The sequence below is a fragment of the Trachinotus anak genome, unplaced genomic scaffold (genome assembly GCF_046630095.1).
Source record: "Trachinotus anak isolate AG129_WGS33_773 ecotype Australia unplaced genomic scaffold, CSIRO_AGI_Tana_v1 ptg000016l, whole genome shotgun sequence".
Classification (NCBI taxonomy): Eukaryota; Metazoa; Chordata; class Actinopteri; order Carangiformes; family Carangidae; genus Trachinotus; species Trachinotus anak.
The window spans coordinates 6,055,544-6,282,102 of record NW_027273867.1 but is presented as its reverse complement, the minus strand read 5'-3'; the positions used below and the strand labels follow the sequence as shown (position 1 = coordinate 6,282,102).

General features: G+C 40.1%; 5 protein-coding genes across 11 annotated transcripts; 1 reads left to right on the top strand and 4 right to left on the bottom strand.

The window, feature by feature from the left end:
• Positions 1–19,250: 19,250 nt before the first annotated feature.
• Positions 19,251–95,788, bottom strand: ctdp1 (CTD (carboxy-terminal domain, RNA polymerase II, polypeptide A) phosphatase, subunit 1). Of its 2 annotated transcripts, none has more exons than XM_071499766.1 (13): positions 95,274–95,788; positions 93,494–93,577; positions 92,459–92,552; positions 91,583–91,711; positions 90,771–90,921; positions 89,693–89,783; positions 89,033–89,199; positions 83,740–84,774; positions 79,205–79,346; positions 78,872–79,102; positions 76,782–76,935; positions 57,624–57,895; positions 19,251–21,313 (listed from the first exon to the last, which is right to left on the bottom strand). In XM_071499766.1, the coding sequence occupies exons 1-13, from the start codon at positions 95,567–95,569 to the stop codon at positions 21,139–21,141; spliced, it is 3,021 nt and encodes a 1,006-aa protein (XP_071355867.1). In that variant the 5' UTR covers positions 95,570–95,788; the 3' UTR covers positions 19,251–21,138. The 2 variants fall into 2 exon arrangements, with proteins under 2 accessions (XP_071355867.1, XP_071355866.1); XM_071499765.1 differs by having other exon boundaries at positions 20,993–21,313; positions 83,740–84,777; positions 95,274–95,710.
• Positions 95,789–97,746: 1,958 nt separating this feature from the next.
• adck5 (aarF domain containing kinase 5) lies at positions 97,747–107,292 on the top strand. 4 transcript variants are annotated; one of them, XM_071499769.1, is made up of 15 exons: positions 97,747–97,892; positions 99,768–99,859; positions 99,953–100,102; positions 100,968–101,043; positions 102,087–102,287; positions 102,376–102,516; positions 102,613–102,726; positions 102,819–102,950; positions 103,041–103,124; positions 103,222–103,303; positions 104,590–104,668; positions 104,751–104,842; positions 105,042–105,294; positions 106,247–106,363; positions 106,471–107,292. In XM_071499769.1, the coding sequence occupies exons 1-15, from the start codon at positions 97,869–97,871 to the stop codon at positions 106,571–106,573; spliced, it is 1,740 nt and encodes a 579-aa protein (XP_071355870.1). In that variant the 5' UTR covers positions 97,747–97,868; the 3' UTR covers positions 106,574–107,292. The 4 variants fall into 4 exon arrangements, with proteins under 4 accessions (XP_071355870.1, XP_071355868.1, XP_071355871.1 ...); XM_071499767.1 differs by having other exon boundaries at positions 104,548–104,668; positions 106,471–106,714; XM_071499770.1 differs by lacking the exon at positions 97,747–97,892 and adding an exon at positions 98,934–99,049 and having other exon boundaries at positions 104,548–104,668; positions 106,471–106,714.
• cpsf1 (cleavage and polyadenylation specific factor 1) lies at positions 106,521–124,050 on the bottom strand. 3 transcript variants are annotated; one of them, XM_071499763.1, is made up of 39 exons: positions 123,896–124,037; positions 122,955–123,120; positions 122,824–122,851; positions 122,582–122,715; positions 122,404–122,484; positions 122,128–122,279; positions 121,802–121,948; positions 121,544–121,683; positions 121,175–121,285; positions 120,978–121,071; positions 120,802–120,889; positions 120,322–120,477; positions 120,020–120,071; positions 119,867–119,940; positions 119,697–119,771; positions 119,511–119,591; positions 119,115–119,210; positions 118,351–118,536; positions 118,029–118,170; positions 117,655–117,833; positions 117,356–117,495; positions 117,081–117,261; positions 116,402–116,608; positions 116,181–116,270; positions 115,948–116,094; positions 115,683–115,835; positions 113,857–113,973; positions 113,481–113,571; positions 112,086–112,170; positions 110,343–110,484; positions 110,056–110,208; positions 109,694–109,870; positions 109,258–109,324; positions 109,104–109,151; positions 108,855–109,010; positions 107,971–108,100; positions 107,649–107,787; positions 107,471–107,562; positions 106,521–106,564 (listed from the first exon to the last, which is right to left on the bottom strand). In XM_071499763.1, exons 2-38 carry the CDS (start codon positions 123,096–123,098, stop codon positions 107,515–107,517), a joined length of 4,431 nt encoding a protein of 1,476 aa, XP_071355864.1. In that variant the 5' UTR covers positions 123,099–123,120; positions 123,896–124,037; the 3' UTR covers positions 106,521–106,564; positions 107,471–107,514. The 3 variants fall into 3 exon arrangements, with proteins under 3 accessions (XP_071355864.1, XP_071355862.1, XP_071355863.1); XM_071499761.1 differs by lacking the exon at positions 106,521–106,564 and having other exon boundaries at positions 107,330–107,562; positions 123,896–124,050; XM_071499762.1 differs by lacking the exons at positions 106,521–106,564; positions 123,896–124,037 and adding an exon at positions 123,663–123,681 and having other exon boundaries at positions 107,330–107,562.
• Positions 124,051–125,659: 1,609 nt separating this feature from the next.
• Positions 125,660–134,580, bottom strand: parp10 (poly(ADP-ribose) polymerase family member 10). Its single transcript, XM_071499764.1, has 11 exons — positions 134,447–134,580; positions 133,196–133,371; positions 132,798–133,040; positions 132,461–132,691; positions 131,354–132,381; positions 131,039–131,251; positions 129,130–129,253; positions 128,063–129,058; positions 126,820–126,953; positions 126,572–126,746; positions 125,660–126,476 (listed from the first exon to the last, which is right to left on the bottom strand). The coding sequence occupies exons 2-11, from the start codon at positions 133,368–133,370 to the stop codon at positions 126,178–126,180; spliced, it is 3,618 nt and encodes a 1,205-aa protein (XP_071355865.1). The 5' UTR covers position 133,371; positions 134,447–134,580; the 3' UTR covers positions 125,660–126,177.
• Positions 134,581–141,916: 7,336 nt separating this feature from the next.
• Positions 141,917–167,860, bottom strand: LOC139633814 (CMP-N-acetylneuraminate-beta-galactosamide-alpha-2,3-sialyltransferase 1-like). Its single transcript, XM_071499772.1, has 6 exons — positions 167,311–167,860; positions 164,477–164,670; positions 150,885–151,064; positions 148,289–148,334; positions 145,768–145,887; positions 141,917–145,471 (listed from the first exon to the last, which is right to left on the bottom strand). Exons 1-6 carry the CDS (start codon positions 167,599–167,601, stop codon positions 145,298–145,300), a joined length of 1,005 nt encoding a protein of 334 aa, XP_071355873.1. The 5' UTR covers positions 167,602–167,860; the 3' UTR covers positions 141,917–145,297.
• Between the last annotated feature and the right edge of the window lie 58,699 nt (positions 167,861–226,559).

Here is a 226,559-nt window from a genome sequence, read left to right as displayed (position 1 = left end):
AGAAAACACAAGACCTTGTTTGCTCCAAACAAAGCAGGACTAAGAAGTGTTTGCAGTCAGTTAATGATGCTCGTTCCTGCTAATGTGCACAAAAACTGTTTTTCCTTGCTCTTTAAGGATCTTTAGCCATGTTTTTATTTCAGGGCCATAGAGGGTTTGTCAGGTTGTGTTCTTTAAATGGCCTAATAGACTCAACCAACAGCCCTGTCAGATGAGCTCCACACCACCTGATGTGTTCTAGATGTGAACTTCAACTTCATATTGTTACAATATTGTAACAATACAACTGAGTTGTCATGTTTAGGTTGGTTTTGTCTTTCTTGTTCATTTGTAGCACTACTGTCCCACTTAAATTGGCGGGGTGTTTCATTAATTTAGCCTTTAAGCTAACTACACCGATCAGCCATAACACTATGAACACTGACAGGTGAAGTGAATATATTTATTAAAAATGGGCAAGCGTAAGAATTTGAGTGACTTTGACAAGAGCCGACTTGTGATGGCTAGATGACTGGGTCAGAGCTTCTCCAAAACTGCAGCTCTTGTGGGATGTTCCTGGTCTGCAGTGGTCAGTACCTAACAAAAGTGGTCCAAGGAAGGAAAACCGGGGAACCGGCAACAGGGTCATGTGCGGCCAAGGCGTGAGGAGCAAAGGCCGGCCCGTGTTGTCCGATCCAATAGAAGAGCTACTGTAACTCAAATTGCTGAAAAAGTTAATGCTGGTTCCAATAGACAGGTGTCAGAACACACAGTGCGTCACAGTTTGTTGCGTATGGGGCTGCGTAGCCACAGACAGGTCAGGGTGCCCACGTGTCCACCACCAAAAGCGTCTACACTGGGCACGTGAGCATCAGAACCGCACCACGGAGCAATGGAAGAAGGTGGCCCGGTCTGATGAATCACGCTGTCTTTACATCATGTTGATGGCCGGGTGCATGTGCATCGCTCACCTGGGGAAGTCATGGCACCAGGATGCAGCTGGGGGAGGTGATGCTTTGGGCAATGTTCTGCTGGGAAACCCTGGATCCTGCCATTCATGTGGATGTTACTTTGACACGTACCACCTCCCTAAACCTTGTTGCTGACCAAGTACACCCCTTCACTGACGGCAGTGGCCTCTTTCAGCAGGATAATGCCCCTGCCACACTGCAAAAATGGTTCAAGAATGGTTTGAGGAACACAACAATGAGTTGGAGGTGTTTACTTGGCCTCCAAATTCTCCAGATCTCAATCCAATTGAGCATCTGTGGGATGTGCTGGAAAAACAAGTTTGATCCATGGAGGCTCCTCCTCACAACTTAGAGGACTTAAAGGATCTGCTACTGACGTTTGGTGCCAGATACAACAGCAGACCTTCAGTGGTCTAGTGGAGTCCATGCCTCAATGGGTCAGGGCTGTTTTGGCAGCAAAAAGAGGACCTATTCAACATTAGGTGGGGGGGTGATAATGTTATGGCTGGTTGGTGTATTTCAAGTGTTTATCCATCAAGTTCAGCCTTTTGTCCATTACTTTTAGCTAACTTTTTCAATTTATCCATTACTTTATCCAACTATTTATCCTTTACTTTTACTTTTATTCAAATGTATCTATTACTTTAGGCTAACTATTTCAATATTTCAATTATTTAAACTTTACTTCCAGATAACTATTTCAACCCAATTTAGTAATTAGTTTTAGTCCATTACAGCATTCATCCATTATCTATTTCAATCATTTATCTATTAACCATTCATTCATTTTTTTATTTTAGCTTTAGCGCAGCTTTTTTGCTTGTTAACTAGTTTCTTCGGACCCAGTAGCTATGTTTCTAATTAAAACCCATGAAGTTTGTGGTTTGTTGTTTTTCCAAAGTAGATACTTTTTATTTTTTTGATGCTGTCCTTGTGGGATATATGCCTTTGCTTGAAAAGGTCTTGATTTGGATCTGCAGAGGATATTGATCCCTTTCCTCTACACAGCTTCTCTCTCAAGGACACAGCAGCTCTACCTGAGTGAACACGTGCAGCGTCTTTGCACATGTAAATTATGAATCAGCTAATACCAGGTTTTGCCTTATGATTATGACCTGCAGTCGTAATGAGATGCTCACCTTGTGCATGGTCCTGCCATGATTCGAGGTCGGCTGTGAGGGCTTTCAATATTAATGGCACAAGCTGTTGATGTGTATCTACCCATCAGTCTCCTGGGGCTCAGCTCACAGCTTGAAGATACAGGGTGAGCAGAGGCCTGCTGGTGAAAAGAAGAATGAGTGTTAACAAGGACGAGTCCTCATACATTATGAGTCATCCAAGTTTAGACAAAGTGGATCTGGTCCCATCAGGCAAGTTTGGTTTTCTCAAACTGGGTCATCTCTAGTGTGTTTGTGTTAAATTAACTCAACTGAATTTGAACTGATGCAAAAAAAAAAAGTTCAGAGCCAGATGGTTGAAAACTTCACTACTCCTCTAGAAGAACTGTAGTACTATTTGCAGAGATTGAGACTGTAATTTAACCATAAACCAACAGAAGTGACCCAAACAAAAAAGGATTTATGAGTATAAATATATGTGTTTGTGCTCTGAGCAGAGAGTAGATGAATTCAAGAATGATGCTAACACTGAGCTGTTTCCCAGTATCTCTCTCACAAAAAACCAGAGTTCAAGGATTACAACAAAGAGGACCATTTAGTCTGATTTCTTTCACCTCTTTCCATCTTGGTTCACCTAAAATCTGCCCAGTAATTGTTAATGCATCTAATTTTTGCTTACAATAATACTGTCATACCCAGATTTTTATGAATTACTTGGACCTTCATAGACACATATTTCATGCTACAACCTACAGGGCATAAAATATAAATGACCTGTAATTGTTGTGTAGTCTGGGTAAATAGTACTAATTACAGAATGTAATGTAAAATGTGGATTTACTTCAAAATTTACTTTTACTTTTTTTTTAACTTTCAACATTTTTAGATTAGTTTTCTCTAACCATACGGAATATTGACCAATTACTAGAGACTTTTATAATGTTTATTTAATATTTTTACATTTAACTTGAATAAAAGTCAAATGAATTCCACGCTTGAGTTGTAAGAGCATCTTAATAGCATCTGAAAAGTTTGTTCTCTTTAGAGATGCTGGTAGGCAGATTTCATAATCGTTGACAGGAGCCAGGCTAGCTGTTTCCCCCTGCTTAGCACGAAGACCTCCCAGACTTTGTGCTAAGCTAAGCTAACTGGCTGGTGGCAGTAGCTTCTAGACAGATGTAAGAGTTGTGTCTCATTAGCTCTCAGCAGAAGATCAAATAAGTGTGTTTTTGAAAATATCAAACTATTGCTTTAATCTAAACTACAGTTTAACCGCTAGTCTAATGCAGCACAGGTAATCAATAAAGTGGTTTACATTGTTCATGTTGGTGCACTTATGCATGTTTAAGTACAATGTTGCCACAAGTGGGAAGAAGCATAATTATTTATTATTTTCACTGGCCCACCCAACAATGGATAGATGATACAATGCAGCACAGCAAGAGACACAGGGATCTAAACACAAATAGACATGCAGATGTAATTTGTCGGACATAATGTAATAGAGCTGTTTCATTACTTTTTCATTCTGAAGTCTATGGGGAGACAAGTTGTCACTGGTGCAACAGATAATGAGGTTCTGAGCAGAAATAAAGCTGTAAAATAAATGCTTATACAGAGTGGGGGAAAAAAAGCCAAATGTCATGTCTGGATAGTATTTATTCCCATGTCAGCCTTACAGCCATTTACCTTTCTCACTGCCTTTTCCTTAAAGTGAAGAGATTGCATAGGTTTGAAAGGTCTAGGTCCCCAGTATCCTGTAATCATTATGAGATAATGAACCATAATGGTCAAATCAATTGAGAAAAAAGGCACTTTAGAGTTGAATAAATTACATTAATGCATTCCAATGTGAGCACTTTTTCTCTTTTATAGATTTTTTCATAAATGTCATTCGACTTCGAACAGCCGGTGGGTTGAGGACGTGTCAGTCAAGGTGAGTCCATGGCACTATAAGAGAGCAAAGAGAGAGACGCATGAGTCCTGCTCTGTAGCCAAGATTGTGTGTGGTGATTAAATGTTTTTGTTCATCCATATGCAACATTGAAAGCTGCAGTAATCAATATTCTCATGGTAATAATGGCTGTAATGTGTAATGTGATAGGGATTGCTCAACCCATGTCGTTTGTAATGACGAATCAACAAAGAATTATCACACAACACTGCAGCACCTCTCAGCTGTACAGTACATTTTAGCATCTTATCAACAGATACTTTGCTCAGGATTTGGTGAAGAGTAAAATTGAGCTAAAATTGTTGTAAGTAACAAATCTGATCAAATTAAAGGTGACTTCACATCAGTAAAGGTTTTTACAACTTTTTTTTTTTTTTTTTTTAGCTAGCTTCAATGTAGCCAAAAATAATCGCTTACTGCAGGTTTAAAGCTGCACCAATCAGTATTTTTATAGTAATAATGGATTACATGACAATGTGTAATGTGAAAGAGGTGGATTGTTTTTTTGTGTCTTTTTGCTCATTGTTTTGATTTTAGAGCACCTAACTACTCATTTCCCAACCCAGTCTCATGAAAATTCGAAAACAAAAGTCATGAAGTGTACACAAATTTCCCTTTTTAGTGACAATCAGCAGAAATTTCAAACTCACATATTTCAATTGGAAACTTATTTTTTTGAATGAAATGCTATATGCATTACTGGAAGTGGAGCTGCAAGGAGGCAAAGTGCACAACCATCACACGAGAGATCAGGGTTCACATCCAGAGTCCCACCTGTGATTAGGTTTAGGCAAAAAAAGCCCTTTGGTTAAGGTTAGTAAAAGATCCTGGTTTTGTTTATATTTAGATATAAACAAACATACAGTTGTCTGAAGTAACTGTGGGATCTTAAACCAGGCAGACCATGATCTTTCACTAACCTTAACCCAAACAGAACCATAAATAAGTGTAATATTGCTGTAGTTATTATAGGCTGATATTTCACAAAAAAGGGGAAATTCCTGTCCATGTAGGCTGATAATAAATAAATAAATTAAATTTCATGACTGTTTGACAAACTGCAAGTCGTGCTGGCTGTTATGGAAAAAAATGGTAAATTTGTGTCCATGAACACGAGATCAAAAAATTACATTTCATGACTCTTGAATAAACTACTGTGAGAGTTGGTTCCCAGACAGAAAAATGAAACTTCTGGCCCAACATATACCTCGGTCCCCGGCCCATGTCTGGCCCATATACTTCCACATCTCAGCAGATTCTGGCTGTGATCCTCCAGTATTGACTGACGGCAGAAGATTTTCTGTGTGCCTGCCGGAATAGGTCCAGATTTGGAAGTAGGATCTGACAGTAATGTTACATATGGGCCAGATTCGGGCCGTGGAACCAGACTGGTCTAGAATAGCACATTTATTTAACATTTCCAGGCAGCTGTTATCAGAAAAAATGCCAAAACCTGCTGTATGCTACAAGCACAGCACTGATCCGGAGACAGAGATTAGCTGCTGAACTTCAAGTTAAACAGCCTAGATATTTCCCTCATGGTGGTGAAGACAAAAAAGGGTGAACACATCATAACTGTATATTTGTTCCTTGTTATTTCTTGTTGTTGTTAGTATGGTCATTGTGTTTCTGTATACAGTATATTTAGCATGCTTTCCTTATGTTTTTACTTATTTTATACATTTGTTTTACTTACTTTTATTTATTTCATTTATTAATTATGATTTATTTATGTCCTTTGCACTTCAGTCAGCTCAAGCTTTGCTGAGTTGAGTTGATTAACAGACACACAACTCTAGATGTACTCATGTTGTTCTGTATCTGCTGGAGTATAAATAGGCAACTGCACCTAACAGCAGGCAGACAAAGTAGCCAACTAGCTGGTGAATAAAGTGGAGCATTTAGCAGCTGAACAGCCAGGATACATCCCTCAAGACCAAACAGAGGCAGAAGGAGAGTGAACTGGACCTGCATTCATCAGGCGGCTAGAAACACTTCTCCATATATATGTTGCTTGTGTCATCAACTTTGGAAGTTAATACAATGCATTAACTCTGTTGTGTTTACATGCAGTCCCTAAGTGGCCAAAAAATACATTAATGCTGGTTTAATCCCCTGACTCAATGAAAAGATTAAAGTATTACCTTACTTTCAAGGTGATGAAAAGCTTTTGGGAAGAAGTTTTCATTGTCAGAGCTGTTATACAACCAAAATGTCTGTTTGTTAAGAATGGCTCTCACTTTAAATTTCATGACTGTTTGCCAAAAGAAATTCCTTCAAGCTGTGGGATGAAAAAAGTCAATATTTTAGGTGCCTGGCAAAATGCCTTTATCCTGAAAGACTGTGCAAACAGCAGCTACATGAATTAGACCACCACTGGTAGCTTTCCATTGTCTCAATTTTTTTTATATAATGAAGTCCTATTATTCAGGATGAGCACACATGCTGAAAAGAAAACGATATGCAAAGTGACAAAGATGTGGATTTCTCAGTAGCTGTTTCTAGGTTTGTTTGACAACAGACGCATGGATGTGAGGGGGGTAGAAGTGTAGTCTAGTTTGCAGTAATGTCAGCGAGGCAGATAGCTGTGTCGCAGAGATCAGTGTGTTGGAGAAGGTAAATAATGTAGAGTCTCTCGGTGAGCTTTCTTCATGGTATCACATCCCATCAGAGGACAGGTCTTTCTCCCTCTTTATTGGCCCCATCAGTCTGACAAGTGCTCTGCTGATGTTGTGCAATATTCAAGACAGGGGAGGGGAACAGAGGGAAGAAATTCCCATTCCAACTAACATACAGGGACATTTTTTCTTTTATGTCACTATCACGCCTTCCTCAGATGGAAAAATCACATCTTTGCAAAGCCTTAAGTGACAGGGGATGAAACAATTCCTCCGTTCACCACAGACAGAGCTGCAGCAGCCGAACTTGTCAAGGCCTTCCTAATGATGCTTGTATGTGCATGATGTGTATGGTGCATCCTGCACACACACGTGTATTAACATGCACATGATTTCATTTGCAGAGAAGAGGACAGATTTGAGGATGTTTTGATTTGATTTGGAGAGAAACAGGCATGATGGGAAAATGTCTCCAGCATCTAAAGAACAGGGAAACACATCACTTACTGCAGTTTACATCAGCTTTTCGTACCAGCACGACATCCACTTGCAACAGCCCCACAAATCAGAGATGAAAAAGGAAGTGTGTGCAGAATCCGACTTCCTCTGTCAGGCATAGAGCAGCCCTGCCGGCATCAGAGAGCAGCCTCAGCAGCAGCTGGATCTCTGGATGAACCTCTGACCGCTGACAACCTGCGCTGCTTCGCTTTACACACCCTGGCACGCTTGCTTGACAGCAAAAGAAGTCTAATGAGAAAAAGAAAATCTATACACTGCCAAAACATCTGTCTTAACAAGTCCCATACTGAGCTTTGACAACTCATCTGTCTCAAAAAACAAATGTGTTGCCAGTGTCATAATCCCACTTGTTGCCAATGCAGTTTGCAACAAGAAAATGGCTTAAATTTACTGATTTGATTTTAATTGTATTATTCACCACTGTGGCTTAATGGGGCTTTTGCATTAATTAAGGCAGAGCACTTAAGTCTTGCTTGGATGAGCTAACTGGCATCAGCTGCTTCATTCATGTTTCACCATCAGCTGTTTGGCTACTGGCCAACTTGTAACTTCCAGTCACATTCACATCACTTTACATGGCAACCTTTATACTGTAACCTGACACTCCTCATTCACTGATACCTCCAGCACTGTTTGCTGCCAAAGCTTCGTCTACCACTTCACTTCTACCTCCATCTCATATGCTGAGTTTTTGGTGCTGTTGATTTAACAAACATTTAATGTTCATGTCTGTGTTTATAGAGGTCTTGGCTTGTATTCTCTGAGAAACATTTTCACATAAGAGTTTAATATTACTTGTCTCCAGTTCCTCCTGTGATACAGAAAAGTGAAGCACATAAACTCTAAGAAAAGAAGTGTCTCAAAAAATCTGATACTGCTATTGGTTGACATTTACACCTGCTGTTATATAACACAGTAACCACCAAGTATATTCTGTTTACAGGGAAGTAAAGGTAATTGGATTTGATGCAATCACAGAGCAAACTGAGAAACAGTTTTCTGTAAAAAAAAAAACCAAAAAACAAAATCTAGCCTTTAGGTCATCTGTGCGAGCAGCTCATACATTTTATTGTTAGATGACCTTTAGCAGCCATAATAACTATGACAAGAGCAAAGCAGGAAGTTGGGTGACATAGAATATAGACCAACAGGAGACAGCTGTTCATTTCCACTGTTCAGCCGATTGTTAATGTTGTTTTCTTCCACATGTTTATTTTTGTAAAAAAACATGATATTTTTAGAAAGTAACCAAGGAGTTTTGTGCCTTAATCTAATCAAACCATGTCCACAGCCTTAACCCTTTTTTATTGTTACCATAGTCCCCGGACTGTGCTCTTATGCATGGTGTCAGAGGACAGGGAAAAATGACCTCAACCAGTCCTCCAACCTGAACAACCACACAGGTCTTTTTTTCAACCCTCTGATATGACCCATAGCAGTGTCTCCTGTAATAGCGTCCCCACAGTGGCAGGTGTACCGGACCTTGGTTGTCATGGTTACAAAAATAAACAGGCAGACTGTACCGACAGTGGCATACCTACCTTCATCGCCATGGTTACTATAACAACAGTCATGGCTTGGTTAGGTTTAGGCACAAAAACTACTTGGTTAGGTTTAGAAAAAGAACGTGATAAGTACTTCCTCATCATTGTCTTTGTTGTCATGGTTACAATGATAACAACATAGTTACATTTTTGACGTGGTCATGGTTAGTAGAAACAACATAAACTGCTACTTTCACATGGGAATTGAACACCACTCTCCTGGGTCATATTCCTGTGTTGCCTTGCCTTGTGTTTTTTAGAGCACACTGATCACGTGTCTTTAGTGAGGGCATTAATGCTTGGGACTGAAATATCTCAACAAAGATAAACTTCATGATCACCAGAGGATGAATCCCTCTTAATTTTTGTCTTGCACAACCAGGCGGTTCACACATTGTGGTTATGAGTGACATGTCTTGTCAACTGTATGGATTACCATGAAATCTGCTACAGATATTCATGTAACTAGTGTCTTTTTAATCTGGCACCATCATTAGGTCAAATTTTGTTCAGTACTTTGTTTTATGAGCAAATACCTGCAAATCTAATGACATTCCCATCATGCTTAGCTGTACTTTGTGTTTGGTGCCAATCATCAAATGTTAGCATGCTAACATGCTAAAATGATATCAGTGCCATTGTGAACATGTTAGCATGTAGACATTAGCATTTGGCTCAAAGTACTGTTGTTTCTAAGTACTGTCTCACTGAGCTGCTAACGTTGCAGTAGACTCAAGTAGAGTCTTGTTTGGCATCTATTCATGAAAAACTGTGTACTGAAAAAGTTGCTCTTTTCACTGTGACTGAGTGCAGAGGAGCCAACAATCTACCAGGTACAGAGGAATGATTTTTGTGTCTACACATTCTCTGTGTACTTTGTGTGTTATTTCAGAATCTAATGTGATCTGAAGATCAAAGCTGACAAGCCTGAGCAATTGATTTACTGATTTAAAGTCTTAGATTCTTCAAAGTCATACTGCCAGTCGACTTTTTTTTTCCACCCAGGCTGTCAGAGCAAGTGCGCGCAATGTGCCTCATCGTCAGCACCCATCCACAGAGAAGTGTGTGGGGCGGATTCATGGGGTGGCACTGTCTGCCACATTTGTTACTCCTGTCACCAGCTGCAGGAGACATCTCATAAATGGAGTGGGCTGTGGGTGTCTGAAGACGTCCATCTTGTCACAGAGCGATATCCAGCTTTGCCTTCGCGTACTCCCACCTCCAGTCTCCATCCATCTCCACACTGTCTCCTTTCCTGCTCATTGGTACTGTATGACATTGAAAGAGGGTCAGACATGCAGAGAATACAGTGCAGTGATTTGCAAACTCTGATAAGCAGCAAACCAATTCAACTTTTCTCCACTTAAAGAATCATGTTGACTTATTTACTGGGGAGAGCATATCTGCAGAGGATAACCCCTTCTACCTTTGGTTGATATTTTTGGTTTCTAGTGAAATGTCCCAACAAATGTTGGATGGCTACCAGAGGATGAATATGACTGGATAAATATTGACTATCCAGTTATTCATGCCAGAATCTACACAATAGATTGCCACCATTTCTTTAACAGACATTCATGGTTCCCAGATGATGAAACTTACTGACTCTTTTTGTTGACTCACTTTTCCTTGTGGTTTTAAGTGAAATATCACCATAAATAATGGATGGGTTGTCACAAAGTCATTCATATTCTCCTCAGGATGAACTGTAATCATTTCTTATAGGGACATTTTGTGGACATTTGTGCCTTTATTTGAGAGGACAGTAGAGAGTGACAGGAAAGGGGCAGAGAGAGGGAATGACATGCAGGAAAGAGTTGGACCAGCAATTTGCCTGCTAAGAGCATTCGCACTCATGCAGTACGCGCCCTAACCCCTGGCTATCAGGTCGCCCAAATTGTAATAATATTGATGAGCTCTTCACTTTTAATCTGGTGCCATCATCAAGTCTAAATATTCAACATCAAATATCTACGCAAACTGCAAAAATAATGACATTCCCATCAGCCTTATCTTCACTTTTGGCTCATTTGCAAAAGTCAGCATGCTAAAATGCTAAACTAAGAGTGCGAACATAGTAAACATTATACCAGTTAAACATCAGCAACTTGGCATTGTCACTGAGAGCGTGTTGACATGCTGATGTTAGGATCTAGCTGTAGGCTGTAGACTCTTAGTCCTGCTGTGTAACAGCTTCCTCAGAATTGATGCCTTGTAGAGTAAATATCCTTGAGGCTCTGAGCAATAACTGAAACTGAAAATATGAAGTTATTCTTGTTTGCATAAAACAGTAGAAATTATATATGCCCTCTTTATTCCTAATTTTCATCAGGGTAATTGATAGAAAACTATGTAATGAAGCCGTAGCTAACCAGACAGTTTGCTGCTGTTACATTTAAGAGTCATAAAGTGCTGTTTACAGAAAACCAATAACCCCCATAAACATTAAAGAGCTGAGCAGAGAGCATGACTTAAATTGCTGGAGTAATAACCTGGTAAAACTGCTTCCTGATTAATTAACCCTGGCCCACACGCTTTCCTCTCCACAGCTGAGACATGAGAGGGCTCACCATGGCTTTCACCGAAGCCTGGGGCCACTGGTTTTTATGAGGACTGTAAATCAAAGTGGCACATATATGTAATTTTTTACTCCGTCAGAAAGTTTTGTTTTATATCAGAGAATTGTGAGGATGGATTGTTCTGGGGGTGCACCTACAATGAATGAAATATAAGCTACTCTTTCTCTCATCAATGGTGCGGATGATATAATTCCCCTTGTTATCGAGGCTGGCAGCCAGCTGCTGTGAGAAATCGTAATTAGCAACATATATTACCACTAATATGATTATCTCATTAAATATCAGCCATCTAATCAAATCATAATGATGTTTATATCATTGAGGGGAGTGTGGTTAAGTCATGAACTGTTAAAATGAACACCCTGATACAAGAGGTGTGTAGAAACACAGATCTAATGAAATCAATATTAAAACACAGTCCTTTTCTACTCCTTTAATGTCAAACTGATTGTTAGCAGGATCATAAACTGTGTCTTTTTGACACTGAGGGAGGGGAATAGAAGATTAAAATGATATCATGGGTGTGGAGATGATTGGAATATGTATGACCCATGACATTGCTGATGTCCCTGATGCAGATCCTGGATCTAAAGGTCATCTGGAAGTGACTTGTAAAAGCCAGTGAGGAAGCCATGAGTCAGTTCTCCCAGGCTGAGCCTCGTATCCCACAGACAGAGAGGGACAGAAGACGCAACTGGCTCATCATAAAGCTGTCAAGCGAACCACCCATCCACATCGGTGAACAGTTACATATCACTGCCACAAATAACACACTCGCCATTAACAAATCCATTGGGCTCGGGAGGAAATACACTAACTGGAGACCAGCTTTTCTTTTTGCCTTGAGATGGTGGCAAGAATGATTTCTCTGGAAACAAATATGATGGTGTTTTTCAACAGAAGGCTTTCTTTGAGTGGCTCATGTACTATCTGTTGGCATTGTTTCTTGTCTTCCCTCCTACATCCCGCTCCTTCAAATCTGTTTATTTGGTTATTAAACACCATGTTCAGCTCCATCTGCTGCATAAAATGTCATCTTTTTTGACGCAGAAATCACTCAGTGTATGCAGTGACATTGTCTTCAGCTGCATGGAGGTTAGGAAAGAAAATCCTTTGGAAAAAAAAGAAAGTTTATTTGAATTATAAACAGCTGAAGCAAACCATCCACTTACCTTACTTACCTTTGACATGCTTTAAGAAAAAACAGTTTTAAGACTCGTTACTGGAAAAATAGACATGGCAAGATGAATATTTTTGCCCCTTAAGAAGCTCAGTTGAGCTTTGTTTCCTTCCAAAGCTCTGGAGGTGCTTTGAAAATCCCTCTTACATAAACAGTGCATAATAGCACACAGAGCCGTAAAGAATCTGCCAGTACAATACATAATCTAGAGAAGCCTCTGATGTTTTCAAAAGAAGAAGCTGGAGAAATCAACTGCAGTACATGGCAATGGACAAAAATACCCTGGGTGTTAGTGAGTGCTGTATTTCTGGAGGAACGGAAATTAGCTGAGGTGTGGGATTTTGATTAATATTCTCAGTCACTAATGACTCAGGAGCAGAGAGCTATTGGCTGATGAAAACAAGATAAGCCTGTGAGAGGAATATGATCTGGACATATGAAGAAATGTTCAGTCATTATGATTTGTTTCAGTATATCCTTTTCATGATACTAATGTGTCTGAGCTGTGAAAGCTTGGAAGGGATAGTTTGACATTTAGAAAAATATGTTTATTCAGTGTCTGTTCATTAAATCTAAAGCTAGAGCTGGCAGTTAATTATCTTAGCTTAGCATAAAGACTGGAAACAGTCTAGCTTTCTCCAAAATTTAAGGATATGCCCACCAGCACCTCCAAAGCTCACTAATTAAAGGAGCTATTTGTAAGTTTTTCTATTACTGCATAGCTAGTATTAGCATTAATAGAAGTTTACCTACCAATCTGGAAGAAACACTGTAAGATCATACTTCATCTTTTTAATTCACCAGGAGCTGCCTCCAGCAGTGGAAAGCAACACCAAGGGTAACTCTTGTCTCTATCACATCAATTCCTCTGCAGAAGTTAGCACACTAACCATCTAGTTAGCCTGTCTCGTGACTTTCCAATAGCGACTCACTGTAACCTCCTATCTGCCCTGAAGAAATGCTGCTCAGAGGACGCATTATAACCTCTTGTAAACGCAATGACAGCCAAAGCCCTTGTCAAGTGACAATCACCACAACCCACCAACCCACTCCCTGCAAGAAATCATGTTCAGCAGCAGAGAAAAGTTACAAACAGCCCCTTTAACTGGTCTATCACATTTGTTTATGTTTGATATTTTGGGAAATTGATTTGTGTTAAAGTGTCAAGGTGTGGTTTTATGGGAGGTTACGTGGCTACATAGATTAATAAAAAAGATATTATGTGTTAATTAGTAAGCTTGGGCAGATTCTGTCACTGTACCGCAGAGCCAGGATTCCACATCTCCAGTCTTTATGGTAAGCAAAGCTAATCATGGCCTCTGTCTTGCTTCATATTTAGCATAAATGTAACATGATAAAAAATAAAGCTTAATTTAAGATCACCATTAAAAGAGAACAACAGGATGGTGTTTCCAGTAGGATGTGATTAGCATTGTAATTGAAGTTTGCACATAATGATGACCTGGCCCAGATATCAGCTCTACATTTGTTAGATTTACAGTTCTTATTAAAATAATGTCCCTCATTTATTTCTGGAAACTATTAAAAACTAACTTTCTTGGTAACTTTACTGACCTGTTTTAAAAGTGGGCTTCAGTCTGTCAGCCTGTCTCTGTCCTGACTCAGAGTTACTTTGAAAAGGAACATATCACTTATTCTGAACATGCCCTCCAGCGATCAAACCCCACGTTTGACTTGATTTATCATGTTTCATTATGCAGCTTTGAGCTCGTGCTGTTATCTATCTCGCTAACTTACCTTGGGGATGATTGATTTTCATGCTGGTGGACCCTGTGTGAGGACTTTACAGTAAAACTATTTCATTGCAGTTTTGAAGGATTACATGGCTCCGAACAACAATGATAACAACAATGATGGAGCAATGTAGTCAACTTGCCAATGCTCAGTTAATGCTGCTGTTAAAGCTCACAGTTTCCTACAACCAGCAATAACCTAAGATTAGCTTTAGAGTAGTGCTGGTAATTTAAAATAAGATGAACAATGCTGTAATTACAAGTTTCTGACAAAGTTTACCTCATTTATTTTCATGATGTGCTGCGTTTATTTAACAGATTGAAGCAATAACTGTGGATGCCGGCGCCTGTAATGGCTCGCTATAAGCAGAGTAATCAGTCCTTTTCATTCACTTGTTAATGGAGGCTCTCACCAATTTACAGCCACTTCCACCTCCCTCTGCTGCCCTACATACTGTACTCTAACAGATGCCTCGTGTCTGCTCTCTGCCAATCAAAGGTGTGAAAGGTTCAGAGAACCTTTGATCTGAGCCCAATTATTAGTCTTCACCTTGTTTCACCTTTGGAAACGCACACACACGAGTGAAGATGTGGAAATACAATATAAAACACATGAATGTTCCTGAGTCTGATAACAGATAAATCACCTTTTAAAGATGGAAAAATAAACTGCCTTAATATATAAGGCATAGTTGAACTACAGTATATCTGTCGTTATACAGTAAATAAAGTGAACCGTTGTTTCCCATCTATTCTGGGGAGGGGTTATTGTCTGTCATCTCTCCATGAAACATGACTAAAGACATTTCTTCATGTCCAGAATGAACAGGAGAAATATGTATGTACATACATTTCATTCATTTCAATATTTGTACATATATTACATTTGCATATCTACATTTTATTTTTCAGAATGGGTCAAACTCTAATATTTATTATGATCAGCGCAAACTGAGGATAGAGAAAGATGGGCTACTGATATTTGCCACAAACTAAATTACACACTGTATTTACAAATAAATAAATGCATATTGTCTTCTGAAAAACAATATGGTACAGTAACATTTACCATTAACTACAGAAACAGACTGGTTTCATCTTCTCCCAGAAGAGAAAAGACTTTGGATGTTATGTGATCTAAATAAGATTGGAGATCATTTCCTGTTTCATTGCTCATTATATGGTGATTTAAGGGCTATACTCGGGAGGATCATATAAAACTTGAGTTGTATTTTAGAAAAGGGAGCCTTTTTCTGGCAGCTTTTATTTGTCAAGATTACAAAATTGCTTTATTTAAGAAGTTAAATTATTTTCTGACAAATGTTTCTCCACTGCAACAGTATTTTGGCGACTTATAAATCTGTGTGAATTGAGTGCTTGCATGTTAACCAACTATCATTATACTACACAGACTCACAAAAATAGATTATTAGAGTAACTACACACATTTGTCCACCATAACTGAAAAATATATGTATTCTGTTAATATCTTATTCTATTTTTATAACCACTTGTAAGCTTTGTCTGACCTTTCTGCTTTTTGTTTTGTTTGGTCCTGTGTCTTCATGTGTGCCCTCACAACAGAACATGCAGAGCAATGCTGCGGTACATTTAGCACATTGCTGACACCTCTGTTAAGGTGGGATCCAGCAGAAGGTCAGGTAAATGGCCGAAAGACCCTGAGGCTTCCTTTCTCTTTCTTGTGTCAAAGAAAGGTAACATTCATCAACAGTGGTGCTCTTCTTCCAGCTCCTCTCTACAGACTCAGTCTCTGAAGCCATCAGCCCTGAGCACAAGTACAGAGACTATACAGGTGGAACAGAGATCTGACCTCAAGTGCCAATCAGAACAAAGCTTCTCATTGGCTTTTTATGGCTCATCAATCACATCCAAGACATAATACCTTCGGGACGAAGACAAAAGAAGAAAATCGGGCTCAGCAGAAGTAAGATCTGAGATATGAGGGTGTATCCTTGAGCAGGGGCCGATGGGAGCAGCTGTCACTCACCAGAGAAGAAAGTATTTTTCATGTTGTTGAACCTTGAGGATATGATGTCAGGAGAAAACAGTGATGAAACAGGACACGATCTGCAGCTCCATCTGCACTTCCGATCTTGTGGTGTGTGGGTTCATCCAAAATAAAGCAAGTCTGACAAATTCAAGTTGACTCAAATGTCCACTTTCTATAGCCTTCCCAGAACAATATCACACTTCTCATCCTTGAAGACTTGTCAGAGCAGGGTTTAAAATAGTGAAATTCTGCAACAATCAGCATATTTCAATTGAATTGCTGTGATCAGCAAATTTGCTCATGGAGGAGAAGCCAACCCAAGACAGATAAAGCTATAATACTTTATTAACTGTGTTGGACCCCCCCAAATTAAGACTTGGATCTACTCAAAAGAGGTATAAACAACAGTTCTGTGGAGTTAAAACATTTATATATCCTTTTTACCTGTAACTGTAAATATTTCAGTATATTTCCCATTTCATGCCTGGAAGAATCTTCTTATTCGACTTCGGACACCCCTAAAGTGGATCGTACCATTTCTTAACCTAGTTGAATGTCACATCAGATTTAGCTAACTAATGTCAGCTAGCTCTAACTTTAGCCTTAAGTTACAGTTTGGCTAACCAATGTTAGCTAGCTGATAGCACACCCTTTCACTTAAAGTGTTGGCTTTGCATTTCATTATAAATATAAAATGTCATATATTATCTAATTTTCATATCTATTTCCAAGGTCAAGAACGAATGAACACACTTGAACTTTAAATCCCTTAAGGGCACAGTGACACAGCATTAGCAAATGAGTGTCTTCAGCTTCCATAATGTAATTCTGATTTAAGTAGAATAACGAGGGATTTAAACCTTATCAGATTTGTTTGGCCACGGTTGCCACGGGTAGGCAAATATGACGAGGTACCTGGAGTTGTTAAATCACAAGGACAATGAAAAAAAAATGAACAATTTAAAACTCCACTACACTGTGAAAATATGACATTTTTGCCCACTGAGATCGAAACACCTTTGATCAATGATATTGCTCTGCTACATACTACAACCCTTGAGCTGATGTGTTATTTGACAGGATATTAAGCATATGTACAGCGGCCCTGAGAGCTCAACGCACTGCACCTCAAGAAAACACAGGCAAATAGACAAAACGCAAGCAAATTCAGAAGACGTCTTCATTAATTTGACCACACATGTGCGTCAAATACTCACAACACAAGCAATTACAGAGATGAGCTGCAAACACAACACAACCAAAGTGTTTACAGAGTGATGAACCTGGCTGGGGTGCACTTGCATGGACGTACTCTAATACATCTTGGCACTTATTGTTCAATGCTTTTCTCTTCAACAAGGGCATCCCAGCCAGGTTAATCACTTTTTAGTGTCCCTTGGAAACACTTCTGTCGTCATCTGTGCTATTTGTAGCATATTTGTGTATTAAATTGTACTGTGATTATTTGCAGTGCATGTGTTGTCAACTTGATGTTTTCTCAATTTGCTTGTGTTTTGCTTGTGTTATGCTTGTGTCCTCTTAAATTGCAGTGTGTTGAGCTCTCAGGACCACCATACTACATGTGACAAGAAATAAGTTAATAATTAACACTAGGACAATGGAGTAGAAAGTGGAAATTAGCACAAATCATCGCAGTCAAACAGGTATCATATCCAGTTTGGTTAAAGATGGAGCCACGACACTGGATTTTAATGCATCTTTTGGTTTTTTTTTTGCAAACATCATATTTTCTTTTCTTGTGTTCAGTACTCAAGATAATCTACTGAAGTTTCTGCAGGTGGTGCTTCTGTTTTTTCACATTCAGCCACAGAGTTGTCATCACTGCTCATGACAACTACCCTGATGTCATAGTATTTATTCTCAGCTCACTGCAGTTGCTGCCTCCAATGACGCCCATAAAAATGTTTGTTTGGCCATAAACGTGTTCATCTGGCTTCACACCAGCCAGGAAAACACCATCATTTTTGCAGTTTGTGGGTTGTTAACTTTGTTTATAGAACAAAGGTCACAGTTGTTTCAGATCATTTCTTAAACCATAAGCTTCTTTGTTTCTGCAAAATGTTATAAATCAATTATAAATGACCGTCTGGTCTACATTGAAGTCATTGCTGTGGATCATCAATCACCAAGCTACAAAACAGACATTTATTGACATTCAAATGTGGAGTCACACCACCATTGACCATGATTGTCCTCTGAATGTGAGAAAAAAAAGGAAGATGTATGCCTTTGTCACAGGATAAACAGCTCTCCATTTATTGCTGTTTGCTTTGGCTTTTAAGGTGGCGGATCATCAGCCGTTGCGGGAAAGAAGCTGCCAGAGTCACGCTTTTAATAGACTTTATGACTGTGATTTATCCCGCTGTTTCCACTTCTCCTGAATGACAAGATGACACTGTCAGATCACAGATGTCTTCCTGTTCCAGGCCAGACCCCCCCAGGCATTGCAATGCCCCCAAAAATTTACACCAATCAAATGATTATACTTGGTCTAGGTTATGTCTTGATTTTAAATAAAGAATCTCATTGTGTTTATTTCTGATGAAAAGATGGGTTGAGAAGAAAATGCCCTTGTTTTACCCTGCACAGATTATTCTTTTGGCCTTCTTTCTTTTCCCTCTTGCATCTGAAATTGCAAATTGATGAGTCGTGCTGTCTCCTGTAATGAGGCTGCTTGTCTCAGTGTAATAACAAGGAAAAACAGCTTTTTTTTTTTCTTTTTGCACAATGCAACACATTTTCTACACATGTATCAACCCAAGCAGCAAGATGGAACCAGGCCTAATGGTTCTTGTATGGTCTTCATGACACAGAATCCATTAACTGAGCAGCACATCGTGGTGCGAATCTCATAGTGCCATACACATTATGACTTTAATGTTTAAAATCCAGCAAAGAACAGGCAGCAAAAGGAATAATGGACATTTGTCTGGAGTATGATGTAGTGATTATGTTCGTGCGCTACATCTTCTTTAGGATACAAAAAAAAAAGAAGGCTGTTGTGTTACTTAGAAACATCTTTATTCAATGAAAAGTATTTTTTCTCTCGGGGTCAAGTACGAAATTTACAAATACGTTACACTCCAGTTGCTTTGATTGACACACAACAAAATAGGATGATCACTGTCACGGTAGAAAGAAGTCTGTTGGGTGTGAAGTGAAAAGAAGTGGAGGGTAAAACATTTACTGGAGAGATCCAAACACACACCTGACCTCCTGCCTCGGGACAGTAATTACAATTATTCATTTCTATAGTCTAAAGATGTTTCGCTGAATGAGACACAAACAGACTCAGTGCTATGGGTTTGACTCAGTGAAAGTGAGCAACCTTGTACAACATACGTTATAGTGTACGCTCCATTAGAGTGTACAGGCAACAGTGCATGATGTTTTTTTTCTAAATGACTAAAAGAGATGGAAGCTATTGGTCTTCAACGCCCAGAAATCCTGTGAAGTGTGATGTTAGTAGTGCAGTCACACTGTATTGGCTGGTATGTGGTAGGACACCAAGGGGGATGATATGCTGGTGACTCTTGCTTTCTTTTTATCACTTTCTGAGGTAAACAAGTTCAAAAATGTCATATAGGAGAAAAAATTATAATTTGACTAAATTTTAGACATTTTTATACTTGATGCTCATCTTGACGTGTACAGATTTAAGAGTATGTTCACCCAAATTACCAAAAACATATTTTCTCACTTACATCTAGCGCTATCTAGCCGTTCAGAGAGTTTGGGTTTTAGGATATTTGAGATTTCTGCTTCCTCCTAAATACAGTGAATCTGACTGGAATAACATCTCTCCAGAATCCCTCTCTGCTGATTAACTGGTTTATATAAAAACAACTAATAGCATTTATTGTCAATTAGCAAGATCAACAGGTAAAGTCACTTCGGAGAAAGCTGTTACTCTTGTTTTTAATGCTGTGAGCACCAAAAGGAATAAAGGAAAAAGCCTTTACTGGCCAGGAAATCACTGTGAATGAATCACAAGTCATAAACAGTGAGTATGAACTTATAAACCAAATGCAAAGATTTATAGAAAACATAAAATATCTATATATCAAAAACCTTAGTGAGAAAATATGATTTCTTTTGGGTTTTTTTTTTTGTTTTTGGATGAACTTACCCTTAAAAAGTCTTCACGATAATCAGAGGCCTGATGGGAGTTTTTAACCTTCAGAACTGTACATATTGTACAATGAATGAAAATGAAAATACACTAGATGGATTCAGTTTACAGTGACAACGCACCAAGGGTGTGGTTATCACAAAGAGATAGTTACCTTACCATTATGTCAGCAATGTACACTGAGGAGGAAGGAACAACTCGAGGGAACACATTCAAACGTCTGGATCCGCTGGTTGCATTTATGACCCTAAAAAACTGTCGAGGAGGCCAAAAGAAAAATAAAACTGGAAGTCAAGAGTAAAACATTTAGCTGCACGCCTTGGCAAACCTATTCCGAACTCTTTGGCATGTACGACCAGCAAAATTTACGCTTTATAATTTCATTTCTCTTTTTTCTCATGAATATAAAAATTGAAATAGAAAACAGTAAAACAAAACAAAAAAAAAAGTATCAAATTTCATGTCTCCTACCGTTTGTTATCTTACAATAAAATGTTAACATCAAAGTGTTTTATGCCAAAAAGGCTATATATCAATCCTACAAAAAAATCTAAGCCTTTATTTACACAGCAACATGTAATTTCTGTACAGGACATTCATTTTTATTACAGCACACATTCATGGCTCATACATCCTAAGTACACACTGATTCCAAAGCAGAAAAATAGTTTTTTTTTAGGTACCACTCGTGGGGATGACTGGAGTTGGATTTTTTTTTGTTGTCCTTCACCTGTGACTGAGTCTCTTCAGGTTCCGCGTCACATAAAGTCATTGAGCTCTGCCTCTAAGGCAGCGGCCATCTCGTCTGCCTCGGAGCTGCTGCCTTCCTCTTCCTCGTTGGAGTCTTTGGAGGACTCGTCAGCAGACTGTTTATTCTCCACCTCGTCGTCGTCCTCCTCCTCCTTGGCTTCTTCATGCTTACGTTTATGGCCCCTAGAGAAAGAACAGAGGGTGATTTAGACAGGAAACTGTAAACCTTTAATCTGTGGGACTCCTCTGCTCTACTGCTGCCTAAAACAGGATTTACATCATAAACACTGATGTCCCATTTAAAACTGATGCCAATTTAATTTAATTTGCTTTTATTTGTTGCTTTGTTTCAACATGGAATAAACAAGGAAAGAAAGGTGAAAGTTATATTTGATAATATAAGAAAATCCCAGACTATACTCCTTTATGGGTTCTGTTACTTAAAGGAATAATTCAACATTTAGGGACATTTGCAAACAGACCAGTGCAATCCACCTACCTGTTAAAAAATTAATGTTACATCTTGTTTGTTTAATATGTACAAAAAACCAGGTGTTACAGTTTTATGGGGGGTTATGTTCCAGATTTAGTGAGCTTAAGAGGTACTAGTACGTGGTTTTTGTTGCCTTTGGACAGGCTAGTGGTTTCCCTGTTTCCAGTTTTTGCTAACCTAAGCTAAGTGGTTGTTAGCTGTAGCTTCATAATTTGCATAAAGACATGACAGCGGTCTCAATCTTCTCAGCTGACTCTTGGCACAAAGTAAATAAATATTTCCTAAAATGTCAAACTATTTCCAATTTCCAATACATGTGGCTTGACGATCCTGAGACACTCATTCCACAATTTTTTGATTTGCTCATTGTGATTTGGAAATGTCTTGGATACATAAATCGGAAGGGCACCTAACAGCTAGCATGGTTAGCTAACAAACTGGCCTGGAAGTAGATCGAGCTGTAGCTGGCTGCTGCTAATCCAATCGCCTGCTTTCTGTTTACTTTTGCTTGGATTCAGGAAAAAGCGTGAAATTCTTTTAGTAAAATTTAAATTTTCTTGGAACAGTTTAGGACGCTTGTAATGCTTGCCATAATATGTTGTTTTTACCAACTGTATTTCCTGAGTATCAAAAATGGAGGTGGTAACTACAAAGGTAGTAGAGTATAAACCATTAGTCACTAAAAAGACATGTTGGCTGTTGTGGTAATCAGTGTTTTTCTACACAGCCTAGTTTTAATAGTTATCGAGAAATTTGAAGAAATGCCATCATCAACATTGCTGATTGGTCTTGTACATGAATTCTCAAGAGGCTGTTTTCTAGTTGGAAAAACTGAGTTCTTGAGATGTAGTCAACAAATTAGAGTCTAATAAATAATAAGTGAAAGCGGTGAATAAAAAGACAAGTTGTTTCACTGGAATGTGAAAAGAAATACAGTGTACTCCCCCCAAAAAAGAAAACAGATAAAAAGTACTGCATGTTCAGCACAGTATTCCCCCCTGAGAATCTGCAATTAACAAGGGCTTGTCCTCCATACACACTGTATCCACAAGCTATAAAGGCCCTTCACTGCTCAAGAACAAAAACAGTTCTGTTGTGATGAGGGATCCAGAACTGTTGGGAAACCTGGGATACAGAGATGGAGAAGACTATTATGAATAGACACAGATGGAGGAGAGGGGTAAAGATGGTTATGAAGAGCAAAGACAGAAGGATAAGACGGTGACGCCTTTAAGAAATGGAGGAGTTAAAAGGTTTGAGTGTAAATAAGCCCAAGATGCACTGAAGAATCAAACCAGTATAGTGATGAAAATGCAGATCAATCTGGTTACAGGCAGCTTGGATGTTAAAATGTGCAACCAATACCCACCATGTAGGACTAGGTGTAAGGCTACATTGAGAAATATGAAGATGTTTTCCTACAAAACCCTTTTATTCGACTAAAAAGATGCCAAAAGTTCTCAAAAATTGAAGGAATGGTTCATCACGTGGAGAAATATGCAGATTTGCTTCTTTCTGAGACGTGAGAAGATTGACAACAGTTTCATGTCTGTGCATTAAGTACAGAGCATAGTTAGCAAAGATTACCATAATGACTAGAAGCAGGGGGGAAACAGGTAGCCTCACTCTGGCCAAAGGGGAAAAAAATGGGCCGACCATCACTTATAAAGCCGATATACGGTAACTTTTTTTTGGGCTAACAACAACTGAGCACAGTTTGACAAACTTCAACACAAGAGTGGCATCAGTCTTCTCATCTCACTCTCGAAATAACACAACCACGCATACGAACACTTTTCCTAAAGAAAACACAGTCTGAAATTAGAAAAATTATTAATCAAAGCACAAACTGACTGATCAAAGAATAAGCTTTCATCTTTTAATACTTGTCATTTTTCAATAATGACCAAAATGTGTAGCTCAGAAAAAAGTGTATATGTACCGTAGACATTGCTAACGAAACCATAAATTCATTTTAAACTAAAATCCTGGAGAGACATTTTAAAACACAGCAAGAATGAAATGATTTGTGCCTGTTGCTGCAAACAAGACACTCAAGTTGATTCATGATGAAACCAAAATAGACAAGGGGGAAAAAATGAAGCACACATTCCTAAGTGGCTGAAAAATTATTTGATATGATTGTAAACATGCCATCCCTCTTTCCACTCCCACTCCTCCATGATTTCCTCTGCAGAGTGGCTTATTAGCATGATGCTAATGAGGTGTGTAGGGGTTTTGTATGGTTATTGTGGTCTGACACTGGCTCTGCTGAGAGCGTCTCTCTCATTAGACCACACCGCTGTCAGACAGCCTCGCTAACCTCCCGCAACAGCGAGTGTGTGTTCATTAAAGGTCAGATGTCGGCTAATATCAGTGGAAAGGTTTGGTGACATGACAGCTACAGTGGAACCCTGCTGACTCTGTGGTGCGTTGTAGTGGTGTGCGTGTGGGAGGGAAACGGTTGTGTTTGTGCTACAACAGCACAGCTCTGGTCCTCCAAACTCACAGGAAGTTTAATTTTTAGAGCTGGAAGATCGAAGTTCAATGGTGAGCAGATAGTCTGAGGCTGGGCTATGATGGCAGGAGATGATATGAATGGTGAGAAAAACCACCGTCAGTGACACTGTTCTGGCTACCTGGGCTGGTTGCTGACATTGAGACACTGTGTGTGTTTGTTTTGTCCTTTTCTTTTACATCCATTCCCTGCCATCCCTAATCCATCCCATTTCCAAATTTTAACAGTTGAGACAGCAGAGGAGTGGGGGGTGGGTAGGTGGGTTTGAGGTCCTCCATTGCTTTCTGCTTCGCATCATTACATCCAATCTAAATCCTTGTCTATTAATCCAACCACACACAGAAACACACACCCCACACACTCCCAGCACGCTCACTCATGTCAGCTCCAAAAGGGGCTTCAGATGTAATCCATTTTTATTACATTTTTGCTGGTTTCACATGTTGTTAAACTTCACTGCTTCAAAGGGAGCTTCCTGCAGTTCACAGTATTATTTATATTGTGTCTTGTGTCTATCTTAACTACCACAAAACAGGTTCAACTTCATTTGATAAGTTGATAAATTAATTTTTTGTTTAGAGTTTACATGATCATAGTTAAGGCTTTATGGTTTTAAAATTGAACCTTTAAGTTCTCATTTTAAGTAAAAGCAGAAATGCATTGCTCTCTGTCAGAGTTTGGACAAATACTTATTTAATACTCTTATTTTACATTTACATCATTTTAAGCGGCCAGATGTTGCTGACCCATATTAAATACAGCTTCTTTGTCAATGCCATTATAAAGTTCAGCGAGTTCAGTGCAGGGTAAATGTAGTTAACATTTGGGAATTACCTTGTGGTTGTATGCCTCCAACCAAGTTACAGGAAATATGGTCACAATCTCAATTTTCTGAGTCAAAGTGTTAAATAATGGCCAGAAGTGTTTTTGCAGAGAATAATGATGTCAGAGTGAAGCTGACCTTCGATAATTTGGATATGAAATTTCATGATTTTACCCTATTAGACATTTGTGTTAAATTCTGTTCTCACTAGCATGTGAAGTTTTGACTTACGACCAAAAGTATGTTGAGGTCACAGTGACCTTTGACGACCAAATTTTTATCACTTTATCCCTGAGTCCAAGTGAATGTTTGTGCCAGATGTAATGAATTCCCTCTGGGCATTTAAAAACTCCTTTCACTGTTTTTGTTTTCTGTCTTCTTGTGTTAAGACCTATCACCGTGATAAGCCAGTGAAATTAACTTTTATGTTTTTATTGAAGGACCATATTGTATACTTGTTTGCTATCTCAGTCTAATTGGGCACTAAAAGATTACATCCATGGCAATAACTGGAGTATCAAAATGGATAGCTGGAGCAGAGAGTCAAGAGACCTATGGTGAATTGACAAGTGACCCCATCCCGTCAAACATAAAAGAAAAAGTGAGCTTCCTACATGTTTCACCTGCTTTCAGTTCAGTCATCAATGTTCCATCATTATCATTAGAATAAAATGTCCTCTGAGAACACATTATTTAGCCTCTGTATTCTTACGGGGTCTCATGTGGGCCGCCAACTTTTCTGAGATTTTTAAGTGGGCCATCAGTAGGAAAAAGTTGGGAACCACTGATCCAAGCGAAGTTTAAATATCCTTCTTTAAACAAGGCAAAGAGAAACAAAAGACCTTCCAATCCTTCCAACAGATGTCAAGACGTTTCACTAAAAACAACAAATGTCAACTGACAAAAATCCAATTTGAACCAAATAGAAACTGTATGCATGTACCTCTGAGTATGCAGGTACCATTTGTTATTACCAAATACATTATCACTATGGCTGCATCAGAACTCTACAGTAATCACTACCATCTCACCTTTCCATTGGCCTGAGGGTTTGTGGCTTTGGCAAATTTTCCCTTCAGAGCTCTCAGTGAAGTCCAATACTTCACTCCCTCTTGCAGTCCTATTGTTTAAAGTGGTTACCCTGGAAAAGTTGAGACCTGAGCCTAGTATAAAAGGAGGTCACAAACCATTTGGGGAGAGAGAAAAGTAAAAGGGTTCTTGAGCTTGAGAGACAAAATAAGTGAAACAGCAAAACTTCCAGAAGCAGGTTTGCATGGTAATTGAAAGTGTCCCCATTATTTTCTTTCATACATTTGACACAGTGCAAGTACTGAGATAATAGGATCTTATGAGACACCTCATTTAAATGTGCTCATTACTGGATCTCTTATTGGCCGGTAGAGTTGAAAATGTAACTGTGAAGGATAATGTGCCATCACAACTTAAAAAGAAAGTTGCTACCAATGTATTTGTAAGTGTTCAGGAGGAACTTTTGGCTGTATTTCTCGGTGACAGCGGTCATACATCGAGAAATGTTGGCTTGTCCAGTAGTTGTGAAATGTTGACAGATGAATGAACTGACCCAAGAGCAAGGCTTGCTCTCAGCCCTGAGAGAGCACCTTAAATCAAGCTGGTGTCCATGATGCAAGAGGCAAGGTGAGCCTCACCAGTAAGGTACTAATCTTTATCAGTATCTGCTGGAGTTCCAACTACTAGGAACTTGACATGGGTGAAAGTTGAGATCGATTCATTTGTCAAATTCACATTTTTTTGCTCTCTCCAGATATTTTGGGAAATCACACTAAACTCTGTTCCTCTAAAATGCCAGAAATGTCAGCTATCAGGGTGCAAAAGTTAAGAATGAGTCATTACAAACACAGACGTTGAGATCATTACTTTGAGATCTTATTATCTCTATGTCCTATGAGAATATGATTGCATTAAGGGTGTCAAGAGGACATACTACAGAGTGCTTGCTGGTGAGCAAACAGCCTGCAGTTACCCTGCTGCAACATATCAGAGACACATAAGTGATATAAAACAACCTCTAAAATGAATATAAGTTTGCAAAACTGCATCTGCGCTAAGTCAAGATGCATTTCTATGAAATTCTGTGTTTAAGTCCAAACAGTCGTAATGCCACCCAAGGGAGCATTCACAGAGGCCAAGCTGGGTAAAGAGTTTACAGAGATGGCTAGGCTACAGTTTAATCTTGTGATGCAGCGTAACTATCCCTGCTGATAAAGAAGCAATAGTGAGGACTGTACCCAAGGCACCCCAATCTGGAACTCGGGAGGAGGGAGGCAGAGAGAAATGAAAAGAGGAGAAAGCTCTGTAAAAAAAAAAAAAAAAGCAGAGACTTCAAATACTCCTGACAGCCATGCTTACACCAAGGAGGAAAGAGGGGCAGAGGGAGATAGGGAGTAGAAAGGCAAATGGAGCAAATAAAGTGTGAAAGAGGAGGAAACAGAGCAAAGAAGACAGAAGAGGGAGGTAATGAACTAAATAATGAACTACACTTCTAGAACTCCCGGTTTCCTGTGAAATTTATACCAATGTTAGGTTGAAATCCAAAGGTCTCAACCCAACAGAACTTCCACAAACAAAGACCTGAATAACTGACCAGGACTAAGATCAATGCAGCCTTACACACGCCTCAATCATCTTCCATCCATACAGGTCAGTTAGTTACAACAGCAGCTACTGTCTCTGTATCACCCAGCTACAATTTAGTCTGCAAAATGGACTGTTAGCAAATCAGTAGACCTAAAAGGGCAGAAGAGATACTACTCAGCAATGCTGGTCACCTCTGTCCTGTTGCTCCATTTCCCCCATAATCTCATATCATCACAGCAGATGTGTCAAATGCAGATGCCTAGATATGCACACTCTGATCCCTAGTGGATTCAACAGCCCCATATGCAGCGAGCTGATAAGCAGTGCAGTTAAATGGTTGTTTTTATACAGACATTATTTTCCCCTGCCCCTCATTATATTAGCTTAGTATTAAAATTGATGCACTGAGGAGGATAAAAGGACAAGGCATTGATGTGGGGATGTGTCGGTTTTGCTTAGCTGTGCTTCAGAAACATCTGACTTTCAACAGTGTTGCAAGAGAACAAGAAACACAGAGATGCATGACAGTGCAACAACAGGCACTCACACAATGACTAAGTCGTTTTTTTAATGCTGTGTGCTTTTAAGTCTCTCTCGTGAAAAATACATGTTGACAATGATTTGAGGCGGGATGCACACGTAGTGGAGGTGGTCTGTGTTGTGAAGTATTACCTGACAAATCAGAGGTTAGTTTTCTCTACACTTCTAGTGCTAGAAAAGCCAAAACAAAGTGATGACAGATTTATCTGAGAATGTTCAGTACATCTAGTTAATGTTTTTTTTAGCAGCTCTGGCTGCCTGTTTGGACAGGCTGGTGAATTTATTGCTTTGTCTAAACTAGAGCCACTATTGGCTCTCATTGGAGAGATATACAGTTAGCTCAGCTACCTGATACTAACCAATGTTAATATTGAAAGGAAAACTCAGCTGAATGATACAGATTTAAACTAAGTGCAGGTGCTGGGGATGACCAATGAAGAAGATAAATTTACATTACATTTACTTATTTGGCAGATGCTTTTATCCAAACTGACTTACCAGTGAGGGGCATCACTAAAGCTTCAGTGCAGTTGGAGACCTTGGTGTAAGTACTAAGTACAACACCTATTTAGTAAGTGCAATGAGATCATGTAAAGAAGTGCACAGAGTGTATTAAGTGCTAGTTAGACAGTTTAGGGTGTTAGAGGAGAAGCTGCTTTTGGAAGAATGAGTCTTCAAGAGATTCTTGAGGATAGAGAGAGACACCCGACCTCTGATAGCATTCAGGCTGTAAACACAACATTAACATATGATCATATGATTATATCATGAAGTTATTCTAATAATGTATGTTTTGCAAACAATCGCTTATTACACGTCCAGCAGGTACAGAACATTAGTCTTCATTTAAAATCTGCTACTCAACAAATATAAGTCCAGTCTTCCCTCTCCTTTTAGCTCTGTTTTTGGTCTCCACCAACATCTGAGGGAAATATCTCTTTAGCTGCTAATGTTCATCACCTAGTCACTAACTTTTTTTTTCTTCCTGTCATTTGGCAGTAGACAGGTAGCACTTATCTAAGCTTCTCTTCTTTTGGAAACAGCTGGGAGTGAGATTGAATCAAAACAGTAATTACAAAAACAAACCAAAACAATGAGCTGAAAAAAGCCAAAATGCATTAAAGCTGAGGGAGTCCAGTGACAGAACCCTGTGGGTTTGTGCAGCTTTAAAATGTTCTAGATGTGTTACTGGTTTCGGGGAAAACATACAAATACTGAATAATTTTTTTTTTTTGATTGATGTTGGCTGCAAAATGTGGCTCATAAAGGAATAATAGGAGAGTCTGTCCCATGCAACTTTAATGGTCATAGCTATTTTTCACATGTGAGGGTTCAACTCTCGAGTCTCGTATTGAATCTAATGGCTGGAACTTTATTGACTACAAATGGTTTTCTGTTTTTTAGCACGTCGCGTGTGTTACAATGATTTGTAACATGGATGTCATGCACTTCAGATACACTGTCCCCTAGACATTGTGTGTAGGTTGCCTGGAGTAACAGTTTCAATATTAATACTAACTTTTCACATAACATAATGGTGAATCTTCACAAAGTTTAACTATACTACAGATACATAGAGATGAAAAAAAAACCTTGCTGACTGTGTTGTCCCAGAGCAACAAGTGTGACAAAGGTGTGATGCAGCGTGTCATCTGTGTGATTCACTGTCAGTGTCATTTATATCCCCCCAGTCACCCATGCCTGCATCAAACCACCCCCATCTCTGGCTCAGCCACAGGCAGTAAAATCAGATTATAAAGCCCCCAGGCATCCTTTCACATAACTAACGTCCTTTCTCTGTCTGCTTACTATCAGCACAAGCTTTGACAAGGCTGTCGCGATCTTTTCACGGAAGCTCTGGACAACTGCACTTGGTTCACGTAGTATCTGTCTCCTTACTTTTTACTGTTTGGCAAGGAGGGAAATTAGTTGAAAACATCCAGGCTGTAACAAAGGCTCATAACAGTCAGGTTGCCAGTAAACAACCATAAAATGTCCAACTGTCCTTGAGAAAGGACAGAAAACTCTTAAAAGATGAACTCACTGGACTGGGATGGTTGGGACCTTTTTTAAAGGAGCTTCTGTTTGGACCAGCTCCAAAGCTACTTAATTCATTTATAAGCTCAGTGTGTCCCTGCTCATAAAATATTTGAGTTTTTGCTTTGTGGGTTTCCGTCTCTACACTTTACCAGAGCTATGCACACACCCGTTTTGCCCCTGCTGTCTACTTTATCTCTCACATCTCCCAAATATTAAAGCCTACTCAAGCGAGCTGAATATGACAAGTGACACATGTGAGCTAGGGTGAGGAATGACATTCAAAACAGTAAAAAGTAAAATTAAGCGCCTCTATCTGAAGTTCAGGCGGCTCTGGCAAATTTTTTGCATGAGCACCCTCAGTGGCGGTGGAACCTCTAACCCTGGCAGTGTGAATGTCACAGTGGATAATCAATGCATATAAACAAAAACAGCATGCTTCACTTGATTTATACGTTTGTTCTTTCATTGGGGAGAGAATCAGTTTTCATATGTCCAGTCAGGTGACCTGGAAAAGTGCAAAGTTAATCTTTAATTTATATACATAGGAAGAGTGAAAAGATCAGTTGCCAAAACTATGGAAATTGTGGAAAATCTGGTAGAAGAAAGGCATGTTGGAAGGACTCTGTCAATATATTGTGTTACTGCAGTGTTACAAAATGCGGCCCAGTGATTTACTACCGCTCTTTAAAAAGCTGTAAGACTTATAAACAACACATTTAAAAAACAATTGTCAAAATTGAAGCAGAAGAACATGAGTTATCCTGACTTTAAAACCCCCAACTCCACAACTGGGTGCATTGATTGAGAACCCAATCAACTCCCTACAGAAACCTATATTATGGTAGTGTGACACATGGAAAGAGAAAAAAAATATTTACTCTCTCTTTGATGTTTTCACCAAATTCAAACAGTGGGTATGAGATAATCTAGATGTTGATTTACAGCTTTAATACCAACATCTGCTCCACTGATTCCTGTCTGAAGCGGGTTACCTGCTGAGGCATAAATCTCTGACGGATGTCGTTTGATTGGACATGAAACAGAATTTTAAACCTCTCATCTTTCAAGAGTTGAAATAAGAAATGCAGTGGTATACAGATACTTAAAGCACGGATCCTGCCTAAGCTTTACGTTACCAAGGCCTAACGACAGAGGGATATATACTGGGAGCAAGCAACAAAAATATTAGTGTTCATGAGGAAATTATGGTTGGAGTGAAAATGTTGTTGAATTTTAAAATAAAGCTGCACTACATCTCTAAAACCATGAGTACTTTTATACTCCCACCTTCGCGCTCTCCATGTTCTCCTCATCAGTCCGTGGCAGTGGGTGGAGAGCACTGAGCAGTGTCTGCGCTTAAAGCATTTCCTCCCAAGCGGACTAATTGCTCCGGTGTGACGAGGTGGTTCCTAATGAGCCACTGCTCTCTTCAAGCCTCCATTGTTGGCAGCTGTCTAATGACAAAGGCAGTAGTAGTCTGTTTCTCAAAATTTAGCCCTACACAGAAACTAGACTGGGTCTGATCAGTAGTGGTAAAAGCATGAAAGCATATTATATTCTGGTTAAATTAGATTATTTTAGCTTCACTTCACTGATAACTTACTTGAATTTTGATGTTTGACGGCTTCATTTTCTTTTACCTTTCGGACAACTGAAAAAATGTACTCAATGTGAGGTCATGTTGACAATTCATCAAGTGGCAACGCAGTGCTACATCATCTGGCAGCTCAATGTGTTGGCCAATCAAATGTGGACAGCTCGGTCACCAATGAGCAAATTTACTCAAGAGATTTATTCATACCAACGATTCCTGTCTCATAATGGTGTCCAAACCATTCCTCTTTTGTGGAGTGGTTAATACGCCAAGGTTAAATAAAAGTGTATGGTGCAACAGAGCTACTAAAGCTATGACAGCATCCTCCCATGAAAGGTCAGCACAGCTTGCTACTGGTAAACAATGCACACTCTCGGGTCAAAGCTCACCACAGTTGAACTTGCAGATTTCATATTCTTTTTGGTACCTGAAACAACAGGCCCACACCAAAGCAGCTTCCATGTGCTGTTCTAACACAATGCTATTTTCAGCCCCTTTTCTTTGTGGACTCGCTCTCGCTGGTGCACAGAGGAACACTGCTAAGAATTTGTGGTATGTCTGTGAAGATTCTCAATCATCCAAGTCATGGTATATCTAGGCCAGAGAATCCTCACCAGTCAAGAAGCCCTTTGAATGAGAGATAAAACATCTTCAAGAATCTAAAACAAGTTGCCTTTGACATGCATGTTCTGCTTATGCATCTTTGAGCTCTTGCACAGTTACTGTCACTATTGCTCTTTCCACGTACCTATTAAATGAACACCTGAAAGTAACAGGTTCTCTGGGGATGCGGATTCATATTCTAGGTGAAGTGTCAATCATATTCTTAAGTAAAAGTATGTGAGGCAGGTCGAAGGAAAGCACAGACGACCAAAAAATAACATTTTACCTCAAAACTGGTCCTATCCAGTGTAGATCATAACCTGGTACAATCTAATAGTCAGTGAAGATTTAAAATCAATGAACAGTCCTCACAAGCATTGCAAAAGCTATTTCATCTCATGCAGAAAAAGCGTAGCGTATACAATTTTCTGTGTCAGGAAAAATAGCTTATGCATGTGTGTATGGGTGGTGATGAACAATGGCTATGAACAGGCCAGCATTCCCCTGAGATGCATCTCTGTGCTTCGTAGTGAGATCAATCCGAACCAAGAGCAGAAATAGAAAAACTGCCTGCATCACCAGCTCAGAGCCACGAGCCATGAGAAAAAAAAAACTGGGTCAGATTACTTGCAGTTTTAGTTTTTCCTACTTATGCATTCCTCTTTTCGTATATGTGAAAAGCCTGACTAAGCATTCCTGTTCCTCACAGCCGGATGCCTCTCTTGCACTCTTGAGCTGCGGTTATCAGGGACAAGGAGCACGGGGATCACCAAGCTGTTATACCCTACTGCTCCGCTGAGAAACACATACTGTTGGGTTCAGTTTGCTCACAAGAGGCAACTGAGCAAGGTGGACTGCTGTCAGTGTGCCTTTTAAATCTGTGTTACATTCATAATCCTTCTTTCTCGCACGTGGCGTCTTTTAAAGCACCTTTGGGATCCAGGTGTCAGGCCTCATTGTCAGGCTAACAGGACAGTTGTGTGGCACTTGACAAAATGTCCCACGGGCTAGAAGGATGGACTGATCGACTCCATGAGGCGAGACGAGGCTTCAGCGTTGTCCCTCAAAACACGTGTGCACAATTGTTTACTTTGATAGCTGATATTTTCCAGCGAGTCAAGATGACAACCGCTATCAAACAATATGTCAGGAGTGTAACTGCTGCAGGACATGTTGAACTGGATCAGAGAAATGCACTGACGGAGCGACAGGCGGCTTGAGAGCTAATATTAGAAGCAGAAAGCCAAATAGCCCCCTGACTTGTGGTCAGACTGTGCAAGGGAGTGCTAATATGGTCAGCTATGTTAATGGACTGTTGCTCATTGTTGTGTTTCATCTGATTAATGTCTATGGTAATTGTCGATGCAGCTGAAAAAGTGATGGAGGAGTGGGAAGCAACGACTGAGGAGGGGAAAGAACAGTGTCACATGCAAAAATGATGAAGGCTGAACCAATATATTTGTTCTGAGGCCAACAATGAACTCCATTTAAAATAATACTGAACTAATTTAACAGGAACAGGGCTGTGCTTTAAGGATTTCTTCTGTACAGTGTTTTCTAATTTCATTTTGTGAATTAATAAAAAGAAATTTCCTCATTGATATGATCAGGATAGGATGAGCCATTATTAAGCTCAACATGCATTTCACCATTTTCAATAACTGACTCATCTGTTGAGGAACTCAGGCTTGTACTACGGTAGGAAATTTGTCAAATTCATGCTCATAGAGTACAGAGCATGTCAGATCCCACAAAAAACCAAGATGGCAACGTCCAAATCGCAAAGTTGAGGCTTCAACATGGCAGTTCACAAAAAAATGGGTGACGTCACGGTGGGTTGCAACTTCTGTCACCCACAGGTTTCTGAACAGTTTTGAAGCTCAGAGTGGGCTGCTCCGTTGCCGCCATCTTGGCAGTGCATGACTCCGTCTAACTCCTGGATAAATGGCCAAAGAGGTGGAGCGTGTGTGGAGCCGAGACTTCGGAGAATGCTGGTTTGTGGCAAGTATACACTCACCCACCTGTCACTCTAGGCGGCCATATCCTAAAATTATGAATGACTTTAAGCTTAATAAAATTCAAATGGGTGTGTTATATAAAAATTCACCCCCATACAGTTGTCGTGAAGGTTACAGCTTGGTAATATTGCTATGATATCAAGAATTTTTTGGAAGACCTCTGTTGAAACACATTTTCTTCTCCTTCTTCTCCCCCCAGTGTTTCTATGTAATCCTGTGGAGGAGGAAAACTGTGCACAGTCACAAACCTTACCTCCTCAACCTTCTGTGACAGCTGATCTTAAAACACCAAACTCTAGCTCACCTTTCCAGCAGCAGTTTGTCTGAATACAGACTGTGGACAGCATGACAGAGAGAAGCAGGTTTTGTTCACTGACACAACTCTGCTGGCTACAGCTGCCGAAGAGCGTTTGTACCTGACAAATCACATAATCATGAGGTGCAGTCGAACAGAAGCAGCTCTGACTACATGTCACAAAAAAAAAAAAAGGAGAAGAGTCACTGCAGCCAGATGTTTTGGTATGAATCAGGTGCTGAAGCAGAACAGGTTTAAGTGACAAGCTACATTAAATTATGCTGTTTGTTTCACTCTCAGACCCCGGCATAAATTCCAGACATTTAATTAATCTGCAGCAAGCATCATAATGCCCTGCAGCAGAGCACGAATATGAAAGCTTTGCCTTCACAGAGAGAGAGAGAAAAAAACAAAAAACAAAACTGTTTTGCAAGCTGTGATGCAATAACAAAGCTGAATCTATCTGTGAGTTGAAGACAGCAGCTTTCATACATGCAAATAGAATAATTTGAGCACATTCTGCAGAGATACGGTGCCATTACAGCAGTCATCAAAGTTTCAGTCAATCCTTAAAAACAATTATCTACAACAGGGCCCTTGGGTGCTGAAGTTCTAAGTGAAAAGCTCATGGAACCTTATTTTCCCCTTCACACCCCCTTCATATTCTCCATTAGACAATGAGAGCAAACTGTTCCTAACAACAGCAACTTCAATTTAATGAACATCACAATGAACCTCTCATCCTAACAGTATTTAAAAGCAATTTTGTTACATTTAAACCTGTTGATGAGAAGTGTTGCGCACCTAAACAGGAGCAAGAACTGACGGTGTTCAATCGTACAATTAAATCCTGTAAAATTCACGGAAGAAAATTTGATGCCACAGCAAAAAACAGACAAACAAGCTAAAAAAAAAATACTTGATTGATGCTTTTGGAAAACCTCAATTCTGCCCCGATACATGCAGAACTGCTATGGGTTTCAATAAACTTTATCCCTTCTATCATTATTTAAAGGAGCTATTTTCAAGTTTTCTCTGCTGCTGAACGTGGTTTCTTTCTGGGAGCAGGAGGTGGTGATTGTTGCTCGACAAAAGCTTCGGCCACCATTGTTTCATAATAAAAGAGTTATAACCAGTGGTTAGATCGGGATCTGTGAGGAGGGGGAGCCCTTTTTCACGCTTCAATTTCTAACTGTATTTTTGTATCTCTAATTGAAATGAGTAGATCCCATGAGTGAGGGGAGAGAACACGTTTAGCAGTCCAAGGAAATGCAGCTAAGTAAATACACATAAAATGTTAGCTAACTCAGAACTCATCAAGACCCATATGTCATTAGATTTACTGGGAGATTTAAAATATATCAGTGTGATGTGATGATATGGTTTTGAAGGAGGGCTGGCTCAATGTAACACCTGGTTATGACACACTCTCTGAGCAGCACAGTGTCTTCAGGGCAAATTGGAGGCTACAGTGAGTCAGTATCAAAAAATGACAAGACTGGCAGGGGCTAGCTGGTTAGCATGCTAACTTTAGTGGAAGAAAAGACACGATGGAGACGAGAGTTAACATTGGCGTTGCTTTCCACCGTTGGACGAATTTGATGAAGTTTGACGCTTAACTCGTAACATTTCTTCTAGGCTGGTAAGTAAACAGCTGTTAATGCTAATGTTAGCTATGTAGCAATAGCAAAACTTACAAATAGCTCCTTTAACTTTGCTTGTTTGCAAGAAAACTGGACACGTTACTTGTCCTTTATATCTGTTTTCTATTGATTCTAGCATCTTTTTAGGGGAATATTAATTGTAAATAAAAATAGGGAGTATTATTATTATTTCTTTTACTTAAAAATATGCAAAGGACTGAGTAGTGGCTGCATGCGTCAGGCTGCGTGCTGTCACAACAACCTCCACCAAGAAGACAGTTCAGCCCTGTTTTAACCCCCCACCCCCCAAAAAAAAACCAAACAAGAAAACTACATGTGACAGAAAATTGTTAATTATTGTTAATTCTGATGATGTCTTTGGGCTGACTCATTCACTAATGATTAGTGATGTTTTGCAGCCAAAACAGATTCAGGCACAGAAGGCCTGTCTGTGAATGACGCATATCAGCTGTATTGCTCAGCCAATGTGCTTTTAGCTGCCATGTGAACTGGCAGAAGATTTCACTGTTTATCTGCATGTACCGACAATTTACATAGAGCTGTGAATGCTGGAGGAAGGTTTCACTGGCCTTTTGAAACTGGATCTTTAGCTCATTTGTCACAAAACACAAAGGACCAGATGTATAGACTGTTGCATATTATATCCAGTTTTTTTTTTTTTTTTTAATTATTAGTTTTTCTGGCTTTTTATGCCTTTATTTATAGGTACAGTGAGAGAGACAGTAAAGTTGGGGAGAGAGATAACATGCATAACCCCGGGTCACTGTAGTTAGGACTAAGCCTTAATGGTACGTGCCCCTCCAGGTGAGCCACCGAGGTGCCCCCAACATATTATGTGCAGTTGTTTTGAAAAACATAACACCTTGCACAAAAGGCTAATAATAAAAAATAATTAGTAAATATAAGATATTAAAGTTCTTTTAAGCCATTATATTGTAGGAAGATAACTGTTGTTACCCTTCTTAAAGCAAAATACCCACAAATAACCAGTGTAAGACAGGAATAATTAAGATAAGCAATAATTATATAACGGATTCTGTGAAGGAATTGAGATTTCACACTGAATGATTAAAAGCAGTGGGACATGTAGTCCATACACATGGGTTTCTGTTAATCCCCAGAATGAGGGGAGCGTGCCAGACTAGACAGCCAGCTCCACACAGAACTACAGCCTGGAGAAGAAGAATAAAAAGGTACCGGGTAGGGAGAGAAGAGCGAGGCAAGGCAGAAAGTGACAGGAAGAAAGTGAGAGAGTCTAATTCACAGCACACCAAGATGAACTATAATTTTTTCCCCCCCTTTCATCTCGGTCAAAGCACACGCTGAACAAAAGGCAGCAAATGCTGATGAGACCGACCAGCTCGACCGTGTTCTGTCAGTGCTCGGAGAGGAGGAAGATGAGCAGTGGGATTTAAATAATCAGGTTTTCCTGTGGCTCTGCAGTTCTTCATCCTAACACAGCAGCAGGAGGTTGTGACATCACGATGAAGCTTAATTTCCCGTTAATCAATATGATTCGATTACATTATCAGAAATATGCTCTCTGCCACACGTGCAATCATGAACGTGTGCTTACAGATGCAGGGTGAAAAATCTAAATACTGAACATGATGTTATGTAACTGTGCCATTACTAAGCAAGGCCTAGGAGTTTTCACAAGGCAGAGCAGCTGTAAACACCATGAATGTATTACCAGCAATGACAGTGTGTGTGTGTGTATGTGTGTGTGAATGTGAGTGTGAGTGTGTGTGTGTGTGTGTGTGTGTGTCTTGCAAACAGCCCTTTTCCAAATAGATTCTCAAACAATAAATCTTACACAGAATGTAGTAAGCTCATTTAATCTTATTTTTCTAAGTACCACTTATGTACAGGCCACAACGAAATCAACTGCAGTCACACTGGCAAAGCTGTGAGGGGGCAGTTGCATTGCAATTTGATGAGGTGATGAATGTCAAGTATGGTAATGCACTGTGGCTGCACAATCTGTTTATTGAGAAAAGCCACTGGAGAACTTCTATGATGTGAGAGCGTCCATTATTTAATTATGGAAATTAGAGTTCTGGTGGGTGGTTTGGGTGCACTGCAAACAAACAAGCCGTCACTGACAGACGGTTTACAGTCAGGGAGATTTAGGAACCCAGTAAAGATGGCACTGAGATACTGGCTGGGTATCAAGCAGTGGTACCGATTTCCTTTGTGTACTGATTTTTAGTTTTGGGCTTCGAAGCAGCATTAAGACATGTTAAAGTTATACTGCATAACTTTTAATCATGGTAACGGACTGTTTGATTTGGCAGCCTGTCAATGAGGTTGTGTCATATCCTATGCGCATGCATCTGTGTTGTTGTTGTCTGCCCTTTTATCCAGTTTCTACGATACACTCCTTGGTTGTTTTCAACCATGCATTGTAACCGTGTGAAAGTTTTCAGTCATTGGACGTCTGGATCTGAAGTTATCACAGAAAAAGCCAGACAAATGTTAGACAGCTCAGCTCCTAGCTGCTCCTAGACATCCTGTGTCTGCTAAACTATGTCGGTGAAACACTGACTTTTAATGTGAAACTGCTTTATTCAGTGTTTTTACTGGTCATAATCCCAGGGTCTGTTTGTTTTGGAGAGAAGAAGATCTCTGAGGATAATTCGGCTTCAGGTAAAAACCTCCTGAATGACTGACACTGAAGGAATCCAAACTGGGACAAGTTGATGGCAATGGTCGTGAGGACAACAATGTATTTGATCCCATGTTACTTAAGTGTAGCTCTGCTAAGTGTTATATAATTTTAAAATACCACTTCCCTCAGTGCAGTTCAATCAGCTGCAGAGAAACATCTACTAATTTTACCGTCTTTAGCAAAGTTTCATTTCTGAATTGTCCTGAATTGACTTCTGATTCACGGAAATGCAATTAAAGAGCTGAAGACAAAACTGCCCTGTAGGAGTGATGGCCCTGCAGGTCTGTGTCATTATCAGTCTGAAAAGGCTTTGAAGTGGCTATTTGAATGCAGTCCATTACACCACTGATCATATGTTCATGATTATATATCGGCTTGAATGACAGGAAGTGAGAAAGAATCAACCACCTTTGAAACACTGCAATGTGTTGGTGATGTACGATTTTATCCATTATATGGTATTTATAAGTGAAATTTGGGAGCAGTTACTGTAGTTTTGGTGTCTCACAACAGTGAACGCTCCCTCAGCGTGAGCATCAGGAGTCTACACATGGGGTGGCCTGACAGCCAAATGGTTAGGGCGCATATGCTCTGAGCAGGCGAGTCCCTGGTTTGACTCCTGGTCGGCTGAAGTCTTTCCTCTCTCTGTCCCCTTATTTCCTGTCTCTCTACACTGTCCTGTCTCAAGGTGTACAATAACCAAAAATAACTATAACTTAAAAAAAAAAAGTCTATACATCAGTGGTTCCTACATTTTTGAAACCACAGCACCCCCTTCATAGGAACTTTTCTGTCAAGGCATCGCCCCACCATCCCTAACACCTCCTTTTCCCATGAATCTGTCTCACAGCCAAAACCTCCAGTCTGTAAGTTAAGAAGCTTTAAGTCTGATTTCAGTTCTTCTGTCCTGTAGATTTTGTTGTCACTGACAGATCAGAGAACTGGAGTTATAGGAAAGGTTTCCTCAAGTTTTGTGGAGAGCAGCTGGTGAAGGAGACAGAGAAGCAAAGATTTTGATGAAACTGCATAAAGCAAGACTTTGATGTAAGAATAGTTACTTATTGGCTAGAATTACACTTTTCATTACTGTAGATCCTGTAAATTTGCCTCATTTGTCCAGGATCCCTGTGCATCACAGGAAGAGTGAAATACAAACTGTCTCCCAAACAGACCACATGAAGGAGCTCTGTCCAGCCAGACTGTTAGATCTCTTTCCCCTCGTCTCCCTGTGGTTCTTTTGCATAAAGCATCACAGACCGGCTGGGTTGGCAGACACCGGCATGCTGTGTCCAGCTTACTGACGTCACTTCGGACTTCATTTTGGAAATAAAGTTGAAACTTTTTCAAAGGGTTCCTGGAGCCGCCCGGTTAAAACTCTGCAAATCGATTCTGTGCTGAAATGACCAGACGGGACAATGGTGCAATCAGCCAGAGTAGTTACATCAGCCCAGGTCTAAAGGCTCACCAGGTTGGAGGTGTGTAGTCTGAATATCCTGAGCTGGCGGAGAATATAGAAGTGAAACATTTTCTCCTGCAAGAAAATCAGCACTTTAGAAGAGAACCAGAAAGTGGTGCTGAGTGTTGTGAGCAGAATGAGTCAGCTTTCTTTGGAACATGGGACATGTGAGTGGCTGAAATGGGAGGGTGGATTTCTAAATGGGCTTGTCAAAGTGTGACTGAAGAACCATGAAGAAAGGTTTAGTATTTGGCTCCTTGTTTGTCGCTCATGTCTGGGGATGGATACTGAAACCTGGTATTGAACAGGCCCTGGGGTAAGATATTTAAAGACCGTGGTATTGATAACCTCAGTCGTTATCGGTTCTGCTCTCTGTACTTAAGAGACACACACAAACACAGACACCCAGTTCTGAGTGACAAAGGAGAGAACTAAACGATCAAAAGCGTGGTGACGTCGTAACATGAGCGATCTCTCCAAACATCTAGCCAAAGTCCATCACATACAGTTTTTGTGATCTGGAGACCACTGGTAAACTACTGCACAGTGAAAATACCGTCAAGGTAAAAGTCCCGTATTAAATCAATGTGTGTATTTGTTTTACACACATTGTTTTGTTTTACACATGTGTGTATTTGTTTTACATTTCCACTGACAAAAATCAGTCTTAAATAGAGATTTTTTTCAAAAACAATGCAGTTAAAATGTGTTCCTCAAGAATGTTAATTGAGTACATGTGAGGAAATAAATCAGTGTTAATTCTGTTCTTAATTTGTTTTTTTCCCCTCTTACAAAATCGATAGCCAGGACTGTTAAAATCTTAATGACACCCACCTCTACTCCTGCCCATAAGACAGAGACAGAAACTCAGGTCTGATCCTACAGAGAAACAAGCAACAGAGTCAACCACCAGCCGCTGCCTCTTCTTTTAATGAGGAACAGTAGCTCCCATGTAATACAAAGGGAAGAAATTAGTTCTGCAGTGATCAGTGTGATTTTCTTCATCCTCCTGACAAACTGCCCAATGTTACAAGCAATTTTACTCTAATGAATCTCAGCTGCCAAGAACAACAGGCTGCTCTTGCTGCAGGAAATACACCCTTCCCAACAAATGTAGTCATGATGCCAGCATGAGATAGATGACAAATGAATCCTGGGAGGCAGAGCTGGTGGGAGAAAGTGGTTGTTCCTGTTTATAGACACAGAGCAGAAAAATTGCTTTCACACCATGGGCCTCATTCATCAGGGTGTGCTGCTTTACACATATTGTAATATAAACTCCACAGTGGACCAGCTACAAAGAGATCAACTCTTCTTGTACAACTTAGAGAGCTATGAGAGCATTAAGTCTGACCACCAAGACGTTTAAGAGACTACCAGGAGTAATACTACACCAGTCCTCTCCAGGGTTTCTGCAGTGTTCTCCAAATTGAATTCAAGACTTTTAAAGAACTTTTTAATCGCACACTGAATGCAATTTAATGATGGGAAGCCAGCAGGGACAAGACGGCCTCGTATCACTTGTAAAGTACATGAATTTATTAACATTGATGTCACATATTTGTCAGTACTTATCTGCTTTTGTCTAGTAATAAAAAATAATCAATTAATGTGACCTGGACCCAAATAAATGGCAGGAATTGTTGGATTGATCAATTAAAAATTAATTAATTTAAGTTAATTTTATGAGTGTGCAGAATCCAGTTTCACTTGTAGTTTCTAGATGAATACGGCAGTGTCCTACATTTCCCACCTTCAAGACACATCTCAAACATTGGCTTAAATCAAACCAGATCTGTGATCCCCTGTAACTCAGTATGCTACAAAATGTATTTGTATGTATTTGTATTGCGTATTGTTACTTGTTAATGTTATAATGTAGGGTGAGCATTTCTGTTACAATCTGGCATTTTTACAATGTGTATATTATACTGATGTTCATTAACATGCATTGTTACTATCAAATAAAACAAAATTCAAAAATATTACTTTTTAATTCAAGATTTTTTATATTAATACCGGTTTAAGGCCCCTTTTTAAAAAAAAAAAAATCAAAACAAACAAAAAAAAACAACACATGCACAGTTGTTTTTGCAGAAATGTTGAACCTCACTAATTACAAAGAATAGTTTGTAATGAGAACTTGGTCAATCTAATGTTGTTACCATTGAGATGAGGGTTAAAATGTCATAACTTTCCAGAACTGTAAAATTCTGTTTAGTGGTATTAGAAAATGCTGCATGGTGTTTTGGTGTCTGATAAACCTTTAATCTGATGGATGTTGTTATTCAAAATGTCTTGAATCCTCATCTTTTCACCAGTGACTGTAGGAACACAGAGTATTCTTTCCCCCTGCTCAGAGCTAAAATGATTGCTGTTGTGATTTTAATGGCAGAAATCTTTTCTTTTGTTCTGGAATCCAAAGCTCAACCACGTTGAAAAAGCAGACCTAAGCTTCACCCAAGAGGTCTAGACAGAATATTTATTTTAGACAGACACATTCATTCTATACACCAGCTCAGGGTGACATCTGACGACACTTAAATCTAATCTTTGAACAATGACGGAGGAGAAGAAAATCGCTCATATTTGCAAGTAGGTTCGTGTGACTGCTGTGGGTTTTTGAATTAAAAAATAGCACAGTGTCCTGGAGAGTGTGACAGGCTATAAGAAATCTCATGACTACTTATGAATACATAAGGTAACCCCATATGTGCAAAAAGCTTTGATAATTCAACCAAACCTACTGTAGAAACAAATACTGCTAAATCAGCGCAAACAGTGCAAACAGCATCACCACTCAAAATTTGTTAAGGTGCCCGAGGCAGAACTCATTCATACTGTGCCGTGTTCCCTCCAGTTTAGCAAACATGGCCCATTTGGTTGAACCTATTTCTAAAATGTGCCTGAGGTTATTGCTGGGCCACTAGGAACATCCACTGAGAGAAAGTGGACATGCACCATTATGTGTTACATTTCCCAGGGCGCCTGTTACTCGTAACAGCATGTTACTTTAACACCAGCCTCCATGACTGGAACAAGCTGATGAAGCACCAAAAGGAGTGGCTGGTACAGAGTGTAAGGTCCCTCAGAACTGTGGTGTCTGCAGAAAAACTTTCCCTTTCTTAGCTTTGCTATTTGACAAAGCATAAAATTTACTCTAAGCAAAAGTCATAAGAATTAAAACAAACAATAACCATTCAATTACAACCCACCAAAGGGAGACGGAAGGTAGTTAAATAATATACAAGCAGGACAGTTGTCGGCTATGTCAAATTTAAGGATGAGAATCGAGAACTAGATCCAGCTGCGAACCGGTTCCACATTCCCATCCATCAGAATTGTAGGCCCCCGAGCTTACCAATTCCTTTTATTGACGATGGGTTCCGCAAATTACGCAAGGTCCCTGAATCCTGCTCGTGTCAAACTTTACAACTTTGATGAGAGGATGAAGTGACACCATCATTCTGGTTGCGAAAGGGAAAAAAAAACAAAAACAAAAAACAAACAAACAAACGAAAAAACCTACATGAGAGTGAATTGCAGGAACAGCTGTCTGGTACACTTGTTCTCTCTCCTCCAAGTTTGAAGTCAGCATATAACAGGTAATCACATAAGAATTTTCTGATAGTTAGCAGATAGCTTGGTACTAACTGAATGCAACTCAACAGCAACTGGCGGGCATTGGATTGTCGATGGAATTTTACATTTAAACTTTTAGCTGGGAAAAAATTATAAAATTTTTTAATGCTCATCACCATAACCTCCGGTCAGGATTGACAAGCTCTGTGAAGCTAACATTATCTCAACTACATGACTGAGCCATCAACAGTAGTAACAGGAGCTGTCAGACAAAGATCAAAACATTGTCAGACGTGACTTACTGGCAGCTTTTCATTAAGTGCTGTAAGTGTAGCTGTTGTCAGCCTTTGAACATCATGATTCTTTTTTAAGTCTAGGTGTAAACCTTGCATCTGGCTGGACCGTGTATGAATGTGAACCATGTACTTGGGGGTTTGCGTCCCGTAATAGGCAGTCAAACAGCCACCCTGGCATCCTGGCTGCTCACTAGCCGCTATGAAGCTGAGTCGAGCTTCCAGTTAACTAAGCTTTGCCTCAATTATGGTAAATAAACTACATTTATTATTTTATCGCTAAAGGAGGCAGAGGAATAATTAAACACAGGAAAGAAAAGAGAGCAGGAGAGTGGGAGGGAGAAAGAGAAGCCATCACTAAGTGCTAAGCTCAAGCAACTAGCAGATTTGAATAGCACGTAAACAACAGAATCACCAGCAACTGGAAATGAGACAATATGCTTACTGCAGCACGTCAGCACAAAAGTAAAAGCTGTGTTAAGAAACAAAGAGCTTCTGTCCACTGAAACACTAGAGGGCTTTAAGTTTGATACAATTACAGGAAGTGTTGAGTTTGAATTCATGTGTAAAGCAGTAACTTTAACACAGCAAGGAGGAGGGAATGAAAACGAGGCTTTGTACTAACAGAGGGAGTTAGAAATAAAGTCCTGCCTCTAATATAAACCAGTGTCATATAAAGGCCTGTTACCTTCTGCAGTTGAAGTTAATAAAGGCCCTGGTCGCTATCTGAGGAAATAAAGTGGCTGAAAACTGTTGTGGATCTACTGTAAACATCTCCTGATGACATAATAGAAACTGTTGATGCAAAATCATTTTAAAAGAGCAATGGACATTTGGAAAAGTCCAACACTTGACTGACCAATGGTGTAACTTGGTCATGCCCCAACCCCAACACTCACTCAGTCAGTGATGGATGTTTGCGTTTATAGGGCTGGCCCCACTGTTGTGGTCCAGCCAAAAATTTAAGCTATGTAAAGCACAACATTGGCGTAAAATCTTAATAAATGGGAGGTAAACAGTTTTTTTTTCTATAGACAGCTACCAAAACAAACTTTTAGACTTCTTGACCTGACTGGTTGAAAAGCAGTGACCTTAACTGCAAGTCACAGCAAGCAACTGCGTCGTTTAATGTGATTATTTTTTATGTAGAAACAAAACACAGTTGTACTTAGATCTGTGGTGAAAAGCAGAAGAAAAGCTTGAGAATATTTCCTCATCACATTCCCTGGCTCTTTTCATAAGCACAGCTTACAAACTGAACCAAACCTGGTGATTTCTGTGTTCAGCACAAACAAAAACTTTATTCATGATTGGGCCTTTTCAGTCTAGTAGAATTCGGGGGAATATTTATGGACCAGAGGAACTTTATTAATCCCTAAAGGGACTCTGGGTTATTGCAGCAGCAAAAGATAAAGAACACGAACGACACTGCAATAGGCAGCAAATTGCATGGTATAATTTTGGGTGTAATAGGAAGGAGGAGGCTTGCTTCATTAAGAGTAGCTTTCAAAAGATCATACAACAGCCTTCAGGTCTGTGACTATGCTGTTAATAATCTGAGGATAAAATAATCCACAATAACTCTTCTCAGCATCTGGCTATCTCAAGAGAATAACTGGCACAGAGCCCTTCTAGCCCTGATTACCCCAAAAACATAAAACTTTACCTGAGGAGAATGATAAAAAAACAAGGGGATCTCAAGTGGCATTTAGTACCATTAATCTTTAAAATGTATGAAAAGTAGAGCATTGTCAGCTTTAACTATTCACATCAGTTCAAAAGGTTTATATGAGTCCAGCTTGCAACAAGAAAAACGGACAATGAGTGACTAACAGTGAGAGGACATGGAGGCGTGGAAGTAACAGTGTGAGAAAAAATGAGCCTGAGTGTCTTGGTAGGTCTGGGGCGTTTTGCCGCTCTGTTCATTCACATTTAATCGGCTCTCAGACTGTAGCACTTCTTTGATATCACACAGCGGGAGCAGTCAAAAAAAAAAACAGAAGACATGACTTGATGCTCTGCTGCCTCGATGCACATCCAGCCTTTGATTAATGAGGGGGCACAGTGTAATCACTGGCCTCTCTTCAGGAATCTTTGAAAGGCCAGAGCTCAGACTTCGCCGAGGGACTTCTGCCTGTACAGGAGCGCTGCCCGTTCTTCATGTGTAGTTTCAAATGTTTTTCACCAGAGTAGAAGTTTCAACAACCTTTGCAAAGTACAGTGTACTGGTATCTTTTTCATGTCTGATTTTATGAATTAGTGCTGTCATTTTTTACGAGATTTGAAACAAGGTTGAATGTAGAAGGGAAATTAACATTCAAACTATAATGATCTGTTATAATTAAAAATGTACAGTGTATAATTGCCCCATGTTATTGTTGTTGTCTTTGCTAATGCAATGATTGAGAAAAGTACAAAGCCACGCTGAGCAGAATCACAACACTAAACCATTCGAGACGGAATGAATGCAAGCACTTTGAATTCAACACTGCAGATAGAAAAATCGTAGATGAGGCTGTTTTCTGACTTTGAAAAATACAACATTAGCTTTTCACTCAAGTGAGGCAGCGAAGGCACTGCTAATGACTGGAACATCAGTGTAGTTCAGGATTAGTTTGAATTAATGTGAAATGGATTTTTCCGAAGTAACACGTTATTCAGTTTGACAAACTGAAACACAAGCCATTAAGTGTATTGCCTCATCCCTACATCATCAGTCTTGTGTTATACCAGGGGCCTAGAACTTTTTTTCTAAATACCTGATTAAAAGGTGTCTCTGATAAGAACATGTACTCGTGTAAATATACACATGGCAAGGCTGCGATGTAAACTCATTTGTCACTCTCCCAAGATAAGACACTTGCAACATAGCTTCATCTATCCACACATACGTTGTCCTTTGATCAAGTACACAAAACACTTTCATTTTCCACGTTGTACAAACAGTTTCATGCATAAGGAACATATGCTTGACTGTGTGTGAAGTGCAGAAAATATGGGAAATACTAAACTAAAAGCACTTAAAATGAAAGGCTACTTCATTCAAAGATTTCACCCACTGAAAATGTTTAAAATACCTTATTTATGAACCTGTCTATATAAATCTTGTGGGTGCCTCAAGTACCATCAAGTTCAGTAACTGATGGCCTTCAAATTTATAAAGGACGGAAGGGCCAATAGAGTAACTGGGAGAGCGTGGAAAAGAGGAAACTCAGCTGGTGTGACATTTGGAAAATGGAGGGATCTCGGCTAAGCTGTTTATGACCTCCTACCAACACCTGAGAACCTGGAGCAGTGGTGGGGGGGGGGGCGTTTCCTCCCTCTATCAAGCACCTACCTCACTAAAGCAGTTTAACAGGATGTACTTATGAGCTTCATCCAAGGGCATTACACTTGGCAGAATAACCAAGCTCTCAGACAGCTGGCATCAAACTTCAAACACTGTCAGGAAATGTCCACATCACACTTTTTGTATCAGCAGGCCAACCTCCAGAGCATCATATAACATCAACGAATGCAAGAACTCTGCAGGTTTCAAGGGATTGGAAAATGAATGTAGCATGTGGTACAACACTCATGCCAGACATCATGTGGTCCACAACAGCAAAACTGGCATACTTTGTGGAACCGGTAGTACTGTGGGAGGACAGCATTGAAAAGGCTGTTGAGAGGAAAAAGACAAAGTACTCTGAACTGGCATCAGTTGCCAGCTGCCCAGCTGGAACAGCTGTAAGATTTTCCCTGTAGAGGTGGGATACAGGGGATTCGTTGCTACATCTAATCTATTGAAGAAGATGGAGGTGAGGGGTCATTCCCTCCAACAAGCAATCAAGAAAAAAGCTGCAATTGGCTCTGGATCAAAAGGGCTGGGCTGAAGGATGAAGACAGGAGGGTATCGAACTGAGGGGGGGGTGAACCTGGCATGCCAGCTATCACCGTTGGAGTCCTCTGAAGCTGCCATAGGCTTATCAACGTAATGTCAGAGAAGGAGGGTGCTCACCTGATGACCCAGATGACGTACCTACCCTCCCTTTCACCACTCCAATCCCAGTGCCAACATCAAGAGTGCCAGTTTACCACAGGGACTGAAACATCAAGTCCTACTAGCTTCTCTGTCTGTTCTATATAGAAGCTACAGTAAAACCACATTCATCCATGGGTACACTGCAGTCTGACATTCACAGTAAAGCATACTTCAGAAGGTTTCTATGCTATTGTTGGTGCATCTTATATGTGGGCTGGATTATTCCTTTGTTTCCCATCATTTTTCCAAGGCTCGGTGCTTTATCACAGTGATGGTAAACATAACACAGAGATGCTTGAATGCACTTTCAGAGTCATTTACACACACATTTACGACAAAGACACCAGTCAAACCACCCCAGCAACCTCGGGTTCAACAGACGTCTAGCAAAACAGGTCAGGGAAGATGAAACACATTTTGAATTTCACACTTTGCTGTCTGACATCCAGAATGAAAAACTTTACAAACCATTTACCTTCTCCATCACCTCTGTTTTGGCAATGTTATAATAACATGCTCACTCAAGCTGACAGGTTTCACACTTTCATTTTCACTCTGAAATAAATACACTCCAGAAATACACAGTGCAGAAAAAAGGAGTGAGGGAGCATCTGAATGGCTGCGTAATACTTAGAGAGACAGGAAATTAAAACAGAGGAGAACTGATAACATGTGTTTGAGGGGTAAATGGGTCTAATTGCTGTAAAAGTCAAAACATGTCTGATGTAATATATTCATCAATCAAAAGAGAATGTAATGTAATGGTGAGAGATGAAAAACAGTAATTAATGAAGGCTTTACAAACTTGCGAAGTGACTTCCCAGATATGTCATAGTATAGTTAACACCAAAGCATCTGTCAGCCAACACAAACCTGACAGTAGACTCCCAAAGAAAGGCAAACTTAATTGGCTCTTAAAGTGGATGTCACTTGGACTCTCTGGCTAACTAGTTAATCAGATAATTTAATTTATCACTTGAAACTTTATCAATGAAAAAAAACAAAAAAGGGAAACATACTCACACAACACACTGTAAGTGAGCATCTGCAGACGCATGCAGTTGTGGTGATCTTGGTCGTAAAAGTGCAGCAGTGATTTAAGTAAATCCATGAGCCCTGCATCACTTGGCACGAAAGATCCACTCACTAATCCTCGACTGGAAGCCTGTGTCTGTTGTTTGGCCGCAGCTCCGTAATCAGTCCGCAGTACACAGTCTCATAACTTCTTCATTATAGACTCGGTGTTGTGCCATTCAATCCCTCATGAACTACTTTTACCCAAAGACACATGGGAGCAACTGGAGCCAAAGCAATTGAGATAAATACATAACAGTGTTATCACAGAACTTGAGAAATCACGTTTATCTTGAAAACTAGATCCATTTATTGTGGCCCACATTTTGAGATAAGACCTACACCTGGACTTTTAATTATTGTAAAAGTCACACTGAAATATTGAATTCTGTTTAGAAGTGACTGCTATGTGGTGTTATGGTAGTACTTAAGATACACTTGATAATTAAGGTTTTAGGGCTTAAGGCTAATTTATCTTGTTGGTAGCTCTCTGTCTCTTTTTTTGGCTGCTGAGCTAACATTAGCCAATGCTAGTTTCGTAGACTGACAGGACAAGCTGATACAGATGTGATGTGTGCTCAAAAGTGTAACTGAGAAAAATATTATTTGATATCCGCCAATGTTAGCTGTTGGTCAATACTTTACTGGTATCTAGCCACAATGGACAGAGCTTGAAAAGGAAGTGTACAATATGCTAAATCATGTATTAGCTGACAGACTCATCCGCCTGTTGGCCTTTCTGAATGACAAAAAAAAAAACATATTTGGCTGAATGGTACATGGTTACAGCCAAATGTTGCTAGGTTACAGCTACCATGTTTATTTTCTACTTTTGCAAACTCACAAAAGTAAATATTCATACAGATTAGAAAATATGAAAATAAAAAGCCTGCTAACAGAATTGATGCCGGCCTTGGTTTTATGGGGAACAACTGGAAACAGAGAGGTTGTAGCGATGGGACATTTTATATTTTAAGGGTGTCGTTGCAGTGGCAGTGGCTTGCTCTGGCTCAAATACATGATTTATGAATGATGACTTCAAAGTTGTGAAATTAAAAGTAGCAACACAATTTTGTGTCAGTGTGTATCAGGTGTGTTTGTCTCTTTGCCCATCGTGCTGCTTCTTGGTACAAATCATTTCATTTTTCCAGATGAATGGTCTGTTGGTCGCCATAACCAAGTGTAAATAATATGAAAATGATTTCGGTTTGTGATAAAATGATAATAATGGAATCTGAGCACAATGAACCAGTGAAGTGTTATCCATTACAAACATTTGGGTACAATTAAAACTAGAATCTGGTCTTTCTTCCTGTCTACCTTAGCAGGACACTGATCCCTGAACTGCAGCCAATGCATGTTATGAACCCCCCCCCCCCCCCCCCCAAAAAAAACAAAAAAAACAAAAAAAAGTCTGAATGTGTCTGAGGGAAAAAAATCCCAATTGAGGGGCACCAATTTGATCTAGTATTCATTAAAAGCCCTACATGCAGTATGTATGGTATGTTATGTTAGTATGTTAAGACATATCAGGGTTGCAGTTTCTACCCTGGAGGAATATTAATTATACATTATGTTCATGTTACTTTAAAAACAATTTAATTGAAGATTATATGTGAAGGCTGAAATCTTTCAGACTTTCACTTACTGATTTCTGATGCATAAATATGCAAACTCAGTAATGTGAATACTTAACTATGGCACTTAGTTGCACAGAGAAATCAAACAACTTCAGCCTGACAAGTGCACTACAGCAGTGGCCTGGAAACGTGACTGCACTGCCTCGAGTTTCTATCAGCTGGAGGGAGATGAAAGTTCATCCACCTTTTATATCCACCCTGCAACCTTTTTGTTAAATCTTAAATCTGTTGGAGTTCCACTGCTCATCATGAATCTTTCACCACCAACGCATCCACGAGTGGTTAGAAATACCAGCTTACTGGAGTTTTTTTTCTTTTTGAGTCTTTAAGACGTGTTAAATCAATTCACTATCGAGATGCAGAGATAGGTAGCAAGTTAAGATGGTCAGGGTTAAGCCAGTTCAAGGCTGATTTTGATTGAACAAGGTCAGTAAACTCATCCTTTTGCTCTGCAGTGAATTAGAGGAGACAGCAATGGATGGGCTTATACTGGAAACACTTAGGCCATGACTCTGCCCTGCATCATACTAATTCCCACACGCACTTATTGTTTTTATTTGCAAGTCATGCAAGGGGAGCTTTGTGGAGTACAACACTGCGTCTCCATGTACCTACTCGAAAGGCATCCAATACTGACCCTAAAACGATAAGAAACGGTTTCAACAGAGTCAGAAAGACATAAAAAGTGATAATTAAATGATTACAAAGAGTACAAATATTTAAGAAACCTCAAATTCCCATAATTTAACATAAATAAATGCAGAGCAGAAGATGGAGATCTTCTATTGTGGCTCTTACTAGACAAGGAGATTGGTAGTCGTGTAAATTCTATGGCTGTTGTTACTGAAACTGTCCACATCCTGCAGAATTGGTCATCAACCATTTAACAGCTTAACCCATGTGTCTCTTCACAACATTTATCCATCGAAAAATTTAGTTTGTGTTCCAGTCAGAAAATTGAAGCTAGTTGGCCTAGCTTGCTAAAGTTAGCACTGATTCCCACTAGACGTTCTTTTCGTTCATGTAATTTCCACAGCTGCTGAGTCATTGGCAGCTCCCACAGACCCTGTGCTGTCTTCATATTGCAACATACAGGAGGAGGGCGGTCTAACTAGCATTTTATCTCTTCACCTTAGCCCAGCTCTGAAACTTTGCACTTTGCGCCACATTCATGCACTGCTCAGCACTTTTTTTAAATTGTGCTATAAGTATTGAATCAGATTTTATGCATTCCATGTATTCAAGTTTTAACTTATTTTAATCATTCATTTACTTTCATTTTTTCTTCTTTTATTTCCCTCTCATTTTATATTGTTAACATGATTTTATGTTAATTTTGTCTTTTCATGTGATGCACTTGGTGCATGTAATTTCTGTCTTGTAAAGAACTTTGTGCTGCATTTCTTGTATGAACGGTGCTATACAATTGAAGTTTATTATTATTATTATTGTCATGAAAGTAAATGACTAGACTGTTAAAACCTACAGTGACTGGTAGTCCTGTATCATCAGCACCTTGTACGTTACTCCTGCGAATCAAATGACAACAGGGAGTAACCTACACTCACACAGTAAAGAGCGCTCAGATCACAGCTGGAACTGATGACAGAAACAATTGTTTATGCACAGATATTGCACAAATCAAATTACAGTATCAACTCCTGGAAAATTGAATTCTAATATCAATTTGACTTCAAAAGAATGAAGGAATTCTTCTGAAACTGCACATGTAACTGAAATTAAAACAGTAAATGTTAATTTAATGTGACGGGAAACCTATTGTGCCTCTGGAGGTTGATTACTACATGTGCCAAATGCTTGAGGCAGAAACTGAATCACCAAAATAAAGTGCTTTAAATTGGCAAACAAAAAAAAAAAGTGCTTATGAAGTAGAATCAGTCCAGTGCAGATTCTTGCAAGCCCATCATGCATTATTGGATTTTAAGAATGTAATTATCCAAGTGAAAAGGTTTGTGCGACTTACACAGCACCGTGCACTGATGATAAAGGAGCTAAGAACTGCCTGTGATTATGACTTATCCTTTTCACATTGTGAAGGACAATAAATCACATTTGACTGACATTTGCTAATTATTTTGATTTGCAAACAGTGGCTACATTGGTCTTTGGGACACACAGCTCTGCTTCATTTCTTCATAAACCATTGTTACTTGCTTCAACCTGACACTGTGGGTGTAAACTCTTAGTCATAAGGATCTCAGCTGGGAAAAAATGATATAACAAAAAAATAAGCAAGACATTATTAGCCTGTAGTTAGCTGCCTACATTTATCCTAAACTTAAACATGATAACCAGTAAATCATGTGAGTGTGGATGTGGTTGCATTGAAAGAACCAGCTTTAGTGTTTGTTGAAAGGATTTCAGTAGAATGGGGAGACAAAACTGAAATAAGAGCAACGTTGTTTTTACTTTAGACAGAAACAAGAAAGAAAAGCCGGAGCAGATACTGAATGATGGTGAGAGCAAAACACACATTCACATCACTACGGTATCTTAGCAACAGATGTATGTCTATTTTGTGCCAAATACAAGGAAGGGCTGAAGCCAGGGATGGAGTCTAACAGAATGGCACCTATCATGCCAGCTCCTGAAGGAGTGGAGGTCCCACAGAGTCACATCTAAATCTAGAGGCAGCTACATGACTTCTTCTCTAAATCTTAAATTGTCTCTAACAGCCCACTGGGCAACAATAAAGTCAAATTATTTTCTCTGTCAGACAGGAGAATTACATTAGTGCAGTCTGGCAGACAGTTAGAGGTGGTTGTCAAACAGGGCTTATAACCTTTGCTGAGCCTTACAGTGTATACAGTATATTGTAATTCCCACTGTGGGAAAACTCAAGACAGGCTCTCACTCAGGTTAGGTACACAGTATTAAGCTTCTTGTGTTTGACATTCGAGGTGTGTTTTGCCCTGACAGTATTTTATGAGAAAATGTTGTAGTGATGATAAATGTGTTTGGAAATCTCCTGAACATGCAAATGTATATCTGCAACTTTGGACTATGCTGCTGTGTTTGACATGAAGTGGTTTTAGTACCAGTGTTTGCTTAATATCAGCATCATGACGACTGTCATAATTACATCATTATTAGATAAAGAAATAATTAAAAACCTAGTGTACTTTTTGTATTGAGATAAATAAATAAAAAAAATCAGATTATTGAGGAAGAACATATTTTTTCATTGGACCCCTTAAATTCTTCAACCCAGGAACACAACTGCTCCTTGTGGGACAAAGTGAGCGTAGAAGCCCTGACTTAGCAACCTCACTGTGACGAACGTTACCTGAATTATGTCCCATGTCCTGTTTTACTAAAGATAAGAACATGGTTTAAATAGGAGTGGGAGTGCAAAGTGATAAGTAGGAGTGCAGGGAAATCTGCAGGGCACCTTCTGAATGACTGGTATTTGGTGGAGTTGGGCCCACGACACTGAGAAGGCTCAACCGTGTTCCAGTGCACCTCTTTAACTGCACCCACACACAGTAAAAAAAAAACCCTAGTTAAATTCACTTGTGTGTATAACATCACTAGCTACCAGAAGCTAACAGCATTCTAGTTAAAACAACAGGCCAACAATATATCAAACTAACTAGCCTGTTAGCTATCACCAGCAACGTGCTGCTCAACATAGCCACTGTGATTTGCACATTCTCTACAACCAGAACAAGTTGTCAGGGAAACACAGTGATTAAAAAAATATAGACCTGAGAGGGCGACGGAGGTAGAAGGACAGCGGTCACAGACTGTGTGACCAGAATCTTTCTATAGAAGGATCTCAAGACTCATCTGGCAGCACACCAGAGATGACACAGTTACTGGTTTCACGCTAAATCATGGTAGAAATACCAGCTGGTTAGTATTATGGTTTAAATTTTAAACGATCACTATAACTGGAGTTGATTACTGTGGTTAATTTGACTCACATTTAGGTAATGTACAGCATCAACCAGCAATAGCCTCCCAGATGTATGCACTGCAGTCAACACGGGTTTGTCTTGTGTCAGTCAAAACATGGCGGAGAGCAGTGACAGCTCTCCTGTGGAGATTTTTCAGCCTTCTAACACCCTTTTAGACCAAAGTTAGTGGGTATAAGCCAGTTTTTTTAAATGCGAGTAAACCCGATAAAGAAAGGAATTGGGTCCGTTGACACTGCCGTGTGAAATGCTTCGGTCGGTGATCGCGTGTTCTTGAAACTTATTTTGGGGCTGCAGCTCACTCTTCCATCACTGACCAGCAGAGCGGTGGTGTTTCCAGTTTAGCAGCACCGTGCTGGACAGGTGACAGGTGTGTCTACAGTGTCTATGCTCTAAAGGACGTTACAGCTCAGAAAATAATAACAACAATAACACATGTTTACAGAGCGGCCATGCAGCAGGTAAACCCAGTACTGCTACTAGTTACACAGATGTGTTGGAAATGTTATTATTTAATGTTTAAATGCAAACGTTCACTTGGTGAAATGATTTCAGGTTGTGTGTTATTACTTTCTGAACATTTTGAGCACATTATAACAATACTGTGATAATACTGGTAACTATGATAATTTTGGTCACTATAATCACGATATTGAATTTTTAATACTACTTCATCTCTAGCCCACGCTGCTCTCAGATTGAACTTACTCTTGTCTACTTATGTGTCAAGCTGTCCGATCGTGTGCCGCCTCCCTGCACCGCTGAACAGACCGGAGTCTTACATCCACAGGTTTTCAGCAGCAAGTAAACAATGCAGTAGATGGTGTATTTCAGGCTTGACTCATTAGCAGCAACCAAAGGTGTCAGACCAGGTGACAGATGGACTGACATGTCCAAAAGAGGAGAGGGACGACAAACTCATCACGCCTCTGCCTGCCCAGGCGTGGGCAGCCATGGATACTGAGCCACAGCCAAAAGAAAGGTGTTTGAGAGTAAATGCAGGTGTAGAAAAAAAACACCCAAAACAGGGTATCACTTTTTTTAAAACTCAGAGGAGCAGAGCAGTAAGGCTGAACAGACAGCAAACCCAAGTCTGGAAAAAGAGGTGCAGTGGTCTAACATGAGGGTTTGACCACTACACTGAGAGGGGGTTGGAAAGTGGTTGAAGGTTGAATAGATCTATTTCACAGCATTTTCACTAATTAAACACAAGTCGGGAGCAACTAATAATATTAGCATTGCGTTGTAATGCAAGCTGGAAAGGAGCAATCACTAGTGTTACTATTTTCATCTGTGCTTTTCCTGCTACGACACAAAATTTACTGCTCACTGAATAATGAGTGTCTTAAATGAGGTAAAGTAAATGAGGAAATGATTTTGAACAGAGCTTCAGAGTATTGTGATGTTGGCAAGGCTACTAATATTCAGGTTAACAAGACTTATTCAGAAAGTGAACTGGCATGCTGAGTAAAAGGTGGACAGAGAGTTGACAGGGCAGAAAAGAACATGTGATGCTCGACATGCAGCATGTCAATCAAAGTCAAAGTGTGACGAAGGTTAAATTGCTTTTGAGGTATTTCCAGACTAATGAGGGAGACTTGTGTCATTTGTGTGTGAGATTTTTGGCAGTTTGGGCAAAGTTTGACTTTGTGCAGACCAGAAACCATCCGGAAATACACAAAAAGGTGTTCTTATGATGTTATTTCAATAGGATTCAAATTTTAATCAATTAAATTGGGAGGTTTTGTTTTAGATGTTAGAATGATGCCAGGAAAAGATTGCTGCAGCCACTACCATTATACCAATCAATAACCAATCAAACTTCATTGGTGCACCCAAGTAGTAACTTACACATGTGAGAGGATTGTCGGACGTCTGTTCTCTGCATTTGACAGTAACGTACATGTAGCTAGAGGCAGCTGTAATGTCATTTATTATCACGTTTTTTGAATTCTGGATGTTCTGGGGTCTATTTCAGTGGGGTTTTTTAGACATTGATATATTTTTTCATAAATTCTGGTGTTTATGGTAAATTTGTTATTTCAGGTAATAAATGTTTTCAATGCTTAACAATGATAACAAAATAATCTGTCTGAATCCTGGCAGTCTAACAGGTCGACTCAAGAGACTCATATGTTCAGAACTCTTTGACTGCCTGCTGTCTGTTTGGAATTTGTCTCCATGGCAACGGACCAGACCGTCTGGCTTCAGCCACAGCCCCGCTGATGAAGTGGCATGTTATGATAGTACTCATTGGAGAATAAAGACCTGGAAATATACGGTACATTTGCAAAGACTCTCAATGGATTTCAATCCCCGCTCGCTGTGATTTCACTGAAACATCCTTCTCCCCCTGGAGGTGTTTATGCAAGAAGCAGAGGATCAGCAGTGACAGAGGAGAGTGCCAACACTGATGACACTGAGAAACTGATGAAGGAAACATGTCATAGGAAGTTATATGGTATCCATGGACCACATTTTACTCAAGAGGGGCACATGAAGCAATAGCAGTCAAGATTAGTGAGGGCAGTAAAGTGGTAACACAAAAAAGAAAAGGGAATGAATACTCTGGGTAAAATGGTGGATTTTCTCATGAAGTTCTGTGTCTCACCTTGGCACACCACTTGGCAGACTGGCCTCACTGGATGGTGTGTGAAGCCTCTCTTCCACGCTCAGTGCCTGAGGACCGAGTCCTCCTCCCGCTCTCTGTCCAGCTCCTGGCTGCTGCTGCTGCTGCTGCTGCTGCTGCGGTGGCGGCGGCTGCTGCTGCTGTGGCTGCTGCGCCTGCTGCTCCTCCTCATCCTCCACTTCCTCGTTGCCTGGTTTCTCCTTCCCTCGCCCTTCACTCTCATTGTCGCTCTCTTCGCCTAAGATGTCGTCCACCTGTTTTTTTGTTTTTTAAAAAGAGCATGGTTGTGGTTTTTTGTCGAGATCAGATCACAGGACTTGTGTATCTTTCAAAGCTTATTACATAAGTAAAAATTCATCCCTTCCTCTTTCTACTTTCAGATTTGTTTTCGGTTTACATATTAACATTTTGCAACATGCACACATAGTCAGTCACTGACAAAAATATCCTCGTATTTTGCATATGGACCACGCTCAAGTGCTGATGACTAATTAGTTTCCCTGCTTCCACTGTATACCAATTATTATTTCATTATTTTGTATAAACCAAACCAGCACCAAAATATACTCAACTTAACTTGAATATTTTGTGACAAAACTTTTATTTGTACGTAATCACTAAATGAAAATAATCAAATGTTTTATTAACGTAATAACTCCTGCTCAAAGTATCATCAAGAGGAACTACATGCATTAGCCAGTTGCCTTGATGCACAACCAATTCCAATTATGCATCTAATTATAACAAGAAAGTGGTTTTCCTTCTATAAATAATTAGGTTATAGACTGTACTGTCAGCTGGGGCCAACAGTTAGTATGTCAAGCAACAAGAGCCTGACTGATACAAGGTTGTTGAAGGGTGATAAGGTTGCATGATGTAAAGAGGTCTGGGAAAACATAAAATAAAAATCAACAAATCATATATGATATATAAGCCAACATTCTTTTTTACATAAACACACAACATAAATATGTTTGATAAAGAACCCTTAAAGGAACAGTTAAACATCATGGGAAATCTGCTTATTTGAGTTCAAAGAGAAGACTGATACCACTTTCATAACTAAATATGAAGCAACAGCCAGCAGACACATGAGCTAAGCTGGAAGGACTGGAAAGAGGGGGAAACAGCTAGCTAGCTAGCAAAATCCACCCGCCACATAACCCCGTGAATAATGCATTAACAAGTGAGCTTTAGAGGAGCTCGTTGTAAGATTCTGTCACCTTTGGACAAAGCTAAGCTAGCTGTTTCTGTTTCCAGTATTTATGCTAAGCTAAGCTACATGGCCACTGGTGGTAGAACTCAGAGAGATAACCTTCTCACCCAGCTCTCAGCAAGAAAGCAAATAAGTGTATTGAACAAAATGTCTGTTCCTTTAAATTTGGTGATTAAAGATTTGTGCTGACCCAGAGATATCTCTGATAAGCTATTACCAGCCAGAATGATTTATCAGACCAGCTCTGAAAGTAACTTATTAAATGATCAAACGCAATGATTCACCTGTGCATGATAACACTGTCCAGTACAGGAAGACTGCAATTTACAGGCTGAGAAAAGAAATCAACAAATATCTGGTTCTTGTCAGGAGTAACAAAGGCTGTATTTATTGGCGGGCTACTGTATTGGTTAAGCACAATGATCAGGGGTTAATTTGTTTTGTCCACCCACAACAGATGGAATAATATTTGACGCAGGGTAATAAACTCATCAAATCAGATATCTGCCATGAGGCGATCCAAAACAACAAGAGTAAATCTGTGCAGTGGGACATCCTGCCAGCTTTATACTGCCCCAAGGTTATGGACCATTTAGAACAGGTTAGCCAACTGACAACCATGAGAGATGAATACTGCCACAGCAAATATGTTGCCTCTTGCTTATTGACTCATTAGTAGCATGTAGCTGGGGGAAAAATGGGATAAATGCAGAGGGACATTCTCTTGGGGCTAGAGCCAGGATCATTATTGGCATCAGGCCAGGCTCATTAAAGCCTAGTTGTTGGTTATCTGGACAGCCACACAGGGCTTTGGTAAAGGTATAAGGTAAGAGTGCCTGAGGCAAGGCTGATCTGTAGTAGAAGAAAAAAAAACACAACAGGAAAAACTCTAAACATGTTAGGTCAATGTTGGTCGCCCTCCATTTCCATTTGCTGAATCAATTTTGAATGAGAATGGCCCTGTGGGGCACCGACAAATTACAGTGCGAGATACAAATAAGACAGTAAATAGGGTTTTGTTTGTTCTCTTATCTGTCAGCTACACATAATTTGACAGTTCATCTCAACACAAATTATTTTTTTCCGCTAAAATGTTCCTCCTATCACTGCATTTTCCCATGAGCACTAACAGTAACAATTTACTGGGCCTTGTCTTGTTGTGGCAGCTGCTAAGGATTTAAGAGGACCTCTATTTGTGTGTCAGTAAAGTGAAGCAATAAAGAGAACTGGACATAGACAAAGAGCAGAGGGGTGTAGGTATATACACTGAAAGCCCATATAACCACACTCAACAGATATCCTAACGGAATCCATGTACTTTAATCTTAAACCTATTACGCTCATTTCCAGCTCTACATTTTTCTTCTGGGGCTCAACTACAGTAGCTTTGCATGATTCACAGTTAAAAAAAAAAAAACCTTATTTATCTCATCCTGCCTGTTATGCAACCCCTCAGTTGAGTCTCTGACTGAAACAGGCAATATTTGCTCCAGGCTCTTTAAGACCCCCCTCCATAAAAGCCCACTTTGTTCTGATTGGCTGGATCTCCAGAGGCCTGCAGCACACCGAATACTTTTTGAGCATTTTTGACACTGTAGCATTATACATGACAGAAAATACTGAAAATTGTATTTTGTATCAGTTTGTTATTCTATTATGTATTAAGTTATGATTACCTATTGTTATTTTATTCTATTATTGCGACACGACCAAACACAACTGAAAAGCATAGGTCCCCTTTAAAGGTGCTATTTGTACGTTTTTGAGTTATTTGTAAGATGTGGTTTCTTGCACGTAGCAGGTGGTAACTGCTACTTGATAAACGTTTCAGTCGTCATTGTCTTTATAATACAAATGGTTATAATACTCCCTCTGAGCAGCGCTACGTCTTCAGGGCAGATTGGAGGCTACACTGAGTCGCCATCATAAAGTGACAAGATAGGCCATGGCTAGCTGGTTAGCATGCTAACCTTGGTAGAAGAAAAGATGTGATAGAGATAAGAGTTAACATTAGTGTTGTTCTCCACCTCTGGAGACGGCTCTTGGTGAGTAAAGGACTGAGGTTTGATGCTGAACTCACAGTGTTTCTCCAGACTGGTCAGTGAACAACTGCTAATGCTAATGCTGACTAGGTAGCGACAGAAAAACTTACAAATAGCTCCCTTGAAGCTGTACCAGCTGTACCATATTTGTTGTTCATTTAAAAAAAAAAAAAAAAAAAAATTCTAGTTTTATAAAATGTTTTGTTTTCTGCTGGTGTAGCGCCCCTGACACTGGAGAATGACTGACAGTGTTGGTAAGACTCATTTAATCGGTGCAATATCTGTGTGGGCAGAAAGTAAAGAAAGGTCTTTATATTACTTTAACTCCACTATGTAATCAACACTGCATGGACTTAAAACTCTGAGTGTCAGTGCTCATATATCATACAGGGCCATGACGCGCTTCAGTTAGCAGTGCACCATGGAGTTGACGGGGCGTCCTCTGGCAATGCTGACTCTCAGATGTCTGTTACAATTCCAACAATAGTTTTATATTCTTTTGTAAAACTGAAAAATCTGCCCAGTAGCAGCAGTATCATTATAGTTGATATTTCTTGAACAAAGTGTTAAAAAAAAAAGTTTAAATTTATAAGAATATTGTTTTGATAAAGAGCACCTCTGATTGGACAGGCCTGTATGCTGAGGTGGAAAATATAAAGAAAGTGGTTTTGGTCTGTTTCTCCAACATCTTTTCCCAGGCAAGAGTGGAAAAAGCCTATTTCACAAAGTACAAAAACATTTCTATGTTCTGTGTATGCATCAAAGCAGTTCTTATCCACTACCAACAAATACCAAGGAGGCAGGATACGGTACAGTATATAGCCAATGGAGCCATGTCTGCTTCTGATCACTACACTTTAAAAACCATTCCACAGTTCACTTTTTCAAGAAGGGTCTTGCAGCCTTAGCAGAAATGGAAGCATTAACAATCCCCACAAACAGTGCAGCAAACATCCCACAGCATCCTTCTCCTGGCTGTAATCAAAGGCCAAGCAAAGAGCACACCATGAAACTTTTCAAAGCACAGCAAGGCACCATCTCAAAGCTATTTGAGAATCAAGCTATTGGTCTCATTGCTGCACGCCGTAAGTAGAGTATACAATTTATTTTTGACTAAACGCTTCAGTTTCTACACTATTGTGTGAACATGTGACTACTGCTGTGATGATTCATCTGTTTGGAGAAAGATGTAGAAGCAAACTATTATAACACAAAAAACTGATTATAATGGGACACGTCAAAACATATCAAAGCTGTTTAGATTTTGCCCCTAAAGTCTGGACATAGATTTTCCAGTTTCAGACTTAAATCCAGCCTGAGGTGTAACTCGCACTGAAAGCTTCATGTCCAGCAAGAGGCCGACGGTCATTCATTTTAAATGAAAGGCAGCAATTAGGAGTAGCTGTTACTGTGGGAGCAGTGAACTGCAGTTGCCCTGAGCAATGAGCTGAGGCCAACTTAGAGAAAATTAGTGGCTAAACGTGCTTTCTGCTCCAACATCTTACTCAGGACTGATTAGCTGTTACATCTTGACAAGTTTGAGCATTTAAAAAAAAAAAAAAAAGAAAAAAGAAAAAAAGCTTTTCTATTCATCACTGTCAAAGAGTACAGCTTCGATCTCTCGTTATCAATCTTACCTGAATGATAACGAGAGTTACAAAATTAATTGAAATATAATGGAAATCACAATATGGCCAAGTGCAATGACCAAATCACAGGAGCTGCAATTGTTTTGATAAAGGTAAAATGTGTCACAACATGGTTGTGCATTGTTAGCACCATAAGCTACAGAGATGAACTGACTGAAATTGGAAAAACAACAAGAACAATTAACTGCATACAGGCAACAGGATATGTTGGAGTAAACCATGAAGCAAGTTTACTCAAAGGCAGAGGACAGATTCAGGGAAGGGCCAACTTCAGGGGGAGAATATCCACGTCTCAGTACATTAACATATCTCAGAAGAGACACAGTAGTGTACCTGGAAGAAAAACTCAGCAGCAGAATAATTGAGGCAGGAGTCTGCATTGACAGCTCGACACATTTCCATGCAGCCGGTCAATCATTGCTCATTGTCCTGGCCAATTTCTGTTTGCACTGGACTATTGTACAAGGAGCTTGAGCCTTCACCCGACTGAGGAGCCCACAGGGACAATTTTACATACCAAATTCCCACTGAAGGGAGATCATACGAGAATTATCGCCTGCCAAAATTACTGACCTGATCTGTGACAGGTACAGGTGGTAGCAGGACAGACGGGTGATGGCCGCACAGAAACAGCCTGTTGACAGGTCATTTAATGAGGGCACAGAGAGAGACAGGCGGTTTATAGAAATTATATAGAAATATAATTATATATAAAATATAGATTTTATAGAAATTGTGCAACTAAAAAAAACATCCCTCCAATCCTTCAACAGTCTACTTGAAAATGTACATTGTTAGAAAATGAATGTAGGGGGAATAAAAAGAACACACCTCAGTCTCTAGGTCAGAAATCAGTCACTTGCAAACACAGCTATTCATATGACAATGACATTGTCATTTGGAAGCCGTTATTGGTTGATAACAAGGCATTATAATGTGTGACGCCCAATTGGCCAATTTGGGTTATTTACACTGACTGCGAGCGCCGACAACTTATCCTCGGATGAAAGCAGTGTTGACAGGAGAACGTTGCTATTCTGAGCTTCGACTCATTTCTGTTGAGGATGTTTGTGATGACTAAGTGAATTATTTCACTTCTGTCAACTCTGCACCTGCAGAGCGTATCATATAACTTTCTACAGGTAAAAACTTCCATCACAAACCAACTAAAGCGGCTACAGCAGCTAAAACTTCTCCGCAGCAGATTGTAAAGCTGTATCATGTTTTACGATGATACAGCTGTTGCAGCCAGTAAAGTCAACTCATTACCCATAAGCTGAAGTTAGACCATGTGATTAAGAGTCCATCCAATGAAATTGCTGGAACTCTGGCAGGTGGGTTGACACTTCCAACCACCGCTCAGGCAAATATCATGACACTCACTGACCTCGAGGTCAGCTGTAACAATCGTTTCATGTTTTTGCATTTATCTCGAAAACAGCCTGGCCTAGAGTCAAACTTCTTTCATCATTTTAATTTCTCAAGAGTTTTGCTCACAATTCATGAATTCTGCAACAGTGAGCCCCAACGTTCTCTGACCCCGATTGTTGTCGCTTGTGGCCATATTTAACATTTTAATTCTTTCCAATTTACCTTCTCACTCTGTACTCCCTTCTGTTACCTGTAATGCACTGATTAGCCCTCTCACTGATGAATTACTTCATGTATCATCACCACATCAGGCTCCTGTGGTGTAATATCGTACGCTGTGCAAAGTATATTTATAATATTCATGCGAGCCAACTAATTCAGACTCATGGGGATTGTGCCAATTAGTCTCATTAGTGTAGGTTAATGCATGTATCGGGTGGTAAATGATTGAAAAACTTGTAAATATGTTTTATGGCTGGTGTAATGTGTAAGTTAGCAGTCAAAGCCAGTAACATTTATGAATGATCTAATCACGTATATGTAGCCAACACCTTGTATTAGCATTACAAGGTCCAGGAAACAAGTTTTTGAAAAGTTACAGTTGATTTAAACAAAACATAGGTCAATGAAATTCTTACTGTTCTCAGATTATTGCTGCTGAGTTTGTCCAGAGTATAAGCATATATCACATGTTTTGATCAATGTTTCTTATACAGGTGAAATATATAAAAAATGTCAAGACACGTCCAGCCACCTCCAAAGTGCCTGACAGGCCTGAGCCTTAGCTCAGGTTTACATCAAAGGCTGAATACCATCCAGCTATTGAGCCAAAGGCAAGTCCCATTCTGACTGGAACAACCTTAAGAAGAATTCCCGTCTTTGCCCCACCGCTACCTACTCCTACATGAAAGGAAGCTGAGGCGCTCAAATGTAGAGAATACAACAATCTTTTGAGAAGAAGAATTGTTAAGAGGCTCTGCAAACAGGAAGATATTGGCTTCTTTTCACCACCATCTCAGAAAATCGTGCTACACTGCAGCTGAGGTTAGTCGAGGGTGGTTACATAAGGCTGAGCTGAAAACATCACTTTGGAACAGAACATGAAATACTTCAGAGAATTCATTCAGAGACTTCAGGTTTCTGAGAGTTTTGTATCAATGATGCACTTTTTTGAATCTGCGTGGTGCAGGAACAAAAGCAGGATGGATGCTAATTGTTTGAGTGAGAACCAAAAATGGAAATTTTGTCACAGTCAGACTACTTGAGATGTTACTGTCAGGCTGCCAAGGACTGTGTGCAAATGGAAACCGGAGCAGAGGGAATAGTCATAGCGCTGCAGGTTTGGGGACAGACGACAGAGTCTGGTTTGGATGATGGAGCGGCTTGTCACGGAGCAGTAATGTGCTGGTTGTGTCGCTATAATGCTTGACTGCACCTGACCCTGTAGCACTGCTCTGATATTTTGTAACCCGCTGCTCTGCAAACTGTGAGACTCGGTGTTAAATGTGTGAATATTTTCAGCACCATGGACAGCGCCACACACTCAGCTTAGGACCACAGATTGATGATTTCACTTTTACTTTTAGGGAAGACAAGGCAATCCTGTTATTTATAAAGCATCAGCTAATTGCAGAAGAGTAAGGACGCAAAGAATTCACTGTTTCCAGTTTTCTAAAATGTGCATGTCACTTTTTGAAATAATAGACTGAAGCAAATATCTTTGGGAATTTTTGATGGGAATTTCTTATATTTTCTGGTATTTTCTGGAGCAAATGACAAAATACTCAACAAGTGGATCAGTTATGACAATAACTGTTAATTGCAATCCAGTGGTTCCCAAAGTTTTGAGGCACCAAAGCCCCCTGAGTGTAAATGAACTGTAATGATAAAGAGGAAACTGGAATCTAAAGGGGAGCTGATTAACAAGAACATGAACCACTTTCTTTTCACACGTGTTCCTCATTAGTCTCCACTGTGCAAACAAACAATCACAGTTTAACCGATGCTTTACAAGGACGGCTTCTTCATTTTTTAGATTTGACTGATGTGTTTGCCTGTTTGCCTTCTGAGTATGAACAGTTTTTCTTTTCTTCCTTGTCAAAAACCTGTCCATCTTGTGCATGTAGTCCTGCTTTCTCAACAAATCTTGCCAACTTGAATTTAAATAGTTTTGGAAGTTGTTTTGTTTCTTCACTGGTTCCAAGTGAAGAGGATTTATAGACCTTCCCACTGGTGGAACTTATTCCAGCAATAACTGCAATGCAAGTGTAGCATTTAATTATGCTGTTATTGGCTCTGCTCATCCTGTTTAGGAACCACAGATTAATGTATTGATTATTATTATCATTATTAATGGTACTGTGCAAAAGTTTTTGGCACCAAAAGTAAAGTGAACCATTATTTAAACACATTAAATTTATCAATTACCTGTGAAGTGACAGCTTCCAATTTTGACTTTTAATAGATTTGCAAACATTTCTAAAAGCATGCTTTCAGGTTGATGGACAAAATCATTTAAAATTGAATCTAAAACCAAGATAAATCATGCAAAAATTAAGGCTATGTGAATACTTTCTGAAGCCACTATAGATAAACTGCACACCACATGTTCCTTTAGACCAAGTTAATATCCTGATAACTCTAATAACTGCTCAGTTTGTCTGACCAATCGTCTAAAACCCAAAGACTTTAATTTACAACCAAAAGCAGCTAACCTTCAAATTTATAAAACTAGAACTAGAGAATGTTTCACATTTTTGCTACATGGATGTCTTTAATTATTAAATTACTCAAATTGTTTGATCAATTCATTGACTATTCATTTCAGAACTAAATTATAAACTGAGTTAGATCAAACTTAAAAACCTCCTCTGCCTGTAACATCAGTGTGCTGGTTTGGGGTTTTTAGGGTCTGATCATATTCAGAATATGATGTGTACATGTAACATGAGAAACACGGTTCCTCTCTTCCTGTAGTTGTTTCACCTCATTTGAAACTGTCCTGGTTTCTGATCAGCTGCCTGCAGGTGAGCTCATATAACTGCTTATACAGGTTTAAGGTAATGATACGATGTTTCCACATGCAAAGATACAACTGGGATATTAATAATCCAATGATAACCAGGACACTCTGCATATAAAAGCACTTTACTTAACTCTAAAGTTGAACCGTCTAAACCCAGTACTAGAAGTGTTTGAAGTTAATGAAAAAAGAAAATGTAATGTTTGACACTTCCTCATCAGGCGCGGCACTGTCAAGATTACATGACCACATCGTAACTCTAGTACTTTTCTGCTATCCTCTGTCTACAAAAGGCATCAGATGATGCTTAATCTCCGTGGACTTCATGCCAAACAGATATAATTATTGCCCTAACATCACTACATACCATAGACTTGCTGGAACAGCTTGGTTAGCTGAGCAGGAGCCTCTCACTGGAGTTAAAGTAAACGTGGAAGGAGAAAAATGAAATGAAGGTTTTAAATCAACAGAAACCTTCATCGTTAGCTGAGGCAAATCCTTCCAACCATGTGTCAATTTATATCTGTGGAAGCTCTACTGGGACGGCTGCCATTCTTCACATATAAGCTGTAATTCTACAGAGCCACCATAGAGAGCATCCTGGCGTACTGCATCACAGCGTGGTACGCGGGGTGCTCAGCAGCTGACAGGAGAGCACTACAGAGGGTCGTCTGCACAGCCCAGAAGATCACTGGCTGCTCTCTGCCCAGCCTGGAGGACATGGCCAACTCTCGCTATCTGAGCAGAGCTGGCAACATCATCAAGGACCCCTCCCACCCCGGTAACCACCTGTTTGACCTGTTACCGTCGGGCCGAAGGTACAGGTCACACAAAACTAGGACAAACAGACTCAGGGATAGCTTCTTCCCGAGGGCTATCACTGCAGTCAACAAAGACAAAAAGTAATCCGGATGACCGGTCGTTCACACTGCATAACTTCCAATTACCTGTGCAATAAAACTGGGCCTAATGTGCAATTATCGGGTTTCATTCACACCACGTGTAAATATATCTGTACATATCACTTGCCTTTTTATACCTCCTCTATTTTTTTAAATTCTTGTGTTCTCTTTAGGTTCTTATTTATTTTATTTAATTAGCATTGTTTTGCACCAAGGGAGCAGCGCTCAAATTTCGTTGTACTATGTATAATGACAATAAAGGCGATTCTGATTCTAATTACTCTTCTGTAAGTCTGTTGCTGCGGAGCAGAAAAGGCTTTCATATACCGCACACTGGACTTCTCATATTAGCTACTACAGGGTAAAACACAGAGTCAAACAACTCACATCTGGATGGACAAAAAAAAAAAAACAAAAAAAAAACGACACATAATTATACCTGTTTGCAAAGACACACAATTTTTAGATTTGCAGACTCCACCTCGCTGCTCCTCAGTTACTCCTGTGGATTATATCCCACCAGGGCTGTGAGATCGATACCTGTAGGCGGAGGGAGAGCTGGGATCACTGAGACTGATCTCCTTTGACCCCAGGCTTAATAAGCCACATCTCTGAGGGCCACCACGGCATCACACATGTCACACCAACAATGCCCTGTGTCTAAATCTTCATCTGACTCTGTGTAATAATCATTCACGAGCCATTGACTGGTGGAAGCTGAACTCATCACCGTTTCATCTCATTTTGACTTGGTGTGACAGAACAGGGGAAAGGTGTTGATAAATCCACTGTACTACAGAAATGAAGGCAGCTAAAATGCAGGAATTCAAATCCAGACAATTTTACATTCATTTCAAGCATATAGATAAACTGACTCGTGATTTTTTTTTTCTGTATATAAATGTATTATTTAATAGCCTCATTTTAAAAGTGAAATGGTTTGTGAAGCGGATACTCGATTGCTGTGTTGATGACAAAAATTAACAATTAAGATCTCAGGTGTTCACACACTTTATTATTGTAATTATGGAGTACTGACTTGATACTGTACGGTCATGGAATTCAGACTTGCGTACTGGAAAGACAAGCCAAATCATATTACTCAATTATCCCTAATATCACTGTTGCCCATACTGTTAATAATGGTGGACAGTTAATGGCTATAACAACACTACGAACCTAGATGGAGAGAGAAGACAGACTGTCTGAACTCCTTCAGCTTCAATTATACTCCCTGCGGACACCATATTTGCTCTTATTGGACCACTTTCTAGTCCTCTTGGAAGACAAGCACAGTTGGGCTCAATCCCAATGTCCACCCTCACAGACTCACTGACTCTGAGGCACCTTCCATGAGGGCTCAGGGCTGTCCCGCTGTAAAACCATCAAGGGCATGAGGGCTGCATGAGTCCACATTTCTACAGACTTCACAGTGTTTTGGCATTAAACACGGGGTTACCGTGGCTCCCAGGGAACGTCCAGAAGCATTAAAAAAACAGCACCGCCAAAAAAAAAGGGAAAATGAGAATAAGGTAGAGGAACAGTTAACAAGCATGAGGGGAACGAAAAGAAGGTCATATGTAAATATAAACACAGAGCTCAGTGGTGATTCAGAGCCTCTCTAAATTTCATGTAACACAATGGAGGAGAGTAATTTACTATCCTCTCCATGCAGCAGTTCAATGCTAGCTACGGTACTACTAATAACAACAGAAAATAATACCTAATAATAACTTAAACAGGACTAACAGTCCATATGGCGCATTGTGGTGTTAGTGAAAGCAGTAAATCAAAGAGTATCCAGCCAGCTCCATTACACACAGTCAACAAGGGAACAGCAATTTCAAAGAAAGGTCACCCAGTCGGTACACTGCCGTGATCCTTTGCTGGGCGACTCTGCACGTGTTGCTCCAGGTAAACTGACACACACCACTGTGTAACAACTGGTGACATTTAAATGTGATGCTGTCTACCTGACTCAAATGCGTAGCTTGCTCCAGCCAATTACAACTGGTCCTGTCCCTTTGCCCTGAAGATCCTGAGCGTTTAAGAATGTCACAGACTGCCCTTTAGCTAAGGCAGTCTGAGGAGGATGACATTTGAAATACAGTGTGTTTACAAAAGACCCCTCCCTCGAGTTCCTTTCTTTACTTTTCTACAGTAAAAAAAAAAAAAAGTTGGACAAGGATTTAATTTTACTGGCAAGAAGTTAAGAATGCAACTTTCAAATTATGATATCCTGACTGGAATTCCTGAGGCTTGGTGGTGTGTCAAAATCACAAATTTATGAACCATGTTCTATTTCACAAGATTTGCATATAACTGCCCCTAAAGCCTGTAAAAGGGGGCTGTTACCGACCCTGTGTGGCACAGTGTGAAGTAGTTTCACCGTGGTATACTGTGATGTAATATGTGCAGAAATACAATATTTTCTTAAGTGATGAAGTAAGATGAAATTGACACAATCAAGTGTTTTTTTATCACTGCTCTGCCCCCTCCTGCTCATTCTGAAACGATGGCATTAGCCTTCAGAATTTTGGTCTAAAGCACACAGCACAAGTATATTTATGATGCATCTATATCACTTTTGCTGTTTTAATGGCAGAAAAAAATGGTCGCTGCGCTGGGTGCATGGTTCAAAAGGGTCTTACTTAATCTCCTAATCATTCATGGGAGTGTTTTGGCTGTAACATTAAATGAACCAATCAGAGTGCCATCTTCCATTCCCTTTAAAATCCTGGCTTGTTTGCACCCTGGCAGACTGCTATTATAATAACACAGCGTTTCACACAGAATTAGATTCTATTAGTGGTGAGTTGACACATGACACTGGACACATGGCAACGTTGTGCAACACACAATATGTCACAAAGAATGCTCCGACCTTCTGTGGGCTGTGCTCTGATGCTCCACTTTGACTCATCCCCACATCTGAAGCGCATTTTCAAACGCTGCCTGTGCGCAACAGGAACCTGACTATGTAGGAGCATATTACACTCTTATGACAATGCGTTGTTAAAATAACAGCGAAACACTGCACCACTGACCTAAGACCAGGTTGTTGTTGGTCAATCACTTTCCACTGCCTCAAAATAGCAAAGTGCCAACACTGTGCCTGACCACACCTCATTGTGGTCGCTCCGACGGGAGCAAGTGTATTTGCTGTTGAAACAACATGGGTGCTGGACAGGAAAAAGACTGCGCTGGTCTGAAACTACCAAAGACACTTGCCTTGCCCTTTGACCTGACATGGCCCCGAGTGTGACTTTATCACCTTCCCTGCTGTTACCTTCAACAGTGTTTGTCCTGTATTTTAAACAGAATGTGATTGTTGTATTTTGTGTTGTCAGTACAGTTTTACTGTTATAAAGCTTCACTAAATACTAAAAAAAAGTTATGCCTTGTGTCTGATCACACCACATTTATACCACAATTATAGACTAAAGACGCAGCTTCATTCAGACTGGGTCTTAAAATCACAGGTGCATGCCAAGTGTGGGTGTCACTGTCAGGGCTGTGCAGAACTGATTCTATGATAATGATTCATACATTTTTCACACTAAAATAAGTGCCTGAATATAAGCCTGACATTTTTACTTTTAAGCCATTGTATCAAAAGTAATTTTGAGCCTTAAAATGAAAGAATTGTGCCTGAACCAAATGGAGGAGTGTGTTACAATACAACAACTACCACCAGACAGGGCCCAAACATCATCAAATCGTCCCCGTTCAACAATGAACTTCACTCGGCTTTATGTTCAAGCCACTTAAATGTCACATTTACACAACAAGTGCTGCTGGTGTTTGTGGAACAGCATCCAGTGCGAGTACTGAACACCTCATTAACCAACTCAATCTTCCACTTTGATAGTGCTACATAAGCAAGAGGCTGGCCTTTAACTGATTGAAAATTAATGTTACGGCCGTGCTGCAACAATTATGTTTTACTGCACAATGGTACTGGTTGACAAAAAAAAAAAAAAAAAAAGCACAGTGCTGTGGCACTTAACGGGGAAGGTTCCAAGGTGAGATACATGAGAGTGGATGTACTGTTTTCCACAGCAGTTCTGGCACCCTCCTAGTGTACAGGGAAAATATTGATCTTGTCTCCTCAAAGAAGATGAGTAATCGCCATATTAGTGACATCAATTTCTGAGCGTGTTCATGATCATCTTCATAAGAGGCGAGCCTTTACAGATTTAGGAGACCTCCATAATTTCAACATTAAACAACACATAAGCGAGGATACATTCATTTTTCTTCGTAAAAAGACACATTCTGCTCTTCTGGTGAAAAACTCTGACACAGTACAATTTCACCATGTGGTCATCGATGACTCAAAGCCATCCATTTCCAAATCGTATTGCTGACGTTCATTCAAATAATCATGAAAAATTTGTTCAAATAGCATGTCCTCTCCTTTTCAAATTCCCCACATTATACAAGAAAGGAGACAGAAAAAACCTTTTTGAGTCGAACCACCTGGGTGACTCAATCACACAAAAAGCCTGACCCAACCACTGACATAATGTACCATTTCCAGATTAATAATAGAAACAGTTCCCAGTTTGCTTCCTGCTGCAGTCATCATGATGTCTAATAGGCACAAACACAGACGTGATCTTTGAAAATATGTCCTACCTTTCCCATAGCTGCAGTGTATGAGGAACAAATTGAGCAGTAACAGGAGCAATTACCTTTAGGATGACTGTTTCCTCTTCCATCAAGAAAGAGAGGATCATTAGGTTCCAACATGGTGAACTCTGCCAAGTCATTTACCAGGAAGAAATACAATAGTTTTTTTTTTTTTTTTTTTTTGGGGGGGGGGGGGTTCCTTAAATTAAGTAATTGACCATTCACTTATTTACAAACTGGATTTCTCAACATGTTGATGTGATGTGTACAGGGCTCTAGAGTGGTGCTCAACATTAACTTGTCTTTTTTAAGCCATCTCAAAACCACAAACAAATGACAAGTGTGGGGAATGGACTTAACAGTGTGTTTATCTGCTCTAACGTAAGCTGTAAATCTTAGCATGTTTGGCTAGCTAGCTTTGTGGTAGCCTAGTGCTACAGTCAAGGCTATGGAACATTTCACACTATATTACTTTGTGGTGTTACAGGTGATGTTAAACAAAAGCCGTGTTCACAATAGCACAATATTTCCCCACTGTGTGGAAGCTGGTCTTGGAAGCTACTGTGTCTGAGTTCAGCTCTGTTCTTCAATCAGTTTGGTGAAATTTACAGTCCAGGAGCCCCAGCTGAGCCTGTTATCCAAGAAAGTATGTTTCTCAAACATGTTGCTATGTCTTCAACCTAAAAGTCTTTTCTCCTGTAATGTTAAACATTGAAAATACAAATATTTAAGCTAAGTAGTCAGACAGGGTTATGTAAGAATGAAATAAGAGTCTTATGTAATATTTGTCCTTATCATGCGTATAATAATTGGAAATAACCAACTTTACACAGCATTGTAAGACCAATTATGTTTCTTTATGTCCATGTCCTCTGCTGGATCATAAAGAAGATACTAACCTTTTGCCCAGGACATGTAGCTTTAGCCTGAGTGTTTAAGCAAATCATGTATGTAGCCATCAAGTGCATATTCTCAACCTCTTTGAGAGGATTCACATTTAAGTCTTAACGTCAAAAGGAGGTCACAACTTTCACCAAGTTATGACACAAATGTTAGCTTGATTAGCTTGCTAGCTACAGGTAGCGTTGCTCACGGCAAGAAATGCAAAGCCTCCCGTTATCCACCTCTGAATTTCAAACGCCTTTATCATTATGAACTGTGTATGTGCCATGTGAGAACAGAAACATCGACAGGTGTAGCAACAGAAAGTAAAAGAGGCTCTGCTATGAGACAGTTATCAATATTTGAAGCCAGTGCATGTAAAATATCAACATTTCCAAATTTGGCATCCTCCATTGCTACAACCAAAAACAAAAAACACAAAAAAAAAAAAACACTGACGGGCATTACTCACCCATACCCAAATGTGTCAAGCTTCAATATCGTTCTCGATTTCAAGTTAAAATGATTCCAAAATCATCAGATTATGTCTTAAAACAAACAAACAGACTGCATTATACAGTGCCTTGAAAGCTTGGAGATACGGATATATAATGTATTATTATAGGTTACAAATTTTTATAGGATATGGATACAGCCCAGCATCGTCTTCAAACACATAGGTGTAGGAGAAAGAAAGAAGAATCAAGTCTATTTCCAGAAAGGCTTAACACAGCAGATCTCAGACTGAGCTGTCCCCTGCAGCTAAAGAGTAACTTCACTACAGAATTCAGCTGAGTTAATGACTAGGGAGACTGTTTTGCATCCCAGTAACAGGAGTCAGTTTGTCATTTAAAGCATGGCCAATCACACTGACATCCAGATCATTCAATTAAATTTAACTTAAAGTCCCATTTCCTTGCAGGATATATAACCTGTGTTAGAGCTAATGGTTTAAGGAGACAACGCCACAAAGCTAGTTTGTCATAAAGAACAAGAATGTTATTTGTTACTGTGTGTAGGGTCAGAGTATATTAATTGATCTGGTGCTTTTTCTTATCTATATTTTTCATTTTTATAAACGCTTAATATTATTACTGATGCATTTTCTTCACTGCACCTTATCTACAAATAGGGCAGATGTATCATTCACTCCCCTGCACACTGGTGTCAGTTCTGCTGCTCCACACTCCACTCTGTGTCTTTTTGACAGATGCATCGACTCATTTTTGGGGGGCAGCCCTTCATTGTTTCTCATCACAATCTATTGTGTGCATTCCTTATATAAATGTGTCCTACCCCAGAACACATCTGCAAAGGCTGTATTGTGACTTTCTTTTTTTTTTAACCATCAATAAACAACACATTCTGGAAACAAGGTTGTTATGTGCTGTGGGAGTCAACCACAAAAGTAAAATAGTGGGCTGTAAAACCAAAACACTGAGCTCCAAAACACTCCTTGGAGCTGGAGAGTTGGTTAATAAATCTTTGTGGGTTTAACACTATATGTAATTTCATCCAAAATTTGAGTAGTGCAGCTTTAAGATGGCTATAATACATATAATACATAATTCCAAATCACATACAGTATTTTGTTCTTCTGAAAATTTCATACTGTACATTTTTAAGGTAATTTTTTTACCTAAAAAATGTACAGTATGAAAATTACCTAAAATTACCTTTTAGGTAATTTTAAGGGAAAATAAAGTAGTTAAGGGAAATGAGATATTCCCACTACATGAAAAAGGGACAAAAATGACTACGATAAGCCAACATGTGACCTCAATTCAATCAAGGCTTGTCACATTTCATGTCTCATGTGAACAAGCCACAAAGCTTTTTCTTTTGAATAATCACCTGCTGAGAGGCTCTTGGCAGATCTCAAGGATCCACTTTGCACATTTTTCCCCCACTGAAGCATTAGCAGAATTCAGCCTCCATTAAAGAGTATTATCCAAGCAGGAGGTGCAGAGCTCTCAGACATAATCACTTCACCTGCCTTGCAGGAATGGCAAAAAAAAAAAAAAAAAAGGAAAAGCTGAAAGTAGGCTGACATGATAGCCTGTGTCAGGATTTGAATATCAGAATAGATGACAGGTTGGAAATGTAAGAAAGATGCAGAATTTAAGGAGCCTTCTATAGCTGTGTAATATTTCAATCAGCCCTTTAAATTGGCCAAAAACAGTCTACCAGAGCTGCATAATAAAATATATCAATCAAGTCACAACTCTAAACCATCTCATTCACACGTGAAATTTCAGTGAGATCCAATCTATCAGACCAGAAACTTTTCTATAAGTTTCAGCCACAAATGACAAGAGTAGATAACGTGGAAAAACACACACAGGTGCGAGGAGTCAACCTGAAACGTCGCCACAAAATACAACATGAGGCTACAAAAACCATACCTGAAAACCTACATTCATAATGGTGACATTAACAGTAGATGTTGCTGTATATCAACTGACAACTAACTGATCATCAGGTGATTCTGTGTCAACGACATTTCATATCGATGTTTTTATTACAAGCTGCTTGGACCACTGCAACTCTGTATTACAGCTGATTCAGAAGGCTGTGGCCAGGATTCTGGCTAACACAAAAAAAGAGGATTGCATTAGCCAACTGCTCACTACCTATACCTGATTTTTAAAGTCCTGTTACTCCTTTCATTTTATGTTCCAGAAAGAACTTTCAGATCTTTCACTGCCTTTATTTCAGAGGTTTGAACAACAAATCTGACGAGTCTATTTTCTGTCTTCACACCACAAAACTGTTGAATAGCCTCTCCTTGATCTTAGAACAGAACTTGCTTGAAATTTTAAAAAAGAAATTAATGTGGGTTATCCAACTTTGTCAGCTCTTAGATTCTAATCTTTGGCATTTATATTATTGTTTGTTTTTTTTTGATCAAATATTTTATTCGTTGTTATTGTTTTATTTTTTTATTTTTGTTTTGGCCAAACATTGGTTTTAATCTTGTTCTGTAAAAGGCTTTGGCTCCATCTGTGCATGAAAGGTGTGATACAAATAATTATGATCATGCACCTGTTTACCAGTAAACGCCTCACAGTGGTTTGTGAGTGAAACTGTGGAGTAAGTAAGAAACAAATGCTGAGTCTGTAAATAAATTCATTCATCAGCAATGCAAGAGGGCGGATCACACTTCTTAACTTTATCTGATCAGATATTTATCTGAAAAGATAAAGTTAACAATGGGAAAGTGGAAGTGAAAGAGAAGTCCCAATGACAAGGAGCTTCCAAACAATTACATTAAAAAAGTACAGTAAAAAGGCTCTTCACCAAAATAACAGATTGCTAAGCCTCTTGGGTTTTTCTTATCCCTACGTCTTAGTGAGCTTTCTTTGTTGGGAGGGCAAATTAATCAAAGGATGAGTCAACAGGATGTTTCCTCTTTCCTTACCTCTTTGTCCATGCTCTCTAGATCCTCCTTGCAAAGCGTGTACAGAGGCATAGTTTCTGACATGCTAGGCTGTCGTTTCCGGCGAGACGGTCCCGGCTGCTCGTCGTCTTGGCTGGACCCTGCCGCGTCATCCTGCTGACTCTTAGAAGTTCCCCTGTGGTAAAGTAACAGACAAACAAAAACCTCAAACACTACGAAGGCAAACAGCTTCATTGTAACTAAACAGATAGACTGGCTACAAATGGAAAGTTAAAGATCAGGTTTCACTGTGACTGTGCTCTGACATCTATTGTATCCATTTTTCGCCGAGTAATCAACAAATTTAACTAAACCGACTAATCTGTCATCAACTGAGTCAACAAATAAATGTTCTTATATCACTGAAAACGAATACTCATTAACATTTAATTACATGTCAATCAAAGCCGTAACAGATAGTTACTTTTTTCTTTTAACTTTTATCTTGTTTGCTTGTGCTGCTTTTAAATGCAGTCTTGTTTTTGAGTACTCTTCACAGGAATTGTAAGGGAACTGCATTCATTTGCAAACACTGCACATAATCAGCACATTTTTCACAACACAAACAATTTGCAGATGCAGAGAGCAGGGTGAAAGAGTGAAGGCTGACCTGGAGACCAGCGACGAGAATTACAAAGGCTTTCTCCCTGTAACGAAGAGCTAACTCATTAGATAAAAATCTTATGAAAGTGGGCAGAGGATGTTTCCATACTTCGCTCTGACAGTGTTTAATTGAACAGATCTTCTTTGATGATTAAACCCAAGCTTCTGCAACTCCCTTAAACCTCCACACTGCCTCTAATCCCTGAATAAAGTGGGCCAATTTCATGCTTGTGATTATTAATTACAGTGTATCATCACAGATGTAGTGGGTTGAAAACATTTTAAGCTGGCGTGACTGTCCAGTAAGGAGATGTAAAGTCAGAGTTAGTATTCCTGCAGTGAAGAACAGTCAGGCCACAGCCCAGCGACAAACAAATACACCGAGAGAGGACACACTCTTCATTAGCATCAATGACAAACAGAGTGGAAGATCACAAAGGCGACTTTGAGCAACTGTAAAGCTTTTCTTTAAACCGCAGCATCAGTCTTGTTAAACTGTGGGCGGAAATTAAATGAGGACATGGCTACACAATAAAAATATTTATATGATGTGGTTGTATATAAAACATTTTAAAAGAAGTGTCTTACTGCTGAAGAGAGACTTTTCCCCTTGTAGTGTAAAGTAGCCTGGATTTTATTGTGCTTTTATTGAAGTGTAGTGCAGTGTGCAGATAAAAAGATGTGCAACACAAGCTCAGAGGCTCTTCTGGGAGCCACAGACTACACTATGGTTGACAGGTTCCCCTGCCACCAAATGCTATAAACAATCCATACAGTATAAGGTTTGTGGGGGGCGTTATTGTGCCTCAGTTGATAGCTGTAGGCACTGCATGTCACCATGGGGGGGTAATTCAAATATTATTATAGCCCTACGCTAACAGCTGTTTCAGTTTACAGAAAATAGAAGGAAAGGGTGGAAATGAGGCCTTGAGGAATAATCAATACATTTAAGATGTGTTATGAGCAAATCTGCAGTCAGTATTAAACAGAGAAACATCAACAGCAGAACATTACTGCTACGATTCTGCACAACACCCAAGGGTCAAAACTTCAGGAGAGATGCAGAGAGTGATGATCGTTAAAGTAAGAGCTCCAAAGTGAATAAAAATAAATGTAAATACATAAAAAAACATGTAAATAGTGGAAAAAACGCTATAAATATCACATTATTTTTCACCAAATTCATAATGTGATGGTTTTTCGAGGATAACTGTTGGTGTCTAAATTATATAATAAACTTTCTGATAAATTACAGTGAATCTACTGTTTTTAATATTTTTAAAAGCTTAACCATGGTTCCTTTAACTGTAACTGCCAATTCTTTTTCTAATTATGAACATTAATACACACATGCTCTAGTCAGTTATTATGGAGAGTCTACGTGGGATTAACTGAAAAGAAACTACAGTGGCAGAGACCGTCTCATCCTCTGTGTGCTCATCTTCAATCTTATTCATTTCTTACTGTACCTGAGACAAGACTGTTCTCTGTGATCAGAGAGCAACAAAGACCCTGATGCCTGGAGATAGGGCGGTGGTCGTGACGCCTGAGGGCCCCTGCGGATCAGCTTCCCTGTGACGGGGTCGTAGGTCCGAACCTCTGGGGCTGGAGGTGGAGGTCTGTGGTGGATGGGAGCTGGGTGGAAAATAGGCTTCTGCAGGGAGCCCTGATTGTCAGGGAAAGCTGCTGGACTGTTGCTCCTTTAACAGACAAGAAACAAGATCTCAGAGTGAACACAATCCTAGCAGGGGGTTCTCATAAATCTGTGGTGGGTTTGGGGAGGCCTGACTCAGCTCCTTTACCTTGGCGTCCTGGAGTAGTCTTCTTTTAGCGGGTACAGCTGCTCCTCCACCCTCTCCCAGCGCTCCAGACAGCTCCACAGCCAGTCGGGGTTGACGACGTGGAGGTGCTTGCAGCCCTGTGCCTGACGAACCTTCTCAGTGCCTGGGTGACAGGAGTGGACGAGGACAGGGTTTTGACCTTAGAATCAGAAGCTATAACCAAATACATGCTCCCTGGGTCTGCTGAATAATTCAGATCAATGATCAGATTTTCTTTCCCGGAAGAGAGAAAGGAAAATAATTACCTGGTCAATATTATTAGAAAGATAACAAGGATGATTTGTCTTTTGGAGCCACTGTCCTTTCACTTTTCTGCCAACTCAACAGTTTGGTAAGAAATACAAAAAGCTGTGTTTTGTTTGGGTGAAATCCACCGAGAGACGCATTTCTGCTTGAATAACACCTATTGATGTTTGACACAAAGACGGCAAATTGCATCTGTAAGTGGAGAAGCTCATTAACCCCGGGTTACTTTGGCCATGCATGGCTGACAATCAAACGCTGGTTCAGATATTGACGATCACTGTTTGGGCACATTTACAGCTGAGTTGGTGTGCAGTCTGCAGAACGCCTGTTCAGTGCTGTGCTGTTTACCATGAAGTGGCAAACTGAACAAAGAGATGAATTTTTCATCAACAAAACTGATGAACTGAAAATAAAATTATATAGACTAAGGCTGGGAACACACTGGCTGCTGGTGTGTACATTTCAGCTGTGGAACGTCTTGGTTCTCACTCCAGCACCCATGTTAACGGGTTAGAGCGACACACTACCTGTGTGACATGTGCAGCAACGTCACGTGATCTAGAGATTCAGCGTCTTGTCTATTTCTCCACATATGAAGTGCATAGTTCCCAGCATAAACAGACAGGGAAAAGGCCGGTTGATAGTCATACTGACATCACACCAGACACATTGCTTAAAATGAACACTATAGCTCTATAGTCTCTATGTCTAGGCTGGAACTGAATATGAAATGACATGAGAAAATATCTCTGTATTTTTAAACCATTCTAGCAGCTGCATGTGGAGACGCTGGCATTTCAGTGACATTTTCTGTCAAAAGTGAATCGGAAATGAATTTATAATGAAGAGAAATCCAACATTTCAGCCTCCTGCAAACTCCATGTAGAAAGACAGAGCTGGCAGTAGCAGCAATGCAGTAGACACGCAGCCAGTGTGAACACACACACATGTGCAAGCTGCAGCAGGTCAGTGGTGCACTGCACACACACACATGCAATGCAGACAGTGTGGTCCCAGCATAGGAGTCTACAGCCATGCTAGCAGCTCTGTAAGACTGCACAAATACTAATGTGCTAAATGCTAATTCTAACTCTAACGGTGCTAACATGCTAATGTTTAACAGGTACAATGTTTACAATATTTAGCAGCTGGCTTTAGCATGTGAACATGCTAACAATTTCTAATTAGCATGAAACACAAACTGCAGTGGGGGCTGATGGGAATGTCATTAGTCTTGTAGGTGTTTGGTCATAAAACAAAGCAACTGGTAGATTGAAATTTTGACCTGCTAGTGACGCTTCGAGGACCATGAAATATTTCATGGTAATCCAGCCAACAGCTGTTTCAGCCTGGGCCTTGTTTTTTGATGTTTTTCCACACAAGAAATGGATCATCATTATGCCATTAACAGAAATTGATCAGCCTAGTTCTTTATCTTGATCACAGTTTTATGAATTTTGCCATAAACAGCAGCACTAATTCCTGTACATATCAAAACTAAACTGTATGATTGTGATACTAACAAACATCTAGCCATTGGTCTTGTAGCAGAGAAACAGTCCATTGTTGTCCACTGTTAACTCTTTATCTTAATGTCGACCATGTTGCCAACACATCCTCTGTATGCACTGATCTGTCTTGCTTCAAGAGCTGCAGCAGCACGGCAGGGTCACGTGAAGGGGTCAAATCAGCACCGTTTTATTGTACTACAACCTCTGCATTCATCGCATGATGCACACTGGCCTAAAAAGCATTTCTCTCATACACAATCACTGGAAAAGGAGCAGCTGTAAATCAGTTAACAAATCTTTTCTGAGCGTCACAAACCTGTGAAATGTGACTGTTTTTAATACCAGAATTTGATCCATTTGGTCCAGTAACATCTTGTAACGTGTAGAGGAGATTATTTTATTTTGTCTCATTTATGTGACTCTGTGCGAGACTCTAGTGCACATGAGCCCAAAAACACAGAAGTGTGAGGAAGCCCACTCAAACAAGTGAGCAACTTTCACAGGAATGAATGGGGATCCATCTCTAAACACAGTGTCCATTTTTCCTTCATACATCCAGGGGTTAAATGCTTTCCAGATGTAAAGGTACTTGTTGTTAAACATTCTGATCAATCAGTTGTTTTTCTGATGAAAATCTGTCAGTTTTGATTTTCAGGCAACACAACAGTTATTTCCTGCAGCTCTCTCCTGTCTGAGTGACCGACTGCTCACATGGCCCTGATTCCCTCTCTGGCTGATTTTCCTCTCCTCATGTACGAGGTGAGTGATTGCCAAGTGCTGCACTCAGCGGCGCTGGCTCCCAAGGCAACCATGCCACTTCCTGTGCTGTTTTCAGGAGCTTAACTGGATTGGTAGAAAAACAGTCGTCATTTTCAGTGTCATGGAGAAGAGCTCTGTTGTATTGTTTGTGTATGGCGAACTACCAGAAAATGCATGAGCACATTTCTGCAGACGGCAGTAACAGTCGATGACAGTTATGTGCCGTGGGTGCTCAATCAATATGATGAATAAATAAATAAATAAATATAAGTATAATGGGTTGGACCCATCGAGGTTGTACATTATTTCAAGCCAAAGCATAATCTAGGTCTTACAAGTGCAAGTCCGTTTACTGTCTGGGGGAAAGAAAACACTACACAAACATAGCCTCCAGCATTCACATGGTTCTCTAACGTCAGATGCAGTGAACTGTGTTTCTGTCAGTCAAGGAGGCTTAATTACAGAGAAGGAGCAGTCTTGAGGAACTGTGAGAGAATCGATTTTAAAGTATCATTATTTAAAGCATTAACTAACTAATTTATGGTCAGGGAAATTGCGTCACTGTTTTTGAGGCATTTTTTTCTGCAATAATCATTCAATATATTCAATGTATACACTAGGGCTGTAACTATTAATTAATCTGTTGGTTATTTGCTTTGATTAATTGATAAATTTTTGGTTTTCAAAGAGTCTATCATAACTTCCCAGAGTGCGCAGAGCTACTCGGCTTCGTACGGTTGTTTATACGGTTGTTTTTATCGGTAGTGGTGGAGTCCACCGTTCCTGTGCTGGCTTCAGATCGCCTCCATATGTACGAGGGATTCACAGGAAATGACGTGCATGTCCTACAGCAACATCTGATCTCATTGATAATAATTTCAGTGGTTAATGTTCACTCTCTTTATCCCGTATCAGAGCTGAATTAAGCTACCGGTAATGAAAACAAGAAAACAGGACATCCCACTGCTGCTGCCTCAGACGTAGCACTGCCAGGGATTTACCAGGTGTACAGTGGTTCACCCACAGACCCTCACTCCCACATGTTAACTAGGGTTGTTCCTAACGATCCTTTTCCTGATTTCCCTGTCGATTAACTTTTGGTTCATTATGAACTGTGGCGGGGCAAATTACACAGCTTGGACGCCACAGTGTAGGTAATTAATAATTTGCCTAGTGTGGCTAACATTAGCAGTGCTCGCACCAAGCAGCCTACTTTCCTTGCAGATTAAGGCCACATGCCTGTGCTGAATGTGGTTACACATTGCTCCGGTTGAGTTGACTCTGACACAGCCTACATAAAACCCGATATTTATTTTCTAGAAAAAATACTAAACCGGTTTTTGTAGAGGTCTTCTGTTCCACTTTCCCCCTTACTTGTTTACAACAATGGGACAACAGTGTGGGGAGAAGAGGAGCTGCTGTCTGCCGGTCCCAGCTCGTGCCATCTTAGATGCAACGTAAATATTAATAATTAGTTTAACAGACTAGTATTTCTGGTGCCGAGCAGCGAGGGTAGCTAATCACACACATCCATAATGTTAACTGGAGCTCATTACACTGGAATGGCTGACCTCTGAGATGAACTAATTGAGGTGACAGTGGACTGAATCTCAATTGTGTCTGCTCAGGCAAAGTTTTGACACTGCGCAGACACAAAAAATCTGCCAATATGTCATTAAGTCCAACATTTAAATGAGCCATACATGACCCTGAAATTCTGCCCTTATTGGAAAACCATTAACTGCATCAATTATGAGTGGTTCAAGCACACTGCTGCTAGAAAAATACCTCAACTAAGTCAGAAATTGGAACATAATGAAAATACGCAGGGTAGAAAATGCGCTAAAGGTAATTATTTTATGTTTAAAACTTGTTAAAAAAGAACTATGCTTGAGAATAATCCCGTGAAAACCTTAGAAAATTCTATTTATTGTCTAATTTAGCAATGCTAGTGCTACTATTGTATGAATTTCTACATACCAGCTCTTGCTGCGATGAGATGTGTCGTCCGACTGGGATCTTGGGAGCTGAGAACCAGGTTCTTGCCGATCTTTGCCCCCAGTGCCTTGGCATGGTAGTACTCACGGGTCCTCTCCATGGGATAGTTGGTTGGGTACAGACCACTGAACACTATCATTGTGCCCTCCAGTGTCTTGCCTTTCAGCTCTGGGACAATCTTGCGGATGTCCGGCGTTTCAGAGGCCTCCTTCCTCAGGTAGGCCTCGTAGCGGGCATAGTACTCAGCATGAATTCTTTCTAGCACTTCCTCCAGGTAGATCAGGTGATCGTCCTGGTCGTTATCGACTTCCTCTTCCTCCTCCTCCTCGTCCTCCATACTCTGGTCCAGCAGCTCCTCCCCCATGGTGACCCCAGATTGTTCACTATTCTGGGACTCTGTTTCTGGCTCTCTCCTGTCTGAGCAGCCGTTTCCTAGCTCGGGGTCTGGGAGAAGAACTCCTGAAGGTTCTGCTGCATCAGAGCTGTTTTCTCCTTCCCTCCGACCTTTACTGTCCCCAACCTTTGACCCTTCCCCATCACTGGGCTCTTGTGTAACACCGTCCTGCCCAGGCTTCTTCGCTTGGCAAGAACTGCCTTCGCTGTCGCTCTCTGATGAGGGAGGCTTTTCTGTAATGGAGTCATTGTCACTGTCACTGGAAAGGTCAAAGTCCAAGTTATTGGAGTCATGGCTGGGTGCTGATGAGTTTGCACCTTCTTGGGCATCTTGCGTCCTGTTGCTATCATCTTCCTTTACATTTGTTCTGTCACCCTCCTGAGTTTCTCTTGACCCCACCTCAGTCACTGTCTCTTTATTTTGTCCTGATTCATCCTCCATTACCCCTGTGGGATGAGTCCGTTCATTTGTTGGTACTCCCTGAGATGACTGAGATGCTGTGGGCTCATCCTTTCCGGAAACGTTGTGGTCCTTCGTCCTTTTCCTGAGGCCATTATTTTGTTCTTCTGCACCAGGCGTCCCTGCTGATTCTGTGCTCTCTGCCAGCCGACTTGAGGAACCTCCTGCTGGAACAAGACATGAAAGTGCATCAGAATTGTGCCATCTCTGGTAGGGGGCAACCAGGATTAGCTAAAGACCGAAGGATTCTGGTGTCAATTAGGCCAATATAGGTAAGATTGAAAACCAGGCTGAAGCCAGTAGTCAGCAAAAATCCTTTCCCTTACCTCCAAAACCAATTAAAAATGTCTCTCATTAGCCTAATCTACTTTTCACCTCCTTAGTTTTCCTCCTTTTGGCAACAGTGGGACCAGCCCTGTAAATGCAAATAGTGCTGACTGACTGACTGACTGACTGAATGAATGGTGATGAAGTTACACTATTGGTCAGTCAGCTGAATGTTTGAGTTTCCCCATTGGCCACTCCTCTTTTAAAATGATTTGGTGCGAACCCGCAGTGTTTCCAACTTACTGATGTGTCATTAGATTAACCGACTTTTCAGACCCCTTTACCAAGTTTTTTTTCTCGGTTATGAAATTTCGAATTTTAGCAGTACAGAACAGCAGTTTGGAAATGCCTTGGATTGCTGGCTGTGCATATGCATGAAGTCTTAATTATACCCCTATGTGAGCACAGAGAGTAGGACAGAAGCAAACAGATAAAGGGCTCAAACCGTCTGACATTAGGCAGATATAAATAGCCCACAAGACTGTCCATCCATATACTAGGTTTTGACCAAGCTAAACCAGCTAAAATGCTTCTGATATTGTCTCTACAGTGATGCTACCAAAGTGCACAATTTTTTTGTTCAACATAATACTTAAAAGCAAACAGGAAACTATTAATTTAAATATTTTTTAGGCTCCATTTAACTGTTCATATTATTTAATTATTTTTTAGTGATATTTCTGACTTCTCTGATAACCTTTTAGATTTATTTTGCATAATTTCAGACTTAATGTTCACCAGAACTACAAGGAGCCAAATTTTTAGTGAGAAACTTCAACAAAAAATTGATCTAATCATCATGTTTAATGCAATTTATGTTTAAACATTTTTTACTGACACCTTGTGCTTAATTAATGTTACATGCACCACTTGAAACCATGCAACTTCTCTAGTTGTAATGGCTGTGGCCCTTTTCTTCGAGAGAAAAGCATCAGCAGTAATGCAGTCTGGAAGGTCTGTGATAACCCCAACATTTCACACTAGTATGTTGTACCCAGGGGATAAACCAGATTTCAGCTCAGGAAGCTGCTCGAGCTGCCCCGTTGGCAAACACTTCTTGGTGCAAAATCTTCCTTTTGAGGCAAATCAGGTTCCTCTGGGTACACTGAGTCACTCCAGTGCAAGTGACTCTGTTTAAGTGTGAAATAAAATTGTCAAGTGATAATCTGTCAACATCACAGATTGTTAACCCATATAGTGGTGTTGATGTTGAGACAAGCAAGTCTGAACAAGGGAGAATTACAAATTTATAGGCAAAATAACACATTTTTCAGTGAGCTGGCAGTGCACTGTGAACTCTGCATAACATACACTTCCACTGCCAATGAGACGTTTGCTTATTCAAGGAAGCAGGTCAGTGGGAAGCACAGGGCTGGATGGACAGGAGAGGGCAGTTAAATAATCTGAGGCGGCAGGGCATGCTTAAAGCAGGCACAGGCCAGTGAACGCCAGCCTTCAGAATACAAATACAACAAATTAGACTTTGGGCAAAACTTTTCAACACTGTTGAAACCAAATAACCCTTTTTCGATTTAGGCGTTGTTGCATCTCAAGATGAAGAACGTCGGACAATCTACAGTGTATTGATAGACAGAATGTGTGGTACATTATTCACAAGCCAAATACTGTATGATCTTTCTGTAAGTCAATAGTATATTGGCCCATTATATATATATATATATATATATATATATATATATATATCTTACACATCTTATACACGTTTTGAGGTTTACTTGAAGCTGCACAAAACAATATTTTTTCACATTGCAGCAATGAACCCACACAGAAATTACAGAATTACCACCAGACTCTGCAGTTCTCTTTAGCTCTACAAAGCATTTTAGCACGTTTTGAGTCCTTTTAGTCACTGTTTTGGTTTTTACGATGGTTTTTGGTTTTTATGGTTTGCACTGTATCAGTGTTGTGTTTGTAACTTCTTGTGCTGCCCAAAGTGGACAAAAACAACAAAAGCCCAATAATAATAAAAAAAATAAACAAATAAAGAAATAATGTAGCTTTAAGGTAAGCTAGTTTTGTAGAAACTAGCTTAAGAAAAAAGCATACTCAACGCTATGTTGATGAACTTAGTAAGACAACATTTTTGGCTCAACCGCCACCAAAATATATTTTTATTTCAAGATGTTTATTTTATATTAATTTCAAAATTCTATCTGCTGTGGATAAATCCACTGCTGTCTTCATTCCATTATGTATTTATTTATAAAAACACATTTACAAATATAAACAGTATTAATAAAAAATTTATAAAGAGATTTGCATGTGTTAATAAAATCCTATGTAAATGTGTGTTTGTAATTCTTCTGATAGAGATTTCTAGAACATGTCCAGATAAATTTCTACTCAAAAACTATTGGACTTGCAAAGCAGCATGAGGGCTGCCTGGGAAAATGCCTAATAAAAGTGGTTGTATTTAGATTGGACCCTTTGAATTTACCAACAATATAAGAGTTATTACTGAGCCCAGCAGCTGTTGCAACATAAGATAAGTACAAGCAGGAGTTATCAGCTAATTGATGTGATAGCCTGAGAGAGTGGGTGTAAATGAGAGGGGTCCTACAACCACCCCGAAGGAGACACACAGGCTGGCTCCAAGCAGCATGTTTCCTGCTATGATAATGAAGAGAGTAACTGTGTAGTTCAAAGGATTCGTTTCATGAGGACACATCACTTAGGAGTTCAGTACAGAAAATATTGGAACCCTTTCAGATGGCTTATCCTTGTTCTTTGACATGTGCTTTTAATTCATGATGATGTATTTTATAGACAGAGGTATGTAGGCTCATTATGTGAATTCAGGGTAACACTCAGTGCAGTGCTGATGAGTCTCTATTGTCTGGCCTGGGTGATTGAATAAGTGCTGGGATTATTTTGATTTCTATTTGCAGGTCGGCCTGACAGGAAAATGTAGAGGGAAATGGGTTCAGTGTGGCCTATTTTCAATGGGTAAACAGAAATCAACAGATTTTATTACATAAAACCCTTTGCAGAACAGTTATCTGAATAGTCCTGCAGTGTCCTATCTATCTATCTATCTATCTAAAACAAAAACTACAACAAACCTCACCTTTCCCCTGCAGCTCTCAAAGCTAATGGTAAAAATCCACTTTCTCTTCATCCTACTGTTGAGTCATCCTGATTCATGTAAATATATCTGACACTAAATTTCCAGCTTCTTCTATTTATCTACTCTATTTTATTGGCTATAACCTCACCATCATGTTATTTGATTAAACCCACTGTTGCCGTCTTTCACAACAGTGCTTTAATTTAGAGAGGCAACAAAGACCAGTGCTGCAGGTGTCTGCTCCATGGTATAAAACAAAAGAACTTACAAGCATTAATAAATAAACAGCTTAATTACATATTATATAAAGAAATCTAGTATTATTCAGTCATTAATGGTAGATACTGTATCATTAATGAGGCTACTACTCAGCACGAGAATTGATAAGTTCACAATTTTAAAAACTGACACAGAATCAGTTCTACTGCAGTTTATTTGCCACCAGAGCTGACTGTTCTGCAGAGTACCAATAAATCACATACATAACATTTTTTCATCTTGTACATTTATTTGTTTTTAATGTCTCATCACTGCAGCGCTTCTTTTAAAACGGTGTCTACTACCTTTTATGTAACCTTGAAATGACTTATTCAAATATATGTATTCAAACTTGTTTTTGCCATTTTTTCCCTTTAATGTCATCTTCATGTTCTGTTTTTAATGTATTTTCACGCCTCTGTAAATCACTCTAAAGTGCCTTCTGTCTGAATGGTGCTATATAAATAAACTCTACTTGCCAGAGCTGACTGTACAATACAGTGCGATACATTAACGTCTGAGACTCCAACTATATAATAGATGTATTCAGTATGATGAACTTTTAAGAGCAGCCCAAGCTCAGTGAGTCCAGAGCACTGACTTGCTTGTTAACGTCATGAATGTGCGGACAGTGGAAACAAATCCTTGGACAGTACATCCTCGGTTGTACATTTGACTCTGTGTTGCATAAACTGTCAGCAACTTTTCTGCAAATCCGTCCTATTATCAAAGATGTGTGAGAACTTTACCTTTCCTGGCCATCTGAGCTTCCCGTGATCCGGGGGGAGCGTTGATATCCCCTGTGCCTTGGAAGTAGATGTATTTCTTCACAGTGATGAGGTTAGGTGCAAACTTCCACACGTCCTCTCGGTCATCGATTATGCAAACCATCGAATCCCCACAAGGGAAAAGGTTCCTGTCGGGACAAACGCACAAGACGCAGCTTTTTGACACAGGTTCAAACTCTGATAAGCTGTTACTTCTCTTTCTGGCTGTAGTGTTGTTTCGTGAGAGTGTTTTGTTAGGAATCAAAGTAAGAGGCTTCAGTTTCTTACATCAGTCCTCCAGGTTTTTTTTCTAAGGAAATGTCACTGACAACCATTCATAAGTGACATTGAGAGTGAATAACAGATTTCTCTTCTTTGTGCTCCTCTACCAACACAGTCACTGACAATAATGACTGATTCATGGTACAAACAGAAGCTGAGACGCCTGAATTCACTGCTGCCAACAGGCGCTGTGGATCATATGATTATAACCTTGAAAGAAATGAAGAGGAAAGTGTCTCTTTTGCCTTAAAACAAAACAAAGTCAAATAATGTCCAGAGAGTAGACACGTGCAGGGTCACAACGGGCTAAAGCACCAGCAATCGATCCAGTTGTAATGTTTAGCAGAAGGTAATTCTCACCTAAGATTCCCCGTCTTGGAGAAAGGATCGATGCATTCATCTCTAGAAAGGATCCGATGAGAGAAAAGCTTCTTTTCAGGATCCAGAAAGCCTAAAAAAAGGAAAGATAAAAGAGTATTTAAAGAAAAACATGCATGTTTAAATGCCAGTTCAGCTCTATTTCAACTCATCAACTTCCTCTCCAAGGCCACAGTCGGTATTTCACTTACAAAGTACACCATCCTCTGCAACATTTTCACTGTGTTTTCAAACTTTTTTCTCTGAGAAAGCCTGAGAAAGTTTTCAAAGCTTGATTCAACGAGAGGCTCAGAGTACACAGAGATATACGGTCTTTGGTGAAACCTTATAGAGAAATAGAAGAACAGCCCTGCCTGAACAAGACGGTCGGAGAAGAGGATTCTATAAACACTAGAGGAGCTATCAATAGCTGGAGCACAGCTCTGAAACATGCCGACCTCCATGCATCAGGGCAAGTAGTAAAATCCAATTCAAAATGCATTAAACATTCATCATATGGAGGCAGAACAGTACTGGACCAGGACTGCCTCTATTATCGACAGTGTGATGAAATACCGCAGCCTGAATACCAAGAAGACAGCATATTAACACACTACCTACACTTTGGTATAATCCAGCCTTCAATCATAAACTGAATATTTTTATTCAGGAGGAAACCAGCAGCAGCCACATGCTGCTGACACTAGGCTGGCAATGGAAAAACACAAGTTTGCCAGGTAAACAGAGAAAATGCTGATGCAAAACATTAACTGGCTTAAAAAGCGTTTTAAAATGTAGCACCCTGCTGCTTGCAAATAGCATGTAGAGCACAACACTGGATGCACAATTGGACCAACTGATTGGACCAACATAACACCAGCTGGACTACATAACATGAGCAGACACTTCCCTCTTGTGGACACAAATGGGCAGTACAAGTAGAGGGTTCACTAAACTGTCAAAATCTAAATACTTTACTTTCTCCTAGATCTTCATATGAATAAATCTATGTGTATTAATGCAATCAGTAACTGTTATGTGGGGAAAAGCGTGGTTAAGTGAAAAAGAATGAGTCCATTACCGGCTATGGTGTGTGCATAAAGGCGGCTCCCGAATGTGAAGACATGTAACTCATAGAGTTTGGCAATTTTCTCCAGGAACTCTTTGCAATGCGGGCGTAGTCGTGTGTGGAGCATAGGCTCTCCTCGCCCAAGCTGGAAGTGGAAAATGCCCTGGAGGAAACAACGAATGTTAACTGTGACACAATCAAACACAAAAACACAGATTTAGGGCTTGACATCTGCTCTTCAGTTAAGACTATGGATGACAACTTTGGTTAAACAACGGTGACACATAATTGTGAATGAAAAAGTGCAAAAGTGTACTAAATGCTGCATGAAGAGAAAACATAATTTCTATTGAGACTTTGCAATGACGCGACAGACGGCGGCTCATACATGATGTAAATGCAGACGTGCAAACAGAAGAGCACTAGACACAGAGCACTGAGGACTGAATACAAAACCAATGATTTGCTTTCTGACACTGAAACTGTAGCAGCATTAAAGTGAAGCTATGTAACTTTTGGGAAGAAAATTAACACGTTCTTCCTCTTACAAATAAAGAGTTGAACTAGGAACTCACTCTTTGTCAGCCCAATAAACTCTGGGTTTTTACTAGAACAGCCTGACTTGGTCTGGTACAACCAGATGGTGGCTACTGTTGGCAAACTAATGGTAGTTGCTGCTACATAACAAATTTATTCACTCACTTTTCTGACTTTATAATTTTTTTTTCTTTTTCCTTGTGCTATTGTTACATAATATTTTATTACTTACCATTATCCCATATACAGTCCTGAGATTATTGCATGTCGATAAGAGGGGAAATTACCTTATTGGACATCCTCTGGCAGTGCTGTTCAGTGGTGTGGATCAGGGTCTGGTCCAGATCCACCATCAGGACCAGCTTTTTGTTCCGCTGGAGTCTCTGCTGGTCTTCTCTGCCCAGCTGTTCTGCTTGCTGTTGGAGTGAATGAAGATATATTAAAAATTATTTTACTGTTTTTTTTTTGGGGGGGGGGGGGGGGTTTATAACTATGTATTAAGAAAACTATTACCACAAATCCACACACAGTTTTAAGATCATCAGTTTTGATTCTCCTGAGATTTGCAACCAGGTTTTTTTCCCTCAGTGTGTGCATGTGCTGCAAGCTGTCCTGAATTGCACGCTATGGGACATCAATGCACTTATAAGGATAAAAAAAAGTTGTATTGAACTGAATTGAACTATTCCAGGAGCAGGTCAGTATAAGTGTGAGGCAGACTCACTGGTCTTGACATTGCACAACAAAAAGACCAATCATCCACACTGATGTTGGATGCAATAAAAGATTCTGCAGTATTTGATTTCATATTTACTACATCATTTAAACGTACTCTTTTTATGCACAAGTTTGTAATTGTCATTCAGTCTAGTGTAAAGCTATCTGCTCCAAATAACTTTAAGATTTTCCACCCTATACATGAAAAGCCCAAGGAAACATTGAGTATTTATTTATTTATTTATTAGCATAAAAACCTTATTTATTTTGACACAAAATACTGTCACAATTCCAAAACAGTCCACATATAAATACATAAGCTACTGAAAGGGGGTGTGGAGACTCTGCTGCCAAAAGCAATAAACAGAGAGATCTTGCAATGGAATGAATGTGAGGTACATCTGCCCCACTAGCCCAGTCTTCCAGGTGTCTCCATCATGACTCACCTCTGAGCTGACCATCAGCTCGGGGACACTGTGCACCATGGAGACTGTTGCTGTGGAGATGGGAGTTTGCTGGTTCCCATTTGTGCTCTGCAGCCTGAGAGGGAGAAAGAAAAGAAAAGTAGGAGTCATGCATTTTGTAGTTTGTGTATCTCTTTGGTTCTTGAACGTACTGTGACTGAGAAGAAAAGCAGCTTTCACAAACGTGCAAATCTGAATTTCTTAGACTTAGCTCTGTTTACTGGTTTGATATGAGCAAACATTTGCAGAAAATACTCCATGTTAGTGAGTGATTGACTGTTGTTCGCACTTCTAAGCTACTTCAGACCCACATTTTTTATCTATTCATACATAAATCAGGTTATGATGACATGCAAAATGATTCTCTGCTGTTTAGTACTTCAGTGCTACCAGGTTCCACCTCAGCCTGCAATGCAAAGTCTGAGGTGTTGACAGTTAAAAACAACTTTCCATTTATTTTTCATGCAACCCCTTTAATAACAATGCTTCTAATAACCGGGCATCATGTTGACCTCTATTAAATTTTATTGTGGCAGTAATTCTTAATAACAAACTAAATTTACATTTTTATCAAACTGACACATGGGAGAGAGTAGATAGTGAATCATTTGTACTCAGCTCTCTCTGTGTGATCTCTGGTGCCACCTGATGGCATTGAATAAATCAGACTCTACCACAGATATTTTTGGTCAGATACTGTACAGTTAATTTTTAAACCGCAGGAATGTAACATCTTTAAAAAGGTCAATAATGAGTTCTAAAACTGTCCTTTTACTGAATGATGGTGAAAGGTGTCGGGTGGACCTGGTGGCATTATAAATACTGACTTTAATATTCTTATTGTAGATAAGATGTAGATGTTTTGCAGTCAATTCAGTGCACTGTGAAAGCTTAATGTGTGAACTAGTTTCAATTGTGTCTTTCCTGAAATAACAGGGGAAAATGAAAACACAGATGTTTCTGTTTCAGTGTAAAAAAAAAAAAAAAACGTGACCGTGAGTCTGTATGTTTCCTTACTGAGTCAAGTCCTGTCCACATTCAGCACATAAACCCTTCATCACTATCGGGTGGCTGCATTCTCCTATTCTGACAATGACACCCCTGAAAAAAAAAGAAAAGAAACATGAGAGTAAACACTTAGAGTTACTACAGTAAACCAGTAGTGCATTATTTCCAGCTTTTAGCAAGATTCCCAAATGAAAACTCTGCTAGTGTAAATGCTGTTCATTGAATGCTACATCCTATAAACCTCATACCACGCAGGTTGGCTGTCAAATGTTGCAATGATTAATCTAATAGGCAATCAGTTTGCTTTAGCTTCTCCAGTGTGAGGGCTTGCTGCTTTTTCTTTGGGCTCAGGACTGTTGGTTGGACAAAGCAAGACATTTGAAGATGTAATCTTGGACTGGGAAACGAGGATTCAGCTTTTTTTCAGTGTCTTGATCTTTTACAAAATCATTAATGACAATAACTGGTTGTTATTTCTTCAGAGAACAAGCTGTGAATCCAGTCAGCTAAACCTTATTTAAATCAATGAATAGATTGGCATCATTACGAAGTTGGAATAAGTTGCTGTCAAGTATTAGGTCAGTTTATTAAAATGCATGTTAAATCATGCTTGAGGGTGTTAGCAGGTTACACTTCTGTTGTTACATGCTTTAAGTGTGGGAGCAACTGTTCTTTAAAAACATTATAAACAGTTCACCTTTTGTGATTCTGTGTAATTACTTTGTCTCTTCCCTGGTGCAAACGGTGGCCTCGTCCTTCTATTGCTGCAGCTCAAATCTCCAGCTTGCACTTGATTTTTAAAAAGCAGTGACTTTTGAAACACGGTCCATTTCAATATTGTTGTTTCACACTGAGGGCAGGTTTCTGTCACAACCAGCAGCAGGGATCTTCAGAGTCAGGAGTAAGTTTTTCAAGAAGCACCTGTAGGCAGCACAAGCCTTCCTACTCTTACAGGTGTGATAGCAAATCAGAGCTGTAAATGTTCACTGATATCAGAAGTGCTGAAATAAGAGTTATAGTTTTAAATGACTGTAAGATAGATCTCTTTGTTATATTGGGTATACTCATCACCAATAAGACAAAATACAAAAAAATACAAGTAAAACTAAGAGGTGCTAAATAAAATCCTGTTGGAGATACTATTTGTTTCTACGTGGCTGCTGAGACTATTATAAGAGGCGGGCGGGCAGAACAGCAGCCGGCTCACACTCACTAGGACATCGGCAGCCCCGGGCCAGTGATCCACCTGTCAACATACACGGCTCATCGTACACGCGTGGGGCGGCTGCGTCAAGGCAAACAAAACGAGACAGAACTTCACGTGGCTTTGCCTTCAAAATAGAGGCGTCATTTTTTTTGAACGTAAAAATAATTTCAGGCATTTCAAAGTGACAACTCATAAAACCATATGACGTTCGCTACAATTCCGCTAAGAGTTTGTTTGATTTCTACTGTAATTACAACGACTGGAAAAAGTTCAGAAAAATATTACCTAAAAGAGCGCCCTTTTATTTTGAAGGTCCCATCCAAAGGTCTGCTTGTTTACATTCTCGCTTGACACGAGCAAATGCTGTGTGTTGGTTTGAGAACAGCTAGCAAACAAGCTAACGTTATCTTAGCACATACACTTAGCAATGTTAGCTTGTTAGCTAGCTAACGTTACACTAAGGGTGAAGTCAGTAGGTGGTACAGAGAAAACAGGGCTACAGCTGACATGCTGCCTGAAGCCTTTCCAAGCAGGGGGCAGGTCAGCTAACATTAGCTAGCTATAGCAAGCACAGTGACTCACCCGGGAGGTATGACTTGTCCAAGTTGACAGCATAGCTCCTTCACCACTCCAGCACGGTCTGATTTCACCTTCTTCTCTGGCAGCCTGGCAGTCTCTGCCCCCTTCTCCTGAGGTATGGGAGCACACAGTGCTAGCACGGAGTCCGCATTGACAAAAGACCCGGGTTTGACCTTCCACTCGAGAAGCCGTAGTGGGACAGCCCCGGTCGGCCACCGGATATCTGCCACCTGCACCGCGGGGCCCTCCGCCGCTGCACCGCCGCCGCCACCGCCAGAATCTGCAGGAGGATCCTCCATCTGCCCCGCACTCTCCAAAAATCCCCTTAGTTTTTAGCAACGGTCCACTTAAAACGTATCCACTAGACCCCGTAATCCCCCATGAATCATTAAAACGTGCAAACCATCAGTATCAAAAGGGAATTAAAACAAATGTGCTTCCGATTTAAACACAGAAGCGTCCACACTCAGCTCTGTTCGCTCTTCCCGCCCGTAAACAGGAAAGCGCAACACTGCAGCGACACGGGTCGCGACAGCATCCGGTACATCCCGCGGCCCGCGAGAGGAGAAGCACAACATTTCCACTTAGGTTTCAAAATAAAATCCCAAATGAAATACGAGCGCCATATTGTTTATTAAAACAGTTTAGGAAACTAGAGCTTTACTACATACGTTATGTAAGTAACCCATTGATTATTTGGAGAGTCTTGTTGTTATGGTTATGAACTGCATATCTGTTTCTTTCGTGTAAGTGAGCAGTTTTTACAACCTTTCGTTTGAAGACGTACCCACGTTTCCGCCTCTCTCGGGTAAATCTGTTGTGGATGGACAAATTATTAACTCTGTCAGCACTTACCACCAAACAGGTTTTTACATTTGTTACACAGCACCATATTGTATATATAAAACAAAACAACATTAATCCCAACAAAAATGCTCTAAAGCTATCATGTACTTGTCCTTGTTTTGTTTTTTTTTCTTTGCTGCAACTTGCTATTAGAGGCTTGACATGAGGACCGTGAACCCACAGAGACCAACCTGATGTAAGATGATGTAACTCAACAATAATACTACATTATTGTGTCAGGTGACACTGTCGGCGGTGGTAGGCCACGGGTGCATATGTTCACAATTGTAGGCTACTACTATGATCTTTTTTTTCTCTTGTAAACTATCCAATGGCCCAACAGTTTAGCAGTCTGTTTTCAAGCTGTAACTTAGGCGGCACAGGCTGAAGCTGAAGCGGGTTTATCACCATTAGCGACTGTCAAGTTCATTTTTTTATTGTGCGTCCTACATGACAGATTCCCGTCAGCGATTCATCGTATAATTAGTTTTATAGGTTGAAGTCGTGGTGTAAAAAAAAGGACGAGACATGAATAACAAGTAATTCAATGAATAGTACAAGGGCATGCCTCGTACCACTCCATACGATCAGTGACGTTTATCAGTACCCTCGACCAAAGAGTGTACTGTCAAGATGATCTCTGCCCAGTCCTCATGTCCACACTGTTACCTCTCAGACTTGACTTAACATCGTCTAACATGGGCAGAGGCCCTTATGTGGCCATCAGCACTGCAAGGCTCATATTGCATGTGTAGTTGATAAGAATCAGCCAACAGGCTCTTTCCTCACAACATTAAAAATGATGAGTGTCCAATTGGAGCCCCTCTTACAGCTGCCTTGGTTAGGCTGGACCTCCTGGTCTCACTAAATGCCATTATTAAGGGGGTGTTTTATTTGTTTAAATTCCCCCTTCACTCAAAAATGTGTTTAGCTACCTGTTGCTTCACATGGATGTTTGGCCTTCTCTGTGAAGCTTCACATGCAGCTGCTGGAGGGGAAGTTTTTCTCCGCCTTAAATGTGACTTGCAGATGTGTGAGTATGAGCATAATTTTGTGATATCACAAGTAGTTTGGAATCAATCATGGTTTAATATTGAACTTACACAAGTGTGATGTCAAGCAAACATACACTGATCATGGACTTTTCAATGAAATAGGAGAGGTCGAGGTGAGCTAATTAAACATGTATTTTCAGAGGGAACCTGGTTGAATCCATACAATAATTTGTCAATATATTTATCATACAAAGGCAGAATAAAGAAATAGAATTAGGTTTTTTTTTTAATCACACTAAATTCAGTGATAATTTTATACTTTTTTACTGGGAATTATAAATGGCATAATTAAAATGATTCATAAAAAAAAAATCAAGTACACTTTTTAAAATTGATAAATTAATCTAGGAATTTTCATTTACAATTAAAAAAGTTTTTTTAATGCAAATTATTACAACAGCTCCATATCTTAGAGTGCCTGGGCAGAGAAGGTAGACCTGTGAACAAAATAAAGCTCTCAAAAAAACAAACAAACAAAACAAACAAACACATGAACAAAAAAAAAACAAAAGTATTTTATGTCGATTCAAGCGAATACGGAAGTAAGTAGGAGGATACGCTCTCGCTCTCGCTCGCTACTCTTCGGCTAACCAATCGCTGCCCCGTAATTAAGGAGGCGGTTCAAGTCTTCAAGAGGACGGACACTCTGGACATGAATTTATTACTTTGAGCAGAGCTGTTTCATTGACTCGGGATCATGACAGGGAAGGCCTCCAGAGTGGTAAAAAACAACGATATTTCTAATTCATTTTTAGCTTGGATTGAAAATAGCTGTAAGTGAAGTCAGCTAGTTGACCAACAGCTAACTGCAATTAGCGTAGTCAACTGCTAGCACCGCTAGCTGGTCATGTTAGCAACACTTACTGATGGACTGGTGCTAAAGAGCTGAAGATGTGTTTTTCTAGAGAAACCGACACATGGGTTTGGTGATTTAGACCTTTAAAGGAATGCATTTTTAAGGTTGCTAAGCTATAGTCCACAATTTCCATTACTGTTGGCAGCTATAACACAGAGGTGACTGTGACATGACTATGAAATGTGTCTCTACATAAAACTCAGCAGTTAATTATATAGTGTTATAATGTTAGACCAACACAGCTAACTGACCCTCCTCATTCACTGCTGTGTCATTCATTGTAATGATGGGACTCAGTCTTCAGACTTGTGCTGCTCAGTGGGAGAGTGACAGAGAGTTTGTTTGATGTCTCCGTGCTCAGGTCCCTGACATTACTGCTATCTGTACATCAATTTGTCAGCTGTGGAGACATTTTGTCCCCCAGATGCAGACAGCGAACAAAAACAACAAAGTATCCCGGCTGGTCATATTGGCCTTGATCTAGACTCATCCTCCTCCTCCTCCTTCCTTTTCCACACACACACACACACACACACACACACACACACACACTCTCACAGATACACACGTTCTCGTGCTGTTACATAAACACAGAATCTAGGCTTATCTCATGAAGCCAGCTTGGTAGTGGTAGGAGCTTATGTGATACCTGGCTCCTCACACCTATCAGTGACAGTCTGGCTAGTAGGTCAATGACTCAATCGATTGTTCACAACTGCTTGAACTATTGTCTAACTAACTAAGTGATTTTTCTTGCAAAAATGCCAAACAAGCCCAGGTTCCAGCTTTGTAATTGTGAGGACTTCTTTCCAGGTTGTATCACTGCAAACTGAACATCTTTGGGTTGGCTGAACAAAATGAGCAATATGAAGATGCAAATAGCTGCAGGTCACCTGAGGGGAAATGAGGTGAACACAGCAGCAGCAAAAAACGGGTTCTGCAGGGAGAAGTTATCACAAGACAAGTGCACAACTAGCATAAACATAAAAGACATTGTGGATTACTGAGGATGAATAGACTCTGTAAGTGTGAATTATGGGAAATGAATTGATTACCAAATATAGTAACCTTTAAACCTGAGCGATTATTTTAATCAATAAAAATGAGCAATTCACATCGCAATAATCATAATACTGAAAACTGAAAGCATTGCTGCCGACAAACCCAGAACGAATTCAGGAAGAAAACGGCAGCTATTATAAACGGGAACATGAAGTGTTTTATTGTCGCCTGCTCACTGTAGCACAGTTGGCGTGCTTTTCATGGATACAATGGTCGCTTTGAGTCTTATTCTCAGAGCTGCACTGACACCTCATATCTGTTTCATCAGTTTTGTTTGGTAAGCAGTTGGTAATTTACTTTTAATATTTGTGGTTGAAGTGCTGTGAGCCAATCCCATTTTGTAGCCAGACTGGAAATGCAACAATTATTAACACTTACATTTGATATGACAGGCAGTTCCTGTTTTTTTTTTAAAAAAGCCAGGACTGTGAGAACCAGTCCAGAGCTCCATGGGCTAAACTGGGTTTGGAACTACCCTCTGTGCTCATTACATAGGCCTCTGCTTAATAGTCAGATAATATCCTTCTCCACATTTCCTGTCTCTCTCCACTGTCACTGACATAAAGACATAAAATGTCCAAAATGTCTTTGTGTGTGTGTGTGTGTGTGTGTGTGTGGTAAAAGAGTCGCCTTTGTGCATTTGGGGAGAATCTAATTCAGTGCTTTTGTTTTCTTTAGTTAAGGTTGTGTCTGCATCACACAGATTTGATCCGAAGATACCCGCATCCTGGCTCATCACTCCAAGCAACCAGGTTCTTCAGTTCACACAGGTGCCAAATACCAGCCAGGCCATGATCACAGGTTAACCTCTGTCCACGACGATGGTGCTGTCTTGATAAATTGGGATGGTTTCCTCCCTCTAGGGAAGGAAGGCGCAGAGGGCTGTTATGGAAGACGTTTGTTGGGATCTGTGTTGGCGTACCTGTGGCGGTGGGGGTCCAGTATGCAGTGTCAGAGCCCAGAGAGAGGAGGAAGATGAGGATTGTGATTGAAGGATTTAGTCGCTTCTGCAGGTTTGTCTCCATATTTATCTATATTTATATACCACGTACCATTCAGTTGAGTTTAAGTCCCCCTACTTAGAATTTATAATCAGTATATAAACATTTAATACATGGTTTATAACACACTATAATGTAATTGAAAGCCGCTTTGAAGACATTTAAAGTGTTTATTAATGTAGATTTTTCACAAATTCTAACTTTGCCTATGACAACATATTTCATATTATTACACTTGTTATTTACTGTTTCATTATCCAGTGTCTGTTTAAACAGCTGAGTTACAGCTGTTGATAAATACATTAATAAACACAGTGTGCATAGATACATCTGTAGATGCGCTGGGACACATCAACAGTGATGTTTCCTAAGGCCATCGGGTGTTTCGGGTCTCGCAACATCAGACACCCTCACTCAGGGCTCCACAAATGCATCAGTGTGTGGGAAACACTGGGTCTGGTCGGCAGCACCACAAGGAGTGAAGGAATGCACAGCTATGCAAAGGGATTAAACAATGGATTGGTAGTGCAATAATTTAGAGATAGATATATTTACAGCTATTGTTGATATTGGTAAGGCAGAGGTATACGAATACACAGTATGTTGAAGAAGTCAGTGTGACGTTACCTTTGAACAGTAACTGGATGTTTTGGATGATCTTTATTAAGCTTTTTTTCGCTGCTGTGTTATCCTCTCAAGATTCAGTGCACTCCTGGTTGAATTGATCTTGTTTGGCTGTAACTGTACAAAAGACTTTCTCCTCCTCCTCCTCCTACCAAAACAGACGGCTGTTATTAAGAATCACTTACATTCCTGTTCACGTCACAAGTCAAATCCAAACGTTTGAAGTCTCAGTGAGCCTCTCATGTGTCCTCAGATCTCTCTCTGTGGGAATCCTTATCTCAGTGGATTACTGGTGGACCACCAATGTGACTCTCCGTGGCCTGGATGAGGTAAGTTCCATGTAATGACAAAAGGTCGAGGTGGATGCGGTCAGTGTGGATATTTTGTACTTATAGTTTAATGTGACGTGTTCGTGAAATGTAAAAAGTGGGTCGATGCCTCCCACCATATATTTTTAATAATATTGGGGGGAAAAAACTTTTTTTGGCAGTTTTGCACAGTCTGCCCTGCTGCCAACTCCAACCATCATTCCACTGCTCTGCTCTATGTACCTTGTACCTTGGCATTTGACAGATAAACTCTGAACTGCTGTTTTAGTGGCAGCCAAGTCTGTGTAACAACTAGTGGGATAAAGAGTTTGGCTGATAATGAACTCCTGACCCTAAACCCTAAGTTGATGTGAAAATGATCAGTCAATTAATAGATTAGTTGATCGACAGAATATTGATATTTTTTTAGATTTATAGAATTATAGAATTTATGTCTTTGAGTTTTGAACTGTCAGTCATAAAAAAAAAAAAACAAGATGTCACCTTCAGCTCTGAGACATGGGAATGGACAGTTTTGTTTTTTGTTTTTTTAAAGTTATTTTTTTGGCCGTTTCGTGCCTTTTATTATGCAGCTAGGACAGTGAAGAGTGACAGAAAATGGGAAAGAGAAGGTCAGTGACATGCAGCAAAGAGTCTGACCAGCCAGGGACTCGCTTGCTCAGAGTGTTTGTACCATAACCACATTTTTTTTTTTTTGCTATTTTCTGACAATTTCACATTAGTTATGTGTACTAACATGTTCCAACATTTACTTTTACATCAGCCACTAAAATGCAGGGCACTGTGAGTCACATTATTTGCCCCATTTTAGTCAAAACTTAATCACTGGTCTCAGAAATATCATGCGTTGGATAAGACAAATGAAAAACTAGGTAACTTAACTTTTAAGAATTAACACAGATAGTGGTGGGTGGTGCAGTGTCTTTCCAAAAACACAAAAAAGACTATGTTGGTTGCATCATGGGCTGGTTGTTGGATTTGATTTTCTGTCACTGTTTATATTGTGTGGACGATCATGTCTTACGTCTGTCCTCCCCTGCTAGAGCAGCCCATCTTACTTGGCTGAGATGTCAGCCTGCCACCAGAGGGCAGCAGAGGGCATGGTGGAGGGCGCCATCAGGAACGGGGGGATATACATCAAACTCGGCCAAGGTCTGTGTTCCTTCAACCACCTCCTGCCCCCCGAGTACATCCGCACCCTGCAAATACTGGAAGACAAGGCCTTGAACAGGAGGTACAAAGAGGTGAGAACTGTACCACAAACAGAGGCACATGGTTCGGCGAGAGAGGACAGCGTGCAGTCTCTCAGGATTGTGTTTGTGCCTGTAACAGGTGGATGCTCTCTTCCAAGAAGACTTCAACAAAACGCCAGAGGAGCTTTTTAAAACGTTTGACTATGAACCCATAGCTGCTGCCAGCTTGGCACAGGTTCACAAGGCAGAGCTGTCTGATGGGACACCAGTCGCTGTGAAGGTGAGGCCTATTGTCAGTCATTTTGTTTGAAGAATGTCAGGAGTGTTTATCATAGTCCTTCAAAGCCCCGTTTCTGCCGAACTCTGCTCCCCACAGGTTCAGTACATTGACCTCAGGGATCGATTTGATGGTGACATCAGAGCACTGGAGATCTTGATGGATATTGTTAAGTTCATGCACCCCAGTTTTGGATTCCGCTGGGTTCTTAAGGTCAGGATACAGTCGTATTTGTTGTTGACATACTGTACATGACTAGGAGATAGAAGTGTTACCATGTATTGATATCATTTAAATTCCTGCAGGACTTGAAGGGCACATTGGCCCAAGAACTGGACTTTGAGAACGAGGCCAGGAATTCTGAGAGGTGTGCACAGGAGCTGAAACACTTTAAATTTGTTGTTGTGCCCAAAGTCTTCTGGGAGCAAACTAGTAAGGTGAGGTGATTAGTTATGGTACAAAAAATACCTGGACTTTGAAAATGCCTCCCTCCTCATCATTTTCATCTTTTTCTGTCTAATTCAAAGAGGGTGCTGACAGCAGAGTTTTGCAGTGGTTGCAAAATCAACAACGTGGAAGACATTAAAAGTCAAGGGTTAAGTTTGAAAGATGTAAGTCGATGCTCTCGGGACAAAGAGATGACTTTAAGAGTAAAGTATTATCACGAAAACACTGGCTGATTTACCTGAGTAAATATTTGTCTTTCAGACCGCAGATAAACTGATTCAAACGTTTGCTGAGCAAATATTCTACACTGGTTTCATCCATGCAGATCCTCACCCTGGAAATGGTGGGTACATCAGTGTGTGTGTGTTACAGTATGAAAGAGAATATTGCTAATCAGATTTGGCTTCAGTTACAAGTATATCTGCATTTTTATTTTCCATCAGTCTCTGTTGGCAACCAGAATTGACTAGACAACCATCAGGTCTCAGGAATATCCCCCATACAGTGGGCACAAAGTCAAACTTTACTGTAATAATTAATAAACCAGTGGAGCCCAACTGATGTCACCTTGACTAGTATGAGGCTGTTCAACTATGTCAGACAATAAGTAACAAGAAGTGCAGAAGATAAGTTGGAGCTCATTTAGAGCCAGTTGTACTGTCACAGTTCATCCAGATTGTCCTTGACTGAGGGAAAATCTGGACAATCATACATGTCCAAGATGGAAAGTGAGATTTCCATGTCTTCTTTAATTATAAAGCAGGTCTAGGTTCTATATTAATACTGTGAAAGTATCAAAGCCTCAGTCCACAGAGAAATGCACACAGCCTGTATTCAGACACTGAGCCTTAAACCAGCCGTCAGGACTTCTGGAACTTTGTGATGTCACAAGAAAGCAGTCACTGCCCTCAGCCATGCCCCAGATCCCGCCCACCTGGACCCACCATCCAACTTGGCAGTGTTTACCTGTAGAATACTTTATTTTTAATGGATCACCCAGAAAACAGTCAGGCTCACTGACCCATTGTTGCTACATTGAGATTGTTTTTGGTTCTTAAAACCAGGAATATATCTTTTTATGAATGTCAATACTTCAAATAAAACATAGGGTTGTAAAATATGGGACTTTAAAGTGATCAATTCATCAGTTATCAGTAATAATCATCCAGCAATGTAATTTATAACAGCATAACATCCACAGGGGCTTTTTTTTTTTTTATGAGTGCATGACTTTAACTTGTAATGGAGCATTTTTAAAGGCTGATGTTGCTACTGAATATCATCAGTGTTCACCAGAGAGTGCTCACAATAGATTTATCTGTGAACTGTGTACCACCCGCTACATATCTTTGTCCCAGTTAGCTAATGTTACCTCGTACCTAAATTTAGGGGATGTTTAGATTCATGTGTAGGTTCAAACTACAGTAAATAAGTATCGGCTGATCTATTGCTGTGCTTGTCACTGTTGGTCAACGGAAAGTTCAAAAGAGGTTATGCCACTATCCAAGTACTGTAATGTGTAAAACACTGATTTGTCATTTGATATTTTTGTTTCTGTCATGTTATGTTTTTATCTTGAGGTTCTAGTTCCTCATCTTCAGTATCATGGTGATTTCTCTGTGTCGGCAGTTCTAGTGAGACCAGGTCCTGATAACAAGGCAGAGCTGGTGCTGTTGGACCACGGACTGTATGAATACCTCAGTCAACAGTAAGAGCTGGATGAGTCAGTTTAGCGAACATCTCCGAGAATATTTTGCTGTCGCCGCTCTAACTGTGACCTTTGACCTTAGCAACAGAGTGGCACTTTGTAAACTGTGGAGGTCCATAGTCCTGCGAGACGAGGCAGCCATGGAAAAGTACTCTAAAGCACTCGGGGTCAAAGGTGAGGAAACTTAAAATCATTCTCCAGTTGTTTGTCAGTAAATTTTAAATATTCTTCTGAAGCAGCCATCATCCGAATCCAGTTCCAGTCCCCCGATGGTGATTTGTCAGCATCTTGTCTTATATTGATTCTCAGATCTAAAGTACTTTGCCGTAACACAGTGAAACTAATTTAATTCCTCATCTAATTTGCTCTGCAGAGTACTTCCTCTTCTGTGAGATGCTGCTGCAGCGACCCATCAACATGCGGGAGCTGGGTCTGTCCAACATCCTGAGCAGAGAGGAGACCACCTACATGCGTGACATGGCCATCCACCGCTTCGAAAGCATCATGCAGGTGCTGAAGTCGATGCCCCGGCCCATGCTGCTGGTCTTCAGGAACATTAACACAGTCCGAAGCATCAACATCACGCTGGGAGCGCCGGTCGATCGCTACTTTGTCATGGCCAAGAGGTATGGAACTCCATTTTAATTTATTTGTATGGTGCCATCATCAACAACTACTCCACTAAACCAAACTCAGCTGCAACAAACTCTGCAACATCAATGACACTGGAAGCAACCACCGCCAACAACAATCCAGAAAGTGCCGGGTGTTTAGACGCTTTTATCTAGAATTCGATCACTAAAGACGAACCAGTGACATGTCCCATGTATCGCGAGGCCTCATTTGTCATAGGTCATGTGGTTTTCTGCAAAACGATACAAGCCTCAAAGCAGGACTTCATCTGGCCCGCCCCTTTGTATTTAATGTGTGCCTCAGAGCCTCGCCTTCACATGTCCAATCACTGCCTGCAGCACAAAATGATCATGATAAATAACTCCAAGGATCAATATTTATACCAGTGACTCAGTGATTACTTTACTGCTGTGACACATAATGCTTTCTAAGAAAAAAAATACAGGTCACAAAGTACATTGACGTTTCAACATACTTCTGTCCCTCTCCAAGACTTAACAAATAAAATCACAAAGGACTAAAGGACACTTTGACATTTATTTGACCAAGTTTACTGATAATAATTAACTGATCACTGCACTGAAGGTAACAGAGGTAGAGAAGAACTCACACATAATGGTTGTTTATGAGCTGATTCTAAAATTTCCGATGTAGTATTTGTAGGCCAGTAGTGCTTCGTATTTGGAAATCAAATTTACAAAAGGTACAAGTTCACTGAATAAATAATAAACTAGTTGTAATTCTGTAGGTGGTCAGACGGTGCAGTGGTACTGGTCCAGATTAAATGCAAAAGAGCCAAGAAACTTCAAACCACAGCTGGTATGAACTGCTCAGTAATGGAGGCAGTGTGTTGTCCACCATGCTGCTCTGTGGTGGCCTCATGTTGCTGAATGTCAGGAGCATCTTTCAACATTAGTTCCATTTACTGTACAACATGTTTTTCAGTGCGGTTCGAGGCTGGGGGAAGATTCAGGCAGAGAGGGCCGGGATACTGCCCAGGCTCTGGGTCTTCCGCTGGGTGAGGACAACCTGGGAGAGCCTCAAGTTTGAGCTGGCTTTGAGGTAAACACGCACTTGTGTCCATAACGTAGTAAAAATTTAGTTAATTTAGTTAAATTTATATTTTTGTGCCCGAGCCAACACAAGCTGATGATGCGACTCCTTCACAGATCGGAGATGGCAGTGATGAGTCTGACGCGTTCACTCCTGAGCCTGCTGTCGTACTTTGGCCTCATATCTCTGGACGCCGACATGTACGAGTACTTGAGGTAGTGCACATGTGAGGGAACAGAGAATAAGGACCGTTTCCAAGCACAAGTTAATGCAATCCAACAGCAAGGAGCCTTGAATCACTGCAGCAGCTCTGAGCGCTGCTGGTAATGGTGCTGCTCAAGTGTTTCCACACCAAATCATGTCTGGGACTGTGACACATGTGACGTCTTCAAAATGGGTGAGAATGTATTGAACTTCAGGACTGTAAAGCACCAAATCAACTCCAGATCAGACTCCCAGAGGTCAGTGTATCAAAACCTAAAAGCCTATTGTAATGTTTTTAAATTAAATGAAGGAAATTACACTTTGTTTTTAGTATTTAAACCATTCAGTTTGGTTTAGTGTGATCTTAGTAAAGTAAATCTATTTTAAATCCAAATTTGAGATATTTTAATGTAAAGTTTGTTTCAAAGAAGCTGGTAAACATTTACCTATTTATTCTCTCACAGTTATTTTGTCGCAGCTGTATCATCCTGGCTCAGCCATACATCAGAGTCACTGTGTTCCTTGAATGATGTGTAACAATTGTACTGTGGCTATAAAAACAAGCTAAACGCAACAAAGTTCAGCTGCATCCACATTTAGACAAATTGATTAAAAAGAAAAAGGATAAATATTAAATCTCCCCATTGTTTCCCCTGAAATATTCCACTATGACTATAATGTGCAGGTGAAATGTTTTCAAATTATTTAACATGTTAATAAAATGTTCTACCTCCTTTTTGTAAAGTGTTTCAGTCACTCCAAAAACTCACATCAGGCTTCTGTAATTAGTTTTACTGATTTTCTTTTTTATACAAAACATCCTAAGAAAACACAACTTCTCTTTTTATCTAACAAGTAAGAAAAACAAATAAGGATTTCACAGAGATGATCTTAACAAAACAATGTTTCCACCTGATATAAAACAGCTTTCAGAGGAGGCGACGTGGGAATGTGGCTCAGAAATGAGCTGTGACTCTGTCGATCTCCAGAAGGTCGTCCAGGATCTGAGGAGAAAAGACGGATAAAATGAAGATCAGAGTAAGAAGACTGACTTCACTGCTTCCTCGTCTCTGTCAGTTAGTGGACGTACTATGTCCTGAGTGGTTCCAATCTTCTTGGCCAGCTCACTGCGCTCCATGGTGCTGAGGTACAAGTACTTGTTGAGGAGTTCTCCATCCAGGATGTTCCTCACGGCGTTCTGCAGGCTCCGTCTGTCGCTGTGCAGCATTCTGGACACAGGATACACAAGAGACAATTATATCAAGTCATCAAATCACTACGGTGGCCCTGAGAGCCCAACGCACAACTCGCAACTTAAGAAAACAGTGCTTTGAGCTCTCAGGGCCACCGTAAACATCCAACCTAAATGTGATCCTGTCTCTGAGCAGTGAAGTGCTGTAGAAGATGTGAACCTGAAGGCCTTTGGGTTCAGACCAGCATGATGAGGCAGCATGGTGGTCAGAGCGTTCTGTAACATCAACAGGCGTCGGTAAGTCTTCTCCTGCATGGGGAGCAGAAGGCCAACTCCTCCATCAAGGGTTGCTATGGGAACACAGATAATAAACATGGTTTAGTCAGACTCAGACTTCGTAACAGGGTCATTCTCAGGGTTTTTAATTTCTTAAAAAAAAAAGTTTATTAGGTTTTGCAAGGCTTTTGTCACCTCCGTCCCATCAAGGCATTAACTGAGATATCATGTCCTTGAGAACGGGATGGATGGGAAAGTTAATTTTCTTTCATGTCAGCCGATGTTTGACGTGTTCATCAACACAAACAGAGACACAGCAGTGCTGCCAGATTCTTTATTTGATCAGGCAGCTAGAAATAGTGCTCAGGGACTTGTGGTAATCTGTGGTAACCCAAGAACAATATTCCTCCTGCTCAGGCTGTTGCTGTTGCTTGCATAAGAAATAAAGCACCTGGACCTAAAATGCGCCTCAGGTCTTCTTCTATTAGTATAACCAGCTAAACGGAACTGAAAGCCATCCAAATTACCTACTTTTCTCTACTTCCTATTCAAGACGCCTGCTACTCATCAGATGAAAGGTTAAACTGAGGCAGAGCCCAGTGGAGCTGAGCTCTGCCTCAGCTCTGTGTCCTTCTGTATCACTGTTGCCAACTCTTTTGACCTGAAACATCTGCTTTGAGCCGCTCTCTAAACAGAGCACGTCTACAGGTAAAACTACTTTCTATTCAAATAATAGTCTCCATAAAAACTGTCAACAGTTTAGTTGGTGGAAACCACCCTGCCCTCCTCACAAATCCGATTTGCAGTCATGTGACACAGGAGTCTTACCAAACCATGTGATGTGCTTGTTGTCCCAGGTCAGAGACTTCTTGCTGCCTGCGTCCAGCGCTCCTCTGCACGGCATCCGCCAGAAAGTGTTGATGTTAGCTCCGGCGTTAAAGTCGGCTCGCCTCAGCAGACGCATCCCTCCGAAGCTCTCTTTAGCTGCAAACACAGGCCACGCAGTACATGACTGGATGTGCATTTGATCCTGAGTTACATTACATTTGAACTTGTAGTTCCAACAGTGTGACTTACCTTCAGGTAGATACATGTACACATAGAGGTTCTTGTCTCGATCTGACACTGAAAGGAAATTAAAATAAAAGGTTAATAAGAACAGAACAGAGCAGGATTGTTTTTTTTTTAAATTTTAATTGAATTTTCTTCCAAAGGGCATTAAAAATATTACCCAAGAATCCAAGCTGGTTGTTATCCACCATGAATTCGATGCTGTAAACCTCCAGGGGCTTCGCATCCTGGTGCCAAAACAATAAGAAAACAGTTAAATCCTAACAAAGGCTTCGCTCCCTGAGTTATCTCCTGCTGCCAGACCCACTCTCTTCAAGATTAACTCGACTGAACCCAAATACCCACAGGAGAGACGCCATCAATACTCACTTGTACATCTTAATCAATAAACACTCCACTGGTTGTACAGCAGCCCACAGGTTATATAGGTATAGTTAATCTCCCTCTGCTCTTGAATAAAACACTTAGGCCTGCCTGCCTGCAGCCTCCACTCTGACTCAGAGAGGAAAGAATTAAACTCGTGGGTCTGAATTCAATTAGAGTTGAGTCTGTCAGCGGTTTGACAGTGAACTGCTCCTGTGGCGTTCGTCGCTCACCCTGCTGACGAGTGACAGCGTCTTGCTCTCCTCCTGGTAGCGCAGCAGCGAGATGCTCTTCATCAGGTCGGCAGCCAGGATGAAGTTCTTGATGCTAAACATCTGGTGGATGTAGAGCTGAGTGTCGATGAAGGCCATGCCCGTCAGGTCGTTGTCCTTCAGGACCCACAGGAAGATCTGTAGGGAACATAGAGGACATGACACCCGGCTTCCTCTTTCAATACTATCTGAGCTTGTCACCAGATTTTGATCAAAAGATACATTTGAAGCCCTTTTTTATTGTTCTGTAGCAACGCAGTGTGAGACAGGAGTGTTTTCACTGATTCCAGCTAAGTGAACTGCAGTTGTTGTGATGCTGACACCTTCTGTCCGATGGCTGAGACCAGGTATCCGTTGCAGTGACACAGAGCCGTCACCGGTCCCTTCTGTTCCTTCTCATACAGCACTTTGAACTTGTTCTTGGTGAGGGGCTGGCCCGGCTCTGGCACAACTTCAATCACATCCAGGATCAAAATCTGAACACAAGAATCAAACCTTGAAATGATAGAGAGTCTGAGTCTTTACAGCAAAAACAGACATGGCTTTTATTTCTTATTTTCACCTCCTGTGAATCCCTTTTATACAAACAGAGAAGCTGTGTGCTGCTCACCCGGCCCCTGCAGGTGACCTCCTCGCCCTGCATCAGGCAGGTCCCTGCTGCGATGTAGCCCTTCAGTCCTGATACTGTCTCCTGACTCCTCAGTGCCACCGTCTTCATACAGGTCACATGTTCCCACTCCTCCAGGTCGATCCTTACGGAGACAGAGAGAGGTAAAATGAAGGCGCACTCACACTCTCCACCTTCTATCCACAATACAGCGTGTTTCATGTGTTATTATTAGGATTATTAGGATTATACAGTATATGCAGTATTAATTTACCAAGCATCAGTTTGGAAAAAGTGCTGCCCTAACTTGACGTAATTTTGAGGTGATTTCATTCATAAGCCAATCACAATAAATGAGAAGATGCATGGTACATGGGCACCTGAATGTGCAGTAGAATAACCAAAGATAAAAAACGAGGAGAGAGAGGACAATTTTCCTCTTTTCAAAAGACATCTTGCCATAATTAGAAAGGAGGCAGTGGGAGATTCACAGGGAGAGACAGAGGGATGATATGCTTGATTTGAATCCTGGATGTCATATTCACATGCATTTTACAGGTTTGCGCGGTCTCTGCACAGGTTGAGTAGTGAAAGCAGCAGGACAGCAAAGCAGTAGCTTCAGGCCTCCATCAGTGAGTGCACACAGGATGTGTTCAACTACACTGGCAGTGGCAGTCCAATGCACACACTTGAGACTGAAAACGGTGCTTACAGTTGTGTTTACATGCCTAAAGCCTCTCCAACACTGTAAAATCATCTAAACTTGTTGTTTTAAGTAATGATAGAAAATTGTTGAAATGTTTAATCTACGAGTGGATGCAGACAGTGACAGAATATGATGACCTACATGAGTGTGATCAGGAGAAGTTGCAACTTTGCACTAAAAAACACCTTCTTTAAATGTACAGAACTGCATCAAAAACTAAACACTTGTTAAGTGGCCCCTGGCCCAAAAATGTCATTGAATACAGCTCATTTATTTTTGAGACACCCCGGTCAATAACAAACCCAAAACATCACCTCCTTGGTGGAGTTAATGAGAAAAGCGTGAGTGTGAGCAGTTATTACTCTGCTGCTGGTCATTAGAGAAAAGAGCCAAATTATTCTGTGGTTGAAGCAGCATTTATCTTAATACCTTAAGTCCTGTACACAGGCCGCACAGGTTTATTAGACTTAGTGTATTTCTTGATCTGGTTCTTGATGGAACTGTCATGAGACTAACTATGATGAACTGTCACATTTATACACTTTAAACTGGCATAAAGCTGAAGAAGCAGGGCCAACTTGACCCCAGCACTGAACCATCTGACAGAAAACCCATAATAATTCATGTTCTCACACAACCAGTGCCCTGGCATACAGTGCTGAAACACTGCAAGCCAGACTTAGTAGTTAATGGTAACACTGGGTAGATAAATGACCAAGGACTTGGACAAATGACCAAGCACTTCCCACTGATCCTCATTTAAATGAGGGAAAGCAGTCATGTGAGACTAAACTAATTGTTAACAACTTGGATAAATGACCCAAGATTTTCTATTAAACCACACAATTCTGTAACAGCAGCATGAAGTCTGCAGGACAACCTGCTCCACAGTAAATGAGAAAACAATGCTAGCACAGGCTTGTGTGGACCTCTTTATTCATAGCTGCCTATGTCTATTAAAACAAGGACTTTCTATTGATTTTGCAAACTGTACTCTTGTTCTTTAAAGAGACATAATGTATAGACAAAACCGTTTTTACCGTGTGTTGGGAATGGCCTCCCAGCTGACTGGAGAGATGAGCTGGATGGAAAACTTCTCCTGCTGAGGATTAATGTAACGTTCATCTGCACGGTGACAGTGGAGAAACAACAGTTAGATATCCACATAGTGCCTTAATAAGGAAGTAGACACGTACATGGCTTTAGAAACTGGTACAATGCTGATTTTCAGTGTATGTATGGTCACAATATCAGTAAACTAGCAGCTATGAAAGGCTGATTGCACAGGACAAGCCTCTGAACAACCTGAATCAGTTGTAATGTATGAACACAACCTGTTATGATTGAGAGTGTGTAAACAGTAGTTAGCAAGTGAGCACAGAAGTCTAAATAAGTGGCTGAAAATGGTTGGTGGAAACAGTGGAACTAGTTAACTAAAACGTATCTATTTATAAATAGCTTTTAAATACAAGAAATAGATAAATAGAAAAAGAAATGGCCAAATGGTCAAAACAGTAGCTAAAAGCTCTTTATAAATGATTAAAGAGTAAGCTAAAAGTAATTTATCTACAGTTGAAATAGTTAGTTTAAAGAAATAGATAAATTATTGAAATAGCTAAAAATAATTTCCAAACAGTTTAAAGTTAGCTAAAGGTAATGGATAAACAAACTAGTAGTTAAACATAATTTATAAACAGCTAAAATATTTAGCTACAGTATCTTATAAACATTGTAATTAGTAGCTCAAAGTAACATATCAGTTGAAATAGCTTTAAGTAGGATAAATGAAACAGCAGCTAAAATTAGTTTGTAAACTGCTGAAAGTTAGCTAAAGGAAATGGATAAATGACTGGAAATAGTAGCTAAAAATGTAGCTACTAGCCGTAGAAATATTTAGCTGGAGAAATTTATAACTGTTTCACAAAATAGCTAAAAGTAATGTATAAACAGTTTAAAGTTAGCTAAAAGTAGATAAATGAAATAGATAAATAAATGAAATAGTAGCTAAAATAATTTATAAACAGTTTAAATATTTAGATAAGAAATTTATAAACATTTTAAACAATACCTTATGTAACTTATAACAGCTGAAATAGTTAGCTTAAAGTAATGGATAACTGAAATAGTAGCTAAAAGTAATTCAAATGATTGAAATAATTTGCTAAATGTAACTTCAAATTTTGAAGTAGTTAGCTAAAAAAAAATGATAAATGGTTGAAATGTCCAGCTTCTGCTAATCCAAGTAATAGCATTATGAATATACATACTTAAATGATTAAATTGTATTAAAAATAATTGTAACGATAAACATCCTGTTTAAAAACCATTCAAAAGAACACATCTGGAACATCTGGTGTTGATTTCGTACTTCAACCATCTACCAGGGTCAGGGAAGTGATGTAAACAACAGTGGTGTGTGTGTGTCCATGTCTGACCTCGTTCTATGACTTCGTACTCCTTCTCCTCTCCAGTCATTCTGGGGATGCGAGTGCAGGGCTCTTTCACACTGGTGCACACAGCATACACCTGAGTGAGAGAATCCCACAGTCACACACAAAAAACTTTACATCAAAGCCTAATCCTTTCAAAGCCACCCTCATTGATTTTTTTCTCTCTCAGTAAGAAAACTTTAGGGCCAGAGGGCTTTCATCTTTAACTTTTTCAAAGCAGCCCGGTCGATACGCTTTTATTTTGCATCACAGTATGCAAGTGGAGGTGTGCGTTCTGGAAATGTGTTACAGCTTGAATTTGTGTCACGTCGTTGCTTTAGTGCCTCTGGTACTGTGAGGGGTAGAGTCAGAGGAGCCTTGCCTTAGATTCGACATGGTAGGAGACATAGTGGACGGTGCACCTCAGTGGGATTTTCCTGACTGGCCAAGGGGCATCATAGGACAGATATGTGGGCAGGACGCTGATCCTCAGCTCGCCCTGTGGGAAAACACACACACACACAAACAGAGACACACAATGAAAAACTGTTCAAGGAAGTAGAAACTGGAAGAAAGAAAAAGAAAGAAAATGCAGAAGTTAACATGAACAGAATTAGCACCAACAAGATGATGTGTGGTGGTAATCAACTTTTCAGAATAGAATGCCTGAATCATCACAGCAAACAATGAACAGCTATGTTACAAAATATCTGCTTGTTTTATAAAAAGTCAAAGGTACCACATAACATAAGGTGAGTAGTTAATTATGACTCCTGAGCTGCTTTAAATTGTGTTGTGGCTGCTAATGGCAGACAGGAGTTAAGGATTACACTATTGAGAACTGTGTTTAAAATCCACAGTTTAAACAAATTCATTTTCAGATTATGGTTCACTTTGGATGAGTTTAGCCACTGTGTTTTGTTCTCAGTTGTAACAACTATTTAGAATTTACAAAAGCTCAGATTTTTGCCACTGGCTGCTCCTTCACAGCAACGGCAGCCAAGGACCATGGGTATGGTAGTACTTACACCAAACTACTCTACACTTCTCAGAAACTAAGTTGAAATCAAACTTAAAACTTAATTAACAGGATTGTGACATCAGCTGGGAGACACATGCTTTTAAGGCTAAGCCATTTAAAGTTTACAGTGGACAAAATCACTCCCTGAACTAGTGGCTTTTCACACTTCACAACCATTTTGATAAGATTTCTTTCAATCAGCTTTGTTGATGATTCTAAAAATTAAATTTTTTAAATAAAACTTTGAGCAGAATGTAATTTGGTACCATTAATTATTATCTGTAAAACTGAAATACGTGTTAAGGAATATTATATCAGAAATATTTGTGTTTCAGGGTCTGTTAAGTTAAGTTAAAAGCTCCTGAAGACAAATAAACTGTCTACTGAAGTCCAGGTTAACAATGATATCACCACTACTAAGAAAATTCTTTTTTTTTTAAAGTTTTTTTTTTTTTTTAAGTTCTTGAAGGTAACGTTAACTCCTCCTTGTGACAGTGTTGTTTGGACATTCCAAGATGTTAGATTTGATCATAACACCAGAGCAGTCCTGGTTTATTGTATGGAAATTGCCAAAAAAGCATCTTGAAACAGTGAAAATCTGACTGACTCCCTTGATTTGACACCTGGTGGAGAGAACTGATGGGAGTTCTACATGTTGAGAGGCTGAGGTATGAACTGTCTGGTAAATCAAAGAAGTTCCTTAACATATGGAACCTGGTGCTTCAGCATATCAGGGTCCAGTAGATCCACCCCCTAGGTACTGCATAACCTTGTACCTTTCCTGATGCAAGCAGTGGAAATGTTTATATACTACAGAGAATGTTTGTTTTTTAGGATGGTGGGTGGGAACTTTATGATTATTTTTATTATAATAATGTGATTAACGTCTCTATTTATTTATTTATTGTCTTTTCTGTAGTTATTGTATTTGTAAACATAATTTGAGTATGTTCTGTGTTTGTTTTAATTATGTAAAACCACCATAAATAAAAAGTTATAAAAATTCATACCTGAGTCAAATCTTATCCAAATTCTTATTCATTGAATAATTAATGAACAAGTTGTGTCTCAGTTGTGTTTCTGTCTCAGTTCAGAGTGTTTGAGTTTTATTTTTCAGGACCTGATAGAGAGGAGAATGTTCCGATGTTGAAACATCAAACATTATCACAACCAAAGCGAGACTGTACCTGTTTGTTGAAGTAGAGGAAACCTTTGGGGCAGTTAATGTTGTGAAAGGGGGAGAAAGACTCAATGGAGCCGTCAATGGTCATGGGGTGAAGCCTCATTGCTCCCCGAGAGGTGACCAGCATCCAGTGAGGAGACGGACCACAGATGAACACCTGCGCCAACAAGGAAGATGTGGAAAATGACTCAGCTCATCCAATACGTGACAGGGATGTCAAATGTTGGGGTTGGAGTCCTGAAATAAGTTTTTAAAAAATGCCCCCTCACCCCTGAGTATCCGGAGATGTCCTCAAAGTATCTGAATCTGGCAATCCGACTTTTCACAGCAGACATCTCCTCGGCGGCACCGCTCTCTGCCTTCTTATCTTTCTTGAGCTTTGATTTCTTTTCTCTGAAGTTAATGTTGTGGGGCACCTGTGCAGAGCAGAACAGCACCGTTAAGATTCACTACATCCAAACTCACTTGATTCAGCCCACCCTTTATCAGCATCAGCTCGTACTTTTTTGAAGCGGACTTTCAGGTTGTTCTGCGGCTGCTGTTGGTCGTACGGGAACGCTTCATAGATCAGAAGCTCCTGCTCCACGTGAACCTAGAAAACAAGAAAACACTTTTTTATAACCTATTTTACTTCAATTTATTTGTTGTATTTTCTTTTATGAAGAACTTTAATGAAGTGAAACACAAACAAGCACATCAATAAACTTTAGAGTAAAAACTCACCAGTAAATATGGTCTGCTGTGATTGTTGCCAAGTGAAACGAGCGTCACCTCTTTGACTAATGGGATCTCTCCCTGTCGTGTTACTTCTTCCTTTTTTCCCTCCCCCTGCGTTGCTGATTGGCCAGAGGAGCTGTCAACCAGCACCCTCTGACCAACTGGGAAGTTCTTCACCAGGAAGACTAACCTCCAGTCCGGCAGCTGGTATATCTGATCAAATAAAACCAAGAGCCATGTGACCTTATTGTGGAAGGATATATTAAATTATATCATTAATATCATTAAGTGATGATCTTAAAACACATTTAGGCAAATGGGAAAGGTTCACTGACGTAAAAGACTGGTAAACATATCCAGCTAAAAAAAATAAGTAATATAGAATCTGAATTATTTTGCCTTTACTTTGATCTCTATATTTTTTATTTTATTTTACCCTTTAAGATCTTTTTCAGGTTGGCAAGACTGACTGATTTTGTAATGTTATGTCTTTGTGTTTATTATTTGATTTGTTTTAAGTCTGATCTGTGATTGTGTTTTGTCTTCTGGTTTTTTGTCATGTTTTTGTTCAATAAAAGAAAAAAAAGAGCCATGACAAAAGTGAGCGTAGCAGTAGCATTAAAATGCACCTTGTTACAAATGAATATACTGTCTATAATCTTATGATGATACATATAGGCCGTACCTCCATGACGCCATTCTCCCTGATGATCATGCACCAATGTGAGGGCTCTGCTTTGCCCGAGCCTCCCTCGCTTCCAGAAGGTCCTGGAGCTGTAGAGCTGCGGCTCATTTCCTCCTTTGCCGTCGTCGCGCTGGCATTGGAGTCTCCGTACAGCATTTCCTCCTCATCATCCACTGTGTTACTACACACACATTTCACAACAATTAGCCCTCACTCAGATAGCAGGTCTCGCAGCTGGCTGGATGCTTCAGTAAGGAGGTGATGTGAGTTCTTACCTGAGGTCCTGGATGATGGTCTCGGCCTCAGACTGACTCCTGATGATGGTGTCATCTTTGATGGAGCAGCTCACTTTGTTTTCTGTGGTGAACATGCCGCTGACGTCTCGGTACGCACACAGTGTGATCACTCGTGATTGCTGTGGAACGAGAGGCAGCAGTTAATTATTAAAAGCTATTTAAAAGACTAAAGGGAATGTGTATTGCCATTACTGAAGCACAGAAATCCAATGAGTGACAATGCTAAAAGTGCCAGCAGGGGGCGTGTTTGTCCACTAAAACCCTACTGATCCACTCACAGTGGGGATCTGTGGTTTCTGCAGAGCCAGCCGATGTGTCTTCCCCATGTACGAGTCAATCTTCAGCACGAACATGGTGACGACTCCCTCTGCAGTCATGATTACTACATAAGGGTCAGCCACGGAGCAATGCACTATGGGAGAGCCCAGGTCCACCGGGATGAAGTGGAGCTGTGTCACTGAAAGCAGGATCGAGAAAGAGCGTGTCAGTGAAGCAGGCTGGCTGCATCATGTTTAATGCTTTCAGTTTGATTTAATATTACAGATATATTCTCCCAGTCTTTGCTACTGTAACAACCAAATGAAAAAATCATATTATGACTCAAGTTTCACCATTTTTTCCAACTTTTTCTAACTTTTTGGTCTCATTTTACCTCCTTCCAGCAGTCGAATACCCATGGGTGAGACTTGGATGATGTACTTGTTGTCACCAATGTTTCCAGCGAACACTGTGGGTCCCTGAGTGGCAAAACCACTGGTGTCCAGCTCCATGATCTCCTGACCAGTCTGAAGGATCTATACAAAAATACAGGTTTAGTTTATACAAAGACGCAGTTACATTAGACAACATCCAGATGATATAAAAGATGGGTTTTGTTCTGCCTGATGATATAAACTGTTCCATTTAAACCTTTAATCTTTGTATTTGTTAATCAGATGTGTACTGATTTGAGTTTTTTTTTTTTTTTTTTTTACCATTGTCGAATCTTCTCTGCTTAGAATGAGAAAGCCGTGCTTCTTTGTATCATCCTCCAGGGGAGGCTCCGTCTTCTCCTTCTCCTCCTCCTCTTTCTCCTTGTCCTCCTTCTCTTTTTCTCCTTCTTCACCATCCTCACTGGTCTCAGTCTCTGCCCCGTCCTCTAACTCCTCAGTTTTTGCAGCCTGGGAAACATCCAGGAAACATCTTGCAGTTAAAAAAAAGGTGACACTATAGAATACCGAAGAGTTCGATCATAATTAGTGAAAACCTTAAAGGTCTCATATTGTATAAAGTGAGATTTCCATGTCTTCTTTAATTATAAAGCAGGTCTAGGTGCTACATTAATACTGTGAAAGTATCAAAGCCTCAGTCCACAGAGAAATGCACACAGCCTGTATTCAGAAACTGAGCCTTAAAACCAGCTGTCAGGACTTCTGGAACTTTGTGATGTCACAAGAAAGCAGTCACTGCTCTCAGCCACACCCCAAGCCCACCTAGACCCATCATCCAGTGTTGCAGGATTTGGTTGCTCTGGGTGTTTACCTGAAATCTGCTATATTTTTTTTCAATCAATCAGAAGAGAGGCTAAGAGCCACTGATTGGCTCACCAACCTGTTGTTACTAGAGCTGCAGAGAGGAGATGGTTTTTGGTACTTGAAACCACAAATATATCTTCTTATGGATATCAACACTTCAAATAAAACTCAGGAAAAGTGTAAAATATAGGACCTTTAAGATATTAAGCAGAAATAGACAGTACTTTTTTGTCTTCCTTGACCTCACTTGAGATGACCGTCCACATGTCATGGCACCCTGGCAACTCAAATGTTGTGACCACCTGAGGTCGGATGCTTCTCTGAGAACAGAATGGAAACAAATCAAAGCCTTTTAAAGAAAGAAAAGAAAAGAAGAAACAGGATTTCACTCTGTGCCTTTAAGCGTGTCAACTTGTGTCTGGGGTGTTTACAGGCTACTCCGTCGATCTCTGAGGCAGCCCTGGTAGACCCAGACTTCACTATAGCACCGTCACTGGACCTGTGGCAGACGGCCCTCACGACCACAGGTTTTAGGACGGTGCAGTAACAACACTCATGCAAACACCTGTCTACGCACACATGCATAAAAACAACTGTCAAACTCAATGGGGAGGATTTACCTGAAGTACAGACAGTGCACCGTTCTTGCCGAAACCAGAGCACACCACAACCTCCAGGTCAGGCTCAGGGTTGCTCTGGAACTGTGGGTAGGAGAAAAATCAAAGTCAGCAACATCTAATACAATTCTCTGCTAAAGAATCAGTAGCACTGACCAATCTACAGAGACATGTTTCAAATGTCTGTACCTCTTCTGACAAGAAAGCAGGTTCACCCATGGAGGCATTCGCACAAGGTCCAATGTTGAGTATGCTGTCACACACCTGCAACGAACCACAGAGAAGACCTCTCAGTCTCACACACACACACACGCCTCTGCATTTACATCAAAAGCAATAAAGCTTCAGGGTTTTACTACCTCAAAGGAGTAGGTGGCCAGCTGGGTGCCTGACTGGGCCTCACTTCCATACACTTCAATCTCATCCACCTCATCTGTCAGAACAAACACGTTATAAAGCTGCAAGACAGAGCAGCAGATCTCACTCATATCACACATTACAGCTGAACGTACCAGTCCAGTTGGTGGAAGATTCTACCCGCTTCTTTTTGCTCGGTGGTTCCTCCTGGAATTCATTTGCAGTGATTTAGAACAAAGAGCATGTTGACAACAAGCTGTCAAATCAAGCAGGAATCCTTCAGCGTGCACAGCGAGTGCTGCACACATTTACTTTGAAAGACTCACAAGTGCCTTATCTCAACTAACTGCAGCGACAAGAAAATAAAGCCAGTGAAAATAATAAAGATGGCATTTCAGCGATCCGTCACAACTACAGGCCATATTAAAATTCACATTTCACACAATCGCTGATGAACCTGTTTGTCTTTATCCTTCTCTTTCTCTTTCTCTTTGTCCTGCTTCTCTTTGCCCTCCTCTGGTGGCGTCTCCTGAAGTTTCTCTGTGTACTTCAGGAGCAGAGAGTTTCCGAGGCGGGAACCGAGGAAAAGGTAGCCAGGCTCCATGGTTACCATCTGGAGGAGAAAAGCCCACAGCATAAGGCATCAGTATGACATACTGTCTGTATCTAAATCCTCTAAAAGCTGACAAACATAGTATAGTATCAGTATTTATTTTATTTTTCAGAGTTTTTCTCTTACCTCTCCGCTAATACTTTTTTGGTGAAAAATTCTGCAACATTCAGCAGCTTTAATCCTAAAATACTGGTATTAGCCTTCAAACCCCATGTGAGTCAAACTCTAATACCTCCTGCCTTTTATGTTTATCCACAGAGACACGAAAGAAGGCTATTTGTTTAGGATGAAGACTTCCTGTATCATCAAGCAAGCAGAACTTACACAGGTTGTCAAGACGCTGGCAGCGGCTTTGTCGAAGTGGAAAGCCCGCACACTCCTCATGCCATCGGTAATGAGGGTTAATACGTAACTACAAGACAATAAGAAAACAGTCAGAGAAGAACCACAAACTGTCAACACTGTTCATGTGTGTTTCACTAGTAATTAAAATGACTCACATTTCTCCTCCTTTCAAAGAGATGACCATCTTATCATAGGCAATAAAGTCAGACTGGGAGCAGTCTAATGTGATCCTCACTTCATCCTGTACACCTGTGAAACCAAAACATCAAAAATATCAAATGGGAAAGCAGCCATTGTATATTAACAAGTTTAGACATAGTGTAAGTGTGTGTTTTCAGATCATAATGCTTACGCAGTGGGAAGGCTGTGGTCCCAGCTGTCTGAGAATTGAGAGAAACTCCATATGGTGGAACACTCTGGTTCAAATACAGCAGTGAATTCACAGCAAACACCACCACTCCACCTAGATAGATATGATATGAGATCAGAAATCTCAGGAGCTGCAACACAACACAACACACCACACCACACCACACCACACCACACCACAACACAACACAACACAACACAACACAACACAACACAACACAACACAACACAACACACTTCCTCACATAGTGCAAATCTATACCAAAAGAAATTATCTTTATGGTAAAGAAGGAACCAAACGACCACACAGTTGAAAAGCAGCGACAGGAGAGAGAGAGTTCACTGAGCTCACCGATGGGTTTGGGAACAGCCATGACTTGCGTGCAGTCAAAAGGCAGATTACTGAGGGACCAGATGACAGGATGGACCTTTTGCATGATGTTGAGGGAGATGGCAACGATGCTACAAGTGTCCTGACGCACAGCCACACGTCTGGCAGAGCGACAAACAACAGAAGTTAAATGCGGAAAGATGTCACTCTTGTTAGCAGCTCAGAATATCAGATAAAAACATGAAGTCGCCATTATAGCTGAAGGTGTGTTGCACTGACCCGGGCCACGTCTGGTTGGGCTCAAACAGGATGAGCAGCGTGGGCTCATAGTAGCCGTGCAGGAACTTCATGTCAATGATATTTAGCAGCTTCTCGTCCAACTCGCGGACATCGATGATGTAGCTGGGTAGGAAGCTGGACTTAGGTCTGCAGATGAGATACAAGGACAGTGACGAATTCTGCATGGTCAGACCACGTTTGAGTTTTAGTCTCAAGTCTAACAGCAGCAGGATAAAAGTGGAAAAGTGTAGTTTTTTAGGACACAGGTGCAGAGTACACACTAAAAGACATCAATAAGCAGGATGTATAGGGGGATGCTGACGTACCCTTCACCAACTCCACCTTCCTGTTCATCAGCTAGAGTGTCCTTTCTGAACGGCAACACCACAAGTTTGGTGCCATAAACAAGCATTACAGCACAGCGATTCTCTGGATCTACACGGACAATGGGGATATGTACATTCTGTACAAAGCCATCCTGAAAATTGAAAAAAACAAGAGTCTAGATTAATTAAATAATTCATTCGCTTGTGCTTGCAAAAATCTACTCCAATGTAAACAGATATTTCACATTTCACATCCAAGTTCTTGTTGCTACATACTCTGAGCTCTGGCTCCTCAAAGTAATGAAGAGACAGCGTCTTGAGGTCATGTGTCCCGGGGTCATACTCTACTACAGACAACTGGTGAGAGAACAAACACTCATAGGTCAGTAAAAAAAAAAGCAATTATAGGCAGTTAAAAAGTCAGTTAAGCAGTGCACAGCTCAGACAGTAATACCTTGGCATCTTTGAAACTGAGGAGGAGGGCATCTCTGCTGGCGCCCACAAGCTGCACACTGGCCATGGACATAACATTGCCAAAGAGAGAAAAGGACGCCACCTGCTCCAACTTCTCCTTACGAGATTTGGAATCTGCAGGAGGGGGTCACATTGAAGTTAGACCACAAATACATTCATATAAGTTTATGTCATTTATAAATATTAAATTTAGTTTGCTTTGAGTTTGGAGTCCAGACTTACCTGAAGACTTGTCAGCCTTTGATGTACTCTGAAATAATGACAGAAATGTTATACCTATCACATGAAACAACTTGAGCTTATATTTTAAAACCTGACAGAATCAAACAAGCCAAGTGGAGGTTTACAGTTACCTCCACATCGTGGATAATCCTGTAGACAAAGAGTTGAGATGTTCCAGCAACAACCAGGTTCTTCTCCTTACTGGATATAAAGTTGCAGTAGACAGAAAACTCCACTGCAGTGGGGGTGTGGGCTTGTCTGTACACAGCATACATCCTGGATGATTGCTCTCAGCATCTGACAGGTGAGAATACTCATGTCACAACACCTCTGCACTTATATACAAATACACACCATAAACATAACATTTATTCTCCAAGTCTTCCTCCTGACTGAACTGAGATTTAGTCATTTAGCTAACAGTGCGCTAAATAACCATAACCAACATGCTGAATGAAACATAAGACTCCACAATTCATGAAACAGTGAGCTTTCTTTTATTGCAACGCATTGTTGCTGAAACATAGAGTAAACTTTTACATTTGGTAATTGCACTTTGCTTAACGTTATCATTCCAGTAAACGTCTTAGTGTATACATCCCTCACATCTGCATATACAGATATAATACATAATACTATCTTTAGCTGTAGTTATTTGATCCAGCAAGTTTAAACCCTGCTTACAGAATGTATGACAGTGATGTAAAAAGATGCTTCCATGATAATTAATCGGTAGCTTTTTTATAATCTGCCGAAGGCAGCGTTTGCGTTAGGCTTTGTCTGCTAAGTTACATTACTAGCTTTCACTCTGATAGTTCATTTGAGTTAATGAGACGTACAAGTAGCACCAGCCGTCCAGTCACTTTGTTATGACCAGTGTGTGCCTCTAAACACAGCTAACAGTTAGCTTCGGATAACAAATGTATGGACACCCGGTAACGTTAGCGACGTTAGCAACAGGCTAATGTCCCTATTTGTAGCTAGCACATTCGCTGGAATGGCACAGCATCCGCGCCGGACACATGTTTTTTTGCATGTCCTCGCAAATCATGAATTAAACTTGTCAACGTACCTATATCAAACACGTTATCAGAGTTTGTAGCTTTATTGTTCCTCCCACAGTACACATTTAGGGTATCATACTTTGTGGTTTACTAACTTAAGCTATCTATCCGATAGCCAGGTAAGCTAGCAGTTAGCTGTCGTTGTGCTGCGGCTGCGCGAGTCTTCTTCTTCGGCTTTTCATTTCCGGCAGACTTGCTGCTCCGAGGCGTACTGCTGCCCCCACAGTTCAAAGGTTTGGTGGAAGCTGAAATTCGCATGAAGTCAAACACATAATTGTCATGTTTTACTATATCATGTTTTTTCCATTAATCAAAACAAAGAGCTCCAGGTAAATCATTTTTCAAAACAAAGTCTCCATAAATGAGGTTGCAGATCCACCTGCCCCACTTGAGTTCAGGGGACCAAAATGAGGGGTAGTTTAGACTATTTGGCAAAGGGACAAAACAGAAAAAAAACTTTAAATTCATAATTTCACTGTCCTTTCTCTCACAGATACAGTTATATTTCTACAAATACAAAACAAATTAGTGTGATGCAGTTTAATTAAAGTGTACCTGTCTACTAAGGCACATTTTTGGTTGACCTGACAATGATACTGTGCACAAATCACACCCAACTCCACTTAGGTTTTTTTTTCATATAGAAAATACAAATAAATAAGGTAATGTCAAATTAATCAAATCATAATAGTAATGAAAACACATATTTACAATTGAATATTTCTCAAATATAGTGGGACAAAGTGGGTTGTTAAGACTACAGCACGTTACTTTTGCTGCTTGCTGTGTGCAGTAATTTTACTCGTCTCCTGAGCAAATATTCTATACAGCAGCCTCAACATTTTCACAAAACACACACAGCCAAAGTAAGCAATGAGCCTCAGATTGAATTTTGCTTTAAGTTCACCAGTGTCTGATTCCACAGAATGTTCCCATGAAACTCTTTATGGTTTCTCATTTTAAGAAGCAGGGTAAAGAATAGGTGGACTGGAGTATGTGAATAAGCTGCATCATGTTTTTCACATAGTATATAGCTCCGTTGATTTTATTCAAATAACAGAACACATTCTTTTAGAGCGCAGAGTAGATGTAATTGATGTGCAAGGCTTAACATTGACAAGATGGTAATGATACCATAGCTTGAAACTTAAAAAAATTCATAATTAAATTCACATTGATGAAGAATCATGCTGATTATACGCCTAATTCTCCCTATTTTTGTTATAAGATAAGATCGCCTTTATTAGTCCCACAGTGGGGAAATTCAGTGTTACAGCAGCAAAGTGACAGTGCAGAGAACAGGAAAGCTGCAAGAAACTGCAATAACTAATTTATAGTTAGTATATATGATAACTAATTATCATGGTAATCATTTCTTAAATAACATTTTCGTCATGGTAGAGCAGTGGACATGGGACTGCTGGTTTTCTAACACACAAAGTAATCACTGTAATTACATTTAGAGTTGTACTACTCTATTCTCAGAGTTCATTTAATTATTCTCATATGGGCAGAGGAAAAGCCTGCAGAACCTGGGTAGTATGGCTACTACAACTGAACCTGAAAGCAAATACATATACAATATATGTAAGATCATATTCAGGTCATCAAACTCTCTGCACAAACTAATAAATTGGGAAACAAATGGTTCACAGTAACCTGGGAGGTTAAGCAGGGTTTCCAGCACTTTCAGCAGGTAAAAAGCTCCAAATCCAAACTGTCAGTTATATTCACATTAATATAATTACATGTGTTTAAAAAAAACCAAGAACTACATGAAACAGGTCATTTATGGTTGATTTTAAAATCACAATTACAACATATTTTGGACAGTTTCAAGTTGAAGCAAGGAGAGTAAACATTGACATGAACGATCACTGCCAACAAGTACGAAACTGACTTTTACAAGTCAAATGTCATGCAGTAACTGCTGAGTCACATCTATTCAAATACCCGACACAATGAGCCTTATTGTGTCAAAAGAGAATGTTTTAAGTTACTTAATTAAAATGTCCTTTTTGAGTTGAGTGTTTTCAGTTGAGTGTTTGAGTTTCTCTTGATCAAACCAAAGAACTGAAAGTACAGCAACTGATATAAGACAACAGCAAGGTACAAGTAAGAAAATTTTATACAATTTTGATTAATCAAAGAAAAAAATACCAGCTGTAAATTATAACACATTAGCCCTTTATAAATCAAATGCACTTTTTTAAATCAAGGCAAAACATTAAAACAAAAGCACTACCTTAGCCACATTTTATAGTTATTATCTGACGGCTCATCAGTTTCCTCAGCGGTGAATTCTCTGGCATGTAATGAGATACTCTGGAAAAGCCTGCGTGTCATTGAAGATGACAAACATTGATGGCTTGGTAATGTCGTCTGTCACGCTGTCGTATCTGAGGGGAATATCACCGGTCTCCTTCAACGGGGCGGTCTTCATTGAATGGCAACCTTTAGTGAAGTCTCCTGTTAGAACCTTTGACACAAAAATAAACTTGTGTCCATCTGCGTTCGGGGGTGAGTACTGATCCTGAACGGACAGCGCAGAGTTGACAGCAAAATACACCCCTTGACCATAGACGGTGGCTGTGTGGAGAAACCATGAGGTCAGAGATTTATAAGCAAGATGAGACAAACTGAGTCAGAAAGTAGGACAGTATTGTTATTATTCCCAAACTTACCATTTTTTCCACAGAAGCTTCTGTTGAATCCATGGATGCATATCTCTTTTACACTTGTCTCACTCGTGCCGTGGTAGAGAGTCCGTTCAATTTCTGGGTACGTGGCGCGCTGCAGTACGCTCGCCTTCTTTAACTTGTACTGATTGTACAGCAGTCGATTCATGAGCTTCTCCACCTGGAGAAAAACATCCGTGTTATTACAGACACGCGACATCATTTGTTGCAAAATATGTGGGTTATTTTTTCACCTGTATGATTCTGATCTTGCTGTGGTATTCCTGGATGGTCTCATAGAAATTCTTCACCACATTCTGAAATTCATCAGATTCCTCATCGACTTTGGTTGCTTCGGGCAGGTTTGACAACAGAGAGTATTCCTCGTCTGTTAACAAATGATTCAGTTTTTATCAGTTCATCAGTTTTTAGATTCAATTTAATTTTTTTAAATCACTCATATCATTTAAAAACAGAGTCCACACACTGGAAGAAGGCAGTACAAGATTATCAGACGGGCCAAAATAGATTTAAAGCTGTACCTATTTCTAGGTACCTGTATCTTATTGTTTTTATTTGACTATTTGTCTGCTTGTTTTGCTATTATCTCTTTTTAGACAGTACATCTGTATATTTCTATCTAATTGTACATTATCAGTTGTTGTGTTTTTGTTTTGCTTTGTCTTTGCTGTCATCTCTTCTTAGACTATATATCACAATCCATGCATTTTGGTATAGTATTTTACTCTACTTTCATATATCTAGTGCATTGTGGTTTTATGATAATGTAAACTGACTGTTTTAATTACACTGTACATGTAAAAATAGGGACAAGAGTTGCAAATTAGCAATAGTTATAAACTATTTGTGCAACACATCTGTTTCATGCTTTGTAATGGAACCATGTTAAATTTAGGGCTATAAATTAAAATATAATCGAAATCATACTATGGCCAAGTGCAATATCCAAATCGCAGGAGCTGCAAAAAACACACAAAGAAAGGCAGGAGCTGCAATTTCTTTGATAAAGGTAAAATGTGTCACAACATTGTTGTGCATTGTTTGCACTATAAGTGCTGTGGTGCCCTGGCCTACAAATCATGTTCTCCAGACCTAAGGGAACATACTTGTTTGGAACAAGCCCCAAAAAAACATTTTTAAAAATTCAATATTTAAAACATTTTTCAGTGAATCAGTGAAACGATCCTTCATACTGAAATCATGCTTCATATCGCAATATCTGCCAAAATAATCACTGTATGATTTTTTTTGCATATCATGCAGCCCTAGTTAAATTGCATTGTCCAAATAAACAATAATTGAGGAGGACGATCAAAGAAAAAGACAAAAAAGTTTATGTTATGAAGATAAAAGTTAGCTGGCTAGCTAAAATGCTGCATTCACTTATATTTTTGACTTGTCTGACAATCAGCTGTGGGGCTCAATAGAAGAGAAACATCATTCAGCAGAACAACAGTCTTCCCAAGTCTCATTTACCTGGTATGTCCTCACCCAAATCCTGTACATCGAGCATCTTCCTGGAGATTTTCACAGATTTTCCCGAAGCTATGTTGTATTCTTGCATCTTTTCAAAGTTGATAATGTGTGGCTGATTGTCTAGCAACATATCAACCTTTTTCAGCTTCATCCTCCAGGCATTCTCGATGAACACTGTCGCATCAGGTGAATATTGAGTTGTGTCTGAGGAGGCTGGATCATGCAGCACCCACTGGACAGCCCTCAGGATTTCCAGGCTGGGTACAGAATTGGTGAGTTTCTCCATCAACAGTTTCACATCCCACACTCCTCCGGCCACATAGTCCTTGAATCCAGAAACAGTGATAATGGTGCCCTGAACTTGAATCTCGACCGCATGCTTCCTCTTGATCATCTCCAAACACTTCCTGTGGTAATCAGACATGTGCCTCACACTCCTGTGCTCAAGTTTCTCCTCCACCTGTCTCTGGGTGACCTTCTTCCCAAAGGCTATGTCCACCCGAATCAGATCACAGCTATAACCTGCAAACACAACTATCTGGGTGGTATTGGCTGCCTTGATGGCATCCTGTAATGAAACATCAGAGTCCTTGTCCTGCTGACCCACTTGGGGGCTCTTGTCAGTGCCACTAGAAGAGGCTTTGTGTTGGATCATTTCCCGGGACAGCTCCAAGGCTTTTCTCAGCTGTTCGTCCTCATCCTCCTGGGACCAATTGCTTGACTCCATCGAGTACTGGATGGCTAAAGACAGCTGGGCTTCTTCCTCCAGATCGCTAGTAAGGCCCAGGCCTGACCCACTCGCAGTGTTCCCTTCAGCTGAGAGCTGGGAATCATCTACAACTATCACATCAGGGTTCTGGTCTGTCAGGCTGGTCAGTTCCTCTGCTGTGTACAGGTCCATGTTATCCACGTCATCGAGTTGCTCTGCATTGGAAACATCTCCCTCAACTCTTTCATCAATGGCTGAGACGATTCTCTTTGCCTCCTCTAAAAGGCCTGAAAAGAAGCAAACTGAACTTTTGAAACTGCACAGAAATATGAGAAATTATTAAAGAGTCAGATATTACCTTTGTCATGAGCTCCATTATGATCAGTTTGCACTGAATCTGATTTTAACTGTGCAGGACCATCCACAGACACTTTCCGAAAGTTTTTGTGAGACATCAACCTCCATGCAGATTCAAAAATGTCCTGGAATAAAAAAAAATACATTTCTGTGAACGTTGAATGTTTCTGCTGCAGGGAAACCTGAACTACTTCACAATTTCATGTTAAGTAGCAGACTGTGGCTTAATGAAAGGCTTAAAATAACTGTAATAAATGTTTCCTGTACATTAAAAGGGTCATACCAGTGACTTCACAAAAGTCAAGCCACTAACTGCTTACCATTATATGTGGTTAGCAATTGCTGACCATTTTTCATAAGTTTTAGTACTTTCTACCTTTCTGTTCTGAAGGTAGCAAAAAGGAAAACACATCAACGAGCTACATTTTGGTCTTTGGGAGAATAATGGAATGATTTTGTTATTTGTGCAAAAGCGATTTGTTCAAAAACAGAGCAATATGACCTTGTTTTTGTTTCTGTACTTTGGCTCAACACACACACTGTCAGGCTGCTATTTATTCATTTTATTCAGTTAGAGTGTGATTCAAGTCTTTCAGCTGAGCACGATGAGACATTTTTAACTGCAGGTGTAACTGGAGTTCAATGATTACAATAAACAAAAGGATCAGAAAAGGTCATTTAACAACAAGAATTTGTATTCACAGACAAGAAGTGTCCTTGCTCCTCATACTTTAACTGAATTATCACAGAGCCTCAATTTTATTTTGAAAAAAATAAAAGCTTCCTTTGATATTACAATAAAATGTAAGTTTTAACTTAGGGTATTAGGGTATGAGAGGTATTAACTGAAACCAGAAAGTGCTTTAAACAATCTTCAGCTCAGGGAAATGCCCAAAAGCAGGGCAAAGTATGTTATTTTTTAAGCCTTGTTGGTCTGAAATTGCATGATTTGAACCTTGTGTTACTTCCACAATTAAAAAAAAGATCCAACAGAGACTTTTTTGTTGTGAGGGAGATGAGCTTTTTTAATGTCTCCTGAGATGATGAATCTCTTTTATAGAAGCTTTACTGAATCCATTTCTGCACTGTTGCTTGGTGTGGTAATCTGACTCAAACAAACACAGGCTCTGTAGCCTCATCAAAGCGGCAGTAAGATATCAGGGAGGATTCGAGCCCAGCTTGCAGACCTTTATAACAGGAAGGTGGTCAGAAAGGCTACTTCCCTTCTGAGGTGCCAAGACCACCCTCCTCAGACAGAGTTTGGGCTGTTCCTGATGAGGACCATGAGATCTAAGTCTTTGTTCCCGCTGCTATTCAGTTAATAAATGGCAGATAGTATTTTACTCATGTCTGGACATCGCTTATTTGCACAGATGGCTTACTTGACTTTTACACTTTGACCTTGATGAAGGAACTCTTACATATCACTTTGGCCATCATGTCATGTGTCTATCTGTTGATGTACATAAGAGTTTGATACAGTGTGTGCATTTTTGTGTAGCCAGGCTGCAAATCAATTTGCCTGTAAAGGACAATAACTTACAACTTTGAATCTTTGGGACATTTGGAAACATATACACTGTTTTTTCATCTGAGAGGCCCGTGAGCTGAGGCTGACAACAAACCAAGCAGTAAAATAAGAAAGTACAGCAAAGCTAAAAGATTCAGCAGACAGGACTGGTTCAGAGACACAGTAAGCGTCAGTGCTTTACTTCTGTCATGTTTATGCTGAAGGAGCTCTGCCTGAGGCTACACTGAACACGGTTTCAAGGTAGACAGCTCGTCAAAATGAATGACAACTGGAATAACTGGCCAACTGAAAGGAAAGGTGGGAGGATAGAGCTGCATATCACAGGTTCCCAAAGCACAAGCGATAGTAAAACTTTTGCTTTGTTCCATCATCACATTACCTGGTGAGGCAGGGGTTGCCAGCGCACGTGCTTTGGGCTGATGTAGACCTGAAACTTTGACTCCATCTCATTCAGGATGCTCTTGCACTCTGCCTCGCCTAAAAACCGGGCCACTCCTGGAGCGTTTACTGTGATGGTTCTGGTGCAGATAGAGGAGACCACGCCTTGCAACACCTCCTCAGCCATTTGGCAAGCAACTGCATGACCATGGATCTAACAGGGAAATACACAAATATGACAGAAGATGAAACAAAAACTACAACACTGTGGTCCAAAAATCTCTGCTTCTACATGTGATAGTGATGCACCACACACCTTTAACCCACAGACATCCTCAGCCTCCAGTGGAAAAATAGACACTTGGTCCATGTCAGCCAATAGCTGATGACAATGGATCTGGATGTATTTCAACATGCCTGGCTCCATAGAGATAACTGTCTCCCTTTCAATGGGTGTAGTAAGAAACTGCAGGATTGCAGTCTGCTTCTCACTCTCCATCCCTTTCAGAGTCAACACATCAATATTCTCTCCTCGTTCTGACACCTTTACAGAGGAGAAACCCAGAGCCTGCAGGAACTCAGACCACTCTCTGCAATATAACATGCACTCATATTGCGTGTCCAACGGTATGCTGAATTGACACAGTTGGGATTTTAAAAAGCTACATGCCTGGTGAGCCGAGTTCTGGCACAGAGATGTTACCACGACTTTAGAATCTGATACAGAGTACATAGTGGGTGACCCAGTTTGATTCATGGTTTGTTGTAGTCTGTCTTTGACATCTTTCCTCGCGAGGAACTGGGCTTTTTCTGGCTCGAGAGTGAAATGAGTTTCAGCCATGTTGCCGAGAAAGTCCAAGATGGTGTGTTTTACCCGCTCCAACTTTTGTCTGCCAGTTCCTATAATGTGCACACCATCTTCTTTAATTTGGATGGTGAGATTCGGGTCAGCCTTTTCAATGTCCTGTGGAAGGGGGCTAAGTTGAAACAAAGCTAACTTTACTGGATCAGCGATGGGAACATGGCTTGATAGTGTATCTGCATCCCCTGTTTGATTGTCCATAACTTCCTCTGCTGCTGCCTCCTCTACTGCCTCACGGGCAACAAGAGGCTGAGAGGTCGGCTCAGAGGAGGACGGGCTGCTGGCAGCGACCACCATGGGAGGACTGGTCTTCATCTGAACGTCACTCAGATCCTCTGACTTGATCTCTGTTGTATCTTGGCTTCCGCTCCCAGGGTTTTGTGATGTTATGCTTTCTGTTGGTTGAAGAAAGTCAAAGTATGGCTTCACTACCAGGTCAACACCGTCCAGTTTGTGCTGGTGATCCAGGACAGGGCCCAGAGCTGTTACAGGAAGTACAGACAGTCAGAAAACTGTAATGGCACAACAAGAGTTTGAAAGGTCGTACAGTGCAAAACTTACATTCATATTTGACAAAGGACACCTTCGCTGTACCCTCTGATAACATGGTGACCTCCTTCACCTTCTGATCGCCACCTCGCTTGCTCTCAAAGTAAAGAGTGAGCATGTCTGGAGTGGTGCCAGGGTGCAGGTTCTCCACTAAAACAGAGTCAGTTTGGTCAAGCTGTTCAAGTGTTACCTTGGCCCCTTCCAGTGTCCTCTTGGAGATCTTTGCGCTAAGGTTTTGGAAATCTGCAAAGCAAAAACATATGTATTAAACAGTACCGTGACAGAAAATGACAACCTGTACATTTGGAAAGATCAGTATGATTTTTAAGAAAGAAGAAAATAGAGAGACCTTTCGATAAAGGTTGGCTGAGGTGAATGAGGATGGAATCTCTCCCTGGTGAGGGATACAGGGTGTACTCCTTCACATTCAAAACCATCATGTTCTCCACATAGAGCTCTATCATCTCAATAGAGGTGTTGGGGTTGATTCCCCGCAGCAGCAGTCTGCATTGGTCCTTTGAGGCAGGCTTCCTCACACTCAGCTCAACATTATGCAGAACGTGGTGCCCTTTAGACAGAACTTGGGCTGCAGCTGTCAAAATAATAGGAACAGAAATAAAAGAGTTAGTTAACAAAGTATACTAAAGATTTTGAAAGCAGTTCATGTTAAAGGTCAACAAATCACAAATACATATATAACCACAGTTACAAAATGTCCGACACAAGTGCACCATGTTTTGCACTTGCCTTCTGCGTCCTCAAACACCAGTATGGCACGGTCGCCCTTCTTCTCCACAGAGGCAAGCGGGCCTCCCCCAGAGCGACGTTTATTCTCAAAGTACAGATAAAGCAATTCCTCATCCACGTCTTCAGGCAGCGGCAGCACCTCCACTGTCCTTTCCTCCAGGCTTTCGACTGGCATCCTGAAAAATACAGAAACATACAGGAAGGGTTTAGTCAATTAACCTGCTTTGCTTACATCTACTCAACTAAATGTCAAACCTAAAGCCTGGATTTTACAGAGGATGCCACTTTCTCAAATATCTGCTTGTTCCAGCTTTGCCAAAAGGGAAGTTTCAGTTTTATTACTGTAAAGTGAACATCTTTGTGTTTTGAAATGTTTAAAATTCAGACTATTCTAGAACAATTTAATGATTTGATCGATTCATCAAAAATTATTATTCCATAATGTAAATAATGCAACCTTACACGTAAGAATCAGCAGTAAGACCTTATATAAGTCTGTGCATTTCCAACTCATGACCAGTCAATTTAATTTACCACAGTTGGACTCCAATCAAGGTGTACCAATACGATCCAGAGAAATGGGAGCAAAATTTCAAGTGTCACAGCAAAGAGTCAGAATACTTATGTCAATGTGATATTTCAGTTTTGCCTCTAGACTGATGAGGGAAAAATGATCATTTTAACGATTTTAAGGCTATAACGCTGCAACATAAAAAAGTGAAGGGGTCTGAATACTTTCTGAATGCACTGTAAATTAACAGTAACATTTCTGCTCAAGTAAATATTAAGCAAAACAACAGCATTTCCATGTGAAATGTATTTAGGAAGCTGATTTAAAGGTTTATTCGCGTGTAAATGGAGTTTGTAAAGTATTCTGTCACGACAGTGACTGTGGCCTACACAGTACAAAGAGTAGCCACCTTACAGGAAGCTCGGCCTTTATAAATTCATTCAGTGTCAGGACCAAAATATCACGGTGGTGTCTTAACTTTGCTACAAAAACATTTTCCTCACAGGTTTCCAAACGGAATCACAGTGGCCCTGTTTGCTGTGTTTTTGTTTTTTTACTGCGCAGTTTTCCAGAAGTTCGTGTTCGTATCTGCTCTGTCATTTTCTCCAACTTGAAAGTGAAACCAGTATCTACAGTTGCAACAGACACTGAAGCTGAAGTCGCTGGTCGCAAACGATTTATGTTTTGGCGACAGAACAGACAAATACAGCAGACCTAGACGTTTTTCGCGGCGTACTTACCTGTGCTACAGGGAAAACATTTGCTCACGAATATGTTCCGTGTCCACGGGTTGAACTCTGAAGACTTCCGTGTTGTGCCGCTTGTTGGACGGCGGGTGGCGTCATCACCTGCACGTGTTACAGGGAAACAGCCAGTTTAGACCATAGAGTGAAGCATTATGGTCGCTGTAGTCCAGCCTTGTTTAAACGGAAACGGTGGTGCCCTGAGCACCCTGTTGTGTTCATGGCATGGATGTATTATATGGATGGGCACATGGATGTATTATAAGAAGGTCTTATAATACATCCATGGATGGGCTCCATGGTTGTGTTACGCAAGCGTTGCAACTACGGCAGCCGAGAAGGCCATTCTTTGCGCGCTTTTAGAAGAACTCGCTGAAGATGATCAAATTGATCTCACTACAAGTTTGACCACTCAAACTATTCTCGATGTCACGATCGCTGCCTTTGTTGTCCGGAAGATTACGGAGCATCCAAATCGAGTGAAGGGGTATGAAACTGTAGTGTTGCTTCACATTTCAGGATGACAAGAAAAAAATTTCAGGTGAAGTATAATCCGCTTCATACCTTTGAGACTGTTACTATCTATATTATGTAATAATTTTTATTCTTTTTATTCTATTAGGCCTATCAGTATTGCTGATCAGTGTTGTTGTGATATGATATTGTAATATTTAGCATTACATATTTAGAGGAGTAGAGTGGAGTAGAAAGGTTTATTAAAAGGGTCACTCCACAATGGTACATACACTAGCAAAGTACATGTCTGAAAATTACATTGAAGACCACTTGTTGTAGGGCCATGTCATTTAAATATAAATATTGTATTTATTTGTTACATTAATCATCAATGCCTAGCACAGGGCATGTGCCGGCCACAACACAGCACTTACTATATGATGCAGACTTTAATTAGCTCCAGATCCATGAGTGCTCTTATTATTGGAGTTGTTCTGCCTTTGATGTTAAACGTGTACACAATATAGTAGGTCTTGCGAATTTATTTTGATGTTACTTAATTGCAATTCCCACACTATAGCCTATATGGTAGTATGTGCATCATGTAAACAGCTACTATATTAGGATTTGCATCAGCTTATTTTACAGGGTCATATGTAAAAATTAAAAAACAAACAAACAAAAAAACCTATTGCTGCACATACTTTTCCACAGGCCCTCTGTGAGAAAGTTGGTCCTTTGTTGACACTCCAAAGAAAATGCTGTGCTCCATTTGGTTGCTGACTAACCAAGAGAGCTTCAGGGGTGTTGCAGACCGCTTTGATATGTCCAAAGGAACGCTGCATTATGTTTTTTCAGACATTTCCAAGGTCCTGTGTGGACTGATGAAGGAATACATAAAATGGCCCATAGAGGATGAACTTGCAAAACTGGCAAATGGCTTTCAGGCCAAAACCGGTCTCCCCTGGAGTCACTGGAGCCATTGATGGTACACACATTCCCAACCCAGCACCCACACTCCAAAGAAACAATTACATAAACAGAAAAGGACATGAAAGTATTGAACTCCAAGCAGTGTGTGCATCAGAGATGATGTTCCTGGATGCGTACACTGGCTGGGGGGGGTCTGTGCACGATGCCAGGGTGTTCTGGAACTGTCCATTATATGGTCACCTCCAGGATGTAATGGGAGGTGACTACCACCTGCTTGGAGACTCAGCCCACCCACTAAGCACATTTCTCATCACACCCTGCAGAGATAATGGACATTTATCCCATAGGCAAAAAAATTCAATTCACTCTACAGCTCAACTAGAGTTGCAATTGAACGGGCGTTTGGTCTCCTAAAGGGGCGATGGAGACACCTGAGGTCCCTGTCCGTGGAAGACCTTAACATGGTCCCAGTTGCAATCACAGCTGAATGTGTTCTGCACAATTTCTGTTTAAGGGAAGAAGGGTACCAAATGGAGGATTGTGAAGATGTGGCTGGCAATGATGACAATGAATGTCAAGCAGTAGACCCTGACAATGCTTACAGGTCAAAGCAAAAGGGATGAACTTGCTTTACTTTTGGGATAGGATGACTTAAATTCTTAATACTTTTTGGTTCACCTACGTTCGTTTCACAAAAGAATGGAAATGTAAAATACTAAAAAGGCACAGTGGTGTTGAAGATTGCATTTATTTCATTTGTAACATAATGCTATTAAACTAAATAAACAAATAAGTGATCAGAACATGGCAAGTTCCTGTTCTTTTTTTTTTGTTAAAGCATTAACAAATTGTTTTAAGATGTCATTCCTTTTCGCTCGCCACTTCCATAGCTTCTTATTGAAGCTTCATGAGCTCTGACATCTGCCTCCTCTGCTCAGTGACATGCTGCACAAACCTCAGAGGTGCTTCCGATATGGACTCTCTTTTTACCACATTCTGCTGATGGCTTTGGCTGAAAAATGGATGGTCCTGGGCCATCTGGGTCTGAGGAAGAGCCTGAGGGGAAAGAATATAAAACCCGATTGTCTCAAAATGGTATTGATGAAGGCAGCAGGCATCACTCTTCTCCAACAAATATATTTTGCTGTTTTCACGTGGACTCAAACATGCCTGCATAGTGTAAATAAGAGTCACGTGCACACAAAGCTACTTCAAATGTCCAGTTAAGTAAACCTCTACCTTCCTGAGCCACACAAAAATCCATCCTTGAAATAATGCTATTAGCAACACCAGCTACTACATCGTATCACACATAGTTTGTAATAGGACATCACTTGAGTAATTGAATATAAAAGCTTAAAATTAAGATCTAACATACAAGATTTTAGAGGTGCATTAAGATACAATTCTCTTTTTGATTTACAAACTGCACTCATCTGTTGTGTCTATTCATGTTAATGTTGCACTAAAAAAGTCCACAATTAAAAATATCAAGTGACATGGAAAAAAATCACCAGAAAACGAGGAAACAGTCTGGACAGGCTCCACACTGGGATCATCAGCCTCCACTGAAGAGAAGTCGAGCCAGCTGCTGGTACCACTCCCAGTCTTCTTCTTGCTGTCTACTATAGTTTTGTACCTAAGAACAGAAACCCAGATACAGCAAATGCGTTCAAGATGCCCTACTCCCAAAAAATGATAATGCTACAACCAAGCCAACCTGTGTTTTAATTGCCTGAACTTATTGTCACAGGCCCCTGCTCCAAAGTCGTAGCCTTTAGCCAGCATTTCCTCTGCTACCTTTTTCCACACTTTCTTTAATACAGGAGACTGAAAGTCCTCAGCCATTCGCTGTGCTAGACTAGTTAGAAACAGGGTTGCTTCATGCGTCCATAGCGTTGTAGCTACATCCCACATTTAAACAGATTAGGCACAGAAAATATATCAACACCAAAATTGTGTTGGGAAAGAGAAATAAACTTTAAATCTACCTGTATGCATTTGCTGGGGGTTCAAGAGTGGTGCTGGAGCAGAGGCAGGTGATGGTCCAGCAACAGACAAATTTAAAGGTTGAGGAGCTGGAGACGACTGCAGTGGCTGAGGAGGCAGAGGCGAATTCATTGGTGCAGCAGCAGCGAGTAGGCCTAGTGGTGCTTGAAGGCTTTGGTGCACCAGGCTGTTCCAAAGGGGCCGCTGACACAGAAAGGTGAGCACACATTTTACCAGTGAAGCCAACTGTGTAAACTATAATGTTGAAATGCTTTTAAAAACATGATAGATTTTGTGGAAATCAACACATACAACAGCCCATAATATAAGTTAAAATTAAATAATGATTAGCTTATTATATAATAAAAAAGCAATACTATAAAATACTCAAACATCTCTTCTAACATCATCCAATTTTGTAAACAAGTAACTCCAGTTTTGAGACTTTTGCACTTTACTTGAGTATTGTTATTTCATGCTACTTTATATTTTACATGACAAGCAACGTGATTGACATAATATCATTGATTAAATTACCCTACAGTGAAGAAGCTGAGGTGAACTCCAATGACCTGCTGCAATGTTTTGCTTACATGCTAATGCTTCAGTTATGACACTGCAGCACTGCATTCACTACACTTGGAAAGAGGCATCTATGCACAATGAGCACTTTACTTGCTTATTGTATTGATAATAATTCTGATCTCCTACTCACCAGTAAGCACAATTCTGAATGCAGGAGTATATACTGTTACATTGTGGTATGGGGATCAAAGTTTTCCTCCACACATCTAACTTTTTCCTCCACTGCTGATAGAACATGGTCAGAATATACATATCTGAAGGGAATCTGCTGTATAATGGCCGAGAGACAGGGAACGAGGCCCTGTGTCCAACCACTGATTTACAGTGTGAATACAATGGTGGAAGCATAGACTGCATGATTGTAATACTCAGTATATAGCTCAGTGAATGAGTGCTATCACTATGAAATTACATGGCTGATCAGAATGCAGTAGTGAGCATTAACTAATTTGAATGCATCTGAGTTATACACACAATGGCTGCATGTCCAATAGACTTCCATACACGATAATCTATCACATAATATGACGAGGCTTATATAGAGGCTGTATACAATGGATTGACTCCATTCAAAGTGTTAACTGTTGTACTGTAATGAGTGTATTATAAACACACTCACTGGGCTGAATGAGGCCTTGCTGTATTGGCTATAGTATAACTCAAAATGAATCAAAACCAGACACGTCATCATTGCTGTTATCATTTGAACTGAGCGTCCAGCAAATCAAATGCTTTTAAAGTTCAGGTCTCATTCATATCTCATAAACTATAAATGTTTTTATTACGAGCTTATGTATGATTGATCAGCATGCCATATGAGTACTTGTCATCATTATATGACAGATGCAGCTGGTCAATACAGAGCAATCTGAAATATAATTGGAGTGTGTCCGTATTCAGTGGCTGAGATATAAATAAGGAGGTGGCTAAGCAGACTACTTACAGTCCAGTGCATTCTATGTCTCATTACCTTTTCATGTCCATTATCATGATCTTATACATAGATAATCAGGCCAAACTGAAAAATTGATGCTACATGTACAATGCATAAAGGCTGAACTATAAATACAGTGGGATTGAATAGGACTAAGTAGCCTTTCATGCATTCTGTATCTTCTAATTACTCATTATTCTTTAGTTTTGATGTTTAAAAGAAGTTTGTTCTTTTTACAGATAAGATACAAAGCAATGAGTGTATAGGGCAAAATAAAAGTTTAAATGTTATTATTACAGAGTTTGAGTCCTGATTCAGCAACCACACTAATTACAATAATTTGTGAAAATGAACAAGTTTCTCCCACGGCACCCACAAAGCAGCTGTACTTAGGAGTCAAGCTGTGAAAAGCCGAGCTGCTTCATCATGAAAAAAAAAAAAACACACAAAGTGAATGTGTTGCAGAGTTCAGCGCCAATTCCTCAGGGATAGCAACTGTCACTTGAATAAGCTTATTTCTCTACACAATTGTAAAACACATACATCCTGTTAAAACACAGTTTACCATTCATTATGTAGAACAGATGTGACATCCTGGTGTCACTTATTGTTTCAGCAAAACAGTAATGTGAAAGCAGGGAATCGTTTTATTTTTCATTAAATAGAAAGAAGAAAGAAGAACCTCGGGAACCTGCTGGCATTCACTCATTTTTATTAAGTCTAGTCATTGTAGTGTGTAATGGTAGAATAAACAAACTTATTATTGACTCAAATGAACTCCCCCTCACTAATTAAAGCTGACTAATGACCGCGTTTCCAATTTCATCCTTTAAAAGACAACAAATGAAATGACAGAAATGAAAAGGCCGTCTATTAGGAAAAGCAGAACCCTGCCGATACCAGAAACAGGAGAAATAAGTTCAAGGTTGCTGACCATGAAGCAATGAAGCTGGATATTTTTCAGCAACAATTGTGCTGTCTATGTACTTCAGAAACATCATGCATTTCTCCTCAAATGAGGGACATATTTTATTTATAATTATCTTGTTTTGCATGTGTCCAGTGTAATAAAGATTAATTCATTTGACTCTCATTAATTTGTAATATCCTCCATGTTAAATAGATTTGGGATGCATTTCACTTCGTTCACTATGCAAGCTCTACTTACCCATCTAAATTACAAACTCCCTCCTCAAAATTTGCAATTTGCATAACGCTTGTGAAATGTATTATTCATAAGTTATTAACCTCCTTGTTGTTTTCACACATTTCAGCAAAAAACGCTCCAATTGTATTTTAAAGTAGAGTGGGAGTCCACAGATAAGTGAATTACTGAATAATGCAAGGTTTTCATTATCCAGCTCTCCCACACAAGACAGTACCAAGTAGCAAGCCAGTGACCTGGACTCTCTCACAAAAGGGAAAATATACAATGAATATAAAAATGTGGTTTTTCTGAAGGTACTGCTTTCATGGGTTTTATATAACTAACATTATTATCTTAGACCTCAACTGAAAGCAGAATCAGTGTATAACAAGCTTTGTAATTATGTTTACACAAAAATTTAATACAGTTATTAAGTGCTCATACTAAGTTATCACATCAGTTTTGTAAAGGACAAATCAAGAAATGTTAACGCTAAATATGATCTTGACCACTAGGTGACAGTGTCCTCTGCAGAACAAATGCACATCACTTTTGTCTTATGTGGCAACTGTTATGGATACTGTGGCTTCTCCTCTCATCAGCCTGCTCTCACACAAAGCGGCAAAAGATCACTGAAGACACTGACCGTGCAAATGTCCCATTATGGATCAAGGCACATAGAGCAAATCATAGCCTTTTTTTTTACAGAAGCACTGCCGAGCTCAGCTCCTGACAGATCTGAAATAACACTTGTAGCATTTCAGATCGGAGATCTGATGGTGACAATGACAACATGAGGGCAGGATAAGTGCTTATGTGTTTCTTGAAGCCATAAAACACAGAATTCACACATCTACAAGTTCAGCAGGTGCAGTTAATAATTTCAAGCCTGACAGCGGCTTCACAAAGTCTTCAGACCCCTTCACTTTTATTTGGATAAAATTGCTGTATTCGCCCATCAGTCTACACTCAATAACCCATGAAGTGAAAACATGTTTATAGAAATGTTTGAAATTTTACTGAAAATCAAACCTGAAGTCTGCACTTCAATTTAATTATAAATTTTTAATGCATTTCCAAAAATTCTAAAAACATATTTTTTAATTTTGTCATTCAGGGTTAATGAGTGTAGATTGATGAGCAAAATGTGAAATCTACATGCTAATAAAATGTGTATTAAGAGAAAGAGTATGAATACTTTCTGAAGCCACTGGATGTGTTTCATCAAAACTGCTAAACCAAAGAAACCTACCCTACATGTACTGTATATATCCAACATTTTGCTCTGTGGCACGCACACAAATCTCTTAAATGGCTATATTGTTGTATGTATCATGCATATAGTTCTTTGAAATTTACACTGTTTACTGTTTACACAACAATAACAAACTTGTAAAGACAAATCAAGAAATAACAAAGATAATTACAATGCAGTACAATTTAATGGTAAAATTAAGTCTTTAAAAACTCCCATAAAAGGCACTTAACACCTACTTTTCATTAAAAATGCATGTCACAGTGTACATCAAAATGTACAGTACATTGTTGATTTTAATGATAAGGCACCCCTGTGTAGGCTATGTGTAATATGTCGGTTGTCCATGATTGATGACTGTGTACAACTTGATAAAGAACCTGGTGTCTGTGTGACACCTCAAGCATTCAAAACTTTTCTCACATTTTTCATCACACTGAGTGATGAAACTCTCATTGATTACTGTGGCTGTCCTCTTAATCCACATCTCATTGTAAGTCTCTGATAAAGTCTTTTAAGGCCAAGACACTTGAAAAAAATCCACCCCAGCTCAATGTTTTTTTCACCACTGACTGCTCAGTTTGGAATGAGCCTGCAGCCAAGATAATACAATTGATATTTGATATTATATGGATATTGATTGATATTATACCGGTTTGATGTTTACAGCGAAACAGCCTTAGCTGTACTTTGTTAAACTGTGCTGATGGTTACAGTTCACACACTGTAACACTGAAAGCTAACGGATGATAGTTAATCAGGGAAGAAGCTAACATTGAGGGCACTGTGATTACGTCCTCTACACTGAATTTGTTGATTTTAGCAACCTGGGGGGAATTTACATGACACAGATTAAAACAAGTATGAGTCTACGGGCATGCTAGCAGCTCCATGAGGCTCTGAGCTAAATGCTAATGTTAGAATGCTAATGTGCTCACAGTGACAATGCTAATAGAATGACTCAAAACTTAGCAAGACATTAGCATTTTAGCACTTCCTGTTCCCTTGTCTCAAAGTCTATAGACAGCCTCGTTATTATAGTCACACTTTTGCAAACTTTTACTGACTACAACAGGAAAGAATCTAGCAGACGGGGTGAGCACACTAAATCAAACAAGTTGGAAGTTTAGTAGTAGTGATATTGATGCCAATGTGACTGTGCAGTAGTTTATAGCCTAACATTAGCTTAACATATAGCCTAGCAACTAACATTTACTTTAGGCATCAAAAATTCTAAAAGTGGCATTCATATGTGAACATCTGTTTGTTGCTGCTTATTTTCTGCAGTAATCCAAAAGCCAATGTCAAAATCCCATTGGCTTTTTGTCAAGGGAACTGGAGTGATGCCGTCTGAAAGCCTACAAAATGACATCATCCCTGCAGCACTCTGTAAAGTATGTTCTTTGCCAGCTTAGTTTAGCATGTTAGCACGTGACTATTTGCTAATTAGTGCTCAACACAAAGACTGATTCGTTTTTCAGGTATTTGGACATTAGTATTTGGCAGCTTGTGGACAGAAAGACCTTGATGAGAGAGGTCAGAGGAGAATGGCCAGATTTTTACAACTGTGGTGATGCACAACATGTCGACTACAACACCAGACCATGTCGGGTTTCACTCCTGACAGCCAAGACCATAAATCTGAGGCTGCAGTGGGCATGAATCTGAATTTCTGCTGAGGCAGCAGATGGTAAGGTCAGAATTTGGTGTCAACAGCATGAGTCCATGGACCCACCCTGCTTTGTGTCAACAGTCCAGGCTGGAGGTGGTGGTGTAATGGTGTGGGGAATGTTTTCTTGGCACACTTTATGCCCCTAAATACCAATCAATCATCATGTACTTCAGTAGCCTTCCCAGTCACCTGATGTGAATCCAGTAGAAGACCTTGTGGATGTGGTAGAACAGGAAATTAGCAGAATGAATGTGCAGCTGACAAATGCAGCAGAAATTATGTGATGCAATTATGTAAGTATGGAGCAGAAAAAATTGCCAACATCTTGTGGAGTCCATGACATGACAAACTGAGGTTGTTTTGAGAGCAAAGGAAAGATCTACCCAGTGGTGTTCCTAATAAAGTGCTTGGTGAGTGTATATTCTTTGAAGCTTAATTTGGGCTTGATTTTAAGTGACCCTTGATCTTGTTGAGCTGTATCAGACAAGCAAGATGCACATAGCTCTGCAGTAGTTTGAGATTCAGAGTCAGCCACAGTGATGAAAAAAGAGATGATTTTTCTGATACACACCATTATTATTATGTAAAACACCTTCACTGCCATCTGGTGAGAATTTATACCGAAGTGATATTTACAGCATAATCAATGGTGTGATTTGTTGAAGCTTATTAAAATAGTTTGTTGCCTGTGAATTTGTAGTTAAAAAGCTTCCAATATAGCCTACACCTTTTAGATCAGCAGACAGTGGTTATATTTCTGAGCGGCTCAGCATAAATGACGATGATGAATTTTGTACAAAATCCCCCTCACCAAGACTATACATCAACAGAGTAATTATGGCACTTTGTCTGACTACTGCTGTCAACAGAGCTCATTTTGTAACATACAAAGCTTCAGGTGGCCACGATGGTCACCACTAAACAGAAAAAAGAAGATATAGAGTGTACACAAATTATATAACATTACTCAAGCTTTTTATGTATAGCATGCCTGCAGACAGACCATCGTCTCTTGTCTTCTTCTCTGTTCACTCCATGATGGATTCTGAGGGGGCTTTGACATCAGGGACCCCGACGTCCAGTTCATTTGATGAGTGCGAACAGCGTGCACCGTAACTGGGAATGGATCAAAGAACCATGCCCAGGTCCACTTGAAAAAGGTGGTCTCAAGTACAGTTAATGTGTGCTCAGGCATGGTTCGTACCAGGTGTGAAAACTACTGTACCGAAACGCGGAAGTGGATTGCTATTTAGCATGTGATGTCACAACTACCGACTATCCCATTCAAACATGGCTGCAAAAGGATCTTTCTGGTCAAATGAAGACATGAAATTAAAATCAATGCTCGCTTGAAATTTGAACAGATGACAATCTACATGCAAAAAGTCCAAATGAAGCGACAACATAAACAAATGTTCCGTAGTAGATGACACAAGTGCACCGCAAACCAACTTGGTGTACACCACCACCCGCTGTATCAAAGTGGCAGACATGCAAGTGTACTTGGGAACAGAGCAACATCACTAATGTGAAAGCCGAGTGGTGGGGGAGTGGAGAAGGGGGGCATAGTACTCAGGCATGGTATGAAGCAATTGTACCTGATATGAAAACACCCTGAAACAAGTGGCAGTGTTGTTTTTGTCTTATCTTGATGGTCTGTCATGTTCTGTGTCTAGGAACAAAGAAAACCGTTGGTCTGTCAATTGGAGTGACATTTCCCAAACAGCAGCTTCAGCGAAGAAAAGAAAACTGTGCCGACTAGAAGAGTTCATATGAAAATGTCTTTGGAAATCATGACAAAAATGAAAGAAAAATACACATTAAAAGGCTGCTCAGGTTCATTTGGTGGCCATCCCACTGCACATATGGGCTTGGTATCATCTCCCTTTAAACATTCGGATTTTGTGCTTGTCTGCCAGCAGCAGGGTGACATTGTACTCGTAATCGCCATCATGAACTCCCGTGTGTCGGAAAGCTCCGGCCAAATGGTTCTCCTCCCAGTAGTGGTGCCAGTTTCCGTACTGGTCAGCCCCGAATCCAAACACACTGACCTGGAGGAGACAAGGAAAAAAATAAAAAACACCATCACAACCGCAGTTAAACATCATCTACACAAGCTTTACACATATTTATTTAAGGAATTTGTTCAATTTTCACACAAGTTTGGTTCGACATATTTTCAATTTCTCATTTTCCAAAACTTTTAGTTTTATTCTGAAAATGCCATTTCATTAAACATCAAGGAAGTTGTCCTTGTGCAGTTATTCCACTTCACTGAAGAATTCAAAGTAGCTCTTGCTTATCAAGGTCATGTACTGTTTGGACTGAATTCAGTAGTCCACCTTACCTCATCACATATATGGATAGCAAACAGTAAGCTGAGGAAGCCGGTTGAAGGATATCGTCCGTGACCCTCAAGCCAAGACTCGTAGACGTATTTGAAAAATGTGGGACTGTAAATTAACACCTGCAAAAAAATTAAGATGACATTCAACTTTACTGAGACAACAGAAAAAGATTCAAGTTTGGATTCTGAATTGCTCAATCGATTTTACACTAAGTAATGAAAAAGAAATAGCAGAAAGAACGAATGTTTAATATACGCTTTATGATTATAAAAATATAAGCTCAATAATAATAATAATAAGCCCACGTTACAAAGTGCTTTACCGAGAGCAGCAAAATAAGATTAGCAAATCATACAAGGCAACAGAGACACCATCAATAGGGAAATCAATAAAAATCAATGAAACAGAACCAATTACAGTTTCACTGGCAAAAATTATTAGAATCAAGCAATCTGTGCAGTCAATTCAATTAAGTAAGATCAAGTTTTGGGGCTCTGACTGTGAATGCTCAGGCACCTCTATTTTTAAGTCAGGTTCATATGCAATTAAGGGGTCGGATATATAGCAGAGAGAGAGAGGCCTTGAAGAGCATTAAAAGTCAATAGTAGGAGCTTAAAATCCCAAAAAGGTGCTGGGAGCCAGAGCAAGGAACCAGTGTAATGTGGTCACTTCTCCTGGATCTTGTTAAAAGCCTGGCTGCAGAGGCCTGTACAGCCTAGAGTAGATGCAGGTAAAGAGGCTGTTGCATTAGTTGCAGTGTGAGGAGATGAAAGCGTGTAAAATGATCTCTGTGTCTTATAAAGATAAAATAGCATCTTATACCCCAAATATAGTCAAACATACTTTTGAGAGCTTTGGGCTGTTGGACTGAGCCCTTTAGTTCAAATTAAGGGACATACTTCACTGACGAGGAGACTGAAAAGTGGTTGATAGTATGTCAGGCTTGTTTAAGTGGGATGGGCTTTTACAGCTATTTTTAACATACAGATTCTTAGCGATATGTCACTCTGACATGTTGCTGGTGTTGTACTGGCTGATCTCTGTGCTGTATGATGATTCTCATGCATACGTCACTGCTGTGGTATGTGTAGGGTTGTTTGGCCTTGGTGGAGATATGCTCTCGACTGTCTTCTCTGCCTCATTCTCTGCATGAAATCGTTTTCAGAATAAGAATCAGAATCAGGATACTGTATTGATCCCCTGGGGCAAATTAGGTTACGTTACAGTTGCTCCCTCGAAAATAGAAATATATCAGCAAAGAATAGAGAGTAACTTAAAATATATATTATGATATGCAAATATACAATACAAATATAAATGCAACAATACTGTATATTGGGTAATTGCACAGTTTAGAATGCACTTGACTCTGAGCGTTTGACACTCTGTTTTCTGCTGCCATTTATGCTCATAAATAATTAATTTGGTGTAAATATAAGTGTTAAACACATCAGTACCAGCTGCCTACGATGAACAGTTATCTTCCAGTGTAACGTTACAGCAGAAGCTTCCAGTTTTACACAGTACATGCTGTAACACCTCTCAGTAGAGGAGCAGTGGCATTTTTATGTGACACACAGCAGCAACAGACCATAATCAGCAGTGGAAGTGTCATATACTGGCATGAGTGGTGCGTGTCAGTCAAAGCTAGCGGCACGCAGCTCTGATGTGCCATACACCCGTCAGACAGCAGCAACACACCACTTGTCAAAGGGAAAAAGCCAGTGGTAAAAGAACTACTGAGATCTTCATCTAAGTAAAAGAGAAAATACCATAGTCAAAAAATAAATAATAATTCAAAGTAAAAGTCCTGCATTCAAATTGTTACTCAAGTAAAAGTACTAAAGTGTTATCTGTAAAAATTAGTAGCAAAAGTAAAAGTATTCATTTTCCAGAAATAATCCTATTATATCATGAATAATAGATATTGTATTTTTAGATATTATTACTTAGTGTTGTAATTAATTTGTAAATGTACAGCTAGTGTTAGGTACTTTGTACACCACTGGTTAGTTTAACAGTGATTATTATTAATTATCTATAAGATTATCACATTTTGTAATATAAAATTATAATCTGAAAACTAACTTGTAGCCAAAACTATAAAATAATATAAAAAATGTGCTTAAAGTCGCATGAAATGAAAATACTTACAAATACTTCCATTCTGTACTTCAGTACAGTACAGTTACAGGAGTAAATGTGAGTTTGCACCACTGGAGGTACCACTGTGAATCAGCAAGCGACACGACTACATATCACTACTGCAAAACTGACACACCATCAGGATCATGCTGATTGCTTTGAAATAAGATGTTCAGCAATCGCATATGTAACGTTCTGCTGTTTGCATACTTTTGGCCAAGTAGTGTACATATAGGATACATCCTATATGTATATGAATATAAATATTTATTTTCCATCCAAACTTTGGATTTTTTTTTCTCATAAATTATACCATTCCCAAACAAAAGCAACACTGTTTATTTTTTTAAAGTAAAACATTTTTGTAAAACTTACCTTATCTTTGTTTGCCTCTACCCTGGACATGACGGGTAGGTATGTGCTGTAACAAAAAACATGCCAGGCATTTAAAATCTGGGCTTTGATTCTCTTAAAAATACCTTGAAATGTTTTGCTGAAAACCGTCCTGCTTGATTGTCTACAATCACTGGTGCCACATCCACAATCACAGCACTGAGAGCACGTCTAAAAATAAATGTCAGGAACATTACAACTGTCTCAGGAAAGCTCACGGGCAGATTCCAAAGTCATGTCAAGCAAGTGAAACGGCTGTTAAGTCCACATGCTCACTGTCATATATTTTGTATTTTGCATCATTCATCACACGAGAACATGTTGAGTGGAGTCATTCATCATTTCAGGGCGAAATCAGTTCAGGGCTAAAACATAAAACTGAGAGAGGCTGTTTGAATAAAGGTGTGTGCAGCTCCCCCGAGGTGGCCACTCAGTTTGCATATGAAAAGTTTTTTTAGAAGACTCGGTGCAAACTGCAACAGGAGCCTGACATAGAGGCAGCATCACATGCAAAACTTGTGTGTACCATTTTCATGAAAACAAATCATATTGAGCTGATAAATTATCCATTTAAACATGCAAACTCTCCACTACACCTGTGCAGATTTCAAAGACGGAAGTAAAGGGATGGCATACTAATGAGCGAGATGAAAAATAATGATTTCATTGTATGATACCATCCAAACAAATGTGTCCAATTAAAGCAAGGTTTATCGAAGCTCTTGCCTCAGCAGCAGTGTCTCCAATTATAAGTCAAAGATTATATAGACCGGTGTAATGCTGTTTGGTTCTGTGTGTTGTACAGTCCAACCAGTTCCTCTGTGATTTGTGTAGAATGAAATGAAAATTAACTGTCTTAAATCTGGTATGCTACAGTATGTTATGCATACTAAAAAGTACATCCTTTTACACACACAGGCTTCACATTTTTGCACAGACACGTGCTTAAACTCTAGGATGGTTACTATTTAAAGTCAGGTGTGTGAATGTGTAATGAATACAGTTCCCCCTGTGTCCCTTCACACGGGTCTGTGCCTTCATAGACCCCTGTGTTATTTAACAGGACTTGAAAATGTAACAAAATCATTCACAAGATGTAAATGGCTGCTGAGGTAATGCTGACAGTATACTGCCAGTAAAGTGAAATTTAATGATGCAGAAAGATTGCTTTGGCAGAGTGGGAAGACAACTGCACATTTGGAAAATGGAAAAATTTGTCTGGATTTACTCGTTCCACCATCTAACATGTTGGCGTGTTTCAGTTATTGGCAGCAGCATTAATTGGCAGAGGCTTCATTTTTGCTCTGGATGTCCAGTAATCAAGCTAATGATTATGGGTCATTGAGAATGAAGCAGCTGAAGGTGAAATTTACTGAAAGATTAAAACTGAGTGATTATCCCTGTTGTGGCAATCTGACAAATAGCAATACTGAGTGAGTGTGATTGTTATGACAATCTGGTATTTGAGATGAGTGTAAATGCATCATAATGCACTGACGAGTTTTAAAGAGTCATTTCTAGAGCAGTAAAAGTTTTTGAACTCTGGTTTCACTGACATACGGGGCTCTACAGGAAGCATCTCTGCTCCACACATATCCAATTAAAATAAAAGCTTGTTTATATTTTTTAGTTTTTCCAAATGATGATATCCTGGAAAAATAATAATAGAAAAAACACAATTTATTTATGTAAATACATAATTGATTTGTATGACTTGATAAAATGCCAACAGAAATTCAGTGTAAGAATGGTTCATACATGAATTAAGGATTTATTAAAATGCAATAATGACATAAAAATTCCATGAAGGCAGATGGAGGAAATGGTTTATTATGAAGAACAAGCATATGTGTCTGAATTTGCTTCATTATCATGCCTTAGTGGTGAAGTGAATTCATATTGGCCTTTTGGCATCAACCCCTCATTAATTTTATGTCTTACCAGTGTTTTTTAATTATATTGTATATTGTGTTTTCATAGAATGTCCTCTATGAGTATACTCGATATTGTCCTAATTATTGCTATGTTATCTTTTAATTAATTAATAATTTTTTTTTATCAGTCTATCATTTCTTTTTTCAAGGTTTTGGTCACTAGGGGGTGGTCCAACAGGTTGCAAACACAACATTCACATATCATCACCTTATTAAACTGTTATGCTAAAATGCTAGCAAACATTAGCATGAAAGGAACATTAATTTATAGCCTTCTTTCCATGCCCAATCATTAATTTCTTTTTACATCTGTCTCGCTCCCCACAAACTCTTGATGCAAATATCAGGCTTAGTCGTTAAATGTTGTGCTACGTTCACCAGCTAGTTGCTAACTTTGCCTGTTATTCATGTGGTGCTGGGAAGCTAGCATACACTGGGTTTATGAGAAGTTTTGGCTGTAAATAAGATTGATGAGAGCAGTGAAAGGGAACCAAGTGAAACATGCTAAAAAGCCACATACAACTGAGGAGAACTGCAGGTGGATTCGTCACTACAACCACCTTATAATACACACAGTTATTTGATCATTTGTTAATATAAAAATATTGATTATAGCAGCTTTAACATTCTAGAAGCACACTTACTATTTAATAGTGCCTGTGGTGAGAGCACTAATGATCCACTGCAGGTCCAGAGTCTTGAAAGGGATCAGCACCAGACTGGTGTTGTTATCCAGGTCTATGGCACTCTCTGGATACATGACATGATGAGTTGTTCTGGCACCCACATCCTCCTCAAAGCCACTGGTGGGAGCCTGGTTCATTCTGCAAGGATATTTTTTATTTCTGAGTTATTTTCTCACATCTTTCTTTCCCTTTTTTTTCTAGTTACTTTGTCATATTCATTTTCAGGACAGCTTAAACAAACAAAATGCCTTTTGGTATACTGAATCCCCACAATCTACAAAGGTCATTGACACATAGACGAGCAGAACCAGGCATGATCTCTATTTTGAGAAAAAACAAAAAAAGTGCAATTTGTCTGCTATCACCATGTTTTGGATGTCCAAACAGCCATTCAGAACAACCCAGTGTCCATTTAGAGTGCAACAATTACTGCTTGGCTTGCTAGATGAGGAATCCCTATTATGCCCAACAATGGTCACTCAAGCTGCAGCAGTAATTGGCAGGAAATGTTGCTTTTGCTGCGGGGAGGTGGTGACAGAGGAGGAAAATTATGGAGCTGACCCCCCCATGTGACTAGCATCACCTGTTTGAGTGCTCTGGTCTGAGCAAAACTATCTGGCTCATTACTGACTCTGAGATGACAGCTATATAACAGCTTGACATTTTCAGCCTGAGCCTGTCAGGACTTAAAACGACCTTGCACAAGAACCATTTCATTTCTAGGCTGTGTTACAATTGATCAATTCTTTTTTTTTTACAATCTCATGTTTAAAAAAATGACCATGACACCACTGGGCCACTTGATGAATTTAGGTCCAATATTTGCTCTCTTCGCTCTATTTTGCCCTCTGCAGACTCTTGAGGAAAACATCTGGAGCTCCTTGATGCTCCTCTGTGTGTAAAAGTTTGTCCCTAACTGTGGCTGCCTGCTGCATCTGGAAAAAAACAATGATGAGAACAGTGAAGTTGAGTGCTTTAAAAACCAAAACAAAGACCTGAAAGTTGCTAAAATGGTTTGTAGAACAGAGGCAATTGCAGACTTTTTTCTGTAAATCTGTCATAGCCAAGCCAAAAATATTGAATCCTGTGCTTAATTTAAAAAAAAACCAAGTTGTACTGAAGATTGAATGAAAAAGAAACTAAATTAAAAATGTACATTAATTCAGCTTAACAAGAGGGAAGTAGAGACATGATGCACAGCTGTCTTTAATACAGCATCAAAATGAAAAAAAGCTACAGCTGTGAAATGGTAGGAAGGCCAATCAATCTCAGAGGACAGAAGTGTTGTGTCAGCAGTAATGAAGCTGCCGCACCAGATGTGGCTGAGGTCATTATCGACACAGCACTGATTATGATGATATTGCATCATCAGTCGTAGCATAGCGGGGGAATTATTCTGAACAGAATAATGACGTGTCCTTTTATATGATCACATATACAGGACTCAGAGCAAAACCTGTTCGGAAATGGAGAGCAGGAGGAGAAAGAGCGATCGACCACCAACAAGTAATAAGTAGGCTACTCTTTCTTCTGTCAGCTGTTCAGGGAAGCAAAGCCAGCTTTTGGTGCTGCTGCATGTGGCTTTGAAAGATGAGCACACTCATCAAAACCAACCAGGTTCATGGCTCTGACTGAGCTAAAAACTGCAATGGATGGAAGAAGAAGATATTGGCAAGAGCTTTTACGGTGCAGTATCTCAGTAGAAAAGAACAGTTTTTTGACAGCACTATGTTCTTGGGTTCCTCCCTTAATGGCAACTACAGCATCTGGGAATTGCTCAGCAAATGGATCCTTACTGTCCGGAGCAAATGAAAAAGTATAGCAGTGAGGAATTCATCACCACTTCAGCACATTCAGAGATATTCAACTGTAACATCACATTACTTTATGTCAGTGCTTTAAGGAAAGGTTGGTGTTTCTTAGCTCCAAATTTAATCCTCTGCTATTACCTGGGTGTTATAAATACTCGTTGTAGTTAAATGTTGAATCTTCACTTGAAATGCTTCAGATATTCATCTGTATTTCTTTTTCATAATACTGATAAGCAAGTTATCAATTACCCAGAGGTGCACCATCACGAGAGGAAAACCAGGCAAATGCTTGCGGCCCCCAGGGGGAAAAGGGGCCCCTGATGGCCCCTCATTATGGCAGATTTTTGCAATGACAACTATAAACCTCCTTAAACCTCCCATAAAGACACAGTACAGTGCACTGCTGTTGCTCCAAACCCCCCTCTAAGTAGGGCCCCTGATGATGTGTGCCCTGGCTAAACTAAACTATATCCCACTTAACATAAAAAACACAAAACACACAGCTATTGTTATTCTATTGTTGAACAGCACAAATTTTGTATAACTCATTGGACATGTTTGATTTCGATTTCTTGAATTTTTCACCCGTTTCTCATGTTACTCGAGGGTTTCCTCTTGAGAATTGAAAGGCTGTATGATTCTTGCCATTACTCGCTGTAGGGGTCAGTGCTGCCATAATGCAAGTCTGTCAGAGCACCCAAGAAGTTAGCTTAAGTTGCTAAGTGGATTCAGTGAGCTGCTCCGTCACTTAATCTTGTGGGGGTGTGTGGTGTCAACTGCTCTAAGGAGGAGAATATTTCAGATTGGTCTCATCAATATTCAACTTCTGCTCTAACTCCCCCCTCTAGGCACTGGAAATTTGCACCAGATGGACTTGAAACAAACTGGAGCAGATGTATTGAGAATTTGAAAAGCCCATTTTGTCAACAAGATGGTTTGCTCAAGGCATTTTACCTGGTACACACAACTACTCAGGAAACACACACCACAACAGTGTCAGATGGTAGACTCTTCTAAGATATTTAAGTGGAATAATTACGATTACACGATTACAACACTCAAACATTAGCTTGTGTAAAGATTTTGATGTGGCTCTCTGTGATGATAACAGGAGAATAATATAACTTAGAGACAAGTACAGGTCTGTAACACCCCTCTGGAGAGAGCAGGACTCACTGTCAGTGGAAGAGTGCAGGTCTTTTTTACTCATGACAGATGTCTTGACCAGTGATTTATTGCAGAACTATACGGGGGCTGGAAGTATAAAGGACCAGGACCTTAAGCATCAATCAACTTCACTCAATTTTAAGTGATTCTTAAAAGCTCAAATATAGAAGTCAGGTTGAAATGTGCACAGGTCTACAGCACTGATTAAAAGTTGACTTCACTGTGTTTCACTGGAAACAGGAGAACAGTCATGGCTGACGCAGCCTGGCCAAAGAGTGGGTGAATACCACCAAGAACCTGCATCAGATCAGATGGACTGCGCCAAAAACATCGATGACTTGACATACAATAATGAAACATCACTGAGGCAGACGTTTTAATTGTTTATTAGATTTCACATCAATGTAACTTATATGTATATGTATATGTAACTTGTATGTATAATTTATCACTACAGCTACCATCAAGGAATTAAGGTTGTGGTTTGCACAAGGTTTGATCCTTTACTTTTCTTGCTGTGACTCAATTTGTGTACTTCCATACTCACACTTGCTATTTTAAATTCACACTGACAAGTATGGCATACATATATTCTTAACCTCAACGGTTGCCATCTTGGCTAAGTAGCAGATGGGGACAGACCAGCAACATATTTTCACTCTTGTGGAAATGGTAGCTGAGGAAGGTGGACTCAAGCAAAATGTTGCAACTGTTTTTTCCGGTAACTATGCATGGCAGTGTTTGATTTGAGACAACACTACCCTGTTAAATTACGGCAATGAGTACACTTTGTACACAGTGTACTACATCTGTGTACTAACAGAGGTATCCGATTTGAGACACAGCATCTGTCTCGCTATCACGGCTCGGTGCTTGGTTATTTACAGATAATATAAAACTGTGGATCCAGGGGTGGGTGGGGGTGGTTGTAATCATGGTTTTGGTTGGGTGATGGTTGGGTGGTCTTGAAAAACTGATTAATTATAAATCATGATCTCAGAACATTTCTTATGCTGTAACAAATAACATTTAAGAAATAATTCAAGTTCATTTAAACGCCACTGTCCCAGAATCTGTTGTTTTAAATGTGTGCCTGCTTTTATTTTTTTTCTTTGTGCCCCTGTGTATAAATTATTTGTGGATATGTTGGCGGGTAGATTTGCAGCGACCGGGCTGCAGTGATGGTTACCAGTAACCAAATATGTTTTCAAACAAGAACGGACACCTCTTACTCACTGTGCCCTGCTGCTAAATCCTGCCCAAGCAAGCAATAAGTGAAAGCCTTGGTGCTCCTAATCACACAGCTCTGATCCCCCACAAAAACAAATTTTCTTTCAGATAAACACCCCCCCACTAACACTTCACAGTAATAATACATTGGGTGTTATATAGAGTTAAATTTATCCTTAAGTGCTAAGTTTTAATTTTTATAATATCTGGTAGAGGGCAGTGACAGCTTCTCTCCTGAAGCTGTCCATGGTCCTGACACTTTTTCTTTTAATGCCACATGTTGCTTTCACAGACCGATGAAAGTGCCTGTGCCAGTGAGGCCATTAGGTCAGGGCTAGAGAATGGTCTCACCTTATGATATGTAAAAACATCATTTACAGTAAAGTCAGCACTGGTCCTCCACAGGAATATTCACCCAATTTCTGGCTCATTTCACTGTGTGTTTTAACATATGTCTCTTTGAAGATTTGTTGGCAATATGAAGAAAAGCTCTCTCACATTGTGGCTAAATGGTGAATCATTTTTGATTTATAAATAAATTGCTTGCTAACTGTAGCAGTGTATTTGATCACTTAGCCTGGTTCCAGATGTCTGACTCGCCACCCACTTTTCCAATTCATCCAGCGATTCATATAGGTGTGATGCCTCCTGCCAGGTAGATAAAAAGATAGAGCTTTGTGGGCAGGATCAAGGAAAGGGATGTCACCCTCCTACACAGCTTGTTAGGTACCTAGCTACCTCCAAGAAAAAAGGGACAGAAAATGGCTACAAAAATGCAGTAGTGAGGTTGATTGTTGTGTTGTGTTAACTTTTCCTAGCAACCGCTCCCATAGATGGTAGTGCAAGCAAAACCAAGTTCCTGCTTTTTTCTAGAGCAAGAGATATTCAATCCACACTAAATGGGAGCAATATTGAAAGAGTCACAGAGTACAAATATCTAGGTATTTGGTTTCATGAATCATTTAAATATCATATTGAAAATCTCATCGCCAAACTTGCAGCTTCCCTTTGATTTGTAGGAAAAGTATAGTTGAAACAGTCTTTCCAGGAGTCCTAGATTATGGTGATATTATCTATTATCTATCAGCTGCTTCCACTCTCAAACCTCAGCTTCATTACTGCAGATCCTTGTGACAGTCACCACTGTTTTCTGTATAGCAAAGTTGGTTGGTCCTCTATGTCGCAGAAGTGTGATAAACAATTGTACCTTTTCATCCATGAAGCCCTTATTGGACATTCACCACCGTGTATAAAACCTATGCTGGACTGGACCACAGGAACCTGTCAAACTCGCTCTACTAACTGTCCCATCCCTGTGGGTTTATTCTTTAGGTTTTTTTGCACCGAACACATGGAATTATCTACAACAACCTCTCAAGATCAACATGATCACTACCCCTAGACAATTCTAGACAATGATCTCAAACCACAGTGTGCAAATGTCACAGATTGTACATAAAGATGGACATAGTCACTCCTAGGTTGCTGAAGATTGATTTTGAAGCTCAGAGTGGGCTGCTCCGCTGGTGCCATCTTGGCAGTGCCTGACTCCGCCTAACTCCCCGCTAACTAAAAAATGGGCAAAGAGGTGGGGCGCATGTGGAGCCGAGACATCGGTACATTCCAGTTTGTGGTGAGCATACACTCACTCACCTGTCACACAAAATGGCCACACTCTCAATTATGTATAACTTTAAGCCCTAATAATATTTCAGTGGGTGAGTTATATAAAAACTGTCATATACATACATACATACATACAGTTGTCATTAAGGAGGGAAGTAATAGTTGTAGAAACCAAAAGACTGTAAACATGTTTATTTCTGTTTTAAAGTTGAGCATTTTAACGTGAGAGTCTATAGGGATTGACTCACTTTTGGATCCAGCCTCAAGTGGCTATTCAAACAAATGTAGTTTTGGCATTTATGCGTTGGCTTCATTTTTCAGCCCTGGAGGTTGCTGCTTGGAAGATGCTTTCAGTGAGAATTTGTAATTCTGTGTATTTCTATATATCGCAACATCATTGCAAACGAATGAAACCTCAATGATCGAATAAATAAATGAATAAATTGATTGAATGAATAAATGAGATAAATTAGATTCTGTGCCAACTCAAAATGACAGTGGCTGGATGGATATGCCACTCGCTACTGATCAGTTAGGGCAAACAGAACAAAGTATCCCCCAGCACGAAACACCAACGCTAAATGTCAAGCTGAATAATTTAAGTCAAACAAAATGGCAATACAGTCTGATTATTATGCTATTGATCAGTGGGTAGAGATATTCTGTCAGTGTTGATTAACTAATTAATTATATCTACTGTCTATGTCTTCATATTTATATTTGTCAGTTTTGCAATTAAAACATCATCAAAATCAGAATGTATTTAACTTTTATTTTGCAGTTAGGTCTGATATCTCAGACATTTCTCTCTGGGAATTCAGAGAGAAACCAGCAGGTTGTTGGATGTTATTTGCCTAATTATTATTCATTTGCCCTCAAAATGCTGAAAGTCAAGAACCATGGTATTCCCTAACACAGCCCTGTGCTTCAAGGTGCAGCCAGATCACGCAGCATGTAATAGCCAACTAACACTTTAAAGGTCAGTGGTGTTTCAGTCCTGTCTCATTTCTTCACATGCTCACTTCTTCTCTGCTGTTACCTCCACTCTCCTTCATAAGCCTGACTGTGTCTACGCAGTTCCGGTCGACTGATAATCATGATGAGGAATGAACACTGTACACATTTTTATGAGATGGGGCCAGAACGAGGCAACAGATGAGATGAAGGCACAGGGTCTCAGGTGTGGTTTTAAAGCTTGAGGCTTTGTGATTAACAGGATGAATACTAACGTTGCACTCAATGTGGCATTGAGTGTGGAACGGTGTGGTAATCTGCCTGTTAGTTTTATATGTCTTGCAGTTGTCCTGGAACCACAGCTCACATTATCCACACTCTTTATAAGATGTGAATTGATGTCGACCAAGATACCAAGAGAAAGGTTGTCTAATACACTGTAAGTCTTATAGAGTATATGGGAGGATGTTGCAATCGATTCTTGATCTATTAGGTCCACTGAAGAGTTTAAGGAGTAAATTCACTGTAGGTTTAGTTCTCTGCCAGACTGCCAACAACTATGAATGTTTTTTAGTGACTGCTTGATTCCCTGTAAGTAAACATGCTAATGAACCCTCACGTTTACCTTGCACATCCCGTTAAAGACGCCCTCATCTGGTACAATGCAGGAACACATGACAAGTACTCAGACTCGTTAAGGGAGCAATAACAAGTATTTCATACTCGTTACACATTCAGGCATCAAGTGGGACAGTAGTTGAGCATGTACACAGTTTTTTCCTACAGTTTGTGTGACTCACTTTACACAATATGGCTAAACTGGAGGTTTCATTACAATCTGTGACAGCTTGTAGTGGGTGTGGGTCCTTAGATACTGGGTTTTTTGCCAATACTGAGTCTGATCTGATACTTGTAGTAACCTTTGTATTATCTTCTTGACGACAATGCAACTTTTGGCCTCATGGGTCAAAACTGACTCGATCTGTTAATAATTGCATTACATCTTTTCAGAGGACTTCATTCCAACTCTTTACCACAATGTCTACACTTTTTAAAAACATTTTATGGTGAATAAACCTCATTTATATAAAAAAATATACTTCATTTTAGAGTAAAATAAAGCAGAAATTCTGAATTAGCTTGACTATAGTTACAATGTCTTGATGGATTATCACAGACTGTTACATTTCATATTTCAAAGTTTAGTCAGGATACTGTTATGAAATCATCTTAGTTTTTCTAATGGCAGCTGATAACAACACCTGTTGTCACCTGAACTGGGGCTTAAAGTTGAACTTTTAAGCTGAAAATGTTTTAAATGTCTTTAAATGTAGATCAAATATGTATCTGACACACTGAAATAACATCTGGATCCTACTTATTCTGACAAACCTGCTGATGGCTCTGGTTCAAAAATATTAAGTTTAAATTATTGATATGATAAATGAAAAGAAATGAAAGAAACTGCAGAATGTGACTCCTGAGACAGTGATGTTACAGAGTAGAGCTTCTTTCTGTATAAATACAAACCCAGGCTGCAGAGAGGACTTTTACCAGACAGCATGATGCTAATTTACTCATGAAATTAACATTAGTCAGTGACAGTTATGATGTACTGTGGGTGATGTTTGTTATTTTATCCGGTGACAGAGAAGGCCATGGTTGGCTAAAAACAATCAACTTCTAGCCTACATAATTTCTTTGTACACCGCTCTTTGCTAATGGCAATTAGTGACAGAGTTTAGTGAATTTATGTACTTTGTTTGTACTTTACTCAGAGTCTCACCACTCACACACTCTGATTTTCACTTGGGTATGCAGCAGACTGCCGCACTACAGCCCGACAGACAGCTACACTGAAACACTTACAGGCTGCGGTGGGCGAAACACAGATTACAGTCAGGAAAGACGTCAATACCAATCCACCAAAAAATGCCCAGTTCTGCCCAGATAACGATCCTCATCTTTATTATTTTGCAATGTTGGACTCATTCACAGCAATGTGGCTGCATCTTCAGTAAAGAGACAAATGATTGTTAAAGTTATTTAAAAGCCATACAAGTACATTTTCCTTGAACAAGTAGTTGATTTTTGAATTCTGTGCATGCTAGAAATCCAACAACATTTTGTTATTGCTACATAGCCAACATTAGCTAAACTTACAAATAGCACCTTAAAGTATCTACATGCTCCTATCCTTAACATACCTTAAATTATCAAGGCTGATTTAACCTCCTGCAGAAGGAAACACTGGCAGCCTCTATTGTCAGTGTTTCTGTTTTATTCTTGTTTCACTCTGGGTAGTTAAAAATAAAAAATAAAAAATTAATTTGAATTCACGTCACAAATGGACATCTGATGGATGGTCTTTGTTTCTTACAGTCCCCCCGGTGACACGTTTGTTGCCCAAGAGGCAATCAAGCTCCTGAACACCATTGTTCTTTGTGTCACAATAACAAATAGGTTCACTGAGCAGAGGACAGGTGTAATTGCAGAATGGACTGGGCACACACACATGAAAATGAAATCTTAATTAGAGGTTTTAGTAATGTTGGATCTTTGAATTCCCTGCTCCTATTTCATTTAATGTTAATGATAAGCAGGAGGAATTATGCAAAAACAAGCTTTCAGGACTTGACTTCTGTTCAAGCCTTAGGGCACTGATTACAAACACAGAGTGCAGCTTATCTGTCCTTAGTCAGAGGTTGTTGGTGGGTAAGAGGCACTTGTGGTCACTCATTGGCCCACAGGAACATATGATTATGGTAACAGCACTCTCACGGAAGAAAAGAAAAAGTGCATTTTCTGAATCGTGTTAACGGGTTTAAAGATCATCATTACTAGTTGCGGGGCAAACTCAGAAGACAGCTGAAGCTGGAAAGCTTTAGCTTAGTTGTGTGAAAATCCCTGTTTGAAAGCCAATTTCAAACAGGGATCTTGAGTCACAAATGTGATGTGCCTACCTATTACATCTGCTGGCTTTAAGATCCATCTTAATGAAGTTATTTGCAGGGGCTTACATCATCGTGTAGAATATAAGCCTGACTGATCCTCAATTCAGCAGAGTAAATATGAATGATGAGACAATCACACATCCAGGACAGCCCGCTCCTTTTCAAATAAAATATGCCGGTGTGCCCATAGAGCATACAGACGTACTGAGAGACTGTAATTGCATATGATCATTTATTCTGTGGTCAGAAGAGATGTGAGTGATTCTACTTTCTGAACAACCCATTCTGAGCAGTACTGCCCTCAAATATGATGCCCCTGTTTTATGAAATATGTATTCTACACCTTAGTCTTACACTGATGGCTCCAGTGTGGCTAGGGTGACCTTTGGGCCTCGGCACCATGCCTTCCAACCAAGCATGACTCCAAATGCGATGCTCAGGTTGGAATAAAGAAGGAATCAGCATATTTCCATGGCATGCCTCTGCAGGAAGCTATTCTGCTAATAGCAAAGTGATAACTCTTGTCTTGGTGCTGTCCCTGTCATCTGATAATTGAATTGGTAGACAATGCCATGCTGCTGTCACAGCGGGGGCTGGCAAAGAAGATAAGTGCAGTAATGTTGCATTATACAGAGGCAACGTGTCACGGCAGGTTGACAAAGTCATGCTGTGATAAATTAAGAGCCAAGCTAGAATACTGTGTGAAATTTGCTTTCGGATATTTAAGCAGCACTTTGCTTACTCTCCTGATAAGATCCTTGTGTCAGCCACATTATAGTGAAGCCCTTCACCCATCAATCTTAACACAGTCCTCAGTTCACCCAGAATTGTCTCAGCGTCCTCTAAAGCATCCACGCCTTTATTCCACAGACCCAAACTACTGTTTACATTGGCACCTGATTTTGTGTCTGAAATCAGTTCATATTTGCTATTTCACAGTAAGTACACTATATTTATCTCCCCCCATTTCAGTGTGCAAATTTATGGTATGCTAACAATCCCATAAAACAACACTACACCTGTCAGTGATGATGCAAAGTGATGATGATAAGTAAGTATATAAATTCTCACTATGGTGAAATGAGTGTGTGTTATATAGGAAGCAATAAATACACAAATACATCCTACGTACTGTGACTGACATCTTCTTTCAAAAATGTTTATGGAAACACAGCCTATAGTAATATTACCATGTGACATGTACAAGTATTTGAAGTATTCAGTATGCATGGTGACTCATATAGGCTACTTGTTCTCTTTGTCTCCACTGAGTATTATTCATGCAAGTACTTGAACACAATTATAGTTAGGTTGTGTTCCTCACCCTTAACCCCCACTTTCCATTACAATTAACAGATCATGATTTGAGACAAGCGTCTCCTGGGCCAGTTTTGTTTGTTGTTTGGTCCAAATTGTTCTCCCTTATCTCCTCCATGTGTCCCAGCTAAGGGAGAGATGAAGTGTGATTCCACTATCTGTGTCTTCAACTCCATAAAGTTAGCTGCATTTTCACATTTACTAGATAAAAGCATCGACTTTATGTCTAAAATTTACTTTTTTATCTGCAATCAGATACAAACTGGAAATGGGCACGGTGTGTACTTTTGAGTTTTAAGATAAGACGACTGAAAATTTTGAGTGAGCCTGTGCATTGGCCTGTCAATTAATGCATTTTACAAGAACAAAAAACATAATTTAAGTCCAATCTCAACAGCTATGCTGACTTGGTAGTGCATCAAACAACATATCCTTTTTAAATCTTCATTGTTCAAAAGCCACAGAGCATATTTTTGTCGGTCAAAGGAAGATGCAAAGGCTCTTCTTATGACTCAAATCTATTTCACCACCGCAATCTGCTGAGCAAACAAGAGGCTTTAGCCGATAGGCCAACGCCGTTCAATATTCATAATAGTCTACAAAGAAGGCTTTAGAGGATCTGGGTGAATTGCATTGTTGATATCTGAAAGGCAGTGGTTTTTTAGTCTCTGCTTACAGTGACTGGACTGTTTTCCTCTTAAGGAATTTGCATATTCCGCCCCTGCAGCCTTCAGCTCCATCTACAGATCAGTATTTATTCTGAGTCTTAAACAAACCTGCAAAAAGACGGCCAAGACTCAGATCTGTGATTTGTCCAGCCTGGGGATACTGCATGAACACTGAAGTCCTATGTCTGAAAGCGAATGATTTTTTTTTTTTTTTTTACACTTTAAGTCCAAATTAGCTCAATTTTATCATGACGCCAACAGTTTAGCAGCAGATAGCACACCCACACCCCCCCAGAGAAAAACTTGTCATGTTTTCCATCTTTTCCAAGTCATTCTCTGCAGAGCTGCAATTAGTGTGACAGATTACAGAGAGCGACAAACTCCTCTCTTGTTTCCTGCTGCCCTGAGGCACGAAATAAACATATTAAATACTTATACTCCATTGTTTTCATCTGTTGCTTTGTTAAGATCTTTTTTTTTTTTCAAATATTTATCGAGTGCAGAAACGAGGATGTGTGAAGTCAAATCTCCAAGCACATCTCTGAGCAGAGTGCAGGCTGGGACACAGCAGAAGTACATGTGACAAAGAGAGATGGGAAGTCATGCCAGTGAATTAACTAATTATAAAAAAAACATTGCTGTATGCATATAACATGATGGATATGATGCAGCTGGTTTCATTACGAATTAGTCTGAGGACTCATCAGTGCTACAGTGGGTAGACAAAATAAAGGTACACACAACTAACTAGAGCCTTGATCTTCTAACTGAAGTGAAAACTTCAGTCAGGTCTAGTCCAGTAAAAACTGGACTGGGCAGCAACAGCAGCAACCCAGGTTTAATATTCATGACTGTACGTCTGCCCCCCTCTCTCCCTTCATTTCCTGTCACCTCTGTACTGTCTGCCTTCGACTACAGGCAAAAATGTCCCCAAAGTGAAAAATAGAGGGCCGAACAAAAAAAGCTCAAAACATTAGCATAAGCATTACAACTGGTACAGCATAAATGTTAGATGACAGCCCAATGACTGATTCCAGCCTCATCCTAATATGTGTATTTGTTGGTTTTCACATCCTCTGAGATAGTAAACTGAACATCAATTAATTTTGTGTGGTTTCTTTTGTATAGTTTTCCTTTTCATGTCCTTTTTTATACTGAGTGTATAAAATATCTGATAAAAATATCAGAATCAGGGTTTAAAAAACATGCACACTGCATAATGTAAATCTTCTTCTCAAGCCTCAAAACTCCCCAGAAAAGATACACATAGCACGACCTCAGAGCCTTATTGATTGAGGAGGCATTACATTTCTGCAGAGAACCTCAGGTTTTACCACCAGATCAAGTGGGTTAAATAATCTTGTTAAACAGTTCTATCCATCAATTAGCTATTCCAATTTACAGGGGTCGTGGGGGGCTGGAGCCAATCCCAGCTGACACGGGCGAGGGCCGGGTACGCCCTGGACAGGTCACCAGTCTATCACAGGGCTGACACATAGAGACAAACAATCGTTCACGCTCACATTCACACCACTGGGCAATCTGGAGTCACCAATTAGCCTCATGTGCATGTCTTTGGATTGTGGGAGGAAGTCGGGGCACCCAGAGGGAGCCTGGTTGAAAAACATAATTTAATGTGGTGGGAAAGGTGTCGTCATAACCAAAAGCCAAGTTTAGCCAAAGTCATGGAAATAAGATGTGTAAGAAAATGGAAATTAAACTTTAATCCTATTGTCAGTGACAAAAATGAGTAAATACCACTGCAAATGTCAAGAGTGTGTGTTATTCTTGTAGCCACACCAAAGACTGAAGCGCTAACTGACCTTATGATGAAATCACTGGAGTCGATGAGGCTGCCGTACTGGGAGCCCTTAAGGTTTCCAGAGTTCCCCACCACGGCGCAGGTCCTGCAGCGCTCGGGGGTGGCGTCCATGTAGAGCACCTCATCAGGGATGACTTGGAACAGCTCCTCCACCACTTCAGTGAAGTTGGCTGGCTGCCTCTCTGACTGCAACCACTGGTGACACAGCAGAGACAGGCCTCAGAGACAGCCGTGGCTCTAGGGCCACTTTAAGTAGAAGTGATTGAACAAGGACAGTGGAGCTCGAGACACCAAGCACATTTCTGAAGTAACCTCAGGGGCAGCTTAGCTCCGTCTGTGGGGGCTCTTTTGGCCTGGCCTTCTTCTGGTTTCTTTGAACTCGGAGAGACAGCAAATAAATGCAGGAATGTGTGTGCGCTGTGTGCTGTTACATATTGTGCCGTGGCAGCTGGAAACAGAACGGATACAGAATGTTCTGCTACAATCTCACACGAGCTTTAACGCAGAGTTTTAGTGACTCATGGTCTAAATATTTTTACAGAGCCCTTTCCACTGTGCCAAGACTGAGGAAATCATTTAACATTTCTGAATTTTATTTGACATTGAAAATGGGTAATACTGGATTCCAGTGCCCCTCTTCCAACCCAACACTACCTCTATTACAACTGCAGGTTAAATAATCCTGTATCTTTTATTTTTTTATCAAAAGATTTTTTTCATAGTTTTTTATAGTTATTGCTGCTGTTCATCATAGCTTCTCGTTTTTATTATCCATTACCCCAATCAATACATTATATACCATATCAAATGAGCCTGCAACCCTGTAACCCTAACCAACTGAAATCGCAGTACTGCATTGTTTTTTCACCGAAAAAAAAAAGAGGAAAGAATATGGGTAATACTTGCTGAAAGCCTTTAATCACAAAACTAAAACCCAGCCTACTTAACATATCAGACATGTTTCCCATCTCATGAGAGTCTCTCCTTTACACACATTACACTTAGCCGTGGAGCATGTAAGCTCTGACATCTCACTGGAACAAAGAGTCCAGTACACCTGGAGGTCGTGCCCTTGCTTTGCGTTGGTACGTGACACTTGCCTCATCGAGCTCCCAGTGAGAAGCATTTCCTGAAATGAGTAGTGACAGGAGGTAACCTTGCAGTAATTTTTCTATTCTTGCCTCTAATTGGACACAGTGTGAGGTGAATGTGGGAACATCGAAGACACTGGACGTCTTCCAGATGAAGGTAGGATAATTGTGTGACATAAACTTTGTAAATAGGCTTTTCTAATTTAGAGAGCTGTACTTAAATAATTGGATGTACAGAAAGTACAGCATATATTGGTTTGACAGAGTTCAATTAGGGCTGGTAACTAATTAGTCTATAGTTGATGTGATCTAATTTACAAGAAAGTGGATTCAAAAGAGGAATCCTCCATATAACATTTTAACAGCCATTGTATCAACTGCATCTATAAATTCTGGGTTCATTTTTTATGCTTAATGTGTTTTATGATCCCTGTGGATCACTGGCCAAATGTACTTGGCATTACATCCTTTAAGATTGTGGACCTGAGCCGGTGTTCATATATCAGTAAATATCAGATTTTTGCGTCAGTGTTAAATGACAGTGAGTGACACTCAGCAATCATACAGGTGACCGAATCCATCACTGTGGGGAGGCAGAGATAACAACTCTTCCACTGACTGCAGTGTCAGTGTCGTAGTAAAAACTGGTGTAAAGTTAGTGGATTTTATTTTTATTTTTTTGGTGGATATTCATTTTAATTTACTGTGTGTTTTCTTTTTCTTAATAATACCACGAGGTGACCATTAAAGAAGCACTCCAGCAAATTAGCATTACACTTCCATAAAACTGAATTTGTACTTGAGAAGCTGATTAAAAAGGAATTAAATCAAAGCAGCATACTGACGTTCAGTTCCTAATATGAGTCAGACTTCATAAACTACAACTCCAATAAAACAACTCAATTGCATCTTTTGTTCAACCCTACCTAGGGTTTTTTCCTTGACCATAATATAACAGAAAACATGTTTTTTTTATATTTTTATAATATTTTTTCATAATTTCATTTTATATATCTGATTAACAGTTTTACTATTTATATTTAATCTTCCTGACTTGCAGAACTTGCAAATTCCTCATATGTGAAAACCTACTTGGCAATAAAGCTGATTCTGATTGTGATTATGTGAAACCCTGTAAACTGTAATATGTTCTTGTCTTTTTGGGGGCTGGAGAAAGGCAGTATTTATACTTACAGACTTTATCTACTGTTTTAATGTTTAAAGGTATTTAAGGCTACATAATTTTTCTTTAATAGACTGTCGGGAAAAACTGTACTCACAACACATATTCATGAGCAGGGGTATGTTTGCATAATATTTGCAGGATATGTGTTATTCCTCTCGGACTGAAGGAGACAGATTGCAGGGGGTGAGTTAATGGTTTCGGTATCGCCTATACATTGAGGTTATAATGGAATATATTGTATCTCTCGCCTCATCCACAGGTTTGGGAGAGATGCTGGGAGAAAACAACAGTCTCACTTGTTAAATGTGAACAAGTTGTGCGTGGGAGTTTGCTTCACGACTCGATCCTGGTGAAAAATCCTTGGATTTGAAGCAATCAATGTGGCAAAAACAAACACTTCTTGGGGGCTTTACAGCAGTGAGCGTGATCTCGGCTTTTTATTCATGGTCTTTGTTTTCAGCACCTCATCTGCTCTCAAAGGCTGAATGTGGATGTTCCTCTCAGGCCTCTATAGGATCACATTGCAAATTCCCCTTAACAAAACCCCCCGATTCTTACCTGCCACCATTTAAAGGTTTCATCAGAGAGGACACTATTCTCTCTGGTCATCAGAGGGTGGATGGACTGATTGAAGTGCTCAGCGAACCAGGGGTCTTCCTCCAGCTCCGTCATGCACTGCTGACAGGCGCACAGCCCTTTGGAGAAAAAGTTGTCCGACAGGTGAAAAGCGTACTTGAAGAAGTAGAGCGAGGGGTCCCGGAAAGTGTAACTGAACAGGAACGTTGTAAAAGTAATAACACAAAACAGCAGGGCAAAAGTCCTGATCCTTCGTCGCTTTGGTAGAGACATGCTGTCACAGTCAAAATCACTGGGTTGGGAACTTTGGGAGGGCAATGGACAAAAATAGCATCATGATAAATGTAGAGTCCCGAAGTTGTGAGAAAAAAACAACCCTGTTGACCACATTTCACTGTGGTCGAATGAACGTACCCTGTTGTTCTTATCCTCAAGGAAACACAGCACTTGGATAATGAATATCCTAGTGAAATCAATCCATGTGTTTTCTTTGCAGATTAACTTGAACCAAAAGAAGGTATATCCTCTGTCTGGTTCTGTCAGCTTGATGCCTCCTGCTTCAACCAGAGTCAGCCCTCTGCTGATTGTCCGGATGTTGACTCTGTGAGGTCAATGTCTGATCTGTCATCCATTTTTTAATGATCCACCTAGAAAGGCAAATAAAAGGGCATTTCTGAGATACACATGCAGGGCAAACATTAAAGCCTATGAACCCTGAGGACTTTAACTTTAAGTACACAGGGAATGTAAATTCTGCACTGCTCAGTGTTCTTGTAATTTCACAGTACTACTCGTTATAAAATGAAACAGTCACATCAACCTGACAATTTCTGCGCATGAATGTGTTTTGTTTTCAGTGTTCTGTTTATTGCCCTGTTTTTTTTTCCTTCAAATTACACAGGATACGTCGCAGTCTCTCAGCTCTTAAAAAGACCATCAAACACCAGAAATGTCTCCATTGATTGCGAGGATTATTACAGCTCTGGAACAAACAGGCAACAACCTTAATCACCCATCCCATTGTAAAGAATCTGTCAATAACTGGAGACAGCCTTTGTTGCCCGAGATGAAATGAAAGTCCAAATGCACAAATCTTTGAATAACTGGGTGTAAGATGGACCACAATTACGGTTGGACGATACAGCAATAAAATGACTCACAGGCAGGTTTGACATGTGTAACAGATGAGGCCTTTTATTCATCCATCTTCAGGAGCAAGCATCACCCAGCATCAGACCAGCCTTTTGCCCGAACACCCTGAAGACAAAGAGACTGGTGAGTAGTTAACACACTTTATGCTCCCTCATTGCACCTTCATACACTTATCGAACATACACATTACATCAACCATTACATTTCTTTTGGCTTAACTCTAAGCTCATTGTTTTGTTCCTTAAAACATGGCTGCACATTTACTCCCATGTCCCTCTCTTTCAGGTGGAGCTGCGGGGCCTACACAGCACCTGCCATCCAATCAAAATTAAAAAGGACCATACATAGGGAGACAAATATTCCAATATTCAATAGTGCAAAGTCTCGCCATACAAATGTGCAAAATGCAATGTTATCAAATGCATTGTGCAAATCTTCAATAAAGTGCTATTGCTCCTATTGAAGTGCATGTGTTTCCATACCCCTACAGTCCAAAGTGCATGGTGCCATATTTACAAAGTCAGGTGACGAAGCGCTCTTCGTCACACTGGGACAATACAAAATGAGTCAGTGGTTCAGTGTCGTATTCACAAATGCAATTTCAGATAGTGTACGTTTGGGAAACAGTGTGCTCTTTTTCTAATGGTCTTATCCAGTCTGCCACTTTAACCGCATCCAATTTTAAATGTTTTCATTTCCCCCACACCAGTTGTAAGTTGTATCATTTAAACCAGTGATTCCTAACCAAGAGAGCACTTCAGCAGTTGCTATATGGAAGGATTGTGCTCAACTAATGGGAAAAGAACAGACATTACAATATGTCCACATACTGAGTCTGCTGCAAGCGGCAACCTCCAGGGCTGAAACATGAAGCCAACACTAATGTGCCAAAAACTGCACTTCTTCAAATGACCATTTGAGGCTGGCTCTAAGAGAGAATCATCCCCAGAGACTCTCATGTTAAAATGCTCAACTTTACAGCAGAAATAAACATGTTTACAGCCTGGTAAAAAAAATGGCTTTGGAGGGTGAGGTGGGTGAGTGTATGCCTGCCACAAACCAGCATGCACCGAAGCCTCATGAGCAGCATTACTATAGAGTCTGTTTCCAACAGCCTGTACAGTCTGTTAGAAAGGTGCATGTGACAAAACTCCCAGGATAAAGTAGAGCTATAGTAGAGTAGGTAGAGTAGAGGAATGTTTTTTTAGGCCCAGGCTTTTCACCACTGACAAAGCAGGCGTACCTCCTGGGGTTTCATTTTCAACATTTTTCAAAAGGCCACCTCTCCCTTTAACAGGGCCCGGGTTTAATTCTGACATGCAGCTGTGTTTAGGCTTCCACTTGTAGTGCTATATTTAGACAACAGCAGATCCACATTGGAGATGAAGTGCGATCATCACCACACACAGGGTGAGAAATATATCTGAAAGAAAAAAAATGAACCCTAGAAACACTCTACCTGCCCTTTGCTCTTAAAAATTTCTGAGCCAGGCCTCCATACAGAAGATTTGTGGGAAAGTCCATTATGATGAGAGAAAGGCTGCGGGTCTTTCCTGATTAGAAATTGATCAGGTCATTCAAATTCCACCCTGGAGGGAAGCAAAGAGGATTTGGTTTAAGACGGGCTGAGAAAGACTGCGCAGCGACACAGCTTGCCTGTTGATTTCATTCTGGCTATCAGAGCAGAAAAACAAACTGTGCAGCCATTTATCAGCAGCACTGACACAGGCCAATGCACAGGAAGGCTTATAAGTGATCCTGTCTGCTGTTTGCAGCTCTGTAACTCACAGCAGACTGCGGATTTGCATACAGCCCAAGGTTGGTTATTGTCTAAGGCAGCGAGTTTGACAAGGATACCTGGGGACACTTATAATGGACACTTCAATGACGACGCCTACTTCTATAAAGCAGGCTGTTGACTCCACTCAGTTTGAAGCCCGCTGGCAATAAGGGACCAGGTAGATGTGAGTTCAAGCTGAATATATTCTCAAACAGGTGGCGACCCCCTCCCTTTTCGACAGCACACCGACCGTCATCTCGTTCCCCTGACCTTGTCCGACTGAAGGCTGGCAACCCTGCGCTGATCAAAGTTCGCCAAGCTGAGACAGCAAAGCGTCTGTTCACACTTCAGAGGGGAGAAAGGAGGGGGGAGGGTGAAGGGGAGGGGGTGGCAAGCAGCAGTGTGTGAGCTGTGATTTTCACCCTAATCTTCAGTTTTGAGAAGTCATCAACTTTGCAGGGTGTCGTTACAGTAAAGTGTTTTCAGTTTGTGCTCTGTGGAAATAGTTTTTTCTCCCCAGCTTACCTCTGCTACTAGTGGGCAATTTAAGAAGACAAAAATCTGCAGTTTTGAGGGCTCACATGTATCATACGGTTCAGAGAGGTATCTCTGCTGAGGCGCTCGATGAGCTGAACCAAGCCTCTCAGTGGGAGTTAACTGTCAGCAGCAACCGCGTCTGTTGTAGACGCACCTCGTTACATTAATGTGATGGCAATTAAACACGTCAGCGTCATGTCTCAATGGCGATCTCACTGGGTCAGGCCTAGGAACATTTTCCTAACGCTGCAAACTCAATGCAAATCTGACTTGAATGCTGTCACATCAACGATAAAAGCTGCAGCAGCACTAGGTACACGCACGGATAGAAACTAAATGGGCGTTCATTTAAATAATTCGTTCATCTTAAATAATAACACTCAACCAATTAGCACGTCAGCCAATCACATGGTAGCAGTGTAATGCAAAAAAATCATACAGATGCAGGTCAGGAGCTTCACTTAATGTTCACACCCAATGTCAAAATAGAGAATAAAATGTGATCTCAGTGACTTTGACCGTGGTGTGACAGCCTGGTTTGAGCTTTTCTGAAACTGCTGATCTCCTGGGATTTTCACACACAACAGTCTCTAGAGTTTTTACAGAAAATGGTGTGAAAAACAAACCAGGCTCATATAAACGGGACAGCTGAAGACTGGAAAAATGTAGGCTGGTCTGATGAATCTGGATTTCTGCTGAGGCAGCAGATGGTGAGGTCAGAATTTGGCTTCCACAGTTTGAGTCCATGGACCCAACCAGCCTTGTGTCAACAGTCCAGGCTGGTGTGGGCAGGGTTTTGTAGACACACTTGGGCCCCTAAATACCAATCAATCATGGTTTGAATGCCACAGCCTGTTGTTACAACAGTTTGCCATCCTGTAATGGCTACTTCCTGCAGGATATTGCTACATGTCACAAAGCAAAAATGATGTGGTAGAACAGGAGATCAGCAGCATCAATGTACAGCTGACAAATCTGCAGAGATGATGAAATGCAGTCATATCAACATGGAGCAGTTTACAACATCTTGTGGAGTCAGTAACACAAAGAATTGAGGCTGTGTTGAGAGCAAAGGGAGGCTCTACACAGTAGTAATATAGTGTCTAATCTAATAAAGTGCTCTGTGAGTGTATATCCCAAGCATTCAAGAAAACTAGACTGCCTTGGCAACTCAGACTAGTTTCAGATTACATCCCTATTTATGCAGAGTCATATAAAATATTAACCATTTGTGTGAAATTTTGTCATAACTGTTGTGAAGTCTTGAGTTCAAAAGTGTTTTGTAAGGTCACACTGACCTTGACCTTTGACCTTTGACCACCAAAATCTAATTAGTTCATCCTTGAGTCCAAGTGAACATTTGTGCCAAATTTGAAGACGTTCCGTCAAGGTGTTACTGAGACGTTGTGTCCATGAGGATGGGACGGGCGTACGTCTGGGTATGCCTCCCTGCCAGCAACAGCCAGAGCCGGAGGCATATTGTTTTCAGTGAAAACTCCAGGGTTAACTCACTGATAAACCATGAAAAAAGAATAATGTTCTCATGTTGGTGCCAAAAAATAATTTTTCGCTTGCATTGAAGGGTAATCAGAATCAGAATCAGAATCAGAACCAGAATCGGTTTTATTGCCAAGTATGTTCCCACATACGAGGAATTTGTGCTGGTGATTAGTGCAATTGGGGATCAGGGGGATCAGCAACAGTGGGGCTCTCTAGCCTTGTTGATAAGGCTGATAGCAGATGGGAAGAAGCTATTTTTGTGGCAAGAGGTTTTGGTCCTGAAGGACCGCAGCCTCCTGCCAGAGGGGAGTGACTCAAAGAGTTTGTCTCCAGGGTGGGAGGAGTCAGCTACAATCTTCCCTGCACGCCTTAGAGTCCTTGAGGTGTACAGGTCCTGGAGGGATGGAAGATTGCAGAGATTGTAAGAGATCATACCAGCTGCCTCCCTTCTTATATTTTAAATTGTAATTAAGTAAATCCAGGAATATCAGGCAAATGTGATTCTCAGTTTAAAGGCCTTGTGCTCCACTGTCCTTAATTAAATATGCAACAATAGTCTCCATGAGAAAAAGTAACCCTTATCCCTAACCCAGTGAGAAATGTGGGTAAACGTCCCTCACACAATAGTCATTGATTGAGGCTTTAACAATATAAGAAGTTTTAAAATCTGTCACTGATGCAGCTGTCGGAGAATAGAGAAAACTCTTTCTGTGTTACTCAAGGTTCCTTCTGCGTCCGTGATGTGTTAACAGAGTGGTCTCGACGTGGCTTGAAGGCGTGAGAACGTCTTACGTAACAGACACCTACTGGATGTCTGAGTGACATCAGACATGCTGTTTAACCAGACAGATGAATCCAGCAACGTTACATATTCCACGTGTGAAAAGGCCTTTAGAAACCCTCCATGAAAAAATAAAGTAGCCTAACTGCCCAGTTTCTTCATATGAACATTATTATGCGACAGCTAGAAATAAAAAAACTCGAACGTCTGCTTTCATCAACTTTCAGTATCTGAAACTGCACCAGATGGGACGAATAAGAAGAGATGTTAAAGGCAAGCGAGAAGAAATCCAGGGGGATTCTCTGTGAAATTCCTGCTCCACAACTAATAATATCACTCAGAGAATAAAAAATGAAAAAGCTCCAGATTTTACATTTGATGGCATCACATCTATGAGTCTTCATGCTCTAGTCTCTGGCTTTGGTGGAGAGTATTTCATTTTCACAGATATTGACTTTCAGTCAGCGCTTTATTTTAATAAAAAGGGAGGCATGGTTATGTTTGCTGCTCAAGCACATAAAGAGGATTTGAGGGGCACGGAGAGACTCAAAGGCGTAGGCAAGGTCTTCTCACTAGATTTGAATAAAGGGAGAAATGGTTTTGAAATCAGTCCACAGATATGAAAATAATACTGGGTCAGATGTAGTTAATTAAACTGAAGGGGGTATGAAAAGACATACAATATAACAATCATTACTTTTAATGCTCTCAAAGCCTTGAATCCTAAACCATGTTCACTCAAAGAAAACACATCTTACTTCAATCTTTTTTATTTTTATGCTTCAAAGGAGGGTCTGTGTGGCCCTCACAGGGCTGGAAATAGTCTGTGACCCCTGTTGTCATGAAACCCTCTCAAAATCCAATGCAGTGCAAAGTGGTCAAATTTAAAATGCAGCTGTTTATCTAGATCCTGACATTTTGAAGGTGAGGTTTATTATGTTATTTATATATATATATATATATATAAATATATATATATCTATTTTAGCTCAACAGCAATGTGTTATTTTATGCATTTTTTAACTGTAGTGAGTGTGTGATTTTCTAACTGCTGATGTTTACACATCCTGATTTGTGTGTGTGACCAGCATCCTCACACATCAGGTCACCACAGGGAACAAACTGCGCTTCATCATCAAAAACAGTGACATTCAAAAGTGACTGTTTGCTCCTGTTTTCATCAACATGACAGGATAATGTGTTAAGCTACATAACCATGAGTTGATCCTACTAACAAGTACAGTCTTATTCCTCTGTGTGGTAGAGCTCTGTTATTATCGAACAAATACTTAAATCACATCAATTACTTCATGAACATGGACACATGAACATGGACATTATTGTAAGGCAGTCACACATACAGTACATCATCCTGCTACTTGATTGATTGATTGATTGTTTATTTGAGTGTCCTGCACCTTTTGGCGTCGAGCCCATATGGGCTTACAAGACACTTTACCATAAACTTGATGGCAACATGACAAATCATCATATATATGTCCATAAATCAGTACAAAGTACAAATTAAATCATTAAATTATATTGGATCCAGTGTCGTCTGTCTCAGCTGCCAAACTTCTCCTGTAAGTCTTGCCATCAGCATCGGACAAACCAAAACAGATCAAGATTTAATATGTTCACCTAGTGCACCAAATGTGTTAATTCACAGCTGAAAATAGTTCCCAACAAATAGTTTTTAATGTTTGTTAAAAACTAAAGTGTCCAGCTGTTTTAAGAAATTATTGAGCCGTTCTTGAAAATGATATGAATCTTTATTTTTGACTATTTTTTTTTTTTGACTCGACTGCAACAGCGGAGCCAGCCCTATAACTGTGAATGTCCCTGACTGACTGACTGACTGACTGACTGACTGACTGAGATGCCGAGCCACATTCTACCAAACCGCTCTGGTTACCCGGCTGCTCAGGAACTGCAGGGAAGCAGAGGAGCACCTATACACCATACACTTAGCCTCACCTCCATTACAGCAAATAAACTCCTTTCATTACATGTATCATTATCACTAAAGGAGGCAGAGGAATAACTTAACATCCAACACACTGAGCAGAAAGAGCAGGAGAAAGAGATAGAGAGAGAGAGAGAGAGAGAGGTCATCAATAACGAGGCTCCGTACTAACTGCTGTGACCAATTCTACATATCAAACAGAGGGAGTTAGACATAAAGACCTGCCTCTAATAAAAGTCTGTTATGATCTGTAGTTGGAAGTAAATAAAAACTAAACTATTGTGGATCCCAGACAGAGGCTGTGCTCTGTGTGAGGCAAAATAATAGACAGTCTTTCTCAGAGCAGGCACCATGGTAGCTCACCTGGTAGAGCACAGGCCATGTGGGCTTAGACTTTGCCCCGGCGGCTCCGCCTGGACTCTGGTGATTTGCTGTGTGTTTTTCTCTCTCTCTCCAATTCCCCTGTCTCTCTCTCTCATTATGATTGTAATAAAGACAAAAGCCTAAAAACTAACTTAAAAAAAGAGAAAGAGATGTGTTTGGTGATTTTGTTAGATGGCGTCACAGTTATAAAATCTGAATTTGACCATATTGACTTTGACCATCTAGCCACATACTTGGTTTTGACCTAGTCTTGTTTAAATTTTGCCTTGCATTGGAGCCATATATACAGTGTGCGTGCCTGTGTGTGCGTGTGTGTATGTGGGCGCTGCCGTAAATCTGTGGATCAGGTGGGTCGGGTCAAAAAATGAACATTCTGAGTAACAGCAGATGGACTGTAGGTGGATGAAATAATATATAATGAAATGAGGAAAATGATTACAAACATTTTTTAATCATCATTTTCGGTCAGGCACAAATTAGACGGTTGAACCTGTTATGATTTATTATGTATTTTTGGCAGAGGCCAAATGTTATTATGAGCTTTTAAATTGTTTGTGTTCAGGAAGTTGCAGAGATATTCAGAATTTTAATTTATGACTGTTTTCAGGCAATTACTGTTGAAATACCTGTTGCCATTTTCATTTTACCAAAATCTGAGAACTTTTAGTTTAAATAAATGTCTATTTAAAACCAGACTACTTCAGTGTAATATGTTACAATAGCATCACACGTAACATCCCACTGAGAAATAGTGGTCTCTAAATCTGTCATTCGTTCGGGATGGTGGTTGGATGATATATGCGTGCATGTGGATTTGAACGACATCAGAGAACCAATGGATTCGAACTGAGAGCTGCAGACAATGTGGTAAAATAAAAAAGTTTGGAGAAATGCACTAATGCATTGTTAGTTTTGGTCAAGAGATTTACTGAAAATAAGAAAAAAAAATCTGCCTTTTTCATATCATGATTTCATATCTTATATGCTAGAATAATCTAGTACCAGTCACAACATAGTCAACAACCAACTAAATTGACCTTGGTTTGAAAACTTGGTTTCAAACCTTAAGTAATTCTTAAATATTCACGGCTAAATAAGCAACACAGTTGAAGTTTAGATTAAAAACATGCTTTAGTATTGCTTATTAAATGAGCTTAAAAATCACAGCTAATGTGCTTCATCAAGACTGTGTGGGTGCTGTCTAACCCTAGAACACTAATGTCGGGTGATTTTCACCCACACGATTCTTGTCATGTGATTTTCATTGTGTTGCTGCTGTCTGAGTTGCATGGGTCCTTGGGCAGCTTCAGGCTGCTCATTGATGTCATTAATGGTATGTTTGTTTCCCTCCTCCCATCTATGGTTTTTTCAAGAGGCATGCATTCAGGTGATTTTCACCCGATGTTAGTGATGGTGTTACTAATTTTAACGTTAGTGTTCTAGGGTTAATCCATTTTGATGAAATGATGCATCTAACTACTGCTACACGGCAACATTTGTGGGGAAAGAAATGTGTTCTCGTTCCTCTGTATATTTTATTTGTGTGAATTATTGTTGTGATTGCTACAGAAAATATTAATCACTGATCTTTCCATTTACAGCACCCCCTGCTTCTTTTATGACCTTGTTGCTGTTTGGTTTAACTGTTATTAACATAACTCTAATGGACCTTTACTCATTTGCCCTGGCTCAGCAGCTGATTATAACTCTAATTTCATTATTGCAAAACTGTATTACTCACTTAGACATTCTCTCATTGCATTGCCACTGATTACTGCAGACTCTTATTCATCACGTCCTTCACACCCGTCCATGTACCTGCGGTAGCCAGGAACAATAAAGTTTCCCCGGTATATTAACTCCCTGTGAGGCTGCCTCAGTCACCTCGGGCTGATGTTGCTGAGTATAAGCACAGAGAAGTGCAGTTTGAGATGAACCTTCTCACTATGACTCTGTGCATTTCCCTTAGCTCAGGCTTACCATTTAAACCCCTTAACATACAGCCTCCCCTTTCCCCCCTTAAGTAAAAAAATCATCTAATTTCGCACTGTCTGACAGTATCATGTACTGTATATCACCTTGTTCCAGCTCCAACTATATTATGTTTAGTGAAATATTCAAAACCTGCACACAGTGTTTTTATGTCTGCATTGTTCTGTCAAGTGAAAATATTCCATGTGTCTTATGGTTTTCATTTATATTTCCCCCAAATTCAGTCTGACATGTTTGTTATCTTTGGATACTTTTGCATCTGCGCTAGAATTTAAAGTGAATTTCTGTCACTTTTGAACATTGTTTACATGCACAGTACAAGTTTGTAATGACTGACCCGCTCGGGTTTAAAATGTATACTAACATCCACTCTATAATATGCGCATCTATAATTAATTGTTTAATTAATGCGGTTAAAGCTGAATTCTTGTACAATGTGTCTAGGAAATTATACAAAGATGGCTTGTAAATGGTAAATAATTCAAATGCACTTACAACATCTCAAGGAAATTAAGCTCTGTGCAAGCTGCAATTTGAACAAGCACAATTTTCAAATCACAAGAGCTGCTTTTCAAAATATAACTTACATAGCCCGATGTAATTACAAGCTGTAGCAAGTGATTGTTTAAGACAGCAAGTGTTGATTAATATAATGAGCGCATTTATTTAAATTTCCTCTCCAGACAAGTTTTAAACTACCGGTATGTAAAAATACTCTGCTATAATTAATATTTTGTTTAAGATGATTTTCCCACATAAAAAGTTAAAAAAGGCAAACTGGGACTGCAAGCACATCAACATTTCCTCACTGAGAAATTCTGGATCAGGATTTAAGCCCTTCAGCCACCACTGCTACTTGTGCTAGGGTGACAGATTAAAGAACAGAGAGTATTAAGGTGGTTAGTGTTAGAGGGAATATCAGACTCAGATACATGTTTGAGTCTCAGTCAGACCAAGACTCAGGAGTATGTTGAGGAGTGAGGTGTCTGTTGTGACCAAGCAGTGGCATAGTTAGCATCTGTTATTTGTTTATGTTGTTTGTTAGCTTGTAACTGGCAGTGGCTGACACAGTGTTAGTGGTTGTGCTAATGCAAACTCTAGCTCTCTGTACTGAAAAGAGCTGTGTCTTAATTCAGGAGTTGCTTCCTTCTGAGGCTGTATTTGAAGACTGATTGTGAAACAACGGCACAACGTGACATTTTGAAGGCTTCTTCAAATGTGGCAGAGAAATTCGTACTTCTTTTCCTGGGCAGTGAAAGTGGATAATATGGCAGCAAACACTGCTGATAGGTTGGGTTTCAGCTCACTTAAACACTTAACTTCCAACCAAGGGCCTTAAAACCTAAAGTTTTTGTAAAAAAAAAAACCAAAAACAAAAAAACGTTGTGTATTGTCAGAGTTGCTAGGCAACACAACAGGAGTGGCACTTTGACACCACGGTAAGGGCGGTTACAGCTGGGGACGCAAAGCGGAAATCCTCCATAGTTTGGCCATCACAGCCAGAACGGCTACAAAAGGCACGTATTTACGGAGCCCATCCTCCACAGTATGTGGCCATGAATTGGGACGCAGATAAGGTTTTGGGTTTACTTTGCTTCACCCCCCACCCCGTCCTGCAAGTTGCGAGTCTTGTTTCTTGGGTTATATGACATAATCCCTGGCTTTCTAAATCCATTAATGTCATTGCTTCACTGTAGTTCCAAGGTGGAAAAATGGTTTACTGACACTCTGCATGCCATTGCATATTTAGCTCAGCTAAAAATCAACTACTCAACTCAACTAGAAATCTGTATCATTTTTTGTATGAAAAATAAGGAGTGGGTTGGTTCTTTCAACATTAGATGAACTAACAGGTAGCTCAGTGATGTTAATGACATACAAACAGGTGAGAGGGGTGTTGGAAACTTCTGATTACACTTTGTGATACTTCTCATCATCCTATTTTGAGCTCATCAGCTTAAAAGCTCTACATTTGCACAAATGCATGAATATGGTAATGAAATGAATAAATGTACATAACACACATGATATGAGGTATAGGGGCACAGTTTGCACAAGCCAATTGCTTTTCCCAGCTCAGTATCCGCCAGCTGATGATTTTCAGATTGGAAAAGTCCCTGTTGCAGTAAAACCAAACACAGGTAAAGGTAGCTGCAGCTCCAGCCTCCCCTGAAAATTGGTTTTGATGTTTATTCTCAAATGGAAAAATCTCCCGACCATTTTTGCATGCACTCGAATGTTTTTTTTTCTTCTGCACTTCGACTGATAGTAAGGTGGACAGAATGTAAAGCAGTTCAGGTTATTGATGTGTATTGTCAGACACGTCCTCTGTCCCAAATGAAACATCTGCTTCATTAATCATTAACAAAGTGGAAGATATGGGACACCTCTGATGGAATGAAAGGGGAAGTCGATTTGCATGTTTGTCAACACAAAATACGCGTTCTCATCTGGTAATTTTTTATCCCCTCAGTTCTCTATGTTTTTATCTCTCTGTGGTGAGGCCATTTTGCATGCAGGCAAACGTTTTTCCTGCACTTTCACTGATAGCTAGATCCAGTGAGGAAAACAACGTAAAACAGGCCTCAGTATTAATGTGTTTTGTCAAGGAAGTTTTTCCATCAAAAAGGCAATGCCTGTCCCATAAATCATGAACACCAGGGAGGGTGAGGGAAGTATCAAATGAAATAAACCAGTCCACTTGCATTTTTGTCAACATAATCATGTCTACCATGATGCTGACAGCTCTTTATGTTCAGAGTTTTTCATCTTAGAAGGTTTTTAGAGCAGTTTTACACCAGAGGGGTACATTTTCCTCTTTATCTAGATGTGAAAATATGAGCCACAAAAGGAGATCAGAGGCCAAGGCAGCATGTCTGCTGACGACTGACTACACATTGAAACAAGGAGCCTACAGTGGGGAAAAATCCTCCAAGGATTTCAGAGATTTGGCACGCAACAAGGAAACATGTTTGAAACAGCGCGTTTCCAGTGCAAGTGGTCCCACTCAACTGCATGGCACAGGGAGGCTGTCTTTGTTTAATTTCTGACAATCATCATTCAGACATCAGGCTGGATGACAGATCTGTCGCTACAGCACATCAGGGCTGATTTTTTTTTTCTTTTTTCTGTATTGAGTGATTTCTCTATCAGCATGTCAGTCAGATCCACTGAGGAATTCAGTCTGTCTATGATCTTGCTCCAGATCCACTTCTGCAATTGGAAAAAAATCACTTCTGTCAAGAAGAACATGAAAAACAGTCTGTCCTCTCCAGGGACTGACAGCATGGGTTGTTTGTTCATACTTTAAAGAAACTATGTTTAGGTGCAGTAGCATAGCACAGCAGGAAGTGGTGTGATGATAGTGGATTGAAAATGAAGGGTGGATGGTACAAAGTGTTTGATTTTGACTCAGAAGACTGTGATTGGCACAAAGTCTTCTTCCAACAGTCAGTAATGGTTTCTTTTAACCATGATTTTTCCCTATAACCTCAATGAAGGAGTTCTCGTTGCCGAAATGTACCAAAGTCTAATCACAGATCAGAAAAAAGCTCATGGACTGAACAGTATGTTTTGTTGTACAGGTTTAAGCACTTGTCAGAAAGCTGATTCCATCAACCCAACAGCTACAGAGTCAATCAGCCCAGCGACCATATAACTATATCTGCAGGGAATTGATATCTTTGTTGATCAATACCAATGATTTGATGATTGTCTGTCTGAGTGCTGACATTTTGAGCTTTCACAGCTCAATTTCTAGCCTGTGCTCCGTTCTGGAATAAGGACTCCCTGCCCGCAATGATCCCAGTCTTCTTTCCTAACCTACAGTACTCAGTACTAGCAGCTCCACATTAGAGGACAGTGCCATAAGTAAGTCACACTTCTAAGCTAGAGGCTAAAGCGCTCACAAGATCTAGCTTTTATTTTACCATTGAAATCACAAAATATCAAAGCGTTGCTAATACTACTGTATCCATTGAGAACACCAATGATCTGGCATCAGTCGTGCGTCTGTGCATCTTTCGGACTTGTTTCGGACATCCTCGAGGCATGGCTCCAGTCGGTCATCACATCACAGCTAACACTTAACTAGTACCACCATGAGGTTGACATTTTAGTTCTTACAGAAATATTTCATCATCTACCACATTTTATTTTCACAAAGGTTTGTACAGGCACTCCAGGTCCCCCGCCAGTGTATCCTGATGACTTTGTTGATGCCCTAAATTTTCCTCTGCATCATCTTGAGCTTGACATTTATGTCCACCAGGATAAAGTGTAATCACTTTGGTGATCCCTTAATGTTTCATCTGGTGCCATCATTAACTCAAAGTTTCAATTTGTCCAATAATTCAGGACCAAATGAAATTGACCATTAAAAAAAATGAATGACGATCCTCTCAGACTTTGCTGTAATTTGTATTTAGTCCTAATCAGCAAATGCTGACATGTTTATATAAGTTAACATTTTATTGTCCATTAGATTTGCATTTGTGGAAATTTGTCTTTGGCAATGTAGCAACACAGTAGAAAAAGAGATGCATAAATGACATACAATACGTAAAATACACAAAATACATAAGCCAGGTGCCAAGGGTCACACACATGCCCCTTATTATGAATATGATAAACACTAAACCTGCATGTCAGCATTAACATTGTGTGCTTATTAGCACGCTGATGTTAGCACACAGCTCAGAGCTAAGCCACTGTACAGAGCTGCTAGCATGACCGCAGACTCTGTTAAATCAATATTGAATCAAATCACTCCCTGCATTTCTAACACTACTGAACTAACTGAGAATCAACCCCACAGCCTGCAGCTCTATGCAGATTTCAGCTACTGTTGTATTTGGTCTGTGGAAGCAAGATGAACAGGAGCTGTCTACCAAAAGTCGGTACTACAAAAAAACCTTTATCTGTTTGAGCAAAGACAGGTCAACCCCTTGCAAATGTTGGAGGAAAAATGAGGGAATAATAATCAACTGAAATAATACATTTGCTCTTTAACTGATATTGTTCTATATGACTGATTTATATTCCTTAATCAACTGATTTTTCCAAGCTATATTAATATTCAGCTGCAATACTTCCTGCAGATGTTTCAGAACAAAAGACTTCCAGGGACGTGACAGTATTCTGCCAGCGGATCAGCTTTTAATATGAAACAGATGAGAGTAGTGATCAGTTTGCATTATTGGCAACAGAAACAGCAGCAACAGCAAATTGACCCGGCCAACTAGAGCAGTTAAGAAAACAGTTTTTTCTTAAATAAAATATATAACAGTAAATTAAAAATGAAAGCTAAAGGTCTCTAATTAAGAGTCTGATACAAGACCTCTGTTCAAGTATTTATAGATTTCAACTTCAGTGTAACTCACCAACCAGCCCTCTTTGGTGGTCTCACAGACCGGGTGGTCTTCTTATGTTGCGAGCTACCAATTAAAATGACTGACTCCCTGTTACTTATGGATCCGTAGCAGTGCTGTAGATGTGTGTGCCTGAAAAAAAGCTCTTGAGCCAAAACAGTTGCAGTATTTTTTATGATGTTAACTAGCTTCCTCATTATGAGAATGTGACAGAGCATGTGTGCCAGTAACAGCGGACGGAGGGAGGGATGGAGGAGACAGTGTAGATGTTTGTGTAGGAGGAGATATTTTCTATCAGTGTTTTTACAAATTGTTCTGGTTCCCAAGAGAAATTGGTGAAAACTATGCTTTAGTTAGACTTTGTAGATTTCGACTTACATATGTTTTCAGAATTAATGTCCAAATATTTGTTACTTCATTGTAGAGCCAACAAAGTTTTTACAACACTACAATGAAGTAAGAATCACAGATGCTCTTTTTATAGTCCCATTCGAAATCAGCGACATGAAAGGACCCAAAAACTTTTTAAAACTTTCAGAAGTTTATGTATTTGAAAAGCCTATATGCAGGGAACAGATGGACTTTTTTGGCAGACCTTTCACTTACAGTGTGTGGGATTAAGACAGGCTGCATTAAATAACCTGAACCTCCTCAGGAAGAACAGCCAGCTCTGCCCCGTCTAATCTATTGCCACACTGTTATCGGACCACTGCAGGTTGTTAATAATGTGAACTCCCCCCCTCCTCACCCCACCCCACGTAGTCGGGACCGGGCCACCATGTAGACTGCTGGCTGGACTTGGGGCCTTCTGTCTGTGTCAGAAATCCACAGACTGCTAGTTTGTTTCTGTATGAATCAGCATGATGGCAGTGCTGGGATCAGTACGTAGTGGAATCAGTCAGTAATAAAATCTGTGAGTCAAAGTCTAATGAACAGTGCATTAATATTCCGTACGATATCTGCTGACCTTTATGGACCAGTACAAATCACAGCAACAATTTTATATAATATAGTAGAAAATAAAGTCATCAAATGCCATTAAAATTAAGGCTGTAACCTTTTCAACTAAATTTACTGAATTTCAACGGACTATACATCTTTCCTGGGCTGAACTTAAACTCTGGAACACTGTAAGCAATATCAACAAACCCCTGACCTATGAAATCTGTTTAACTTCAGTTTATCTGCATTAAATTCACATGTTCCATCTAAAACCATGATAAAGACCGATTGGTCTGTCTCCACGGGGCCACTCTGCATATGTTGTGCTAGCTGGGGACTTTCTAATGTTTCCTGACCGAGATTTACAGTTTCATGTGATAGTGGTGGCTCAAGCACGGTGGCATTTAATTAAAAGCAGCAGCACCATATTCTAAAAAGACTCCATTACAACTAAAATTCCTTTATTTAAAGGAGCTATTTTTCATCAACAGCTGTTTACTTACTAGTCTAGAAGAAATTTTGTGAGTTCAGCATCAAACTTCATTCCTTTACTCGCCAAGAAAGGTCTCCGGTGATGGAAAGCAACACCAGTGTTAACTCTTGTCTCCACTGCATCTTTTCTTCTACTGAAGTTAGCATGCTAATTGGCTAGCCCTGTCTCATCACTTTCCAATAGCGACTCACTACCTCCAGTCTGCCCTGAAGACGTAGCGCTGCTCAGAGGGTGTATCATAACCTCTTGTCTTGTAAACACAACAATGGCTGAAGCTCTTGTCAAGCGACAATCACCACCACCCGCTCCCGACAAGAAACCACGTTCAGCAGCAGAAAAAATGTACACACAAACCCTTTAAAATTTTACCACATAATAGCATAAAACTATTCTTCTAATTGTTATTATGTGGAAGAGGTCTTTTAAGAGTTTTATCATCATCTGCCTAGAAAAATACTGTCTCTCTACAGAAAGCCTCAACATCAAGGAGGATTTATTGATAATGGCTAATGTCATGCACATGTGAAGGTAAATTACAATATTATTTTCTTTTTGTAATTTAAATCATTAATAATTATCAACTTCCTGATATGCTCACAGGCACTGATGAAAACGTGACACACGAACAAACAAGTAATTACATACACAGAGACATGAAGGAGGCACTGGAAGAACCTTCACTGATGCACAAATAAAAAAATACAAGATGCTCCTTAAAAATACTCAAGCTCACAGCCCAGCACTACAACCTAAAACCATTTTGTGCTTACACATGTGAAATGTATAAAGCCACTTCAGGTAGTTGTTACTCAAAGTCCTGACACATCAAAAACTGGCCTCAAATGGACACAATGGAGAACGGTTCTGCCTCTCTGAAAATCGACAAAGTTACAGTGTCAGTACTTTAAGAAGATTAACTGTGAGGGAAACACCGACTGAAACGTGTAATTACTGCATTAATCATCATGCAGGTGTATGCAATTTGGAAAAGTGCACAACAAAAAGATCATGACCACTAATGAGCATGATTACTGAGGGCTGCTCTTCCGTCCAGGCGGCGATTAAAATATTATTGACAGATGTATTAATTATTTCTAACTCTCTTCTACATGAGACGATGTTGACTCGTATAATGATAATATAATATTAATAATATTTATTTCTAAACCCACAATAGAAAGTGCTTTGCACAAAGCACCAGAATAAAACATGCAGGCAAAAGAGTTAAAAACAAGCATCAGAAACACAATTTAAGTGCAAATAACAAAAGGCAGTAAAAATCAATAAAACAATAAAAATATAGGGTTGACTAAATAAAATCAAATACAGTTTCACTAATAAAAGTGCAAACCATTCAAATCTATTAGGGAGAGACACATTTGCCTTGGGTTGTCTAACATTAAGTGAAATCGCAGAAAGCTCTACGATAAAAGTCAATTCTAAGACAAAATTAAAAGATTTCACGGATTCTGCTGAGCTGATTTCCTCAGGCAGCTCGTCCGAGAGTTAAAAATCTAAGGTTTCTCTTTTCTTGTTTGAGTTCGGGTTCTGGGGTGACTGTATTTCATCAACAACAGTTATATGTCAAATATTGTAGGAAATTAAGCCGCAGTGTATGGTTACAGTACACGACACTGCATCTGAAGGAACAAAGGAAGCTAAACAAGACCTGATGAAGACCGTGTTGCCAGAAATGGTGCACAAAAGAAACTAACTCGCAATATTGGCTGGAGACATGGATGGATTACTGACCTTGCCTGCTGGGCACAGACTCGGGGGGATCTAAGGGCCTCAGGGGAGCAATGGGCCAGACTCTCTGTTAAAGTAACTGCTAAAATTTATTTTTGGAAAGTCACAGAGCTCAGTTAAAAGACAGAAAGAACAAAAAGAGTCACAGAATGACCACAAATATAAACAGACACGCAAATGAACTACAAACAGATGCAAAACACAAAGAGACAGAAAATGACTACAACACATTGAATAACACATCAAAACATTAACAGAACTACAAGTGTATTACTGACGCAAGATGAAGGCTATAATCTATATGAGTAGGATATAGTAACATTTTTGGTAAAACTTTAAACTCCTTTGACAAGATTATTGCTGCTGCTAAGTATGAGAAGCAGCTTCAGTCATATTTCACTGGACTGGACCTGCTTTAAGCCATTATGACTCAGAGAAAATACAAATCCACTCCGGATGCTACTGAAGGGTAAAATCACACGCTGCTGCTCCTTGTCCTGTGCTGCTGTGCTGAGAGGAGGTAAAGTAACTTTGTAGTACATCTTTTTAATTTGCTGCAAAGTGTTTTACTACTGTAGTTTCATTGTCTGGGTGATATTGACTCTCGCACAGATCTAGTTTCCGCTCAATCTCTTTCTGCAATAAAACAAGGCTTTTCTTAGACATTGCATGTCAGACGCAGTTTCGTCTGCTGCGCTCATCTGTCTACATAACCTCAGTGCATTCCTTCAGTAAATAAGGACAAATGCACTTGATCGCGATGAAGTGACTCCTTCCTCAAACCCGTCCTCATTCATCAGGAGGCATGGTGCAGAGGAATTTCAGCTGACAGTGGACTTTAAGAAGCCATTCAGCCATTTAATAACTCCTCCACTGGATAGTTTTAAACTATGTTTGACATCTTCCTACCTGGATGATTAATATGAATCTGTAGAGACACCACCTGAGGCCATCCCTGCTCTCATCAGTGTTAGATCCTGTAACTGGGGTTACGTCAGAGTCTCTCTTTAACTTGGGACAACGTGAGGCCCAAATTGGAGATAAGAAGACGAACGAGAGATAACAGGATGGCGCCTTGAGGTGGCCCCTGGAATCATACCAACCACAGGCTGTTGGCAAGATAGTCCACAATCCAGGATGCCACAGGAGCCCCTACATGGCAGCGGTACGCTGTTATAGGCTCAGTGGTATCAGAGTCATCTAAATGGGAGGGCGGACTGTGGAGCAGCTGGGAGATGGCATCATCCACCAGGGGATGAGGCTGGAGGGCAACTGAAGGGGGTCCAGAGAGAGACTCAGGAGGGTTATGGTCTTGGATGATCCAGGAGGAAGTCACTGAGTGGAGTTACATACACTCAAATAATCAATATTAACCTAATAAAGAAAGACTCTGACTGCAATATTATCATTTAGATGTCTTTATCTGATTAGCTTCATTAGCGTGAGCACACCACTGTAATCACAATTAAATGCCTCTCAGTCTTTAACTATGCGTGCAGCGACTGAGTGAGTGAGTGAGTAAAGGTGTTTTTGTTCTCTCAGCCTTTTAGATCAATAACATGAAGCCATTAGAAAACCACATCAATGGATTAGAGATTGCATTGATCACACGGATTCCCACTAATCCGATGTTGTGTTTGTGCTGGGGGGCTCGGCACAGCGGGCTGCCTCACTGTTCAATATCTCTGTTTACATTACAAAGTACACGACCATTAACTTTACAGCATGTTTTTCTTTGGGAACAGTTTCAAAACTACTTCAGTTTCCTTCTAGTTAAACCCTGCAATAAATTCTACATGTACCTTCTGTGTTTTATATCCATAATAGTAACCAAGGGTCAAAGTCTGGTTCTGTTTTGGATTCATGTTCAAAACAGAGGTTTCTCCACCAGTGGTTTCAATAAGCACAGGGAGTGTTTTTACTGAAACACATTTTAAACACAGTTTTGAAATTGCAGAACTTTCTTCTACAGCCTGACCTTTCTTGCTTACCTTGATGCAAAGGAAAATTAGTGCCAATTAATTAAATAACAAGAATAGAAAGAAAATGGTCTCTCTCTATCTCCACATACATACACACATCCCACAAATAGATAAACACACTTAAAAGAACCTAATTGCATTACTGTACAGAGATAGGTGTGGGCTCTTTGATAGATTCCCCAGCTCCAGTGGGGTGACCTGTGGTCAAACTACCCCTCTCCCCATCTTCCACCACCGGAGAGGAGATGTTTCTCAGCAGAAGCCTGCACAAGCTAGAAAAAGCGCCCGCTCCGACCCACATGGTGACATGATTTCATTGACGTGATGTGGAAAGTGATGTCGCACATATCTAAATCCGCCATTGGTGAAACAACTGATGTCTCTGAAATAAAAATGTAAAATTCACATATGAATGTATATAAAGGCAGATATTTATTGAGACCTGACCTGAAATTGACACTTTTTACTGACTTTTGTTTATGCAGATATAGCAGAACTAGTTTTTCTTGTTTGTCTGTCACTTTTTTCTGTTCTTGATGATGAAGCAGAAAGAATATGATTTGATTTCCAATATTATTCTCTTATCAGTCGTTTCAGATACAAGACCGTGTTGGCAAAACTGTGCACAGTTTCAGAAATGTAGCTGCTGAAGAACAGTCTGCTTGAAGATGCTCTAATGCTGCCAGTATATATTAGAGTCAAGTGACACACAACCACAGAACAAGAGGCTGTACTCGTACCGAGATGATTTGTTAAAACCAAGAGGATGGTGGATCATCTCTTCTGCAGCGATCTCGCTGATCACTGATGAATGAATCCTCCAGTTAAACTTTCATACACATCAAAACCAGACGAGGAGTCTGCAGCCGTGCTAACAGCTTTCTGAGGCACAGCGGTGCACTGAGCTAAATGCTAATGTCAGTAACACACACACACACACACACACACACACACACACACACACACACACACACACACACAATACTGACATGCTGATGTTGAGCAGGTATAATATTCAACATGTTCACTCTCCTGCTTTAGCTTGTTAACATTTGTTAATTAGCACAAAACATAAAGCACAGCTGAGGCTGAAACATTTGTTCATAAACCAAAGTATTGAGGAAACTGAAATTCTGACCTGATGCACGAGATGAAACGTTAAGTGATCCAATGTGACAAAAATTAAAGAGGACATACTTATATATATATATCCAACAGTTGTTAAGACATTATATTTAAAACCACAACTGGCAACCTAATGGTGAAACTATTCTGTATCCATCCAATAGTTTTTGAGATAATTCAGTCAAGAATGTCAATAACGTTAAATAATAAATGTTAAAAAATTCAAAATTGGGAAACTGCGTGTGTAAGTAAGCTACACCTGTTAATTCAACATGTCAGATTCATATTTAATCAACATGTCATGATTGATCTGTGAACATTAAACACCAACGTTCTCAGCTGATGAACTGATCTTCATCTTGTTTTTAACATCACACTCTGACAAATGTTGAAATGTTTTACTAGGTGGATATGATGAGAGCAAAACAAGGATTTTTTTTATGAAATTGAACCAAACTCAATAGAAGGTTGAAAATGACATTGCCTGATTTGAAAGAAACAGAAATACTCTACATTTGAAAATTCTCTAAACTGAGCAACACTTTATAGCACAACAAAGGTAAGAGCAACCCCGGAAAGATACTGAGTCCATCTTATTAACTACAGATGGAGAAGGATCAGCGAGCGCTGCGCAATGATTTGCCAGCAAGTCACTTCAGCCCATGTGGAGTGGATGAATGTTTCTACCCACACTTTTTTCCTCTCACCTAAATTTCATGAATCCCTCACTCAGCTCAGATGGAGTACTTTGCATAAATGTCAAACCAAAAGTCAAATAAATGTATTTCATTCTGTAGCAGAAGAAAATGTGCAAACAGAACATTTTTTTGTAAGCAGAGGTTACAGGATACATTTTCACCCCTTTGATTTTTTTTGGCAGAGCATTTTTCCTAAAGTCCCTCCTCTAAAGTGAGGGACCAGGACGGGGCTGATACCAAAAAGTGCAGAAAACTAAAAGTTGCATGTGGTGAAGACCAGTGTGCTTTTTACACTTTCACCTGCTAACAAAATTATTCATGATAAACACTGAGTGTGTTTGTGTTACTCGGTTTTGACTATTACTATAATTGAATATCTTCTTCTCACAAATGTCCTGGATTCTCTTTAAAGTCCTTTCTGGTGATTCTATGGCTTTTCACTTAAAGAAAATCCCCATATTGTTTTGCTGCTCTTTTAGTTTTTTGCATTAAAGCTGTCAGGTTGTTCTGCATTGTGCGCCTAATTAAAGCTGACAATGCTGATGTCCATAATTATGAAATATAATGAATCGCATGAATATTCAAACTCATTTATAATAACTGGGAATTGTCTTGTTAGTAACAACAATGATAAACTCCTTCAGTAGCTCCATATGTTTGACACTCTGACTGGGTAAATGTCAGCCAGTGTGAGTCCACTTATCCAAACCAAATAACAATATCAATAAATAGCAGGCAGTCCCAGTTTAAAATCACAGACGTAAAAGCTCTAAACAAATAGGGAATAAACAGAATAAACAGGGACAAGGAAATAAACAGATAAATAAATCACCTGTGTCTGTTGTTCAGTACTGCTTTTTCAACCTCAGTATTTCCATGTCTTATCAAATGGACAAATAAGCACATTTCCAGGTATTAGCTGTGCTCTAATCCCTCTGGATAATTACCTTTCTTGTGCACCAAATCCTACGGACGTGTCCTCATCACACACCTTGGATCAGTAATTTAGCTGTAGCATAAAAACTGGTCCAACATGTTCTAACTCTGCACCAATGAGGCTCATAGCAACATGGAAAATATCATACTTTAAGCTTAATACAAAACAATGTCTTCCGTATTCTTCATGTTATTATTATTAGCAACTATTACATTCTTCCTACTGTGTATATAACAGCTTCAACTACCCATCCAGTAACAGTCCACACAGTTAACTGCACATGGCAGCTTCATTATATATTGCCTTTGGCCGCAGAAATGAACCAGCACTCCTGTGAATACAACTGGCCACAGATTTTCTGTGTGTCAGTTGGTCTTTTAGATTAACCACAAGCTCATGTGAGAATTACAGCACGTAACGGCAATGTCAGCTGAAATGCTCAAGGCTTGAAAACAAGAGTCTGACACCGAGCTCCTGTACAAGGCATGGTCTCAAGACACAAAATCCAGTCTAAGTTAATGATCATTTAAAAATCTGATGATGATTTCTTTTTAATAAGGATTCTTTAAATTTGTTTTTTAAAAGAATAGTGAGCAAGATATGTCTATTTTACAATTGCTAGCAACTTTCTGAGGCCGTTCTTAAGCAGCATTTTGCTTAAAGCTAAATGCTAAAGGAAGTATGCTAACATGCACAATGACAATGTAGGGTTACCTTGTTCACCATCTTAATTGAGCATGCTAACATTTGCTAATTAGCAGTAAACACAAAGTCCGGCTGAGGCTGATGTGAATTACATTAGTTTAGTGCGTGAATAGGTCATCAACTAAATTATTGGACAAATTTTGACCTGATGATGTTGCTACATGAGAAGTCATTACAAATCATCTTCTTGAAGGTCTGTACCAGATTTCGTGGCAATTCATCAAATAGCTGTCAAGAGATTTCACTCAAAGCCACGTCTGCTAGTGGCACTAAAGGAAAAGTCAAAATGATGAGGAGTCATCCTCTGGGAACCATGAATGTCATGTTTGTAAAATGAATCTAAAAATGTATCTCGTAGGTAGATATTTAAACGCTGACCTCACAGTGACGGTAATGGAAAAGTTGAGGGAATCACTGAACAGACTTGATCCTCTTGGGACCATGACTGCTGTACAACATGTCATGGCAGTCCATCAACTACCAGAAACTGTTGAAATATTTCACTCTGGATAAAAGTGGTGGAGTGACTGACTGTTATTGACATCCCTGGAGCCACGCTGCTGACAAGGCTAAAAATAGACTTGACATTGGTGAGAGTGCAAATATATCTGGCTATTTCTGTACTGTAATGTTAACATCAGTTAAATGTTAACATAAATTTTACATTTACATATCAGCGGACGTGTATACATGGTAATGGTATATTTCCAATAAGCGATATGTTAGTGTTATACCGTATAAGACTGCTGCATCGGGAATGCTGTGAGGGTTTACTGGTACAATGACACAGCAAACAGCAGCCTGTTGTTATTATCTAGCTGCTGCTACAGTCGCAGGATGACAATGTTCATACTGTGATGTTGTCGCATCAAAGTTTGTGGCTTTTTTTTTTTTTTTGCAGAGTAGTTTGTGGTTGAGGCATTCATAGCTGAAGTCTTGGATTTGGGGTGTATTTATTTTGTCTCCTGCATCCTGTCCTCTAGATAAATGTAGAGCACAGAGTGGGAGGCCGTCTTTGTTTTGATTCGTCACTCTTTGCTGTGCCTGCAGGGGGTGCTCTTTTACATAAATCTTACATAATCTACCTTTGAGCTGAAAAGGGGAATTTCTGGGGATTTCTTTCAGCAACAAAATATCAGCTCGAGGTGTGGGCCTTATCCTCGGGAGAAGACAGTTTTAATATTTAGCAGGGAATGTATTTTTCCATTTTCTGTCAGCAATCTCTGTCTGGCATGCCGTACCGTCCTGGACTCTGAGCGAACATATCCCTCACTGTACTCTTAATAAGTAGCGTGCTTTTAGGGCGCTTCAAAGGTTTTTTGGGGCCTGTGAAAGTTCCAACAGGAACCCTCTGAGGCTGCTCTGCAGGTGTTTGTGGAATAGTTTGCCTTCCTGCTTACCTTTCCACTCACATTAACTTTTAATACAGCTCCACCAGGCATTGGAAATACATTTTAGATATATATAGTCAACAGTTTATTTGTATGGGTTTTCAGTCCCATGCAGCCTCAGTTTCACAGTGATGCTCGTGTATGACACTCTCACATGAAAATTCTACCTCCTCTGTGTTTTAGACTCTTGTTAGAGATCCTGTCCTTCTAAAATATTAACCACACTGATGCAGATTGTGATGTTTTATATATTATGTATCATCCTGGAAAGGTGAGAAACTGGACTCTGCAGAGAAAACACAGGGTTAATTTCAGCTCAAAGCACATCCCTGACGCCAGTATACACGACATAGCTTTACTTTATGCCTTTCACTTCAACCCACTCTAATGTGCAGCCATGCACGTTCAATACCACTGATCAATAAGTAGTCACGGGCAACAGGAAGCCTTTGACAGGCTTTGATCATGTTGTAGTATTTGTGATCGTGCCTCATGTGTGTGAAAATGGAGGATCAAAACAGCAGTGTGTGTGTCTGGCGGCGAGCTGAGTGTTTGAGAGACTGTGATGGCTGTAAACACCGTTCATTAGCTTAGCACAATCTGTATTAATGAGAAAATGTAAAATCTTTTTTTTTTTTTTGTCCGTAGATCAATCAATTTGCATCAGTTGGTTTTTAGTTTCTCTGCACTGAGCTTTCTCTGAAATCAAAGATGAAGAGGTTGAGTCTTGATTAATGCCTCTTGCTCTCGCCTCCTCAACATCCGACCTCCCTGTGTTGATTAGACTGATTTGCAGCACCACTTGATATGTCTGTTTTTAATTGCGCTATAATGAATTTAAAAAAATGGACAAGGGTGATGATGAAAGACAGCATCTTAAACTAGGCAGACATTAATCTTAAACACTGGATAAGTTTGGCGATATTCTATATTTTTCTTTGTAGGCTACCAACAAGTATTGCCTGCAGCCTGATATATCTTATTCCGCTGTGCCATAGAGCTCATCAGGGAGTCACACCTTTGCACTGTGACATGTTTATTCATTGCTATAAACATGGGCACAGTAGTTCATTTTGTATCAGCCACCCACATATGGAATTTATATATCAAGCTGATAAAAAAAATCAGTAGAAACCAATGGATTTGGGGCTGAGTACCAATGAAATGCTGGGGAAGACAGGACGTATTAAGAGACCAACCAACGCATTGTTGGTTTTGTTTTTTTTCATGGGAATTCTTGGCAATAAGAAAAATGTAGAAAATATAATATAGGAAGCAAATTAAAAAAACAAAAAACTGTGGCCCAAATGATGGACAGATGTAGACAGTAAGGCAGTTAAGTTCAGTTTTATTGCTGCTGTAATGATATTCAAACAAGCTCAGTTTATAAAACTGTATTGCCAGTGAAAGGTCATTATTTTGCAAAAACCCATTAAACATTCATGTGTTTATCATCCGCTGCCAATGTTTTTAAAATTGCTTTTTAAAATTACGGTTATGGTTATCAAAAGATAAACAACAAAGAATAAACAATGGTTATGGTATAAATAAGGTTAGTCAACTAGAATGGTTGGTTAAGAAAAAACAAACCTACAGACGATAAAACCCTCCCCACCCTTGCTTTTCATTACACCACATAAAGCACAGACTACTTCCTGCATTGGCACTAAGTGTTTCCATTGGACGTAACTCAGGAGGTGTGGTACTGCCCAGTGTGGCCATGATTCAATGGGATAATGGGCAGAGTTTATAATGGATCTTTTGACCATGGTCATTTGGGAAATCCAATTTTGAAACTGCTCAAACAGTTTCTGACTTGCCAGAAACTGATCTGACTGTCCAACAGCCATCTTGTTGATCATTCAGGCAATAAATCAGATGTTGTGATATTTAGCCATGTTCTAAAATTAGTCTGGGCAACTAATATTATACAACGTTTTATGTTTTTTTTTCCTCCAAACTTATTGACAAAATAGATTATTGCCTTGATGCATAAAGACCCATACTTATGTCCTCTGATCTCTCAGACTGACATCATCATTTGTCAGTACCTTTCTGATCTGGTGAGACTGTCGTACTGTAAATAAAATGGCCCATATATCATTTGTGCAGCAGCTCATTATGACCCATAGTTACTTTTAATTTCTAGTTGACATCTAGTGGTCGTAGTTATTATGACGGAGCAAAGGGAAAAGTGCGGTGACGTAGTTTATAGAGCGACAGAGTCCATGCCAGGAGGAGGTCGGTGTGGATGGACTTTGTCACAGGAGAGTAGAAAACAGAAGTTTATGTTGTTTATATTATCCAGGGCCGTTCGTTGTTATTATCGTAACCATGACAACAAAGATTGTCTAATGTTGAGGAAGTACTTATTTTAACACAATTTTTTCTTAAACCTAACCAAGCCATGACCTTTATTTTAGTAACCATGGGAGACACAAAGGTAGGCACACTGCTGAATGAACAGACTGCATGTTTATTATTGTAACCATGACAAACAAGTGCTGGTATCCCTACTGTTGTCGGGGCGCTATTTCAGGAGACACTGCTATGGGTCATATCAGACGGTCGAAAAAACTGACCTGTATGGTTGTTCAGGTTGGAGGACTGGTTGGATCTGGTTCAGGTTTAGGTGAAGATTGTTCTCATTGTTAAAAGAAAACAACTACTGGTAAAAGACAACATGGGAATCCAATTTTCCACATCAAACCCAGGTGATTTCTTAATCTTACCATCCATCCCAACCTTTGACATGAGACGATTTGCTCTGCTATGACAATATTGAACTATTTCCAATTTACACTGCCACAAGAATCTTTGTCAGGTGCATATGAATACACAGCAGGTTGTTTTACAAAACACTCACAACTCAAGGTCTCCTTACACCTTTTTTCTGGTATTGATAAGCAATATGTGTTTGGTGGGTTGTCAGGGAGATGGATGTGTTTACATGTGAGCTGCTATGATTTCATGCATGAGTTGGGATTGTTTTGTCACATTACAAGTTTCAAGGGCGAGAATGAAGGGACTCAAACAAATGACCAATGCCCTGTTTTCCCTGGTGAAGATGGCCTCATTTTGGATTTACTGTTGGAGTAGTTACTATAGTGATCACATGGTGGGGATTTTAAGATTTAAACCCGATGGTACTGACAGATAAGCACATGTGCATTACAGGCTTTTATTTATCTGCAATCAATATATATATATATATATATATATATATATAAGTCAAATGTGTAAGACTTCTGAGAGATGCTCTGTATTCATACTTCAATGTACTGCTGCCTGATTCCATCAGTGTCAATATATTAATTGCCACAGCTATTACTATATATCATGAAACAGTGACTCACCCTCAGGTCATGTTTAAACGGGAAAACATCTTTCATGAGGGGGAAGTGAGAATATCAGCACTGCACGGTCAAGAAAAGCCTGAGTGACTGGAGATTCTCGTTTTGCTTACTTTCATCACATTCACTGGTGGATAACTACAAAATATGAAGGCAGAGCCTTTTGATGGACTCAGGAGGCAACGGGAGAAATAAAATAAGTTAATTCAAATTTGTAGATAGCAGTGTGAAATTGTCAGGGGTAGATCCAGAAGATCACTAGCCACTGGAGATAAGGAAAAACTCAATAATGGTGGTATTATTTAGCTGATTACTAGCCCCTATGAGATGACTTGGCCTAATCAGACAAAGAGGCTGTGTGTGTTTACTCGGATGATGAGAAAATTACATGTGATTTAGTATTTACTGGGTCCAACAGTAACTTTTTTTTTGTTTCTTTTCCACTTTTCCAGGGACGCTGGTCATTTGATTAACCAGAGGTGAGGGTCTGTCTGTTTCATTTCCGTTGCTCTGTGTTCTTCTCCACAGCTCGGCTTTGATAGTAACATCTGTGACACGAGCTTCAGAGACGAATTTAGCTGTTTGATCAATGAAAATGAAAACTACACAGTTTGAAAGCCACACAGGCACTGGTTTGTGCTTCCATTTGTAAGAAATGAGATGGAGTCTGACACGCTGTGAAACTCAGTGGGTGAGTCCAGCACAAAAGTGAATCAAAGGTGCAGAAACGCCACCAGCTGCAAATTCACCCGCTCCCACACTGGACACACATTTTTATAGGAAAAAGTGGGCTTCCAACCGCAAGCTTCTGTTTACATGTTGATATTTTGCATTTATACCACCCATATTAAGAGTCTATAGGCTCTACAGATGGACTGAGGTTAAAATAATTAAACTATTTAAATCTCTTTTTATACATTTATTTGTCTCAGGAAAAGAGACAAATAAATATTGCTTTCACCATAACTATTAAGGCTGAATTTAAGATATGGAAATTGCAAAATGGCCGACCAGTCCTTCAACCTGAACAACCATACAGGTCATTTTTCTCAACCCTGTGATACAACCTATAGGAGTGTCTCCTGAAATAGTGCCCCTACCGCAGCAGGCGCACCAGACCTTGGTTGTCATGGTTACACTCATAAACGTGGACTGTAGTGAGAGCGGCATACCTACGTCCACGATGGTTACTATAATAACAGTCATGGTTTGGTTAGGTTTAGGAAAAGATTGTGATTTAGGTTCAAATAACTGCTTCCTGAACATTAGATGATCTTTGTTGTCATGGTTACAATAATAACAACAAGATAAACTTTGATAATAGAAGATAATAGAAACAACATAAACTGCTACTTTCACATGGGAATCAAACACCGTTCTCCTGGGTCATATTCCTGTGTTTTGTTGGCCCGTCCATCCACCCCAACCTCCTCCTGACGTGGACTTTGTCGCTCTATAAACTACATCACCACACTTTTCCCTCTTCTCCTGTCATAATTACTACGACCACTAGATGTCACCTAACAACAAAACGTAATTGTGGGTCATAATAACCTGCTGCACAGATGACCTATGGCCTTGTTTTTTACAGGTTGACAGTCTCAATATGGCCAAGTGCAACATCCAAATCTCATAACCTTGATAAATGTGTCACAACAGACCATAAACGAAGCATTACTTTGTAACACAGACGCCTCCAGATGAAAGGGAACAAGCTTGTTCGGTACAGACCACATCATCATCATTTTAATATCTTTTTTTTTACCATTTAACTGTGACTCATATCAAAATATCTGTCAAAATAAGCACAATATGATTTTTTAAAATCATCCAGCCCTACATATAATCATTTCTACACAAGATCCAGTAATAGTTTAGATCAGTTTGCACATTACAGTGTCATTTTGTTGCCTGCTAAGAGTACAAATATAGAAACACAAGGAAGGAAGGCGAGAAGGGAGGGAATAAGGCGATAGTGTTTAAAAAAAAAAAAAAGGCAAAGAAATAACTAGCAACTACAATAGAGGTACAAACTACATAATAATGACTTTGCAAAGAGGCAATACGAATTTTGATTTAGATTGAGGTGTATTTCCCATGGAAAGTCTTAAATATTAAACAGGAGTGGCATTCCCTGTTTCAAATGGTTCTCCCCAGACTTGAGATGAATAAAGGTCCCAGCCACTGTCTGACAATTGACTGTATTCCGAAGAATCAACCCCAGAACTACAAAACTGGGACTTGGCTTCTTCATTAAATCATTTTAATACCATGAAGCAGATTTTTTTGTTTATTTATATTCCTTAATATTCCATAATACACCAGAGTTACACAGTAATTTGCTGGCTGTAATCTTAAGCATTACCAGTGGTGCTAAATACTCTAATTAAAACTACGACTTCATGCATGTTAGGCCAAGATTAAAGCAGGAAATGAGAAGATTTCAAAGTCTGTTAACGCAGCAGCCTGAAACACAAAGAAAACTGTAATAACATATGGTGTCAGGATCTCGCCAAGATCAGGAGGTTCCTCTGAGATGAATGACTGTACAGAAAGAAGCTCATCAGGGAAGAAAAGAGGCCAAAAGCAATATTAACAACAGTGCATATTATGTGCTGAAGTCTTCCCATTCTGTGGACAGAACTGCTCATTTGCATGTTTCTAAGGTTTCTGGGCTGTGTGGTCAGGTGGCAAGACAGACACCATTTCCTCCCTAAAAATAACATCCAGTTCACCTTAATTATGCAAGAGGATGCACTCAGTGTCTCAAAATGATGTAGAAACGTGTCTTAGGGTCAGACAAAGCAAGTTTTAACTTTTTAGTCTTAATTCCCGAAAGATTTGATGATGAAAACGATGTTGCCCTCCGCCTAAAAAATCCAGTAGTCTAACAATGAAAATGACCAATATGCTATTATATTATATTCAATACTACACTATATCATTCCACTACTGTTAATCTATTCCATTTCAGGTTTTGTATTTGTGGTAAACAAACAAAACACTTTAATGTTTCTATGTATAGACGTGCTTGTTGTTTTCTTAAAGGGATTCACAGCCAGTCAGTCAGGAAAAAGTCCACTTAAGGTCCCTGCATATCAGAGGTGTATAGTGCTTGCAGGTTTAACAGCTGCTGAGAATATGATTACAGTACGTTGTACGCCCCCACACATTCTGACCATCAGACGTGTTCTAACTTTTCTTGACGTCATTTACATGGAGTTATCAACGGCTTGTATAAACAGTGATAAAGAGGTGAATTTGAATACGTGGCTCTCAGCAGTTGAAACAGTCAAAGGCCTGTTGTGATTTCTGTATTTTTCACAATCTCTTCTTGTCTGCTGCGTGTTTGACCCACATCCAATCCATCATCCTGGGTCTGTATTAACTGTTCCATGGTTCCCAGGGAGGGTCTTTTCCTTCCTAACCTTTTTCTTTTTTAATTTTAAATCTTATTGTGTTTGGTTTAGTTTTGTGGGTGGGGTACTTATACTGTCATGGTATGCCCACTGGCTGTACATCATTCTCTTTATGTGTTATTTTTGTTAAAGTGGAAAAGAAAAACTTTTGATCAGAAAAAAAAACAACTTCTAGTTTTCTGTAGAGCAAAAGCTGTGAATAGCTCACATTTATTAAGAAAATACAATAGTGCTTCACTGACAGATACTCATTAATATTCAAATACTGTAGTGACATTTAAAAGTGGTAATATATGTACTGACAACAGTTGCAAAGCTGGGGAGTAACTGTGTTAATGACGGTTGGTAAGTCACATCTGAAATTGTTTTGATACCAGCTAATAATACTGTTGACAGCTCTGCGAAGCAGCTGCTTGAGCTAACGGTAATATTAGCTCCACAAAGTGACAGAACAGACTGCTTCACAGCTCCGTTACCTGAGGGGGGTCTCCATTCAAATATAAATTAGATAAGTTTGAAAGGGTATGATGCTCTAATGATATGATATTTCAGCATTTTGGGAAATACACTTACTCTTGCCAAGTGTTGGTTAACAAAATCTGCTTACCAGCACCGTAAAGCTCACTCCCTGACGTACAAAAACTGAAGTGTAAAAGCAAAACGCTGTGGTCGTCTGCCAACTCATGTGATTAACAATAATTAGCTGCAGCTGAGTAAATGTTCAGGGGACAGTTGTTGCTGGTGAAATCAGCAGTCGTTGTTGAAATCTTTCACTTGCCACAGGTTGCTAAGACATTGTTAGCTTGTTAATTACAAAAGTCCTAATTAAAATTGCAGCTTTTTCAATTAGAAAATTGCACATTGGATATAGACACAATTTCTAATTCTTCTGTGAGGCTTGTGTTCATCCATGAGGCTTCTGTTGGTTTGATGCTGTCTTTTTTTAAACGCAATGAAAAATGAAGAAACAGCAAACAAGGACATGCAATGCCACAGATACCAATAACCCTACACAGTTCAGCAGTGTTGCAAAGAGAAGCTGTGAATGACCCTCGTTCGATGTGTCATCTGTGGACATTTCAGTGCCTCCAAGGACACGGTGATGGAAAAGCGACTGGGAGAGCAACCAAACGAATGATTACATGCAGAGCTATTCTAAAAAAGCATGCATACTGGGCATAAGCACACGTCGGTCACCAGTAACCAATCTATAACTGTTGCCTAAATGACACTGGTGTTCGTCTGTGAAGTGCACTGCTGCTGCATCACACTACAAGGCTGGACAGGGGGTCTGGACAGGGGAGAGGGGAAGATAAATGGCTCAAAATACTAAGATATTTGTGGTAGAAAAATCAGCTGCCCTGAGGAACAAAAACACAATGCTCAAGTCAAAGCAGAACTCCATCTTTCAAGTTGATAGCAAACCGAAGCACACAGCCAAATCAAGCACCAGCTGAGAAAAAAGGAAGATTTTTATCCCGGACTTTTGTACAAAGTGTTGATTGATCCAACGAGGACTGTGCATACTGAAATCTGTGGAGGAAAGAATGAGGGACAATTCCTCGATTCAGATGGTAGAAACTTATCCAGAAAGGTCACGGGTGTTATCAAAGCTGAACGTGCAGGGTGTTCATCATTGTGTAACCAGAGAGTTTTCATTTTCCATTTTTAATACTCTGGCAGAAATTAGCTGCTTCTCATTTTTACCTTTTCCTCGTTATGTCACCATATCCAAATGAAAATGGAAAAATCAACTTTGCTTTAATAGGTTTTCATTTCAGCCTTCAAGGCAATAAAAACTAGAAAATTAGACAGAGCCTGTAGACTTCTGATATCCATGGTCATATCCACACAGAAGCCAGCCAGATGCACTTCCAATACTGATTACAGAATTACAGAAGACAGTAATTATTCGTAACCATTATAGAAGCCAACTAGCATGTGTGTTGTGCTCTGATGAAAACCCACACCCATTCTGATGGGTTTCAAGGGCTGTCTGAAGAAGTTTTAGCAAAGTAGCCAACTGGACTGTGGAGAGAAACATTGTTCAGTCGATTAAAAGTTACTCAGTTAACAGACAGTTTGGAGCAATGATTAACTCTCAGTATTATTAGGAATCATCTGAAACTGCCTCAGTGTGAACATGTATGCAGGATGTATGTAAAGGCTCAGCTCTGTGGAACAGCTCAGCATTTTGGGAACTGAGAAAATCAATATCAATCTAATGTCTGTGCACTAAAGCAGCTATAATCAATATGTTCATATTAACAATGGATCACATGATTACTTATACATGAAAGGGGTCACTGCTAGTGGAGAATCCAGAGAATTATTACACAACTCTGCATTTCCCCTCAGCTCTACAGAACATTTTAGAGTCTTTCAGCTCATTGTTTTGGTGTTTTGGCTCGCGACTTCATGGTTTTGGTTCACTCTCTTCAGCTATCGTCAATGCCATCAGCAGCAGCAGTTAGAGCTGTTCAAGTCTGCCAAATGCTCTCTGCTGAGCGTCAAACGTTTGTCAGCAACTAGCTGTTGTGCATATGCTAACACATTTGTCAGACTATTTCTAAGGTGATAATATGTCAGTGTTGTGCTTACAGCTTGTTTCTGGGGGCCCCACGTGACAAAAAATCTATGAATGCAGTTTTAAGTATGAACCTTGGATGAGGTTAGCTTAACTTTACATAAAAGACTGGAGGTAGGGGGGTCAACAGCTAGCAGGGCTTTTTCTAAAGCAAAAAAAAAAAAAGAGAAGTAGCATTTTGCAGATTCTTCTCAATGAAGAATAGTTTATCCATCATGCGCTCCTGTGCAGCATCTGGAGCTGTAGCATGTGTGACTGCGAGACATCAGGAAGTCACAATGTACAGCATTTAATTCTTTAAACCCAGAACTTGTTGCTATATTTCTGTTTTTTTGTATTCTACATGTAATTTGTCCAATAAAAAAAGTTAGAAAGAAGTGAATTTAACAGACCTCTGTAGACACCTAAACTCTGCTTGAGGTTATCGAGGCTCAAGGCTACATTAGCTGCTACTAGCATAACACACTCAAATCTCTGACCAAATCGTCGCTGGTCGAGTTGTACTTTGGGTAAAGTTGCAGGTTTTGATAAGGAAGAACAAAGTGTAGCATTAAAAAAATGCGTTAACTCTGGTTCTGCTGCATCAATTTTGATCCACTGACGATCTATCATTAGTCAAGCAGTGTTACAGGAGTGCAATGCTAAATATTTGGAGAGCTATTTAATGTACAGATATTATCTCACTTAAAGCAAATAAGTAGTTGAGAAAATATATAACAACTGAAATGTCTAAACTTTTGCTTATATTTTCCCCCAAAACTATAGAAAAAATGTGCAGTTGAAGCCTGCATTCATCAATAGTCTCATTTTCACTCCACTAGTCTTAATTATATTAAAATAAGCAGCTCATTATCTAGTTAAATCTCAAATTTGGCTTGTCTCAGGTATTCTAAGTGCTCCAGCAGTTAAGCAAAGAGGAGTTTACATTTCCCCTTCTCATTATTCCTGAAATGACCTCCAGAGCAAAATTAAGCCTCACTCAGTAACTGTGGGTCCAGTCAAGGAGAAGTCCTTTTCACAGAACAGAGCTGCTGTTTTCCATAGTATGTTTAATTAATGAAGTGTTATTAACGATGGTAGCAGTGGAGCATTAGGGGAAGTAATGATTCTACAGTCAGTAATTATAGCAGTGATAGGCCTGTTTATTATGATTAGTCTGTATAAGCCAGTGATCCACTATTTTATTATATTTTTCGGCTCCTCTATTACTCCATATATTTCTTAATTGACGTTTGCAACTTTGTTATGGCTTATTATTGTTGCATTCACTGACTTGCAGATAAAACACATGCTGTAAATATAGAATTGCGTATTTCCTCCTGGGTAATATACTGTGTATGTGTATACAGGTAAGTAACAAATCAAAGGAAATGCCTGGCTCAAGGATTAACTACTTGGGGTTGTGTTTTACTCTCATTTCATTCATCACATCAGTGCATTATTTACAGAATCTTAAAAAGGTCCTAGGGGTCCTTTACAAGCTTCTAGTGGTTATTGGGGAGGTTCTCAGGACCGTTTAGGATGTTTTAGTGGTCAATAGGAAAGTTCTAGAGGTCCTTTAGGTTGTTCTAAGTGTTGTTTATAAGATTTAAGTGTTCACTGAGGAGGTTCTATGAATGAGTTTAGGAGGTTTTAGTCATCATTAAGAAGGTTCTTGTGGACCTTAAGGAGACTATGTTGATCCTTTTATAGGTTATAGTGGTCTGTGAGAAGGTTCTGGAGGTCCTCTAGGAGTTTCTATTGGTCCTTTGGGGGTTGTAATGGTCCTTTAGAAGGTTCAGGGGGAATTTAGGAGTTTGTAATGACCATTTAGGAAGTTCTACAGGTCCTCTAGGCATTTCAAGGGGTCTTTTGAATGCTTAGGTGGTCCTGTAAGTGGCCTTAGTTGTTTCAGGTTTCAAGCGGGCCTTTAGGAGGTTCTGGTGGTCAATGAGTGGGTCCTACAGGTCCTTTAGGAACTTTTATGAGGCAAGTCATTGAGAAGGTTCTAGTAGTCACTGAAGTGGTGCTATGAGTAGTTCAGGTGTTTTTAGTGGTCATTAAGACAGTTCTAATGGTCCTTTTCAAGGTTTTAATCGTCACTGAGAACAATCTACATGTAGTTTTGGAAGGTTTAGCAGTTGGGAAGGTTGTAGCAGTCCTCAAGTTCAGAGAGTCTTGAAGACGGTAATCTTTTAAGAGGTCTCAGAAGTCCTCCAGAGGGTTTCTAGTGGTCCTTAAGGGGATTGTAGATGTTTAAATACTTATGGGAGATTTTGCGGTTATGTTTTAGGCAGCGTTCCCCACCACCATCTGCAAAACACCAACTGAGGAAATGTCCTTTGGAAGAATGCTGTTCATCCCTCCAGTCAAGTTTAATATGAATTTGTGACAAGGAGCACTGAACATGTTCTGGAGGCTCTAAGTCTAACATCACACACTTTCTTTTCCTTTAATTTATCCTTTAATCTGTAGACTATGGATTGTATATGTACGGTACTGTATATACACTATATGGATTGAAATCAGCAACACATGCTGCCAAAGCTCTGAGCCTAAACACAACAGCTCCTGGAGAGATAAATGGCAACAACAAATCACACAGATCCAGATCATCCTCTGCTCTACAACGTTACCACATTCTGCCTTAGGCTGATAACACAAGACAGTTACAACGCATTTTTAAAGCACTACTCTCTGCTCTACCCATCACAATGTAGAACATTGTCTTAATCTTGCCTTTATATTTCAAATTCCCATTGTGATTAGAGAACAATGGGACTGCACATTTGGGACTTTATGTGAACTTTAAATGCAGGAGCGGCAAGACAAAACAAACCTATTGACTTTGTAGAGCAAAAAGACAAAGCTCTTTTGTCCTCATGAGCACAGAGATGCAAGGCACATTTTGTCTGAGCTTTGTTTGTGTGGGACAAAGCATTATGATTTCCCATGGTCTTGGTCAAGATTTGTGAGGGTTAAAAGGTGAATTTTCTCCCACAATACAACTCTCAATGATGTACATGTAGAAGAATCTCATGCCATTCAGATTACCCTATGAGTTTCTGGTGTGAGTTTCCAATTCATTGTGAAAAGCAGCTGCACTATCTCTTGATTAAATCACTGCCTTTTCTCCACAGTTTCCAGCTCAGTGTTATAACTGTGCTGAATAAAAGACTTAATGTGAATCAGTTTTAGGGTGAAAATCGATTTTAACATTCATCCTTCTCATGAATGTCAAACAGACTTAATCACGTGATCGTCCCACCATCCTTAATTTACCCCGGATACACAGGCACAAACAAACACTTAGCACCTTCCCACTGCCTGCTATTGTTCATATACACAGGCTTAAGTTATTTTTCCTGCAAAACGCAGGTAAACAAACCTGCACAGGCTCTTCAGAGGGTTGCTGTGCTGCCACCCCACATCCCAACATCCCCATTAGAAGTCTGAAACAAAAGAGGTGTGATGTACGACAACGTGTGTATCAAAAGATTACACTAATTTCTCTGAACCCTTTTTTGATGCCGGCTTCAAAAGGGTTGTTTTGCTACGTAGCATGAAATAGCCTTTTACTGCTGTATTTTGCTGCACCGCCATTTTAGCAAAGTTGGCCAGCATGTCGCACACACTTCGGTGTCTTTTCTTCTCCTTTCCTGCCTCCCTCTCTCTCTCCCTCGCGCTCTCACTCTTCTTTTAAGAGGCCATATCCACATAATGCCAAGGCCGATGGTTTTGCTGGGAGCACCTGGTGAGTTAAAGGCTAGGCCAGGTGGTACACAGCTTTGACTGCCAATTAGAGCAGTGACCATGTGAGAGCTGCCCGAGATAATTTCTAATTAACAGTGGACCTCTGAGGCATAACAATTAGCCTTTCCTTCAAATAAACCCACAGAAGGATGCATGTCAAGCCCACTAACAAAATCTTTTTTTTTCCTTTTCAGCTGCCAAATAATACCCAGCTGAAGACAAATGCAGCAACTAAGAAAAAAAAAAAAAAAAAAAAACGTGCAGGAAGTGACGGCAATACTGCACAAAGCCTTGCAGAATGAGGACGTACATATTTGTATAGCTGAGCCTATTTTAGTAAAGAATGAAGGCACCTTTCCTGACAAGGTCGTAGATGCTGCAGGCCTGTCAACATGACTGTAAGGAGAACAAAGGGTACAGAAGATGCTTTACATTGATGATGACACTGAAGGTCTGACGCACCCTCTCTGCCTAAATGATCGCACCAGAAAACTATTAGGACAGCAAGAGGACGATTAGTTTTCACAACAATATGATGAAAGTCTAGGACGTCGCCTGTGTCCATCAAAATGGACAAAAAAAAAAGAGGAGAAAAACCTCCTGAAGACATTGTGATATGGAGATATACGGCTGTGTAGCTAGACAGAAACATCTGCTGCACAGTACAGTATGGTTTTACATAATGCATCCATCCCTCTTGAAATGCACCAGCTGTGGATTCCCTTCCTCTGCTCCTGCAAAGGAACATGCCAATAAGCATTATCAAACATGCAGTTTAAGATAAAAGCCACGCAGTAATTTGACAAGCCTAATTGCAGGAGTGATGTGTAGTCTCGACGTCCCTGATTGCACTGGGGAAAGATTACGACAGCAATCACAGGATGGCTTTCTTTGTTTGCGGAGGCAAGTCGTGTTTAAGTTGTCATTCTATAATCATCTGCAATGACCTCCCAAGTAGGGAAAAATACAGCCAAAACAGTGGAAGATGCTGTTTTGTAAATGCTCACATACACAAAATGCCATATATTCTCCGTGTGTGCCCACAGTGTAAGACGTCTGCTCAAGCTTGGGAAAAAAAAAAAAGAGAAAATGATGCTGAGGTGTTTCTTGGAAAATAGCCAGGACTGCTAAGTGGAAACAGAGGGCAAATCAAAAAGCCAGGGAGAAGTCTAAGGGGAATAGTGTTAGGGGAGAAGACAGCGTTTGACTGACCCGAGAGGCCTGAACAAAAGACACTGACTATTAGTGAAATATAGTTGTATGTGCTGCAGACACATGCAGACCACCACCCGAGGGACTGGACAGTTCTGCCGTTGCTGCTGCAGCCTTGGTCGCAGACCCTGTTGTAAAGCAATGTACTTAAACGGTCTGATTTTGGTCTGTGGTGAGCCACGGGGATTCCTCTGTCTGGAGTCTGAATGCCAGAGCTGAATTACTGATTACAGTCAAGCCCGCACTGACTTAACTCAGCCTTCGTGCCGCGGAGGGCTAAAGACCAGAGGAAATACCTCGCAAGGAAAAGGATCTTAAGAACTGGAAGCTGGGATCGTTAGAGGAAACTCGCACAAACTTTGAATGAGATGTTAGCGGCCCTCGTGGAACGCCGTGGCGTGCTTTGAAGTGGAAACAAACAGCACAACTGCGACTGCAATTTCATCAGACTTTTCCTTGCAGCACGTCTTCATCTGGCTGGCAGCTGGTGAGAGTTGCCATGTTTCACAGTGACTCACTGCTGCTTCCATTGTTAAAGGGAGCCCACAAAGGACCTCCATGCAGAGGAATCGTGCAGCTCTTTAAAATGACAAAGTATAGACAGATGAGAAAGCCTGCATATGAAGACAGATGGACGTCCACATTATCAGGATGATACACATTTCTCTCAAAATATCTCCTCCATGCTATGTAATGTAACAAATGGTAAATGTTTATGGCAACCACAATTTCCAGATGTAATTGAGTTTCTTAATAATGGATGCCACCATAGCACCCCATCTCCATCTCTGCCGCCCTCCTCTCTAAATACTGCAGCGCAGTCCCCCAAGGTCACGCCATCCAATCTGATTGGAGGCGTGATGAGGAAGTGACTGCATTAATGTATTCTACTTGCTTATTATTTATAATGGCAGGAGGAGGTTTCAGTGAAAAATTGACCAGAGTGCTGCAGACACCTTCATTAGTAAATGAGGTGACATCTCATACAACATACACAACAGAGGGGATCACTGCAAAACTCATAACCCATAAACCCGGGGTTCACCCACACTGGGATATTAAGCTGACAATGAAGCGCCGGGTGATTAATGTTTACAGCAAATTAAAAGGATTTCTGTCAGAGGAAATTGTTGTTTTACTTAATGAGGCTGCTTCCAGGACGCCAGGCATTTATTATAACGTGTTCTGCACAGATATCTCTCACGTCTGCTGTGCATTCAACAGTTGCTCAGGCTTGGTCCACATGCTGAACATAGTGGAGGGTATATGGTCTTTTTGAAGTCTGAAAGCTGAGCAGTGCATGAGTTTGCCAGCAGCCCCCTACCCCCCACCAAAGAATCTACAGCAAAGAAATCAAAAGCAGCCCTCAGAATGGAAGAAGTTGCTTGAGAAAACATCTGAAAACTGGAGAGAAAAGGGCTCAAACATGCGCATATTGAGACCTCATGAATGGTATGGGTATGAAATCCCGAAATTAATTGTTAGCACCGATAACCTACACAGGTAGGTGTTATTTCAACACAAAGAACACAGGCAACAGAAGCATGCCGCTGCTTCGCATTAGTCGCTCAGGTGTTGATGGTTGTGTAGATTTGTGCAGGAGAAAGTTACAGTGCAGCACTTTGAGACTTTAATTCTGCCTGCGCCTGCGTGTTTAAAGAACTGCGATTAAAAGCTCCAATTAAAATATGAGGTCGGTGTTGCAGGGTTAAAAGGCATGTTTCGGTACTCACTTAAAGTCGAGCCTGGGCTGCGAGAGAAGTCCCGTTATTTCCGTGCGGTGCGGCTCCGCGGCGGCGGCGGCGGCGGCGGCGGCTCCGCGGAGGACGAGGAGCGGGCAAATCAGCGCAGTCACAGCGTGAAGGCTGCAATTTAAGGGCAAAACAGGCTCCAAACTGGCAACCTCACACCGCTGCCTGTTTGAATATGAAAACACCGGGAGGAGGTTTACTCTTCTTGTGGAGCAAGCACGTCCATGCGTTTCTTTTCTTTTCTGCGAAAGGAGGAGGAAGAGGAGGAAGAGGAGGAGGATGGGAACAGTTTCCTCGCGTACACCGTTACTCCCTCCAAGGCAATGAGAGGCATGCATTTTAATTCCTGAGCGCTGACCATGAGGGGCACAACACTGCTACGCCCCATCAGCATCCTCACACACACACACACACACACACACACACACACACACACACACCAGGATGTTTTGGCATGCCTGACCAGGTCCTGCTGTTTGCCTCCAGCTTATTGCTGCAGGAATGAACAATAAGTTCCCATACAGTAATAAAGAATGCATTTACAGGCCAGCTTGTATTGCACATCTTTTACTATAACTGCACCGGTCTTATTTTATTAAACACAAACTGGGGATAATTAGGCTTTTATTACAAGCTTTGATTGATAAAAGATAATATTCTTCATGCCCTCTGCAATATTCCTATAATATCCCTAATGGGACTCATCCATCAAACGTCTACAGGCTGTTTGTAGTCTTTCCTGCTTACAGGATCACTACAGCTTGTTTCCATAAGTGCAGCAGACTAATAGGATAATAGAGGTGACAGGTAGCTTAACTGCAGTGAGTCGAAGCACGGTGAACTCACTCAAGCTAAAGTTCTCTCAGCCATAATAGCCCCAGGCCAGCTGAGACATGTTGGCTGAAGCCCTTGGCCAGAATACTCCTTACCTTTACCCCCAAGGCCACGAAAAAGCATTTGGTTCTTCATATACGATGTGTTAGCTTCATGAAAACTGGCAACATTCACACTAAATCCTCAGCCAGGGATTTATTTCAAATGTCACTAATTATATAAGCCACCTTTATTTTTTGCTAAATGGTATTTCAAAGCCTGTGGGTAAGGTTTTATTTCCTACACAGAGTTTTCGAGTGTGAATGTCAAGAAATACACTCTTCCTGTGTCCTTACTAAGCTCGTGATTGAAGTTGAAACATGAGATGCAGTTCCTTGAAAAAACAAACAAACCTGCAGTTGAAGATATTTTCTGCATGCACACACAATTTGAATCAACTACCATAAAAGCATACTTTACTTAGATGAAAATAGCAATGTATTAAGTTGAAAGGAAGTGCATGATTTGCTTAACCAAGGGCAAGACTGTAGCCTGTGTTACATCAGCGTAACTTTGTATTGCAATGAGATGCCTGTTTCTGCAGCTTGCCCTGGGGCCCTGGACCCCTGAGGCCCTGGAAAGTCACTGTTTGCATGTAGATAAGTTCATCATTTGATAGAACATTTCCTCTCTGGTTGAGATTTGCATGCTGTCTTAGGCTCAACAGATGGGTGGGCACTTGGCTGGATGGGGACTTGACAGGCCAGCTGAACATACAGGGAGGAATGACGGCTGCTGGCAGTGTGTATGTGTATGTGTGTATGTGTGTGTGTATACGGGGCTAGTGGGAATGGAGTGTGTGAGATTTGTGTGGGGAGGTGCAGACAACATGGTTAAACCAGGAGCAGGGTAATAGAAATAGAGCTGGATTTAGAGCACTGCACTGTGAAATGTGGTGTTGTCTCGCTTCTGGCTTGATATCTGTGGTGGTGACGGTGGTGATATGGTGGCATTTGTTGCTATGGTGTTTCCACCAAATTCATCCACTGGCTCAAAATACTGTGTTTCATGTACCTTTCACTTCAATTCTTATATTTATGATAAAAACAAAATAAAGAGTAAATAGGAGCTGTCCAAGGAAAACAGCATCATTATCAGTCGATGATCTGTGGTCTTTTATTGCAATCATAGACTGTAAATAAAGATGGATGCAACCTCCACAACATCACCCATAGGATTCTGAAGTGTGGTTTTAAATCTCAAAGTGGGCTGCTCCGCCGTTGCCATCTTGGCAGTGCCCGACTCCGTCTAACTCCTGGCTAATCCAAAGGACAAAGTGGTGGGATATGTGTAGAGCTCAGACTTTGGTACATGCCGGTTTGTGCCAAGCATACAGTCACCCACCTGTCACTCAAAGCGGCCATGCCTTCAATTATACAGAACTTTAAGCCTTAATAAAATAACTCACCTGTTTATATAATAAACAGGTGAGTTAGTTAACCATTTTTGTACCAGCCTGTAAACATGTTTATTTCTACTGTAAAGTTGGACATTTTGACATGGGAGTCTATGGGGTCCGACTCACTTTTGGAGCCAGCCTCCAGTGGTCGTAAAAGGAACCACAGTTTTTGGCACTTCCACGTTGGCTTCAGTTTTCAGTCTCCGAGGTCACCACTTGATTGAAGTGCAAAACTAGTTGGTCATAGAATAGAAAAAAGAAAAATGTGTGATATGTTTGCTTTTGTGTTTTGGGGTAAAAAGAAGAAGACACCACCATCCAGACTCTTTAATGGTGAGTTCTCCTCTTACAACAGCTCCACATGTGGAGAAATCCCAAGCTGAACAGGTCGTGTCCTGCTACAGTTGCTAAGCTGAGCATTGCTGTTCAGAGGAGGGATTTAGTTAGCTCTCAGTTAAAAACTTTCTGTATACAGCGAAGTTTCTTTGAAGGTTACTTCTTCTAAAGTTTTTAGAATTAAACTTAACAGGTTCATTCTCCGATTGACAGCCTCAGCTGATTTATTTTTCAGTGGCATGGCTTTGTCCCCAGGTCATGAAATTTTAATGTAGTGGATAATGTCAGCTCGTAATTACAAAAAAAGGGGCAAGATTGGATTTGTGCACTTTCTGCAGCGCTGCCAATGTTAGTCTGAATTGGTCCAGGCTAATCAATACTCTGAACATTAACAGTTCTCTTTCACGTGCTAGCCTGGAGATGTTCAATTAACAATGAATGGAAGATAGATTTCATGGTCTCAAACTTTGTCAGGATTTGTACCTTCAGCTGAGTTTTATTTTTTACTGCGTCTATCAGTTGTGGATTGCGGAGCGTGTTTGCCACAGAAACAGCTTGCAGTCAGCATTTTCATGATTATTTATTTTGCCATTACACATCATAGATTAGCAGCCAGGACAATATTTTTTACTCTTGTCTCAAGTCACTTGCCGACCAGTGTATCCCAAGGCACAGGAATATATCAAACCTACAATGTATTGGTTTTGCAATAAGTCAGTGTAGTGAAACCTTGTGTGACCAATCCTAAGCAAAGGTGAATATATATTAAGAAAACTTGGAGGAAAAAAAAGGTACAAGGTGCTCAATCAATTTTATAATGGTAGCAGTTTTCCCATGTCTGAAGTTGGTACAGTGTCTGGCAGGTTGACGAAGCATAAGTTAATTAATTTCAAAATCTGGGGCTGTAATTTTGGCTCACATGGGTTTTGAACATCCTCAGAGTGAAGGAAACCTGGTCTGTTTCAACTGTGAGAGAATGATAACAGATGGATCATTTTCACTGAAATAACATTAAAAAAATAAATATTGGTAAAAGACGGTGCATACAGTGTGCAACACCAGATTAAAAGAGTCTCACAAGAATGTGTTTTTTTTTTTACACAGAGTGAGATTCATGCTGGGTTTAAGCTGCAGTGTCTGTGCACCAAAGAGCAATATCTCCCAGCATGAGGCGTACGGCCCTCTGGCAATATCCTTCTCACGTAGAGCCAAGGTCACTTGGCTAACTACAGTATCTCATCTCACAATGCAAAAGGATTACCAGTTTGTTGCGCTACTCTCCGGTGGGGAAGCTTCCACACTATCGCTCTTCCTCAACAGATCCTTCATCGTGAAGGGCTGTCGACTCCGAGGTTACGCGCCCTTCGTTATTCGGTGTGTAAAGTGTTGCTCTCGCCCTCATGTGTTCTGCATACACCTAATTACACCTGCGAAAAAAATGAACCAGGATGCTTTTTGGCTCCTCTCCAAGGATGGGCCTCTCACCTCCTCCCACTCATTGTTTTTCTCCTTCACTTCTCCAACAGCGAACACTCAAACTGTCGGGTACTGAACTCTTGTACAATGCTTATTCTCACAAGTTTATGCTCACATTTCTTCTCCAGTACCGTCAAAGAAAACGATCAGTGTTGGAGCTGGGATGATAAAATGGTTTCTAAGAAGAAGAATCCACATAACAACCTTTTTCCAAAGATTACTGCGAAAGGCAAGTAAGCTCTACTGTTATGACATCACAAAACTCCCAAAATTATCAAGCGAAACTTTTGGAGTCAGCCTCGCGGCGGCAAACGACTCAAGATTTGTAGATACTGTAACAACGAAATTAGAGTTTTTTGTCATGTCACTAATTGTTTTATTTGCATGTTGCTGTTTTGTGGCTGTGCGGCTATGGGCGATTGGGATTAGAGGATGTGCGATACGGAGAATTGAGCGTTGCGGCCCCTCCACCAATGCAGCTGCAGCTCCACATGAGAGTGAGGACCCAAGGAGTATTTTACAGAGCAGATTATCAGTTCACTGCTGCCAGGAGAAAAACTATCTCTCCACTGGGAGATGCCATTATTTCAAATCTTTGTCCAATTATATTATGCTTGTAGGGGCAGTGGGTGTGTGTGTGTGTGTGTGTGTGTGTGTGTGTGTGTGTGCGTGCGTGCAAACATGCAAGACATGTAGGTTGATTGGACAGGCTCAAGAGGAGAACACTGAGTACTGGGGATATAATCAAAAGTAGCAAGTGTTTGCAGTCAGTGAAAAATAGTTGCAGAGCTACATGGCTTCTGAGGAGGGATGAGAAGGAGGGTCTCTGAGGATGGTGTCGGAATCTGTCTTGCTGATGGAAAAATCATTATCAACAGCATTAAGAGCAGTGAGAGTGAAGGCAGAAAAATGCAGCCTATAGAGTTCATTTGAAACAGCAGTTGTGTCTTGGTGTCGTCTTGTGAGAAATGATTCGGAGGAGCCCTCGCTTTTGATCTCGGAGTAGTTTTGGCTCCCGAAGACCTCTGGTGTCGATCTGTGACGCCCACAGCGTGGATGTCAGATGGGTTGCTGGCATGGTGCGACACTTACCACATCTCAGCCCCTCAGAGTCCAAATTGATCATGGAGTGTTGTTTGTTATTGTGGGGAGCTAAGTTCATGGAAACATCGCAGAGACTTATTGAAAGCAACGTTGAAATTAAAGGAGATTAAAAAGCGTGAAAATGCCCTGTTAGGTCTGTACAGGCTTAGTGGGAACAGAGCCAAATGTTTGGGCGGAGCTAAAGTACTGTTAGACTATGTGCTCATTAAAATCAAAAGGGTTTGCTCAGACCAAGAGAATCTGCCTGATTATGACATAACTGTGTGAGAGGGAGACACGTTTGACTGATGGTGGGGCAGGAGGAAAGATCATGGAGCGTCCCACGTGGAAACAGTCAGAAAAAATGTCGGCAGCCACACCGTGTGAAGCTGTACTTATTTTTTAAGTTGCATGTTAAGCAGGTATGATGCTTACCACGTTCACCATCTCAGTTTAGCATGTTTGCTAAACACGAATTAAAGCCGAGACTGACCTGAGTGTCGGTGGTTTTGCACATATGTAGTTATAAATCAGAGAAGTGGAGACAGTAACGTGCTGACTTGATGGCACCACAGAGGAAAAGGATCACTGAAGTCCATCTTGCAGATGTAGGTGGGGGATAAGTGATGGTTTCTCTGAAATATGAACATTGTTGTCATCGAAGGAGCGTCTCTCATCCTTCAGGTGCAGGTGAACTGCTGAGTCTGGACCTGAGGAGCGGACACCCATGTGTTCAGCTGTGTATTCGTTTAATGGTTGTTTAGCTTCACCAATAACTACAGTGAGTCTGTGTAGTCCTCACTGCACTGGGCTGCACACATTGTGATTCTGGGTGTGATGCATCAGTTTTTGTTTTAGTGTGTTGTGTTAAAGATCAATAAACAATCTAAAATTAATAACCTTTACCTAATTTGACTTTCTGTGATAGGTCATGTCAATAGCAACCCACCTCCCCCTCCCTACCAGATAGATAGATAGATAGAATGATTGATTTATTGACTAACTGAATGATTACCAGGCCTCTGCAGTCTGCTGCTTGAGCTTTGAGGCTCAGTAGCTGCAGCAGCTGCTACTAATGTAAAATGTCCAAATCCTATATTGAGCTGTTGGTGGTCGAGTTGCATTGTTGGTAATTTAGGCTCCAGGTTATGACAACAAAGAAGAAAGTGTGGAGGAAATAAGACGGCATCTTATTCTGTTGCATCGATTTTTACCCTCTTCTCTCGTTTTTTTTTTAAACTGTCCATCGAGTTTAGCATTGTGAAGGTGCAATGCTAAAATGGTGGAGAACTCTATTAATGATAAAAGATGGAATTTCCTTTCTTTAATTATATACAGTTTTCTTAGTAAGGTTATATACCAGAGTGCACATGTTGGTGCTGATTCTTGTGTTTTTACCAGCGATTTTAGGGAAAGAAAACTGGAGTAATGAAAAGGGATTAGTCTGAAACAACATTTCATCAGCGACGCAGGGAGATAAAACGTACAGAAAATGTTACTGAGCAGTTCAATGAAAATACAAAATGTAGAAATCCTGGGACGGGTGGGGTTCAGTTGAGGGAACTCAGCCTCTGCGAAATGAAAATGACAATAAAACTGTGTTACCCCATGACATGAAACAGACTATGATGAAATTTGATATGAAGGAATACGTTCAAAGCAGAGAAATAGTAAACAAGGATCTGTGCGGTACACACACCTTGTCATGTTGTTTGACATTTAAGATTATAGACAGAGATCATCTTATTATCACAGCTGCCTCATGGACGTTTATCCAACGGTTGTTTTTGACAGTAGACTGAATGTAGTATTCACTGATGCTTACAATGACACAACAAAACAAAACCCCTGTAACACACACACACACACACACACACACACACACACACACACACACACACATATACCTGAGAATCAAAACAACATTGTGGGGATTCTGGGACCAGATGTCGCCACAGCCTCCCATCCCCTCCACCCATGTCTCCTCTTCCTCCTGTGTTTTATTTATTTTTTTTTGTCTTTACTTTCTTTCCTTTTTCCCCTGCCTGTTTTCCTTTCATACTCTCAACTTCTTGTTGCCGAGGTACTAACAGGCTCTTTTGCCAGATTGCTAAGAACTTCAAAGTGTGTTTGACAAGTACACTTGGGAGGCCCGCACTGGGAGTGAGCGTCTCTCACACTGAGACCTGAGGACGGGTCTTAAAAGCACTGTGTGTATCTACAGTATTAACATTCAAAGGAGATCGTACTTTGCTGACTTTTACACAGCTCCTTTGAATTAAATATGTGTCATCTCTGTCACAGCAGCTCCATTAATATACTCTAGCTTCTATTGCAGTGTCTGGCTGACAGGGAGTGTTAAGACAAAAGTTGCATGGCCTACATTTGAATTAAGGGCATTTCATTTGACATTTGACACACTGGAGGCACCCTTTGGTCCCGGCTGCCATGTTTGTGGCTGTACTTTTTAATTTGAAGTGCCTTTTCTTTAGGGAGCGGCATTGAGAGGGCGAGCTTTAATTTTTCCTGACAGCGAAGGTTTTAAAGAGGGGATGCCTTTTCAGTATTTAATTTAACACTTCTTCCACCGAACGTGACAAGTCTGCATAGAAAAAGCTTTCAATCCGCTCAGTGCACTCCAGATCTTTTTATGTCGTTGAGATACACCAGGGTTTTTCTGCCTTGTCTTTTTATCTTTGCAGCCCCCACACTGACTCGTCACAACTCTCAATTTACAACAATCCTCGAGAGGGCTTTGAAATATGAAAAGTGCAGAGAAATGGAATGGAAACTGGAGAAAGCATGAAAGAGTAATGAATTCACTAAAAACTGAGTGATTGCTTAAGGAAAAAATAAATCTAATTTAGAATATGTAATGTCTTTGAGAAACAGATTGAATCTGAAGATGATGGATGGATGTTAAGGACAAGAGCCAGTCCAGGGTTGTGGCGTCGTTGAGGAAATGACAAGCTAAAGGTGGTTCTTAACCAGTTTTACTTGTCAGATTAGAGGTTTGTCCTGATCAATACAACTGAAATATGGAAATAATTATCGCTTTTGTGATTTGCTTGGTAAGTGAATGTTTTTTTTTCAGCAGACACAAAGCATGACTGGCATTCACCTGGAGTTGTGTGTCTGGGCACGAGGAAAACGTCCTCCAGCCTTAACGACAACATGGGTCGGCTTTTCCTCTGATACATCCCGTGACGACATTTCTTCAGTTAGCTATTAAATATGCCACAGATTTAGGGACAGCTCATGGTCTCGCTTAAATAAGCACTTCCTTAAGGATTGGAGCACCTACCTTCGTTGTCATGGTTACAATGATAAATAGTCATTGTTAAAAGAAACTCTGTTGGTTTGAAACTCCTCCCTGTGTGGACGTTGTCTCTATATAACAATGTCGCCTGACTTCCTTTTGTTCTTGTCATAATTGCTATGGCCACTAGCTTTTGTTACGATTCTGAGTCATAATCAGTCTTAATTTCTAATTGTAATAAGTGTTTTTGTTGTTTTCCATCCCTGCCTGAGGATGGTGCTGTTTACCTCTCCTTTGCTTTTGTTGGCATGATCATGATTTTTAGGGAGGCAGGTAAGAATCCTGTATTTTAATTTTGCTTTTTTCTTTTAGGTGAGACAGAGTGTAACTGCATATTGCTTTGACTGTCCTCACCTCAACGATTTTCTACCACTTGAGGATAAAATAATTTTGTTGGACTGCAAATCGTTGTGGCACTGGACATCCGTGGGAGTGGGGGAACATAAACAGAAATGTTACTTTGGGGCATTTGCAGTATTACATCAAGTTTGTTTCTACTTCAAGCTGTAACCCTCAGTTCAGTACAAAACTAGCCTCTAAAATGCTAAATGCTCCACTATGTTTACCAGCTAGTTGCTAACTGCTTATCTATCGGTTAGAGGCAGTGCTCAGTGATTTTATGACTTTTCTTGCTGGAAACATCTACCTGCTGCGACTGGAATCAAGGTGGATGATGACTAAAACCTGTAAAACGTCCAAAAAGACTCTGTGGTTTGTCTCTAAAAACAATCCCTTATTACAGTAAATCCCAATCTGTGGGCTATGGCCCCTGGTGGGCTGCAGAGGTATTGCAGGTCGGCCAACCAAGCATTTGCCAAACAGTATAATTCAATATTTATTTAATAATAAAAATATAGCGTTGTTCTAAAACTAAATGATCTTTAACACATAAACAATTAAAAACTCCTTTCATTTTTATTTTCTTCTCGTATTAAGGCCTATCACTGTGGAGACAGTGGAGCTTCCCACATGTTTCCCTGCTTCCTCGTCAGTCCTGAACGTCATTAAAATAAAAAAGTGCTTTCAGAACGGAGTATTTGGCCTTTGTATTGTTACAGAGACGGATGTGAGCTGCCTACATTTTTAAGATTTTCAAGTGGGCCATTAATTGGAATGATGTGATCCATTGTTAATATAAAAAACTAAAATTGCCATCAATGAATATTAAAAGAACATTACCATTGAATGTATTTTGTTGTTTTTTTCTTTTTTGGAATCAACGTTTATTAACCTCTTTCATATCATGATATTCCAAATGCATGTAATGCCATCGGGGAACGTTGTCAGTATAAAGCAATGGCCATCATTCTTTGTTGTAAAGGGTCTGTTAGTGTTTCATAAATGTCACCTGAAAACATAACGATTAAATTACAGCACAAAAACATGGACTTTCAGCGCACCACGTAACACAAAGCTGTTGTGAATGCGTATTGTGAGCATGTCCCTGGTAGGAGAGCAGTTTTCTGCCTCATCCAGCTGTCATTATTTCTCATGGTGAACACCTGGCTCCAGAGGACAAACACTGCAGGGAAAATGGTCAATAGACTATTTCGCTTGATCCTCTTTTCATCCCCCTAAACGTAAACATAACAAGAAAAACTCTTTGAACAAAGCTTCTAACTGTGGGATTACTGCAGGATTCAGTGGCCAGTGGCCGTCATTTTGTTTGGCAATGATGCCCTGTCAAACACCACGATTTAAATCCACTACTCAAACACATGAAAGCAGCTGAAGTAATAGAGTGTAGCGTGTATTTTGTTTTTAGATATACACACTGAGGCTTCCGTTGTGTGATTGCCATCTGAAAAGGTTTGTGGGAACTAAACAGACTGAGATGTCTTCAGCCTGCCTGCTCTCTGCTTACCATCCTGCTGCATGAGATTTGCATCGGAGCTAATAATGTGGGCATCACCCTGGGTGTCTCATGACGTCCTAATAGCATTACAGAAGGGATTGGGCTACCTGATGGCTGCTGGTCATAATGTGTTTGGACCAGTGTGTCAACGTGATCACCTCCCACCTAACAAGATGTGAAACACCAGTGGGGTTGATGCACAGGTTTCCCTCTGTATGTGGGAGGGTAACTGGAAGATATTCTATATTAGAGATACATTTTCATTAGAGAGCGGGTGGTTAAGTAAGATAACTTAAAGGAGAAGATTGGAAATATTCAATTTTTCTTGTCAGCAGATCCCATAAGAGGCAACAATGAAATGATCCGACTAACAAGTATTGTGTGTGTTTCCAAAGCCAGATATATCTTACTCCTCTGTGCCACCGACCTCCATTGTTGTCCAAAAACTATTAAATCACATCCGCCAGCCACACTGTTGCACTGGGTGACATGTTCCTTCATTACCATGAACACACACACACACACACACACACACACACACACACACACACACTGTAGTTTATTTTGAGTCCTGCTGCCAGGTATACTCACTAATGAATCAAATGTGTGTGGATCCACAGCTCAAAATTGTCACCAATAAAGATATTTACACTATTTCCAACTGTTTGTGTAATGTTTGCTCAAAACTGCAGTGCACGGCTTCTTTAGGAAATTACTGACCCTTTTTGAGGATATTTTTGACCTTTTTTGAAAAAAAAAAAGATGATCTGAAGCAGGAGCTGGTGGGTTGGGGCTGAGTGCTACCTACAGGGCAGAGAATGCTATTAAAAACTCTGGTTCCCTCGACAAAAAAACCAATGGGATTTTCACATGGGCTTTTGGGTTACTGTGGAAAATAAGCTCTGTGACAAACAGAAGTTCATGATATTTACACATTTTGTTCAGCAGACCTTGAACTTTGACGTTTGACCATTAAAATCTAAGCAGTCTGTCCCTGAGTCCAGGTGAATGTTTGTACCGGTACTCTATGGGAAGCAGACCTCTCTTGTGTCTGTGAGTAAGAAGGTACATATGCTGTTGCCGCCACAGTGAAACTACAGGTAGTCAGCAAGAACTGTCTGTCTAGATAAGCTTAGGATAGCGGCGTAAAAGTGTTGAAAGGCCGGGGATTGTGTTCGCTGCCAGCGAGGGAGTTAAGTTATTCCGAACACCACTTCAATGATGCTGCATTCCTCAGCACTTGGTACGGACCGAAAGCGTCACCAGCTAAGATACAAGTCTGGCTAAATTAACCTGAGCGCTCACAATGATGGTTTGGAGTGTAACAGCAGGAAGAAGGTACCATGAAGTTGCCAAAAATATTGAAGGGGTGTTTTTAATAGGTAAAACGCTGTATAATGCCAGACTTTGGCTTAACGGATTTATATGTACAGTAGTAAAGCAATGCCCCAGCTCCAAACCTCTGAGGCAAGGCCATGTAATGTCTTTAGCCACAGTAGCAGGGGTCTGCAGTGTCGGTCAGTTATTCCACCACTTCCGTCCAATCATAAATATCTCAACAACCACTGGATGGATTGTCATGATATTTATACAGATACTCATGCCCCCTTAGGATGAATCATAATAACTTTGGGGATCCCCATTTTTTATCTAGCGCCTGAAGTCTAGGTTCATCTTTCAGTTGAAAATGATTCTCGTTTATATTCCAGTGTGGAATGTACAGCAGACCAGTTGGGTAGATAAATGTCATGGCTCTGGACACAGTGTTTGACTGACAAGTGACCTCTGGGAGATGCAGTGTTAAAATGCCGCAACAGCCAACACAAAGATGCTGTGAAGATACAGAGGATAATAAAAGGGATAAAAAAAAGCTACTATAACAGTTCAATTTCTCACCACAGCTGAGCTGCTGCTTAAGAGCTGTTAAAATGTGCATGCTTTGTCACCTTGGAAGTGTCTCTTTGTAAACACTGCCTCAGCACTTAAAGCAGGCTTTGGGAGGATTCAAGACACTTCCTCCTCAGATACTGCCATCGTGTGCATGCCCATTAGAGGTAATTGGATTATTTCTACTCTGTTTATCTCTTAATTCCTCACATCTGTAGTTGGAGGGAAGTGGATTGGATGAAGGAGAAGCACGGGATCTCACCAAGGGTTTATGGGAGCATTCCCACAGCGGGATTTCATCCCCGTCTGTCAATCTCTAGGGAGCTGGGACTGAATATGTGAAAACAGAACCAAGACAAAGACAAGGGCTCATCCACCTTCTATTTTCCGCCACAAACAGGGACAACGTCACGCCTTAATGTCCCCATTTGATCGCTTTGACATAACACAAATGCCACCAGACATCATTACCCTCTGATCTAACCAGAAATTTTAATTTTTGTACCCCAGACGTGAGGCCGCAGATCAATAAAGCGTATATTGTGAGAGAACGCAATCCACAGCCATTGATTTTTCCCTGTATTACATTTATCTGCGCAGCTAAAAATAGTTTTAGCTTTAGCATATCACAGAGAAAATCCATACATTTTTTTTCTCTCTCTTACATATTTATTTTAGTGTCACTCATGATGGGAAAGATGATTTCTTCTTCTTTTTCTACTTAACTGTGGGTTGAGGTTTTTTTTTTTTTTTTTTTGAATACCTGCATATTTGAGCTTCAGGTTCCACAAGTGTGAAAAGCAATCCCCTCCAACCGTGTAATCTTGTCATGCTACTTGACTTCCCTTTCTTCGCTGGAGAGCAGACGATGAAGCAAGACCTTGGCTTGCAAATAAATCGTGGCTAAAATAAATTTACACGCTCCGCAGGCGTGATGTTCACCTTTTTCTCCTCTCCCTCACTTTTTCGACTGTTTGACTGCAGCACTGTTTACATGTTATTTGTGTCTCATTAGTCAAAAATCTTCCTCCAGTACTTCAGTGCTCCTGATTAATTATGCATTTCGACACAACTGCAAAAGCAGCCTCTACATCACAATAATGAATTAATGATCTGCATTTGCGAGATTGTCATGTGCGACCTACATTTATATTGTGATTGTTTCTTTCTGTTTGAACCCCTTTGAGAATAATTACGCTCTAAAGCCATTTCCTACTGTACATTAAAATTGATCCTCGGTGTGATGTGCTGAGAGACTGCTGCAGCGGCATCGCTCAAAGGGAAAACTGCTTCTGGGCTTGTTACAAAAAAATCCTTGCACAACTTTACACAAAACAGCCCTTTTACACAACCGTGAAATAAACAGACCCCCCCCCCGCCCCTCCACTTCCATCCATTTCATTACTTAGCTTGATGTCATTGTCACTTAGAATAAAGATCCAGATCTGTGCACATCACAGGCTGCTCCGGTGACCTTTTCTCAAAGTGCGGAGTGTGTGACACATCCAGCGCTGCATGATTTCTGCGTGCAGCGCCGATCTGCCCATTTGTAATAGTGAAATTAAAGGAGACTGCAAGGTTATACACATTGTCAAGAGCAACAAAGGAGTGTGCGAGAGGATTCTTACATCGGCAGCATCTTTCGCTTTCAACCTTGGCGGACCTTGAAGTTCTACTCCTGTGTGACTGGCAGCAAGAAAATAGTCTTTGGTTTAGGATGACAGTCTCAAAGAGATGTGAAAGTGGGTGGTATTTCTCCTCTGAGCTCTTTTTTTGTGTAGTGATGTAAAGCCTTGTGAGTCACAATGAAAGCTCAGGACGGGCATTGTTGATTCAAGGGTAAACAGAAATCCGTTTTTTTTCCTGTTTTCTATTTTCAAACATGTAAATAAAAGTGATTTGTTTTTTTTTGTTTTTTTTAAATAACATGACAATAGAAACTCCAGCCGAGGGCGACAGGCTGTACCTCAGTGGAAGCAGAGAGAGCTCAATCCAACGCTGTAATGTCATTCTCACTTATTATAAATAGCTTCTTTGTCGGTTCACCAGTCAACTGATTGTATGAATTACATTCCCAGGAGTAATAAAGTCATTTGCATCGCCCTGGTTTACACAGCCATGAAGAAGGGCGTCCATTTTCCCCCCCTCTCTCCCTCCCTCTCTCTCTCTGTTGCAGCAGTGAACTGCCTCAGTGCTTCCCATCAGTCCTTGCTCCATCCTCAGGCGCCACAGCTGTCCCTGTCCCTACCTCCACTTTGTCAATGTGCTAATTCAACACCCAGAGTTGACGTTTGTCTACTGTAGCCTGTCTCCTAACCCATCCCCACTAAACCCACCCCCAACTCATGAAATCTCATTAGCTATCAAAACACTCCATAAAACAATTTGAAACTTCATCCATTTGGATCTGATGTGTGGCTCTGGCTGTGTATCTCTCTTTGCTCCTGAAATGTGTTTCACAGAGCGAGAGCAACAAGGTGCATCACGGACTGTCTTTGACTTTTAACTCAGCACTGGAATAAATATATGACCGGAGGCCCAGGTGAGACAACTGTTAGCATATCCAATTTGACGTGTGCCATTGTTGGGTGTGAATGAAATATATAATTCATGGCACACATTCTGCTGCATGCTTGCATTGTTTTGTGCCGTCTGATATAAATGAGATTCACCGTCCATCCATTCTTCTACTTCCCTGCGCGTATTTATTTTTAGAGCATAAATCTGCAATTAGAAATCATAATGAAGAAAGTAAAGTCTTTCTCAAAATGTCTCCAGATGTCAGAGAGAAATCGCTCTGCCTCATGTTTATTAATTATAGGCAGTATATCCTTGAGCTAGGAGAGAAAAAAAAAAAAATACAATTTGCTGCACCACAGGACAAGAGATTCATCCTTGTGGGTGCTGTGGGTTCAGTCTTGTTTGTGGATTCAACGTGTGCCTTTCATTTTTACAGAGAGAAAACCGGGAGGGAGGAGGATCTGAGATTCAATTTACGGACAAGATGGAAAGCCAACACAGATGTCAGGAGTGAAAAATAGTTTCAATTGACAAGTGAAAGAAGTTTGCAGTGTTGAGCCGTGATGGTTGTGGCAGATGGATTTCTGTCCTTGCCACTGTGTTTACAGCTGACATTCGAGGCCCTATGAAATCTCAAGATTGTTTATTGTGAGTTTTTTTTTGTTTTTTGTTTTTTTAACTTTCTTTTTGGTGCTTGAAAATCCTATGGCACAACAGGTTGGAGGGACAAGAGGAATAATTGATGTGTAGCATGTGCATAATTTATTTCCGAGCCATCGTGATCAAAGCAGCCCGTGCCGTGCTGTTTCCCTCTGCACTGCGAGGCGACGAAATGTCCTACCTGTAGGTGGATCTGTGACTGACACAGCAGCTGTAATCCATGTCTGGGATCGCTGCATGGGAAGCAATGATATTCGAGGCCATTGTATAATCGGCGCTTGTTCAGCAGGAAATGAATGGCACTGCTTTTTCGTTTTGAGAGGAACCAAATGCGGCTTGAACGATTTCCATAAATGAGACAAACATTCTTTGGCATGCAGTACCCAAGGTTTGTTTATTTTTAATCTCCTTTGTTATCTGTCATTTTTAACACCCCCCCATCTCCGGTGGAGGCGGGCCATGTTTACCAAACTTAATAACTCATTTGCTCACCTGAGAATGCAGTGGAGTGGCAGGAGGCATCAGCTGTCTGCTGCAGGTTATACATAAAGATGAAGCAAGGAAAAGTGGCTTTTAAGGACAAAACCAATTACTTGAGCAATTTTCGTGTCAGGCAATGGACACAGGTCATTTCATATCATTTCACGCTGATTCTCCTGGAAATAAAGCTTATAATATAGTATGAGGCCACAGTGGGTGAAGGCGCTCACCAAACAGCAGAGTGGAGAGCAGAAACCGTGCACTAGTATAACATGAGCCCGTTTTTAATGGATTCTCTTGCATCATTGAATGCAGCACATGGTGGCAGGACCCCATTCATGTGTTTTTTTTTTCTCCTTGTCTGTGCTGGCTACAGCTTCAACATGTGCGCTTCGACTGACAGCTGTGTTGCTATTTTGGTATTTAGGATTATGATGCATTTCAGTTGGATCTCTGGTGGGGAGATTGCGTCCATAACTGACACCAAGGGGCCTGTGCATGTCAAACCCCTCGCCCCAAAAAACAATAAGTTATTACTTCAGGCAGCATTAACTGATTCTTTTAGCCACTTTGGGGCAGCAGAGCACAACACGTCGTCTGACACATTATCACATTATCAAGTTTTAGTAGCAAACAGAATGACCTATTTACACACCCAGCTGACGCATTAGCATTCATTTAGAATCGTGTTTCAGGTGACCCAGTGAAAAGAGGTTCAATTATGACTTTCCTCTTTTAGCTCTGTTGTGGTTTCCATCAACTCCTGAGGGAAATATCAGGCTCTTTAAGCTGCTAAATGCTGCAGTATGTTCACCATGGACAAGCTAGCTTTGTTCGCCTGCAGTTAGGTGCTGGGCAGGTTTTTTCACTGGGAACAGCTGCCTGCTGCTGACAGTGATGTGGAGAGCAGTGACACTGAACCAGACAGTACATTTGTGGGAACTAAAACTGGAACAAAGCTAAGAGCTAAGGGGAAGTGTGGAGTCGGGTGATCATTCTTTCTGGGGAAGCGAATGTGAGTCCAGTTCTCACTCTCCTTAAAGCTCTGTTAAGTCACCACTATCACCTGATAGAAATATATCTGCTATAAATTTCTCCACCAGCTAGTTGCTAACTGTATCTTATCTGAAAAAAGCCTTTTTACAGTGATGGGAAATAGCATTGACGAGAGTGGAAGCTGTGGGCCAAAAAACCAAAAAATAACATAAAAGAGGCTTAATAACTCTGTAGACCTGAGGGAAATGCACTGTTGTTTATAATTCTCTGTGGATTCTTCACTACCAGCGACCCCTTTCATATTAAACACTGTTATTTGACCCATTGTTAACATAGAAAATATTGATTAGTGCACCTTTAACGTCTCCTTATAGTAAAAACATACTTTACATGTACCCATTAAAGGTATTAACAAAAATTCAGTATCTGATAATGTCATGCAAAGCCTCATACACACTCCTGGTAAGAAACCCATTGCATTGATACTACAACCTACTGTGTGTTATTGGGCTTTGCCCTTCACTGTCTTAAGTGATAGAGCCAATGGAGATGGCCGCATTCTGGCAAAGCAAGTCAGTGGAACATTAATCATCTATCAGGGGGGACTTGGCTGGTATATAAGGTTATAAAAACTCAGCCAAAGCTGATGTGGTCCTGAATGGCTGAAGGGTGAAAAAAAAAAACATCTCCCTTCATCAGTAGGTATAGTGTGATAGTTGTGTTTTTTTCACTTTCATTATCCTGGAGCTGTTTGATGGTCTTATGCTATGCAAGCTGTGCAGCTGTTACATTTTTCATAATTTCACGTAA

Bases quoted from the DNA above. Each gene is read 5' to 3' on its own strand.
- LOC139633814 (XM_071499772.1), bottom strand. From the start codon at position 167,601: ATGTCTCTACCAAAGCGACGAAGGATCAGGACTTTTGCCCTGCTGTTT. The intron at 164,671-167,310 runs GTAAGAATCGGG...CTGTGTCACCAG, and splicing joins AAACCTTTAAATGGTGGCAG to TGGTTGCAGTCAGAGAGGCA. The intron at 145,888-148,288 runs GTAAGTTTTACA...ATTTTTTTGCAG, and splicing joins TAGAGGCAAACAAAGATAAG to GTGTTAATTTACAGTCCCAC.
- parp10 (XM_071499764.1), bottom strand. From the start codon at position 133,370: ATGCCAGTCGAAAGCCTGGAGGAAAGGACAGTGGAGGTGCTGCCGCTG. The intron at 132,692-132,797 runs GTCTCTCTATTT...TTTGCTTTGCAG, and splicing joins CAGCCAACCTTTATCGAAAG to ATTTCCAAAACCTTAGCGCA. The intron at 129,254-131,038 runs GTAATGTGATGA...TTTTTATTCCAG, and splicing joins GGCAACCCCTGCCTCACCAG to GACATTTTTGAATCTGCATG.
- ctdp1 (XM_071499765.1), bottom strand. From the start codon at position 95,569: ATGGAGGATCCTCCTGCAGATTCTGGCGGTGGCGGCGGCGGTGCAGCG. The intron at 91,712-92,458 runs GTGAGTCATGAT...TCACTCCAACAG, and splicing joins AGCTGATGGTCAGCTCAGAG to CAAGCAGAACAGCTGGGCAG. The intron at 84,778-89,032 runs GTAAAGTTCTCA...GTCTTGTTCCAG, and splicing joins AGCTCAGATGGCCAGGAAAG to CAGGAGGTTCCTCAAGTCGG.
- adck5 (XM_071499767.1), top strand. From the start codon at position 97,869: ATGACAGGGAAGGCCTCCAGAGTG. The intron at 102,288-102,375 runs GTGAGAACTGTA...TGCCTGTAACAG, and splicing joins TGAACAGGAGGTACAAAGAG to GTGGATGCTCTCTTCCAAGA. The intron at 103,125-103,221 runs GTAAGTCGATGC...TTTGTCTTTCAG, and splicing joins AAGGGTTAAGTTTGAAAGAT to ACCGCAGATAAACTGATTCA.
- cpsf1 (XM_071499761.1), bottom strand. From the start codon at position 123,098: ATGTATGCTGTGTACAGACAAGCCCACACCCCCACTGCAGTGGAGTTT. The intron at 122,852-122,954 runs GTAACTGTAAAC...TCATTATTTCAG, and splicing joins GGATTATCCACGATGTGGAG to AGTACATCAAAGGCTGACAA. The intron at 119,211-119,510 runs GTAAATCCTCCC...TTCTGTTCTCAG, and splicing joins GTGCACTGTCTGTACTTCAG to AGAAGCATCCGACCTCAGGT.